The sequence below is a fragment of the Ranitomeya imitator genome, chromosome 1 (genome assembly GCF_032444005.1).
Source record: "Ranitomeya imitator isolate aRanImi1 chromosome 1, aRanImi1.pri, whole genome shotgun sequence".
NCBI lineage: Eukaryota > Metazoa > Chordata > Amphibia > Anura > Dendrobatidae > Ranitomeya > Ranitomeya imitator.
The window spans coordinates 711,396,057-711,684,414 of record NC_091282.1 but is presented as its reverse complement, the minus strand read 5'-3'; the positions used below and the strand labels follow the sequence as shown (position 1 = coordinate 711,684,414).

Here is a 288,358-nt window from a genome sequence, read left to right as displayed (position 1 = left end):
GTATCTGCTACAAGTGCTGCTCGTCCACAGTTCATCTCGCCAAGGATTGCAAGGTCAGTGTAAAATGCACAGAATGTGGCACCACAGATCATAACACCGCTCTACACCCTGGCCCAGCTCCATGGAGTACACAAAACACGCCAGCTGACAGTGAGCATGGCGGGGAGGAAAGGAGCACTGATACAGCTACGCCAGAGATCACTTCACAATGTACCGAGGTCTGCAAAGGGACAATAGACAGTAGGTCCTGTTCAAAAATATGCCTCGTCAAAGTATACCCGAAGGGCCATAGAGACCAAGCTGTAAGACTGTATGCTATCTTGGATGATCAAAGTAATCGATCCTTGGCTAGATCAACGTTCTTTGACCTATTCAACATCAAAGGGCCAAGCACTCCCTACTCCTTAAAGATGTGTGCAGGTACTGTGACAAAAGCAGGCAGGAAAGCTACTGACTACCAGATCGAGTCTTTAGACGGACAATTCTGCCTACCGCTACCTACGATCATCGAATGTAACCAGATCCCAGACAACAGATCTGAAATCCCTACACCAGATGTAGCAATCCATCACGCTCACTTAAAACGAATAGCACACCTTATACCGGAACTCGACCATCAGGCCCAGATAATTCTGCTGTTGGGGAGAGATATCCTGCAGGTTCATAAAGTGAGACGTCATATCAATGGACTCCACAATGCTCCCTATGCCCAAAGGCTAGACCTAGGATGGGTCATAATTGGCAACGTATGCTTGGGACGCATGCACGCCCCATCTTCTGTGACAAGCATGCTGACAAATACATTGGAGAAAGGACGTCCATCTCTGTTTCAACCTTGTAACAATGAGTTCCATGTCAGGGAACTGCCACACAGCATCCAACTATCTGATCATTTAATAGACTTTACTCACGACAGCAGTATAGTGTCAGGAAGCTATGAGGATCAGTTAGGGTGCACAGTCTTCCAGAGAACTAAGCAGGACAACCAAGTGTCAATGTCGGTAGAGGACAAGTTGTTCTTAGAGGTAATGGACAAGGGACTCGTTAAAGATGAGACCAACAGCTGGGTCGCACCTCTTCCCTTCAAAACCCACAGACCACATCTACCGAACAACAGAAATCAGGCATTACAACGTTTCTCCTCTCTCAAACGTAATCTGCAAAAGAAACTAGAAATGAAAGATCACTTTTTCTCCTTCATGTCAAAGATTTTTGAAAACTGTCACGCAGAACTAGCTCCCACTCTCAAAGACTCTGAAGAATGCTGGTTCCTACCCATGTTCGGAGTATACCACCCTAAGAAACCAGGCCAGATCAGAGTCGTGTTTGATTCCAGTGCTAAATTTAATGATGTCTCCCTGAATGACGTTCTACTGACAGGACCAGACCTCAATAACAAACTATTGGGTGTACTTATGCGCTTCCGTAAGGATTCCATTGCCTTCATCGCTGACTTCCAGCAAATGTTCCATTGTTTCCTTGTGAGAGAGAGAGACAGGAGCTTCCTAAGATTCTTCTGGTACAGAGACAATGATCCTACTAAAGAAGTCACAGAGTATCGCATGAGAGTGCACATCTTTGGCAACAGTCCTTCCCCTGCAGTCGCCATTTACAGACTCAAAAGGTCGGCTCAGGAAGGAGAACCAGAATACGGAGCAGATGTCAGACGATTCATAGAAAAGGACTTTTATGTCGACGACTGTCTAAAAGCCATGCCTTCAAATGATACTGCCATCAGTCTTCTCAGGAGAGCCCAGGACATGCTTGCCTGCTCGAACCTTAGGCTTCATAAAATAGCCTCAAACAGCCAAGAACTCATGGAAGCGTTCCCTTCTCAGGACCTATGTAATGGTCTCAGAGACCTGTACCTGGGGTCAGACCCCGCACCAATGCAACGCAGCCTCGGGCTTCTCTGGAATCTACAGTCAGACACTTTCACCTTTCAGGTCAGCCAGGAAGAAAGGCCTTTCACACGTAGAGGCGTCCTGTCTACCATCAACAGTCTGTATGATCCCTTGGGTTTCGCAGCTCCTGTTACTATACAAGGCAATGCCCTACTAAGAGACTTAAGGTACCTTCACACATAACGATATTGTTAACGATATCGTTGCTATTTGTGACGTAGCAACGATATCGTTAATGAAATCGTTATGTGTGACAGCGACCAACGATCAGGCCCCTGCTGGGAGATCGTTGGTCGCTGAATAAAGTCCAGAACTTTATTTCGTCGCTGGACTCCTGCTGACATCGCTGGATCGGCGTGTGTGACACCGATCCAGCGATGTCTTCACTGGTAACCAGGGTAAACATCGGGTAACTAAGCGCAGGGCCGCGCTTAGTAACCCGATGTTTACCCTGGTTACCATCCTAAAAGTAAAAAAAAACAAACACTACATACTTACCTACAGCCGTCTGTCCTCCAGCGCTGTGCTCTGCTCTCCTCCTGTACTGGCTGTGAGCGTCGGTCAGCCGGAAAGCAGAGCGGTGACGACACCACTCTGCTTTCTGGCCGCTGTGCTCACAGACAGTACAGGAGGAGAGCAGAGCACAGCGCTGGAGGACAGACGGCTGTAGGTAAGTATGTAGTGTTTGTTTTTTTTTACTTTTAGGATGGTAACCAGGGTAAACATCGAGTTACTAAGCGCGGCCCTGCGCTTAGTTACCCGATGTTTACCCTGGTTACCGGCATCGTTGGTCGCTGGAGAGCGGTCTGTGTGACAGCTCTCCAGCGACCAAACAGCGACGCTGCAGCGATCCGGATCGTTGTCGGTATCGCTGCAGCGTCGCTTAATGTGAAGGGGCCTTTAACTAGGGAAACATCTGACTGGGATGCACCTCTGCCACCTGATAAGAGGATCCAGTGGGAAGAGTGGAAGAACTCGTTAGCGGCACTCTCCAACCTGCATGTGCCAAGACCATACACCCCTGTGCCATCTACTGAGATACAGAGCCAAAGACTGTACGTATTTGCAGATGCTTCTGTCAAAGCAATTGCCTCTGTTGCCTACCTCAAAACTGTAGACTCCAAATGCCAGTGCCACATTGGTTTCGTCATGGGAAAGGCAAAACTCGCACCACAACCAGAGCACACTATACCCAGGTTAGATGCCGTTCCCTTGTCACACGGACTTTTGGCAGGGAGAGAAAATGTTGGATTCATATTTTTCGGAATGTGAGTTACACAAAGATATTTTTTCACTCAGCACAAAAAGTCTGGAGTACAAATTATTTTTGGTTGTGGAAAGAGAAGTAAATCTGTTTTGGACTAACAACTCGTTAAAATCCTATGTTGATTGCGGACGTGTGCCGCGTGGCCTTAGGGTCATGAAGGAAATGGCTCAATTTAAGGATAACGAGGCGTTTGTAAAAGAATGGGAGAATGGGAGCTGCAGCTCGTACTAAAGCAGAATATTACTAATTATGAAGCAACTAAATTAGAATTAATTAAAACGAAAGATGAATTAAAAGCCAGATTATCTGACTCACAATGGTCAGTCATGGACAAAAAATTAGATACAAAATTAGTGATTTTGCAGAATGAAATAAAACAAAGGAAACGTGACAAATTTATTCGGGACAAGTCTGATTTCGACACCTGTAAAATCTTCACATGGAACAAAGGTGGTCAATCACGAAGCTTCCAAAAAATGCCCAAGAGATATAACCAAAAAGGATCTGCGTGGAAAAAGAGCAAAAAAGATTATCTGACTACAGATTCCGACTCTAGTGCCACTGATGATCTGAGTGGCACAGCTGGTCCATCAAATTTACTTCAGGCTACAGGACAAACTGCATCCCCTTTGGACGCAGGACGCGCTGTGGGGGTAGGCGAAATGGTGGACAGAAATCCCCGAAAAAGAAAACAAGTAACTTGGAGACCAATGTAGCAGAGAATCGTTCCACTACAGTCATTAATCTGACGGATCATGTCCTGAAAGACTCGCATCTCTCGGTATTACCTAAAGGACTAAATTATTGCTTACCAGAAAAATTCAGTATTGTGGACTTCAAGATTGACTTGTACAAAGCAGTGAGAAAGATGCATTTGTTTAAATCCTTTCTGCCTACTAATAAATCTGCCACGTCCAAATCTATTTCACCAGAGGTGTTTCCTGGAGAAATACCTTGTCGGGTTGGTCCCCTGGGTTTCAGGATCACGGAAGACCCTACAGGAGATATTTGGCAGGATGCATGTTTGCTCCTCAGTCTCACTGATCCTGTTCCCATTGTGAACACCAGAGCACATGTCTCGGTGGTACCATTCACTGGTGGAGTAAAATCCACGTATACGCCCCCGGTCTCTCCCGGCAATATCATCGATATCTTTGAAGCCCAGGTTTTAAAAGATATTGAGGCTATATTATACAAAAAATTCCCTAATAATTTGGCATCTGAGGAATTGCGGGCCTTGAAGGAAATACAGGGGTGGACGGATACCATAGTACGGGCCGCGGACAAAGGAGGTAACATTGTCCTCCTGTCTCGTGAATATTACAAAAATGAAGCTCTGAGACAATTATCAGATAGTAACACCTATGTAAAGTTAAAGGGAGACCCGACAGTTAACTTTAAAAATGGTCTCCGCTCGTTGCTGAGACGTCATGTGGAAATAAAAGTCCTGTCAGAAAAACAAGCATCCAAACTTCTGCCAGACTACCCGAGGAAAGCGCATTGGTATCACATACCTAAAATACATAAGTCCCTAGAAAAACCTCCAGGTCGTCCGATCGTATCGGGGGTGGGGTCTTTGACTGAACCGTTGTCCTCTTATTTGGACTGGCTGCTACGTCCTCTCCTGTTAGATGTCCCTTCTTTTATTAAGGACACTGGGGATTTTTTGAGGAGTTTGAAAGGGTTCATTTGGCAGGATAATTTTTGTCTCGCTTCAATAGACATTGAAAGCCTGTACACTAGAATTCCCCAAAGATTAGGTGTGGACACTATAAAGGAGATTTTGGAGAGTACACCTACTGACACTAAGACTATTTCTTTTATTTGCGATGGTTTACTATTCATATTGGAACACAACGCATTCCAATTTGATAGTTATTGGTACAGACATTCGGAGGGTACCGCTATGGGTACCCCCGTCGCATGTACCCTGGCTAATTTATTTTTGGCCAAATTTGAGGAGGAATACATTTACTCTTCCAGAAATCCTTTTCTCCAGCATATCAAATTCTATGCCAGGTATGTGGACGACATGTTCCTGGTGTGGGACGGCCCCCAGGTGGCATTTACAGATTTTGTGGAGTACCTGGGGGGGTCCAACACCATGAACATGAAGTTCACTTCTCAATTTGGAGGGGATGAATTGGTATTTCTAGATGTCAAGTTGAAGGTGAATGAGGGTACCATTCACACTGAGATCCATCGCAAACCGTCTGCGTCCAATTCTCTACTACACTTCAATAGTGTCCATCCCTTCTACACAAAACAGGCTTTGCCTTTCAGCCAGTTTTTATGAGTAAAAAGAGTGAATAGTGACACAAGAGGGTTCGAGCAGCAATCCAATGAGATGTATAGCAGGTTTGTGGAGCGGGGTTACCCGCAACCTATTTTGGATAGAGCGCTCAGTAGAGCTACAAATATGAACCTTAGCGATTCCTCGGGTAGGAACAACAAAAAAGAAGAAAAGAAATTTGTTTTTTGTTTCAAATTTGGGCCCATGGATTCGGCCATCAGGTCCGCAGTTAGAAAAAACTGGCAGATCTTGGGACAAGACAGCGATTTAAAAGAAATGGTTGATAGAGGACCCTTGTTCGCATGTCGTCGCAGCAAAAACGTGAGAGACATGCTGGTACGTAATAGATTTGCTTCCAAACGGGAGACGTGGCTGGGTGGGAATGCGCCCAAAGGCAATTTTAAGTGCGGACAATGTAATTTCTGCACGTATCATCTCACGGGCAATAGCATTAGAATTGGTCCTATCCAACATGTGGTACATGATTTTATTACCTGTAGGTCCACATATATTGTTTACATCATTTTTTGCCCTTGCGGCTTCTTCTATATTGGTAAGACTATTCGGCCTTTGTTTATCAGGATCAGGGAACATTTCAACTCAGTTAGGACAGGAAAAGGGGTCCCGAAACTGATTAATCATGTGAAGACTCATCATGAGAGTGATGTACGCACCTTGCGATTTGTAGGACTGGAAAGAGTGGCCTCGCCGCAACAGGGAGGTGATTGGAATCGCCTCCTATTACAGAGAGAAGGGAGGTGGATACTCCGCGCAGGCGCTCTAGGTCCATTAGGTTTGAACGAAAGAATCGACATGTCCGTCTTTTTGTAAAAGTTTTTTTCAGAATAGCTTCTTTACTGATAGTGTATCTATATATTGTCTCCACTTTTTTGCTTGTTGTTTGATTATGATTGTTTTTAATTTTCGTATCTTTGTTTAATTACCACTATGTTTCGAATACAGGTGATTTAATCCTGTGGAAATAAAAGAACAACCCTCACTTCCTTTTGCTATCAAGGACCCGTTGAAGTGCCGTATAGCACGAAACGGCCGTAGTCCGTTCACTGTTCACTTTCCTCCCTGCCGATGTTTTAAATATGTCCGAATAAAACTGTGACCACCGTACTTGGGGTAAGTGCGCTTCTTTTTCTTGTGCTTTTGCATGACATGGACTGTTTGGATTTTTCTTCAAGCTGCACCCCCAATGGTATCAGAGGGAACGTTCTGAGTAGGCATTGAACGCTGTTCATACTATCTGGGTTAAAGACTTTAGGGTCAGGCAATAAGCAGCGGTGCGGTGACATTTTTTCTTTTGCTCTTGGTTGGACTGTTTATACCCAGGTTAGAGCTTTGTGCCGTAGTCTTAGCTGTTGAGTTAGCGGAGTTCATCTAATCCGAAATGGATATCGACCTGACACAGGCCAAGTTCTACTCAGACAGCAAAGTAGTCCTGGGATATATCCACAACGAAACCAGGCGATTCTACGTTTATGTCAATAACAGAGTGCTACGAATCAGGAGATCAGTTCATCCAAAGCAGTGGCATTACATACCCACAGATCAGAATCCCGCGGATCATGCAACTAGAGCAGTTGACGCAAGTCAACTAGGAAGCACAACGTGGCTCTCTGGACCAAAACTATTGTACATTGAGGAATGTTTTCCAGACACCTTTGAACTAGTAGGAGAGGACTCAGATGCTGAAATCCGCCCTCAGGTGTCTACACTACATACAATGACCTCTGTTATCCAGCTTGGATCTTGCAGGTTCGACAGATTCTCAAGTTGGAAGTCACTTACTCGAGCCATTACCTGCCTGACTCATATAGCTCGCTCATTCAGGACCACCAGAACTCGTGACATGGAAAAATGTAAAGGAGCAGCGAGGCTTACCCACGAAAGCCTAATCACCTTCATGGCTGAAGCTGCAGCTATAATCAACGCAAGACCCCTGGTTCCAGTTCCTAACGACCCTGAGGAACCCTTGTTATTGACTCCAGCTACTCTACTTACCCAGAAAACAGGACTGTCCAGTGCCCCTCCAGGAGGATTCGACGCTAAGGACCTCTACAAGCACCAATGGAGACAGGTACAAAGTCTTGCAAATACTTTCTGGGACAGGTGGCGCAAACAATATTTGTCTACCCTGCAGCCACGTGCGAAGTGGCAATCTACTAAACCTAATCTGAACATAGGTGACCTTGTTCTTGTGAAAGACTGTCAGATTCACCGGCACCGGAACCAGTGGCCACTTGGTCTAGTTACCACAACATTCCCGAGCAAGGAAGGCAACGTCCACAAAGTTGAGCTAAGGATGACCAAAGGGCATGAACCTAAGACATTTTCCAGACCGGTATCTGAACTGGTCCTATTGTTGCCTTCGGAAGAAAGGAGTAGTGACATCCGTTGATGCCAGACGGGGAGTGTTCTGTCTCCGCCATCTAGTTTGTTACCCCGATTATCTGTCTGCATAATTGCAGTTTTCTCAGCCAGTATACAGGACCTGATATATTCATACCTTTATTTACCTGTGATGCTTTGGCTATCTCTAGCGGTCAGAGTTATGTTGGCAGATCCATTTTCTGTTTTTGGCATTTTCCATTTCTCATTCTCCTCCCCCTTTGCAATGCATTATGGTAGCTCAGCCTCCATTTCCCTCCATTTCCCTTTCACTTCCTTCAGTCTGCTTTCAAGGAAAGATGCTTGTACTTCATCCCCCTTGCGATTGCATTGCCGGTATGTCTTTATGTTTTCTCTAGATAATCCTATATTAGCCTAGCTTAACCAGTTGTACTTCTAATTCAGTTACTAGCTTTCTAAATGTTATGCATAATGTACATCATGTGTAGTATGTATTTGTTCTATACCATGCACTGATTCTATGTATATCATTGTTCACAGTTTCACCGCATCAATATACCACTACGTTTAATAAAGCACAGACTCAACCACAGTCTCCTTATTGGACTCTGGTATAGCGGTTTAGCTGACTGTATAACTACGTATGAGCCTGCCTCATTTAGTGAGGACAGAACAGTGACCCAGGCCTCAGACAACAGAACAAAGCAGACGCCTATGCCGAGTCTGAACAGAGAATTTGTGCTTTAGAAATGACAAACCGCCCTCATACAGAAGTGTAATCTACACCAGGTACAACGGGAGGCCGCCCAGTAGCTGAGCCATGTCCATCAGACAGCGAGCACACTACGCAGCCCAAAGCTTACTCCGTAGTTATATACACACATAGGTGTATACATGCTAACAGGTATAAACTAACACATACATGCAGCTCTATACTGACTTATGTTACTGACTTTATAGCAGTTTCACCCTGCAGACACTAGATGGCGCTGTGGTTCCCGATGACGTCACGGCTCCTGCAGCCTCTAGTCAGTAATAGCAGCAATAGACATTGCCGGGTGTGGTGGCGTGCGCCTGTAATCCCAGCTACCAGGGAGGCTGAGGCTGGTGGATCGCTTGAGTCCAGGAGTTCTGGGCTGCCCTGTGCTATGTCGATCGGGTGTCCGCACTAAATTCGGCATCAATATGGTGACTCTGGGGGAGCTCGGAGCTACCAGGTTGTCCTAATGAGGGGTGAACCGGCCCAGGTCGGAAACGGAGCAGGTCAAAACCTCCGTGCCGATCAGTATTGGGACCGCGCCTGTGAATAGCCAGTGTAGAGCAGCCTGGACAACACAGCGTGACACAGACTTTTATACAAGCAGAAAATATTCAATTTATAGCACAAAATCAATATTATATCATTACCCTCAGTCACATCTGGAACAATTATTATTGATTGGAAGCTCGAGATAATAAACTATACAAAACTTTTACATTTTTCATAAAATGCATATCTATCCATGTATTTGTACTTTCTCACTATCTACTATATAATTGTCTAGGGGTCACTTCCGACTTTCTGTCTGTCTGTCCTTCTGTCTGTCACGGATATTCATTGGTCGCATCCAGGGGCGGACTGGGCCGGGTGGCAGGAATGCATATGCCCACCGGGCCGGTGCCTGAGCAGCTGGACAGGGCCGCTGGAGGACCGGCATCGATTTTAATACGTAGCGCATTCCGCCAGCCGGCCCTTTAAATCTTGTAAAGTCAGGTCCTGTGTGTGCACGCGCATTGCCGGCGCTGAGAAGCGCCGTGGCAGCCGTGCTAGTGCACGAGCACGGCCGCATTCCTAGGTCCTGCGCGCGCTCGTCTGCTGCCTGTGCCAGCGCGGGCACGCAGGAGATCAGACCACGCGCGCGCATTGAAAGATTTGAAATGTCCGGCGCCTCCACCTGACTGTGTGTGTGTCTGACGCTGGCCGGCCTGCACCAGCGTCAGAGAAAACTGCTCACCAATGCCTGGGATCCTCTTCACCGCCGACGCTGTCACGCTGGACAGGACCCGTCCCACCTCAGCCCTTCATCCTCCCGACCTCACCAGGGACCTGGGTGAGTCCCAAGATGAATTTTTTTTATGTATATACAGCAGTTGCACCTATATAATGTGTATAGACTGCTATATATACATTATATAGGTGATACTGCTGTGTATAATCACTATACTACCTATATAATGTATATATAGCAATCTATATCTTATATAGGTGACAGCTACTGATGCATATATACCTTATATAGGTGACACTGTGGGGTGTGTTTATGTGTGTGTATATATATATATATATATATATATATATATATATATATATGTACATGTATACACAACAGCAGTATCATCTATATAACATATACATCAGTAGCAGTATTGCCTATATAACATATAGACTGCTATACGTAAATTATATAGGTGGTACAGTGATTATATACAGCAGTTGCACCTATATAATGTGTATAGACTGCTATATATACATTATATAGGTGATACCGCTGTATATAATCACTATACCACCTATGTAATGTACGTATAGCAGTCTATATGTTATATAGGTGACACTCTGCTACTGATGCGTATATACCTTATATAGGTGACACTGGGGTGTGTGTGTGTGTATATATCACACCACTGTATACACAGCAGTATCACCTATATAACGTATATACACATCAGTAGCAGTATTGCCCACATATATAAGATACAGACTGCTATATATACATTATATAGGTGATACTGGCTGCTACTGCTGTATATAATCACAATATCACCTATATAATGTATATACAGCAGTCTATATATAGGCAATACTGCTACTGATGTGTATATACATTATATAAGTGATACTGCTGTGTATATACTGTATATCGTTATATAGGCGATACTGGTGTGTGTGTGTGTGTGTATATATACACACACGTACATATATACACAGCAGTATCACCTATATATAATGTATATACACACCAGTAGCAGTATTGCCTATATAATGTATATAGACTGCTGTATATACACTATATAGGTGATACTATCATATACAGCAGTAGCAGTATCGCCTATATAATGTGTATCCAACATTTGCAGTATCACCTGTATAATATGTAGACTACTGCATATACGTTATATAGGCGACACTGCTGTGTATAGTCGCAGTATATATCTATGTATATACACACACACACACACACACACACACACACTAGATGGTGGCCCGATTCTAACTCATCGGGTATTCTAGAATATGCATGTCCACGTAGTATATTGCCCAGCCACGTAGTATACAGCACAGAGCCGCGTAGTATATTGCCCAGCCACGTAGTATACAGCACAGAGCCGCGTAGTATATTGCTCAGTGACGTAGTATATTACCCAGGCAGTTTTGTCACAGGTTAAAAAATAAACATATACTAACCTTTCCGAGGGCCCCTTGTAGTCCACGGCAGCTTCGGGTCCCAGGGTTGGTATGAGCGCAGGACCTGTGATGACGTCGCGGTCACATGACCGTGACGTCATGGCAGGTCCTTCTCCCATACCATCTTTGCCACCGGAACCTGCAACGGAAGAAGGCGGCCGGCGCGAGCGACTACGGAGGGTGAGTATGGCAGGTTTTTTTTATTATTATTTTTAACATTACATTTTTTACTATTAATGCCGCATAGGCAGTGTCATTAGTAAAAAGTTGGGGACACACAGGGTTAATAGCGGCGGTAACGGAGTGCGTTACCCGCGGCATAACGCCATCCGTTACTGCCGGCATTAACCCTGTGTTAGCGGTGACCGGAGGGGATTATGCGGGCGACAGGCACTGACTGCGGGGAGTAAGGACTGTGCCCGTCGCTGATTGGTCGCGGCAGCCATGACAGGCAGCTGGCGAGACCAATCAGCGAATGAATAACCGTGACAGACAGACAGACGGAAGTGACCCTTAGACAACAATTATATAGTGTATATATATATATATATATATCAGTTTCACCTATATAATGTATGTACAGCAGTCACAGTATCACATACAATATATAGGTGATACTACAACTATACACATCAGTCGCAGTATCTAATATATAATTGCCTAGAATACTACTTCCTGCAATTTGTGCCAACTTCCGTGGCTTTGTCCGGAGCTAATGTCCGGAGCTAATGTCCGGAGCTAATGTCCGGAGATTAATTGCCTAGAATACTACTTCCTGCAATTTGTGAAACATACTGATTCACTAAGCAGATGACAAGCCGCACGATGAACCAACGAGTATTTTGTAAAAAGTTATAACTTTATTAACACCAAACAATACAAACAATAAAACAATGCCTCAAAACCATATAAGTAAATAGTGTTACTAGGAGACAGGCGTGAGTAAAATTCTCATAGTTACGAGAAAGCACCAGGTAACAAATACATTCATAGGTTTATAAAATTACATACTAGAGCATGCTGAAAAAATGCCTTTAGTAGATTTTCATATAGGAATCTCAGTACTCAATATAAGTATAGTGTAACACCCTTGGGTGGGTAGGTGATGACCACTTTAATTAGTTAGACTACAAGAAATCATAATTCTAATTGCTGCCACAGCCACTATATCTATTTATTTTAAACATTAGTACTACACAGAATGAATATTCAAACAATTTCTGTTTAACCAATATAACCTGCAGGAATATTCTATGGAATTAATCCAATCATCTCAATACCGATCAGTCACTTTATGAAGCAGATAAAAATCACTGCTGCCATAATTTGCTAGCACAATAAATGATATCTATGTCCGTACTTGGTACAAAAAGCAGTAAACACAACCTTTGTCAGGACCCTATATATATGGTACTACGATACCAGCAACACACAATGATTATACCTGCAAATGCATTCCAAGTAGCTAATGCCTACATGTATACATGGGAATGGTATAAAGCCGAAAAGATTTTTTAGTCTGCAGCAAGCTCAACCAGTGTAGAGACAATTGTCCACATGCTACTGTATGTGTCTAATACACAAAGTGAATAGAAACCCATAAATATACATGTTACCTGAATCGTAAGGTGCTCCCGATACCAGCCACACATGGCACGCCACTGTCCGCCAAACCCCGACGCGCGTTTCGCGACAGCTTCCTCCTGGGGGCGTGTCTACAGGGAGGCATCATAGAGTTTTTAAAGCCGCCTAGAGCCAATAGAATAGAGGAAAGGTGGAGTTTGCCGTCACCTGATGTTAAATACGACCACCTGCTAGAATTCCCGGCAGGGGCGATAGAAATCAAAACCGGCGACGCACCACACAACAGGGGCCTGATATTAAATAAGACCGCCTGCTAAAATTCCCGGCATGTCGGGGATGAATGGGCAATCCAACTTCAAAGCACCAACTACCGGCACCCACCGCAAAAACAAATATTTCACGGCAGTGGCATGAACCGTAGACAAAATCAGATGACACCTATCAAGGCCCTGTTAAAATATACCGTAACCCATTATAGGAACAATACCCACATAAAACCGCAATATGCCATCACAGTATATTCAAACTAGCCCGCCCTAAATTATCATAGCAGCGAAAAAATCCACTGCAGTGATATGAATATCCATTCAGATACCGAAAAAATGCAACATGATTCCTATATATAACTTTGAAACAACATTATGTTTGTTTTACTAAAAAACAACAACGAGAATACTGCTGTAGTTATCATTATTTGTCCAAAAAACACCCAGAAATAAATTCAATAAAATACCCTGTTATGAAAACACACAGTGGATAGTGGAGGACTAACTTATTCAATAGTGTGTGACAAATCTATTTATGAGCCATCAATCAGATGTAAAATGTGGTGACTGACCATATAGAAACTCAGAAAAAATAATAAATAAATAAATGAAAACGTGAAATGAATCCAATATAAAAATGAAATAAATATAAATTGTATAACAGGCACATAATAAACCCACCCCAGTACAGATCGGTGCCGGGTGTCTGGAGCCTCCCCCTGCAGGTTGGGGCAACCAAACATTCCCTCAACCGCTGCCTAGGTGAATAAATAACCCAATCCAAATTAAGTGAAGCAAATATAGTATGAAAAGAAGTAAGAATATAACGTGATGAAGAAAAAAATGGCAATCATAAATCAAATGGCTACAGGAATCACAGAGGGCTCACCTGCAGGATGGGTCCTACTGTTGATATCTACAAGAGCCACATGACAATATAATCCCCATTATATAAATGAATAACAATAATAAATAAATAATGAATATTAATAGTGAGGTGAAAGGAACATTTAATGAGGTGAAAGGAACATTTAATAAGCATGAGACCTAATAAAATAATAGGCTCATCCACATGAATGTGCCAAGTCTAGACCCACCACCGTTGACCCAGAATTTGTATATACGGTAATTACCAGTATAATAGGTTTAATAAATACAAACCATTTAAATAACACATAAATAACATCAAAACACTAATACTTATAATGGGGACAATCATATATCAAGCCTCCATTAACATCTATTAATAAGGATGATTCAAACATGGAATCATCTTTTCAAATCCATATATGGCTAATGTCCAGTGGAGATCACACACCAATATCAGAGTCACTTGCTTATAATAATTGAAATCCGATCCTGGCACCGAAAGTTCTTGTTGGTTGAAAAGATAATAAGTTGTGATACTTCTGCCAGGATCAAAGATATTATGCCACAAAGATATATCACTTCTTCTCCTCCTGGGCAAAGCAGTTCTATGTGCAACAGATATTCTTGAATAAATCAGCGGGTCAACAATCCTTGGAATGTGGCATAAAAAGCCTACTCAAAACATGGCTATGACCCAAAGATGAGCAAGGCGCTGAAGACAAAGGCATCGAACATCCCTCGCCAACCATCCTCTGTGGTCAAGAAGGTAAATCCAACCATATCCGATACGTCCATCAGGAAATCCGATCAGAGAAGACCAGGGGTAAACAGGTAATGGCAAGATACACATCCTCTACAATTCAGTGGGACCCAAAACTCTATGAAGAAAATAAAACTGAATTAAAACAAATTAAAACAAACATATAAACAAACCTCAAAGACACAAAAACTAATTAAAAAAGATTAAAAATGACCAATGCACACCAAGACAGAGCAGATGGATGAACTATGTAAGTCACAAAAAGGCCCCAAAGCCCAAACTTTCATTGAGGCCCTGAGGTGCTAATGTTCCCAGCCGATAAATCCATCGGCTCTCGACCTGAGCCAATTTTTTGGCTAGGTCACCACCCCTAGGTCCCATGCTAACAAGATCTATGGCCTTAACTTTCATCTGCCTAGGATCACTGTTATGAAATTTCTTATAATGCCTTGGAAGTGTTTTAAGGCTGGCGAAATCATGAACCCCTTTAGATTTTTCTATATCAAGGCAATGTTCCCGGATCCGTATTTTTAACTCCCTCGTTGTAAGGCCTATATAGATCTTGCCGCATGGGCACGTAGAGTGGTATATAACACCCTTGGAAGAGCATGACAGGAAGCTTCTGATCTCATAATTTTTGGATCCATTGAAGTTGGTGAATTTCTTAGCCTTTACGCAATTGGCACAAGCCTTGCAACGGCCACATGGAAAAAAGCCTATTAGATCTTGATTTGCTCCTTTGCTCTTATTATGTGGGTTGTAATGGCTATGTACCAAAATATCGCGAATATTTTTGGACCTTTTGGCCACTATTGATGGCTTAGAGGGCAAGAATTGTTTCAATACAGGATCAGTATGTAAAACCGCCCAATGTTTCTCAATGATGTTCTTGAATTGAAACCATTTATTATGGTATCCAGTGATTAACCTGACTTGATCCTTATCCTTGTTTGGCCTGCTACTATTACCATACAATAGGGTATTTCTAGGAGTCTTTTCTGCCCTTATTCTACCCTTACGTATTGTTTTTTGGCTGTAGCCTCGCTGTAAAAATCTATCCGCAAGGTCATCAGCCTGCATGCAAAAATCTTCGTCTTTCGAGCATATTCGCCTTACCCGCAAAAATTGCCCAACAGGTATTCCTTTTATTGTGGACGGTAAATGGGCAGACTCTGCATGTAACAACGAGTTAGTCGCAGTGGGCTTACGAAAGATATCAGTAATAAGATCACCCTCAGGCAGGGCACGTATCTGCAAGTCGAGGAAATCCACAGACCTACCATATTTATAGGTCAACTTGATATTCAGATCATTGCGATTGAGGGCTGCCATGAAGATGTGCAGATCTTTAATCCCCCCCTCCCATACAAACCAAACATCATCAATATATCTCATCCAACCTTGGATGAGATCATTCTGGGGGATGGGATTGCACATAAAGATCTCCCTTTCCCATGCCCCCAGAAAAAGGTTTGCATAGGAGGGGGCACAGCAAGCCCCCATCGCAGTACCCTGCAACTGCAGATACGTGCCCTGCCCGAAAACAAAAACGTTGTGCGACAAAACAAACTCAAGCAGTTCCAACAAAAGTTGAACCAAATTTCTGTCCAGATTACTTGCACTCAAATACAGTGCCACAGCCCTGATCCCATCTGCATGCCTGATGGAGGTATAGAGTGCCTCTACATCAGCGGTCACCATTACACTGTTGGGACTCAATTGGAGATTATCCAGCCTCTGCAAGGCAGCCGTAGTGTCCTTGATAAATGATGGAAGTTGATTCACTAGGGGTTTGAGATAGAAGTCCAGTACCTGAGTAATTACTTCACACAAACCACCATTGCCGGACACGATTGGTCTGCCTGGAGGGTCAGTAGGGTTTTTGTGTATTTTCGGGATAAGGTATAGTGTTGGCATCCTGGGATGCATGTTTCTAATTAATTCAAGTAATCTCTTTGGGATAATGCCTTCACAGAAGGCCTTCTCTAAGATTTCAATCAATTCTACTTGATAAGAATCCATAGGATTTAAAGCAAGTTTCTTATAGCATGCTCTGTCATCCAGTAGTTTATAGGCTTGCTTCTCATAAAGAGTACGAGGCCAGATGACCAGATTTCCGCCTTTATCGGCTGCCTTGTACACTACATCATCCCATTCTTTTAGGGCCTGTAAAGCTTGTTTTTCTTGTTGCCCAAAGTTGGACGTACCAAATCCCTTAGCTGAAAGTTCTTCTATTTCCTTGGTCACCAACCGAGTGAACACCTCCACAGCCGGACATAAACTAAATGTTGGAAATTTCTTACTTTTCCCCACTAGGTGGTCAGGAAAACCACTCACCTCAACAGGGTTACTCTCACGTTCCAAAGCTTCCAAGTTGGCAAGGGCCTCTCTCTCTTCCTCAGTATCAAACCTTTCATCCATTTGTCCCTTGAAGTGGAGTTTTTTTAAAATAATTTTCCTTGAAAATAAATGCACATATTTTACCGATGTGAAGGCATCTAGGGAGTAAGATGGACAGAAAGTAAGACCTTTTTCAAGGATTGACATCTGCATTTCAGACAAAACATGTTTGGACAAATTAATCACCTTCATTTTATCGTTTCTCTGGTAAGTCCTTTTCTTAAAAAACTCATCATGCTTTGAGCCACCTCCAAATCTGGTACGTTTATTCCATGGAGTGGCCTCATTACCTTGAACGGATGTCCCTGCATCTGAAGTTGAAGATGTTGAACTGAAAGATTCAGATCTAGCTTTCCGTTTCTCATCATTAGATCGCGGGTTTTGCCATCTATAAATTTTGTTGTTATCATAATCGGAGACGTCCCTTAAATATTTTTTAGTTTTCACAGCACAGATGTCTTTTTCCCATTTTTCAAGATCGTTGTCAATCTCTTTCAAAAATGATTCTAATTGATCATTTTTTACATCTTTTTTGAGTAACAGTTCTAATCTACTTATTTCATCTTCAATCTTCTTTATAGATGCCGTGTTACTTTCTATAATTATCTGAAGAAACTCTAAGGAACAGGCAGAAGCAGCTGTCATCCAACGGTCAATCAAATGCTGTTCACCCAAATCAAATGTAGGATACAGCTGCACTCGTAGACCCCGTGGAATTATTTTCTGACTTACATAATTCTCCAATGTTGTCTTAGTCCACCATATTTTAGTTTTTTTATGAATACAATTTTTGTACTGTTTCATCATATCTCTTTCAATATTAGAAGCATCGGTCATAGGTTGAGAGGCATTGGAGCGAAAAATATTTGAAGCTTTTTGCCGCCAGCTTAATTCTCTGGCTGAAAAATCCATAATACGGAATTGGGTATACTGCCTAAAGACAGAAATACGATATATAAACATATAACCCAGACCCATTACCACCAACTAGGGATGGGTAAACACTCGACTAAATCACTGAAACATACTGATTCACTAAGCAGATGACAAGCCGCACGATGAACCAACGAGTATTTTGTAAAAAGTTATAACTTTATTAACACCAAACAATACAAACAATAAAACAATGCCTCAAAACCATATAAGTAAATAGTGTTACTAGGAGACAGGCGTGAGTAAAATTCTCATAGTTACGAGAAAGCACCAGGTAACAAATACATTCATAGGTTTATAAAATTACATACTAGAGCATGCTGAAAAAATGCCTTTAGTAGATTTTCATATAGGAATCTCAGTACTCAATATAAGTATAGTGTAACACCCTTGGGTGGGTAGGTGATGACCACTTTAATTAGTTAGACTACAAGAAATCATAATTCTAATTGCTGCCACAGCCACTGTATCTATTTATTTTAAACATTAGTACTACACAGAATGAATATTCAAACAATTTCTGTTTAACCAATATAACCTGCAGGAATATTCTATGGAATTAATCCAATCATCTCAATACCGATCAGTCACTTTATGAAGCAGATAAAAATCACTGCTGCCATAATTTGCTAGCACAATAAATGATATCTATGTCCGTACTTGGTACAAAAAGCAGTAAACACAACCTTTGTCAGGACCCTATATATATGGTACTACGATACCAGCAACACACAATGATTATACCTGCAAATGCATTCCAAGTAGCTAATGCCTACATGTATACATGGGAATGGTATAAAGCCGAAAAGATTTTTTAGTCTGCAGCAAGCTCAACCAGTGTAGAGACAATTGTCCACATGCTACTGTATGTGTCTAATACACAAAGTGAATAGAAACCCATAAATATACATGTTACCTGAATCGTAAGGTGCTCCCGATACCAGCCACACATGGCACGCCACTGTCCGCCAAACCCCGACGCGCGTTTCGCGACAGCTTCCTCCTGGGGGCGTGTCTACAGGGAGGCATCATAGAGTTTTTAAAGCCGCCTAGAGCCAATAGAATAGAGGAAAGGTGGAGTATGCCGTCACCTGATGTTAAATACGACCACCTGCTAGAATTCCCGGCAGGGGCGATAGAAATCAAAACCGGCGACGCACCACACAACAGGGGCCTGATATTAAATAAGACCGCCTGCTAAAATTCCCGGCATGTCGGGGATGAATGGGCAATCCAACTTCAAAGCACCAACTACCGGCACCCACCGCAAAAACAAATATTTCACGGCAGTGGCATGAACCGTAGACAAAATCAGATGACACCTATCAAGGCCCTGTTAAAATATACCGTAACCCATTATAGGAACAATACCCACATAAAACCGCAATATGCCATCACAGTATATTCAAACTAGCCCGCCCTAAATTATCATAGCAGCGAAAAAATCCACTGCAGTGATATGAATATCCATTCAGATACCGAAAAAATGCAACATGATTCCTATATATAACTTTGAAACAACATTATGTTTATTTTACTAAAAAACAACAACGAGAATACTGCTGTAGTTATCATTATTTGTCCAAAAAACACCCAGAAATAAATTCAATAAAATACCCTGTTATGAAAACACACAGTGGATAGTGGAGGACTAACTTATTCAATAGTGTGTGACAAATCTATTTATGAGCCATCAATCAGATGTAAAATGTGGTGACTGACCATATAGAAACTCAGAAAAAATAATAAATAAATAAATGAAAACGTGAAATGAATCCAATATAAAAATGAAATAAATATAAATTGTATAACAGGCACATAATAAACCCACCCCAGTACAGATCGGTGCCGGGTGTCTGGAGCCTCCCCCTGCAGGTTGGGGCAACCAAACATTCCCTCAACCGCTGCCTAGGTGAATAAATAACCCAATCCAAATTAAGTGAAGCAAATATAGTATGAAAAGAAGTAAGAATATAACGTGATGAAGAAAAAAATGGCAATCATAAATCAAATGGCTACAGGAATCACAGAGGGCTCACCTGCAGGATGGGTCCTACTGTTGATATCTACAAGAGCCACATGACAATATAATCCCCATTATATAAATGAATAACAATAATAAATAAATAATGAATATTAATAGTGAGGTGAAAGGAACATTTAATGAGGTGAAAGGAACATTTAATAAGCATGAGACCTAATAAAATAATAGGCTCATCCACATGAATGTGCCAAGTCTAGACCCACCACCGTTGACCCAGAATTTGTATATACGGTAATTACCAGTATAATAGGTTTAATAAATACAAACCATTTAAATAACACATAAATAACATCAAAACACTAATACTTATAATGGGGACAATCATATATCAAGCCTCCATTAACATCTATTAATAAGGATGATTCAAACATGGAATCATCTTTTCAAATCCATATATGGCTAATGTCCAGTGGAGATCACACACCAATATCAGAGTCACTTGCTTATAATAATTGAAATCCGATCCTGGCACCGAAAGTTCTTGTTGGTTGAAAAGATAATAAGTTGTGATACTTCTGCCAGGATCAAAGATATTATGCCACAAAGATATATCACTTCTTCTCCTCCTGGGCAAAGCAGTTCTATGTGCAACAGATATTCTTGAATAAATCAGCGGGTCAACAATCCTTGGAATGTGGCATAAAAAGCCTACTCAAAACATGGCTATGACCCAAAGATGAGCAAGGCGCTGAAGACAAAGGCATCGAACATCCCTCGCCAACCATCCTCTGTGGTCAAGAAGGTAAATCCAACCATATCCGATACGTCCATCAGGAAATCCGATCAGAGAAGACCAGGGGTAAACAGGTAATGGCAAGATACACATCCTCTACAATTCAGTGGGACCCAAAACTCTATGAAGAAAATAAAACTGAATTAAAACAAATTAAAACAAACATATAAACAAACCTCAAAGACACAAAAACTAATTAAAAAAGATTAAAAATGACCAATGCACACCAAGACAGAGCAGATGGATGAACTATGTAAGTCACAAAAAGGCCCCAAAGCCCAAACTTTCATTGAGGCCCTGAGGTGCTAATGTTCCCAGCCGATAAATCCATCGGCTCTCGACCTGAGCCAATTTTTTGGCTAGGTCACCACCCCTAGGTCCCATGCTAACAAGATCTATGGCCTTAACTTTCATCTGCCTAGGATCACTGTTATGAAATTTCTTATAATGCCTTGGAAGTGTTTTAAGGCTGGCGAAATCATGAACCCCTTTAGATTTTTCTATATCAAGGCAATGTTCCCGGATCCGTATTTTTAACTCCCTCGTTGTAAGGCCTATATAGATCTTGCCGCATGGGCACGTAGAGTGGTATATAACACCCTTGGAAGAGCATGACAGGAAGCTTCTGATCTCATAATTTTTGGATCCATTGAAGTTGGTGAATTTCTTAGCCTTTACGCAATTGGCACAAGCCTTGCAACGGCCACATGGAAAAAAGCCTATTAGATCTTGATTTGCTCCTTTGCTCTTATTATGTGGGTTGTAATGGCTATGTACCAAAATATCGCGAATATTTTTGGACCTTTTGGCCACTATTGATGGCTTAGAGGGCAAGAATTGTTTCAATACAGGATCAGTATGTAAAACCGCCCAATGTTTCTCAATGATGTTCTTGAATTGAAACCATTTATTATGGTATCCAGTGATTAACCTGACTTGATCCTTATCCTTGTTTGGCCTGCTACTATTACCATACAATAGGGTATTTCTAGGAGTCTTTTCTGCCCTTATTCTACCCTTACGTATTGTTTTTTGGCTGTAGCCTCGCTGTAAAAATCTATCCGCAAGGTCATCAGCCTGCATGCAAAAATCTTCGTCTTTCGAGCATATTCGCCTTACCCGCAAAAATTGCCCAACAGGTATTCCTTTTATTGTGGACGGTAAATGGGCAGACTCTGCATGTAACAACGAGTTAGTCGCAGTGGGCTTACGAAAGATATCAGTAATAAGATCACCCTCAGGCAGGGCACGTATCTGCAAGTCGAGGAAATCCACAGACCTACCATATTTATAGGTCAACTTGATATTCAGATCATTGCGATTGAGGGCTGCCATGAAGATGTGCAGATCTTTAATCCCCCCCTCCCATACAAACCAAACATCATCAATATATCTCATCCAACCTTGGATGAGATCATTCTGGGGGATGGGATTGCACATAAAGATCTCCCTTTCCCATGCCCCCAGAAAAAGGTTTGCATAGGAGGGGGCACAGCAAGCCCCCATCGCAGTACCCTGCAACTGCAGATACGTGCCCTGCCCGAAAACAAAAACGTTGTGCGACAAAACAAACTCAAGCAGTTCCAACAAAAGTTGAACCAAATTTCTGTCCAGATTACTTGCACTCAAATACAGTGCCACAGCCCTGATCCCATCTGCATGCCTGATGGAGGTATAGAGTGCCTCTACATCAGCGGTCACCATTACACTGTTGGGACTCAATTGGAGATTATCCAGCCTCTGCAAGGCAGCCGTAGTGTCCTTGATAAATGATGGAAGTTGATTCACTAGGGGTTTGAGATAGAAGTCCAGTACCTGAGTAATTACTTCACACAAACCACCATTGCCGGACACGATTGGTCTGCCTGGAGGGTCAGTAGGGTTTTTGTGTATTTTCGGGATAAGGTATAGTGTTGGCATCCTGGGATGCATGTTTCTAATTAATTCAAGTAATCTCTTTGGGATAATGCCTTCACAGAAGGCCTTCTCTAAGATTTCAATCAATTCTACTTGATAAGAATCCATAGGATTTAAAGCAAGTTTCTTATAGCATGCTCTGTCATCCAGTAGTTTATAGGCTTGCTTCTCATAAAGAGTACGAGGCCAGATGACCAGATTTCCGCCTTTATCGGCTGCCTTGTACACTACATCATCCCATTCTTTTAGGGCCTGTAAAGCTTGTTTTTCTTGTTGCCCAAAGTTGGACGTACCAAATCCCTTAGCTGAAAGTTCTTCTATTTCCTTGGTCACCAACCGAGTGAACACCTCCACAGCCGGACATAAACTAAATGTTGGAAATTTCTTACTTTTCCCCACTAGGTGGTCAGGAAAACCACTCACTTCAACAGGGTTACTCTCACGTTCCAAAGCTTCCAAGTTGGCAAGGGCCTCTCTCTCTTCCTCAGTATCAAACCTTTCATCCATTTGTCCCTTGAAGTGGAGTTTTTTTAAAATAATTTTCCAAGGAAAAGTAAGAATTGGATTGGGTTATTTATTCACCTAGGCAGCGGTTGAGGGAATGTTTGGTTGCCCCAACCTGCAGGGGGAGGCTCCAGACACCCGGCACCGATCTGTACTGGGGTGGGTTTATTATGTGCCTGTTATACAATTTATATTTATTTCATTTTTATATTGGATTCATTTCACGTTTTCATTTATTTATTTATTATTTTTTCTGAGTTTCTATATGGTCAGTCACCACATTTTACATCTGATTGATGGCTCATAAATAGATTTGTCACACACTATTGAATAAGTTAGTCCTCCACTATCCACTGTGTGTTTTCATAACAGGGTATTTTATTGAATTTATTTCTGGGTGTTTTTTGGACAAATAATGATAACTACAGCAGTATTCTCGTTGTTGTTTTTTAGTAAAACAAACATAATGTTGTTTCAAAGTTATATATAGGAATCATGTTGCATTTTTTCGGTATCTGAATGGATATTCATATCACTGCAGTGGATTTTTTCGCTGCTATGATAATTTAGGGCGGGCTAGTTTGAATATACTGTGATGGCATATTGCGGTTTTATGTGGGTATTGTTCCTATAATGGGTTACGGTATATTTTAACAGGGCCTTGATAGGTGTCATCTGATTTTGTCTACGGTTCATGCCACTGCCGTGAAATATTTGTTTTTGCGGTGGGTGCCGGTAGTTGGTGCTTTGAAGTTGGATTGCCCATTCATCCCCGACATGCCGGGAATTTTAGCAGGCGGTCTTATTTAATATCAGGCCCCTGTTGTGTGGTGTGTCGCCGGTTTTGATTTCTATCGCCCCTGCCGGGAATTCTAGCAGGTGGTCGTATTTAACATCAGGTGACGGCAAACTCCACCTTTCCTCTATTCTATTGGCTCTAGGCGGCTTTAAAAACTCTATGATGCCTCCCTGTAGACACGCCCCCAGGAGGAAGCTGTCGCGAAACGCGCGTCGGGGTTTGGCGGACAGTGGCGTGCCATGTGTGGCTGGTATCGGGAGCACCTTACGATTCAGGTAACATGTATATTTATGGGTTTCTATTCACTTTGTGTATTAGACACATACAGTAGCATGTGGACAATTGTCTCTACACTGGTTGAGCTTGCTGCAGACTAAAAAATCTTTTCGGCTTTATACCATTCCCATGTATACGTGTAGGCATTAGCTACTTGGAATGCATTTGCAGGTATAATCATTGTGTGTTGCTGGTATCGTAGTACCATATATATAGGGTCCTGACAAAGGTTGTGTTTACTGCTTTTTGTACCAAGTACGGACATAGATATCATTTATTGTGCTAGCAAATTATGGCAGCAGTGATTTTTATCTGCTTCATAAAGTGACTGATCGGTATTGAGATGATTGGATTAATTCCATAGAATATTCCTGCAGGTTATATTGGTTAAACAGAAATTGTTTGAATATTCATTCTGTGTAGTACTAATGTTTAAAATAAATAGATACAGTGGCTGTGGCAGCAATTAGAATTATGATTTCTTGTAGTCTAACTAATTAAAGTGGTCATCACCTACCCACCCAAGGGTGTTACACTATACTTATATTGAGTACTGAGATTCCTATATGAAAATCTACTAAAGGCATTTTTTCAGCATGCTCTAGTATGTAATTTTATAAACCTATGAATGTATTTGTTACCTGGTGCTTTCTCGTAACTATGAGAATTTTACTCACGCCTGTCTCCTAGTAACACTATTTACTTATATGGTTTTGAGGCATTGTTTTATTGTTTGTATTGTTTGGTGTTAATAAAGTTATAACTTTTTACAAAATACTCGTTGGTTCATCGTGCGGCTTGTCATCTGCTTAGTGAATCAGTATGTTTCAGTGATTTAGTCGAGTGTTTACCCATCCCTAGTTGGTGGTAATGGGTCTGGGTTATATGTTTATATATCGTATTTCTGTCTTTAGGCAGTATACCCAATTCCGTATTATGGATTTTTCAGCCAGAGAATTAAGCTGGCGGCAAAAAGCTTCAAATATTTTTCGCTCCAATGCCTCTCAACCTATGACCGATGCTTCTAATATTGAAAGAGATATGATGAAACAGTACAAAAATTGTATTCATAAAAAAACTAAAATATGGTGGACTAAGACAACATTGGAGAATTATGTAAGTCAGAAAATAATTCCACGGGGTCTACGAGTGCAGCTGTATCCTACATTTGATTTGGGTGAACAGCATTTGATTGACCGTTGGATGACAGCTGCTTCTGCCTGTTCCTTAGAGTTTCTTCAGATAATTATAGAAAGTAACACGGCATCTATAAAGAAGATTGAAGATGAAATAAGTAGATTAGAACTGTTACTCAAAAAAGATGTAAAAAATGATCAATTAGAATCATTTTTGAAAGAGATTGACAACGATCTTGAAAAATGGGAAAAAGACATCTGTGCTGTGAAAACTAAAAAATATTTAAGGGACGTCTCCGATTATGATAACAACAAAATTTATAGATGGCAAAACCCGCGATCTAATGATGAGAAACGGAAAGCTAGATCTGAATCTTTCAGTTCAACATCTTCAACTTCAGATGCAGGGACATCCGTTCAAGGTAATGAGGCCACTCCATGGAATAAACGTACCAGATTTGGAGGTGGCTCAAAGCATGATGAGTTTTTTAAGAAAAGGACTTACCAGAGAAACGATAAAATGAAGGTGATTAATTTGTCCAAACATGTTTTGTCTGAAATGCAGATGTCAATCCTTGAAAAAGGTCTTACTTTCTGTCCATCTTACTCCCTAGAGCATGAATAGTAAAAATATCTAATGTTAAAAATAATAAAAAAATAAAAAATAGTTACATACTCACCCTCCGGTGGCCCCCCCGGATCAGGAACCAGCCTTTTCCGCTCCGCGCGACGTCCCGGTGACCGCTGCATGCATTGCGGTCTCGCGAGATGATGACGTACGTTCTCGCGAGATCGCAATGCAATCTTCAGACCGGACCGCGCGCCAAGCATCGGGGAACGGACTGTCATGATCCCAATGGCAGGGGATCACTAAAGGACAAGCACAGATACAAACAAGCTCTAGGGCGATGGAACCTGAGCTGACCGCGACCCTGAACCTAACACACAAATAAAAGTAGCCGGGGAACGTGCCTACGATGATCCTAGACGTCTCGCTCCAGCCGAAGATCTAACTTCCCCTATTAGAAGAAACACAGACCTCTCTTGCCTCCAGAGAAATACCCCACAGAAATAGCATCCCCCCACATATAATGACGGTGAAATGAGAGGAAAGCACATACGCAGTATGAAAACAGTTTCAGCAAAATGAGGCCCGCTAAAGCTAGATAGCAGAGGATACAAAAGTGAACTGCGCGGTCAGCGAAAAACCCTTCAAAAAACCATCCTGAAATTACTTGAACTCATGTGCCAACTCATGGTACATGAGGAGCAATTTCAGCCCACTAGAGCAACCAGCAGCAATAATCACATATCTGCAGGCTGGACTAAAAACCAAATAAAGCAAAACACCAAAACAGGAAAATGCAAACTTAGCTTGACCAGAAGATTCTAGGAGCAGGGAGCAGAGGTAACAAGACACACTGGATACATTGATAACCGGCGAGGAAATGCCAGCAAAGCCAGGTTAAATAGGAAACTCCCATATCCTGATGGAACAGGTGGAACCCAGAGACCCAGGAAAGACAAGTCACCCAGTACCATCAGTAACCACCAGAGGGAGCCCAAAAACAGAACTCACAACAGTACCCCCCCCTTGAGGAGGGGTCACCGAACCCTCACGAGAACCACCAGGGCGACCAGGATGAGCCCTATGAAAAGCGCAAACCAAATCATCAGCATGAACATCCGAGGCAACCACCCAAGAATTATCCTCCTGACCATAACCCTTCCACTTGACCAAATACTGGAGTTTCCGTCTGGAAACACGAGAATCCAAGATCTTCTCCACAACATACTCCAATTCTCCCTCCACCAGCACTGGAGCAGGAGGCTCAAGCGAAGGAACAACAGGTACCTCATACTTCCGCAACAACGACCGATGGAATACATTATGAATAGCAAACGATGCCGGGAGATCCAAACGAAACGACACAGGGTTAAGAATTTCCAAGATCCTATAGGGACCGATGAACCGAGGCTTGAACTTAGGAGAAGAGACCTTCATAGGAACAAAACGAGAAGACAACCACACCAAGTCCCCAACACGAAGTCGAGGACCCACGCGGCGACGGCGATTAGCAAACTGCTGAGCCCTCTCCTGGGACAACTTCAAATTGTCCACCACATGACTCCAAATCCGATGCAACCTATCCACCACCATGTCCACTCCAGGACAATCAGAAGGTTCCACCTGACCAGAGGAAAAACGAGGATGAAACCCCGAATTACAAAAGAAAGGAGAAACCAAGGTAGCAGAACTAGCCCGATTATTAAGGGCAAACTCGGCCAGCGGCAAAAAGGTAACCCAGTCATCCTGATCAGCAGAAACAAAACACCTTAAATAAGTTTCCAAGGTCTGATTAGTTCGTTCAGTCTGGCCATTCGTCTGAGGATGGAATGCAGACGAAAAGGACAAATCAATGCCCATCTTAGCACAGAACATCCGCCAAAATCTAGACACAAACTGGGATCCCCTGTCAGAAACGATGTTCTCAGGAATCCCATGCAAACGAACCACATTCTGAAAAAACAGAGGGACCAACTCAGAGGAGGAAGGTAACTTAGGCAAGGGTACCAGATGAACCATTTTAGAAAAGCGATCACACACAACCCAGATGACGGACATTTTTTGAGAGACAGGGAGATCCGAAATAAAGTCCATGGAAATGTGCGTCCAAGGCCTCTTCGGGATAGGCAAAGGTGACAACAATCCACTGGCCCGAGAACAGCAAGGCTTAGCCCGAGCACAAACCTCACAAGACTGCACAAAAGAACGCACATCCCTCGACAAGGAAGGCCACCAAAAAGACCTGGCCACCAAGTCTCTAGTACCAAATATTCCAGGATGACCTGCCAACGCAGAAGAATGGACCTCGGAGATGACTCTACTGGTCCAATTATCCGGAACAAACAGTCTCTCAGGCGGACAACGATCAGGTTTACCCGCCTGAAACTCCTGCAAAGCACGTCGCAAGTCTGGGGAGACAGCAGACAAAATCACCCCATCCCTAAGGATACCAGAGGGCTCAGAATTTCCAAGGGAGTCAGGCACAAAACTCCTAGAAAGAGCATCCGCCTTCACATTCTTTGAACCTGGCAGGTATGAAACCACAAAATTGAAACGAGAGAAAAACAGTGACCAACGAGCCTGTCTAGGATTCAGACGCCTGGCAGACTCAAGGTAAATCAAATTTTTGTGATCAGTCAAGACCACCACACGATGTCTAGCACCCTCTAGCCAATGACGCCACTCCTCAAATGCCCACTTCATGGCCAAAAGTTCCCGATTACCAACATCATAATTCCGCTCAGCCGGCGAAAACTTTCTAGAAAAAAACGCGCATGGCTTCATCACTGAGCCATCGGAGCTTCTCTGTGACAAAACCGCCCCCGCTCCAATCTCGGAAGCATCAACCTCAACCTGAAAAGGGAGCGAAACATCTGGCTGACGCAACACAGGAGCAGAAGAAAACCGGCGCTTAAGTTCCTGAAAGGCCTCCACAGCCGCAGGAGACCAATTAGCAACATCAGCACCCTTCTTAGTCAAATCCGTCAAAGGCTTAACAACACTAGAAAAATTAGTTATAAAAGGACGATAGAAATTAGCAAAGCCCAAGAACTTCTGTAGACTCTTAAGAGATGTAGGCTGCGTCCAGTCACAAATAGCCTGAACCTTGACGGGATCCATCTCAATAGTAGAAGGGGAAAAAATATACCCCAAGAAAGAAATCTTCTGGACTCCAAAGAGACACTTTGAGCCTTTTACAAACAAGGAATTGGCCCGCAGGACCTGAAACACCTTCCTGACCTGCTGAACATGAGACTCCCAGTCATCAGAAAAAACCAAAATATCATCCAAATACACAATCATAAATTTATCCAGATATTCACGGAAAATATCGTGCATAAAGGACTGGAAGACTGAAGGAGCATTAGAAAGTCCGAAAGGCATTACCAAATACTCAAAATGGCCCTCAGGCGTATTAAATGCGGTTTTCCACTCATCACCTTGCTTTATTCGTATAAGATTATACGCACCCCGAAGATCAATCTTAGTGAACCATTTAGCCCCCTTAATGCGAGCAAACAAATCAGTCAACAATCGCAAAGGATACTGATATTTTACGGTAATCTTATTCAAAAGACGATAATCTATACAAGGCCTCAAGGAGCCATCTTTTTTGGCCACGAAAAAAAAAACCTGCTCCCAAAGGGGACAAAGATGGACGGATATGTCCCTTTTCCAAGGACTCCTTAACATAATCCCGCATAGCAGTATGCTCTGGCACTGACAGATTGAACAAACGACCTTTAGGAAATTTACTGCCTGGAATTAAATTTATAGCACAATCGCAATCCCTGTGAGGAGGAAGCGAACTGAGCTTAGGCTCCTCAAAAACATCCCGATAGTCAGACAAAAACACAGGAATCTCAGAAGGAGTAGATGAAGCGATAGAAATCGGAGGTGCATCATCATGAACCCCCTGACAACCCCAGCTTAACACAGACATCGATTTCCAGTCAAGGACTGGATTATGAGTTTGTAACCATGGCAGACCAAGCACTAGGACATCATGCAAATTATACAGTACCAGGAAGCGAATCACCTCCTGATGAACAGGAGTCATACGCATGGTCACTTGTGTCCAGTACTGAGGTTTATTCATAGCCAAAGGTGTAGAGTCAATTCCCTTCAAAGGAATAGGGACTTCCAGAGGCTCCAGACTAAACCCACAGCGATTGGCAAATGACCAATCCATAAGACTCAGGGCAGCGCCTGAATCCACATAGGCATCGACGGAAATGGATGATAATGAACAAATCAGAGTCACAGACAGAATGAACTTAGACTGTAAAGTACTAATGGCAACAGACTTATCAACCTTTTTTGTGCGTTTAGAGCATGCTGATATAACATGAGCTGAATCACCACAATAAAAGCACAACCTTTTTTTCCGCCTATAATTTTGCCGTTCACTTCTGGACTGAATTTTATCACATTGCATTATCTCAGGTGACGGTTCAGACGACACCGCCAAATGGTGCACAGGTTTGCGCTCCCGTAAACGCCGATCAATCTGAATAGCCATAGTCATAGACTCATTCAGACCAGTAGGCGCAGGGAACCCAACCATAACATCTTTAATGGCCTCAGAAAGGCCATCTCTGAACCTTGCAGCCAGGGCGCACTCATTCCACTGAGTAAGCACCGACCACTTCCGAAATTTTTGACAATAAATTTCTGCTTCATCTTGCCCCTGAGAGAGGGCCAACAAAGCTTTTTCAGCCTGAATCTCTTGGTTAGGTTCCTCATAGAGCAAACCCAATGCCAGAAAAAACGCATCCGCATTAAGCAACGCAGGGTCCCCTGGTGCCAATGCAAATGCCCAATCCTGAGGGTCACCCCGCAGGAAAGATATAATAATCTTGACTTGCTGAGCAGGGTCTCCAGAGGAGCGAGATTTCAAAGAAAGAAACAACTTGCAATTGTTCCTAAAATTCAGAAAACGAGATCTATCTCCAGAAAAAAACTCTGGGACAGGAATTCTAGGTTCAGACATAGGAGCATGTACAACAAAATCCTGTATATTTTGAACCTTAGCGGCAAGATTATTCAGGCTGGAAGCCAAACTCTGGACGTCCATGATAAACAGCTGGGATCAGAGCCATTCAAAGATTAAGAGGAGGAGGAAGTAGCCAGGCTGCAATAAGGCTAGGCAGCAAACTCTGAGGAAAAAAAAAAAAAAAAACTTCCTCAGACTACTTATCCTCCTACTTCAGCCAATACAATTAACACTTTGTGGGCCGGTTATACTGTCATGATCCCAATGGCAGGGGATCACTAAAGGACAAGCACAGATACAAACAAGCTCTAGGGCGATGGAACCTGAGCTGACCGCGACCCTGAACCTAACACACAAATAAAAGTAGCCGGCGAACGTGCCTACGATGATCCTAGACGTCTCGCTCCAGCCGAAGATCTAACTTCCCCTATTAGAAGAAACACAGACCTCTCTTGCCTCCAGAGAAATACCCCACAGAAATAGCAGCCCCCCACATATAATGACGGTGAAATGAGAGGAAAGCACATACGCAGTATGAAAACAGTTTCAGCAAAATGAGGCCCGCTAAAGCTAGATAGCAGAGGATACAAAAGTGAACTGCGCGAAAAACCCTTCAAAAAACCATCCTGAAATTACTTGAACTCATGTGCCAACTCATGGTACATGAGGAGCAATTTCAGCCCACTAGAGCAACCAGCAGCAATAATCACATATCTGCAGGCTGGACTAAAAACCAAATAAAGCAAAACACCAAAACAGGAAAATCCAAACTTAGCTTGACCAGAAGATTCTAGGAGCAGGGAGCAGAGGTAACAAGACACACTGGATACATTGATAACCGGCGAGGAAATGCCAGCAAAGCCAGGTTAAATAGGAAACTCCCATATCCTGATGGAACAGGTGGAACCCAGAGACCCAGGAAAGACAAGTCACCCAGTACCATCAGTAACCACCAGAGGGAGCCCAAAAACAGAACTCACAACAACGGACGCTTCGATCCGTAGGCTCCAGGAGGTGAGTATGTAACTATTTTTTATTTTAATTCTTTTTTTTTTTAACAGGGATATGGTGCATACTACGTGACTGGCCAATATACTACGCGATTGTGCTGTATACTACCTAACTGGGCATACTGCCCAGCCACGTAGTATATTGCCCAGCCACGTAGTATATTGCCCAGCCACGTAGAATACAGCACAGAGCCACGTAGTATACTGCCCAGTCACATAGTATATTGCCCAGCCACGTAGTATACAGCACAGAGCCACGTAGTATACTGCCCAGTTACGTGGCTGGGCAGTATACTATGTGGCTCTGTGCTGTATACTACGTGGCTCTGTGCTGTATACTACGTGGCTCTGTGCTGTATACTACGTGGCTCTGTGCTGTATACTACGTGGCTCTGTGCTGTATACTACGTGGCTCTGTGCGTAGCTGGGCAATATACTACATGAACTACGTGGCTGGGCAATATGCTACGTGGCTAAAGAGCACCATGTAAATGGACCTGTGGTCGATCATGCGCACTTCGGCGCCATTCACATGTGGCTCTTCAAATAACGCCTTTAAGAGGAGTGTTGAAGGGCAAGACAAAGTATAGCAAAATTCACTGATTGGGGGTGGGGAGTGTTTGAGTATGTGGACTGGTGGGGTTTTTTGTGGCAGGGCTGCTTTTTTGTCCCTGTCCGGCCCTGTGTGTGTGTGTGTGTGTGATTATACAGTGGGATTGTGCGTGTGTGCACTATATATACAGTGGGGCTGTGCGTGTGTCAATTATACATTGGGACTGTGCGTGTGTGTTATATATATCTCTCGCATGTTTGCCGTCACAGGACAACCTGTTCCCGGCGCAGGCACCGGAGAATCCTCACAGAGCATAGTGCGCACGATGTGAGGATTCACACATAGTGACTGTAGACGTGTAGCTTAAAGGGAACCTGTCACCCCGAAATTCGCGGGTGAGGTAAGCCCACCGGCATCAGGGGCTTATCTACTGCATTCTGTAATGCTGTAGATAAGCCCCCGATGTTACCTGAAAAAGGAGGCGCAGGCGCCGGAAAGGTCAGAGGCTCGGCGCCTGCGCACTGCAGTACTTTGTCTGCCCTCAACAGGGCAGAGCAAAGTACGCCTACGCCGGAGCCGTGGCTGAAGATCAGAAGAGGACGTCATGGAAAGAAGATAGGAGGCGCCGCAGCGGACCGGAGACGCCCATCCGACCTGACCAGCAGCGGGACCGCCCCTGGGTGAGTATAATATAACGTCTTTTTCTCCTTTTTCAGGTAACATCGGGGGCTTATCTACAGCATTACAGAATGCTGTAGATAAGCCCCTGATGCCGGTGGGCTTACCTCACCCGTGATTTTCGGGGTGACAGGTGCCCTTTAAGATCTGACAACCCCTTTAAGGATGGGCCGCTACTCATGGGCCACTGCTGTGTACTTGCCCCCCAGGCTAAAATTTGCCAGTCAGCCCCTGGTCGCATCCTCTGTCTGTCATAGAATCCAAGTCGCTGATTGGTCGCGCCAGCTGCCTGTCATGGCTGCCGCGACCAATCATCGACGGCCACAGTCCGATTAGTCCCTCCCTACTCCCCTGCAGTCAGGTGCCCGGCGCCCGCTCCATACTCCCCGCAGTCACCGCTCACACAGGGTTAATGCCAGCGGTAACGGACCACGTTATGCCGCGGGTAACTCACTCCGTTACTGCCGCTATTAACCCTGTGTGACCAAGTTTTTACTATTGATGCTGCCTATGCAGCGTCAGTCTAATGTTAAAAAAAATAAAAAAAATAAAAAATCATCATATACTCACCCTCCGTCGCCTTTCCTGCTCTTCGTGATGCTCCGATGCTGAGGATGGTATGCGACAAGGACCTTCCATGACGTCACAGTCATGTGATCGTGACGTAATCACAGGTCCTGCGCGCCTGCGCGAGAAGGACCTTCCATAACGTCATGGTCATGTGACCGCGACGTCATCACACCCTGGGACCGGAAGCTGGCGACAGAATTACAAGGGGCTCTCGGATCGGAAGGTGAGTATATGTTTATTTTTTATTTTGTAACCTGTGACATACGTGGCTGGGCAATATACTACGTGGCTGGGCAACTAGACTGGGCAATATACTATGTGGCTGGGCAATATACTACGTGGCTTGTGCAATATACTACGTGGCTGGCAATATACTTCGTGGCTGGGCAATTTACTACGTGGGCTGTGCAATATACTACGTGGCTCTGTGCTGTATACTATGTCGCTGGGCAATATACTACATGGCTGGGCAATATACTACATGGCTGGGCAATATACTATGTGACTCGGCAATATACTACGTGACTGGGCAATATACTACGTGGCCGGGCAATATACTACGTGGCTGGGCAATATACTACGTGGCTGGGCAATATACTACGTGACTGGGCAATATACTATGTGACTGGGCAATATACTACGTGACTGGGCAATATACTACATGGCTGAGCAATATACTACATGGCTGGGCAATATACTACATGGCTGGGCAATATACTACGTGACTGTGCAATATACTACGTGACTGGGCAATATACTACGTGGCTGGGCAATATACTACGTCGCTTGGCAATATACTACATGACTGGGCAATATACTTCTTGACTGGGCAATATACTACTTGACTGGGCAATATACTACATAGCTGGGCAATATAGTACGTGACTGGGCAATATACTCCGTTGCTCTGTGCTGTATACTACGTCGCTGGGCAATATACTACATGGCTGCGCAATGCACTACGAGGACATGCATATTCTAGAATACCCGATGCGTTAGAATAAGGCGGTACGGTTGCTCAGTGGATAGCACTGCAGCCTTGCAAGCTGGCGTCCTGGGTTCTAATCCCTCCTTGGACAACATTTGCAAGGTGTTTGCGTGGGTTTTCTCCAGGTTCGCAAGTTTACTCCCACATTCCAAAGACATACTGATAGGGAATTTAGATAGTGAGCTCCATCGGTGACAGTGATGATAATGTATGCAAAACTGTAAAGCGCTGTGGAATATGTTAGCGCTATATAAAAATAAAAGATTATTATTATTAGGCTATGTGCACACGTCAGGATTTTTAGCGTTTTTTTTGCGGAATTTCGCCATAAAAACGCTATAAATCCGCTAAAAAAACGCTAACATTATACATCCTATCATTTAGAATGCATTCCGCATTTTTTGTGCAGATGTTAGCGTTTTTTTCCGCAAAAAAAACGCATACCGCAAAAAATCCGGACATGCTCTATCTTTTTGCGGATTTTTTGCGGATTTCCTATCAAAAAGGACATTCCGGAAAATTAAAAAAAAAACGCAAAAAATCCGCGCAAAAAACGCGCAAATTCCGCGAGAAATCCGCGCAAAAAAAGCACGCGGATTTCTGGCAGAATTCTCAGGATTATGTCAGGAAAAAATTCTGACGTGTGCACATAGCCTAAATCGGGCCACCATTTAGTTTCTCCATATTCTGCTTTTCTGCATTCTGATCTCTATGTCAGGGGTCAGGAACCTTTTTGGCTAAGAGAGCCGTAAACGCCACATATTTTGAAATATAATTCCGCGAGAGCCGTACAATATGTTCAAAGGGCCATTGACAGATCAATCGCTCCAATGTTCACTTAGTACAGCAAGGAATGCTCCTCCCTGCTGTATAAAGCCACAACTGGACTGAAACAATGGTAATTAGCAGTAAAAAATTAAATAAATAACTTACATTGTGAGCTTGCGATGCATGACATCAGTCCAGCAGTCTGGCTTCTTCTTTTTCCTGCGCATGACTGGAAGCTGGCATTCTTCCCACCTGATGTTGAGAGAATGCCAGCTTTGAGGCATTCGCAGAAGAAAGAAGCTGGAATGTTGGACATGTCACACAACGCATTGTCAGTTATGTCAATTGTCTATTTTATTATTGTATCCATCCTGCCCCATGTCTCCAATCATGCCCCGTGTCTACATTCTGCCCATGCCTCCAGTCCTGCCCCCAGTGAGTCCAGCATATTACCCCCAGTGTGTCCAGCATATTACCCCCAGTGTGTCCAGCAATCTGCCCCAGTATGTCCAGCATATTGCCCCCAGACAGTGTGTCCAGCAATCTGCCCCAGTGTGTCCAGCATATTACCACCAGTGTGTCCAGCAATCTGGCCCAGTGTCTCCAGCATTGCCCCAGTGTATCCAGCATTGCCCCAGTGTGTCCAGCAATCATCTGCCCCAGTGTCTCCAGCAATCTGCCCCAGTGTCTCCAGCAATCTGCCCCAGTGTCTCCAGCAATCTGCCCCCAGTGTCTCCAGCAATCTGCCCCCAGTGTCTCCAGCAATCTGCCCCCAGTGTGTCCTCCAGCAATCTGCCCCCAGTGTGTCCTCCAATCTGCCCCACTGTCTCCAGCATTGCCCCCAGTGTGTCCTCCAATCTGCCTCACTGTCTCCAGCATTGCCCCCAGTGTGTCCTCCAATCTGCCCTACTGTCTCCAGCTTTGCCCGCTTAGTGTGTCCTCCAATCTGCCCCAGTGTCTCCAGCATTGCCCCCAGTGTGTCCTCCAATCTGCCCCAGTGTCTCCAGCATTGCCCCCCAGTGTGTCCTCCAGCATTGCCCCCCACTCCCCCAGTGTGTCCACCGATAACTGATCCAAAAAAAACAAAAAAAAAACAAGCAGTCTCCTCACCTGTCCGCGCTCCAGGCGGCGAGCTCCCTGCAGCAGCGCACACTCGCCGGCGACTGACAATGACGTCAGACGCCGGCGACGTGTGCGCTGCGGCCGACATCAGCCGCCAGCCTCCAATTGGCTGGCGGCTGTTGTTGTTAACTATTGATGTGCGGGCGCGCGCCCGCACATCAATAGGAAACCGCCGCAGCGCTGCAAGGGGCCCGGTGAGCAGATGAGAAGGGGCCCGATGCGGCCCCCTCTCTCCGCCCACCGGGTCCGGGGGGCACATAAACGCCGGCGGCGGCGGCCGGCACGGGCCGGCATTCACAAATGATTATCAGAGGGTTAATCTGCGGTAGCCCAGGGCCCCCCCAGACCACTGGGCCCTGGGCTACCGCCCATATTGACCCTCTGATAATCCGCCCCTGGAAGTAAGTGACGGAAGTGTGCGGGAGCAGGAGGCGGACATAGTGCGGTGACCAGGGGCGTCTGACTTGCCGGCCCCGGGCCCCCTGTCTGCGAGCCAGATACGGCCATCAAAAGAGCCATATCTGGCTCGCGAGCCATAGGTTCCCGACCCCTGCTCTATGTGATGCCGTTACCCTGAGTGCTACTGACACCTACTGGTAGAACTTAGAAAATGCTTCTATCTGTGTGCAGTACTGGTTATTACCAGTAGAGACCGCTCCGGTCCAAACCTTCAGGACAGAACAGTAATCACTGACACTGAGCAATTCCCATTATAATAAGGTTGCAGTGCAGCCATCATCAGGGAATAATGTATTGTCTAAATCAGGTTTTTTTGGTAAATCTTTTCCCATATAACAATCTGTGTTAAAAAAAAAATAGTAATATAATATTATTATAATTACTATTTATGCTTAGAGCACCTTTGAGTCCATGTAAGGGGTTACATACAGTGTACAAATAAAAAAAACACGGTAAGCTAATAATGACAGACTGGTACAGAAAAGAGAGGGCCCTACCCTTGCAGGCCTACAGTCTCGAGGATAATGGGATGGAGACAGTAGGGTAGGGGGTCACGGCAGCTTAGGTCGTGGTGAGGTGGTAGTAGGGTCGTGTAAGGCTGTAGGCCTTCATGGAGAGGTAGGTTTTCAAGTTCCATCTGAAGGTTCCGACTGTGGCAGATAATCAAACGTGTCGAGGCACAGAGTTCCAGAGGATGGGGGACACTTATGAGTAGTCTTGGAGGAAATTGGGGGTGAAATTTATGAGTGTGGAGAATAGAAGGAGGTCTTGGGAAGACCGGAGGAAGCGTGTTGGAAGATATCAGGAGATTCGTTCGGAGATATATGGAGGAGACAGATTATGGATGGCTTTGTGGTCAGTGTTAGCAGATTTAACTAGATACGCTGGTGAATTGTCATGCTGTGGTGGTCTTCGGTAAGGAAGGGGGGCCTCATACTGTCTCTGGAAATGTGACCCTAACTATCCCTGTCCTGGGCATACTCTAAAAGGCAGAAAATCCCAAGTCTCTGACCTTAGGGTACCGTCACACTATACGATTTACCTACGATCACGACCAGCGATATGACCTGGCCGTGATCGTAGGTAAATCGTAGTGTGGTCGCTGGGGAGCTGTCACACAGACCGCTCTCCAGCGACCAAGATGCCGAGGTCCCTGGGTAACCAGGGTAAACATCGGGTAACTAAACGCAGGACCGCGCTTAGTTACCCGATGTTTACCCTGGTTACAAGCGTTAAACTAAAAAAAAACAAACAGCACATACTTACATTCTGGTGTCCGTCAGGTCCCTTGCAGTCTCTGCTTCCCGCACTGTGACTGCCGGCCGTAAAGTGAAAGTGAAAGCACAGCCGCTGTGCTCTGCTTTCACTTTACGGCCGGCAGTCACAGTGCTGGAAGCAGAGACTGCAAGGGACCTGACGGACACCAGAATGTAAGTATGTGCTGTTTGTTTTTTTTTAGTTTAACGCTTGTAACCAGGGTAAACATCGGGTAACTAAGCGCGGTCCTGCGCTTAGTTACCCGATGTTTACCCTGGTTACAAGCGAACGCATCGCTGGATCGTATCGCTAGATCGCTAGATCGGTGTCACACACACCGATCTAGCGATGACAGCGGGAGATCCAGCGATGAAAGAAAGTTCTAAACGATCTGCTACGACGTACGATTCTCAGCAGGATCCCTGATCGCTGCTGCGTGTCAGACACAGCGATATCGTAACGATATCGCTGGAACGTCACGAATCGTACCGTCGTAGCGATCGAAATGTTATAGTGTGACGGTACCCTTACTATGCTCCTGTCAGTGTCCTAATCTGTCCCCTCCCCAGGAGGCCTGGGACAAATATGTTAGTCTATAAACTTGTAAGACAAACAGGAATAACAAAAAGCAACTTACATACAAAAACTGTCACCATGGGGAGAGAGGAATAAAGGAAAGGATAGGAATGTACAAACCAAATGGGAATTGGATAAAGGAGAAAGCATACACCCAAAAACAACAAACAACAATCTCCAGCAGCAACTACGAACTCCAACTTCAGCACACCAACTCCAGCAAGCCAACTTTCACAGGCAGGTATGATAATGTCTGGCCAGGTTTTATAGAAAGAGAAAATGAGCAGGTCAGGAGCATCTGTGAGAGGGAGGTGCATGTCTCCAACCAGCATGCAAAGACTTGGTAACCTCTTCAGCGCCAATGGAAACGAAGTCCATTTAATATGAAGAACAAAACACACAGGCTAAATGGAAGACCTGTGGTTCAAAACACAAAGATTGCCTAACCCCAATTCTGCTGGTGTTTGATGGTCCCGACACTCATCCTGGTCTCAGATTTCACCAGAACCCATGCCACAAATGTGACTCAGGCCTCAGATAACAGAACAAAGCAGACGCCTATGCCGAGTCTGAACAGAGAGTTTGTGCTTTAGAAATGACAAACCGCCCTCATACAGAAGTGTAAGCTACACCAGGTACAACGGGAGGCCGCCCAGTAGCTGAGCCATGTCCATCAGACAACGAGCACAGTACGCAGCCCAAAGCTTACTCCGTAGTTATATACACACATAGGTGTATACATGCTAACAGGTATAAACTAACATACATGCAGCTCTATGCTGACTTATGTTACTGACTTTATAGCAGTTTCACCCTGCAGACACTAGATGGCGCTGTGGTTCCCGATGACGTCACGGCTCCTGCAGCCTCTAGTCAGTAATAGCCGCAATAGACATTGCCGGGTGCGGTGGCGTGCGCCTGTAATACCAGCTACCAGGGAGGCTGAGGCTGGTGGATCGCTTGAGTCCAGGAGTTCTGGGCTGCCCTGTGCTATGTCGATCGGGTGTCCGCACTAAGTTTGGCATCAATATGGTGACTCTGGGGGAGCTCGGAGCTACCAGGTTGTCCTAATGAGGGGTGAACCGACCCAGGTCGGAAACGGAGCAGGTCAAAACCCCCGTGCCGATCAGTAGTGGGACCGCGCCTGTGAATAGCCAGTGTAGAGCAGCCTGGACAACACAGCGTGACATAGACTTTTATACACACAGAAAATATTCAATTTACAGCACAAAATCATCATTATGTCATTACCCTCAGTCACATCTGAAACAATTATTATTGATTGGAAGCGCGAGATAATAAACTGTACAAAACTTTTACATTTTTCATAAAATACGTATCTATCCATGGATTTGTACTTTCTCACTATTTCTCCATATTCTGCTTTTCTGCCTCCTGATCTCTATGTGACGCCGTTACCCTGAGTGCTACTGACACCTACTGGTAGAACTTAGAAAATGCTTCTATCTGTGTGCAGTACTGGTTATTACCAGTAGAGACCACTCCGGTCCAAACCTTCAGGACAGAACAGTAATCACTGACACTGAGCAATTCCCATTATAATAAGGTTGCAGTGCGGCCATCATCAGGGAATAATGTATTGTCTAAATCAGGTTTTTTTCGGTAAATCTGTGTTAAAAATAAAAAGTAGTAATATTATTATTATTATTATTTATGCTTAGAGCACCATTGAGTCCATGTAAGGGGTTACATACAGTGTACAAATGAAAAACGCAGTGAACAAATTAATAATGACAGACTGGTGCAGAAAAGAGAGGGCCCTACCCTTGCAGGCCTACAGTCTCGAGGATAATGGGATGGAGACAGTAGGGTAGGGGGTCACGGCAGCTTAGGTGGTGGTGAGGTGGTAGTAGGGTCGTGTCAGGCTGTAGGCCTTCATGGAGAGGTAGGTTTTCAAGTTCCGTCTGAAGGTTCCGACTGTGGCAGATAATCAAACGTGTCGAGTTCCAGAGGATGGGGGACACTTATGGGTTGTCTTGGAAGTAATTGGGGTGAAATTCCTGGTCGGAAACAGGGCAGGTCAAAGCCCCCATACCGATCAGTAGTGGGACTTTGCCTGTGAATAGCCATTGTAGAGTAGCCTAGACAACACAGCATGACACAGACTTTTTACTCCAATCTCTAGTTTGAATTTTTTTTTGTATGGAAAAAAAAAATGTGTTTGAAAAAAATGTAAAATCTAAAATACTAAATGTAAAAAAAAAATTAATAAAAATCTAAATATTCTAAGGAAGCAGCATTCCAAACATGATGGGTGAAACTGGTCCTGTAATGGATAATGGTCTGTAGCAGATTGGAATTGTAAATATTGCGGAGGACGTCACTGCCCCCTGCTGGAGGAGAAAATATAACTAGGCATTTTTCTTGTGCAATTCCAAATGTTACCACCAGATGTCTCTCATTACTAATGTTTTCTAAATATTTGGAATTGAGAGTTCTCAGTGGTTGATACCTTTCAATGGCTAACTGAAAAGATAGTAACAAATTGCAAGCTTTCCAGACTACTCAGGTCTCTTCACCAGGCAAAGGCTAATACAAAATTATGCCTGATGAAGAGACCTGAGTAGTCTGGAAAGCTTGAAATTTGTTACCATCTTTTCAGTTAGCCATTGAAAGGTATCAACCACTGAGGACTCTCCATTCTAAATATTTTTCTATCTACTGGCTAACACGGTACAAAGATATATATCTTTCCTGTAAGGTTTTCTATGCAGCCTGTATTGGATTTATAGGTTTCTTCCCACTTTCACTGGATTTTGGCCACTGAGGTCATTTACTGATGAAGTCACATGGGATTTTACATTTCTCATCATAAATCAGGCATTTTTGTAAATTTTAAACTTTTCTAAAACCGACACATACGGATTGGTTGTACCAAATGCATACGTTTGGATAGGTTATGAGTTTTCCATCACTGGGTGTCCAAGAACTGGGACCCTCACCAATTCCTGGAAATAGCCAGGTCTGAACAGAGAGAAAGTTGAGAGTACACACCTCGGCTCCATTCATTGGCTATGGGCCAGAAAGGCCGTACTGGGGGCCCACGGCACGTAAAGGGAGGCCGCCATGACGGGGTTACGTGGGACCTGGGGAGCTGGAGCAGTTAGAAGGGATACGGTGGTAAGGGGTTAACTGGGAACTTGAGGGGTGGCTTTAGGGGCATTTTTTGAAAATAAGGGGTGGAACTAGGGGACTGTGGGGAGGGGGCACATAAAAAGGGGCACGCTCCTCACGCAGGCATCCATTTTAGGTGCCTGCGTGACAAGTGAGGAATCTCTGTCACACTTACCAGAATGGACGTGGAAGCGATCCTCCAGCGTCTCCGGACGGCAGCCAGCTCCCAGGGGACAGATTGGCTGAATGCATCCGTTAACAGCCTTCTCCAGGGGACATCGGGAGCACCATCGCAGGCACCGCAGGACGGGCGCCGGCCGCGGAGGACTAGGCCTCCGGCGCGCCTAAGCCCGGACATCATCCCCAGGGCCCGGTGCCGAAATAGGAGCCCCTCTGCGGACCCTCCGGTAAGCAGCGCTGTTCCCTCCACCTCACAGCGCGGCGCCGGGAGGAATCCTCCAGTGCGGCGGGGCCTACAACGGGGGGTGGATCCTTCCTCCCCTACTTCAGTGTCCGGGCGACGTGGGGCGGCAGGAGCAGGAGCCGGTACGGCAGCCGTCAGCATGCCCGCTGGCGCCGCTCAGCGTGGGAGGCAGCGACAGCCGAGGAGACGGGGGTCAGGTGCGGTGGCCCCTCAGCGCCGAGGATTATGCGGGCGGCAGTCGGCTGGCCCTGGCATCAGCGTGCGGCCTTCTGCAGTGCACAGCTCTGGAGTCTTCAACGCAGCAGCGCCCTCTGCTGGTGGTGGCCTGGATATTGCAAGTTCTGCGCCCTCTGCTGGTGTTGGCCGGGATTTTCCTGGATCTGCGCCCTCTGCTGGTGATGGCCGGAACTTTCCTGGATCTGCGTCCTCTGCTGGTGGTGGCGGAAATTTTCCGGATTCCGGCAGGCGACATTCCGTCGCTTCGGTACGCAGTGCCGGGGACGTATCCATGGCAAGGAGCCGCACATCTTCCATCGGGCGGCAGGATGCTGGCTCGGCCTTTTCCCTTTCCGCAGCACCAGGGCAGTCGACGGCATCACCGAGTCGCCAGGACACGGATACGGCCGCCAGGAGTTCGGCGGGCAACATCGCGGATCAAGCCGGTCGGGATGCAGGACACCTTTGGCTGGGAGCTGGATCTTCGGCTGCTGGGCTCACAGCACCCAGGCAGCTAGGTGAGAACATTTTCCCTATCTTTAATTTGCCAGGCATAGTTTCCCCTGAAGCTAGGAATAGTGACATTACTTCGGGAGTTGCTAGCGGGGGTATGGGTTTAATCCTTAGAGGTTTAGGGGAGCTAGCGGGCTTGTGGGGGTCCGGTCTTAGCAGGGGGTCTTTGCCGTCAGCTGCTTGGTTGGGAAATACGGGGTCGTTTGAGGGGTCTAGACAGTTGTCTGAAGTTACGGGTACATCCAGCAGTGCGGGTCCTGCGGCAGACACGGGGAGCTCATCAAGGGAGAAGGACGGAACAGCACCAGGGCCTGGGTCAGGAATTGATGCACCAGGTGAGGGAGCTTTGCAGGATAAGGAAAAGGAGGATGTACCGCAACTAGACGATGCGGCTAGGGGGGAGGTCTATGTCTGCTTCGAGGGCCCGTTAGGGGCACATTTAAAACAAGAGGTTAGGGAAAAAATCTGGAAAGGGGAGTACATAGAAATATTTTCTCTTTTACCCCTAGAGAGATTTAATTTGGATAGACCTAGAAGGGAGGACTCTAAAAAAGAAGATGAGGAGAATCGGAGATATAGGCTGATTCCCAGATCATTTTCAAATTGGCTGCAAGCTTTCGCTATTATGGCTAGCGTAATCGGGGAGAAGGCCCCGGAAAATTGCTCGGCATTATTTTGTTACTTAGATGCCATAGGGGAGGCTTACAGGACCTATGGGGGACAGGGTTGGTTACGCTATGACGAACAGTTTCGTCAGCGTAAGGCTTTTAGGCCAAGTATCAGGTGGGATCACAAGGACATAGCGTTGTGGATGAGAGTTATGGTCCCGTCCCGTTTAGGTCAGACTAGCCAGCCTTTTCACGGGGGCGCCGGGAGTTCAGGGCAGTCAGGACACTCGGCGGCTTTGCAGAAGGGACTGTGTTTCGCCTTCAATGATGGCATATGCAGATTCGGGAGCAAGTGTAAATATAGGCACGAGTGTTCAACCTGCGGGGGGGTGCATAGCGCTTCAAAATGTTTCAGGGGTAACAGGCAAAAAGTTGGAGATTCAGCTGACAAAAGGGGTGACTCCGGTGCAGTGGGTCGTGATGGAGGCCTTTCTAAGTAGATACCCTGATAGGTCAGCTGCAGTTTTATTGCGCGACGGTTTTAAGGAGGGTTTCAAAATCCCTTATGTTGAGCAGGATGTTAGTTTAAAAAGAAAAAATTTGAAATCGGCGTTACAATTCCCGGAGGTCGTGTCGGAGAAGTTGAATAAGGAAGTTGCTCTGGGAAGAATGGCAGGCCCGTTTGTCGCCCCTCCGATTGCAAATCTGAGGGTGTCACCTCTTGGCGTGGTCCCTAAGAAAGAACCTAATAAATTTAGGTTAATCCATCACCTGTCATTTCCGAAGGGATCTTCGGTTAATGATGGTATTGATCCCGAGTTGAGTTCGGTGTCGTACTTATCATTCGATTCAGCGATGGAGTGGGTTAGAGCATGTGGAAAGGGGGCTAAGCTGGCTAAGACCGACATCGAAGCGGCCTTTCGTTTGTTGCCAGTTCATCCTGACAGTTTGCATTTATTGGGTTGTTTTTGGGATGGCGGCTTCTTTGTTGATCGTTGTCTTCCCATGGGTTGCTCGATTTCATGTGCTTACTTTGAGGCCTTCAGCACGTTCCTAGAATGGGTGGTGAAAGATGTGTCTGGGATACGCTCATGTTCGCACTATCTGGATGACTTTCTGTTTATAGGGCCAGCGGAATCAGCAGATTGTTCGATTTTGTTGCATACAATGGAGAGTGTGACAAAAAACTTCGGGGTGCCTTTGGCGGAGGATAAAACAGTTGGTCCGGTGACAGTGTTGAGCTTCCTAGGCATTGAAATCGACACGGTAGCAATGGAATGTAGGCTACCTGCAGACAAGGTTACCGCGTTGCGCCAAGATGTGGTTAATACGATTGGTTTGAAGAAGATAAATTTGCGCAGTTTGCAATCGTTGTTAGGGAAACTGAACTTTGCATGTAGAATCATGCCGATGGGTCGAGCGTTCTGCCGCCGCCTATCCTTGGCAACAGTAGGGGTAAAGTCCCCTTTGCATTTCATCAGGATAAAGAAAGAGTTTCGGGACGATTTGAAGATGTGGGCGGATTTTCTGGACGAGTACAATGGCAGATCTCTGTGGATTCAGCCGGTGGCAGATGCTACCTCCTTGGGCATTTTGGTGCATGTCGTTGAAATGAGTGGCTTTGGTCTTTTCTTTCATGGTAGCTGGTCAGCAGCGGCTTGGCCGGAAGAATGGAAGGAGGAGGGGTTAACAAACAACCGGCTACTGTTGCTTTTGTTCCCCAGGGTAGTTGCGTTGGCCCTGTGGGGTGACAAATTGAGGAATTTGAAGATTTCTTTTCATTGTGAGCATGTTGGAACGGTGACGGCGGTAAACTCGTTGTCAGCGGCTACGCCTGCAGTAGTGAAGGTCTTGCAGCACTTGGTTTTCCTGGGTCTTAAGTTTAACTTATGGATTGTATCTGAAGTTAGCTTGTCAGCGCCTGATCCAATAGTTGTTGCTCTTTCTCAATTTCAGTGGCAGCTTTTCCGGGATTTGGCACCACAGGCGGAGAGCGCGGGCCGGGATTGTCCAGTGGAGTTGTGGAACCTGCCGCGAGGGCCGTAACAGAGTTATTTACCAAATCGCTCGCGGATTCATCTTGGTCTCATTATAATCAGGCTTGGAGCTTGTGGGAATCCTGGATGTCAAGTATGGACCAGGATATGGAGGAGGAGTATGGTTTGTTGTTGTTCTTAGGTCATCATTGGGAGGCAGGTTGGTCTGTGACACGTTTGAATAAGTTTCTGGCGGGGCTAGCCTTCAACCTTAAATGGAGGGGGGGTAAGGATATAACGAAATCCTTCTTGGTTCGGCAAGTTGTTCGGGGTTGGAAGAAAGGCTGGAAGGCTTCGGACGGTCGCCGACCCGTATCTTATGAGGTGCTCTCAGCCATTGAGCGGAAGTTGCAAGAGGTGTGTTTTTCCGAATGGGAAGTGGTTCTGTTCTGTGCAGCCTTTTCTTTGGCCTTCTTTGGGGCATTTCGGTTAGGTGAGTTGGTTAGCCCGTCCGTTAGTAAAAAAGGTATTTTGTTAAGAGAAAACGTGGATGTCGAAGGGAATAAGGTGGTAGTGTTTATTAAGGCTTCCAAAACGGACGTGTATGGGAAAGGGTGCAAAGTGGTGTTGTTCAATGTTGAAGGATCCCCGGTGTGCCCGGTGGCATCCGTGAAGAAGTACATGGCAAAGGGCGGGGTGTTAGACGAGCCATTCTTGGTGCACGAATATGGTTCTTTCTTGTCCCGTTTTCAGTTTATTTCTGTTTTTAGGAAATGTTTGGCGGCAGCGGGCTTACCTGCAACACAATATAGTGGTCACTCCTTCAGGATCGGGGCAGCGACTGAGGCCGCTAGGTGGGGCCTTGGTGAGGATGTGGTTCGGAGAATTGGGAGGTGGGAATCTTCAAGATTCCAGTCGTATGTTCGCCCAAACCTATTGTGAGTTAGAAGCTGTGTTAAGTTAATTGTTTGTTGCCTTTCTTTCTGTGTTGCAGGGCCTGATCCGATGCTCGTCTGGATCATGGGGCATTCGTATGTTGTATGGGCTGCGTTGCGTGCTGCGGTTCGTCCGGACGGTCGTCAGTTGGGTCTTTCTCGAGAGACAGTGACTTTACGATGGATCGGTAAAAGGGGGATGGTGTGGAAGGAATGGTTACCTGAATTTCATCGTTTTGTTAGACTGGATAGAGTGCCGGAGATCGTGGTGATACATTTAGGGGGGAATGATTTGGCTAAACGGTCTTGTAGGGAGCTGATTAAGGATATCAAATTCGATATCCTGAGGTTCTGGGTCATGTTTCCAAAAGTGTTGTTGGTGTGGTCCGACATCATTCCCCGTAAAAGATGGAGAGGTGCTAGATCACACGAGGGGGTGAACAGGGCCCGGATTAAAATAAACAGGGCCATATCTCGGTTTATGGTGAGGAATGGCGCGTTGGCCGTGAGACATGTGGACTTGGAATCGGGTCAAGGAGCTTACTGGAGAGCTGATGGCGTGCACCTGAACGCGGTGGGTAATGATATGTGGTGTTTGCCTATCCGTAGTGGCATTGAATTAAGCTTGAAGGTGTGGAGGGACATGAATGGCTAAGGTGTCAGGCCATTCGTGTTCGTGGCGGGGGTGGAGGTCCTCGAAGTCGGTGGAAATGGTAAATCGTGGTTCAATGGGGTGGGGATCTTGAGAGGTCCTGGACACCCCATGAGAGAATTTAACAAGGCGCGGTACGGTTATTCCGCGTGAGGTGGATTTATGGACCCCTGGCATGGGGGTGGGTTCGGTGGACCAGGATTGGTTGTTATCTATCCCTGAGCTGGTGCTTTACGGCTGGGGGTAAGACTCATCCTGGGCTGAACATTGTGGAGTTTTTGGGATACTGAGTTTTTTATAACTTTGGGGCTTCGAGGACCGCCCCTCCTATTCTGGGTTGTCATAAAAGTTCTGTTATCTTTTATTTAATAAAATGGCTGCTGTGGCCAATTAAATCCAACATATGTCTCCGTCTGCTGTTTTGAGTACGTTAGAAGTTTATTCTTTAGATTGTTAAGAGATCTGTTTAAGGGGGTTGGGGTAATTTTTTCCAGGTCACGGAACTCACGTATACCCTATGTCAAGAAAGGCCGTACTGGGGGCCCACGGCACGTAAAGGGAGGCCGCCATGACGGGGTTACGTGGGACCTGGGGAGCTGGAGCAGTTAGAAGGGATACGGTGGTAAGGGGTTAACTGGGAACTTGAGGGGTGGCTTTAGGGGCATTTTTTGAAAATAAGGGGTGGAACTAGGGGACTGTGGGGAGGGGGCACATAAAAAGGGGCACGCTCCTCACGCAGGCATCCATTTTAGGTGCCTGCGTGACAAGTGAGGAATCTCCCGCCCACCCTCCCTTTTTTGGTTAGGGTAATGGGGGGGGGTGAAGTCGGCATATGTGGGCTTTTGGAGTATTGTTTTAAGAGGCGTCTAAATGTATTTATTTTGTTATGTGAATGCTGTCAGGGTATTGTCACGGCAGTTGGCGGGGGTGGAGGTCCTCGAAGTCGGTGGAAATGGTAAATCGTGGTTCAATGGGGTGGGGATCTTGAGAGGTCCTGGACACCCCATGAGAGAATTTAACAAGGCGCGGTACGGTTATTCCGCGTGAGGTGGATTTATGGACCCCTGGCATGGGGGTGGGTTCGGTGGACCAGGATTGGTTGTTATCTATCCCTGAGCTGGTGCTTTACGGCTGGGGGTAAGACTCATCCTGGGCTGAACATTGTGGAGTTTTTGGGATACTGAGTTTTTTATAACTTTGGGGCTTCGAGGACCGCCCCTCCTATTCTGGGTTGTCATAAAAGTTCTGTTATCTTTTATTTAATAAAATGGCTGCTGTGGCCAATTAAATCCAACATATGTCTCCGTCTGCTGTTTTGAGTACGTTAGAAGTTTATTCTTTAGATTGTTAAGAGATCTGTTTAAGGGGGTTGGGGTAATTTTTTCCAGGTCACGGAACTCACGTATACCCTATGTCATGAGTACAGCACTTTTTAACTTTCATCAGTCCTGTAGATATGGAGAAAAGTGAAGTCAACAAATAGCACTTACACCATGAATCCCCCACCCTCTAGGGGTCCCTGAAGCAGTGATATTTGCATGTACAGCATGTGACTGCTGCAGTCAGTGATCGGCTGCACAGGTCAGTTGACTGATGGATGGGATATCATCACCACTGGTCTGGTGGAGACAGCGAAGGGTAAGGAATTGTTTACTTCTTTATTTTATAACGTTCCGTTAGGACCAATGTCGAATAATGATGGAAAACCCATTTATTATGTCATTAAAAATGTGTCATTTAGTGCGGAAAAATGCCACAAATGCTTTTTTTCTTCACAAAACCTCTTCTGTGTGAAACCAACTTCTCATTTAAGCACACTTCTCTGACCATGTGATGGGTGAGTGTCCAGGTGTTTATTGGAATGACAAATGCCTGTAAAAAAATGATCCTTCAGCATGCTAAGTGTGATACTGATAGTGCGCACATGTGCAGCGTGATGAATCGCCTGTCATACATGTAGATACATATCTGTATCAGGAAGAAACATGAGAAATAGAGAAGCCAATGCTAATAATCTCCATGTTATCTGTAACCAAAGGAGCATCTACAATGTGACGTCTACACGTGATCCCACCGCAGATTTCCCATACACACCACTCGGGAAGGATCATATCTGGAGACCCCAGGCTTGTGCCTCCTAGTCTCCTATTTCGCAGTATTCCAGCATATATTATGTGCTTTCTTTCTGAAAGTCCCCTGTTTTTGCAAATACATCTAATTTTTACACAGGATGTTAGGTGGACAACCTTCTTACATGTCCCGTCTCGTGTTTTATATATGGAAGCAGTGATGTGACTGTATTCTTGTTTGTCACCTAATCAAAATTACACCTTTTATTGTACGGATTTGATGTGCCAGTTATGAGAAATCTAGCATGGAAGTCATATGCAAATTAAATACAAGTCTATGGGTGCGTGTGACACATCGCACTGCACTTGGATGTCAATCGAGCGCAGTGCGACTCCCACAGATGCTGGTAATGGAGGAGATGGAGAAATTACTTTCTCCGTCTCCTCCGCACCTGTGTCCGATTCTGTCATGCGGGAGGATCGGAGCACGGAGCACTGACAAACGGATCATGCTCGCAGCAGAGTCGGAACCGGGTACCATTAGCATATCACATCTTATACTGTCTGTCGCATAAGGTGCCATACGCTAGTGTGACCCCGGCCTTAGGCTACAAGTCTGCAGTTAGACAATGGCAGTTGGACAGGAGACAGGTAAGGTGCATAAGTTTTTCAAACAATCATGCTTCTTGGTCAGTTATACTACATTATGCATTGATCATATCAATCTGCTTCTTATTTGTTTTTACTTCTGCTTTCTCACAACTCGCCCGCCCTTTAACACATTCTGTGTACTCTCTCCATATCCACCCCTCCCTTCTCCCCTCTCCCATGTTTAACGCTGAGGCTCTACTGACATTTCTTACCCACTCCAAACCATCCAATACCTCCATGCAGCACTCAAAACGTTCATACAAATCATCCCACCACGTGCTCTTTCTGTTTTTTTTTCCTTTTACTAGTTGCAGGCGACATCTCCCCCAACCCTGGGCCTCCCTCCACCAGCATACATTACTCTTCTCCAGCTGCATATAGAAACCCTGCTAATCTTATGAACATTCAGTGCATGCCTTCTTCTATCGCTTTCCACTGTGCTCTCTGGAATGCACGGTCTGTGTGTAACAAACTAACTTACATTCACGATATCTTCCTCTCTAATTCCCTTAACCTTCTGGCTATTACAGAAACCTGGATCCAGCATTCAGACACCAACTCCACTGCCGCTCTCTCGTTTGGTGGGCTGAAATTCTCACATACCGTCAGACCGGAGAACAGACAGGATGGAGGTGTTGGTTCCCTCACTTACATTTCCTTCCTTTGAAGTCCACGCTGTCAGACTCTTTAAGCCCTTCTCCTTGCGAGTGGCTGTTGTTTATTGCCCTCCAGGCTCCTCCTGCCAGTTTCTAGACCACTTTGCCACCTGGCTTACTCAATTTCTATCCTGTGACATCCCCACCCTCATCATGGGAGACTTTAACATCCCCATCAATGATCCCCTCTCCCAATCTGCCTCTCATCTTCTTTCTCTAACTTCTTAATTCGGCCTCTCACAGATTACTAATCCTCCTACGCATGAGGATGGGAATACTCTGGAGCTGGTTTTCTCCCGTCCCGGCTCGCTGCACGACTTTACTAACTCCCCTCTCCAGCTCTCAGACCACAACCTTCTTTCCTTCTCTGTCAAGAATTGTCTCACCCGGGACACCCCCACTTACCACACTTATCGGAATACACATACCATTAATACCCAGCAGCTTATGGACAATCTTCACACATCTTTAGCCCCCATCTCCTCCCTCTCATGTCCAGACTTAGCATTGTCACACTTCAATAATACACTGAAGAATGCCCTAGATGAAGCAGCACCTTCTACACGCAGAAAGACCCGACACAGACAACGGCAGTCCTGGCACACTATGCAAACACGCTTTCTTCAGCGTTGCTCAAGGTGTGCAGAGCGGCAGTGGAGAAAATCTCTCTTAGCGGAAGACTTCATGCACTATAAGTTCATGCCCAAAACCTATAACTCTGCCCTTCATCTGGCCAAACAATCCTACTTTACCACCCTCATCACCTCACTATCCAACAACCCAAAACGACTTTTTTTAAACCTTAAACTCCCTCCTGAAACCTAAAGTACAGGCCCCCATCACCAACCTCAGCGGTGAGGATCTAGCCACTTATTTCCTAGAAAAAATCAACCACATCCATCAGGATATCTCAGCCCAATCTCCTCAGTGCCTGGATCCCATTCCCTGCTGCGCCTCAAGCTCACTAGACATCTTTGAGCCTGTTTCAGAAGAAGAAGTTTCCAAGCTCTTCGTTTCTACTTGGCCTACAACCTGCAACAGTGACCCCATTCCTTCACATCTTCACATCTCCTGCAGTCTCTCTCACCAGTGGTCACCACTGACTAAAATATTTAACCTCTCTCTTTCTTCAGGCATCTTTCCCTCATTTAAACATGCTATCATAACCCCTTTACTTAAAAAGCCATCCCTGGACCAGAACTGCACTGCTAACTACAGACCTGTCTCTAACCTTAATCTCTAAACTTCATCTCTAAACTCCTGGAACGCTTGGTCCACTCCTGTCTAATCCGCTATCTCTCGGATAACTCTCTTCTCAACCCCTTACAATCTGGTTTCCGCTCTTTACACTTTACTGCCCTCACTAAAGTCTCTAATGATCTAATAACAGCTAAATCCAAAGGTCATTGCTCCCTGCTGATTCTCCTGGATCTCTCTACCACATTTGACACTGTGGATCACCAGCTCCTCCTCACTATGCTCCGCTCTGTAGGCCTCAAGGACACAGCCCTCTCCTGTTTCTCCTCCTATCTCTCTGACCGCTCCTTCATTGTATCTTTTGCCGGCTCCTCTTCCTCTCCTCGTCCCCTTACTATCGGGGTTCCGCAGGGCTCAGTCCTAGGCCCCCTCCTCTTCGCTCTATACACTGTCCCTATTGGACAAACAATCAGCAGATTTGGGTTCTAGTATCATCTTTATGCTGACGACACCCAATTATACACTTCTTCCCCTGACATCACCCCTACCCTAATTCAAAATACCAAGGATTGTCTGTCTGCTGTCTCTAACATCATGTCCTCCCTCTCTCTGAAACTAAATCTCTCCAAAACGGAACTTCTTGTGTTTCTCCCTTCTACTAACCTCACTCTACCCAACATCGAAATTACCCTGGAGGGTTCAACCATAACTCCCAAGCAGCATGCCCGCTGTCTTGGGGTTACTCCCTATATCCGATCACTCACTCGCTCTTCTCACCTGCATCTTAAAAACATCTCCAGAATCCAACATTTTCTCACCTCTGAAACTGCTAAGACTTTTACTGTCGCTCTTATTCTGCAACTCTCTTCAATCCATCTTGAATGCGGCAGCCAGGGTCATATTTCTATCCAGCCACTTCACCGATGCCTCCATCTTGTGCCAGTCATTACACTGGCTACCCACTCGCTACAGGGTCCAGTATAAACTCATCTCTCTCACCCACAAAGCTCTTCACAGTTCTGCACCGCCTTATATCTCCTCTCTCATCTCTGTCTATCGCCCTACACGTGCCCTCCGTTCTACAAATGACCTAAGACTAACATCCCCTGTAATCCGAACCTTGCACCTCCATCTCCAAGACTTTTCTCGTGCTGCGCCAGCTCTCAGAAATGCACTTCCCCAGACGATCAGACTGATACCTAGCCCCGACCTATTCAAACGCGTTTTAAAAACCCATCTCTTCAAAACAAGCCTACAACATCAACTACTCAGTAAACTAACTTTGCCCTGTTCCCTCCTTCCAAATATTATTCTGAATCTGCACCCTACTATTCATCTGTCTCCACACCCTCCATGCACATGATAACTGCACTTGATACTTGACTATTGCACTTAAACACACGGGCTGATGACCGGATCATGCAGCTTTATATGAAAATCCCTATTTATTATAATTGCCAGACCTGAAATAACAAGCACTTTTCACCTATTGTGTCCCCCCATCTCCTTGTACATTGTAAGCTTGCGAGCAGGGACCTCACTCCTAATGTCACTGATTAAATTGTTTTAACTTGTATTGAATTTATTGTCTGTACATGTCCCCGCTTAATTGTAAAGCGCTGCAGAATATGTTGGCGCTATATAAATAAAAAATTATTATTATTATAATTACTATTATTATAAGATGCTCCCATCTTACCACAATGTTACTACAGGGATTTACACTATGTGATTAATTAGGGGTTTCTTGCTCTATCTGGAGCATCGCTTTTTTTCTGTAAATTGTTGCAGAATTCACTTTATGCTCCAGTATTAAACTAATTTATGCTTGAGTAAAATGTGCCTCATGTATTAAAAAGGCTCCTGTAATGCCTGCTAATAAGCCTGCCTCATCTTGGGCAGTCCTAATAACAAGAACTGCATCTCCTCCAATGTGTCCTCTTGTCTAAAGATTCCCTTGTGACGATGCAGCCCGATAATAGAGCGCTTTATGTTTTCTCATTGATTACAACTTATTGGTACGAAACTCTTTATACTAGATTAGATCTTTACATTAGAGATGTGTTGCACATGATTATAATCAAGGGTCTCCAGGAAAACAGCGTGAAGATCTCCTTGGGTAAATTTATTGTGAACTTGAAAGAAACGAGCTGACGTCTTCACTGTCCAACATGAATTGTATGACTGGTCAATTTCAGACTTTGTCAGGCATTGTGTATGGCCCTACCTTTAAGACCCCCATAATCATTAGACTAATGTCGGCCGAGCTAAGGAATCACTGGGATCAGTTGGCTGTCTAATGTTGCCTAACTTGGGAATCACTGGGAACTGCTGGCTGTCTAATCTTGGCCTAACTTGGGAATCATTGGGAATGGCTGACTGTCTAATCTCAGCTTAGCTTGGGAATCATTGGGATCAGATGACAGTCTAATGTCGGCTGAACTTGGGAATCACTGGGAACGGCTGGCTGTCTAATCTTGGCCTAACTTGGGAATAACTGGGAACGGCTGGCTGTCTAATCTTGGCCTAACATGGGAATCATTGGGAACCGCTGACTGTCTAATCTCAGGCTAACTTGGGAATCATTGGGATCAGCTGACAGTCTAATGTCGGCCGAACTTGGGAATCATTGGGATAATCTGGCTGTCTAATCTTGGCCCAACTTGGGAATCACTGGGAATGTTTGTCTAATCTGTCTAACTTGGGAATCACTGGCATCGTTTGGCTGTCTAATCTCAGCCAAACCTGGGAATTATTGGGATCAGCTGACTTACAGACTAATGTCAGCCGAACTTGCGAATCACTGGGATTGGCTGACCGCCTGATTTGTATGGGGGTCTCCCGACTTCTGACTTCTGAGAAAGGTTTGGCATATCGGTTTTGGACTGATCCATTGTTTCTATGTGAGATAATCGTCTCCAGAGAAGCCTGGCATCCACTCCCTCATAGAGAAGACAGGAGCTAAGCCGAGTGCTCCTGTGCATGGAGGAGTTGGGAGAGGTCACTGTCAGCCCAACTATCAACTGAACCATCTTTTGGCCGACAGCAATTTAGAGCTTTTGGCTACTGTTGAAAGCATACCTTATTATCCTAGATATTGTGTATTTTTTTTACTCTTTTCATTTATTTAATTTTCTGGATCACAATATATCTTTGAGCATTTTTACTACAGTCATGTAGTGGGAGGATTGACAAGAGACTTGAGGTCAGTTGTAATCTCGACATCGAACTTAAAGCCCTTTAATTTATTTTTTTTTCCAAACCCTGACCATTACAATTTTTGTAGTGATGTTGTGAAACTCTGCAGAGCTTCTTTGAATGAATTCAATAAACCAACCCCCAGTTCCTTGCTGGTCTCTTCAATAGCAGGATCATAGCTGACAAAAAGAGGGGTGACAGCCGATATGTCATCTCGATTCGCCTGAACCAAAATGCGCTGCAGAGATTCCTTCACCATATTAAATTTTTGACTGTCGAATTTTGTAAGAGTCATTTCATCGAGGGGGTAGCTGACATCAGGAGGATAGCAATCTTTTGGGACTGGAAACTCAACATACTTCAACATTGGCAAATTGACAAGAACTCTGAATATTCGCCTGAGACTTACAGAGGTCAGAGGATTCTGCAGAAATTTAAATTCTTTGAGTTTGAGGCAATTCACCAATCCCATTTCCATGACATGGATATTCATGTCTCCAAGATCACATTCTTCCAAAACCAATGTCTTTAGAGTCAATGAAGCTTTTTTGAGAAGTTTGAAGAAGGTTGATGGGAAGAGTTCTGTAATATTGTGACCACTGAGGTCCAGGAACTCCAGATGTTCAGCATGAAGACTGTTTGCCAAGTATGCCATGTCTACCTGGTTCAGGGAGCAATTGCCTACTTCAAGAACTTTCAGTGGGGTCTGCAGTGGGCTAAAAAGGAAATGACAGAAATACTATTATAAGGGGGCAGCAGTAAGAGTACCAATGCTAGATCTGAGTAATTATATGGGAAAAAAAGAAACGTGCTTCATAGGACCGTAAGGATTAATGAGGTATGGGAGAGCACAACATCCAGCAGAGCTTCTGAGTGATTGGATGGCTGCCATACCTCTCCTCACCGCATATCTGTCTGAGAGTTTGGTAGAGAATCGTAGTAGTTTGTCAAAAATTGTGGTTGCCGGTTGGGTCCTATTCCACTGAAATAATCTATAGCTGTGCTACTACCAGGCACAATGCTGTTTCAGGGTAAAAGAATGGCAAGTCAGCTACAGCTCATCCCAAAATCCCCATAAGCCATAACAATCCCCGATTACAGGTTTATTCATGATGATAACAGGCTGGACCGAAAAAAAGCCACCAACTATGATGACCAGAATGTGGTAGAAGAAATCCAGCCCAGTTCTATAACATCATCAGCTTTATTTGTATATGATTAAAACATGTTCAAATTCATCATTAGTACAGAGATAAACATCAACACTTTTCAGGTACACTCAGAAGCCTCACTCATGGTATCACTGGACCAATGCCTGTGTCGGGTCTTTCTTCTGGTCCATTGTCAAAATGCGTAGCCTCCTTTTATCATGAACAAACCTGTTAATTTTCGCCTCTCTCTTAATAAATCAGCAACACCATTGGTTACCCCTTTTTGTTCCCCATTATTTAACTACTTATAGACAATGGGCAATTATTATGACTGATCGTGATTTTGGGTCTAGCTGCAGTTGACTTACCGCTCTTTGACCATGAAACAGCATTGTGGAACACATCCTTATAAGATCGTCTCAGTCGAATAGATGCAATCCCCTTTTTTTCTAACTACTACCATAGAATTATCTGCCATCCTCAAAATTGTTGTATACATTGGAGTCGCCCACCTGGGCATTGAGGTACTCGGTACCGGGTCTGGTTGCACTTAAAGAGGATGTCACAGTGGCTGCGCCCAGGGCCACGGGCTTTTCAGGTGCTACTTCACCTTCAGGCGTGGTGTGGGCAAATAACATACAGTCCTATGCCCTCCGGTTCTGCTATGTGTCCTGGAGCACAACACAGCCTCAGGCTCCCGGTGCCCGGTTCCTGCGCTTTGGCTCTGAGGGTGCCCAGTCACAGTTCCCCTCTGAGCCCCTACCTTTCTCCACTGTACTCCTTTCCTCAGAAGCTCCACCACTTTCAACCCCTCGGGTTCACTTCCTTCCCAGGAGCTGCAGCTCAATCCTGGCTGCACAGCTCTATTGTCTGCTCTCAGTTCCAGACTTTCTTCTCTCTCCCCTCCCTCCAACAGACTGCCTAACTCCTCCTCCAGATCAGAACACTTAAAGCTGGGGAAGCCTCCATGAATCCGGGTCCTGAGCTCCCCCTTCTGGCCTGGATTCGGAATGTATTGAATGTGGGTGCGTTACCTGGTAAAGAGAATCCTTCTTGCCTCCAAGCATGACATTACCCTCCCCGAAGGGAAGGCAACATCACCGTAAAAACCGGTTACCTGGGGTGTTACACATTCATAGTCAACAAAACGTTAGGAAACAATATATGCAAAGTGACTGTTGATATGGATTGTTTCCCATATCATTGAGATTCATAATATAATGAGAATTATGCAATTACTACCCTGAATAATAACAGCATCAAGCAAGAGACATGTAAAGCAATGGACTCACTGGAGATGTAGAAGCCTCTTAAAGGGAACTTGTCAGGACATTCTTATTAGTGATGTAAAATTATACTTTTTTATAGAAATCTAATGTATCAGTCATGAGAAATCTAGTGTAGAAGTCATGTGTAAATCAGCCTGGAAGAGCACTGGAGAGGCGTTAATACATTTTTACTGCTTCTTCGAAGTACACTGACACGCCCCCAGTTCCAGTGCACTTCTATCCTGATTTACATGTGGCTCTTACACTAGATTTCTCAGGATCTCTACAGAAAAAAGCATTATTTTATTGTGGAACAAGCACCTATGCAGCCATGCGCCTGCTTCCATATGTAAAAACATGCTAACATGTTCCCTTTAAGTGTTAGGATTTTGTAAAATATATTTTAAACAATATGCAACATCTGAATGGTAAAAAAATAGGAAACCAGACTGCAGGGGACAGCCACATGTGAATAAGGTCTTGAAGAACCACTGATACATGGAGAACCTGAGTGGGCAGAGAAGGACACAAATAGTGATTCAAAGTGCATTAGTGACACTGATTTTGTCAAACCATATTACTATCCACCTCCCTGATAACATGGATTGGACAATTTCTGCACAGATATTTGGAGCCTCGATGAAAAAAAATCCATAGTGGAAATAAATAGCATGATGCTGCAGACTTGTGGCTGCTATGAAACATCCAGAAAAGTGGACTGCCATGGTTTTTGAGTCATGGGTGTTATACCTGATGCTATGGTGTAACTGAAAGATCTGGTTAATATCTACTACTTAGATTGTCTAATACAGCTCAGAAATTAATAAGCCCACCACTATTAGCAAATCACTGTGGGTGATAAAAAAGCAAGAAATGTGATGTTCCTTTTCAACATGAAAATAATATATATTGTATATATTATATGTATATTTTTTTGCAGATAACAGTCAATGCATTGGTGGAAGATGGAGGAGCCAGCTAGTTCTCCCACCAATCAGTGTGTGCGACTGAGACAACAGACGCAAAGACATCACTACACCACGTCTGCTGTCTGGGGGCGTCAGTGCACCGAAGACTAGAGCAGAGCGCTGGGGGAACAGGAGCAAGGTGAGTATCTTTTGTATATATACACGTGCTTCTCACAAAATTAGAATATCATCAATAAGTTAATTTATTTTAGTTCTTCAATACAAAAAGTGAAACTTACCGTATTTTTCGGACTATAAGACGCACCGAACCATAAGACGCACCCCAAATTTGGGGTGAAAATTGCAGAAAAAAAGATTTTTTATAAGATGGGGGTCCGTCTTATTGTCCGAATTTAAGATCTCTTACCTGAGGGCAGGCAGTGGCAGAGCAGGGTCACAGGAGGCATGGTGGTGGCAGAGGTGAGGTGATGCTGAGGTGCGGTGGGCGGAACGGCATGCACCTGAGCAGGGTCCCATCCTGCTTAGGTGGGAGACGCCATGGCCTGGTGTCCATGGGGAGGTTGCGGCAGTGCTGTGGCGGCGGCAGATGTGCGGTCACATCCTCAGGTGGCGGCAGCCATGGTCCCTTCCACATTTGAGGTGACGCCACGGCAGTATTGAAGGAGAGCAGCAGAGCTGGGTGAGTCACGGTTTTCCCGGTGGCGGCGGGCTTACCGGCATTGTGGCGGCGACAGAGGTGAAGGGATGATGTGGCACGGTGACCGGTATGGCGTGAGCAGGGTCCCGTCCAGATTTGAGGTGAATCTGCGGCCCGGTATTGAAGGAGAGCAGCAGAGCTGGGTGAGTTACGGTTTTCCCGGTGGCGGCGGCCATCTTTCTGAGGCCGCGCGTGCGCAGATTGAGTTTTCTGCTTCCTGGGGCTTCAGGAAAATGGCCGCGGGAGGCCGCGTGTGCGCAGATAGAGATCGCGGCGGCCATTTTCCTGAAGCCGAGATCTCAATCTGTTAACTCGGCTTCAGGAAAATGGCCGCCCTGCTCACGCCATTCCAGTCACCGCGCCACATCATCCCCGCACCTCTGTCGCTGCTACAATGCCGGTAAGCCTACGTTCCAACTATAAGACGCACCCCCCATTTTCCACACAATTTATTTGGGGAAAAAGTGCGTCTTATTGTCGGAAAAATACGGTAAATATTATATAGAGTCATTGCACACAGAGTGATATATTTCAAGTGTTTATTTCTGTTAGTGTTGATGATTATGGATTTAAGTCATTATCTCAGTAAATTAGAATACTTTATAACACCAGCTTGAAAAATGGTTTTAAAATCCAAAATGTTGGCCTACTGAAATTTAGGTTCAGTAAATGCACTCAATACTTAGTTGGGGCTCCTTTTGCATCAATTACTGCATCATTGCAGCGTGGCATGGAAGTGATCAGCCACTACTGAGGTGCTATGGAAGCCCAGGTTGCTCTGATAACAGCCTTCAGTTCGTCTGCATTGTTGGGTCTGGTGTCTCTTAACAATACCCCATAGATTCTCTATGGGGCTAAGATCAGGTGAGTTTACTGGCCAATCAAGCACAGTGATACTGTTGTTTTTAACCCCTTTCTGTCATTGGACGTACTATTCCGTCCATGTTGGGTGGGCCTTAATTCCCATGGACGGAATAGTACATCCAGCACGATCGGCCGCGCTCACGGGGGAGCGAGGCCAATCGCGGCCGGACGTCAGCTGCCTATCGCAGCTGACATCCGGCACTATGTGCCAGGAGCGGTCATGGACCGCCCCCGGCACATTAACCCCCGGCACACCGCGATCAAACATGATCGCGGTGTGCCGGCGGTACAGGGAAGCATCGCGCAGGGAGGGGGCTCCCTGCGTGCTTCCCTGAGACCCCCGCAGCAACGCGATGTGATCGCGTTGCTGCGAGGGTCTCTTACCTCCCATCCCTGCGGCAGGCCAGATCCAAAATGGCTGCGGCTTCCGGGTCCTGCAGGGAGGGAGGTGGCTTACCAAGTGCCTGTGCAGAGTTGGCGCTTGGTAAGCCTGCAGCCCTGTAAGTCAGATCGCTGATGTTACAGAGTGCTGTGCAAACTGTCAGATCAGCGATCTGTGATGTCCCCCCCCCGGGACAAAGTAAAAAAGTTTAAAAAAAAATACAGCATCATCAGAAAAAAAATAAAAAAGTTATAGTCCTCAGAATAAAGCGATGCAAAAATAATTATTTTTTCTATAAAATAGTTTTTATCGTATAAAAGCGCCAAAACATACAAAAATTATATAAATGAGGTATCCCTGTAATCATACTGACCCGAAGAATAAAACTGCTTTATCAATTTTACCAAACGCGGAACGGTATAAACGCCTCCCCCAAAAGAAATTCATGAATAGCTGGTTTTTGGTCATTCTGCCTCACAAAAATCGGAATAAAAAGCGATCAAAAAATGTCACATGCCCGAAAATGTTACCAGTAAAAACGTCAACTCATCCTGCAAAAAACAAGACCTCACATGACTCTGTGGACTCAAATATGGAAAAATTATAGCTCTCAAAATGTGGTAACGCAAAAAATATTTTTTGCAATAAAAAGCGTCTTTCAGTGTGTGACGGCTGCCAATCATAAAAATCAGCTAAAAAACCCGCTATAAAAGTAAATCAAACCCCCCTTCATAAATCCCTTAGTTAGGGAAAAAATTTAAAATTTAAAAAATGTATTTATTTCCATTTTCCCATTAGGGTTAGGGTTAGGGCTAGGGATAGGGCTAGGGCTAGGGTTAGGGCTAGGGTTAGGGTTAGGGCTAGGGATAGGGTTGGGGCTAGGGTTAAGGCTACAGTTAGGGTTGGGGCTAAAATTAGGGTTGGGGCTAAAGTTAGGGTTAGGGTTTGGATTACATTTACGTTTGGGAATAGGGTTGGGATTAGTGTTAGGGGTGTGTCTGGGTTAGAGGTGTGGTTAGGGTTACCATTAGGATTAGGGTTAGGGGTGTGTTTGGATTAGAGTTTCAGTTAGAATTGGGGGTTTCCACTGTTTAGGCACATCAGGGGCTCTCCAAACGCAACATGGCGTCCGATCTCAATGCCAGCCAATTCTGCTTTGAAAAAGTAAAACAGTGCTCCTTCCCTTCCAAGCTCAACCTTTGGGGTCCAATTTCTCCTGTTACTATTGGGAAAATACAAAACTGGGGGCTAAAAAATAACTTTTGTGGGAAAAAAAAGATTTTTTATTTTCACGGCTCTGTGTTATAAACTGTACTGAAATACTTGGGGGCTCAAAGTTCTCACAACACATCTAGATAAGACCATTCCATCTAAGTCTGCATTCCAAATGGCGCTCCTTCCCTTCTGAGCTCTCCCATGCGCCCAAATGGTGGTTCCCCCCCACATATGGGGTATCAGCGTACTCAGGACAAATTGAACAACAACTTTTGGGGTCCAATTTCTCCTATTACCTTTGGGAAAATGCAAAACTGCGGGCTAAAAAAATATTTTTTGTGGGAAAAAATTTTTGTTTTCTTTTTACGGCTCTGCATTATAAACGTCTGTGAAGCCCTTGGTGGGTCAAAGTGCTCAAAACACATAAGTTCCCTTCCGAGTGCGCCCAAACAGTGGTTTATCCCCACATATGGGGTATCAGCGTACTCAGGACAAATTGTACAAAAACTTTTGGGGTCCAATTTCTTCTCTTACCTTTGGGAAAATAAAAAATTGGGGGCGAAAAATAATTTTTGTGAAAAAATATGATTTTTTATTTTTACGGTTCTGCATTATAAACTTCTGTGAAGCACTTGGTGGGTCAAAGTGCTCACCACACCTCTAGATAAGTTCCTTAGGGGGTCTACTTTCCAAAATGGTGTCACTTGTGGGGGGTTTCAATGTTTAGGCACATCAGTGGCTCTCCAAACGTAACATGGCGTCCCATCTCAATTCCAGTCAATTTTGCATTGAAAAGTCAAATGGCGCTCCTTCGCTTCCGAGCTCTGTCATGCGCCCAAACAGTGGTTTACCCCCACATATGGGGTATCGGTGTACTCAGGACAAATTGTACAACAACGTTTGGGGTCCATTTTCTCCTGATACCCTTGGTAAAGTAAAACAAATTGGAGCTGAAGTAAATGGTTTGTGAAAAAAGTTAAATGTTTATTTTTATTTAAACATTCCAAAAATTCCTGTGAAACACCTGAAGGGTTAATAAACTTCTTGAATGTGGTTTTGAGCACCTTGAGGGGTGCAGTTTTTAGAATGGTGTCACACTTGGGTATTTTCTATCATATAGACCCCTCAAAATGACTTCAAATGAGATGTGGTCCCTAAAAAAAATGGTGTTGTACAAATGGGAAATTGCTGGTCAACTTTTAAGCCTTATAACTCCCTAACAAAAAAAATTTGGGTTCCAAAATTGTGCTGATGTAAAGTAGACATGTGGGAAATGTTACTTATTAACTATTTTGTGTGACATATCTCTGTGATTTAATTGAATAAAAATTCAAAGTTGGAAAATTGTGACATTTTCAAAATTTTCGCCAAATTTCCATTTTTTTCACAAATAAACGCAGGTAATATCAAAGAAATGTTACCACTATCATGAAGTACAATATGTCACGAGAAAACAATGTCAGAATCACTGGGATCCGTTGAAGCGTTCCAGAGTTATAACCTCATAAAGGAACAGTGGTCAGAATTGTAAAAATTGGCCTGGTCATAGTAACATAGTAACATAGTAACATAGTTAGTAAGGCCGAAAAAAGACATTAGTCCATCCAGTTCAGCCTATATTCCATCATAATAAATCCCCAGATCTACGTCCTTCTACAGAACCTAATAATTGTATGATACAATATTGTTCTGCTCCAGGAAGACATCCAGGCCTCTCTTGAACCCCTCGACTGAGTTCGCCATCACCACCTCCTCAGGCAAGCAATTCCAGATTCTCACTGCCCTAACAGTAAAGAATCCTCTTCTATGTTGGTGGAAAAACCTTCTCTCCTCCAGACGCAAAGAATGCCCCCTTGTGCCCGTCACCTTCCTTGGTATAAACAGATCCTCAGCGAGATATTTGTATTGTCCCCTTATATACTTATACATGGTTATTAGATCGCCCCTCAGTCTCTTTTTTCTAGACTAAATAATCCTAATTTCGCTAATCTATCTGGGTATTGTAGTTCTCCCATCCCCTTTATTAATTTTGTTGCCCTCCTTTGTACTCTCTCTAGTTCCATTATATCCTTCCTGAGCACCGGTGCCCAAAACTGGACACAGTACTCCATGTGCGGTCTAACTAGGGATTTGTACAGAGGCAGTATAATGCTCTCATCATGTGTATCCAGACCTCTTTTAATGCACCCCATGATCCTGTTTGCCTTGGCAGCTGCTGCCTGGCACTGGCTGCTCCAGGTAAGTTTATCATTAACTAGGATCCCCAAGTCCTTCTCCCTGTCAGATTTACCCAGTGGTTTCCCGTTCAGTGTGTAATGGTGATATTGATTCCCTCTTCCCATGTGTATAACCTTACATTTATCATTGTTAAACCTCATCTGCCACCTTTCAGCCCAAGTTTCCAACTTATCCAGATCCATCTGTAGCAGATGGTCATTAACGTGCAAACAACCCTTGGGGGTAAAGGGGTTAAACTAGGTATTGGTACTTTTGATAGTGTGAACAGGTGCCAAGTCCTGCTGGAGAATGAAATTTCCATCTCCAAAAAGCTTGTCAGCTGAGGGAAGCATGAAGTGCTCTAAAATTTTCTGGAAGATGGTGTCACAAACTGACACGGTTAACGTCCAGTGGACGACGCAACAAACACAACAACGTGTAGGAATGAGGAGAGGAAAGTCCTCACAGTAGGGAACAAGGGATGGGGCATCTCCTGAGCTCCAACCTGTGACTGTCCCTAAATTAACCTAATGCCCTAAGCCCCCCCCCCCCGTCGCCGTCACGTGCCTGGGTCCCTAACTGTCAACTCACTACTCTCTGGCTGGTGCACTGGCCGGCAAGGATGCTAGCCTCACCACTGTGGACGGTGAACAACAAAGGGAGAGGGACAATAACAAGACAGAAAGAAAAAGGGGAAGTAGTACTTAACACTGTCCCTGCTGTAAAGCACCACACAGCTGAGGATAAGGCTCCCAGACCACGAACTCCAAGAACATAGCAGAAGCACCACTGAAACCAGAGAGCTCTTTACTCCAGGCTTGATCAACATAGAAAACTATCACCGACAGTCAGCTGATGGATTATGTGACTTTTAATGAATGGTGGGAGTGATCACCACCCACATCAGCTGACTAGCAACAAAGCAGCTGCCAGCAAGGGGAAACTATTATTTACCCTTGCTGACCCAAAAGGAAAAAAAGCTACAATTAAATTATAGCAGAACAAGAGCTGACACAAATCCAAAAATGAATCATGACAGACCGCTGCGCTGACTTTGGTCTTGATAAAACACAATGGACTTACACCAGCAGATGACATGGCTCCCCAAACCATCACTGATTGTGGAACTTCACACTAGACCTCAAGCAGCTTGGATTGTGGCCTCTCCACTCTTCCTCCAGACTCTGGGACCTCGATTTCCAAATGAAATGCATAATTAACTTTCATCTGAAAACAACACCTTGTACCATTGAGCAACAGTCCAGTTCTTTTTCTCCTTGGCCCAGGTAAGATGCTTCTGGCGTTGTCTATTGGTCATGAGTGGCTTGAGACAAGGAATGTGACACTTGCGGTTATCCTGGTTGCTTGTGCACCTTTTTCTACCACAGTTTTTCCTTCCAATCAACTTTCCATTAATATGCTTGGATACAGCACTCTGTGAACAGCCAGGTTATTTACCAATGACCTTTTGTGGCTTACCCTCCTTGTGGAGTGTGTCAATAACTACCTTCTGGACATCTGTCAAGTCAGCAGTCTTCCCCATTGGGGCCTACTGAAACAGACTAAGGGACCCTTCTAAATTCTTAGGAAGCCTTTGAAAGTGATTTTTGTTAATTATTGTAATTTACTGAGTGTAACGGGGTCTACCAAGCTGGGGTACCTCTTTCAGTACCACCCCGTGTTTCAGGAGGTCAACTCTGCTTTTGCTGGATTTTGAATGAAGGACGCTGGCTGGAATTCCTTGATTACGTGAGAGCATATAAAAGCTGACTTCTACTCCACGTATTTCCAGTCTAAAAGAACACACTTTATTTTCAGCACACAGAATATATAACACAGATACACAGGGCAGGCCAATAGAAAAAGCAGGCCAGACATACATTACAATAGCCGCAGGGGGCCGGAGCCTGCTGATATTTACTGTGGGAATTACAAATGTGGGGGAGGACAAAGGGGAATATCGTGTCCCCTCTGCCCAGGGGCGCAGCCTGTGGGCTGATGCATTTCACATGGAACCTATTATACATAATATATACTGCATAACATATTCTTGGTGTTGGGGGTTCTGTAACACGGCTCCCCTTTTCAGCGACGCGATCGGCATACACAGTCTGATCCTTAACGGATCGGTTAGGGGATTACCGAAGTTTATGGGGTTGGTACAAGTTCCGTTTGTCGACTTAGTCCATCAGTATTACCGTTTTGTTTGCCGGGTCTGTAGTGGATGGTGAAGTCCAGAGGTTGTAGGGCTAAACTCCACCGCAGTAATCTGGCGTAGTCTCCGGAGACCCGATTAAGCCAGACTAGGGGATTATGGTCCGTTAGGAGGGAAAACTGTCGTCCATACAAATATGGTTGTAACTTTTTGAGTGCCCATACTATTGCCAGGCACTCCTTTTCGATGGCCGCATAGCTCACTTCACGGGGCAGTAGTTTCCAACTCAGGTAAGCTACCGGGTGTTCTTGGCCGTCCGGCCCGACTTGGCTTAGTACTGCCCCCAATCCAAACATAGAAGCGTCTGTGTGAACAAGGAAACGTTTAGTTGGATCGGGGGCGGCCAATATAGGGGTATTGGTGAGGGCGTCCTTTAGCTGGCGGAAGGCTTCCTCACACTCTGGGGTCCAGGTTACCTGGCGGGGTTGGTTCTTACGGGTCAGATCAGTGAGGGGCTTGGCCACGCTGCTGTAATTGGGAACGAATTTCCTATAATACCCTGCTGTCCCTAGAAACGCCATGACCTGGGTTTTAGTGCGTGGGGTGGGCCATTTGGCTATGGCCTCAATCTTGGCTGGTTCTGGTCTCTGTTTCCCACTTCCCACCCAATGCCCTAAATACTGAACCTCTGCTTTGCCCACGTGACACTTGTTTGGGTTCAGGGTGATTCTGGCCTTGTGGATCCTGTCTAATACTGTCTCTAGGTGATTTAGATGCTCTTCCCATGTCACGCTGTAGATGGCGATGTCATCCAAGTAGGCACACGCATAGTCCTGGAGACCATCCAGAAGCCGGTCAGCCAGCCTCTGGAAGGTCGCCGGGGCAGTCTTCATCCCGAATGGCATAACTCGAAACTGGAATAAGCCAAACGGGATGACAAATGCCGACTTGGGAATAGCATCAGGACTAAGGGGAATCTGCCAGTAGCCTTTGCATAGATCGATGGTGGTCAAATACTTTGCCCCTGCCAGCTGTCTAACAAGTCATCCACACGCGGCATGGGATACGCATCTGTCACTGTTTTCTCATTGAGCTTACGATAGTCTACGCAAAACCGTGTAGCCCCATCCTTCTTGGGCACTAACACTACGGGGGATGCCCAGGGACTATCTGACTCTTCAATGACCCCTAAACGCAACATCTCTTGTATCTCTTGTCGCATCCCTTCTCGTACAGACTCAGGGACGTGGAAGGGGGGTTGTCGCAGGGGGGTCTGATCCTGGGTCTCAACCTTGTGTTGTGCCAGGTGAGTGTACCCGGGTTTCCCCGAAAACATCCTCTGTCGCTGCCTCAACAACTCCTCCGCCTGCTGTCTCTCCCGGGGACCTAAGTCTTCACCCCAGTGTACCTGGTCCCATGTTTTAGACTGAGTCCTCTCCCCTAAGACATCAGGCAAGGGAAGTCCGGCTAAATCCTCTGCTTCAGGTGCACAGATGGCCACTACGTCTTCAGGGCGCTCCTGATAGGGCTTCAGCATATTCACGTGGAACATGCAGATAACCCTGGGGTCGTCACAATCGGCGACATTATAGGTGGTGTCGGCTATTTTCCCCACTACCTGGTAGGGCCCCTGCCATGCAGCTTGGAACTTGTTCTGCCTAGCGGGCTCTAACACTAGGACCTTCTGCCCTATTTCCAAGGTGCGCTCTCTGGCCCTCCGATCGTACCATACGCGCTGGTGCCGCTGGGCCACCTGCATGTTCCCACGTACAGCCTGGGTCAGCTCCTGTAGGCGGTCCCGGAATTCCAGCACATAGGGTACAATAGGTACCCCTTCTATGATGCCCTCCCCTTCCCAGTGTTCTAGCACTAAGTCAAGGGGTCCCCTTACCCGTCTCCCGTATACCAGTTCGAATGGGGAGAACCCCGTGGATTCTTGGGGCACCTCTCGATAGGCAAACAGGAGGTGAAGCAAGAATTTCTCCCTGTCCCTGTAGGTCCTGGTAAAAGTCCCAATGAGTTGTTTTAACGTCCCGTTAAAGCGTTCACACAACCCATTGGTTTGCGGGTGGTACGGGGCACTTCTAATGGACTTTACGCCGCACAGCTTCCACAGTTGGTTGGTCACCTCTGCTGTAAACTGGGTACCCTGGTCTGAGATAATCTCCCGGGGAAATCCAACCCGTGAGAAAACCTGGAGCAGGGCAGCCGCCACCGTCTCTGCCAGTATGTTAGGTAACGCAACCGCCTCTGGATATCGTGTGGCATAATCTACCACTGTCAATATATACCTTTTCCCTGACGGACTGGGTTTGGCTAATGGCACTATCAGATCGACCGCTACTCGGCTAAATGGTTCCTCCACAATGGGGAGGGGGCGTAATTTGGCCGTGCATCGATCTCCCCTCTTGCCAATGCGCTGGCAACTGTCACAGGTCTGGCAGCATTGACGAACATCATAGGTTACCCCTGGCCAAAAGAAGTTTTGTGTCAGACGATGCCTGGTGCGACTGACGCCGAAGTGCCCGGCCAAGGGTATGTCAGGAGAGATTCGCAGTAACTCCTGCCTATACTTCTTGGGAACTACCAGCTGTCGTTTGATAGTGGGGCTCGTCCCTGTGTGGTGCTGCTCTGTGATCCGGTAGAGGAGTCCCTGCTTCCATATAAACTGTTCCCCTTCCAGTACCCCTCTCCCCTCCTGTGCCTTCCCACGATATCCCTCCAATGAAGGATCCTCAAGTAACTCCCTCTTAAATTCATCTGGGGTGGCCCAAGAAATGTGTCTGGCTATGGGAATACGTGTAGGGCTGGGATGTCTTACCTGGGCCTCCTCTGAGTGTGATTCCACCTCCGCAGCTCGAGCTTGTCTCCGGGTGGTCACAGGATATGTCTCAGCCAGAGGGGCAACCGAGAAGGCAGACAACAAGGCAGACAACATTTCCCAGCAAAACGTCTGCAGGCAAATCCTCCATCAAGCCGACCTCAACAAGGCCATCCCCAACTCCCCAGTTCAGGTGAATCCTGGCAGTGGGCAATCGATGTAAGGCTCCCCCTGCTACACGGACTGCCACTGTCCGGTCCGTCTTCTCTTGGTCCCGGACGAGATGAGGCTTCACAAGGGTCAAAGTTGCTCCGGAATCTCTTAGTCCCTGCATGCGTTTCCCATTAACCCACACTACCTGTCGATGCTGTTGTCGATTATCTGCCCGGGCTGCCTGCACGGGGTCTACTTCATGCAGCACTTCCTCCATGTCTTCCACCCCTTGGTTAGTTGTAGCCCCCAATGCCGGGTCAGCTTCGCCTTGGTAGCAGTGTACGGCGGCCCGGCGGAAGGTAGCTGTTCCCGCCTTTGGCCACTGGGTATGCTGAGTCCGGTTGGGACATTTTCTTTGCAGGTGGCCCAGCTGACGGCAGGTGTGGCATCGTGCCCCAGGGGAACTGTGGTAGGCCGGGTTTCTAGCTGGTCCCCCTACAATCTTCGGTGGTTTGGGGCCCTCCAGGTCCATGGGCGGACCTCTAGTGACCATCTTTGATCCGGACAACTGAGGCCTCCTGGCGTCATGATGTTCATCGGTCAGACGAGCGGCTTCCTCAAGAGTCATTGGTCACCTGCCCCGAAGCCATTCCTGTGTCTCGGGGTTTAGTCCATTAAAGAATCGTTCTAACAAGAAGAGCTGGAGGACGTCCTCCTTAGTGGTTGCTTGGCTCCCTTGTACCCACTGTAGCAGTGACCGCCGTAATTTACAGGCCCATTCAGCGTGGGTATCAGTTACTCGTTTTATAAGTCTGCGGAACTTTTGGCGGTATGCCTCTGTTGTCAGCGCATACCGGGCCAAGATCACTTCTTTGATCCGCTCATAGTCCATACAGTCCTCATCAGGTACCGTGCGATAGGCGTCCGCTGCCCGGCCTGTCAGCTTGCTGGCCAGAATCTGAACCCGTTCCTCCGGCTTCACTTGATGAAGGGCACACTGCCGCTCAAAGTCCTGCAGAAAGCCATCAATGTCTTCCTTTGCCTCCCCAAACTGTCGGAAGGCATTATACTGGATCTTTTTGTGGCTTACTGTTGAAGGTACCTGGGCGGAGGCCAGAGCTCCCCCTGCTCGCTGACTCTCCTCTCTCCACCCTGCCATCTCCATCTTGGCCAGCTCCACTTTGGTCTGCTCTGCCATCTCCATCTTTTCTAGCTCTATCCTGGTCCGCTCGGCCATCTTTTCCTTCAGATCAGTACGCACATCAGCCATCACCTCTCGTATAATCTCTAATGCAGGGTTTGGGCCATAGAACGCCAGTCTGTTCTTTACCTCCCTCTGGAATTCAGTCTCCTCCACGTTCACATTGGGGGGCGCTGCACTGTCGTGTTCCATGATGGCTGCTATCAAATCCGCTTATGTTTTGTTGCTGGCGATTAACCCTCGGGCTTCCACCAGATCTTTTAATGTAGTCCTCTTTAACTTCTGGTAGTTGTCTAGTTGTCTTCCATTCATTCCTTTCCTCCTGTAGAAGGGATATCACATCCCGCTGTCTGCCACCAGTGTAACGGGGTCTACCAAGCTGGGGTACCTCTTTCAGTACCACCCCGTGTTTCAGGAGGTCCACTCTGCTTTTGCTGGATTCTGAATGAAGGACGCTGGCTGGAATTCCTTGATTACGTGAGAGCATATAAAAGCTGACTGCTACTCCACGTATTTCCAGTCTAAAAGAACACACTTTATTTTCAGCACACAGAATATATAACACAGATACACAGGGCAGGCCAATAGAAAAAGCAGGCCAGACATACATTACAATAGCCGCAGGGGGCCGGAGCCTGCTGATATTTACTGTGGGAATTACAAAGGTGGGGGAGGACAAAGGGGAATATCGTGTCCCCTCTGCCCAGGGGCGCAGCCTGTGGACTGATGCATTTCACATGGAACCTATTATACATAATATATACTGCATAACATATTCTTGGTGTTGGGGGTTCTGTAACACTGAGATAATAACTTTTGGGTTTTCATTGGCTGTAGGCCATAATCATCAACACAAACAGAGATAAACACTTGAAATAGATCACTCTGCTTGTAATGACTCTATATAATATGATTTTCTCTTTTTGTATTGAAGAACTGGAATAAACTTTTTGATGTTATTCTAATTTAGTGAAAAGCACCTGTATATACATGTATATATACGATGTGTGCCTGGATATAGGGGTCTCATACTGTGTATAGGGGGACTGTGTGGGGACTCATACCGTATATCTGAACGCTATGTGGGGCTGATACTGTATATACAGAGCCTATATGGGGGCTCATATTGTATGCAGAGGGATGTGTGTAGGCTCGTACTCTATATAGGGTGCTGTATGTGGACTCATACTGTATATAGGGAGACTATGTGGGGCTCATTATATATATATAGGGGGGCTCGGTGTGTCCCATACTGTATATGGAGGGCTCATACTGTAGATATGAGGACTTTGTGGGGGCTCATACTGTATAGGGGGACTGTGGGGCTCATACTGCATATACAGAGGCTGTGTATGGGCTCATGCAGTGTATAGGGGTGACATCATACTTAATTCTGCTTAATATTAAGTTATACAATTAAGATAAAATAATAAATAATAATAAGGTGACCTGAGTATAAGCCGAGACCCCTAATTTTGCCACAAAAAAAACTGGGAAAACTTATTGACTTGAGTATAAGCTTAGGGTGGAAAATGCAGTAGCTACTGGTAAATTTCAAAAATAAAAATAGATACCAATAAAAGTTAAATTGATTGAGACATCAGTAGGTTGATGATGGGCCCCATAAGATGCTCCATACAAAATACACCCCATATAATGCTCCATAAAGTTCATGATGGGCCCCATAAGATGCTCCATATTACAATATGCTCCATATAATGCTGCATGAAAGGTTAATGATGACCCCATAAGATGCTGCATAGAATACTATGCCCCATATAATGCTGCACAAAGGTTGATGGCCCCATAAGATGCTCCATAGAATATTATACCCCATATAATGCTGCACAAATGTTGATGGCCCCATAAGATGCTCCATAGAATATTATGCCCCAAATAATGCTGCACAAAGGTTGATGGCCCCATAAGATGCTCCATAGAATATTATACCCCATATAATGCTGCACAAAGGTTGATGGTCCCATAAGATGCTCCATAGAATATTATGCCCCATATAATGCTGCACAAAGGTTGATGGCCCCATAAGATGCTCCATAGAATATTATGCCCCTTATGCTGTTGCGATAAAAAAAAAAAGACATACTCACCTCTCGTCGCTGGGGGTCTGGTGCCGATGTCCTGAGCACCCGGGGACACCGACGTGCTATGCGGGCCAGGTACCAGTGTCGCCGCTGGCGTAAGCCCCCTGGCACTTGCGATATTCACCTATTCCACTGCAGCGCACCGATGTGTCTTCCGGGTCTCTGCAGTGCTGTTCAGGCAGTGAGCAAGCACTAAACACGTCATCGCACCATCTGACCTGAATGTCACAGCCTATGGGAGTGGAGTCGTGTCCATATTCATTATTTTAATGAGCAGTACCACGTGGCCGCTGAACACAGGAAGAGCTGCGGGTGCCGGAGACCATCGGAGAAGCAGGGAAGTGCAGAGACCGCGTTGGGAGCAGGTGAGTATGATGTGACAGCCAGCACTCCTGCCACTCCCCCGCCGACCCCCTGGGACAATGACTCAAGTATAAGCAGAGAGGGGTAATTTTAGCCTTAAAAAAATGGGCTGAAAATCTCGGCTTATACTCAAGTATATACGGTATAATCAGGGCCGCCATCAGGGCATTACAGCCGTGACTGGCGTATGGGGCCCGGTGAGCAGAGGGGGCCCGCATCGGGCCCCCTCTTATCTGCTCATCGGGCCCCTACCGGCAGCCGCAGGCTGAACCGGGCCTTTAGCCGGCGCTGCAGCTGTTTAACGCTATTGACGTCAATAGTTAACAGCCGCCAGACACATGGGGGGCAGAAAGCTGGACACAGGGAGGGCAGAAAGCTGGACAAAGGGGGGGGGGGGGCAGAAAGCTGGACACAGGGGGGGGCGGCAGAAAGCTGGACACAGGGGGGGGGCAGAAAGCTGGACACAGGGGGGGGGCAGAAAGCTGGACACAGGGGGGGCAGAAAGCTGGACACAGGGAGGGCAGAAAGCTGGACACGGGGGGGGGGGGGGGGGCAGAAAGCTGGACACAGGGGGGGGCAGAAAGCCAGACACGGGGGGGGGCAGGGGGCAGAAAGCTGGACACGGGGGGGGCAGAAAGCTGGACACAGGGGGGCAGAAAGCTGGACACGGGGGGCAGAAAGCTGGACACAGGGGGGGGGGCAGAAAGCTGGACACAGGGGGGGGCAGAAAGCTGGACACAGGGGGGCAGAAAGCTGGACACAAGGGGGGCAGAAAGCTGGACACGGGGGGGCAGAAAGCTGCGCACAGGGGCAGAACGCTGGACACGGGCAGAACGCTGGACACGGGCAGAAAGCTGGACACGGGCAGAAAGCTGGACACAGGAGTAGAAAGCTGGATACAGAGGGGGCAGAAAGCTGGACACAGAGGGGGCAGAAAGCTGGACACGGGGGCAGAACGCTGGACACGGGCAGAACGCTGGACACGGGCAGAACGCTGGACACAGAGGGAGCAGAAAGCTGGACACGGGGGCAGAACGCTGGACACGGGCAGAACTCTGGACACGGGGAGAACGCTGGACACTGGCAGAACGCTGGACACGGGCAGAAAGCTGGACACAGGGGGGGCAGAAAGCTGGACACAGGGGGGGCAGAAAGCCTGACACGGGGGGCAGAAAGCTGGACACGGGGGGGCAGAAAGCTGGGCACAGGGGCAGAAAGCTGTGCACAGGGGGGGCAGAAAGCTGGACACAGGGGGGGGGGCGGAAAGCTGGACACAAGGGGGCAGAAAGCTGGGCACGGGGGGCAGAAAGCTGGACACGGGGGGCAGAAAGCTGGACACGGGGGGGCAGAAAGCTGGACACAGGGGGGTCAGAAAGCTGGACACAGGGGGGGCAGAAAGCTGGGCACAAGGGCAGAAAGCTGGACACGGGCAGAACGCTGGACACGGGCAGAACACTGGACACGGGCAGAACGCTGCACACAGGGGCAGAAAGCTGGACACAGGGGCAGAAAGCTGGACACAGGGGCAGAAAGCTGGACACAGGGGCAGGTAGCTGGACACGGGCAGAACGCTGGACACGGGCAGAAAGCTGCACACAGGGGCAGAAAGCTGCACACAGGGGGGGCAGAAAGCTGGACACAGGGGGGGGGCAGAAAGCTGGACACAGGGGGGGCAGAAAGCTGGTCACAGGGGGGGCAGAAAGCTGGACACGGGGGGCAGAAAGCTGGACACGGGGGGGCAGAAACCTGGACACAGGGAGGGCAGAAAGCTGGACACGGGGGGGGGGGGGGGCAGAAAGCTGGACACAGGGGGGGCAGAAAGCTGGACACAGGGGGGGCAGAAAGCTGGACACAGAGGGGGGCAGAAAGCTGGACACAGGGGGGGCAGAAATCTGGACACGGGGGGCAGAAAGCAGGACACGGGGGGGCAGAAAGCTGGACACAGAGGGGGCAGAAAGCTGGACACAGGGGGGGCAGAAAGCTGGGCACAGGGGCAGAAAGCTGGACACGGGCAGAACGCTGGACACGGGCAGAACGCTGGACACGGGCAGAACGCTGCACACAGGGGCAGAAAGCTGGACACAGGGGCAGAAAGCTGGACACAGGGGCAGAAAGCTGGACACAGGGGCAGGTAGCTGGACACGGGCAGAACGCTGGACACGGGCAGAAAGCTGCACACAGGGGCAGAAAGCTGCACACAGGGGGGGCAGAAAGCTGGACACAGGGGGGGGCAGAAAGCTGGACACAGGGGGGGCAGAAAGCTGGACACAGGGGGGGCAGAAAGCTGGACACGGGGGGCAGAAAGCTGGACACGGGGGGGGGCAGAAACCTGGACACAGGGAGGGCAGAAAGCTGGACACGGGGGGGGGGGGCAGAAAGCTGGACACAGGGGGGGCAGAAAGCTGGACACAGGGGGGGCAGAAAGCTGGACACAGAGGGGGGCAGAAAGCTGGACACAGGGGGGGCAGAAATCTGGACACGGGGGCAGAAAGCAGGACACGGGGGGGCAGAAAGCTGGACACAGAGGGGGCAGAAAGCTGGACACAGGGGGGGCAGAAAGCTGGACACAGGGGGGGCAGAAAGCTGGACACGGGGGGCAGAAAGCTGGACACAGGGGGGGCAGAAAGCTGCGCACAGGGGCAGAACGCTGGACACGGGCAGAAAGCTGGACACAGGGGCAGAAAGCTGGACACAGGGGCAGAAAGCTGGACACAGAGGAGGCAGAAAGCTGGACACGGGGGCAGGAAGCTGGACACGGGCAGAACGCTGGACACGGGCAGAACGCTGGACCCGGGCAGAAAGCTGGACACAGGGGGGCAGAAAGCTGGACACAGGGGGGGCAGAAAACTGGACACGGGGGCAGAAAGCTGGACACAGGGGGGGCAGAAAGCTGGGCACAGGGGCAGAAAGCTGGGCACAGGGGGGGCAGAAAGCTGGACACAGGGGGGCAGAAAGCTAGACACAGGGGGGGCAGAAAGCTGGAGACGGGGGGGCAGAAAGCTGGACACGGGGGGGCAGAAAGCTGGACACAGGGGGGTCAGAAAGCTGGACACAGGGGGGCAGAAAGCTGGGCACAGGGGGGGCAGAAAGCTGGGCACGGGCAGAACGCTGGACACAGGCAGAACGCTGGACACGGGCAAAACGCTGGACACGGGCAGAACGCTGCACACAGGGGCAGAAAGCTGGACACAGGGGCAGAAAGCTGGACACAGGGGCAGAAAGCTGGACACAGGCACAACGCTGGACACGGGCAGAAAGCTGCACACAGGGGCAGAAAGCTGCACACAGGGGCAGAAAGCTGCACACAGGGGCAGAAAGCTGGACACGGGCAGAACGCTGGACACGGGCAGAACGCTGCACATAGGGGCAGAAAGCTGGACACAGGGGCAGAAAGCTGGACACAGGGGCAGAAAGCTGCACACGGGCAGAAAGCTGGACATGGGCAGAATGCTGCACACGGGCAGAAAGCTGCACACAGGGGCAGAAAGCTGGACACGGGCAGAAAGCTGGACACGGGCAGAAAGCTGGACACAGGGGCAGAAAGCTGGACACAGGGGCAGAAAGCTGGACACAGGGCCAGAAAGCTGGACACGGGCAGAAAGCTGCACACAGGGGCAGAAAGCTGGACAGGGGCAGAAAGCTGGACAGGGGCAGAAAGCTGGACAGGGGCAGAAAGCTGGGCACAGGGGCAGAAAGCTGGGCACAGGGGCAGAAAGCTGGGCACAGGGGCAGATTGCTGGACACAGGGGCAGATTGCTGGACACGGGCAGAATGGAGAAACGGGGCATGATTGGAGACACAGGGGGCAGGGTGACAGACAAGGCGGCATGACTGGAGACACTGGGGCATGACTGGAGACAGATGGGGCAGAATTGAGACACAGGGGGCATGATTGGAGACGGGGCAGAATGGTGATACGGGCATGATTGGAGACACTGGAGACAGGATTGGAGACAGATGGGGCAGGATCATGGGGCAGGATGGATACGATGGAGACAGATGGGGCAGGATGGGGAGATCATATGGGACAGGATGGATACTCATTAGGGCAGGATGGGAGAACATATGGCTGACGCCAGGAATGAGACACACGGGGGCTAGGATGGTGAATATTATTACCATAGGGGCTAATTAAGGGATATTATTACTGCAGTGAGGTATTTATTTTATTTTTTGAGTATACTGTTCTAAATGGGGGGGGGCGGTCCTATTATTCTGTAGAGTGATACTATGTTGCCTTCTTCATGTGGTGTAATGTAGAAGTTGGGAAAATTAAGTAATGTGTTCTGGAAGTGGAACTCGAGATAACGGTGTTATTTCCTGCAGAGACGAGTCCTGGCTGGATGAAGTGATGGCGGTCTGTGCTGGATGAAAGATGAAGGACTTCACCTAGAGACGTCACTGGTGAGTCAGTGTGTTACCTATACAATGACACTATACACTGTATACTATATACAGAGGTCCTGTGTATAATGTCACCAGTGATCACTGGATTACCTATACACTATATACAGAGCTCCTTTGTATAATGTCACTGGTGATCACTGTATTACCTGTACACAGACACTGCATACTAGGTACAGATCTCCTGTGTATAATGGCACTGATGGAGATCGTATTGTGTTTTTTTTATTATTGATCAGTATTGTAGTATTCAGTCACTATGTGGTGGTAATATGTGGTCTGGTCATGATGTTGTGGTATTTGTTCCTTGTATTTGATATTATTCGATCACTGTGGTGGTAATATGTCATCTGGTCATGGTGTGGCGGTATTTGTGCCTTGTAGATAGTATTATAGGTCACTGTGGTGATATGGTGTCTGGTCATGGTGCTGTGGTATTTGTTCCTTGTATGTGGTATTATAGGTCATTTTAAAAATTGAAAAATAAATAAAAATATACCTAAATTGTATTGCATATTTTAACAAATATTTAATAGGTTACAGTAGAGTAGGGCTTAGCCAAAAGTGTCTACCTTGTCATTTTGGTGGCTTAAAAAATCTTTTGGCCAAAACAAAAGCTGCCAGCTATATGTGTGATCTGGTGATGGGAACTGTTAGTGTGTTATGGATGAGAAGTGGAGTTTTTCCAAGAAAGTGGTGGGACTGTGGACAGTTTAAGGGGTGGAGCGTGGAGGCGGGGCTGGGGTGGAGCCTGGGCGGAGTCTCAATGAGGCCCCGGAAATTTTGCCAGTATGGGGCCCTGAAATTTCTAGTGGCAGCCCTGGGTATAATAAATAATAATGAGCAGAATTAATTTTGGCCTATTGGTTCGGCCCTCTGCAACAGTCATGTGCCCCCCCTGGAAAAGTAATTTCCCACCCCTAGTCTAGACTGTAATATGTGAATTGGGGTGAATTCAGACGTCTGTGTATCACTGTCGGAGTACGGACCACAATGCATAGACTGGCAGAGAGTATTCTGAAACTGACATAATCATAGGGATATATGATGCTGTTGAGTCTAGGACAGGAGACCCAAGGCCAGTCCATACACGGACGTCTGAAATCAGCTTACTTTTCGTAGAAATCATTTTTATTTATTTTGAGATATATGAAATGAAGGAAATGTACCTGAGCAACTTTCTCAGCCGTCCTGTAAGAGTAGAGAAGGAAACACTTAGCTCTGTAAGATGGACCATGTTGCTTAGTTTCTCGCCAATGGTACTTAATACGGCATCATCTTCTGGTGTATAATGTGCAACATTGAAAGTCCTTGTTGGCAGGGTGAGAGACCGAAGATGTGGGAAAGTGAGATTATTTAGAAGGACCTCAAGATGGTAATCTTGTAAGCGGACGTTGTGAACTATTTCCAACTTGTGGATAGAATTGGGCTCAACAAGTTTTATGATATAGAAAAGCTTTCTCAAGGCTAAATTATCTACCCTAAAGTCTACACATCTTATCTTCAGGGGGCAGTGACATCGCATCAGTAAGGCTTGAACCACAAGTTCATAGTTCCTCTCCGTGACAAAGAGGTTACAGAAGATATCGATTTCGATGTTAAATATGGAGGAATGAAAATCAAATCTCTGAATCTCCACCAGAATTTCAAAACATAGCTGTGAAATCATTTCCGTCCTTGCCCACCTTCCCAGTGACTTCTTACATTGGCATGGCTGAATCTCAACGTCTTGAATTGCCGTCAGGTCCACAACTTTAAGTCTTTTTGCATAAGTGGCTGAAGAATTCAGTACATAGCTCTTCAAGCCCTTCAGACAAGCAGACAGGCTTCGCTGGCATGCCCGGTGGCTGATATCTTCAGGGTAGTCTAGTGTCTTGCCTAGTAGCTGGCCAAAGTTGAATTCTTGCTGAGGCCAGTTCTCCAGCAACAAAACAATTAATTCTTCTTTTTCATGCAAGAAGCAAGCCTTGAGTAAGAGGGGGTACAGATTATGTGCCAGGTTCCTGATATGTTCCTTAGCATATTCCTGGTTGGATATTAAGCTCTCCGCCCCGATAAATCTCAGTGTCTTCATGTCGTATTTGATAATTTTCCTTCCCGTCTTAGTCACCGTTTCGTTGCTCTCTGGAGCTCACCGTGTCATGACACGTTATTTTTAGTTGCAGCTGACACTGGAATTTGTTGGGAGATGAAAACCTCCAGCCACTTGTCCGTCTCATTTTTATAAACTAGTTTGTCAGCCAGTATTTCCATAGTGCTGTGGATTATCACAGAGCGCAATTCAAGTCTATGGATCCATGAAAACTCAGGCAGCTGGCTAGTTGCAGGCCAGCGCTGTCCATTTTTTGCAATTGTTTCACTTAAAAAAACAAAAAAAAAAAAAACGCAATTCTGGTGTTTAAATGTCTTTTTCGCTTTACAGCTTTTACGGTATGGGGTAATTTTATATTATGATACATTTATTTTACATTGATTTTGTTTTTAGTCCTCTTGGGGGACTTGGGGTTACCTGCGATCGTCTGATTGCTTGATTTATATACTGTAACATCACGGTATGGCAGCATACAGAAAAAAAAATCATGGGTCTCATATGAAGCCCAGCCACAAGCTGGCCTTCATATAGTCATGGCAGTCACAGGTGTCTTCAGCAGGAAATTGGCAATCAAGTCTACCAGTCGCCACCCCGCAATTGGGTTGTTGGTGGAAGGAGGTGCAATCAAGACATAGGCCTTAAATGCCGCTGTCAGAGACTTCCATTAGCATTTACATGGTTTACAGCAGCAAGAAAAGCTTTGCCCTGCTCACTGCAATTAGAGGCAGATGCTGGCGGTGTAATACAACCATCATTTCCCAGTTACAATGTGAACTCAGCTACTGAGCTGCATCATAAACAATACCCAAATGTGAATGTACCAGTGCGTCCAATTTCTGGAAGTTAAAGTGGTTGCCACCTTTCAGAAAACTTTCAAAATGAAGCTGCACGAAGAACGAACGTTACTTCTGTCTGAACCCTGAAGCCGTTAAAAGAAGTGACATAAGACTGAACATGCGCACAGCAATGTGGTTTTCTCATTACTGTGCATTATGTTCATTTCTTTCAACAATATGTTGGTGCTTTTTAAGGCAGAATCTGCTTACAAACATAACACGTGCCTATATTCTTAGGGTACGTGCTCGCTGACTTACTGTACTTTGCTGAGTTTTTGAGGAGTTCTAAGGGATTTTTATGTGAGGATTTGGAGAGTTTCAACAGTTTCTGCTCCAAAAACTCCTAAAGCAACACCCCCCTCGGACAACTTAGAGCATTCATAGCCTTACAGTGAAGAGATCATCAATAAAACACTTTCTAAAGCTAAAAAGAGGGAGCAACTTATCCCTTCAAATAAATAGGGCCTTAAAACAAATCTGACATGCCAAGGCTATTTCCCAGAGAAGTATTACAAGGCTTAAAAGTCTCCTCACCTTGGCATGTCAGGCTTGAGATGTCGCTCTCCGCAAGGAGAAATGTTATCTTTGGGATACCGGTCAGATGCCTCTCACCCAGCCAAACGAGATTTCACACTTTGCACTGACTAGGGGCAGTATACAAAAGCACATTGTCTGTAAATTGAGATCCTGGTTTTGGCTTTTATCACAAGTCATGTGGTAAGGCTCGTTAGAGTGTTGATATTGACATTTAGGATGGCTACTTCCAATATGTGGCACTAGAGTTCTAATCCTCTTCTTCTCTGAAGAGGCAATTTCCATATTTTCCAGAAGAGCATTGCAAGGCTTAAAAATTTCCTCAGATTGGCATGTCAGTCTTGGCATGTCACTCTCTGCAAGGAGAAACGTTACGCTTTTGATCATGATATGGAGAACATTCCAGATCTCTTGATAGTCCATTGAATAAACTTAGTTTATGTTAGCAGATCAAGAGAAGGATTGAAAATATGTGATAAGCTGTAGGATTAAAGTTGTAGTAAAGGGAACATGTCACGATTTATGCTCCCTGACCAGTCTGAGACCGGTCCCCAACATCTTCTCTCCACCCCCACTCACCTAGACTGACAGTCTCCTGCCTATAAACATGTAGGGAGAGACCTTTGGAAAGGGAGCGGTGCTGGCAAATGGCACTGGGAACTGCCTCTCACTAGTCAGCCAAGTGACCTAATCCTAGATATCTTTTCAAAGTATTTTTACACTTGACACAGTGATTCAATGACGCAGCGTTCTAGAGCACCAGCAAAGTGAATGAGATGGCTGTAATCTGACGCACACGGTGTTTATTTTTCCCTTACAGAATTGAAACAGTTTCATATCTGCAGCATGTCAACTCAGTGTTTTTCCACCTTTTCCAATAAATGGGGAAAAACACACAAAAAAGCCTATTTTACATTGTGTTTTTTTGCCAGCAGATTTTTCTGAACTTGTGGACGTACCCCAAATCCTACACGACAGCAATAACTGTGCTAGAATCACAGGCAGGATGAACTAGATGACAGAATCCCTTTAAAATTTCATAATGTGGCGCATGCGCGGAACTCGACCGCTGCGGACATGTGGTGCTGAGCTCCGTTCACTGACAGGCTACATTTAGCCTCTTCCAGCACGCAAAGCTCAGCAGATTCGGCACCGGTGAGACCCTCACTTACCCGGGAGTCTGGGGAACTGAAATGCCGAAGAAGGGAGCCCCTGCCCCAATGGTAAGCCGCCCGATCACAGAGCTCCTCTCAGGAACCGGCGCTTCCAAGATGGCTGCGCTACTACAGCAGCTTCAGCTCCTGCTTCACAGGAAAATGCTGTGGCAAGCATGGAGAGTCCCCAGCACCATGGGGGCACTGTAGTGACCACTGCAGCATTAATAAAAATACTGCAAGAGACATTTAAGGGTAAGTTCACACAGGGCGTTTTTGCTGCATTTTTTTTCTGCAGCAAAACCTGATGTAATACTGTCGGGGTCGTCACGACAATACCCTTCATCCACCAGTCATTCCAAATCAGATTAAGAGCATGTTGGCACCGGATAAGAATGAGTCAGACACAATGCTGGTTCAAACTCATTGCATGCTCGTGTGTAACGTCACAGCAACAACAACTTTATTTCCTGATACACAACATTATATGATCTATTGGGGGAAGGTGTGCAGAAGGCGGGGATAGGCAGGGTTTAAGCAATGTATCTAGTATTCAGTCCTTCTGGTTGGTCTGACGTCATTTGATGGATCCTCCTTCCTCCACGTCCCTTTAAGTTTCCATTTCTCCAGAAACGATACTTTAGCTTCAGAAACTAAAGTAGATTCTTGGCAAGAACAAAAATTAAGGCAAAGGTGAATACTGGCAGCCATCTTAAATACAATTACATATGCATTAGCAAGCATGAAGGAAAAACTTATTGTTTCACAGCATAAGAATATATAAAAGTACAAAAGAGTATAAAGAAAATATATTTTTACCTTGACAATCCCCCCTAAACACTAAGTTTTTCCCCAACAAAAAAGATCCTTCGAGACTGTCCATGTGATGGGGAAAGGGGGGGGGGTTGGATTTCTTCATCCAGACACCTCAGAAGCTCTCCCCTTGCGAGAGGCCTCCAGGCAGCTGAACCCTTCACTAGCTTCACATGGAGTTCTCCTGCTGTCCCTAAACTAAATCTCTTTGCATCATCTGAGAGTAGTGGGCATTGTCTAACTTCTTGAGGGGGACATACTTAGGGATTTCCCCTGGATCAGTACCATCGTACTCTGGTGAGTCTACTTCTTGGTTGAGGAAGGTGCCAGTCGGAGTTGCCTCAGTGATAACCTTTTTATACAGGGGAATAACACAACAGAGGGTTATCGATCTAACTACAAGAAGGGCAATCAGTACTAGACAAGCTTGTTGGAGGAATCCTTTGAGCCCACCCAACCAACCAGAAAAGAAAGATGTGTCTACTCCAGCATTAATTTTTAATTCTGCGTCAACCCATTTATCTTTTTAAGGGCTATCATGGTCTTTCCATTTACCCCAGAGTTCTGAGGGATATAGGTACAACACGCCTCTCCCACCATCCAACAGACTCCTCCTTTCTCAGCTAAAATCATATCAAGGGCTAGTCGGTTTTGGAGGGTCATTCTAGTGTTAGGGCCCAATTCCTCAACTATACCTTGGAAAGCATCACAGATAAAATCGACAAACCTTTGTTCACCGTAATATATGTAATTGATCCAATCAACATTTTTATTAATCTGCACCTGTGGGATTATGGAAGCAAAGCCAGCATAGATCTGGTTCTGGGCTTTGAATTGGTCAGGCACCCCCCTTGGCACTCCAATGCCATCGACATATACTAATGGATCTTCTTCATAACTCATATGGAGCTGATCGAGACTTCTCCTCTTTCTGATATATTCATCAGGTATCTCCGGATCCCAAGGTAAAATCTTGAACTGCACAGCTAGTTTAACAAGGGTACATTGACCTGTCCAGGTATTAGGCAACCTAGGACGGAGCTTACCATCTCCACATAACCAATAAATGTCGTACATATACTGTGTATGATTAACTAGCAAGTCAGTATCCAGGGAACTGTTCTCTTTTCAGAAACCTGTCTCGAAGACCCCTACTGGTGTACCTGTAGTGTCGTGGGTATTATAGCAGGTATAATTATCAGCTAATACGGTTATCCCCCCTGGGACCTTTAGTTTGGGTTCTTCATGAATTAGTGGGACATAATCTGAGCAATCAGTGGGCTTTAAACCCTTCAACAGATTCATAACACAGGCAGTGGTATTGTCATCAGGAAAAAACAATGCATGTGTGTATAGATATGTATTCGCTGCAGCACAAGCAATACATCCTACAGAGATACTCTGGACTCGTACATTGTATCTTACCCATTCTAACCATAAATTTTTCCTTGGGGCTATGGGTGTTTCTATGGAGAAAACTTCTAACACATATATAATACTGGATGATTCCCTCTACCACCCGTTGAGTCTCGGGGCACTTGACTACATTGCAGAAATCAAATCACCAGATATTTACCGGGGCCGTTAGATTTACCCAGAGAATAGTGGCACCGGAATTCTTATTTACAATAGGGGCCGGAAAGGTAGGGGCGAAGATGGCCCCCAGCCTCAGGACCAAAAACAACAGCAACATTTTCCTTCGATCACCACTGTTACTAAGCGCTGGTTCGGTCTCTTTTGCAGTGTGAAGCGTAGATCCAGGTGCTCTTTCCTTCAAGTTTTACTGACATAGCTTTTCACGACCATAAAACCACCAGGCTTCAAATTGTGACCAATATCGGTTTCTGCTGAATCTGGAAGGGAAAAAGAAACTAAAACATGAGTGTTAGCAACATTTTTACTAAGCTGAATAACATATTGAACAGTACGGTAAGTTTCTTCTGACAACTACTGAGACTGAAAATTTGCAACTGAGAACCTAGCACCAAACAATATCTCATATGGGGACAGGCCATGTTTTGCCTTAGGTGTAGTACGAACGTGTAAGAGCCCTGGCCATGGAGCCGTAGTCTCCTGCATCATTTTGGTCAATTGTCCCTTCAGCGTGCCGTTCAGCCTCTTAACTTTCCCACTGGATTGTGGAGAGTATGGAGGGCTACAGTGGATCCAAGCATTGTCAGAACCTCCTGATACACATGAGAAGAAAAGTCCGGGCCTTGGTCACTTTCAGCAACTTTTGGAACACTATATCTGCATATAACTTCTATCATCAGTTTCTTTGCTGTGGTCTTTGCAGTCACGTTGGTAACGGGGAATACTTCTGGCCAACTGGAGAACATATCGACAACCACCAGACAATATTCATACCTTCCAGACTTAGGCAACGTAATGAGGTCCACCTGGAGCCTTTGGAAAGGATAGTCAGGCTTTAGCAAGATACTTCGGGGGGTACACGTTGAAGTTGACCGGGTTTGCAGGTCTGACAGATACCTCGATGTGTGGGCCCATGCGCCCACGTGGCAATAGCAGGGTACATCCGCTTAGGGAGACACACAAGTTGGTCCTTTTTCCAGCGACCATTGTCCATACGTGCTCCATCAGCTTTCCACTGCTTCACTTCTTCCTTTGGAGACATTCTCTGCATCGTCATTAAGCGGTCTTGCGGGGTCCGGCAGAAGACCTCAGTCTGTTGTGGATCATCAGGTCCTGTAGAGTCAGTGTTTCTTGTAACTGTTTACGCTGAGAGTGTGTGGTCACCATAGCTGGTATGGTCTGTTCAACGGGCAGAAGAGCAGCGGCTTTTGCTTGCATATCCGCAAAGGCGTTACCACCAGTCTGTGGACTGTTCCATAGTACCATGCTCCTTAACTTTGATAATGGCCACCTGAGTAGGTAATTTGATTGAGTCCATGAGGGTTTTAACAGCTTCAGCATTCTTCACTGAGTCCCGGCGGTAGTAACAAACCCTCGATTGGTCCATAGGGCTCCGAAATCATGAGCAATACCAAATGCATACTGTGAGTCCGTGTATATATTAGCCCGCCTGTCTTTGGCCAGAACACATGCAGTAGACAGAGCCTGAAGTTCTGCTTCTTGTCCTGACAGGGAGGGAGGGAGTGCAGCTCCGTGCAATACAGTATCTTCCGTAGTAACAGTGTATCCGGTGTGGAATCTGCCAAACTCATCATCATATCTTGAACAGTCTTTCAGGGCCTTGTAGAGAAATTGCATTATGCGGGATGCGTCCGGTATTCACTGACAACAATAAGTACATAGTCCAAGGAAACGCTGGAGCTCAGTCACATCTTTTGTAGCTGACGGCTATTTTTTTTCTTTCTTCTGTGAGGTGTCTGGCACCCTGAAGGAGACAGTGACCCAAAAATATCACTTGACCAAGGCAGAACCGAAGTTTCGAGGCCGAAACCCGACAGTTCAGATCTGCCAGATACTTGCGAAAACTAACAGTGGCAACAATGGCTTCCTGCTCTGTCTGTGCACACAACAAAAAACAAAAAAATTACCCACATACTGAAGCAGCGTGACATAAGGATATTCTAACTGCCAGGGTTAGAGACACTATCCCCCCCCCTTTTTTTTTTTTTCAAACTGATCGGGAAAGGGCGTGTAAGATACACATCTCATTATACTCATCTGCATAGGGGTTATATAACGTAAGGACCATCTGACCAACATCTTGGCTCACCAACTCTCTAGGTCTGCTCAGGTGCACTTATACATCCATCATATTGTCTTTGTCTGTATAATGGGAAAGGTTTGTTCTCAGGGTCAGCCAATTATTTTAGCGTAGCTAGCTAGTCAGAGGGCTTCCAGGGATAATACTCCTGTATCTGTCTTACACTACCTGATGTGGTTGGTTCTCTGGTGGTGGGGGTGACTAGATGACCGGTTGGGGGTGACATGACATGCTGGTCTACAGCTCCTTCCCAAAAGGATTACTGTCAGCTTACTCCCAAAGTTAATGTCCCCACTACCCACTAACCACAATCCTGTGTCAGCTTCTTATATCACTACATGTGATCTTATCTGGACAGGATTCAGCGTAATTCACTTAGGTTGGGTTGCAGCACAGATTATACAAGTATTTCTCCAGTCTGGGTTTGTCTGACCGTAATATTTACAAGTCCATCTGTCTTGTCTTGGTCTGAGAATTAACATGGCGAGGGAGATTTCCAGACACAGGGTTAAAATGAATATTGGAATATGACACTGGATTTGTGTAAGGGAGGGGGGCTGGAGTCTAGTGAGCCACTGATAAGGAATGGAGCTGCGAGCTGTGTCCTTGAAGCTGCAAGCTGCGGTGGGGGCTACAGAGCGCAGCTGCTGATACAGAATGGGTTAAGTTCTTCTGGAAACTTTGTACTACTTTTAATGCATCGTCCGGAGTGGAATGCTCGATGTCAGGTCTAACTGATATTATTGCCTCTTTCAATTCAGATTTAAAACTCGGACATCAAAACTACCACAAAAACGTGTGAATGGACTTTATCATACAGTGAAAACCCCAGATCTTTAAACACTACCATAAGACGCCCATAGAACTTCTCGGCAGTCTAGGATATATTGGTGCCTTGGGGTTAAGGGGCACAGAGCTTACAGTCGGGAGAAAAGACTTAATTTCCTGGGGAGGGACCATATTACCTAACAGGGAGCCCCCCTGTACCAAATTTCTTATTGTTTGCTTTCCCAACACATTAATCTCAGTCACTTTCTCAGTTCCTTCCTGCACCACAAAACATAGTTTTTTTTTTTGTCATAGCAATAGACAACTTTCCCTTTTTTTTTTTAACGTAACAATCTAAAACAAAACACCATATTTTACTTTAAACTTACAATAATTCTTACTACACAAGGAGAGGAGGCAGCGACTCGCCCCCTCCATACCAGAAACACCGAGATAAGAATTTACAGCATTCCTCAACACAAAGAAGAAAGGCACAGTGCAGCTGTTTGACCCCTCCCATCGGGTGTCTCGGAAAACCACACAGAGTAACGAAATACAGCAGTTCTCAGACTTAATTCATTTCTACAAAACCTTCACACAACTCATAAGCCAGAACACCCTAGAAAAACTAATGATTGAGGTATTTTATAACCAAACATGGGCTCTGCATCCTTTCATCTTTCCTCTCCATCAACCTTTTTCCATTCCTCGTTCTTTAAACCTCGCGCAACTCGCAGATGAGCTTGCGCTTGTTCTAACAATCCTTTGTCCTTCAATATGCCCTTTTTGTCCTCTATGAAATTGTGCCATGTAGACGGCTGCAATCTCCCTGACGAGGGCAATCCTTCATGCTTGTACAACCTCTCAACATTCTTGACTGCCTTCTTGCCCTCCCGTGACTCTACTATTGTCTTGACTTCCACAGCATCCTCATTTAACTCGTGGGGCACGGACTTCTTCTGCTATAAGAGACGCCACATGACTCACAGAATACTACGCCCTTCTGCAGCAGGCCGCTGACAGCGACAGCAACACTTGTGTCCTAAGCACGGAGCCTCACGTTCGACGTGCTATGAATAAAGAGCCTTGCGCTCAATATTTTTCCCTAACCTGAACACCAGTGATTACAGTCTGCCCTGTCACGATATTCTAAACATTGGGAGGCGGTCTCCTAGTGAGACCCCTCCACTAAGATTCTGGTGGCCCCCCCACTTGGGACGTCTTAATTACCAATGTGATTCTGGTGGTCCCCCCAATTGGGACGTCTTAATTACCAATGTGATTCTGGTGGTCCCCCCACTTGGGACGTCTTAATTACCAATGTGATTCTGGTGGTCCCCCACTTGGGACGTCTTAATTACCAATGTGTGCAAGTAAGTGATTCTGGTGGTCCCCCCACTTGGGACGTCTTAATTACCAATGTGATTCTGGTGGTCCCCCCACTTGGGACGTCTTAATTACCAATGTGATTCTGGTGGTCCCCCACTTGGGACGTCTTAATTACCAATGTGTGCAAGTAAGTGATTCTGGTGGTCCCCCTCTTGGGACGTCTTAATGACCAATGTGTGCAATATCACAGAGGCTGCGTCTCCTATCCCTTTCTCTCAGCCGCCCCCAATCCACAACTTCTTCAATCTTTCACTCTATCACTACTAGACAAGTCACGGGTAGGGTGGTTGGAGTACAATGACCGGTGGAGGTGTGGTGTACACGAGGACGCGCAGAATGCAACGTCTCTCAGTTGCTGGTTCGAAGCGTGGCACGGGATCGCGCTCCGTCTCACCACTCGACCAGTCACTCCCCAGACCCAAGGAGACCACAGACTAACCAATAACGGCTGAAACACTAGCAAGTGTGACACATACATAGTATGTGTTCTCCACTTACCGTGTTTGGAGGGTGATCAGTCCTCGAGGTCAGCCACTACGGGTGTCGTCCACGGACGTCCAGGCATGGGTCCAGGGGTCTCGGATCGCCGGCCACGCCCCACGTTGGTTGCGCCAAATTGTCGGGGTCGTCACGACAATACCCTTCATCCACCAGTCATTCCAAATCAGATTAAGAGCATGTTGGCACCGGATAAGAATGAGTCAGACACAATGCTGGTTCAAACTCATTGCATGCTCATGTGTAACGTCACAACAACAACTTTATTTCCTGATACACAACATTATATGATCTATTGGGGGAAGGTGTGCAGAAGGCGGGGATAGGCAGGGTTTAAGCAATGTATCTAGTATTCAGTCCTTCTGGTTGGTCTGACGTCATATGATGGATCCTCCTTCCTCCACGTCCCTTTAAGTTTCCATTTCTCCAGAAACGATACTTTAGCTTCAGAAACGAAAGTAGATTCTTGGCAAGAACAAAAACTAAGGCAAAGGTGAATACTGGCAGCCATCTTAAATACAATTACATATGCATTAGCAAGCATGAAGGAAAAACTTATTGTTTCACAGCATAAGAATATATAAAAGTACAAAAGAGTATAAAGAAAATATATTTTTACCTTGACAATACTATTGTAGGAACTCGAGGATTCTGGTAGCGTGGGGCAATGAACAGACAGAGACGGGTTTCTTTAGTGCAAATAGTGTATTTGTACAACAGCAATAGCACCCAAAACAATATACTGATAACCCGCAATGAAACAAGTCCTTGAAATATATACAGCAAATCGGCAGAGTTCTTAAGGCAGAGTCCTTGGCAAGGTGATCAAAAGGTGAGTGTGACAGGTGACGTGGTGCAGATCCAAAACACTGTCGGTGCAGAAAGAGTCAAATCCAGGTATGTAGTAAACACAGGGAAGTCCAGAACTAGTCCACAGGTTAATCCCAGGTGTGGCATGAACATGAGTAAGTCCAGAAACAAGTTCACATTAAAGTATTATACTGGTGTTGTTTTCAACAGCTCCCACCGGGGGAAGTAGATGAAGGATTAAGTAGCAAAACACAGTCCAGCAACTTAGTTCAAAAACAAAGTTCAGAAACAGAGTTCTTACCAGGAGGAGAGAACCAAGGGTTAAGTTCCAAAGTCAACAGACTAAAGATAACTTAGAGAATGTTGCTTACATACGCAGAGAATGTCCAGAGCCATGGGTAGAAGCACAGTAGAACAAGCAGCTGAGCTGAAGGGGAACTGAAGCAGAATACTCCAGCAAGGAAGCTGGCACCTGAGCCAGGTTTTAAACAAACAAACAGGAAATAGAGCAGACGAAAACAGCAAACTCCATCTTAACAAAGGGCAAGATCATTCACAAGGTGACTTGGAAAACCCGGAATACTGACACCTGGTCATCTTGGCAGGAAATAAGCTGCACCAAAAATGCAGGTTTAGGTGTGTTTTTGGTGCGTTTTTTTCATGTGTTTGTTCTCTTTGTGCATGCCAATAAAGTTGAGTGCACAAAGAGAAAAAAAACAACAACTTCCTGTAGATAAAATTAATAGATAGGATAGATTGATAGAATTAGATAGACAGAATGAATACATAGAATAGATAGATTGATAGAATAGATAGAATGAATAGATTGATAGAATAGATAGAATGAATAGATTGATAGAATAGATAGAATGAATAGATAGATAGAAAAAATATGTAGAATAAATAGATAGAATGAATAGATAGATGGATAGAATTAATAGATGGATAGATAGAATAGAAAGAATGAATAAATAGATAGAATAAATAGATAGAATAGATAGATAGAATGAATAGATAGATATATAGATAGAATGAATAGATAGCGGATAGAGTGAATAGATAGAATGGAGAGAATGAATAGATAGAATAAATAGATAGGATAGAGCAGATAGAATGGATAGAATGACTAGATAGATAGATAAAATAGATAGGATAGAATAGATACATTACCTGCGGTATCCTCTTCCCCGGCATTTTCCCACGGTGCAGAGGTTACCTCAGGACAGGCTGTTAGGGAGCGCAGGCTCAGTGACGTCACCGCTTGTTACTGAGCCTGCGCCGGCTCCGTCTCATTCATTCTCCAGTGGCTTACAGCCGGGAGTGGTCGCATTAGCAGCGCTCCTGGTTGTAAGCTTTATCTCCCCCAGATGCGTTGTGGGACACTCGGTATATTGGACTACGACGGGTCAGGGAGCATACTTTTGCTTTTTTATTTTAGTTTTATTACAGAAGATCGATGGCTTCGCTATGGAATGGCAGAGTGATAAAAATATGGTCAAAACTGTGTGGTGTTTTATTTCATTAAAAGACTTTTTTCTTCATGTGTGTGTGTTTATTTAACCCTTTAATTAATATAGGATTAGTAATGGATAGGTGTCTTATTGACACCTCTCCATTATCAAGCCGGCTTAATGTCACCTTGCAATAGCAAGGTGACATTAACCCCTCATTACCCCGCTTGCCACTGATACAGGGCAAGTGGGAAGAGCCAGAATTGGCGCATTCAATAGATGTACGTTTTTTGGGCAGCTGTGGGCTGCTATTTTTAGGCTGGGGGGGGCAATATTCATGGCCCCTTACCAGCCTGAGAATATCAGCCCCCAGCTGTGAGCTTTAGCAAGGCTGGTTGTCAAAAATGGGGGGCACCCCACGTCGTTTTTTTAAATTATTTATAGCACAGGAGCGGCAGATGAAAACTCCCATCTGCCACTCCTGCTCTCACTGTAATTATTACCCGAAAAAAGGGCCATATATCATATGCCCAGTCATAAATGCATAAATATCAAACCAAAAAAAAGAAATGGATCTCCGAGCAATAAAAAATAGAAATTTTATTGATGATTATATTAAAACAATTTTATCATCATACCAATAAATAAATACATATAAAAAATAAAAAAAGACAAAGAAAAAAGAGTTCAAGTGACACCTAGTGTCACGTCCAAAGGCGGTTGGATTGATCAAAAGGGCATAATTAAACTACATGCATAGGAGTTGTGCAAAATGGCAAAATAAGCAGTAAAGTTAATGGTCATAAATATGTTAATAACGACTATAAGGCTGCTAACTGCAAAAATTCATAAGGGCCTCATATCCAATATAACAATGTAAACTGGCAAGTGCATAGTATATACTGTATTGGCACCTAAATGAAGACAATCATGTAAAAGTAAGCCAAACCGTTACAATAATAATTTACCAAAAACGGCCTAATAAAGTTGGATTGTGATGCAATCCAGACCCTTAAAGTGCATGCAGATAGTAAGAATAACAGTGATGAAAATAAAGGTACCCGTAATAGACCAACCTTGAAGACGGACGTGGATGTGATCGCGTTGTTCCGAGGGCCTCATTCGGTCTCCTCCGTGCAGACCCCAGGATCCTAGATGGCCTTCCGGGTCCTGCAGGGAGGTGGCTCGTCAGCGCCTACTGAGAGCAGGTGCCAGCAAACCTCCTACACTGCCTGTCAGATCGCTGATCTGACACAGTGCTGTTCAAAGTGTCAGATCAGCGATCTGACACTATATAGTGATGTCCCACCTGGGACAAAAATAAAAAATAAAAATTTTTAAAAAAAATAACACTGTGTAAAAATATTTTTTAAAAATTCCTAAATAAAGAAATATTGTTCCAATAAATACATTTCTTTATGTGAATAAAAAACACCAATAAAAGTACACATATTTAGTTTTGCAGCATCCGTAACGACCTGACCTATAAAACTATCCCACTAGTTAACCCCTCTAGTGAATACCGTAAAAAAAAAAAAAAAAAAAAACAGGCAAAAAACAATGCTTTATCATCATACCGCCCAACAAAAAGTAGAACAACATGCGATCAAAAAGACGGATGTAAATAAAAATGGTACCTCTGAAAACGTCATCTTGTCCCGCAAAAAATGAGCTGCAATGCAGTGTCATCAACAAAAAAATAAAAAAGTTATAGTCCTCAGAATAAAGCGAAGCAAAAATAATTATTTTTTATATAAAATAGTTTTTATTGTATAAAAGCGCCAAAACATAAAAAATTTATATAAATGTGGTATCGCTGTGATCGTACTGACCTGAAGAATAAAACTGCTTTATCAATTTTACTAAATGTGGAACGGTATAAACGCCCCCCTCTAAAAGAAATTCAAGTATTGCTGGTTTTTGCTCATTCTGCGTAACAAATATAACAATAAAAATTGATCAAAAATGTCATGTGCCCGAAAATATCAATAAAAACGTCAACTCGACCCGAAAAAAACAAGACCTCAAAGGACTCTGTGGACCAAAATATGGAAAAATTATAGCTCTCAAAATGTGGTGACACAAAAACTTTTTTTTGCAATAAAAATAATCTTTTGGTGTGTGACAGCTGCCAAACAAAAACCGGCTATAAAAACCCACTATAAATAGTAAATCAAACCCCCCCTTATCACCCCCTTAGTTATGGAAAATAAATAAAATAAAAGAAGTATTTATTTCCATTTTGCCTTTAGGGTTAGGCTTGGGGCTAAAGTTAGGGTTGGGGCTAAAGTTAGAGTTGGGGCTAATGTTAGGGTGGGGGCTAATATTAGAGTTGGGGCTAAAGTTAGGATTATGGTCGGGGCTAAAGTTAGCGTTACGGTTGGGGCTAGAGTTGGGGTTAGGGTTTGGATTACATTTACGATTGGGTTAGGGGTGTGTCAGGGTTAGGGGTGAGTTTAGGGTTGGGATTAGAGGTGTGTTGGGGTTAGGGTTGGAGTTAGAATTGGGGGGTTTCCACTGTTTAGACACATCAGGGGCTCTGCAAACACAATATAACGTCTGAGCTCAATTCCATCCAATTCTGTGTTGAAAAAGTAAAACGGTGCTCCTTCCCTTCCGAGCTCTGCCGTCCACCCAAACACATGGGGTATTAGCGTACTCAGGACAAATTGACCAACAACTTTTGGGGTCCAATTTCTCCTGTTACCCTTGGGAAAATAAAAATTTTGGGGCCAAAACATAATTTTTGTGGAAAAAAATGATTTTTTATTTTCATGGCTCTGCGTTATAAACTTTAGTGAAACACTTGGGGGTTCAAAGTTCTCCCAGCAAATCCAGATAAGTTTCTTGGAGGGTCTAGTTTCCAATATGGGGTCACTTGTGGGGGGGTTTCTACTTTTTAGGTACATCAGGGGCTTTGCAAATGCAAGGTGACACCCGCAGACCATTCCATCAAAGTCTGCATTCCAAAACGCCACTTCTTCCCTTCCGAGCCCCGACGTGTGCCCAAACAGTAGTTTTCTCCCACACATGGGGTGTCATGATTCCAATGGCAGGGAATCACAAAAGGACAAGCACCAACGAGCTCTAGGGTGATGGAACCTGAGCTGACCGCGACCCTAAACCTGAACACACAAATAACAATAGCCGGGGAACGTGCCTATGTTGATCCTAGACGTCTCGCACCAGCCGAAGATCTAACTTCCCCTATTAGAAGAAACACAGACCTCTCTTGCCTCCAGAGAAATCCCCCACAGAAATAGCAGCCCCCCACATATAATGACGGTGAAATGAGAGGAAGGCACATACACAGTATGAAAACAGATTCAGCAAAATGAGGCCCGCTAAAACTAGATAGCAGAGGATACAAAAGTAACCTGCGCGGTCAGCAAAAAAACCTTCAAAAAAACCATCCTGCAATTACTTGAACTCATGTTCCAACTCATGGAACATGAGGAGCAATTACAGCCCACTAGAGCAACCAGCAGCAAAGAAACAATTATATGCAAGCTGGACAAGACAAAAATAAAGCAAAACGTGGAACAAGAAAATCAAAAACTTAGCTTGTCCTGAAGATTACTGAAGCCAGAAGCTGAGGTAACAAAACACTCTGATAACCTTGATAGCCGGCGGGGAAATGACAAGAAAGCCCGGTTAAATAGGAAACTCCCAAATCCTAATAGAACAGGTGGACACAAGAGACAGCAGAACACAAATCAACCAGTACCATCAGTAACCACCAGAGGGAGCCCAAAAACAGAACTCACAACAGTACCCCCCCTTGAGGAGGGGTCACCGAACCCTCACGAGAACCACCAGGGCGACCAGGATGAGCCCTATGAAAAGCGCGGACCAAATCATCAGCATGAACATCAGAGGCAACCACCCAAGAATTATCCTCCTGACCATAACCCTTCCACTTGACCAAATATTGGAGTTTCCGTCTGGAAACACGAGAATCCAAGATCTTCTCTACAACATACTCCAATTCTCCCTCCACCAGCACCGGAGCAGGAGGCTCAAGCGAAGGAACAACAGGTACCTCATACCTCCGCAACAACGACCGATGGAACACATTATGAATAGCAAACGATGCCGGGAGATCCAAACGAAACGACACAGGGTTAAGAATTTCCAAGATCCTATAAGGACCGATGAACCGAGGCTTGAACTTAGGAGAAGAGACCTTCATAGGAACAAAACGAGAAGACAACCACACCAAGTCCCCAACACGAAGTCGAGGACCCACGCGGCGACGGCGATTAGCAAACTGCTGAGCCTTCTCCTGGGACAACTTCAAATTGTCCACCACATGACTCCAAATCCGATGTAACCTATGTCCACTCCAGGACAATCAGAAGGCTCCACCTGACCAGAGGAAAAACGAGGATGAAACCCCGAATTACAAAAGAAAGGAGAAACCAAGGTAGCAGAACTAGCCCGATTATTAAGGGCAAACTCGGCCAGCGGCAAAAAGGTAACCCAGTCATCCTGATCAGCAGAAACAAGACACCTCAAATAAGTTTCCAAGGTCTGATTAGTTCGCTCCGTCTGGCCATTCGTCTGAGGATGGAATGCAGACGAAAAGGACAAATCAATGCCCATCTTAGCACAGAACGTCCGCCAAAATCTAGACACAAACTGGGATCCCCTGTCAGAAACGATGTTCTCCGGAATCCCATGCAAACGAACCACGTTCTGGAAAAACAGAGGGACCAACTCAGAGGTGGAAGGCAACTTAGGCAAGGGTACAAGATGAACCATGTTAGAAAAGCGGTCACACACAACCCAGATGACAGACATTTTTTGAGAGACAGGGAGATCCGAAATAAAGTCCATGGAAATGTGCGTCCAAGGCCTCCTCGGGATAGGCAAAGGTGACAACAATCCATTGGCTCGAGAACAGCAAGGCTTAGCCCGAGCACAAACCTCACAAGACTGCACAAAAGAACGCACATCCCTCGACAAGGAAGGCCACCAAAAAGACCTGGCCACCAAGTCTCTAGTACCAAATATTCCAGGATGACCTGCCAACGCAGAAGAATGGACCTCGGAGATGACTCTACTGGTCCAACTATCCGGAACAAACAGTCTCTCAGGCAGACAACGATCAGGTTTACCCGCCTGAAACTCCTGCAAAGCACGTCGCAAGTCTGGGAAGACGGCCGACAAAATCACCCCATCCCTAAGGATACTAGTGGGCTCAGAATTTCCAGGGGAGTCAGGCACAAAACTCCTAGAAAGAGCATCCGCCTTCACATTCTTTGAACCTGGCAGGTATGAAACCACAAAATTGAAACGAGAGAAAAACAGTGACCAACGAGCCTGTCTAGGATTCAGACGCCTGGCAGACTCAAGGTAAATCAGATTTTTGTGATCAGTCAAGACCACCACACGATGTCTAGCACCCTCCAGCCAATGACGCCACTCCTCAAATGCCCACTTCATGGCCAAAAGTTCCCGATTACCCACATCATAATTCCGCTCAGCGGGCGAAAATTTTCTAGAAAAGAACGCACATGGCTTCATCACCGAGCAATCGGAGCTTCTCTGTGACAAAACCGCCCCCGCTCCAAACTCGGAAGCATCAACCTCAACTTGGAAAGGAAGCGAAACATCAGGCTGACGCAACACAGGAGCAGAAGAAAACCGGCGTTTAAGTTCCTGAAAGGCCTCCACAGCCGCAGGAGACCAATCAGCAACATCAGCACCCTTCTTAGTCAAATCCGTCAAAGGCTTAACAACACTAGAAAAATTAGTTATAAAACGACGATAGAAATTAGCAAAGCCCAAGAACTTCTGCAGACTCTTAAGAGATGCAGGCTGCGTCCAGTCACAAATAGCCCGAACCTTGACGGGATCCATCTCAATAGTAGAAGGGGAAAAAATATACCCCAAGAAAGAAATCTTCTGGACTCCAAAGAGACACTTTGAGCCCTTTACAAACAAGGAATTAGCCCGCAGGACCTGAAACACCTTCCTGACCTGCTGAACATGAGACTCCCAGTCATCAGAAAAAAACAAAATATCATCCAAATATACAATCATAAATTTATCCAGATATTCACGGAAAATATCGTGCATAAAGGACTGGAAGACTGAAGGAGCATTAGAAAGTCCGAAAGGCATTACCAAATACTCAAAATGGCCCTCAGGCGTATTAAATGCGGTTTTCCACTCATCACCTTGCTTTATTCGTATAAGATTATACGCACCCCGAAGATCAATCTTAGTGAACCATTTAGCCCCCTTAATGCGAGCAAACAAATCAGTCAACAAAGGCAAAGGATACTGATGTTTTACGGTAATCTTATTCAAAAGACGATAATCTATACAAGGCCTCAAGGACCCATCTTTTTTGGCCACGAAAAAAAAACCTGCTCCCAAAGGGGACGAAGATGGACGGATATGTCCCTTTTCCAAGGACTCCTTAACATAATCCCGCATAGCAGTATGCTCTGGCACTGACAGATTGAACAAACGACCTTTAGGAAATTTACTACCAGGAATTAAATCTATAGCACAATCGCAATCTCTGTGAGGAGGAAGCGAACTGAGCTTAGGCTCCTCAAAAACATCCCGATAATCAGACAAAAATACAGGAACCTCAGAAGGAGTAGATGAAGCGATAGAAATCGGAGGTGCATCATCATGAACCCCCTGACATCCCCAGCTTAACACAGACATAATCCAGTCCTTGACTGGAAAACAATGAGTTTGTAACCATGGCAAACCAAGTACTAGAACATCATGTAAATTATACAATACCAGGAAGCGAATCACCTCCTGATGAACGGGAGTCATACGCATGGTCACTTGTGTCCAGTACTGAGGTTTATTCATAGCTAAAGGTGTAGAGTCAATTCCCTTCAAAGGAATAGGGACTTCCAGAGGCTCAAGACTAAACCCACATCGCTTGGCAAATGACCAATCCATAAGACTCAGGGCAGCGCCTGAATCTACATAGGCATCGACGGAAATGGATGATAATGAGCAAATCAGAGTCACAGACAGAATGAACTTAGACTGTAACGTACTAATGGCAACAGACTTAACGTTTTTTGTGCGTTTAGAGCATGCTGATATAACATGAGCTGAATCACCACAATAAAAGCACAACCCATTTTTCCGCCTATAGTTTTGCCGTTCACTTCTAGACTGAACTCTATCACATTGCATTGTCTCAAGTGCCTGTTCAGAAGACACCGCCAAATGGTGCACAGGTTTGCGCTCCCGTAAACGCCGATCAATCTGAATAGCCATAGTCATAGACTCATTCAGACCCGTAGGCGCAGGGAACCCCACCATAACATCTTTAATGGCCTCAGAAAGGCCATCTCTGAACTTTGCAGCCAGGGCGCACTCATTCCACTGAGTAAGCACTGACCATTTCCGAAATTTTTGACAATATATTTCTGCTTCATCTTGCCCCTGAGAGAGAGCTAATAAAGCTTTTTCAGCCTGAATCTCCTGGTTAGGTTCCTCATAGAGCAAACCCAATGCCAGAAAAAACGCATCCACATTAAGCAACGCAGGATCCCCTGGTGCCAATGCAAATGCCCAATTTTGAGGGTCACCCCGCAGGAAAGATATAATAATCTTAACCTGCTGAGCAGGGTCTCCAGAAGAGCGAGATTTCAAAGAAAGGAACAGCTTGCAATTGTTCCTAAAATTCAGAAAACTAGATCTATCTCCAGCAAAGAACTCTGGAATAGGAATTCTAGGTTCAGACATAGGAGCATGTACAACAAAATCTTGTATATTTTGAACCTTAGCAGCAAGATTATTCAAGCTGGAAGCTAAACTCTGGACGTCCATGATAAACAGCTAAAGTCAGAGCCATTCAAGGATTAAGAGGAGGAAAAAAAAAAAATCAGCCAGGCAGCAATTAAGTCTAGGCAGAAACCTCAGAGGAGAAAAAAAAAAAAAAAAAAAAAAAAACTTCCTCAGACTACTTTTCCTCCTACTTCAGCCCAAACATTTAGGCCGGCTATACTGTCATGATTCCAATGGCAGGGAATCACAAAAGGACAAGCACCAACGAGCTCTAGGGTGATGGAACCTGAGCTGACCGCGACCCTAAACCTGAACACACAAATAACAATAGCCGGGGAACGTGCCTACGTTGATCCTAGACGTCTCGCACCAGCCGAAGATCTAACTTCCCCTATTAGAAGAAACACAGACCTCTCTTGCCTCCAGAGAAATCCCCCACAGAAATAGCAGCCCCCCACATATAATGACGGTGAAATGAGAGGAAGGCACATACACAGTATGAAAACAGATTCAGCAAAATGAGGCCCGCTAAAACTAGATAGCAGAGGATACAAAAGTAAACTGCGCGGTCAGCAAAAAACCCTTCAAAAAAACCATCCTGCAATTACTTGAACTCATGTTCCAACTCATGGAACATGAGGAGCAATTACAGCCCACTAGAGCAACCAGCAGCAAAGAAACAATTATATGCAAGCTGGACAAGACAAAAATAAAGCAAAACGTGGAACAAGAAAATCAAAAACTTAGCCTGTCCTGAAGATTACTGAAGCCAGAAGCTGAGGTAACAAAACACTCTGATAACCTTGATAGCCGGCGGGGAAATGACAAGAAAGCCCGGTTAAATAGGAAACTCCCAAATCCTAATAGAACAGGTGGACACAAGAGACAGCAGAACACAAATCAACCAGTACCATCAGTAACCACCAGAGGGAGCCCAAAAACAGAACTCACAACAATGGGGTATCAGCGTACTCAGGACAAATTGGTCAACAACTTTTGGGGTCCAATTTCTCCCGTTACCCTTGGGAAAATACAAAACTGGGGGCTAAAAAATCAATTTTGTGGAAAAAAACAGGATTTTTGGTTGCTTACCGTAAAATCTGTTTCTTGGAGCCTCCATTGGGGAACACAGGAACCATGGGTTAATAAAAAAGTTAGCTCCTCCTCTGCAGTGTACACCCCACCCGACTGGCATTATACTCTTCAGTTAGTGAGAAAGCAGTAGGAGATAATGAACAAGGTTGTAAACCATAAACACAAACTTGAGAACTGTAAACGTGAGAACAGTTATAGAACATAAAACAACAGAAACATTGGGAGGAAGCTGTGTGCCCCAATGGAGGCTCCAAGAAACAGATTTTACGGTAAGCAACCAAAAATCCTGTTTTCTTTATCGCCTCTCATTGGGGGACACAGGAACCATGGGATGTCCCAAAGCAGTCCCACGGGCGGGAAAACAGACTTCCATCAGGTTAGAGGACTCACCACTGCCGCCTGCAAGATCCTTGGCGTCCGCCGAAGCGTAGGTATGGACCTTGTAAAATTTGGCAAACGTGTGGATGGAAGACCAAGTTGCCACTTTGCAAAGCTGTAGGGCGGAAGCTCTGTGGTGCACCGCTCAGTAGGCGCCGACCGCCCGGGCAGAGTGAGCCTTAATCCCAGGAGGGGGCACTCTGTTCTTGACCCGATAAGCCTCCAAAATTGTCATTCTGATCCAGCGCGCAATAGTCGCCTTGGAAGCCGGTTGGCCTCTGCGCGTGCCATCAGGAATGACGAAAAAGGAATCCGTCTTCCGGAAAGTGGACGTTCTATCCAGGTAGATCCTCACTGCCCTGAAGAGGACCAGCTTGTTCAACGATCGCTCCAGAGGATGAGTCGGAGCTGGACAAAAAGAAGGTAGAACGATGTCCTCGTTGAGGTGGAAGGTGGAAACCACCTTAGGAAGGAAAGAAGGTGGAGGCCGGAAGACCACCTTGTCCTGGTGAATGACCAAAAACGGAGGACAGCAAGACAGGGCTGCCAACTCTGAAACGCGGCGAATGGATGTGATGGCCGCAAGAAAGGTCACCTTCCAAGATAGAACTGATAGAGGAATCTCCCTAAGGGGCTCAAAGGGAAAAACCCTCAGAACGTCCAGTACCAGGTTTAAATCCCATGCGTCCACAGGGGCCCTGTACGGCGGGACAGCGTGAGCTACTCCTTGAAGGAAGGTCTTAACCTGTGGCCGAGAAGCAAGTCTTCTGAAAGAGGATGGAAAGCGCAGAGACCTGGCCCTTCAGGGAGCTAAGAGCCAGACCCGAATCCAGTCCTGCCTGAAGGAAGGCCAAAAGAGAAGGCAGGGAAAAGGACATGGATGGAACGCGGTTGGACTCGCATCAACGGAAGTAAGCCTTCCAGGTACGGTAGTAGATCCTGGAAGATGAAGGCTTCCGAGCCTAAATCATGGTGTGAATTACCCGGTCCGAAAGGCTGGACGCTCTTAGAACCGCGGTCTCAACAGCCACGCCGTTAAACTGAGTGACCGAGAATTCGGGTGGCAGATTGGACCCTGCGACAGCAGATCGGGCCTGTCTGGAAGGCGCCAGGGAGCGTCCGCGAGAAGGTTGACGAGCTCCGCGAACCAAGCTCTCCTGGGCCAATCCGGGGCGATCAGGATGACCGGCACCCCTTCCGCTTTGATCTTCTTCAACAGTTTGGGAAGTAATGGAAGGGGTGGGAACAGGTAGGGCAGCCCGAACTGTGACCAAGGAATGGCCAGAGCGTCGACGCCCACTGCGAGAGGATCGCGAGACCTGGAGACGAACTGCGGAACCTTCCTGTTGATTCGAGACGCCGTGAGATCCACGTCCTGAGTCCCCCATCGAAGACAAATCTGAAGGAAGACCTCCGGATGCAAGGACCATTCCCCTGCCGCGAGGCCTTCGCGGCTGAGGAAGTTGGCGGCCCAGTTGTCCACGCCGGGGATATGCACCACGGATATCACCGGACCGTTGCCTCTGCCCAAAGGAGGATCTTGGATACCTCGGCAAGGGCCAAGGAGCTCCGGGTCCCCCCCTGATGGTTGACATATGCCACAGCCGTGGCGTTGTCCGTCTGGATCCGGACTGGCAGGCCCCTGAGAATCCTTTCCCAGTGGTGGAGGGACAGAAAGATGGCCCGAATTTCGAGGACATTGATTGGCAGAGATGACTCCTGCGACGACCAACGGCCTTGAACTGTCAGGTGACGAAAAACCGCACCCCAGCCGAGCAGGCTGGCGTCCGTCGTCACCACCTGCCAGTGAACTGGAAGGAAGGACCTGCCCTGGGAGATGAGAGGTGACATCAGCCACCAGTTGAGAGACTGTTTGACCCGAGAAGAGAGTCGGATCGGCCGATCCAGGGAGAAGACAGACCTGTCCCATTGAGACAGAATGACTTGCTGAAGGGGTCGCGAATGAAATTGGGCGAAGAGAATCGCTTCCAATGTTGCTACCATCCTCCCCAGAACCTCCATGGCCGATCGGAGGGAGGGAGGCCGAGGATCCTGGAGCAAGCGTATGTCCCGACAAAGAGTCGATCTCTTGTCTTTGGGAAGGAAGACTTTGGTCTGACTAGTGTCGAAGAGCATGCACGGAAAGATGATGCGCTGAGAAGGAATAAGGCAAGACTTCTTCCGGTTGACCAGCCACCCGAAACGGGCTAAGGTGTCGAGAACAATGGACAGGCTTTCGTGAGCCTGAGAAAAGGACGGTGCCTTGATGAGGATGTCGTCGAGGTATGGAAATAGGACCAGGCCTCTGACTCTCAATATGGCCATCAGCGCTGCCATGATCTTCGTAAACACCCTTGGAGCGGTTGCGAGGCCGAACGGCAGGGCGATTAACTGAAAATGTTCCCGGAGCACTGCAAAGCGCAGGAAACGGTGATGTCCGGGAAATATCGGGACGTGGAGGTAGGCGTCCTGGATGTCCATTGAGCACAGAAATTCCTGGGCCTCCATGGAAGCAATTACTGAACGAAGGGATTCCATCCTGAAGTGTCTCAGACGAACTCTCCTGTTCAGCAATTTGAGGTCCAGAATGGGGCGAACTTTGCCGTCTTTTTTCGGTACCACAAAAAGGTTCGAGTAGAAACCGGTGAACCGTTCTTTTTCTGGGACGGGAACGATTACCCCAGCTTTGAGAAGAGAAGCGATGGCTGCGAAGAAACCCGGAACTAGAGCGGGATCTCTTGGAGGACGGGATTCGAAGAAGTGATCCCGGGGTCGTGAAACGAACTCTATCTTGTATCCCGAGGATACAACTTCCCTGACCCATGCGTCTTCCACAGCGGAAATCCAGACGTCCCTGAAAAAGAGAAGACGGCCGCCCAACCTGGGAGTTGGGCTGAAGTCTTGCCGAGAGTCATGCCGAGGTGGTTCTTCCAGTCCTGGACCTGGAGGATCTACCCTGGGAGTAGCGAGGACGCCAGAAAGGAGTGGGCCTAAAGGATACCGTCTTCTTCTCTTGACGTGCCTGTGGTCTCTGTTGCTGCTGGGAGAAGGAGTTTGAAGCCGCGAAGCCAGGCCTTAAGCCAAACGGTCGGGCGGATGGCAACCGCGTTGCTGGACGCCTGAGCCGCACAAGACGCGGCATCCAGGGAGGCGGAGACCAGAAATTCACCCGCGTGAGAAATCTGGTTGGCAAGTTCCGCCAGCTGTCCGGATGGAACCCCGTCCAGAATGCCCTGACGGAGCTGTGTGGCCCATTTGGATATGGATTTTGAAACCCAAGTGGAAGCAAAGGCCGGGCAAAGACTAGCTGAGGCTGCTTCAAAGGTTGACTTCGCGAAAGATTCTATGACTATCGTTAGAATCCTTCAGAGATGCTCCGCCGGACAGTGGGAGGACAGTGTTGGTGGACAGTCTGGAAACTGGAGGATCCACTAAAGGAGCAGTCCAATTAGCGGTGAGCTCCAGAGAAAAGGGATATAAAATGCCAAGTCGCTTTCCTCTCTGAAAGTGTCTGGTTGGGTTCTCTCTTTCTCTGGTCATAATCTCCTCGAATTCCGGGTGAGGAGCGAAAAACTTGGAAGGTGGTTTAGCCCGTCTAAATGAAACTGCCTGATCTGCGGGTTCCGTAGAGCAGGGGTCCCCAACTCCAGTCCTCAAGGCCTACCAACATGTCATGTTTTCAGGATTTCCTTAGTATTGCCCAGGTAATAATTGCATCACCTGTGCAATGCAAAGGAAATCCTGAAAACATGACATGTTGGTGGGCCTTGAGGACTGGAGTTGGGGACCCCTGCCGTAGAGGACTCCTTGATGCCACAGGTTTGATTTATCGCTCCAATGAGATTCTGAAACATATCCCTCATGGTAGCGATTTGGTTCAAATCCAGCTCCGAAACATCCTCCGAAGGCGCATTAGAGAACGCCTCGCCTGACTTAGGGGAGGATCGGGAGGACACCGACCGCAGAGGAGGACCGAGTGGCGAGATGGAGCAAGAAGAGGACTCAGTCCGGCCTTCCTGTCTGGACCTTTTGCGGCTAGCAATGGAGGGCTCGGACGGAGCTTCCTGCGACCCACTGGCTACTGCGGGGGTCTGCATGGGTAACCGATCCAGCACGGACACCAAAGTTTGAGACACCCATGTTAGATCGGCCACAGATTGTGACAGAGAGGAAGCCCAGCCTGGGATGGGGGTATCACTCTTGGGCGGATCGGCCGGGGGATCCTGGGCAGTGGGAACAATCGGGTTGCTGCAGGCCTGACAGAGCGGAAAGGACTGACCTGAGGGAAGTTTGCTGTTACAGGACGAACATGCAAAGTACTTGACTAAGGCAGAAGAGGAAGAAGTAGGACGAGAGCGGCCCCCTTTAGAGTTAGACATTTTGAAGAGGTCCCTGAAGAAAATGCCAGCGGGTTAGGGGACAGTGGGGCAGAGGGGGTGTCAGTCTGCAGAGCAGAGCTACTCACAACCGACGAAATCCCAGACAGAAGACGCAGCCCAGGTAGTGGTCCCTCAGGGTAGATCGGAAGGAATGCGAGCTCCAGCAGACCAGCCAGGGAAAACCGAACCCCAGTAAACCTGTGCAGCGCACAGATATGAGAAACGTGCGTGGCTGGGAGTACTAAGATGGCGGCGGTGGGTGGAGCAACGCCTCATGCCGAGGTGGGGATGGTCGGGGGAAAAAGCCCGCCTGAAGAAAGGGGAAGTGAGGGGAGCGTCGGGGCCTAAATTAGAAGCCGGCGACCGCTGGAGAAACCCCGCGGTGCAGACGCTGCCCGGCTAGAGCGGTGCGGCAGCCGCAAGGCCGCCGCATGGAAGAGGGAGCGCTGCCGCCAGTGGATGTGTTGCCGGAAGTAGGCCCCGGAAAAAAACGGGGCCTAAATTAGGAGCCGGCGACCACCGGAAGCAACGGTGCTGGCTGGCTGTGGAGGTGAGCGGCGCGGCAGCCAGTGAGGCTGCCCCATAGAGGGGGGGAGCGCTGTCGCGGGCAGGTGTTACGCCACAAGTAGGCCCCGGGAAAAGCCAGGGACTAAATTAGGAACCAGCGACCGCCGGGGGAAAACTGGCTGCAGGCAGTAATGTGCTGCAAGCAGGCCCCGGTGGAAGTCGGGGCCTGAAGAAAAAACTGCAACCGCCGGAGGAACGCGGTGGGGCAAGGTGCTGGATGCAGGTACCCCAGGAAAGGTAGCGCGGCTGGCAGAAAAGGCCGCTGTGCCAGACAGGACCACTGCGCAGGGAACGGGGAAAGTGCTGCAAATGCAGCGATGAACCCGTGCTGAATCCTGGGAACCCCTTTAGGAATACTCACCTAGGAACATCCCACATCGTTCGCTACTAACCTTGGGAAGGTATCAGACGTCCGTAGGAGCTGGTGATGGGCGTCCTCGTCTCCTCCGACCGACAGGCCCTGGTGGGCGAGTGGGTAAGGGATGGGGTCAGGACCGGACTTCTGAGCATGCTTGTGCGATAGGCTCTTGGTCCTGGAGAGGGATCTATGAGGATACGGGGTGGCAGTACACAGCATACTCATAGTCCGTATTGTGGGACTACAGGTGTGACTGTTCACCCTGTATCCCTCCAGAAAAAAACCTGAAAAGAAACAACGCACATTGAGGTAGATAAAGACCCGTGTCCACCTCCTACTGACACTAAGCTAAACTGGAGAGTATAATGCCAGTCGGTGGGGTGTACACTGCAAAGGAGGAGCTAACTTTTTTATTTGCATAGTGTCAGCCTCCTAGTGGCAGCAGCATACACCCATGATTCCTGTTTCCCCCAATGAGAGGCGATAAAGAAATGATCTCTTGACCTCGCTTTTTTTACCTATTTCGATCCCTCCCAATCCCATCTAAAACATTCCTTAATATTCACAATATAATTTCCAAGTTTGTATGGCAGGGAGGAAGACCGGGGGGACTTCCTTGCCTAACATCACATTATATTTTAAGTCAGCCAGATCGCTCAATTAAGAACCACATGTACAAACTTTGGCAAACCTAGATGGGTTCTCTTAGAATCATTTCTCACAAAACCATTTTCATTGCCAGGTCTCATATGGTCTACAGCACCTTTCACAGCGCATTCTTTAATGATCTGGAGGAAAGCTAGGTTTAAATTTCAACTGTAGTCCAATCCATCTCCATTGACCTCACTATTTAATAATCCAAAAAATACAACCCCGCCCCCCCCCCCCCCCCCATTACAGAAGTTATGCATATGAATCAGATTTTCCATTTTGCCAAACAGATTCTGCCAAATAAATCCCCTCTTAGCCCTACGAGTTTTGAACAAAAATGTCTAAATGACCCTATGGGTGGGGGAACAATTTCTTTAGTCTATTACACCATTAATCCTCCACATGATGAAAATAAATTAAAATCTATGGTTCAGTGGAAGACTTAGGCGTTGCCATGTCAGTGGATGGGTGGCGGCAACGTTATGACACTATCACGGGATAGCCACCAGACGTCCCTTGTGGAAACTTCCCTGAAAGTTCTTCACAGAACATACCAAGTCCCAGCAAAACTCATACTATATTTCCTCATACTATATTTCCAAATGTCTCTGACAAGTGCTTCAGGGGATGTAACTCATTAGGAGGTATGAAACATATTTGGTATAGTTGCCCTTTGGTTTCTAATATATGGTATAAGGTGAAGCTCCTCAGAGCAAATGTTTGGCAGGAAAATCCAATTAGACCCCTTGGTCTTTCTACTGGGAGCAAAACATCTGAGATTTTATAATAATTTACACAGACTAGTGAACTTTTTATTTATGGCCACTAAAATTCAGATAGCAGCAATGTGGAGGTCCTCTTCACTTTCCATTTCACGTGTAAGAGAGAGGCTAAATGCCATCAAGCTGTATAAACGTATTGAAGCCACCAGAGCTGATAAGTGGGACCCTTTTTTAAGATTTGGAGCCCATGGATAGATTTAGATTCAAACCCGCAAGTAAGCCAAGCTTTACGTCTGTCTCCCTGATGGAATGTTTTGTATGACAGAGGAAAATATTAGTGATAAGCGAGTATACTCGTTGCTCGAGTTTTCCCGAGCACGCTCGGGTGGTCTCCGAGTATTTGTTATTGTTCGGAGATTTAGTTTTCATTGCGGCAACTAAATGATTTACAGCTACTACCCAGCCGAAGTACATGTGGGGGTTGCCTGGTTGCTAGAGAATCCCCACATTTAATCAAGCTGTCTAGTAGCTGTAAATCATTCAGCTGCGATGAAAACTTAATCTCTGAGCAGTCATAAATACTCGGAGACCACCCGAGCGCACTCGTTCATCGCTAGAAAATATCTGTACGAATCACTAGATATTTAATTATATTTAATTACATGCCTTTGATATCTTATGCTGTTAACACTGTGTACAATAGTAGATTTTAAATTGGTATAAAAGATACTGTGGATAACCTACTTAACCATTTCTTGTATTAGCCCTTGTTCCCCCTCCCATTCCTTTCCCCAACCTACCCAAACCCACACTTGTGCGTTATTGTTAATGTTACATCTCCCCTGTGTGGGAGAATTTCCAATAACTATTTTCTATAAATATTATATTTCAATAAAAACCTATTGAAACTAAAATTTCAGAACATGGAACGATTTTTCTGTCTATTAAGGCTTAACACTTGTAGGAGACGGCTTGGGATATAGTTAGCAGCTTTAGTTTTCTGCACTGAAAGCACAATGATATAATTTCTATTAGGCCGGAGTCACACATGCGAGAAACACGTCCGTGTCTCGCATGTGAAAAGCAAGCTCTGGTGCCGGCACTTCGGAGCGGAGCGTGCGGCCACATAGCAACACATGGAGCTGCACACTCCGCTCCGAAGTGCCGACGCTTTTCACATGCGAGACACGGACGTGTTTCTCGCATGTGTGACTCTGACCTTAGTGTGCTGCTTTTATAATCATATATTCACTGCCCTGTTATGTGAAGTAGGCCTATTTTTCCCCCTCCCCCCATGACGAGTGGTGCCCAGCAGCCTTTAAAGGTAATCTTTCAGTAGGAAGAACCCTCCTAAGCTGTCTATATGGCCATCTAGGTCATAGGAAGCTGAATAAAATGATACCTTGATATCAGTGATCCGATGCCTAATTCCCGAGAAATCCACATTTTTCTCATATGTAAATGAGCTGTTAAGATCTATGGGCCGGACATAGATCTCCATGAGAATCTGCCTCCACAGCTTATTTTGCACGAAAGGAAATGTTACCAGTGTGAGTCCTGTAAATCAGGAGAGCAGACTGTCAGTCATTACATGTCCCACACTGGTAACGCCTCCTTTCATTTATAATAACCTCTGGAAGCAGATTTTCAGGGAGATCTCTGACCTGCCAATAGAACGTAACACCTCATTTACATATTAAAAAAAGACAACCTGGATTAAGACATTGGATAAATGCCCATATAGATGTCCTAGGAGGGTTGATTTAATCCTACAGACTCCCTTTATAAGCAGAAAACGAGTTAACGTTTATGTGTGATATGTTGGGCCTGGATAATCCTTTCAACAAGATTTAAAAAAACTGTAGACTATATTACATGGATCTTAGACAAGATGATGCTGGTCTACTTACTTTGTAAATCCATGTTAAAACAGCATTAGGGTATGTGTACAAGCAGTCTTTTTGCTGAGATTTTGGAGCAGTAATTCAACGTTTCTGAAGCGTTTTTACATTTGAAAAGTCTCTCTTCACTTTCAGATCCCAAAACTCCAAGTGCATGTAGTTTGAAATTTTTCATTAGTGAGTGACTCTAGCACTTAAGAGGGGTTTTTTTTTTTAAACATGGACTTTACTTAAATAGGTAATTGAACCAAGACCTTGTGAACAGGGAGTGCCCCACCACACATTTCACCATGACACAAATTAATACACAATCAAGACTACAACCATTAAGAAATTTATTTTACAGCAGACAATTTTCCAGGAAACTGCCAGTGATGAAGTATACAAAGGTTAACATTGGTTGTAAATAGTCTTTTTTTTAACATCTCCTATTTATTTCAAAACTTAAATTAATTTGCGATATAATTTAAAACTGGATTTCCTTGTCATAACTTGAAGTAAAAAGCCAAGTAGTAATATGACAAGGACCATACGTAATCTTGTAGTCTTTAAATCCATTTTATTTCACGTTCTTCAAGAAGCGACGTCGCTCCCTTTCTAGCAGAGTTTTGAAAGTCTCTAAAAGAAAGATGAGGCTGCAATATGAAGGATCCTCTGTTGAGAAAGGCAAAACGGTTGGCTACATGTTGTTAAATCCCATCATTCCTTTCATGTTACCAGCTGCTCCTTGTTGAAACTGTCTCATCATAGACTGTAGACCGGCCATTCCGCCTGCAAATCACAAGGACATTCATTAAAAATCAGCTTTTGTTACTCAGTCCACAAGTAAGGTCGTTCCCAGGAATACAAGGGGTAGGTAGTTCGGAACTCAAACGCCAGAAATGGTAACAAGTCAGCAACATTACGAAATTTATTAATAAAAGCAGCACAGCAACAGCTTATAGCGGCACAGTTACAAGCTCAATGATTGCACCCCGATGGGCGACTGATTAACGCAGTTCCAGCTTCTCTGCCCTGACTTACTTCCAGTCTATCATAGCGAAAGGCAGTACTTACCCATGTGTTGTAAAACCCTGGGGTCCATCATTTTTGCCATTTGTTGATTTAGTTTGGCCATTTGTGAAGGATTTACATTCTTTGACATGTCACCACCTGGAAGTTAAAAGCGCAAAATAATACGAACGGAAAAGTCTGTGTTATCCATTAAAAAATGCCATTGAGAGTAATGTACAATATATTAAAAGTTTTTTTTTTTTTTTAAGTTACAATGGGTAGCCTTGAAGATCGCATCTTTTCTTCTATCTATACTTACTGGGAATCCACTTCCCACTCTGACTTTCTCTGCCAGACCAGAAGCGTTGACGCCTGACCCTGCAGCTAATCAGTGACCGCAGCGGTCAGATAACTAGTCGCTGACATCATTTGTGGTCTAGACGGAGACTGTTGTAGCAGATACAAATAATTTTAAAAGTTCTCCATCTAATGGCAAATTTATAATACTTCTTGATAGACTTGTACCTCTAAAAATATATCAGAATGTTTAAATTCACATACATTACACATACACACCTTTGAAAAGTCCCTTGATGCCACCCATTTTCTTAACCATTTGTGCAAACTTTGTGTATTGTGCTAAGAGCTCCTGTACATCTCTTGTAGAGACTCCCGACCCCCTCGCCACTCTCTGAATTCTCCCAGGCTGTTTGCTGAAGAGTTTGGCACCATCCGTGTTATCGAGTTCTACAGAGAACAGAAAAAAATTTACATGCAAGGCCCAAAAACCTGCAGAAGATGCTTCCCATACCAATTACAATAATATTGTAATATTGAGTGTTGATAAAATTCCCATTTGCTTCTGGCTGCCTTGGCAACCTCCTAACAGCTGATCAGTGAAGGTGAAGAATCTCAAACCTCCACCGATTTGATACTGATGGACTTATACTCAGATATGCAATCAAAGTCATGGATAACCTCTAAAGGTACCGTCACACTAAGCGACGCTGCAGCGATACCGACAACGATCCGGATCGCTGCAGCGTCACTGTTTGGTCGCTGGAAAGCTGTCACACAGACAGCTCTCCAGCGACCAACTATGCCGGTAACCAGGGTAAACATCGGGTTACTAAGCGCAGGGCCGCGCTTAGTAACCCGATGTTTACCCTGGCTACCAGAGTAAAAGTAAAAAAAAAAACAAACACTACATACTTACCTTCCGCTGTCTGTCCCTCGGCGCTCTGCTTCTCTGCCCTGTGTCTGCCCTGCTTACACAGGGCAGAGAAGCAGAGCGCCGAGGGACAGACGGCGGAAGGTAAGTATGTAGTGTTTGTTTTTTTACTTTTACGCTGGTAACCAGGGTAAACATCGGGTTACTAAGCACGGCCCTGCGCTTAGTAACCCGATGTTTACCCTGGTTACCAGCGAAGACATCGCTGAATCGGCGTCACACACGCCGATTCAGCGATGTCAGCAGGAAGTCCAGCGACGAAATAAAGTGCTGGACTTTCTGCAGCGACCAACGACATCACAGCAGGATTCTGATCGCTGCTGCGTGTCAAACTGAACGATATCGCTAGCCAGGATGCTGACTGGCTGACGGATCGCTAGCGATATCGTTTAGTGTGACGGTACCTTAAGTTTGTAATGCCATAGCACAGCAGCCTCGTTGTCATTTTTACTAAGAGGCAAAATTAAAGGGGTAGTGTCATAGAAGGTAACCCTTGTGTATATTAGCTTACAGACATTTTATGGGGCTTACTACCTTGGTACAGTGGCGTAATATTAAAGAATGGTGGTCTTGAGACAATCCCTTTAATTATAGGAAGTCTAGTATATATTCATGTGAATAGTTGCGCTCTATCGTAGATCGTAGAACGTAATCTTACCCTGATCGTTCATACTATCCATTATGGTCATAAGTTTCTTAAGTCGTGCCATTGATTCTTGCTCATTACCCTTGCTCATAAAATCTTGTCCAAAACCAGGAATCATGCCCTAAGAGCAAATAAAAAATAATAAGGAAAACCAAACGCAAAGCAGCTACAAAGGGGGGTTATACATATAAACGTACAAAAGAAAGGGGCCACAAGATTAAAAAAAATACAAATAATGCCCAACATGTTTAACTTTTGGGGAACTGCAATTTGTGAACACTCACTTATGGTTTTTGCTGATAGTAACAAATGCAATGCGATTGCTTTAAGCCATGGCAATGTCGAGACTTTGGTGACCTGACATAAAAATCGCATGTGAACTCCAATGTGGTAGCATTGCAGTATGCAATAAAACATGACTGTAGGATTTTTTTTTACTGCAATCTGCATGAGACTTTGTGGTTAGATCCCTCTTAATTGTAATGCAGAATCAACAAATCAACAGCAGGTGAAGATTTTATTTTATGCTGTTCCCACTGCGGTATAATTAGGTAGTGATTAGGCGACTACATTCTTTGGGTCAGTGCTATTACAGAGATACCAGATTTATAACTTTTTTTAAATCTTTGGCTGCTGTCACACACCAAGATGGTTTTTCCATCACCATATTTTGAGAGGAATACTTTTTCCATATTTTGGGTGACATTCATGTGACTGCTTGTTTTTTTTTTGCGGGACAAGTTGATGTTTTTATTGGCCCCATTTTTGGGCACATGACATTTTTTGATCGCTTTCTATTCTGATTTTTGGAAGGCAGAATGAACAAAAACCAGCAATACAGGAACTGTTTTTAATCCATTCACTTTGATTAGACAGCTTTATTCTACGGGTCAGCGATCCCACATTTATATAAATTTTGTATGTTTTGTCATTTTTACACACATTTCATAGAAAAAAAATAGTTTTTTGTGGGACAAGATGGTGTTTTCAACTATACTGTTATTTATTGTTTTGTTTTTTTTTAAATTTCCATTTAACGTTTTGATCGTGTTTTATTCTACTTTTTGTTTGGCCGTATGGTGACGTTTTTGCCACTTTTTCTTCTTTTTTAACTTTCATTAGTCTGTTCACTGGTATAATGCATTGCAATTGACCAGCATTGCAATGCATTATACCAGTCAGTGCTGCACTGACAGAAGTCTTTTAGACCATGCTCCTGGCATGGTCTAAAAGGCTTATCGTAGCTGGCTGACCCGGAGGTCATTATGATGACGTCGTGGGGGCGCCAATCAGTATCCCTCTCCCTGCCTTCTAAATACTGATGATACATGATGTGCCCATAAGTCAAAGGTCGGAAACCCTTGTCCGTGCATGACGTATGGGTAGGTCGTGAAGGGTTTAAATTGGTAACACCCAAGATAATTGCATAAGTAGCTATCACAGTCATGCTGCTTGCAGTAGTTCTGCAGCAAAACACTTACCAAAATCTGGCTGAATGGACCCATTTTCATGATATTTTGAAACTGTTCATACATGTCTCGTAATGTGAACTGACCTTAGAATAAGAAAAAGCAAGGATTTTTAACTTTCTTAAAAGAAAGGTTTGAGACCTCCCAAAAAAAGTCTCATATTCATTTTTGGAATATAAAAATATATAGTAACCCCACAGACACGGACACCCAGCATTAGTTGACATATTACTTACCATGCTTCAATTTCTCTATCAGAGCCTCATTGTCGTCTAACTTCAATTCATTCACCTTATCAATCAAACCTTCAATATCTCCCATTCCTGTCGGAAACAAGATGATTAACAAAATAAAATAACTTTTCAATGGGAAAGCAGACCCACACACAATAAGACATCTTGAGACATTGGCACTTTTCTTTACTAAAAAGTATTAAGAGAGGTTCACACATGTTTATTTCACAGTCCGTATATGGACTGTAATGCCTGAACTTACAGCCCCAGACACATAGGAGGCCGTAAATTCAGATTAGGAGACCAGCAGCAAATATGGGCTTCGTGGTCCGTATATGGGCCGTGAAATACACTTGTGTGAACCAAGTAAAAGAGGTTGTATTGGTATGGTGTGGCAATTAGCGGATTGTGGTTGCTCCATCTTATCTGTTTGATTATCAAGTCTGTATATAGTGTACCCATCACACAAGACAAGCCTTTATGGAAATAGATTTTTGCTATGTTATAGGTCACTAGGAAGTGCATTTAAATAGAATGACTGCAGTTCCACAAATTAAAAGTCTACCCTGAGGGTGCATAGAGACGACAGTGTAAATTTGTCTGAGACTCAGAAGACTGGCAGCGGGTCTTCTGAGCCTAGTGTGACAGCCTCATAGAAATATATGAAGCTGTCACGCTCTAGTCAGGAGACTCGTAGCCATACCGCACATTGCAGTCCGACCTCAGATGGATTTACACGGATGTCTGATTGCGCCCTCCATGAAAATACTTCCATGGAACTAACTTACCTAGTAGTTTGCTGATAAAAGGCTGCGTTTTAAATGGCTCAAAATCATCAATGTGTTCTCCAGTTCCAATGAAAATAATTGGGCTCTTTGTAGCAGCAACACTAAAAATATGCAATGGAGAAATCATGGATTTTGTGGGTGCACAGCCTCACATGATAAAAGAAATATAAGTAGCACAATACCATACACAAGGTCATTTAGAAATAAATACTGCTGCCGTAAACATTAATGAGTGAAATCAATAGACTTACGCACTAAGCGCGCCCCCTCCCTTCGCGTGACCATCCAATTTGGTGACAATAACCGATGCTACGTCTACTTTATCCTTGAAGGCTTTGGCCTGAGATTCACAAGCCTGTCCAATTGAGGCATCCATAACGTATACAATGTTATCGGGTTGCTAAGTATTGGATAAAAAAAAAGAAATACAATTACACATTTTTAGAATAGTAAACTTTTACTAAGAAATTTTTTTTTTTAATAATATTTCTCATGGCTTATGTATAATCCTCGCTACACAGGTTATCATTTATGTTGGTCTCTCCTTACTTTATTATGTTGAAAAAAAGTGAAACTCCTTCACCCAGTGGTGAGTACGGTATATAGACACAGAGGTGTGTGGCTGTAGAATAAACATTAGAAATATATGCACCACAGCAATGAATCTTTCCGATCCTAAACCAGAGCAATTTGCAGGTCCCAGCCACCATCAATGGGAGTGATTGACAGATGTCATTTTCTTTCAAGATGACATGTCATTTTGCAAGACTGTAATCAGCGAGTGTTAAGGACCAGCGACATGGGACCAGAGAGAAATAACTCCGTTATCAATGTGCCAAATATTCAGCCAGTGTTGGTTTACCATCTCTCGTGTGACTGCAAGCAAAGGCAGATTGCACGACTTTGGGCCAGTTCACATGAGTGTGTTATATGGACATGTGCGCCATGGACTACACACTCTCTAATTATACCCAATGTGCCAGTGTACATGGTTTCCACCCCCACAATTTTCTGCATGCAATACATGGCTCCGATTTATGGACCAGACTAGTGCTCCTCCTGCATACACCGCTGCATAGGAACCAATGTAACATCAATTTGTGGACATGACTTTCCTGAGTTTTAGTATAGCTGTCTAAATGTGGCCTTAAGCAAAATTCACTAAACCTCAAAACTTTGATTTGCGCTGCTTTTGCCTGCATATGTCATTGCGACAGATGTAATCACGCCGCATACTAATGGAAAGCTAATAGATTGTCTTACTATGGCATTGGAGACTTGAAGCATTTCTTCAAACAGAGAATCTTCTTGCTTGTGTCGACCACTTGTGTCCACAATAATTATTTCAAAGTTTTCATTTTTGAACTTCTCCACACCTTCATAAGCAATATTTACCGGATCCATCTCTGTATAACTATGAGAAGAAAAGATGATGGATCATTATCGAGTGTTGACAACTGACCTTGATTGAAAACTAGAAGAAGAGATTTGTTACCTTCCATAGAATGGAATTCTGGCTTTTGTAGCGTTCTGTTTCAGCTGATCAAAGGCACCTGCAAAACAGTATATGATCTACTGGTTACATTTAATAGTCCAGGGTAATAAGCAAGTAAATTTGGACTCTTGAAAAGATAACCACGAGCCGCTCATCGCACCGACTGGCTGCAAACAACAAACACATGGAGCACTGGCAGAGACTCAGCGCTGGACCCAGAGAGGGCGAGTAAAGTAGAAACTGCACCATGGGTTTTTCAATACCAGAAAGCACCCAAAAACTAAGGTAGATATGGGTCTAGTGAAAGACCAGTGTCCACCTCCTACTGACACTAAGCTAAAACTGATTAGCCTAATGCCAGTTGGTGGGAATATACTACTGAGGAGGAGCTAACATTTTGTGCATAGTGTCAACCTCCTAGTGGCAGCAGCATACACCCATGGTTTCTGTGTCCCCAATGAAGCTATAGAGAAACCCCCTTTAGGTTGTGTGCATATGACGTCTAACGTATCTGTCAAGTCACAAGTGGAGGTTTGTGCGATGGCTCCAATGCTGGAGACTTTTCTCTGTCGCTTCATTGGGGGACACAGGTAACCATGGGTGTATGTTGTAGTCGCTAGGAGTCTGGCACTATGCAAAAAAAGGAAAATAGCTCTTCCTCTGCAGTGTACACGCCACCAACCGGCACAAAGTACCTCAGTTAAAGCTTAGTGTCTGTAGGAGGCAGACCTGGATCTTATCCCAGATCCGTCTTTTCCTCTTCAGGTCACCTGTTGTGTTTTACTAATCTTTTTCCTTTGTCTTTCACGTTCTTCAGCGTAGCGGGGTGTAATTTCTCACTCTGTTTTCCCATACTTATGCGGCCGAGAAAGCAGTGTGGTGTCACCCACATTGCTCACTCTCAGACCCACAAGGCAGGACCTAATCCCCCGTCAACTTCACGGGTGTTCAGGGTGATTCCCGGTGGCCTCCCCCCTTCCAGAAAACCCTCGTCCGCTCCCCCACCCTCCCCCGCAGCGGAGCATGGCACCGTAACATTTCTGTCCCTTAGCAGGGGTCTGGCCAGCTTTGTTCCCTGCACAGCCGCGGCCATTGTTACCTCAGCCTAGCCTATAGAACTCACCAGGTCTCCCGCCGCGCATTTGAATTTCGCGCGCTCCCCTGGTTTGCGCGCATCTTCTTGGCGCCTTCTTCCCTTATTTCTTGCCGGTCGGCTTATCCTCCTGGCTAGACACTCCTCCCAGTGCATCAGCCAATCAGTCTCCTGGTTTTCCCTTTCACCAGCCGGCGTTTCGTAGCCACCCCCCCCCCCCCCCGCTCTGCACGCGTCTTCATCCTCCTATCGGAGCCTTCTCACCTGGCTGGTACACCCCCCCGGCGTTTAACCAGAAGGGCAATTTTTTTCTGTTTCTTGCTCCACCCTGCATGCCAGCCAGTCAGTCAGACTTTCGCTTTTACTGGCCGGCAGCTTAGCCACGCCCACCGCTCCGCATTCTCAGCGTGGCCAGAAGCCATCGTGGATCCTGTGCTTCTGCTGCTCGTGTACCCGGTCCGAGACAGTCTTTCTCTTGCGCATTTGACTCAGATTTCACCTCAGCTACCTGCGGACATTGGACAAGGGGGACCGCTAACCCAACGGTCTTCAGCTGTCTATCGCTGGCATCGGGTAGGCTCTGCCCTCTCACTTTCCTTGCCATGTTTCCCTATATAGCCACTCTTCAGCAGTTTCACCAAGGCTCATCTTATGCCCAACTCTGCAGGGGCTTCTTGTCCCCCGTTTGAGCCCACTGTGATTCATTACACCTGGGCCCGCTGCAAATGAAAGTGGTCTCCAGGTCAGCCGTCCCCTTTCTGCCCCTTCCTGCAGTCCTTCCACTATGTCTGCCCCACAGGAGCATTCTAATGCCCAGGATGAGAGCACACCCCTCCTTCCAAAGTGGGCTGTTGCCATGTCACAGTCGGTTTCGGACCTGACAAAGTATCGCAGTCCCTGGTCCAGGTCCTGGAACGTGTTCCTCTTCAATCTGCGTGCACCAGTGCTCCCAACGCCCCTCAGGGTGATTCGCACACACCTGACCACGACCTTCACAGGGACAGATTGAGTACAAGGCCTAGGAAGCGGGCTCTCTACCTCTTCGTTCGGTTCCCCAGGTCCCTCTGCAACATCTAAGGTGTCCTTTTCTCCCCATTCCCCCTCCTCGGAGGCGGCTTTTGGGTTGGACGTGGACTCCGAGTCTGAGTCCGATTCGGACCACACCTCAAAAATGCAGGACATGGTAGATAGCAAAAATAAGGCTGTTACCAAAAACGCTCATACTAAAAGAGGATGAGGGTCCTGCTCAGGAGCACTCAGTTTCCTTTAAGCGGGTAAAACATCCATCCCGGACCTTTCCCAACCACAGAGCGTTTGAAGCGACTATGGTGAAACATTGGGAACATCCCGAAAAGCGTTTCCCAGGAAGGGAGCAGCTAGATATTCTTTAGCCCAGACCTTGTCGGTAAATGGGCAGAATCCCCTAAGGTGGACCTGCCGGTTTCTTGCCTGTCTTCCAAGAAAGTTCTATCTCTACCGGATGGTGTGTCTCTTAAGGATGCTACGGACAGGCAGATCGAATCTTTGGCTAAATCAGCCTTTGAAGCGGCTGGTGCCTCTCTCTGCCCTAGCTTCGCTTTCACCTGGGTGGCAAAGTCCATTTCTGCCTGGGCCAAAATGCTCCGCCAAGGCATCTTGGCAGCAGCTCCTCTTGATGAGATGGAAGATTTGGCAGACCAGATTTCCCACGCTGGCAAATATCTTCTGGCTGCCTCTTTGGATGCGGCCGGTTATTCCGCCAGGGCTAACAGCAACATCACTGCTATACGCCGCATCCTCTGGTTGAAGGCGTGGAATGCAGATCCACCCTCAAAAAAGTCTCTCACGAACCTGGCCTTTCAGGGTTCTAGGCTTTTTGGGTCCAAACTGGACCAGATAATTTTGGAAGCTACCGGGGGAAAAGTACTTCTCTTCCTCAGTCCAGGCCTAAATGTTCTTTCAATAGGAAAGGGCCTCTGCCTTTTCGTTCCTTTTGTCCCTTCTCTTCTTCAGGGTTTCCTCCCAGCAGGACCGCTCTTCCACCTCAGGGGAAAGGAAGAAGCCGTCCTTCAAACCGGCTCCTCACTGGAGGCCAAAAGGTCATTCCTTCAAGTCATCTGGTTTCCCGCTCTCACAGGTTCTCTTCTAAGTGACGGGTCACCGCAACCTGGGGATCTCTCCAGGGTGGGAGATCGGCTTCTCCTCTTCAGGGACGCATGGTTGTCGGTGGTTGACGATGCCTGGGTCAGAGAGGTAGTTACGTGTGGTTACAAAATAGACTTTTCTCCCCACCCAAGCAGACGTTTTTTTCTGTCTCACCCGCCAAGACTCCAGTCTCAGGCCCTAGGGGTTCTTCAGGCTGTCTCTTCCCTTCTACGAACAGGAGTAATCGTACCCGTTCCCTGAAACGAACGGTTTTCAGGGTACTACTCCAATATTTTAGTAGTCCCGAAGAAAGACGTATTGCTCCGTCCGATCTTGAACCTCAACAGTTGAACCGCCACGTTCAGATCCGCCACTTCAGGATGGAGTCCCTAACACTCGGTGATCGCCTCCATAGAACCAGAAGTTCTTTGTTCTGTAGACATTCAGGATAATAATAATCTTTATTTATATAGCGCCAACATATTCCGCAGCGCTTTACAGTTTAACAGTTTCAAACACAACAGTCATAGGTAACAACAATGTTAACAATACAGTAATAAAGCAAAATAAGACAAAATAAGACAACCCTGCTCGTGAGAGCTTACAATCTACAATGAGGTGGGGGAGATACAAAGTACAGGTGTGTATTTACAATTATGTATTTACAATGATGGTCCTGCCATCTTCATGGAGTGGGGGGTAGATGGAGATACTAAATGGGCTACACACACACAAACATAAAATGAGTTTGATTAGGGAACGTGATAGGCCGCTCTGAACAAATGAGTTTTGAGCGAGCGCCTAAAACTATGCAAGTTGTGGATGGTCCTAATATCTTGGGGTAGAGCATTCCAGAGGATTGGCGCAGCACGGGAGAAGTCTTGGAGTCGGGAGTGGGAGGTACGGATTAGTGCAGAGGTTAGTCGAAAGTCGTTTGCAGAGCGCAGAGTTCGGCTAGGCCGATAGACAGAAATGAGGGAGGAGATGTAAGGGGGTGCGGCACTGTGGAGAGCTTTGTGGGTGAGAACAAGTACTTTGAATTGTATCCTGTAATGAATGGGCAGCCAGTGTAACGACTGGCGAAGAGCGGACACGTCCGAGTAACGATTGGCCAGATGGACAACCCTGGCTGCTGCATTAAGGATAGACTGGAGAGGGGAAAGTCGAGTGAGGGGAAGGCCAATTAATAGAGCGTTACAGTAGTCCAGACGGGAGTGGATTAGGGCTACAGTGAGAGTTTTTGTTGTCTCCATGGTGAGAAAAGGGCGGATTCTAGAGATGTTCTTTAGGTGTAAGCGGCACGAGCGGGCAAGAGATTGTATGTGGGAGGTGAAGGAGAGATCAGAGTCAAACATAACACCCAGACAGCGTGCCTGCTGCCGGGGTGTTATTATGGTTCCACCCACGGAGAGGGAAATGTCAGATTTAGGGAGGTTAGTAGAAGGCGGGAGCAGAAGAAGTTCAGTTTTGGAGAGGTTGGATGCTTATCTCCACATTTCTGTTTGTGTTCAGCATCAGAGATTCCTTAGGTTTGCGATCCAGGAGGATCATTATCAGTTCATGGCCCTTCCCTTCGGTCTGGGCTCTGTCCCCAGAGTTTTTTTTTACCAAGGTCATGGCAGTGGTCATGTCCGCGGTCATGTCCATTCTTCGCTTCAAGGGGATTCTCATAATTCTTTTCTTGGATGATCTTCTGATAAAGGGGCCGTCCCGTCGAGAGTGCGACCAGAGCCTTCATATCACTCTGGTCCTTCTCGGCTGGATAGTCAACAGAGAGCAGTCCTCCCTGGTCCCAGCTCAGCGGCTGGTGTTGCTTGGTATGATGTTCGACACAGCCCAGGCTCGTGTTTTCCTTCCAAGGGAGAAGTTTTCATCTCTCTGCCAGGGAATCCGCTCACTAAAGCATCCAGCTCCTCTCCCCCTACAGTCCTGCATGATAGTTCTGGGGAAGATGATGACCTCCATGGAAGCCGTGCCTTTTGTCCAATTCCACACCCGTCCTCTGCAACTGGCCGTCTTGTCTGCCTGGGACAAAAGAACCATCTCCTTGGACCGACCCATGCTTCTGCCCCTAAAGGTGAGGCAATCCCTGACCTGGTGGACGCTGCCCGCCTCAGTCCTGCGCGGAAGGTGCTTTCTCCCTCTCCGGTGGCAGGTCATCACTACCGACGCCAGTCTCCTCGGTTGGGGAGCGGTCTTCCTTCATCATACAGTGCAAGGTACCTGGAACGCTCAGGAAGCTGCTCTTCCCATCAATCTTCTGGAGATCAGGGCGATTTTTCTCGCCCTTCTCCACTGGCAGTCCTCCCTCGCAGGCAAGCCAGTCCACATTCAATCGGACAACACCACGGCCGTGGCTTACATAAACCACCAAGGCAGGTCTCGCAGCAATCAGGTTATGGCAGAGGTGACAAGGATTCTGCGATGGGCAGAACGTCACGTCCCTACCATATCAGCCGTTCACAATCCGGGGGTTGAAAATTGGGCTGTCGATTTTCTGAGCCGTCAGAGTCTTGCATCGGGCGAGTGGTCTCTCAGTCCCGCCATCTTCAACCAGATTTGCCAGCGATGGGGCACCATGGACGTCGATCTGATGGCTTCTCGCATGAACCACATGGTTCCTCGGTTTGTAGCTAGGTTCCGGGACCCTCTAGCCATCGGTTCCGATACTCTGGTAATCCTGTGGTCTCAATTCCAACTGCCTTATCTTTTTCCACCTCTCCCTTTGATTCCAAGGGTCGTGAAAAAGATAAAGGCAGAAGGGATCCCGGTAATCCTGATAGCTCTGGACTGGCCAACGGGCCTGGTACGCGGAGCTGGTGAACATGCTAACGGAAGTCCCCTGGAGGCTTCCAGACCGTCCAGATCTTCTCTCAGAAGGCCCGCCTCTTCCACCAGAGTTCTCAGCCTGAGTTTAACGGCATGGCCGTTCAGGCCGCAGTCTTGAGGAAGGCTGGTTTTTCTCACCAGGTCATTCAAACCATGATTAGGGCGAGAAAACCAGCATCTTCGCGCATCTGCCACAGATATTGGAAGGCCTTCTTCCGGTGGTGTGAGGAAAACAATTTGTTTCCAATGTCCTTTTCCCTTCCTTCCATCCTTAGATTTCTTCAAGCGGGTCTTACCTCGGGTCTGTCGTTCAAGACTCTTAAAAGGACAGGTTTCTGCTCTGTCAATTCTCTTCCAGAGAGATCTGGCTTCCCATTTCCAGGTAAAGACCTTTCTTCAAGGGGTCGCCCACCTGGCACCCCCTTACCGTCATCCGATAGACCCATGGGATCTTAACCTTGTCCTTGATGCACTTCTGCGCGCTCCTTTTGAGCCCATCCAAGACATTTCTTTTTCTCTCCTGTTGTGGATAGTGGCTTTTTTAGTCGCCATTACATCCATCAGGAGAGTTTGAGTTAGCGGCATTATCCTGCCGTTCTCCGTTCCTGATTCTATATCAGGGCAAGGTGGTTCTCAGCCCCTTTCCTTCCTCCCAAAAGTTGGTTTCCTTATTTCACATCAATTAAGACATTGTTCTTCCTTCTCTATGACCCTCTCCGGTTCATCCCCTGGAGAAGTCCCTCCACAAGCTGGATTTGGTCAGAGCTATTCGAGTCTATCTTTCTAGGACTGCTTTTTTTTGTCAGTCCGATTCCCTATTTGTCATCTCTGAAGGTCATCGTAAGGGGCTCCCAGCTTCTAAGTCCACTATTGCTTGTTGGATTCGTATCGCAATTTTGGAGGCATGTGTAACATGTAATCCCTTTAAAAGTCAAAAACTTTAATGAAAGAATAACTTGGTTTAAAAATACCCTTCCCAGTGCAGACAATACAAAATAAATATAGAAGGTCTTAAACAATAACCTAGCAATTCCCTATATTTATCTGCTGTCCCTACCTGGCAGTGGAGGTTGGCACCCTGTTAGATACGATTATTTGGTGCCCCCACTCTGCGGCGGCTGTCCCCGACTAGCCCTGATAAATCCTACTTTTCTATAGGTGGGAAAACAATAAGCAAAATGAAGGGATAGTGCTTATTATAAGAAATAGGCTATTGTAAAATTTTTGACCCCCATCAACAGAGTACTGGTTTCTCAAAAAAATCCTATAAGGCCCATATATCATAGATGCCCCGGGCCTCGTTAGGTTGATTGGCCCCTATGATAGTCAATCTGAGACAGTGTCCCAAATCATGAAAAAACATTGGGGCATCCGGTTGGCGGACCCAGGTCTAAAAGACTTCATTTCACCTATACCAAGCATTACCTACAGGAGGGGTAGATCAGTATTTATCAGGGCTAGTCGGGGACAGCCATCGCGGAGTGGGGGCGCCAAATAATCATATCTAACAGGGTGCAAACCTCCACTGCCAGGTAGGGACAGCAGGTAAGTATAGGGAATTGCTAGGTTATTGTTTAAGACCTTCTATATTTGTTATTGTCTGCATTGGGAAGGGTATTTTTAAACCAAGTTATTCTTTCATTAAAGTTTTTGACTTTTAAAGGGATTACATGTTACACATTTGATTATGGTAGTTTCCCTAGCTCTATATTATATGTCTTTATTAGCAAATTAAAATTGGAATGGCTAGTTTTCTGTCGGGCCCTATCAATACCGAATCATGGGCACAGGATGCGAACATAGTTTTTTCAACTAGTGGGACTCCTTGAAAACACAGAGAATCCACCTCTAAAAAATCTATTCAGGGATATCTATCTGTGTTATAAAGAGAACATAAAAGGTACCTTCACACATAACGATATTGTTAACGATATCGTTGCTATTTGTGACGTAGCAACGATATCGTTAATTAAATCGTTATGTGTGACAGCGACCAACGATCAGGCCCCTGCTGGGAGATCGTTGGTCGCTGAATAAAGTCCAGAACTTTATTTCGTCGCTGGACTCCTGCTGACATCGCTGGATCGGCGTGTGTGACACCGATCCAGCGAGGTCTTCACTGGTAACAAGGGTAAACATCGGGTAACTAAGCGCAGGGCCGCGCTTAGTAACCCGATGTTTACCCTGGTTACCATGCTAAAAGTAAAAAAGAACAAACACTAGATACTTACCTACAGCTGTCTGTCCTCCAGCGCTGCGCTCTGCACTCCTCCTGTACTGGCTGTGAGCCGGAAAGCAGAGTGGTGACGTCACCGCTCTGCTTTCCGGCTCCCAGACAGTACAGGAGGAGAGCAGAGAAGCAGAGCGCAGCGCTGGAGGACAGACGGCTGTAGGTAAGTATGTACTGTTTGTTTTTTTTTACTTTTAGCATGGTAACCAGGGTAAACATCGGGTTACTAAGCGCGGCCCTGCGCTTAGTTACCCGATGTTTACCTTGGTTACCGGCATCGTTGGTCGCTGGAGAGCGGTCTGTGTGACAGCTCTCCAGCGACCAAACAGCGACGCTGCAGCGATTCGGATCGTTGTCGGTATCGCTGCAGCGTCGCTAAATGTGAAGGGGCCTAAAGGCTTGGTGGGAGATAAAAGGATTGGAAAACTACATCAAGATAGTGCCAAGGGGCCTTCGCACTGCAATTAGACCCTCCCCACGCACGGCAAACCCTACTGCATTGGCAGCCTGGACCAAAGAGTCGATTGACTCCTCTGTTCGCTTTATGCAAATTTTGCTCACAGAAAAGAAAAAAAACTATTTGAAGAGTCCAGTAAAAAATTAAATCAACTAATTGAACAAGTGCAAAAACAAATCAGACCCTGACTTCACTAGACAGGAAAACTTCCTACAAACATATGTAGAAAAGTTTCAGAGCAGACTGAAGGAGAGGAAACATTAACAGTTTACAAGAGATTTGGGTGAATTCAAGGAAAATAAAGCATATGATTATCAAACAAAAAAGACTGTAGAAATATCCTCATCTGATAACAATACATTAGATACTGAGCGGTCTGAACAGGGCCCAACCATCTATCGTGATAGAGTATCTAATAATAGATGGCGTGCACTCAGAAACCAATACAGACAAACTGGGAGGGGAGGAGATGCAAAGGGGGCTTTTGGCAGTACACTGGCGTCATCATCACAAATGTTTTCCTCCGCGCCTTCATTGTCTTTTTTTTTTTAGGCAAGAGACCACCGATGAACTACGACCTGAGGAAAAGGCCCCAATAACACAGGGTCAAATAATCAACTTGACCTCATGGGTGTTTTCAAGAGAGGAATATGCAGTTTTACAAAAGGGACTCAATTTTGTCCCAACAAATTCCTTCAACTGTTTCAATTGGGTAAAAGATGTGAATTTACTTGGGCGTAATTTAAAATGGAAACTGGTTTTTCAGAAACATGACTGGGAGCAATGTAAAGAAGAAGGCCTCACTGAAGACGACCTTGAGGGCTATCAAGCCCTAGTTGGTCTCCTAAATGAAAATGAGAGGATTAGAGGCCAAGGGCCCTTTACTGATTTAAATAGAAAAAGCACAAAAATGCCACCAAACAATGACGTCACCAGCATCGATATTTTTATCAAGCTGGTTGAGGCTGATTTGTGCAAGATATCTAACAATAATCTCAGGAAAGAGAGGGAGACCAACCTCACAGTAAGTGAATCTCTGGCCCTAAATGAGCAGGAAAAAAATGCCAACTTAATATTCAAATCATCGGACAAAGGGGGCAACCTAGTGGTCATGGACCACCCAAAATATCTGGAAATGTGTAGTTTGCTCTTGAATGACAGGCAAACATATGAAATATTACCGAGAGATCCAACAAAACGTTTCTCCGATGACTTGCTGTGCATTTTAAATCCAGCTCGAGAGAAGGGTCTTTTATCAAAAAATGAATATACTTTCCTTGCTCCTGTTGCCCCAGTTATTCCATCTTTTTATGCCCTCCCCAAAATCCACAAGGGATTAACCCCCTTAAAAGGTCGCCCCATTGTGGCAGGTATTGACTCTCTTTCCCAGAATGTTGGAGTGTACGTTGACCGAATCCTGAGACCCTTTGTGCTGTCGCTGCCATCATATGTTAGAGACACTTCCCACTTGCTAGGCCTTTTGGAGGATGTTGCGGTGGACCCCCACACCAAATTGGCATCTATCGATGTGGAGGCGCTATATAGTAGCATCCCACATGTTATCGGCATCCAAGCAGTGGACCATTTTCTAAAAAACTAGAGCTGTGGAATGTATTGAACATAATAAATTTATCAGACAGCTTCTCCTTTTCACTCTCACCAGAAATTATTTCATTTTCAATGGGAAGTACTTCCACCAGCTCAGGGGCACGGCTATGGGGAGCCCCTGTGCCCCCACGTATGCCAATCTGTTCCTGGGCTGGTGGGAGGAAACCTTTGTATTCCCTGAAGAGGAGAGATAGTGGCAGCCATTCATTTGCCTCTGGGCCAGATACATTGACGACATACTGGTTCTGTGGTCTGGCCCAGAGGCGGAGTTCAATCGGTTTATGGAAGAGATCAACGTGAACAACATTGGTATGAGGTTCACATCTGAGTGCCAGGAGCAGAGTATTGCATTCTTGGACCTCACAATTACAAAAAAACGGGGGGGGGGGGGGGGGGGGGAGGGGGTAGGATTAGTGCCCATACCTACCGAAAACCTACTGCGACAAAGTTTTCTACAGTGGAAAAGTCATCATCCCATACCCCTTAAGCGCGGCATACCCAAGGGGCAGTTTCTACGTATTAGAAGAAACTGCTCTGATACTAGTATGTTTAAACAGCAGGCCAAAGATCTACATTGCAGATTTAGAGCAAGAGACTATCCGACTGATGTTCTAGCTAAATCATATAATTAAAGATCTGGAGAATGACCTCAGCAAATTTGATGAGGCTTCACAAATTCAGCCCTTCAAAGTTAAACTAAAGGAGGTCCTAGATAAATATGACAAGGAAATTAAGGACAAAAAGAGATCTAAATTTCTGAGAGATAAATCAGATTTTGACCGGAAAACGGTGTACAATTGGAGACATCAAGGCAACCAGAGACGGGGCAGGAATGCTAAAGTTAATGCCAGTGAACTAACACATAACAGCTCGGCCCCGGATGGACAATTGTCAAGCGATTTTTTATCCTCCGCGGAAAGCGAACCAGAAGTAGGTTCAGGACTAGGCAAGGGCGGAGGAGACGTAGGCCTATTCACTCGTGTTACCAGGAACAGGAACCACAGGCCAGTCTATCATCACCAACGGAGGAAAAATCACAAGTGACCATACAGCCCATTAATGACGTCCGTGAGTATGACAGCCTTACTAATAATGATTCTCTGCAAATTATCAATCTATCTGAACATCAGTTAAGCACTATTGAGACATCTGTGCTTATGAGGGGGTTGACTTTCTCACCATCGCAAGGCATGGATAAGTTTACACTCATCAAGGATCTTTTTCTCTTTTGCAGAAAAATTACCTTACAGGTCCTGCACAATCAGTCACATCCCTTGCCAGCCCTGATCAAACAGAGCAGAGAGTGCTTCAGGATCTTTTGGACTTGCTGGACGAGGGGGATTCCCCTAGAGGTAGGCCACGATTCCCACACAAGAATAGATCTATGGTGTGCCCCCCCCATCCACGGTTCCAGCGGTGAAAATCTTTTTTGAAATGGTCAAACAGGATATTGAGGCACTGTCTGTTACATCAGGTGGGGGCGCCAATCTTACTAGTCAAGAACGTAAGGCTCTGTTTGATCTCAGTAACAATCAGGAGTTCGTAATTAGAGAGGCCGACAGGGGGGGCAATATTGTCTTATGGCCCCATCACATGTATTTGGAGGAGGCTCATAGGCAATTAAAAAATCTACGTTTTTATCGCAGACTGCCTTCTGATCCCACAGGGGTGTATTCTACCAGGTTGAGAGCATTACTGGACAAAACTTTTGAATTGGGGATCATTAATGTGCATGAGCGGGACTTTATTTGGGTAGATCAGCCAACTACGCCCACTTTTTACATGCTACCCAAAGTCCATAAAAGTATCATCAAGCCCCCTGGTCGTCCCATAGTATGTAGCATTGGCAGTTTGTGTGAGAGGGCGTGTTCTTACATAGATTTCTTCTTGCAGCCCCTTGTGACCACACTTCCGTCATATATAAGAGACTCTTCACACTTCATTACGGTCCACAAAGGGGTGGTGTTGGCCCCGGGTGACATCATGGTCACTTGCGACGTTGAGTCGATTTATTCGAACATCAACCATGAAGATGGCATGCAGGCGGTTCTATTCTTCCTTGACCAACAGGTAAATTCAGATAGACTGCACGATTCTTTCATTTTTGATTTGCTGGATTTTGTTTTGAGGCACAACTTTTTTCTGTTTGATCGGACATATTATTTACAGGCTTCAGGTGTGGCAATGGGGGCGCGTTGTGCCCCCTCATTTGCAAATCTTTTTTTGGGGTGGTGGGAAGTGAATATTGTTTTTGTTTCTGAGCTTTATAAGAACAAGGTGCGACATTGGTCGCGTTTCATTGATGACATTTTTTTCATTTGGTCGGGCTCTGCGGAGGAACTCCTCCAATTTATGGACTTTCTTAACCACAATCCCTTTAATATTCTTTTGACACATCAGTTTTCTTCCGTTACAGTTTACTTTTTGGATCTGGAGGTCAGGTGTAAGGATGGTGTATTGTCTACATGCCTGTATCGGAAGCCTACAGCGGTCACTGGATTTCTCGACTATCGGAGTTTTCATGCTAAACACACGAGGGACGGGATTCCGACGGGTCAATTCCTCAGGGCCAGGCGGAACTGTACGCAGGACTCCGATTTTAGGAGGGAGGCCCAGGATCTTACGGCAAGGTTTAAAACTCGGAATTATCCCAAAAAATGCATCTCCCGGGCCTATCAGAGGGCGAGTGGGCAGACACAGGATTCCCTACTTGTGGCCAACAGGAGGAGGCCTGATGGTTACGTGCGGTTAATCACAGGTTACCATACCCATTGGTCTAAGGTGAGCAGGATCTTGAATGATCATTGGAGAATTCTAACTACTGATACACAGACGTCTCAGGTCATTAGTGCTCGGCCATTGATCACGGCAAGGAGGGTGCCTAATTTTAGAGACATACTGACTCAGAGCCATTATAGGAGACCCACATTGAGACTGAATCGTGGAATAGTTTTGAGAAGTTCCTTTCCATGCGGAGATTGCAGCATTTGTCCATACATGCACCCCGTTCGTGAGGTATTCTGCAATCCGGTTGATCAAACGCAACACAAGCTTAAGGCCTATATCAATTGTAAATCTTCTCATGTGGTCTATGCCTTGATCTGTCCCTGTCCTTGTATTTATGTAGGTCAGACCTCGCAAGAATTGCGACGGAGAATGCAAAATCATCTTTCTACCATCAACACGGCAAGTGTGGACAGTCGGAGGGGCAAGACGCTTTGCACAGTGGCCTCACATTTCTTACTCCATCATGGGGGTAAATGTGCCAATATCAGGATAGTCGGTTTGGAGTATATTAGGAGTTCGGGTAGAGGTGGCTCTCTTCACAAACGACTTCTGCAAATTGAGTCTCGTTGGATCTACCTGCTTCACTCTACAACGCCCCAAGGAATCAATGAAGATCTACATTTTACAGGCTTTTTGGGCTGAATTGGTCACTTGTGGTTCCAAATTATTATTACTTTCATTATTATGGCTGCTGCTGGACTGAATAAACCCTCTATGAGGGGGCTCTATGGCTGTTCCACTTTATGGACATGGGACAACACATATGAAGGACTAGACATGCTGGGCACCGCATATTGGACGCCAGGTGGATGTTTGGTGGCGCGATTGTGCCTTTTTTATTGGGCACAATAGCCTATTATGGACTGTACTGATGTTCTGTTTATATAGATGTGTTATGCAACTCTTGGACTTAAAGCATGTCATCATGTTGTATTTATATGTACACTTTGTAGACTTTGCATTAACATGTATAATTATTTATTTACCTTTTTGGTGCCAATATGCTCCATATGTTTGCTATATCGTTGTCAATCATGAGCATTCCTGCTATTATGTGTTTTGGTACAACTTATTTGTGTTGGGAGTGTCCTTTTATGGACGATCAATGGGCCCCTGTTCTCTTTACTCTGATCGCTATGTTCCATCCAGTCGCCCTCCTTTTTCTTTATTATATTTTTTTCTTTATTTGTTTATTCGTTTTCTCCTTTTGTTGCGGCCCTGTATATGATCGCTATGGCCGCTTCCTTATTCGCTGCTTCTCTCTGGCCTCAGGAGCCCTTACCTATTGTAGGTTTCTATGCGGACCGCCGGTTTTTTTACCGGCGCGTGCGCATTGAAACAGTGTGGGCAGAGACGTCTGCCCACTTGTAGCGGCCCCTGTCCTTTGCGCAGGCGCCAGCGGCTCCATTACTCTGTACTGTCTCTCAGTGCACGACTCTGAACTTCCTGTTCTGGCCCAGGGGGGCACACATGTCGGCGTTCACTGATCACCGTATTGGATATATAAGGACGTTATTAATTACGGTGAGTACTTCCCCTGACGAAGCGGTCTGTTGAACCGCGATACGCATTGGGATCTCCTGCCTGACGATCCCGTTCCACATCTGGCTGCTTGGTTACCATCCTTATTTTAGGTGACTTGTGGGTAACCGGGTACACACTGTCCCCTTTTTGGGTGTTGCTGCGCTCAGGGTTTTCCTGGCATTTTTGTCCGCCTGCGGTTAGCATGGGGTTTGCTGAAACATTATGCCTCTTTTGGTTATTCCATTAGCATTTGCACCTATATCAGCATTCTAACAGGGACTGTTGTTTCTATTCCCTGCCCCATTTTGGGGTTATGTGTTGTTTGTTCAGGTTTCAGCATTATTATATGCATTTATACCCTGTTGGGCTTCCGCGGTTTAATACTGGTATTGCTTTATGTGCAGCATGCGGGGTACCTTTGTTATTTATGCAGCCATTATCTGTTTATATATTCTTGAACGGGTCTGATGGGGGAGTTGTTCTTTGTATTTTTTAAATGTTTTTAAATGATTGTGTCACCAATAAAGTTGTTCTTTTTGATACTTACAATGGGTGGTGTGCAGAATGTTCTTTAGTGGCTTCTTTTTCTTTTGTTTGAGCTATATTGTTGTCAGCCAATTGTTTTTGCACCCCCGCTACTTCTTGCATTGATGTTCATATAGTGTAGTGCGCCAGCTCTTCTGGTATATCGGCTAAATAATATAATGAGGCACTAAGGAAAGAGAGGTCCGTGCTCCTTAGGGAAAAAATTACCCCAAGGGATGCCCCAGGCCTGGTTAGGTTGATTGGCACCTACGATAGTCAATCTGAGAGAGTGTACCAAATCATGAAAAAACATTGGGGCTACCTGTTGGCGGACCAAGGTCTAAAAGACTTCATTTCACCAACACCAAGCATTACAGCATTACATACAGGAGGGGTAGATCAATTGGTGATAGAGACTATGCACCAAACTATCAAAAACCCCAAAAAGCAGGCAAGTGGCTAGATAGAAAACCAATGGGTTTCTTTAAATGTGGAAACTGCTCTAGATGTCGGTATATGCTGCAATGTAAATGGTTCTCTAGCGCGGCCAATGGAAAACGATTCTTCATTAGGGATTTTGGCAATAGTAGGTCCTCGGGGGTGGTTTATAAAGCTACCTGTTCATGCCCCCTGGACTATGTCGGAAAACCGGTAGGGAACTGAGAATCAGGATTGGTGAGCATTTGGGGGATATTAGAAACAAGCGGGATACCCCGATTGCCCGTCATGTCAATGATGTACATAGTGGGCATCTGGAAGAGATCTCCTTCTGCATGATTGAATTAGTAAGACCTAAGCCAAGGGGAGGAGACTTGGATAAAGCTATTTTGAAGCGTGAGGCGGAATGGATTTTTAGAATGAGATCAGTGTCACCGTGGGGGCTAAATGAATGCCTTACATATACATGCTTTATATAAAACAGCTATTCTCTTTTTATGTGTGTCATTTTTACATCTTGGATGGACTATGTACTCTTTCCTGTTCTCATAGACCTTGTTGTGGGACCTTGGTTCGGAACCCATTCCCTAATCTTGATTTTATATCAAGTGCCAATTATGGTTAATCTATCTTGTTTATTATTTTTTTATTCCTTAAAACAATTTGTGATGGTTCGGATACTTAATTTATATGCCATTAGAAGATTAATGATGCACAATTTCTGCCTCTATTGGACATGACAGCAATTTTGGTTCTAACATGCATGAAATAATTAATTGATATAGGAAATAGTAGAGAGTAAATGATTCCCTACATTACACCTATTATTATAGCCATCTGCTTGGCTCATGTTACATATATCTTTAATCTACAAGTAAGCGTACATAGCAAGAGATAGAAAGGGAATTACTAACATATGTAGAAATGAGTTTGTTCTGTCTCCGCCATCAAATTTGTTACCTCCGATTATCTGTTTGCATAATTTGCAGGTTTCTCAGTTTTCTAGTATACAGGACCTGATATATTTATACCTTTATTTGTAGTGTTTTGGCGCCCTCTAGTGGTCAGTCATGTTGACAGTTCTATTTTCTGTTTTTGTGTTTTCCATGTCTGATTCTCCTCCCCCTTTGCAATGCATTATGGTAGCTCAGCCTCCATCTCCCTCCATTTTCTCCTCACTTCCTTCAGTCTGCTTTCAAGGAAAGACGCTTGTACTTCATCCCCCTTGCGATTGCATTGCTGGTATGTCTTTATGTTTTCTCTAGATAATTCCTGTTCTATATTACCCTAGCCTAGCCAGTTGTACTCCTAGTTCAGTTACTAGCTTTCTAAATGTTATGCATAATGTACATCATGTGTAGTATGTATTTCTTCTATACCATGCACTGATTCTATGTATATCATTGTTTACAATTTCACCGCATCAATATACCATTACGTTTAATAAAGCACAGACTCAACCACAGTCTCCTTATTGAACTCTGGTATAGCGGTTTAGCTGCCTGTATAGCTACGTGAGCCTGCCTTATTTAGTGAGGACAGAACAGTGAAACGGCAGCCATCCAACTAGTGGGAATCAAGTCACCGGCTACACAGAGACTAAATACAGCTACAGCAATCTCTGCACAGCCAAGCACTTTCCCAAGACACCATGTCTCACAAATCACACAGGAGAAGATCTGTTACTTCCGTCTCCTCAAAGACAACATCCACCAGCAGCGCGGTCGCCATTGCCCCCGCAAATGCTGAAGCCACCAAAATGTGAGCGAGCTTTGCTGACCAAGAGATGCAACTTAAATTAGAGAAAGCACGCCTGGATGACCAAGAGAGAAGGTCACGCTTAGAGAGAGCCGACAAAGAGAGAAGAACGCAGTTAGAGAAGGCATGCATGGATGCCACCTTAGAAAGCGTAGCAGCGAAAAGGGAAGCTGCCGCAGACCTCGCTGAAGCAGAAATCGCTAGAAGCCGTGCAAAATCCCAAGCTGCATAGCCAAAGCAGTATGTCGAGTCTGGAGTTTCCACTGCAAGACTCACCACAACGCGCATCTCAGTATGTTAATGAACTTCCTGATCCAAACTATAACCCTGAACCGGTACCAAAACAGGAATACGACATCTCCAGCGAAGTGAGCGAGAGTCGTCATGAGGCTCAGCTCCAGGACAGAAAAACTCGAAAACGTGAGGCAAAACAACTCTGCTAATGACTACCTTGCCCCTCACCAGGTAACCAACGTGGATCACCCTGCTGACACACTGTACGTCAGGCTGAAGCAATACGACACTGGCTGGCGCCACCCTGAGGAGACTAACAGGTACGAACGCACCTCACATCACTATCAGGGCGACCCATCACCAGTATACTCTGCTGGCAACCGGTTCACGACAGAATTTGCCAAGTTCTTCACACGACGTGAACTGGTTGCCAAGGGACTCATGAAATTCACTGACCAAGCTGAAGGTTACGGAGCTTGGAAAGCTTCCTTCCAAAATGTCATTAGAGACTTGGGGCTACAACACAGGGAAGAGATAGACCTGTTAGTCAAATACCTGGGAGAAGAGTCGGTCAAACACGCAGGAAGGATCAGAGACATTAAAGGGAACCTGTCACCTGAATTTGGCAGGACAGGTTTGTGGTCATATTGGCGGGGTTTTCGGGTGTTTGATTCACAGTTTCCTTACCCGCTGGCTGCATGCTGGCCGTAATATTGGGTTGAAGTTCATGCTGTGTCCTCCGTAGTACACGCCTGCGCAAGGCAAGAGTGTTTTGGCTCCCTCTAGCGGTCAGAGTCATGTTGACAGTTCTATTTTCTGTTTTTGTATTTTCCATGTCTGATTCTCCTCCCCCTTTGCAAGGCATTATGGTAGCTCAGCCTCCATCTCCCTGCATTTTCTCTTCACTTTCAGTCTGCTTTCAAGGAAAGACGCTTGTACTTCATCCCCCTTACGATTGCATTGCCGGTATGTCTTTATGTTTTCTCTAGATAATTCCAGTTCTATATTACCTAATATTATAATAATAATTATTATTATTATTATATTATTATTATTATTTCGGCCTTACTAACTATGTTACTATCAAGAGAGGCCTGGATGTCTTCCTGGAGCAGAACAATATTGTATCATACAATTAGGTTCTGTAGAAGGACGTAGATCTGGGGATTTATTATGATGGAATATAGGCTGAACTGGATGGACAAATGTCTTTTTTCGGCCTTACTAACTATGTTACTATGTTACTATGTTACCCTAGCCTAGCCAGTTGTACTCCTAGTTCAGTTACTAGCTTTCTAAATGTTATGCATAATGTACATCATGTGTAGTATGTATTTCTTCTATACCATGCACTGATTCTATGTATATCATTGTTTACAGTTTCACCACATCAATATACCACTACGTTTAATAATGCACAAACTCAACCACAGTCTCCTTATTGGACTCCGGTATAGCGGTTTAGCTGCCTGTATAGCTACGCGAGCCTGCTTATTTAGTGAGGACAGAACAGAGTTACTCCTATCAGCGTAACTCAGCTATACTATGATATCTACTACTATCTCTCATCACCTTAATACTATATACATGTCAGAGAATTATCATGATATTGTGCTATATATATCAATGACTGGGCGTTTAACAAACAAGAGGTTACCTATAGGATAAACGCTTATCTGTGCTTTAGATACCAGCGCTATATTTCTCTGCGCCACATATCCTCAAGCTTAGTAATTAATATGATCCTTTATGCGCTCATTCACGCTTCGGATATGGGCGCTCTATTACATCGTGTCATATACTCTAGATGCCTAACAACAAAGACATCTGGCACATGCGCACTATGTCGCTCCAGGAAACTATACGCTGGAGCGCCTGTTGAATCTCTTGAAACAGGAAGTGCTGCTACATCCATCTTGGCAGCGCAGGAGGAGGCTTGCGTTCCAGGACGGAACGCAGGGCATATTTTCAGGTATGTGCTCCATCCTTTTCATTTTTAAGTATGATCTTTGATCCCATACTACCACGTCATTTAGGAATAGGCTTGGATTTGTGGACATACATAGTAAACTAGTTCAGAAGAGACTACATTAATATAACACTCGGTACATTCTGGGAAAAAGGGTATGTTTCCAATGGCCGATCGTCCTTTGACTCCATCTTGGTTTATTTAAACTGGCCCCTTTTAGGTTTAGACAGGTCTGTCTCCTCATCGTGACAAGTCCTATCAAGCTGGTTCCGTATTGTGCCTCCTGTTGAACCGCATGGATGGGGAAACGCGTCGAGGCTGGAAGCTAAGTCTTGGGATAACACCCTTTTAATTATCCATCAATGTCAATTAATTGTATATCTATGTGTCCCTAGAGGAATCATGGTGGACGGTTGATTTGTTTGAACCAGGTTACTTGACTGGCTATATGACCCCTCTCATTTGGTGTACTGATCTTGTTTAGATGTGAAGGTACCATAATAGACATCTATGATATATGGGCCTTATAGGATATTTTTGAGAAGCCAGTACTCTGTGGATGGGGGTCAAAAATGTTACAATAACCTATTTCTTATAATAAGCACTATCCCTTCATCTCTTTATATTGCTTATTGTTTTCCCACCTATAGAAAAGTAGGATTTATCAGAGCTAGTCGGGGACAGCCGCCGCAGAGTGGGGGCACCAAATAATTGTATCTAACAGGGTGCCAACCTCCACTGCCAGGTAGGGACAGCAGATAAGTATAGGGAATTGCTAGGTTATTGTTTAAGACCTTCTATATTTGTTATTGTCTGCACTGGGAAGGGTATTTTTAAACCAAGTTATTCTTTCATTAAAGTTTTTGACTTTTAAAGGGATTACATGTTACACATTTGATTATGGTAGTTTCCCTAGCTCTATATTATACGTCTTTATTAGCAATTTTGGAGGCATACCTCATTCAGGACAAACAGCCTCCTCCGGGGGTAAAGGCTCACTCCACCTGGGCGGTGAGAGCTTACTGGTCAGTTCGTCACCAGGTTTCGGCCTTGCAAATCTGTAAGGCCGCTACCTGGTCTTCTTTGCATACCTTTGCAAGGTTTTATAGAGTTCATACCCATGCCTTGTCTGATGCAGGCCTGGGAAGGAAGGCACTGCAGGTGACGCTTACGCACCGACCCACCTGAGTCCGTTTTCTTTGCATTTTTTATGTTTTTCACCCTTGGGGGACTGCTTTAAGACGTCCCATGGTTACCTGTGTCCCAATGAAGCGATAAAGAGGGAGTTTTGGTACTCACCGTAAAATAGGGATTTTTGTGTACTCACCGTAAAATCCTTTTCTCCGAGCCAATCATTGGGGGACACAGGACCATGGGTATTATGCGGCCACTAGGAGGACACTAAGTTAACACAAAGAATAACTCCTCCCCTGCAGTATACACCCTCCTGCTGCCTCTAAGTGAACCAGTTCGGTAACAAAGCAGTAGGAGTTTAACATTTAATAAGAATGAACTATGTCAAAACCAAGTCAACAGAGAAAAACTAAAACCAATAGACTAACAGGGTGGGTGCTGTGTCCCCCAATGATTGGCTCGGAGAAAAGGATTTTACGGTGAGTACACAACAATTCCTATTTCTCCTATGCCTCATTAGGGGACACAGGACCATGGGACGTCCTAAAGCAGTCCCTGGGTGGGAAACAATCCACTGCAATTGCTCAGTGTACCCACAAGTTACAGATGTGGCACTGCCGCCTGCAAAATTCATCTGCCTACGGACGCATCTGCCAATGCCTGAGAATGGACATGGTAATGTTTCGGAAACGTATGCAGGCTGGACCAAGTTGCAGCTCTGCAGACTTGTGCTGCCGACGCCTGGTGCCGGATGGCCCAAGACGCGCCTACTGACTGAGTAGAATGAGCCTTAATCCCTGCTGGGATGGAGTGACCTCTAACTCGGTACGACTCCTGGATAGCTGAACGAATCCACTTGGCTATCGTAGCTTTGGAAGCAGCTAGACCTTTCCTTGGCCCTTCCCGGAGCAAAAACAGGGCATCTGACCTGCGGAAAGACGCCGTCCTCGAAGTGAAGGAAAGACAATCTCCTCATGGAGGTGGAAAGATGAGACAACCTTCGGTAGAAAAGACCGGGATGTTCTCAAAACCACCTTATCCTGATGAAAAATGAGGAAAGGAACTTGACAAGACAAAGCTGCCAGTTCTGAGACTCGTCGGATGGACGTGACCGCAACCAGGAAGGCAACCTTCCAAGACAGAAGAGACAGGGAAACGTCCTGCAGAGGCTCAAAAGGAGCCTCCTGCAAGACTCTGAGGACCAAATTAAGGTCCCATGGTTCCAACGGCATCTTATAGGGTGGCACCACATGTGAGACTCCCTGAATGAATGTCTTCACCTGTAATCTGTTGGCAATTCTACATTGGAACAGGACTGACAAGGCTGAAATCTGCCCTTTGAGAGAGCTAAGGGCGAGACCCAAGTCCAAACCCGACTGAAGGAATTTGAGGATGGAAGGAATGGAAAATTCAAGAGGAGAGGGTCCTTGGTCCTTGCACCATGAGAAGAAGGTCTTCCAAATGCGATGATATAAACGCATAGACGTAGGCTTTTTGGCACTGATCATGGTAGAAATGACTTTCCGAGAGAAGCCTGCCTGTGTTAGCACCCAGGACTCAACGGCCATGCCGTCAAACACAGGGCCTCGGAGTTCTGGTGGTAAATGGGGCCCTGGGACAACAGGTCTGCGTGATTCGGTAATCGCCAGGGGACATCGACGACTAGTTGAACTAGTTTGGTGTACAAGACACTGAGCGGCCGATCTGGCGCAATCAGGATTACTGGTATCCCCTCCGCTCTGATCTTCTTGATGACTCTCGGCAGTAAAGGAAGTGGGGGAAATATGTATGGTAGCTGGAACTGATGCCACGAGTGAACGAGTGCATCAGCCCCGATGGCTGCCGGATCGTGGGACCGAGCTATGAAGTTGGGAACCTTGGAATTTAGCCGTGAGGCCATCAGATCCACGTCCGGGGTTCCCCAACGACAGCAGATCTGGTGGAAGATCTCCGGATGGAGAGACCTTGATGGCTGAGGAAATCTGCCTCCCAATTTTCCACTCCCGGAATGTGAACCGCTGAGATCATTGAGCGGTTTTCCCGGGCCCAACGGAGAAAGTGGCCTACCTTGGTCATGGCTCCCCTGCTGCGTGTTTCCCCCTGCCGGTTGATGTATGCCACTGCTGTGGCATTGTCGGAATGAATCCTGATGGGACGACCCGACAGGAAAGGATGGAATTGGAGAAGAGCCAGCCTGATTGCCCGTATTTCCAGGATGTTGATGGAAAGGCGTGCTTCCTTTAGAGACCAGCGGCCCTGAGCACCGTGATGGTGGAACACTGCTCCCCAGCCCAGAAGACTGGCATCTGTTATCACAACTAGCCAATGTACTGGGTGAAAGGACTTCCCTTGATTCAGAGAGGACTACAAAGTCCGCCACCTGAGAGATTGTCTGACTCGCTGGGGAAGGAGGAAACGACGATCGAGAGATGACGGGTTCCTTTCCCACACAGCCAGGAGAGCATGTTGTAAGGGGCGGAGGTGTAGTTGAGCGAATGGGACCGCCTCCATAGCTGCTACCATCCTGCCGAGGACTCTCATACTGAACCGTAGAGAGCGAGTATGAGGTCGGAAGAGCTTCCCACTGTAAGACTGAGATCTTTTCCGGGGGAAGAAGTACCAACCCCTGGGAGGAGTCCAGTATCATTCCTAGAAAGGAAATTCGCTGAGCCGGTACTGGGGAAGATGTTTGGAAGTTTATCCTCCAACCCAGGCGAGAAAGTATCTATTTTGATGGTCACGGCCTCCTTGCAGGTGCGGAAAGAGGGGCCTTTGATGAGGATATCGTCTAGAAACGGTAACACCACCACACCTTGGGTATGAAGGATGGCCACGGTGGCCGCCATGACCTTGGTGAATACCCTGGGAGTGGTGGCAGAGCAGCAAACTGGAAGTGAACTTCCTGAACTGCAAAGCGAATAAACCTTTGGTGAGAAGGTAATATAGGAATGTGGAGGTACGCGTCCTGGATGTCTATGGTCGCCAGGAACTCGCCTTTCTCCATGGAGGCGATGACAGAACGAAGCGATTACATCCGGAACCGTCGCACCCTGACGGACTTGTTCAGCAGTTTTAGGACCAGTATGGGCCGTACTGTACCGTCCTTCTTTGAAACAATGAACAGGTTTGAATAAAAACCCTGAAACCTTTCGCTTTGAGCAACCAGGATAACCACCCCGTCTTCTTTTAGAAAGCTTATGGCCTGGAAGAACTCTGATGCCTTTGCCCTGGGAGGAGAAGAGGGGAAAAAGCGATTTGGTGGAAGAGAGAATTCTATCTTGTATCCGGAGGCACTAGGTCGCGGACCCATTTGTCGTGAACGACCGAGAGCCACGCGTCGCTGAAGGAAAGCAGGTGGCCGTCTACTTTGAGGGTGTCCTCCGGATACCTCAGGGAGTTATTGTGTGGGAGACCTGCCCGGTCTGGATCCTCTGGACCCTGACTGCCTAGGCTTGCCTCTCCAAGAAGGGGAAGGTTTGTAAGAGGTCTGAGGACCTCTATCCCTACGTTGTACCCAGCCAGGTCCAGAAGATGTGGAAGTAGAGGACCAATTTTAGTTGGAAAAAAAAAAAAAAAAAACGGGACCGAGCCTGCTGCTGCTGGTTCCAAAAGGGTCTCTGTGGAAGAAATTTACTCTTCCCTCCAGTGGCGTCAGAAATTAATTGGTCGAGCTATTCGCCAAAAAGGTGACCGCTGATACAGAAGAGAAGTCAATGACTTTTTGGAAGCAGAATCTGCACGCCAGTCCCTGAGCCATAAGGACCTCCGGATGGTGATGGTGTTTGCTGCTGCTTGCGAAGCACAGTTAGCAGCGTCCAGGGACGCAGTAACTACAAAATCTCCAACTCTGGCTATCTGAGTAGCGAGGTCTGCTATCTCGGGGGGAAGATCAGTATCCAACACCGCTGCAGACAAGACCTCAGGCCAATGGGTCAGAGCCTTAGCCACCCACGTAGCCGCAAGAGATGGGAAGAGTGCGGCTGCTGAGGCTTCAAAGGCTGAACGCACCATTTTGTCGATCTGATGATCGGTTGGGTTTTTAATAGAGGCTCCCTCCGAAGAGGATAAAATAGATTTAGTAGCCAGGCGTGATACCGGAGAATCTAACGGGAAAGATTGAGACCAATCTTTTCTTAGATCCTGGGCAAAGGGATAGTTTGATTCTATGGGCTTCTGCCCTGTGAATCGTTTATCGTGACGGATCCTGTGAGATTCAACAATTTCCTTAAATTCTGGATGAGTAGCGAATACCTTGTGAGCTCGCTTGGTCCTCTTAAAGGACACGGCATGATCCGTTTTAGATAAAGGTTCCTCCTCAAGTTTCAAAGCCTTATTCACTGACAATGAGAGAGTCGAGAGTCTCCTGATCGTGATGAAATTCCTGGTCTAGGGACGTGTCAGAATCATCCTCTGAAACAGGTTCTCTACTAGCCCCAATGAAAGGGGAGCGAGAAATGGAGCCCTCAGAACCCGAAACCCGTTGATGGTCTGGAGATATGGCACGCACGAGTCCTTTTCCTGAAAGAGCGAGAGCTCCTTGGCAATGTACGACCCCTAGAATACGAAGGGTTTTGAAGATGGAAGCGTCATCCGTAAGAGTGCCCTGGTTAGAGGAGGGGTATCGGAACGATTCTAACGCTTTTCCCAGGGATGCCATAGACCGTGTAAGAGAGGTAGCCCACTCAGGGGGACCAGGCTCACTAGGTTCGGTATCAGTAACAGGTGGTTCTTGAACAGTCACCAGTTCACAAGCTGCGCACAATGCAGTATTGTGACCCCGGGGTAATGAGACCTTACAAGAGGTACATGCAGCAAATACAGTGTGGGTTTTCCCAGACTTTTTGTGAGGCCTTGATTGAGACATAATAGCCTTGAGGAGAGCGCTTACTAGCAGGGGAAGGGTTAAGCTACGTATTTGCAGCTTACCCAGGTCCTGTGTCTTGAGTCCCCAGGGGAGGTCCGCAATGTATGGTCCTGAAGGCTGTGATTAGGAGAGCTTGAGCAGCGCTGCAGGATCAGCGCTGTGGGTGTCCCAAGATGGCCACCGAGATCTGTGAGAGCGCTTTTCAGGGAACGAGAAGTGCTAGAAAAGATGTGCGGCGGTAATTGCCGGTGGGCGTGGCCAAGAACTCCGGCCTGTATGAAGGGGAAAAGCCGGGGACTAAATTTGAAAAACTTGCGGTTGCACCCTGCGGCGTCGTGACCGCTATTGGTGCCATCCTGAGCCGCGCTCCTTCATAGTAAAGCCACACTGCGGACCACCCACGGACCCGGGCTTTATGCCCTGCTAGAGGTGCGGACCTTCTACACCCCGCGGACCAGGACCCCCCAGCGCCTCGGCCCCTGCAGTGTACTCACGGTAGATGCGGTGGGCCGGTGCTCAATCCACCGTCGCCATAGTCCGGGAGGGGGTGAAGAGCTTCTGCTGCCTTGCGTCATCCGCTATATCAGTGGTGATGCAGCGGGGGGCTGCTCGGACGCCATACATAATATGCCCGGCTATGCACCTGGCTCCAGGAGAGGTAGATGGAGGGCTACTCCATGTGGTCGCCTGCTATGGAGGGGGGAGATCGGAACCCGAAGGAACCGTCGCCCATAAGGTGAGCTCAGGGCTAGTATCCAACGTTGCAGGAAAGGATACGGGAGGAACGCTCCATGTACTCGCCTGTTGATTCGGGGGAGATCGGAACCTAGAAAGGGACCGTCGCCCCCATTCGCTCCGTTAAGGGAAAAAATAGAATAAAAATGAAAATAAAAACGGTGGGGTCTGAGAGCAAACCCAAGTGCCTCCTACAGACACTAAGCAAGAACTGGTTCACTTAGAGCCAGCAGGAGGGTGTATACTGCAGGGGAGGAGTTATTCTTTGTGTGTTAACTTGGTGTCCTCCTAGTGGCAGCAGCATAACACCCATGGTGCGGTGTCCCCTAATGAGGCGTAGGAGAAATCTCTTTCTTGGAGTCTTCATTGGGGGACACAGCACCCGCCCTAACTGGTTGTACCGGTTTTGAGCCTACGGACTTTTGTTGTTGTGTTGGTACATGTGTTGAGTTTTTGGTTGCTTCTCCTACTGCTTTTGCACTAAATTAAGGTACTTGGTGACTGTCGGTGGGTGTATACTGCTGAAGAGGAGCTATTTTCCTTTTTTTGGATAGTGTCAGCAGCATACACCCCATGGTTACCTGTGTCCCCCAATGAAGGCTCCAAGAAAGATTTTACGTTGAGAACCAAAAATCCCTCTTTTTCTGAAATAAGCAGCTTTTTAGCAGAAGCCACCTGAAGAATTATCATGCTACTTCCTGTATTGTCTTCATGATCTCATAACCAGGACACAGTTAAAAAAAACCAACATGTGCATAGCAATATAGTTTTTACAATGCTGAGCAATATGTTAATTTTTTCAGCACTTTTTCAGGTGGCATCCACCCAAAGAAGACGTTGGGTGCACATAACCTTAAACTTACAGTAAATCATAAGTACCAGAAAGATCAGATATCTCTATTTACCTCTTCACGACCTATGACGTATTGATACGTCATAGGTCGTGTATCCCTCTTTGATGCGGGCTCCGGCGCTGAGCCCTGCACCTTTTCCAGCACATGATAGCTCATTTCATCAGCTGACATGTGCCCTAAGGCTGGGTTCATACTGCGCTTTAGGCGTCCGTTAGAAGGACTACGTTACACCACGGCATAACGCGGTGTAACGCAGTTCGTTAACGCTGCCATTGAGTCCAATGTTGGACGCTTCGCTAGCGCACGCCCATAATGGGCGTGCGCTAGTGATGTGCCGTCATTGAGTGACGGACCCTGGGACGCGGGCTGCAGCGTTTCCGGGTCGGTCACTGCTAGTAGCGCGATATCATGTCGGCACTTGCGTTAACAGAAGCCCGTTAACATATGTGTTGAACGGGCTGCTGTAAATGCAATGTGAACCTGGCCTAACAGCCGCAGGTGGAATTACAATCCACCCACGGCTATTAACATGTTAAATGCCACTGTCAATCTCCAACAGTGGCATTTAACACTGGATTTTTTTTTTCGCCACTTAAATAAAAAAGAACCTATACATGTTTGGTATTTGCTCACTAGTAATGACCTGGAAAATCATACTGGCAGGTCAGTTTTAGCATTTGGTGAACATGGTAAACAAACAAAAAAAAAAAAAAAAATTGTGGAGTAGCACTTTTTTCTTCAATTTCACCGCACTTGGAATTTTTTTTCCAGTACACTGTATGGTAAAATTAATGTTGTCATTCAAATGTACAACTTATCCAGCAAAAAGCAAACCCTCACACGGCCATATTAACAGAGAAAAAAAAAAAAAAAAAAAACACCAAAAACATTTATGGCTCTGAGAAGAAGGGGAGCAAAAAACGAAAATGCAAAGACGGAAAATCCCAAGGTCTTGAATGGGTTAACTAGACGTATACCACAAGTGACCTACTGACGTTGTTTGGCCTTTGCTCTAACTGTACTGAAAGGCGTGACAGACATGTGCAGCCAGATAGAAATATGGACAGATCTAGAATTCTGTTTAGCTGCACTGATCAAAAGTTCACCCAGAACATAACACAGAAACGTGGTGTGAACCTACTCGTACGATCCCTCTGATCGAGCCTCAGAACGTGCAGCGAGACACGCGGCTCTACTCCAATGCGCGTCTTCATTTGCGGCTGCATCACTCACCTGCTCTGAATGTGTCGGCACATATCAAACACGTCTTCCATCCTTTTCTCTGATAGTAATACGCCAGCTAAAAAAAAAAATACACTAAAGGATTGCCATACACAAGGTAACGCACAAGCTTACATTTAATAAAAATATCAATATAGCTTACCTTAGAACAAGTTGTGGTCTTTCCACTTCCCTGCAATCCGACAAACATTATAACATTTGGTTTTCCTTTCGTAGGCGTCCATGCCTTCACTCCGGGATCTACCAGCTATGGAACAAGAGCAATATTTCAGCTTCAATAGGCAAATACAGTAACGATCATCTGTTTAAAAGGGATGCAACACTGAAAACTTAATCGTAGCTGCATACTTTTAGTACCGAATGTGGCTGTATATGACTTTATCCCTTAAAGGGAATGTGACTGATTGGTAATATCAAGTGTGCAGCTGGACCTGGTAAAAAAATGAAGGGGACAGGGCACTCACCGGACCACCAAGGCCCAGTCAGACGGGTAATTGGCAGGGCTGCTGATTGAAACCCCCCACCAATCTCATCAACTTTAAAGAATTGGAAAAACTCCTTTAACATCATAATCTAGCAAAAGACTAGTAGACTTAAACTCGTGGTTTTATTGTTTTTCCCTCTTTATTAGAGCTGCCTTTATTTTCCTTTATTAGGGTTTTTCATCAAAAGAACCTAATATGCCATAAATACTTTTAGGAGAATGAGCGAAAATCGTTAAATTATTGCTTATCAGATACCAGCAATAAACAGCGGCATAGAAGGCCATACCTTGACCAGTTCCTTGAAAACAGCATGCTGGATCATCTTCCTCTTATTAAGCCCAGATGCCATTTCTTCCAAATCAATAGCGGATCTAGAGAGAGGATGAACATTAACTATGTAAGTGACCATCTGTCATAGTCCTCTTGTTAAAACCTGGCTAAAAACTAACATTAACATGAGCAATAAATCACTACATAAAAAGAAATAGCGGAGTCGTACTTGACATTTTCTCTTAGCTGCTTTACAAGCTTGATGTTGACGTCGGCTTCCAGTAAGGCCGTGCAGACTTCTTTCAGCATCGCACCGAGCACCTAAAATACAAAGGCGGAACGATAGATGTGAGCACTTCAGAGGGCCGGAGACAATTCCCTTATACAATGTTAAAGGTAAGAGGAGTATAAATAGTTTGCAGTATTGCACCGATTTTGAGATATCTCTTTTCTCCATTCATATACAGTGATATCCTTTAGATCTGACAACTAGTGATGAGCGAATGTGCTGGGATAAGGTGTTATCTGAGCATGCTCGGGTGCCAACTGAGTGTGTTCAGCGTGCTCGATAATATGTCTGAGTACTTGCACCTAACGAACAGACAATCACTGCATGTGTTGCGGCTGTTGAACAGCCACGAGATCTGCAGCTGTGGGGACTTGAATATAATATTCGAGCACGCCAAAGACACTGTTAGCTCCAGAGCATGCTCGGGTAACACCTTATCTGAGTACGTTTGCTCATCCCTACTGACAACTAATCATACAGGAAAAAAGATAAACCAGCACATCACTACAATACAATGTGGCATTTAATAAAAACCAGAAGAGGATGGTTGCGCACAGACAATTTATATTTTATTAAATTTCTTGTCCGGCACATTAATCTCAGGCTCCAATTCTGTAATGGTCATCCGGTCTCCTACACTACATTGCTTCATGCAACAAGAATTTGGCTTTCAGGTGCCCATACACATGACACAAGTGTCAGCCAAATGCTCATTCATCCGACACCTACATACAAATGTACACTCAGCTTGACTGAGCATACATGCATATTCAATAGAGAGATGAGAATAGGACAATGCCAGACTTCTTTTTGCTTAAACCCTTGAAAATAAAGGCGTGGGCATGTTGAATTTCAATATGTCAAATCCTTTTCACCATCTATGAGCAGGTGAGGGAGAGTGAGGATATCCCATTTACATTTTTGATGGCCGGCCATCATGTAGGTCAAAATATCATTAACAGATTGCTCCTACTCAATGCAAACAAACAATACTGCAAGGAGCTCAAGTCCCCGAGAATACCACTCTGTAAATAAAAAATTATATGGAAAAAGTGAGTGAACCCATCTAACATAGATAAGAAATCCAAGTATTATCCAGAATTAATCCTCCACCCTCCATGTTTATCTTCGAGTGCATGAGAGCAGGCCTCACCTCTTCATTAATGATTGTGGCATTGCTCAAAGAGCGCAGAGCCGAGGTTATCTTCCGTCCGAGGTCTGCCAAAACCATCTTGGCGGCTGAAAGCTAATCACTCTAACCTGCAATAGAAAGTTGTAGAAATAACAATAGAACAGATTTCATGGCAAAAAAAAGTTATAAAAATGAAACTTCTACATTAACACACGACAAATACATAAGAATCACCCAAGCTATAGAATAAGATGCGTCATTTCTGGGGTGGCTGAGCTGATGTTTTTAGCCTGGAAGGGGGGGTGCAAATATACATGGCCGTTTCCCAGGCTATTAATATCAGCCCACAGCTGTCTGCCTAGCCTTTGCTGGTTTGATTTTATAGGGGGACCCCCAATTCAATTTTTTTGGGGGGTTCCCCTGTAAACTAGTCAGTAAGAGATAAGCAAACAGCTATGAGCTGATACATAACAGCCTGGGAACCTTTATTGGTATTGGCTCCTTCCCAGATTAAAGGTACCTTCACACATAACGATATCGTTAACGATATCGTTGCTTTTTGTGACGTAGCAACGATATCGTCAAGGAAATCGTTCTGTGTGACAGCGACCAACGATCAGGCCCCTGCTGGGAGATCGTTGGTCGCTGAGGAAAGTCCAGAACTTTATTTCGTCGCTGGACTCCCTGCAGACATCGCTGGATCGGCGTGTGTGACACCGATCCAACGATGTCTTCACTGGTAACCAGGGTAAACATCGGGTTACTAAGCGCAGGGCCGCACTTAGTAACCCGATGTTTACCCTGGTTACCAGCGTAAAAAAAAAAAAAAAAACACTACATACTTACCTACCGCTGTCTGTCCCCAGCGCTCTGCTTCTCTGCACTCCTGCACTGGCTGTGAGCGTCGGTCAGCCGGAAAGCAGAGCGGTGACGTCACCGCTCTGCTTTCCAGCCGCTGTGCTCACAGCCAGTGCAGGAGGAGTGCAGAGAAGCAGAGCGCTGGGGACAGACAGCGGTAGGTAAGTATGTAGTGTTTTTTTTTTTTTACTTTTACGCTGGTAACCAGGGTAAACATCGGGTTACTAAGCGCGGCCCTGCGCTTAGTAACCCGATGTTTACCCTGGTTACCCGGGGACCTCGGGATCGTTGGTCACTGGAGAGCTGTCGGTGTGACAGCTCTCCAGCGACCAAACAGCGACGCTGCAGTGATCGACATCGTTGTCGGTATCGCTGCAGCGTCGCTGAGTGTGAAGGTACCTTTACATCTGCTCTCAGCCATCCGCTTTCCCTCTGCTGGTACTAAGGGTAGGGGTTTCCACGGTCAGTATTTGCTGTGGATTGGATGCTGCGTACAGCCGCAGCGGCCAGATGTTACAGCATAGTGGATGGGATTTTATTAAATCCCATCTCCACTATGAGTTTAAAGACGCAGGTGGCAGACCTGTGGAGACGGACATGCGGCGCGTCTTTATAGACTGCAGCATGTTTATTTATCATGCGGAGACGCTCAGTCTCTACAAAATAAATATCACAGTATGTATAGGCTGCGGTGATTCCGCATGTGTTCAATGAACACATGGAGAATAACCGTGCGTACAAAAGCTGACAGCGCTTTGGACGGGGTGGGGCATCTGCTGCGTCCAAAGCACTGCCTTTACAGAACGTGGAAACATACCCTTAAAATCATGCGGGAGCCCACGCAATTTTTAAAAATAATTTTTTAGAAAAATAAACAGATATTGCATTTCATGCAGATTTCTGACAGCTGCTTTTTTTATTAAAGCATATGTAGGTTAATAATGTTAATGCTCCTACATAGGCTACAAAAAACACATAAAAATTGTGCGGATTTTCAACTGTATTTTCTGCCAACAGAGGCAGAAACCACGCAGAGTTTTACACAAGCAAATCCGCAACGTGCGCACATAGCCTTACTGTGGTGATGGAGCTGGCACCAATCACAAGAGGTTATTATCTCAGCCGTTGATGTAAGTCATGACAGCAGCATCTAAGTGGTTGGAAACGAAGGAAGGTGTCCCCTACTGATAAAAGGATTGATGTGCAAGTCCACTAGGGGGGCCAATAAAACATAAATATGTATATATTTCGTTTTAACTAAATACAGTTCACATCATGCCTTATCCTGGATAGTAAATAACATCTAAAAGTAAACCTAAGTAATCTGTATATACAGATCTCAAAACATCAGAATTGCTGGTTCTTTTTTGCTTCATTTCCCTCAACCTGGCCAAAAAAACCAAGAAGGTAGCATATAAAGGATTCTAATAATAAAAAACAGGTACAGGACTTTGTGGGAGGAAAAAATTGAAAGCTCAGAGTTCTCACCGGGATTGTGACCCAAGGGCCGCATAAACGTGGAGCCGGCCCCGCTGCCAATTATCAGCTGATTATTTTAGTAGTGCCTGCTCTTATTCTATACGACCATGGACATCAGGCTGGTCCCAGAACAACCCCAGATCCCAGCCCCACGGGCCCCAGATCCCCAAATCCCAGCCCCACATCCCCGCCCCACGGGCCCCAGATCCCCAAATCCTGGCCCCATATCCCCAAATGCCAACCTCACGGGCCCCAGATCCCCAAATGCCAACCTCACGGGCCCCAGATCCCCAAATCCCAGCCCCACGGGCCCCAGATCCCCAAATCCCAGCCCCACGGGCCCCAGATCCCCAAATCCCAGCCCCACAACCCCAAATCCCAGCCCCACGGGCCCCAGATCCCAGCCCCACAACCCCAAATCCCAGCCCCACGGGCCCCAGATCCCTGGCCCCACATCCCAGCAGATTACCTGGACCTGCCAATGACCTGCAGATAATTATCTTGTGTACAGACGAGTCTGTGAAACTTTTGGGAGAACATCAACTGTTCATACTTTCTTCCAGCAGGGAGGATCTCAGACCATTATCAGGGGGACATGGTCGCCTCTGGTCAGGAGTCCACTAATCCTGCCCTGTGCTTGCCCTGGAGAGGACCTGATAACCAGCAGCTGCTGGCAGCCGGCTCCCTGCCCACACATTACCTCAGTATAACGCGCCCCTTCTCCGGGTGTCACTGTCTCTTCCGCCCCCGGCGGGACGGCGCCTCCAGTTCTCGTCCTCTCTTCCCAGTCCTCGGAAACAAGGACCAGATTCTAAACAGAATCACACGGAAACCCGAGCAGACGGCAGATCCGAGCAGCTTCCGGTCAATAGGAAACGTCACCAAATGCAGGCGACCTTTAACACTTACCCCGGGTTATTCTTCCCCCATGAACCTCCGGTGTTACACATATTGCTGTCCCCTACCGCTGTGGATGCTTATCACCGTTCCTAGTCGGGAAGAGGCAGCGGCTGTAGCGCAGTTTGCCCTGATTTGGATTAAATGCTGCTGTGGCTGTAGGGTTAATGGACGGTTTGACAGACCTTACCAAGCTCATGTCCCGGTACGCCTGGCATAGGCGAGCTGGCCGCGGCGGCCATCTTGGTACACCTAATGCATAGACTGTGATTGTGATTCGCATGACTGTGGAGGCAGATGGATGTAGCCGAAGCTCAGAATGCCATCCTCACATTGCTGGGGCAGGTGACCCCTTCTGCCTTGCCCAAGGTTATCCAGTGGATGAAAACCAGCAGTAAGAAATCTGGGGCTCCTTTATGTGTGACCATATGGAGAAGCAATCTGGTTCTCTCTGTTTTCAGCCTGGGTTTCCCTGATTAGTGTCCATGAGAGATTATGTCTCTCCCTGATCCATTTATCTCCAGGTCTTTGTGTTTCTATAGAAATGTATGACTGACAGCAGCTGCATTACCTCTGTGGGAACGCTTGTCCGTCGTTAACACGTTCCAGTCTACAGCGCCCTGGTATCAGTCAGAATCACACTGCAGTTCTGGGGCTCTGTAGAGTTTGTGGTGGGTGGCGGTTGCACCTTGTCAAATTTGGATCAGTCTCCAAATTCTGTAGTATGTAGAATCCTGTTTTGTATCCTGCAGTCATGTTCCTCCATAATTGTTAACTTCCCGTATAGCTGGAAGAAAACACATTCGCAAGATGACTTCACTGCATTCAAACAGGCAACACACGCTTTTAAATCTGCCCTCACCTCTGGTAACAGGCCTACTTCACAACCCTCGTATATTCCCTATCCCACAACCCCAAACATTTATTTAAAACCTTTAACTCCCTCCTCCGCCCCCCACTGCCTCCTCCAACCTCCCTCATTTCTGCAGAGGACTTTGCCACACACTTTAAAAATAAGATCGACCAAACAAGGCAAGTCTTCATTGTTCAACCACCACAACCCCTTTGTATACTGGACCAATGCCCAAACCCCATAACCTCCCTCTCCAACATCACTGAAGGGGGACTTGATTGTCTCGTCTCCAAATCGCACCTCACCACCTGTGCGCTCGACCCCATCCCACCTCCTCCCCAACCTCACCACCACACTTATCCCATCCCTAACCCACGTCTTCAACCCATCACTAACTTCTGGCACCTTCCCTTCTGCTTTCAAACATGCCACAATCACGCCTATCCTTAAAAAGCGAACCCTCCATCCTACTGCTATGTCCAGCTATCGCCCAATATCGCTGTTCCCATTCGCTTCCAAACTCCTGGAGCAGCACGTCCATGCTGAACTTTCCTCCCACCTCTCATCTAACTTGATCTTTAACAATCTACAATCTGGTTTCCGCCCCATCACTCAACTGAGACAGCCCTGACCAAAATTTCTAACGACCTACTTACAGCCAAAGCTAATGGACAATACTCTATACTCCTCCTCCTAGACCTGTCCTCTGCTTTCGACACAGTTGACCACTGCCTCCTACTACAGATCCTTTCCACCTTTGGCATCAAAGACCTCGCCCTATCCCGGATCTCCTCATACCTTTCCAACCGCACATTCAGCGTCTCCCACTCTACCTCCTTATCCCACCCTCTCTCTGTTGGAGTCCTCCAAGGCTCTATTCTAGGACCCCGACTTTTCTCAATCTATACACTTGGCCTGGGACAACTCATAAAGTCTCATGTATTCCAGAATCACCTTTATGCTGATGACACTCAGATCTACCTCTCTGGCCTAGACATCACCTCTCTGCTGTCCAGAATCCCGGAGTGTCTATCAGTCGTATTCTTCTCCTCTCGCTTCTTCAAACTCAATGTGGACAAATCTGAACTCATCATCTTTCCTCCATCTCATAGATCTTCCCTACCTGACCTATCTATCGCAATTAACGACATCACGCTTTCCCCCGTACCGGAAGTCCGCTGCCTCTGAGTAACCCTTGACTCTGTCCTGTCCTTTAAACCGCACATCCAAGCTCTTTCCACCTCCTGTCGCCTCCAGCTCAAAAATATCTCCAAAATCCGTCCTTTCCTCAACCGTCAATCTACTAAAATGCTTGCTCATGCCCTCATCATCTCCTGTCTTGACTACTGCAACATCCTTTTCTGTGGCCTCCCTGCTAACACCCTTGCACCTCTCCAGTACATCCTTAACTCTGCTGCCCAACTAATTCATGTCTCTCCTGGCTACTCCTCTGCTTCCCCCCTCTGCAAATCTCTTCACTTGCTCCCATTACCTCAGCGTATGCTGTTCAAATTACTAATACTGAACTAAAAAGCCATCCACAACCTGTCTCCTCCATATATCTCTGAACTAATCTCCCGATATCTTCCCTCACGTAATCTCCAGTCCTCCCAAGACCTCCTCTCCTCCACACTTATTCGCTCCTCACCCAACCGCCTCAAAGACTTTTCCCGATTATCCCCCATCCTCTGGAATTCTTTGTCCCGACACGTCAGACTATCAACCACATTTGGATCCCTCAGACGGAACATGAAAACCCACCTCTTCATGGAAGCTTACAGCCTCTAATGACCCCACTGCCTCCTCACCACTACCGAAGCTACCGCCTCACCAACACCGGAGCTCCTGCAACCCTCAACCTATTGTCTCGTTCCCCACCATCCTGTAGAATGCAAGGCAGGGTCCTCGCCCCTCTGTATCAGTCTGTAATTGTTAGTTTGCTTACTGTAAGTGATATCTGTAATTTGTATGTAACGCCTTCTCATATACAGCACCAAGGAATCAATGGTTCTATATAAATAATATCTGCCTCCGGAAAAAAAGGGAGGTTTTCCAAAGTCCTGGAAGAAATCTTGATGGTGCCCCTAAAATCCATGAGCAATCTGCTCTTTCTGGAAGGTTTCTTGTGCATGATCCTGCTATGCTTCATTATCAGACATATTCCCAACGTCCAAATACACATTTCATAAAGGTCACGTAATGGGGGTGACATGCAATAAGCATAGAAGGGGCATGGACAAGATTCAGGGTAGCGCTGAGTGTGCTGTAGTACGTAACCTTCCCAAAAGCCCACCCATAAAGTTGTCTACTGCCTGCTCTACTACACAGTTATCAACAGTCCCTGCCAAGGAGACAAATTTCATGAAAACACTCAAAATTGAAGGCTGCATATTTTTGGGGATTTTCCCACGATGGGGTTGGGGTTTAAAGAGGTTACCTATTGCTTTCAAATAATTTCTTAATGTCCCCAGGGTGAGGAGAAAAGAAAAAAAAGATACCAACCGCAACATTACCACTCCTCAGCGCTTGGTACTGTGTCCTGTGTGAGAAAAGATAATTCATTTTGTGACTGTGGTATCCAGTTTGTCCTATAACTTCAGCTCAAAAAACACCGATGAGCGGGGAAGGTTCTCATTTCTGTTCACGCCCCGAAAGTTCCTATTGGCTTATAGTTCAGAGGGAACTTTTACTTTTTCTCTGGCCCTAATTAAATGCCTACTTGTGCTATTAACACAGAAGTCCTATCTAGTATGCCATACAAGGCTGTGCTGTTATGATTTTTTAGAAAAGTTCTTTAATATTTGGCGTTTGAAAGGCATAGAAGAGAGTGCATTTAGCCCACATAAAGTTGGTGCCGAAACCCGGGAGTAGACGTGCATTTTACCATTCGTATCTTGAGTGAGGAGGATCCTTCAGGAAAAGTGAATTCTATAGCTGCTGCATGAGGTAAGAAGCTTATTCTTACATTTGCATTTCACTTTTTCTGAGAGTTGGTCTAGCTTCATTTTGGGTGAGTGATTTTGCATTAAATAGTCTAGTCCAAGAAATGGAGACTTGCCTTTGCCTTTTTGAACAGTGTGCTGTAATGATTTCCTTGAGATCTCAATATTAGGAGTTCGAAAAGCATAGAAGAGTGAATTTTCTCACACCTGCATCTGTCTCCTGGCCTTATTATCTGACAAGATGCGTTAGGCTATGTTTCCACATGGCGTACCGGCAGTGCTTTGAATGCTGCTTATCCCCGCTCCGTCCAAAGCGATGCCAGCTTTTGTACGCTCGGTGATTCCGCATGTGTTCATTGAAAACATGCGGAATCACCGGATCCTATACATAGAACGGTGCTATTTATCTTGCGGAGACTGTGCGTCTCAGCAAGATAAATAGGCATGCTGCGGTCTATAAAGACGCGCCACATGTGCATAAATGCAGGTTTGCCACTTGCGTCTTTGTACGCATAGTGGAGATAGGATTTCATAAAATCCCATCCAGTACTCTGTAACATCTGTCCACTGCGGCTGTATGCAGCGTCCAATTCTCAGCAAGTACACCATGTGGAAATATACCCTTATATGGCTGCTCCTGCTCATTTGTTAAGTCTAAGCCAGCTGCTCAGTGGGAAGGAGGCGTGTGTGTGTGTGTGCGTGTGTGTGTGCGTGTGTGTGTATATATATATATATATATATATATATATATATATATATAATTATTTTTGTTAGTTCTATCACCCAGAACACATTAAAGAGAACTTGAGAATTTGACGCTAGTTTTTCCTCCTAATCTGAGAGTGGCATGATGTAGGGACAGAGATCTTGATTCTAGCGATGTATCACTTAGGCCAGGTTCACATTTGCATAGGGCAGAGCTGCGGAGGGCTGCGTAGTTCCTCCGTTAAGTCCCGCCCACTGCCGCAGTCTTCCATTTAGCTCCGCCTACATCGTCATGCGTCCTGCGTATCTATAAGATTTTTCCTTTATCTTTAACATTGGGTATGCAGGCCATGCGAATGTATGCAGATGCCTCTACATACGTCGTTTTGAAGCTGCGCCGAACTGTGCCAAATGCAACGTGTTGCATTTTGTTGCAGTCGGTGCAACATCAAAACGACGATAGGTATTCAGGACACATACCGACGTAGGCAGAGTTGAATAAAAGAGGTGCGGCAGTGGGCGGGGCTTAACGGAGGATCTAAGCAGTCCTCTGCAGCTCTGCCCTACGCAAATGTGAACCTAGCCTTACTGAGCTGTTTGCTTTTTATAAATGAGTTTTATCAGCAAGAAATTATCACTAGAGGACTAGCAAACCCGCTGCCATTTTGTTCTACCATGTCGCTAGCCCTGATTGGCAGCTTTATGCACAATGTATACAGAAAGCTGCCAATCAGTGGTGTGGTCGAGGTTATACAGAGCCAATTTTAGACAAATTGGGGCCCTAGCCAAAATTCTAAGTGGGGCCCCCAGGTCCATATAAAACACGTACATGTTACACCGATATCGGTGTCACCAGTGTTTTCAATCAGTTTTGATTGAAGGAGACCCCGGAGCCACAAGACCACTGCAGCCCAGTGCTAAGACTGGCAGAGACCCCCAGGAGCCACAAGACCCCTGCAGCCCAGTGCTAAGACTGGCAGAGACCCCCAGGAGCCACAAGACCCCTGCAGCCCAGTGCTAAGACTGGCAGAGACCCCAGGAGCCACAAGACCCCTGCAGCCCAGTGCTAAGACTGGCAGAGACCCCAGGAGCCACAAGACCCCTGCAGCCCAGTGCTAAGACTGGCAGAGACCCCAGGAGCCACAAGACCCCTGCAGCCCAGTGCTAAGACTGGCAGAGACCCCAGGAGCCACAAGACCCCTGCAACCCAGTGCTAAGACTGGCAGAGACCCCAGGAGCCACAAGACCCCTGCAACCCAGTGCTAAGACTGGCAGAGACCCCAGGAGCCACAAGACCCCTGCAACCCAGTGCTAAGACTGGCAGAGACCCCAGGAGCATCAGTGCTGGAGCCGCAGGGGATTTATCATTTCATGCTAATTATTTTTACATTCTCAGAAAACCCTTGTAGTGTCTGTTAATACCCACCATTTTTGCTGCGTATTGATCTATGGCAGGAAATATTCAGCATTTTTGCAGCCTTTTCACTGGCATTTTTGTGTCCCATTCATTTGAATAGGGAAAAAAACCCTGCTGAAAGATGACGGCAACAGATTTATAATGTCTTCTGGCCGCTGCACTGGGACAGCGCGGAATAGTATAATAGACGGCACTATTCCACATAATAGTATATTAGGCCCTGTTCACACTGAGCTTCTGCAGTGCGTCCTCCTAAAATAGGATCCACATAAATCCCCTACGGGGCCACAGACTGCACCGACACAAACAGAGGTCAAATGAATTTGTTTTTTTTTCTGAAATTGACTGATTTATTTTCTTAGGCCAGGTGCACACCATCAGGAATTGGAAATGCTTTGGACACAGCACATGTCCGCTGCCGGCTATTGAACGCAGGTGACTCCACATGTGACCACTGAACCGTGCGGATTTACTGCGTCCAATACATTGTACAGGTGACATTTATCGCGTCTCCGCAAGATAAATAGACATGCTGCAATCATGTCTGTCTCTGCCGGTGAGCCGCGGGCGTCTATGGACACATAGTGGGCATGGGGTTTTTTGGGATCCCCTTCACTATGCTGTAACATCTAGCCAGTACATAGCGTCCAATCCACAGTGATTACTGATCATGTGCCCCGGCCCTCAGAGTCTGTGTTTTTTTGTGTAAAATTTTTCTGTGGCTGTTCAAACAGACAGACACATTCAGACGAAAAAAATCACCTGTGGAATTCATGTGAAATCCATTCATGTCTTTGCAATCTATGGCTCTATACAGGATTCAGGGAGAACCCACTGGGAGCAGTAAGGAAAGACAATGTGAACAGGCCCTTGTGTAAGATAAAGACATTAGACATACCGTTTTTTTCGGATTATAAGACCCACGTTTTCCCCCCCAAATTTGGAGGAAAATACCAGCCGCGGTGGAGCAGGGTCCCAGGGTCTCTGCAGGCTGGGATGAAGGGATGATCGCATGTGCGGCGCGCCGCTGTGGGTGTTTGGTGCTTCGGGGACTCTGCCGACATTTTGTGAAAGGCCAGAGCCCACGCAGTTGCATGATTTCCTATGGGGTGAATTCCTGGAAAATGGCTGCGGGGGGCGGCGCATGCGCAGATGGAGATCTTGGCACCAAGATCTCGGGAGATGAGATTTCAGCGCTGAGATCTCATCTCCCGAGATCTTGGTGCCGAGATCTCCATCTGCGCATGCGCCGCACCCCGCTGCCATTTTCCCAGGAGTCCGCCACATAGGAAACCACGGAACTGGGGCCGCACGGTGGCGCAGTGGTTACCACTACAGCCTTGCAGCGCTGGGGTCCTGGGTTCAAATCCCACCAAGGACAACATCTGCAAGGATTTTGTATGTTCTCCCCGTGTTTGCGTGGGTTTCCTCCGGGCACTCCGGTTTCCTCCTACATTCCAAAGATCAAACTGATAGGGAATTTAGATTGTGAGCCTCATTGAGGACAGTGATGATAACGTCTGTAAAGCGCTGTGGAATTAATAGTGCTATAAAAATAGTAAAAATAAATAAACTGCAGGGGTTCTGGCCTATCACAAAATGCCGGCAGAGCCCCCGGAACATCCGAACATCCCCTCATCCCTGCCTGTGGCCTGCAGCAATGCTCCACTCTTGCCTCCTCTAGCAGTGGCCCTGGGACCCCGCTTCACCACAGCCACCACCCCCGGTAAGCAATAAGATGCATGGATTATAAGAAGCACCACCATTTTATTTAAAAAAGTTTTTTTCCTACTTTTCCCCTCAAAATTTTACAGAACTATATATGCAGCACATATACACAGATACACACTATACTGTACATGTACACATTATATCTACTATATAATTGTCTAAGGGGTACTTCCGTCTGTCTGTCCTTCTGTCACGGTTATTCATTCGCTGATTGGTCTCGGCAGCTGCCTGTCATGGCTGCCGCGACCAATCAGCGACGGCCACAGTCCGATTAGTCCTTCCCCTACTCCCCTGCACTCACTGCCCGGCGCCCGCTCCATAATCCCCTCCACTCACCGCTCACACAGGGTTAATGGCAGTGGTAACGGCCCGCGGTGTAACGCACTCCGTTACCGCTGCTATTAACCCTGTGCGTCCCCAACTATTTACTATTGATGCTGCCTATGCAGCATCAATAGTAAAAATATGTCATGTTAAAAATAATAAAAAAAAACCTGCTATACTTACCCTCCGCCGACTTTCCCGCTCCTCGCCATGCTCCCGGGACCGCTCCATTGCAAGCGGCAGCTTCCGGTCCCAGGGCTGGTGTGAGCAGGACCTATGATGAAATCGCGGTCACAGGACTTCAACGGGCCTTCGGAAGGTGAGTATATGTTTATTTTTTTTTTTTAAGTCTCTATACTACGTGGCTCTGTGCTGTATATTCCGTCGCTGTGCAATATACTATGTGACTGGGTAATATACTACGTGGCTGGGCAATATACACTACGTGGGATGGGCAATATACTACTTGACTGGGCAATATACTACTTGACTGGGCAATATACTACATGACTGGGCAATATACTACATGACTGGGCAATATACTACGTGGCTGGGCAATATACTACGTGACTGGGCAATGTACTACGTGACTGGGCAATGTACTACGTGACTGGGCAATATACTACGTGGCTGGGCAATATACTACGTGGCTGGGCAATATACTACATGACTGGGCAATATACTACGTGGCTGGGCAATATACTACGTGGCTGGGCAATATACTACGTGACTGGGCAATATACTACGTGACTGGGCAATATACTACGTGACTGGGCAATATACTACGTGACTGGACAATATACTACGTGGCTGGGCAATATACTACGTGACTGGGCAATATACTACGTGGCTGGGCAATATACTACGTGGCTGGGCAATATATTACGTGGCTGTGCAATATATTACGTGGCTGTGCAATATATTACGTGACTGGGCAATATACTACGTGGCTGGGCAATATACTATGTGGGCTGGGCAATATACTACGTGGGCTGGGCAATATACTACGTGACTGGGCAATATACTACGTGGGCTGGGCAATATACTATGTGGGCTGGGCAATATACTACGTGGGCTGGGCAATATACTACGTGGCTGGGCAATATACTACGTGGGCTGGGCAATATACTATGTGGGCTGGGCAATATACTACGTGGCTGGGCAATATACTATGTGACTGGGCAATATACTACGTGGCTGGGCAATATACTAGGTGGCTGGGCAATATACTACGTGGACATGCATATTCTAGAATACCCGATGCGTTAGAATCGGGCCACCATCTAGTATATGTATACTTACCAGGTTCTGCGGCTTCACTTGTACAGATCCATTCCCACTGGATAGGGCTTTACAAGCAGCCATGATGAGGACTCAGGAGGAGACACACAGGGCTGCAGGCATCTTCCTGGCCCGACTCTGACCTCTGTTCTGCTGTAATTAGCCCCTCCCTCTCACTATCAACTTCTAACCTGACTGCAGGGAGAAAGAGAGAGAGAGAGAGAGAGGGGGGCTAGAGGGAGGTTTGGGAGACACTCCTGAACTACACAGGATGCATAGCGTTATTCACTGCTGTACACCCTCTGGGCACTTCATAAAGGGGCTCTAGATGCAGGGGGCCCCCTTTGTGGGTGGGAGCCCCAGGCATCTGTCTGGTCTGCCTGCCCCAAACGCCAGCCCTGAGGACTACATGGCAGCAGGTTTACTTGTCCTCTAGTGATAATCTCCTGCTGATAAAAATGTTGTTTTTTTAATCAAAAGCAAGCAGGCCAATAAGTGATACATTGCTGGAATTATGCTGCTTTCAGATTAAATGGCAACAACCTGGTGGCAGATTCCTTTTTAAGAATTTGCTTGACAGTTCTGACCAACCACTGCTACATAACAACTTAGGGCTCCTTCTCACTTACGTGAGACTCGGATGAGTCTCACACGACAATACCCCGGCACTGCACCCCACACTCAGGAGCGGAGCGTGCAGCTGCATGTATTCCTATGCGGCCGCACACTCCGATCTGAGTGCCGAGTGCAGAGCCGGGTTTTAAACATGCGAGACTCATCCGAGTTGCTCGCAAGTGAGAAGGAGCCCTTATAGTGAATGTGATCATGCTGTTTCCTACAAGTTATAACAACAAGAGTTGGAAGAAATTGTAACCTGCTGGATTTACGGGCAATTACATTCACTTTCACTAGTTGTGATTTAAGAAGCACTGACTCTTGTCTACGCCCAAAGGTTAAGGAGGTTGTCCACTGTATTGGATAGTGCCCCCACTGATTTAAACCTTTTTATAAATGCCTCCCGTTGCCATCTGTGCCTGTAAGTGGCGCCATCCCTGACGTCACGTCAAGTTCCTGATCTATTCCATTCTCAGGGTGTGACACAGATGGCGCTCACCCCTCCTGATTGACAGGGCTGTGGGCAGCGTTTCACCGCACATCACAGCTCAATATCCAGCGCACGCTTACAGCTAATAAAAGCAGAGGACAGACGGAAAGCTTGCTGGAAACTGGGAATATCTTAAAACAAGACTATTGCTTCACTATTTTACATTCTTCCTCAAAAAGCAACAGCTGGGAAAGCCCAAAAATGTGCTGCTCGCTCCACTTTTGAGTTTTTCTTTCCGTTAAATACACCCCCTTTGGCCAGGACATACCTGGATTTGCAGGGGGGAGGGCATGTTATTTTTTATTTTTGCCTTTTATTTCAGTAGGGTGGAGTTGCAATACCAGGAACATCTCCTGACCAGATTTGGTGGTGTTTAGTTGAATAGAGCCATGTTTTACTGATCCTGTCCTTTCTTTTTGTCATGCTTTCTATTAGGACAAGATTGAAATATAAACATAAGGATGAATGACCTCGGGAAGATCAAAACATCCAACACCGCGGAGACACCATCATGTGTTTCTCAATGCAGTGATCCAGAACACTGCCCCATCCCTTATGGGACATATGCAAATGCGTGTAGAAAAGCCGCGGAGACATCATCACGTGTTTCTCAACGCAAGTAATATCTGGATCACTGCGTTGAGAAACACATGATGGTGTCTCCTCAGTGTTGGGTGTTTTGATCTCCCCGAGGTCATTCATCCTTATGCTTATAGTCCTTTTACTAGGCCCTGCTCATAATAGCCAGTTTCCTACTCCACACTGATGAGGGGCAAATACCCCAAAACAGCTGTCTGTTGATGGATACCATGTTTTGGCATAGGTGGTTTTCCTTTTTGGATGCTGCCCTTCCCGTCGTTGTTCCTTCCCGGTGAAAGACCTGGCTATTTATTGCTTGCGTTGAGAAACACGTGATGGTGTCTCCGCGGCTTTTCTACAAAGATTGAAATATAGTCTCGATGCGGAATAAGCCATGAGGCGATGCGGAGTAAGCCATCTTCCATGATCTATTATTTGCTGGTCTTGTAAGTTAGACTGCACAAAACTAGGCCAGACAGAAACTGTGCCAAACCTGTCAGAGTGCTGTACGCTCTGTAGTAATGTCCCCCGATCTCTGATCTGCACAAGCTGCTTGCATGTGTCTGATGATGGCTACAGTACAGCAAGGGGTCCTTGAGGACATCTATGTTACCCTGGTGTCAAACTGGTTTCCACCCTGAAATGTTTTCTGTTTTTAAGGTGAAGTAGAAGAGCTAACAACAAGCAATTCAGATGTTCTGCTCCACAATATTGCTGATGATTTGCGAAACTGTTTACCGGTGGAGGCGATGGTGATATCGGAGAAGGAAGTAATGGACGAGGTGAGATATAGTGGTGAGCGAACGTGCTGGGATAAGGTGTTATCTGAGCATGCTCTTGTGCTAATCGAGTGTCTCCGCTGTGCTTGAATAATATGTTCGAGTCCCTGCGCCTGCTTGTCTCGTCGCTGTTTGACAGTCGCAACACATGCAGGGATAGTCCAACAAACAAGTAATCTCTGCATGTGTTGCGACTGTCTAACAGGCACGAGACAAGCAGCCGCGGGGGCTCAAAATTTTTTTCGAGCACACCAAAGACACTCGGTTAGCACTCAAGCATGCTCAGATAATGCCTTGTCCGCGTACATTCACTCCTCACTAGTCAGATTGTTTCAGAATAATTTTTGGTCCTCCATCAATTCATTGTTGCTTCAATAATGGCAAATGTTTAAGGCTTTGTTACGGGGAAGTATTAAAGGGAATATGTAATCAGAAAATGACCTACTTGTTTAAATCACTACTTTATGTTCTATCTATTATTAATTTTTTCTTTTTTTATTTTTTTTTTATTTTTTCATATCCGGGTTTGTGTTAAAAAAAATAAATTAAATAAAAAAAAAAAAAATTTAATACATACACAGCGGCTAATGTGAATTTTATTTTAGACTCTTACTTAAGAAAATTCACATTTACATTAGCAGCAATAGCCTGTCTCAAACTTTTTTTAATTGAAACATCTAACGAGCGTGTGCAATGGTCATTGTGAAAGGAGGGGGAGCAGGTCAGCTGTGATCTCACCTATTCTGATTGGTTGATCCTGTATTATCAGCTCTGCATAGCAGTGTTACTTCTAATTGCAATCATGCCTAAGGCCAGTTTCACATGTCCTGATATTTCCGGTACCGGAGATATCCGTGTCCATGTGACACATCCGTGTGGCACACGTGTGGCAAGCATGTGCCGCATCAGTACCACACGGACGGCCGCCGGGAAGCAGCGCTGCAGTATGCGCTGTTCCCCTGCGTGTGGTGCTGAAGCCGGCTGTCATCCGTTCTCCCTTGCTCGGCTGGCGAGCAGGGGAAAAGGGATGAAAGGAAAAAACGCTAGTCAGTGAAGCTCTGCTCCCAGCATTTCATTCATTCCCCAGTAGTTTACAGCTGGGGTGGTTGCAATAGATCCTCTCTTGGTTTTAAACAGTACATTCCCCCAGATATGGATTACGGCGTTGGACTGACTGTACGCCGGACAGGTATGGGTATATTGTTGGTTTAATATTTTGATTTTTTTTTTTTTTCTAGGAGATCAAGGGCATTGCTTAGAATAGCAGTCTAATGATGGAAAAACTGTGTTTATTGTTTTATTTCATTAAAATACTTTTTTCTTACTGTGTGATGTTTGATTAACCCTTTAACTACTATAGGATTAGTAATGGAGAGGTGTCTTATTGACACCTCTCCATTACTAAGCCGGCTTAAAGGGGTTGTCCACTACTTTCAATTAACCCCCCAATGTACCCCAACCCCCCCCCCCCCCCCCGGACCCCTAATGAATTGTGCCATTACCTTCTGTTGACGTTTTTGCCTGTGAGCGGCGCTATTCCGGCTGCTGAGTCCGGGTCCCCCAGACTGCAGCCGCCGCTCATTTCCGCCGACGTCACGTCAATTTCCAGACTCTAGAAATTGACGTGACGTCAGCAGCAGGCGTGACTAGCCCCCACAGTAGGCAGTCACTCATCAAGAGTGACTGGGCTGTGGGCGGTGCTGGGGGCTGCCTGCGGGTCTGTGCTGGCGGCGGGCGGGGCTGTGTGTCCTCAGCTCACTGCTGCTGGGATCATGATGTGCGGGCGGGCAGGGCTGTGCTGGGGGCGGGCAGGGCTGTGCTGGGGGCGGGCGGGGCTGTGTGTGCTCAGCTCACTGCTGCTGGGATCATGATGGGCGGGCAGGGCTGGGCTGGGGGCGGGCGGGGCTGTGTGTGCTCAGCTCACTGCTGCTGGGATCATGATGTGCGGGCGGGGCTGTGCTTCGGTCGCCGGGGGTCTGCCCGCCGGCGCCGGTGTTTTTGTGGACCGGCGCCGGTGTCTGCCCGCCGGCGCCGGTGTCTGCGTGTGTGTGTGCCGGCGCTGTGCGTGTTTGTGTGTGCCGGCGCTGTGCGTGTTTGTGTGTGCCGGCGCTGTGTGTGTGTGCAGGCATCGTCCGATGGGACTACAAGTCCCATCGGGCTCTGCCTGCTACACTGACAGTGAGTGACACATTAGCCAATGATGGGACAGTAGTAGTCCCATCATCCGGCTAATGTGTTGAATGTAAAAAAAAAAACATACACAGTACATGCATACATATATACAACACACACCATGCGACGACATGCACCATGCGACATGCTGCATGCACCATGCGACGACATGCACCATGCGATGACATGCACCATGCGACGACATGCTACATGCACCATGTAACGACATGCACCATGCGACGACATGCGACATGCACCATGCTACATGCACCATGCAACTACATGCACCATGCTACATGCACCATTCAACTACATGCACCATGCTACATGCACCACGCGACTACATGCACCATGCTACATGCACCATGCGACGACATGCACCATGCGACATGCTGCATGCACCATGCGACGACATGCGACATGCACCATGCGACATGCACCATGCAACGACATGCACCGACATGCGACATGAACCATGCGACAACAAGCACCATGCGACGACATGCACCATGCTACATGCACCATGCTACATGCACCATGCAACGACATGCACCATGCGCCGACATGCGACATGAACCATGCGCCAACATGCACCATGTGACGACATGCGACATGAACCATGCTACATGCACCATGCGACGACATGCTACATGCACCATGCGACATGCACCATGCGACGACATGCACCATGCGACATGCACCATGCAACGACATGCACCATGCAACGACATGTGACATGAACCATGCTACATGCACATGCGACGACATGCTACATGCACCATGCGACATGCACCATGCGACGACATGCGACATTCACCATGCGACAACAAGCACCATGCGACGACATGCGACATGAACCATGCTACATGCACCATGCGACGACATGCTACATGCACCATGCGACATGCACCATGCGACGACATGCGACATTCGCCATGTGACAAGCACCATGCGACGACATGCTACATGCACCATGCGACGACATGCGACATTCACCATGCGACGACATGCACCATGCGACGACATGCTCCATGCGACGACATGTGACATGAACCATGCTACATGCACATGCGACATGCTACATGCACCATGCGACATGCACCATGCGACGACATGCGACATTCACCATGCGACAACAAGCACCATGCGACGACATGCTACATGAACCATGCTACATGCACCATGCGACGACATGCTACATGCACCATGCTACGACATGTGACATTCACCATGCGACATGCACCATGCGACGACATGCACCATGCGACGACATGCACCATGCGACGACATGCACCATGCGACGACATGCTACATGCACCATGCTACATGCACCATGCGACGACATGCACCATGCGACGACATGCGACATTCACCATGCGACAAGAACCATGCGACGACATGCTACATGCACCATGCGACATGCACCATGCAACGACATGCACCATGCGCCGACATGCGACATGAACCATGCGACAACATGCACCATGCGACGACATGCTGCATGCACCATGCTACGACATGCGACATTAACCATGCGACATGCACCATGCGACGACATGCACCATGCGACATGCACCATGCGACGACATGCACCATGCGACGACATGCTACATGCACCATGTGGCGACATGCACCATGCGACGACATGCACCATGCGATGACATGCACCATGCGACGACATGCACCATGCGACGACATGCAACATGCACCATGCGACGACATGCACCATGCGACGACATGCACCATGCAACGACATGTGACATACAGTACATACATACATACTACATACATACAGTACATATAACATAGAGTACATACTCACCATCACTTGTCACTTTGTTCCCCAAAGCCAGTGTCACCTGTAAAAAATAATAAAATAATAAACAATATACTCCCTGTCCGCAGAAATCCAATTAAAACGAGTGTCCCACGACGATCTCCCGTGGAGAGCAGGAGCATCAGCTGATGCGACCGCTCTCCAGGGGCTCCAGGAACACAATGATGGAAGGTATCCTTCCATCATGCATTCCTCACAAGGTATTCCTACGCCCCTGTGAGAAAATAGTCCCTAGTCTTGTCGGGGTCGTCACGACAATACCCTTCATCCACCAGTCATTCCAAATCAGATTAAAAGCAGTGGTACCGGAGTGAAGAATGAGTCAGACACAATGCTGGTTCAAACTCAGTGTCTGCTTATGCTTCCACACGTAGTGGTAACCTCACAGCAACTGAACTCTTTATTTCATATACACAACATTATATGGTCCATTGGGGGAAGGTGTGCAGAGGGCAGGGTTAGGTGGGGTTTAAGCAATGTATCTAGTATTCAGTCCTTCTGGTTGGCTCTGACATCATATGATGAATCTTTCTTTGTCCACATCTTGTTAAGTTTCGAATTCCAGAGGAATGATACTTGTCTTTCTGGAATGTGTAACTTGTTCCTTCAGCCTGAAAGTGGGGCAAAGGTGAATACTGGCAGCCATCTTAAATACAATTACATATGCATTAGCAAGCGAAGGGGAAAAACTTATTGTTTCACAGCATAAGAATATATAAAAGTACAAAAGAGTATAAAGACATATATTTTTACCTTGACAGTCTCACTATTGGCATTGCTGGGTGAGACATTTCCCACGCAGCAATTGCCATAAAGTGAGACTTTGAACTAGAGTAACCTCAGTGATGCACTGCAGGAGCCATTGTCTCCTGTCAGTGTGTCACTGAGGGTCCTATAGAGCAGTGACGTCACCCGATGTCACTGTTCTATAGGGGAGATCGTCGTGGGACACTCGTTATTAATTGGGCTACGGCGGACAGGTAGTATACGGTTTATTATTTTACTTTTTTTGCAGGCGCTGAAGTATGGTAAGTATGGTTAAATGAAGAATATTAAAATAATTTTTTCCAAATGTATGTGTGTTTTATTAACCCTTTCTTACTATTGGATTAATAATGGATAGGCGTCTTATTGACGCCTCTCCGTTATTAACCCGGCTTAGTGTCACCTTACAATAGCAAGGTGACATTAACCCCTTATTACCCCATATCCTACCGCTACTAGGGAGTGGGAAGAGAGGGGCTAAGTGCCGGAATTGGCGCATCTTACAGATGTGCCATTTCTGGGGCGGCTGCGGACTGGTATTTGTAGCCCGGGGGGGCCATATCCATGGCCCCTCTTTAGGCTATGAATATCAGCCTTCAGCTGTCTGCGTAGCCTTTCTGGCTATAAAATATAGGGGGACCCCACGTCATTTTTTTTTTTGGGGGGGTCCCCCTATTTTAATAGCCAGTAAAGGCTAAGCAGACAGCTGGGGGCTGGTATTCATAGCAGGCTACAGATATTGGCCCCGGCCGTCGGCTTTCCCTCTCTGGCGCAGAAAATTGCGCGGGAGCCCACGCCGTTTTTTTCCGCTTTTTTTTTTTCTTTTTAAATTCAACGCTCATTAAGGCCTCTTTCACTCTTGCGTCGGTACGGGTCCATCGCTATGCGTCGGGCCGACGTACCGACGCACGTTGTGAAATTTGTGCACGACGTGGGCAGTGGATGCAGTTTTTCAACGCATCTGCTGCCCATTCTGAAGTGCGGGGAGGAGGGGGCAGAGTTTCTGCCGCGCATGCGCGGTAGAAAATGGCGGGCGAGACGGCCAAAAAATGTTTCAATTGAACGTTTTTTCGTGCCGACGGTCCGCCAAAACACGACGGATCCGTAGCACGACGGAGGCGATGTCTGGCCATCCGTCACGATCCGTCGCTAATACAAGTCTATGGGTAAAACGCATCCTGCGAGCACATTTGCAGGATCCGTTTATTTGCACCGGATCGGTTTTTTTTCCGCCAGATCCGTTTTTTTTCAACCGGATCCGTTTTTTTCCGCCGGATCCATTTTTTTCCACCGGATGTTTTTTTTTCCGCCAGATCTGTTTTTTCTCATAGAGTTGTATTAGCGCCAGATTGCGCCTGATGGCCACACGTTTAATCCGTTTTTGCAAGATCCGTCAAAAAAGCTGTTTCCGCCGGACGGAAAGCACATACAGAGGAACGGTTTTTCGGTACGTCGAAAAAATGCACAGCGACTGATCTAGCAAAAAATGGATGAAACGTGTGGCCATCAGACGCACTCCGGCGCTAATACAACTCTATGAGAAAAAACGGATCTGGCGGAAAAAAAAACGATCAGGTGGAAAAAAATGGATACGGCGGAAAAAAAAAGATCCGGCAGAAAAAAAAAGATCCGACGAAAAAAAACGGATCCTGCAAATGTGCTCGCAGGATGCGTTTTGTACCCATAGACTTGTATTAGCAACGGATCCGTCGTGTTTTGGCGGACGCGACGCACAAAAAAAGTTCAATGTAACTTTTTTTGTGCGACGTGTCTGCCATTTCCGACCGCGCATGCGTGGCTGGAACTCCGCCCCCTCCTCCACGCTCATCACAATGGGCAGCGGATGCGTTGTAAAACTGCATCCGCTGCCCACGTTGTGCTAAATTTAGCATAACGTCCGTCGGTACGTCTGGCCGAAGGTTTGCGACTGCCCCGTACCGACGCAAGTGTGAAAGTAGCCTTACATCTGAATTTGCTGAGTATAATGCAGCCACCCCAGAGTATAATGTAACCCCCCAAATAATATAATGCAGCCCCCCATAGAGTATGATGCAATCACCCCTCATAGAATATAAATATAATACAGCCCCCCATAGAATATAATGTAGCCCCGAATAGAATAGAATGCAGCCCACCTCCCCATAGAATATAATGCAGCCCCATCAAAGAGTATGATGCAATCATCCCTCATAAAATCTAATACAGCCCCCCATAGAATATAATGCAGCCCACCTCCCCATAATATATAATGTAGCCCCCATTGAATATAATGTAGCCCCCATAGAATATAATGCAGCCCCCCATAGTATATAAGACAGCCTCCCCCATAGAATAGAATATACCCCCGCAATAGTATATAACACAGCCACATAGTATATAACATGGCCTCCCCCATAGAATAGAATATACCCCCGCAATAGTATATAACACAGCCACATAGTATATAACATGGCCTCCCCCATAGAATATAATATACCTCCCATAGTATATATCAAAGCCCGCATATAATATAGCACAACTTGAATAGTATATAGCACAGCCTGCATAATATAGCACAGCTCGCGTAGTAGTATACAGCACAGCCCGCGTAGTAGTATACAGCACAGCCCGTGTAGTAGTATACAGCACAGCCCGGGTCGTAGTATATACAGCACAGCCCGCGTATTAGTATATACAACACAGCCCGCATAGTAGTATACACAGCACAGCCTGCGTAGTAGTATACACAGCACAGCCCACACAGTGGTATATACACAGTACAGCCCACACAGTGGTATATACACAGCACAGCCCACACAGTGGTACATACAGCACAACCCACATCTCATCCCCCCGATAATGGCTCCACAGTCCAGTAAAAAAAAAAAACACTCTCCTCACCTTTCCTCTTGCCCACGCTGCTCCTGTCTCGGCGGCTGCAGTCTGCCCGGGACACAGCAGGTGTGCGATGATATGACGTCATCGCGCACCCGCAGTGTCAGAGGCAGAGCGGGGAATGATGGGAGAGGGAGCATCAGCGGACGCTCTCTCCTCCATCATTGCATTGAACTATACCGGCGTCCTAGACGCCGGTATAGTTGAATGCGGCGGCGGCACTGGTGGGAGTAGGGGGGAAAGAGTGCAGCGGCCCACTACTGGCACCGGCCCTTCTGGCATTTGCCAGAAGTGCCCGATGGCCAGTCCGACCCTGGTCACTGCCCACACACTTCCCTCCTCCTGAACTGCAGCGTTTCTTGGACCCACATCCGCAGCAAAACTGCAGATATTTTTATGGCTACGTTCACATTAGCGTTGCGCGCCGGTGCGTCGGCGACGCAACGCACGACGCACAAAAAACACGCGCAAAACGCTCGCAAAAACGCTGCGTTTTGCGACGCGTGCGTCGTTTTTTGACGAAAATCGGACGCACGAAAAATGCAACTTGTTGCATTTTCTTGCGTCCGACGCTAGCGTCGGAAACGACGCACGTGTCAAAAAACGCAACCAAAAAAACGCACGCGTCCCCTATGTTAAACATAGGGGCGCGTCGCCGCTGCGTCGCCGACGCAACAGCGACGCACATTAGCGGAACGCTAATGTGAACGTAGCCTTACATCTCAATGAAAGTCTAAGGCCGGAGTCACACTACAGCGAGATACGGCCGAGTCTCGCAGGTTAAATACAAGCTCTGGCACCAGCACTCCGGAGCGGATACATGGAGCCGCACGCTCCTCTCCAGAGTTTGGTTTTAACCTGCGATACTCGGCCGTATCTCGCTGTGTGTGATCCCGGCGTAAGGTTGCAGAAACGCTGCAGTTCAGCACAAAAGAAGTGAGCACAACAAGTCTGCGGCTCCCATAGACTTATATTGGTTGTGCACTACACTGTGGATTTAATGCAATTCCGAACGGCAAAAAACGCTGCGGATCTGCAATCAAATCCGCAACATGTGCACACAGCCTTAGCATTTAGTGAACCTAGCAAAAAGGCAAGCAAAAAACAAGCGTGGGATTGCACTTTTTTTGCAATTTCATCGCACTTTGAATTTTTTTTCACATTTTCTGTTACACGACATGGTAAAACCAATGGTGTCATTCAAAAGTAGAACTTGTCCCGCAAAAGATAAGCCCTCAGATGGCCATATTGACGGAAACATTATGGCTCTGGAAAGAAGGGGAGCGATAAACGAAAAAAGGTCCAGGGGTGAAGGGGTTTAGAAACATGGATATGGACATATCTATGGAAATAGATATATAGATATATATCTGTACGTATCTATCTACAGTATCTATCTAATTCTATCTGTCTGTGTCTATCTATCTATCTATCTAATATCTATCTATCTAATATCTATCTATCTAATATCTATCTATCTAATATCTATCTATCTATCTATCTATCTATCCCATATCTATCTATCTATCTATTATCTATCCCACATCTATCTATCTATCCCATATCTATCTATCCCATATCTATCTATCTATCTATCTATCTATCTATCTATCTATCTATCTATCTATCTATCTATCTATCTATCTATCCCACATCTATCTATCTATCCCATATCTATCTATCTATCTATCTATCTATCTATCTATCTATCTATTCCACATCTATCTATCCCATATCTATCTATCCCATATCTATCTATCTATCTATCTATCTATCTATCTATCTATCTATCTATCTATCTATCTATCTATCTATCTATCATCTATCTATCCCATATCTATCTATCCCATATCTATCTATCATCTATCTATCTATGTGTAATGGAGTGTGGGTTCGACAAATGTAAAAGAGGAGTTGGACAGAAATGACATCACAAATCTTTTTGAAGAGAGAGGAGGGAGAGGAGTGAGGGGTTTGGGTATGTTTTTGGAGTGGGTGTGCTAGGTTCGGGCTTAGTGGCAGTGCAAAGCATCATGGAACTTGTAGTATTAGAGCACAATGACTCAGGAGAAAGGAAGTTGTCGATTAACCCCATGAGAGCTGAATCCAGCACTGAAGATGTGCTGCTACAGCATGATAACAGCTAATATTGCTAAAATAGACACAGTAGATGTTTTCAGTGGCACATAATAGCAAGATTTATGAAAAAAAAAACAACTTTATAGTAGTGGACAACTTCTTTAATGTCACCTTACAATAGAAAGGTGACATTAACCCCTCATTACCCCACTTACCACCGCTACACGGCAAGTGGGAAGAACCAGCAAAACTCCAGAATTGACGCATCTAATAGATGCGCCTATTCTGGGCTTCTGCGGGCTGCTGTTTTTAAACTGGGGGGCCCATATCCATTGCCCCTTACCATCCTGAGAATAGCAGCCCGCACCTGTGAGTTTTGCCTGGTTGGTTTATAAATTTATTGGGGACCCCACTTCGTTTTTTTCTTTCATTCATTGTCCCCTGCTCGCCGGCAGAGCAGGGGACAATGGATGAAAGCCGCGTTCAGCACCACACGTAGGGGAACAGCAGCTTACAGTAGCGCTGCTTCCCCCGCAGCCGTCCGTGCGCATGTAGGACAGTATAGACTGTTCTCCATGTGCGGGACGTTTGGCCGGCCGTGTGTCTGGGTAAAAAAGGATATGTCTGCATGTTTTACACACGGTCCGTCAAAGCAAGCTGACATCTGCATAGACCCATTCATTTCAATGGATCTATGTGTGTCATTGTCTCCGGTACATGATGAAACTGTCACTACACATACCGGAGGCACTGACATGTCAAACAGGCCTAAGGGTAGGTACACACAGTGTCTTTTTGATGCCGGCGCACCTGCTGAGTTTTTGCCGGCAGTTTTGCCTTTGTTCTTGCTGCCACAAGCTTCTTTTAGAATATAATTTTATATCAAGAGAATGGGCGACTTCCACTAGAAAAAGCATGTCACTTCTTTTAACCACTTCAAGATTTCCGAGTGGTTAAGAAAAAGTTACTGAAGCCAGAACATGTGCACAGTGGTGTCGCTTTGATATTGCTGTGCATTATGTTTATTTTGTGGGAAGCTTTTGTGGTGCTTTTTCAGGCAGATTCCGTGCAGCAAACAGGAGATTTATGAGGGTATCAAACCTTCACCGATCTGATATTAATGACCTATTGTACTCTGAGGATAGGTCATCAGTATACACAGTGAGTCCTGAACAACCCCTTAAGCCCCAAGGGTCGTTTGCACGTTAATGACCGGGTCAATTTTTACAATTCTGACCACTGTCCCTTTATGAGGTTATAACTCTGGAACGCTTTAACGGATCCTTTTAATTCTGACATTGTTTTCTCATGACATATTGTACTTCATGATAATGGTAAAATTTCTTTGATAAGTTTATTTGTGAAAAAAATGGAAATTTGGCGAAAATTTTGAAAATTTCGCAATTTTCCAACTTTGAATTTTTATGCCCTTAAATCACAGAGATATGTCACACAAAATACTTAATAAGTAACATTTCCCACATGTCTACTTTACATCAGCACAATTTTGAAACAATTTTTTTTGTTAGGGAGTTATAAGGGTTAAAAGTTGACCAGCAATTTCTCATTTTTACAACACCATTTTTTTAGGGACCACATCACATTTGAAGTCATTTTGAGGGGTCTATATGATAGAAAATAACCAAGTGTGACACCATTCTAAAAACTGCACCCCTCAAGGTGCTCAAAACCACATTCAAGAAGTTTATTAACCCTTCAGGTGTTTCACAGGAATTTTTGGAATGTTTACATAAAAATGAACATTTAACTTTTTTTCACACAAAATTTAATTCAGCTCCAATTCGTTTTATTTTACCAAGGATAACAGGAGAAAATGGACCCCAAAAGTTGTTGTACAATTTGTCCTGAGTACGCAGATGCCCCATATGTGGGGGTAAACCATTGTTTGGGCGCATGGCAGAGCTCGAAAGGGAAGGAGCGCGATTTGACTTTTCAATGCAAAATTGACAGGAATTGAGATGGGACGCCATGTTGCGTTTGGAGAGCCACTGATGTGCCTAAACATTGAACCGCCCACAAGTGACACCATTTTGGAAAGTAGACCCCCTACTGCATAGGCAGCATGAATAGTAAAAAGTTGGTCACTCAGTGTTAATAGCAGCGTTAACCGAGTGCGTTTTACTGCGGTCAATGCTGCCATTAACCCTGTGCGCTGACCGGAGGGGAGTATGCGGGCGCCGGGCACTGACTGCGGGGAGGATGGAGCTGCCATTTTCTTCCAGACTGTGCCCGTCGCTGATAGGTCGTGGCTGTTTTGCCGCGACCAATCAGCGACTTGGATTTCCATGACAGACAGAGGCCGCGACCAATGAATATCCGTGACAGACAGAAGGACAGACAGACAGACGGAAGTGACCCTTAGACAATTACATAGTAAATTATTCCATCAGTATATCTGTGTGAATGCTTGTGGTAGTTTTTTTTTCGTGTGTGGTTGACAAGTTATACTCTTGAATGACACCATCTATTTTACCATATGATGTTCTGGAAAGCAGGGTGGGGTAAAATTTTAAAGTATGGCAAAAAAATGAAATTCTGCAGTTTATTACTTACGGCGTTGATTTTGTGGTAAAACTGACTTAGTAATATGATTCTATGGGTCAAGTACAATTACGCAGATACCAAACTTATAGTTTTGTTTGTTTTTGAGTTATTTTTTTTTTTAAGTGGTGAAAAAAATTCTGAGATTTGTAGTAATTTTTGCTTGTGTTGTCACATTCGGAAAGTGATAACGTTTTACATTTTCAGTATGTGGAGCTAGGTGAGGGCTTTATTTATTTATTTTTGCCCCCAGAATTCTTGCTGGTTGGTGGATAATCAAATACTTATTTCATGCAATTTAATTATGTAAAAATCATGCAATGTGATTTTTCTGGTGTTTTTTATTTTGTGGTTCTTTCTCTTACAGTTAAAGTGTACCTACAATAATAATTACAGACTTCTACATTCTTTGTAGATGTGAAAACGTGCAAAATCAGCAGTGTAACAGTACCTACTTTCCCCACTGTACGAAATTGGTCTTGGCCATGTTTTGGTCGCTTGTTATTACATTTTTTTTCTGTTGCCGCTGCTGGAAAAACTGCCTTTCTAGTGTCTTGATTTTTTTTAAATTTTTTATTTTTTTCTCGTTGCACCGTTTACTGATTGGATTAACTTATTTTATATTTTGATCTGACATTTACAAACACAGCGATGCCAAATACCATATATACTCGAGTAAACCAACCCAAATATAAGCCTAACTTTACCTAAAAAAACTGGGAAAACTTATTGAGTGGAGTATAAGCCTGATATGCATGGCCCCCTCATCCCCTATCCTGGTATGCATGGCCCCCTCATCCCCTATCCTGGTATGCATGGCCCCATCATCCCCTATCCTGGAATGCATGGTCCCCTCATCCCCTATCCTGGTATGTATGGCCCCCACATCCCCTATCCTGGTATGCATGGTCCCCTCATCCCCTATCCTGGTATGTATGGTCCCTTCATCCCTATCCTGGTATGCATGGGCCGCTCATCCCCATCCTGGTATGTATGGCCCTCTCATCTCCCATCTTGGTATGCATGGCCCTCTCATTCACCATCTTGGTATGCATGGCCCTCTCATCCCCATCCTGGTATGCATGGCCCTCTCATCCCCCATCTTGGTATGCATGGCCCTCTCATTCCCCATCCTGGCATGCATGGCCGTCTCTTTCCCCATTCTGGTATGCATGGCCCCCTCATCCCTATTCTAGTATTCATGCCCTCCTCATCCCCGTCCTGGTATTTATGGCCTCCTCATCCCCCATCCTGGTATGCATACCCCTGCATCAGAAAAAAATTAAAAAACCCATAAACCTTCCCTATGCTCCCTCGCAGTGTCCTGTTGTGATGCTAGTAGCTGATGTAAGCTTGTAAACAGTGCATGGCAATGATGTCATGCGCTGCTTACAAGCAGAGTACAGCTGGCGGAATATTCACTGCTCCCCCCCCCCCCCGGTCTATGGGTATGTGGAGCAGTGAATATTCATTGATCTTTAATAGCTAGCACAGTAACCTCAGCCGCTGGCTTGCTGCAGCGCCCGGGCAATCACGTGTGTTATGAACAGGTGATTCAGAACCACAATGGACCTAGTGGTTTAAGAGCACACAAAGTGACCTGATAGTTACTAACATAGGACGAGCTCTGAGACGTGGGAACTCTGCTGACCGCAATCCCTAATCCTATCATACTACACTAGAGGTAGCCGTGGATTGCGCCTAACGCTCCCTATGCAACTCGGCACAGCCTGAGAAACTAGCTAGCCCTGAAGATAGAAAAATAAGCCTACCTTGCCTCAGAGAAATTCCCCAAAGGAAAAGGCAGCCCCCCACATATAATGACTGTGAGTTAAGATAAAAATACAAACACAGAGATGAAATAGATTTTAGCAAAGTGAGGCCCGACTTACTGAATAGACCGAGGATAGGAAAGATAGCTTTGCGGTCAGCACAAAAACCTTCAAACAACCACGCAGAGGGGGCAAAAAGACCCTCCGCACCGACTAACGGTACGGAGGTGCTCCCTCTGCGTCTCAGATCTTCCAGCAAGCAAGAAAAACCAATATAGCAAGCTGGACAGAAAATATAGCAAACAAAAGTAACACAAGCAAAACTTAGCTTATGCAGGGCAGACAGGCCACAAGAACGATCCAGGAGAAAGCAAGACCAATACTGGAACATTGACTGGAGGCCAGGAACAAAGAACTAGGTGGAGTTAAATAGAGCAGCACCTAACGACTTAACCTCGTCACCTGAGGAAGGAAACTCAGAAGCCGCAGCCCCACTCACATCCACCAGAGGAAGCTCATAGACAGAACCAGCCAAAGTACCACTCATGATCACAGGAGGGAGCTTGACCACGGAATTCACAACAGTACCCCCCCCTTGAGGAGGGGTCACCGAACCCTCACCAGTGCCCCCAGGCCGACCAGGATGAGCCAAATGAAAGGCACGAACCAGATCGGCAGCATGAACATCAGAGGCAAAGACCCAGGAATTATCTTCCTGACCATAACCCTTCCACTTAACCAGGTACTGGAGTTTCCGTCTCGAAATACGAGAATCCAAAATCTTCTCCACTATATACTCCAACTCCCCCTCAACCAAAACCGGGGCAGGAGGATCAACGGATGGAACCACAGGTGCCACGTATCTCCGCAACAATGACGTATGGAATACGTTATGGATGGAAAAAGAAGCTGGAAGGGTCAAACGAAAAGACGCAGGATTAAGAACCTCAGAAATCCTATACGGACCAATGAAACGAGGCTTAAACTTAGGAGAGGAAACTTTCATAGGAATATAACGAGATGACAACCAAACCAAATCCCCAACACGAAGTCGGGGACCCACACAGCGCCTGCGGTTAGCGAAACGTTGAGCCTTCTCCTGAGACAATGTCAAATTGTCCACCACATGAGTCCAAATCTGCTGCAACCTATCCACCACAGTATCCACACCAGGACAGTCAGAAGACTCAACCTGCCCTGAAGAGAAACGAGGATGGAAACCAGAATTGCAGAAAAACGGCGAAACCAAAGTAGCCGAGCTGGCCCGATTATTAAGGGCGAACTCAGCCAAAGGCAAAAAGGACACCCAATCATCCTGATCGGCAGAAACAAAACATCTCAGATATGTTTCCAAGGTCTGATTGGTTCGCTCAGTCTGGCTATTTGTCTGAGGATGGAAAGCCGAGGAAAAAGACAAATCAATGCCCATCCTAGCACAAAAGGCTCGCCAAAACCTCGAAACAAACTGGGAGCCTCTGTCAGAAACGATGTTCTCCGGAATGCCATGTAAACGAACCACATGCTGGAAGAACAATGGCACCAAATCAGAGGAGGAAGGCAATTTAGACAAGGGTACCAAATGGACCATCTTAGAGAAGCGATCACAAACAACCCAAATGACCGACATTTTTTGAGAGACGGGGAGATCCGAAATAAAATCCATAGAGATATGTGTCCAGGGCCTCTTCGGGACTGGCAAGGGCAAAAGCAACCCACTGGCACGAGAACAGCAGGGCTTAGCCCGAGCACAAATCCCACAGGACTGCACAAACGAACGCACATCCCGCGACAGAGACGGCCACCAAAAGGATCTAGCCACCAAATCTCTGGTACCAAAGATTCCAGGATGACCAGCCAACACCGAACAATGAACCTCAGAGATAACTCTACTCGTCCATTTATCAGGGACAAACAGTTTCTCCGCTGGGCAACGGTCAGGTCTATTAGCCTGAAATTTTTGCAGCACCCGCCACAAATCAGGGGAGATGGCAGACAAAATTACCCCCTCTTTGAGAATACCCGCCGGCTCAGACAAACCCGGAGAGTCGGGCACAAAACTCCTAGACAGGGCATCCGCCTTCACATTTTTAGAGCCCGGAAGGTACGAAACCACAAAGTCAAAACGGGAGAAAAACAGTGACCAACGAGCCTGTCTAGGATTCAACCGTTTAGCAGACTCGAGATAAGTCAAGTTCTTGTGATCAGTCAAGACCACCACGCGATGCTTGGCTCCTTCAAGTCAATGACGCCACTCCTCGAATGCCCACTTCATGGCCAGCAACTCTCGATTGCCAACATCATAATTACGCTCTGCAGGCGAAAACTTCCTGGAAAAGAAGGCGCATGGTTTCATCACCGAGCCATCAGAACTTCTTTGCGACAAAACAGCCCCTGCTCCAATCTCAGAAGCATCAACCTCGACCTGGAACGGGAGCGAAACATCTGGTTGGCACAACACAGGGGCAGAAGAAAAACGACGCTTCAACTCTTGAAAAGCTTCCACAGCAGCAGAAGACCAATTGACCACATCAGCACCCTTCTTGGTTAACTCAGTCAACGGTTTAGCAATACTAGAAAAATTATTGATGAAGCGACGATAAAAATTAGCAAAGCCCAGGAACTTTTGCAGACTCTTCAGAGATGTTGGCTGAGTCCAATCATAAATGGCCTGAACTTTAACAGGGTCCATCTCGATAGTAGAAGGGGAAAAAATGAACCCCAAAAATGAAACCTTCTGAACACCAAAGAGACATTTTTACCCCTTCACAAACAAAGAATTCGCACGCAGAACCTGGAACACCATTCTGACCTGCTTCATGTGAGACTCCCAATCATCCGAGAAGACCAAAATATCATCCAAGTATACAATCAGGAATTTATCCAGGTACTCTCGGAAGATGTCATGCATAAAGGACTGAAACACTGATGGAGCATTAGAAAGCCCGAATGGCATAACCAGGTACTCAAAATGGCCCTCGGGCGTATTAAATGCTGTTTTCCATTCATCGCCCTGTTTAATACGCACAAGATTATACGCACCACGAAGATCTATCTTGGTGAACCAACTAGCCCCCTTAATCCGAGCAAACAAATCAGACAGCAGCGGCAAGGGGTACTGAAATTTGACCGTGATTTTATTTAGAAGGCGGTAATCAATACAAGGTCTCAGCGAACCATCCTTCTTGGCCACAAAAAAGAACCCTGCTCCCAATGGCGACGACGACGGGCGAATATGACCCTTCTCCAAGGATTCCTTTACGTAACTCCGCATAGCGGCGTGCTCAGGCACAGACAAATTAAACAGTCGACCTTTAGGAAACTTACTACCAGGAATCAAATCGATAGCACAATCACAATCCCTATGCGGAGGTAGGGCACTGGACTTGGGCTCATCAAATACATCCCGGTAATCCGACAAGAACTCTGGGACCTCAGAAGGGGTGGATGATGAAATAGACAGAAAAGGAACATCACCATGTACCCCCTGACAACCCCAGCTGGACACAGACATTGATTTCCAATCTAATACTGGGTTATGGACTTGTAGCCATGGCAACCCCAACACGACCACATCATGCAGATTATGCAACACCAAAAAGCGAATATCCTCCTGATGCGCAGGAGCCATGCACATGGTCAGCTGGGTCCAGTACTGAGGCTTATTCTTGGCCAAAGGCGTAGCATCAATTCCTCTCAATGGAATAGGATACTGCAAGGGCTCCAAGAAAAACCCACAGCGCCTAGCATACTCCAAGTCCATTAAATTCAGGGCAGCGCCTGAATCCACAAATGCCATGACAGAATAGGATGACAAAGAGCAGATCAAAGTAACGGACAAAAGAAATTTCGACTGTACCGTACCAATGGTGGCAGACCTAGCGAACCACTTAATGCGCTTAGGACAATCGGAGATAGCATGAGTGGAATCACCACAGTAAAAACCCAGCCCATTCTGACGTCTGTGTTCTTGCCGTTCAGCTCTGGTCAAAGTCCTATCGCACTGCATAGGCTCAGGTCCATGCTCAGATAATACCGCCAAATGGTGCACAGTTTTACGCTCACGCAAGCGTCGACCGATCTGAATGGCCAAAGACATAGACTCATTCAGACCAGCAGGCATAGGAAATCCCACCATGACATCCTTAAGGGCTTCAGAGAGACCTTTTCTGAAAATTGCTGCCAGCGCACATTCATTCCATTGAGTGAGCACAGACCACTTCCTAAACTTTTAACAATATATCTCTACCTCATCCTGACCCTGAGACAGAGCCAGCAAATTTTTCTCTGCCTGATCCACTGAATTAGGTTCATCATACAGCAATCCGAGCGCCAGAAACAACGCATCAATATTACATAATGCAGGATCTCCTGGCGCAAGGGAAAATGCCCAGTCTTGAGGGTCGCCACGTAATAAAGAAATAATGATCTTAACTTGTTGAACTGGGTCACCAGAGGAGCGGGGTTTCAAAGCCAGAAACAGTTTACAATTATTCTTAAAACTCAGAAACTTAGCTCTATCTCCAGAAAACAAATCAGGAATAGGAATTTTTGGCTCTAACATAGAATTCTGAACCACAAAGTCTTGAATATTTTGTACTCTTGCAGTGAGATGATCCACACAAGAAGACAGATCTTTAATGTCCATCACTACACCTGTGTCCTGAACCACCCAAATGTCTAGGGGAAAAGAAAGACAAAACACAGTACAGAGAAAAAAAAATGGTCTCAGAACTTCTCTTTTCCCTCTATTGAGAATCATTAGTACTTTTGGCTTCCTGTACTGTTATGAAAGGCAATTCAGTATCACAATGGACATGGAGGTCAGAGCACATACAGTGATCTGACAATAACCCAAAATAATAGAACGAGCTCTGAGACGTGGGAACTCTGCAGACCGCAATCCCTAATCCTCTCCAAACAACACTAGAGGCAGCCGTGGATTGCGCCTAACTCTGCCTAAGCAACTCGGCACAGCCTGAGAAACTAGCTAGCCCTGAAGATAGAAAAATAAGCCTACCTTGCCTCAGAGAAATTCCCCAAAGGAAAAGGCAGCCCCCCACATATAATGACTGTGAGTTAAGATAAAAATACAAACACAGAGATGAAATAGATTTTAGCAAAGTGAGGCCCGACTTACTGAATAGACCGAGGATAGGAAAGATAGCTTTGCGGTCAGCACAAAAACCTTCAAACAACCACGCAGAGGGGGCAAAAAGACCCTCCGCACCGACTAACGGTACGGAGGTGCTCCCTCTGCGTCTCAGAGCTTCCAGCAAGCAAGAAAAACCAATATAGCAAGCTAGACAGAAAATATAGCAAACAAAAGTAACACAAGCAAAACTTAGCTTATGCAGGGCAGACAGGCCACAAGAACGATCCAGGAGAAAGCAAGACCAATACTGGAACATTGACTGGAGGCCAGGAACAAAGAACTAGGTGGAGTTAAATAGAGCAGCACCTAACGACTTAACCTCGTCACCTGAGGAAGGAAACTCAGAAGCCGCAGCCCCACTCACATCCACCAGAGGAAGCTCATAGACAGAACCAACCGAAATACCACTCATGACCACAGGAGGGAGCTTGACCACAGAATTCACAACACACGTGTACCCGCAACTAATGAGAATGAATATTCACTGCTCTCCACACCCATGGAAGTGGAGAGCAGTGAATATCCTTTCCCTTAAGTAGCGGGCACACTTCAGAGCCCAGCAGCTTCAGGACGCCTACTGCTGTGGCTAACAGCGTGTCCGCTATTAAAGGTCAATGAATATTCACTGCTCTTCATTCCCATGGCAGTGGAGAGCAGTGAATATTCATTTCTCTTTAGCAGCGGGCACAGGTGTTAGCCGCAGTAGCCAGCTCCTGCCTGTGTGACCCGGTGCTCCACCGCTGCCCTCCCCCAGCTCCTCATCCACTGCAGGTACATCAGGGCTATAAGACGCACCCCCTCCCCACCCAATTTTCCGGAGGAAAAAGTGCGTCTTATAGTACCGAAAAATACGATAAGTGGGACCCTCACTCGAGTATAAGCCAGTGGGGGCTTTTTTCTGCATAAAAAAAAACGTTCTGAAAAACTCAGCTTATATACGATATGTGTATCTTTTTTATTTCTTAATTTTTAATGAAAGGGAAAAGAAGGGTGATTTGAACATTTTAAAGATATTTTTTTAAATTTTTTTTAACTTTTCACTGTATTTGTTAGTACCCTTAAGAACCTGTGAACATCTGGTAGCTATATGCAGCAATGCCACAGCATTGTTACATTTTAAAGCTTCTAGCCCCAGGGAAACTTTCTTTTTGCTCAATCTACCCCTCTTGTGTGGGTGTACTGCATGTAATAATTCCGTTGCAAACATATTAAGTGGAAAGTCACATGTTTCAGTGTTTTTTCCACTATGGAAATCTATAGGTATGTACAGGCAGATAGTAGCCCATGCAAAGATTTTTAGCCCATTGCAAAGGGTTACTTCCTCTTTTTGGATTATGATTATCTTATTCATTCAGTTTCCAAATGTTTATTAGAATTTTATGTTAGTATTCTCCTTCTGGTGTATTGTTAGATCCAAAGACTCCAGAGACCTACCCTTCATGTAGATGCTTTTCTTTATGATGATGACGCAGTTGACTCGTTATGTGAAGATGGAAAGATGAGCCGTAATTACTGTATGTCGTGTGGTTCTACAAAAACAGCTCCATTAGGTGAGTACACTGGCTGCAATGTGGAGAACTAAAGCCTAACTCTACACCAAGAAACTATAGTTAAAGGGGCTGTCCGGGCATATAATATTGATTTTAATCCTCTGCGATGTGAGGATTCACAAGTCTGCAGACATATAGTGACTGCAGACTTGTACCCTAAGGTCGGAAAATCTCTTTTAAAGACTTTTTTGGCTCTAAATACCCCAAAAACCCCCAAATTCTAGCACATTTAATTTGATAAATATGCCCCACTGAGCATCTTATGAACATCTACGTGGGATAAATTTACATGTGTACAATCATTAGACGTTTAGCGTTTATTACTACTTGAAAAACTGAAAGAAATGAACTGGAACATAAGTTGTTACACATGCAACATATAGGGGCATGTTCACACTGGCCTTTAAGCAGACAAAATCTAAGAGACCATCCCAACTGGGTACACCTTGGCTGTGGCTGGATGTCTTAGGTTTTTTTTTCCCTTAAATAAAAAAACTGTGTTTACTAAGTACCCCATGTTATTTATATGCACTATTGCATTTTCCTTGCTTATAACAGGGTACATGGTAATTTTGCTTCTATTTTGGGTTCCATTACTTTTTATTAGAAACTTAAAAGGGCAATAGTAATATTGTAATCATGTTAAAAATGTAGGATCTGATTCATCAAACCGATTTCAACTGCGACATTTCAAGCAGTCTTACTCTAGAAAACAAAGTTTTGCGTAATGCGAAGTTGTGCTGAAATCTTGCACCTTTTGGTGTTTTTGCAGTAGTCCCGGCAAGGTCCACCATTTTTTTATTTTTTAAACAATTTACAGTTATATGAAAAAGTTTGGGCACCCCTATTAATCTTAAGCTTAATGTGTTATAAAAATTGTTTTTTATGCAACAGCTATTTCAGTTTCATATATCTAATAACTGTTGGACACAGTAATGTTTCTGCCTTGAAATGAGGTTTATTGTACTAACAGAAAATGTACAATCTGCATTCAAACAAAATTTGACAGGTGCAAAGTATGGGCACCCTTATCATTTTGTTGTTTTAAATACTCCTACCTACTTTTACTGACTTACTAAAGCACTTTTTTGGTTTTCGAACCTCATTGAGCTTTGAACTTCATAGCCAGGTGTATGCAATCATGAGAAAAGCTACTTAAAGTGGCCACTTGCAAGTTGTTCTCCTGTTTGAATCTCCTCTGAAGAGTGGCATCATGGGCTCCTCAAAACAACTGTCTAATGATCTGAAAACAAAGATTATTCAACATAGTTGTTCAGGGGAAGGATACAAAAAGCTGTCTCAGAGATTTAACCTGTCAATTTCCACTGTGAGGAACATAGTAAGGAAATGGAAGAACACAGGTACAGTTCTTGATAAGGCCAGAAGTGGCAGGCCAAGAAAAACATCAGAAAGGCAGAGAAGAAGAATGGTGAGATCAGTCAAGGACAATCCTCAGACCACCTCCAGAGAGCTGCAGCATCAACTTGCTGTAGATAGTGTCACTGTGCATCGGTCAACTATACAACGCACTTTGCACAAGGAGAAGCTGTACGGGAGAGTGATGCGAAAGAAGCCGTTTCTGCAAGCACGCCACAGAGTCGGCTGAGGTATGCAAAAGCACATTTGGAGAAGCCAATTTCTTTTTGGAAGAAGGTCCTGTGGACTGATGAAACCAAGATTGAGTTGTTTGGTCATACAAAAAGGGTTTATGCATGGCGGCCAAAAAACACAGCATTCCAAGAAAAACACTTGCTACCCACAGTAAAATTTGGTGGAGGTTCCATCATGCTTTGGGGCTGTGTGGCCAATGCCGGCACCGGGAATCTTGTTAAAGTTGAGGGACGCATGGATTCCTCTCAGTATCAGCAGATTCTTGACAATAATATTCATGAATCAGTGACAAAGTTGAAGTTACGCAGGGCATGGATCTTTCAGCAAGACAATGATCCAAAACACTGCTCCAAATCTACTCAGGCATTCATGCAGAGGAACAATTACACTGTTCTGGAATGGCCATCCCAGTCCCCAGACCTGAATATCATTGAACATCTGTGGGATCATTTGAAGAGGGCTGTCCATGCTCGGCGACCATCAAACTTAACTGAACTGGAATTGTTTTGTAAAGAGGAATGGTCAAAAATACCTTCATCCAGGATCCAGGAGCTCATTAAAAGCTACAGGAAGCGACTAGAGGCTGTTATTTTTGCAAAAGGAGGATCTACTAAATATTAATGTCGCTTTTCTGGTGGGGTGCCCATACTTATGCACCTGTCAAATTTTGTTTGAATGCAGATTGCACATTTTCTGTTAGTACAATAAACCTCATTTCAAGTCAGAAACATTACTGTGTCCAACAGTTATTAGATATATGAAACTGAAATAGCTGTTGCAAAAAAAAACAATTTTTATAAAACATTAAGCTTAAGATTAATAGGGGTGCCCAAACTTTTTCATATAACTGTATGCCCGACAGGAGTGGCATACATTACTACAGAAATGTGCTGTAGTCCCTGACTAGAGTTATATTTTTGTCAATGACGCAGATCAAAGATGCGCACAATTCATCCAGACTGGCGTGCAAAATGCCAACCTTAATGAATCGAGGCCAAAGTCTTTGTGCCAGAGTCTTTTAAAGAAGGTGACAAGTTAAAGGGGTTGACGTTTTTTTTTTTTTAAATCTTTTTATTAAAGTTTTGTAAATACAATACAAACCAAACATTACCATCATAGGTCATATGGAAGAATAACAATATTGAATGATATTGTAACCCCAATTTCCCCCCCCCCCACATAAACAAATCCAGAGGACCCCGTACTCTGCATGCGCAAAACCATAGAGGTGTCTTATGGAATTGGCGATCTGCCACCTATCCGCTGCAAAAGATACCATTGAGTATTTTCAAAGTGTGCTCTCAGTTTCTCCCTAGTCTCTAGGGGAAGCGAAGGGATGAAAGTAGCCCACGTGGATAAGAATCTACCCGATTGTTTCTCTCTGTTAGTCAGTGCGTCCAGCCACTCCATCCTGAATATGAACTGGACTATAGTGCGGATGAAAGACAGCGAAGGGACCATTGGACTCAACCACTGGTGCAAAATGCTTTTCCTGGTTGCCGAGGCCCAAATCATAAGTGTTGCTTTAATGTGTCTAGGTATTTTGTGGGATGCCTCGTCTAGAATATTAAAAATAGCCCATTGTGGGGTAAGCGTGAAGTTAACTTCGCACATTCTCTGCAATTCATTGTGTACCTCTCCCCACAACCTCTGAATATGAGTGCAGCTCCATAGGTGATGGTATATGTCAGTATTGCGAGATTTGCATTTAGAGCACAAATAAATGGTGTGAGGGGACATCTTAGACTGCAGGAATGGTGTAATGTAGGCTCTGTGTAGTATTAAGAGTGCCATGTCAGTATAGCTGCTGTATGGCAGAGTCTTTCTTTGTGCCATAGTGGCCTCAAAGAGATCTCCCACCTCCAGGCATGGCATATCCTTCAGCCATCTTGCCACTCCGGTGGGTTTCCCCTCCCCCACCCATTTTCTACGTAATATTGAGTAAATGTTGCTTATAGATGCCGGATGGGATTTTGCATTTCGAGTAAACCCATCTAGGTTAGACCTCCCCTCCACCACCCCTCCCGTCGATTGACATTTCTGTGCCAAGCTGCGCGCCTGGAGAAATAGGAACGGTCGGTTGCTAAATAGTGGGAAGCGTTGTGACGCCATTTCGAAGGATAGTATTGAAAAATTAAGATCCATGAGATCTATTACCTGCCTACATCCCTGGGAAGCCAAAAGTTTATAAAAAGATGGTGCAGAGCCCCTCAAGAACCCAGGATTTCCCAAAAAGGACTGGTAGGGGGACAAATTGTATTTTAGTTAACAAATCTTTCTGCAGTGTCGCCAAGTTAGCAATGTTTGCCAAAGCGATGGGTGCTCCCGAACTCCCTCTGGGAGATCCTCGGGTTGACATTTTTTAAGCTACAAGTCTGCAGCCACTGCAGACTTGTGAATCCTCATTGCACATGTTGCGTGCTATGAGAATTTTCCAGTGCCAGCCTCAAGATCGAGCAGCAATGTGAGAGCAAGTATGTAATATGCACAACTTTCCAGGACATTTCAGCCGGATGTAAGCGACCTCCCTCAATGGAAGTGAATTTAATGTGGCCGGGATTATGCATGTCACATTATCTCTCGGCACCGGATAATCCTCAGCACATAATGTATGTGATGTGAGGATTCACAAGTCTGCAGTCACATAGAGTAACTGCAGACTTATAGCTTAAAAACACAAAAGAGCACAGTGAGGTCAAAAATACTCTGTTGTAAAAAAAAATCACAGTAATAAGCAAGTGCTTGTCAAAAGATGGAAAAAAACAGGGTATTTAGTTGATACGTTTTTTTGAAAAAAAATGTATACTAAGCTGCTCCACCAATCGTCAAGGAAGACCCATATAGAGCAATCCTATCTAATGTATATAATCCCTATCTGATGTATTTAAAATCTGATCATCTGTATAGTACCTGTATAAGCAGGATTCAGAGAAGGAATATCCATGTGGACATGAGGATGGAACAGCCTAAAAGCAAATGACCCACAGAGGAGTGATGGACTCCCCAGTCTTGTAGAAACAAGAGAACAATTATAGAACCAAAAACACATGGGCTACTTGCACATTGAACAAGTCTTATTACTGTGATTTTTTTTTTACAACAGAGTATTTTTGACCTCACTGTGCTCTTTTGTGTTTTCAAGTTTCTTGGTGGTGTGTGAACAGGTTCCTATAGACTTGTTCAATGTGCAAGTAGCCCATGTGTTTTTAGACTTATAGCTTAAGTACAGCCAACCTCTTTAAGGGCTATCCATTGCATACAGCTGCCGTTTCATAGATACAATATTATTAATATTTTAGTACCTTATGAGTCACTAACTACCTTATACTTATATTTGCAGACTTTCTTTCCCATTCTTTCTCCATTTTGGAGCTCAGATTTATTTTTCACCATGTATTACCCGATCTGAGTGGGAAGATAGTATTAGACGTGGGCTCAAGACTTGGAGCAGTCCTGTATGCGGTAAGACATGAGATCACTTGAGTGTTTCAGTCTTGGAATAATCTGACATATGCCTTGTTGATCACAAGAGCAATGTGCGATCAATTATTTTAGTGGGGAAATCCTTTTAGGACTTATTTTGAGTAATTCTAAGAATTATAGCTATGGCTGTATCCCACCAACCCCAATAATAGTTATCCTGTAAATTAATTCCATAATTATTGAAGAGGAGCTGTCACTTAAAACGAATGCGTTAAATACCTTGTAAAAAAAATCCCCTAGTTCCCGTGATTCTGCCCCTCTTTTCTGTTTTGTGCTATGTCGCTCCATTGCTGAGATATTCACATCTGTTACTTTTGGAGTGCTGTATATGAAATCTCTAGCAAAAAAAAAAAGGGAAGAAGCCAGCACTGCTTATGGTCAGAACGCAATAACTGAAGTGCAATTGCACATAAATTCTAACTGTATTTCAAATATGAGACATTTAGCAAACAATTGATCAATTCTTTGAGCTACCCCGCCACTTCACGGCAATCTCATAATGGGGCAGTCCTAATCTTCGTATTTTATTTACGTTGTGCCATTATGGCTTCCTGAATGTATAAAAAAAAAAAAAAAAGGACCACATTAAATGCGAACTGTACCTGGAGCATTTTCAGAATCACTCCCTTGGTGGCAGGAAAGGCAAGCGCAGGTAAAGGTCCAGTGCGGACATTTCAGATCTGGCTTCCACACTGCCAAACCCGCACCAAAGATGAAGGGTGAGACAGGCTGAGACACAGGTGCACAATTAACTTGAGCCTGAGGCGGGGCAGGGCTGCTGTGTGTGTGCACAGCAGCCTATCAATCACAGTGAACACAGAAAGAATGGCGCACATAACCCAGCGTTTTTTTTTATACATTCAGGAAGCCATAATGGCACAACGTAAATAAAATACGAAGATTAGGACTGCCCCATTATGAGATTGCCGTGAAGTGGCGGGGTAGCTCAAAGAATTGATCAATTGTTTGCTAAATGTCTCATATTTGAAATACAGTTAGAATTTATGTGCAATTGCACTTCAGTTATTGCGTTCTGACCATAAGCAGTGCTGGCTTCTCCCCTTTTTTTTTATATGAAATCTCTCCCTGTAGTGCAACTGGGCATTTCTTCATAGTCTTCTTTGGGGGCGTGCTTGTTCACTCTTTTTTCCTAGACAATGCCAATCACAGCTTAGCAGCTCTGATGCTTCCGATCTGTGATTGGGAGGTAGAGGTTATGGCACACGCCCCCCAGAGAAGACTGAAGAAACATCCAGTTGCACTACAAGCAGAGATTTCACATATTATACTCCGAAAGCAACAAATGTGAGTATCTTTGCAATCAGATGATGAAGCGCAAAACCGAAAACGGCGACATAATCAGTTGAGCTTGGGGAATTTTACACAGTATTTTAACTCCATTTCTTTGATCAAGCGACAGGTCTGGTGTAAAGGCCCCGTCACACATAGCGACGCTGCAGCGATACCGACAACGATCCGGATCGCTGCAGCGTCGCTGTTTGGTCGCTGGAGAGCTGTCACACAGACAGCTCTCCAGCGACCAACGATCCCGAGGTCCCCGGTAACCAGGGTAAACATCGGGTAACTAAGCGCAGGGCCGTGCTTAGTAACCCGATGTTTACCCTGGTTACCATCGTTAAAGTAAAAAAAACAAACGCTACATACTTACCTATCGCTGTCTGTCCCCGGCGCTCTGCTTCTCTGGTCTGCCTGTGAGCACAGCGGCTGGAAAGCAGAGCGGTGACGTCACCGCTCTGCTTTCCGGCTGACCGGCGCTCACAGCCAGACCAGAGAAGCAGAGCGCCGGGGACAGACAGCGGTAGGTAAGTATGTAGCGTTTGTTTTTTTTACTTTAACGATGGTAACCAGGGTAAACATCGGGTTACTAAGCGCGGCCCTGCGCTTAGTTACCCGATGTTTACCCTGGTTACCAGCGAAGACATCGCTGAATCGGCATCACACGCCGATTCAGCGATGTCAGCGGGACCTCAACGATCAAAAAATGGCCCAGGCCATTCCGACACGACCAGCGATCTCACAGCAGGGGCCTGATCGCTGGTACGTGTCACACATAGAGAGATCGCTACTGAGATCGCTGTTGCGTCACAAAACTTGTGACTCAACAGCTATCTCGCTAGCGATCTCGCTATGTGTGACGGGGCCTTAAGAGAAAGCAGTATTTTTAAAGGTCAAGCTCCATTCCATGTTGACTTTGTAGATCGTAAATCTAAAATGTAGCTTCTTTGATATTTATCAGAATGTATTGAAAAGTCTCATGTATATGACTGTGTGCATTATGGATCACAATCTATGTGCCAGCCTGAAGTGTTCTGCACAGCACAGAATATCGTATTGTATCTACCCTAGAACCAAAGAGCAATTACGCTGTATCTTGCCATGTGAAGATGCATTGTGTACCTTGATAAGTGAGGATGCTTTTCTGTGTTCTATATTCTACAAAATACTATGACAGAAATCCCATCAGTTTCAGAAATCCGTCTAATCACGTTGGGCTAGCAAAGAATTTGATGGTTGACAAAACATATATTTAGAGCTTAATTTTTCAATATTTTCTTCCAATGTAGGGTTATATTTACAGCTTTGCCAGTAAGTTACAAGGAGTAGAAATCAATGCAGAATTCTGTGAACTGCAAGAGAAGATCATAAATAAGTATAATTTTTCCGATAGAATTCAGGTAAGTTAGATCTATGGTGTACTGGGGCCAAAGTTTCCATTCTGCATTTTTAAGAATTTTGCAAATTGAGTCATAGGTCCCCGGTCTGACCGCCACATCAATAGTCCACAGCTTAATAACATTGCAGAGCCTACTAAGCAGAATTGCCTAAGAAAATATGTATGTAATATATACAGTGCTCAGCTTATGAGTACACCCCCTTTGAAAAGTTAGATTTTAATCAGTATCTGACTGCACACAAAAACACTTACCAAAATTACAAAAATTTTGACAAGACAAAGTTTCATAGAATATTTTTTATTTTTTTTAATTTACCCATAACATTAAAGTAAGGTTAATAATATAACTTTCATTACAAAATCTTCAGTTTTACTCAAATTAGTTGATGTAAAAATGAGTACACTTAATATCAAAAACGACTACATCTAGTATTTCTTCTGACACCCATGATTTTTAAGGACCGCACAAAGTCTTCTAGGCATGGAATTAACAGGTTGGCAACATCTTTTTTTCCATTTTCTTTTCAAAGACGACCTTTAGAGCCTGGATGATTGATGGAGAGTGATAACTAGAGTTGAGTGAATTTTTTTAAATTTGATTTCCGATTTACGATCGGCGGCGAACATTGTTTTTGCAAGGTCGCCAAACACAGCCGAATGTCCATGGGAGTATAAATTACCAAATATGTTCAGAACCGACCATCAAACATAAATTCGACATGAACTAGGGAACCAATATGGCAAATTCAGATTCAGTGACCGATTCCGAACATATTCACTCAATGCTAGTGATAACAACTTGTCCCTTCAGAATTTCCTATAGGTATTCAGTTGGGTTCAGATCAGGAGACACTTGGCCACAGACTCTCTTTCACCCTGTTCTTTTTCAGAAATACCACAGATGTGCGTTTTGGATCATTGTCATGTTGGAAAATTGCACGTCTACCAAGGGCACGGGGTGATGGCATCAACTTTTATTCAGTCTCCCATGACAGCACCACGAGCGAGGGTATCCGCCCTTCGGGGACAGGAAACCTACAGACATAAAAGGGCGGCACCTCTCTCCCACATCAGTTGGTTTCCTGTCCCTGAAGGGGGAACCTCTACAGACATACCTTTTTTGAAGACGTTAAAGACAGAAGACTTGCCTGGACCCGGCAGGCCGACTCAGGTAGCGGGGGGTCCCCTGCCTCGGTCTGTTGCCAGAAGCGCCACACTGCATGGGGACTGCATGTGTAGGCGGCGGCAGAGGAAGCAGCCTCCGGGAAGGAGAGCTAGCTTAAATATGGTCCATTGCTGCCGGTGCGGTAAGTATGTGCAGCGTCCATCTCCTGGGGCTGTGGCTGGGCTTACAGTGGCGTTCCCCCGAGGGTCCCGGCCTGCGTGGTGTTGCACGTCAGTATGGGGGCGGCTGTGGGGCATCCGGCGCGCTGTGGCGTCGGGCCGGGTCACCACCTGTGGAATGCGTCCGGCGTGGGGGCAGAGCCTGGTGACGCCACCGTGGGAGTGGCCAGTGACGCTTCGGGCATGCGCGGTGCGTTCCGCATGCGCCTCTTGATGACGCAGTCGGGTGCGCCTCGATGATGTTACGGGGTCGCCGGAAAACATGGAGGCCCCCGTCGTAGAGTGCTGGGCGCGGTCTGAAATGCTCGGCGCAGGTCTGGGGCATAAGGGGTAGCCGCTCAGGTTCGGGGGGCGCGGTCACAGGGGGGCGTACAGCATTCAGCAGTGCACAAGGCAGACCATTTGGGGAGAACTTGCTGGGCCCATTTTGGGCGGTACCTAAGGGGGATGTCCTGCTATTTATGGTGGCTGCTAGATGCTTCTCGGCTAAGTCTTCAAGATGGAGTCACCAGAGCAGCATTCGCAGCAGCACTTCCCTGTGCAGCAGCAGCATTAGTTTACAGAGAAGCCCCATATAGAAGTCACCCAGCGGCAGGGCTGCCACTAGAAATTTCGGGGCCCCATACTGGCAAAATTTTCGGGGCCCCCTTGAGACTCCGCCCAGGCTCCACCCCAGCTCCGCCTCCACGCTCCACCCCTCGAACTGTCCACAGTCCCACCGCTCTCTCTTGGAAAAACTCCACTTCTGTTGTGAATTCTGTGGCAGAGCTCCCTCCTGTGGTCACAAGTGGTACTTCGGCTGGTTCTCTCTGTGAGCTTCCGTTGGTGGAGGAAAGTGGTACTGCGGCTTCTGAGTTTCCTTCCTCAGGTGATGTGGTGAAGTCGTTAGGTGCTGCTCTATTTAACTCCACCTAGTGCTTTGATCCTGGCTTACAGTCAATGTTCTAGTATTGGACCTGTTTCCTCCTGGATCGTTCCTGTGGCCTGCTGCTCTGCATAGCTAAGTTCCTCTTTGCTATTTGTTTGCTGTTTTTTTCTGTCCAGCTTGTCAATTTGTTTTTTACTGCTTGCTGGAAGCTCTGGGACGCAGAGGGTGTACCTCCGTGCCGTTAGTTCGGTACGGAGGGTCTTTTTGCCCCCTTTGCGTGGTTTCTGTAGGGTTTTGTGTTGACCGCAAAGTTATCTTTCCTATCCTCGCTCTGTTCAGAAAGTTGGGCCTCACTTTGCTAAATCTATTTCATCTCTACGTTTGTCTTTTCATCTTAACTCACAGTCATTATATGTGGGGGCTGCCTTTTCCTTTGGGGTATTTCTCTGAGGCAAGGTAGGCTTATTTTCTATCTTCAGGCTAGCTAGTTTCTCAGGCTGTGCCGAGTTGCATAGGGAGCGTTAGGCGCAATCCACGGCTGCCTTTAGTGTGGTTGGAGAGGATTAGGGATTGCGGTCAACAGAGTTCCCACGTCTCAGAGCTCGTTCTTGTTTTTTGGGTTATTTCCAGGTCACTGTATGTGCGCTGACCTCTATGTCCATTGTGGTACTGAATTACCTTTCATAACAACTTCTCACCTATCACACATTAACAGTTCCCATCACCAGATCACATACATAGCTGGCAGCTTTTGTTTTGGCCAAAAGATTTTTTAAGCCGCCACCATAACACGGTAGACACTTTTGGCCGGGCCCTACTCTACAAACCAGGGATTCAAGCTTGAGGAGGCTAATTTGCATATTCCAGGTGCCCTCTGGGAAAGCGAAGAGTCTCCCTAAGCTAGAAGATCGTTGGGTACAGCCGGGACCAGCTGCTTGGAAAGAATCACCAAACCAGGGATTCAAGCTTGAGGAGGCTAATTTGCATATTCCAGGTGCCCTCTGGGAAAGCGAAGAGTCTCCCTAAGCTAGAAGATCGTTGGGTACAGCCGGGACCAGCTGCTTGGAAAGAATCACCAAACCAGGGATTCAAGCTTGAGGAGGCTAATTTGCATATTCCAGGTGCCCTCTGGGAAAGCGAAGAGTCTCCCTAAGCTAGAAGATCGTTGGGTACAGCCGGGACCAGCTGCTTGGAAAGAATCACCAAACCAGGGATTCAAGCTTGAGGAGGCTAATTTGCATATTCCAGGTGCCCTCTGGGAAAGCGAAGAGTCTCCCTAAGCTAGAAGATCGTTGGGTACAGCCGGGACCAGCTGCTTGGAAAGAATCACCAAACCAGGGATTCAAGCTTGAGGAGGCTAATTTGCATATTCCAGGTGCCCTCTGGGAAAGCGAAGAGTCTCCCTAAGCTAGAAGATCGTTGGGTACAGCCGGGACCAGCTGCTTGGAAAGAATCACCAAACCAGGGATTCAAGCTTGAGGAGGCTAATTTGCATATTCCAGGTGCCCTCTGGGAAAGCGAAGAGTCTCCCTAAGCTAGAAGATCGTTGGGTACAGCCGGGACCAGCTGCTTGGAAAGAATCACCAAACCAGGGATTCAAGCTTGAGGAGGCTAATTTGCATTTTCCAGGTGCCCTCTGGGAAAGCGAAGAGTCTCCCTAAGCTAGAAGATCGTTGGGTACAGCCGGGACCAGCTGCTTGGAAAGAATCACCAAACCAGGGATTCAAGCTTGAGGAGGCTAATTTGCATATTCCAGGTGCCCTCTGGGAAAGCGAAGAGTCTCCCTAAGCTAGAAGATCGTTGGGTACAGCCGGGACCAGCTGCTTGGAAAGAATCACCAAACCAGGGATTCAAGCTTGCGGAGGCTAATTTGCATATTCCAGGTGCCCTCTGGGAAAGCGAAGAGTCTCCCTAAGCTAGAAGATCGTTGGGTACAGCCGGGACCAGCTGCTTGGAAAGAATCACCAAACCAGGGATTCAAGCTTGAGGAGGCTAATTTGCATATTCCAGGTGCCCTCTGGGAAAGCGAAGAGTCTCCCTAAGCTAGAAGATCGTTGGGTACAGCCGGGACCAGCTGCTTGGAAAGAATCACCAAACCAGGGATTCAAGCTTGAGGAGGCTAATTTGCATATTCCAGGTGCCCTCTGGGAAAGCGAAGAGTCTCCCTAAGCTAGAAGATCGTTGGGTACAGCCGGGACCAGCTGCTTGGAAAGAATCACCAAACCAGGGATTCAAGCTTGAGGAGAATTTTTGCCTGTAGGACATTATTGCAAGAGAGCTTGGCTGAGTAGATTACACAAGAAGGAAAACACACAGCAAGTCAGGAGGATCTAGGAGCAACATGGCAGATGTGACAACCTACATGGTGAGCTGCAGCATGTGCTACATGTTCACAGATCGACCAGAAGAAGAATTAAATTTCACCTGTCAGAAGTGTAGACTAGTGGCCCTTTTAGAAGAAAAGGTGCGGGGTCTGGAAGAAAGAATAGCAACTTTGAAACTCATCAAAGAGAATGAAGACTTTCTAGACAGAACAGAAGCATCTCTACTGGTCACAGAAGGTGAAAAAAGTGTCAGAGAACCTCCAAAAGCAGATGAGTGGAAGCATGTGACCAAAAGAAGCAAGAAGACCATAGAGAAATCACCAACCACACAACTGAAGAACCGATATCAAATCTTTGTAGAGGACGAAGATGGCACACCTAAGGATGAAGCAATACCAGCAAGCAAAAAAGAAAAGGGCACACAGCAACAAGTGACAGCAAAAAGTACAGCCAAGAAGCAACGAAGAGTGGTGGTGGTGGGAGACTCACTACTGAGAGGCACAGAAGCAGCCATCTGCAGACCGGACATAACTGCAAGAGAAGTATGCTGCCTTCCAGGTGCGATGATCAAGGATGTGACCGATAGGATACCAAAGCTCTTCAGCTCCAAGGACGTCCACCCATTTCTTCTGATACATGTTGGCACCAATGACACGGCAAGGAAGGACCTACCGACAATCTGCAAAGACTTTGAAGAGTTGGGGAAGAAAGTAAAGGAACTGGATGCACAGGTAGTTTTTTCTTCTATCCTTCCAGTAGACGGGCATGGCACCAGGAGATGGAACAGGATCCTTGATGCAAACAACTGGCTAAGACGATGGTGCAGACAACAAGGATTCGGATTCCTGGACCACGGTGTGAATTACTTGTACGATGGACTCCTCGCCAGAGACGGACTACACCTCAACAAACCTGGGAAACACACATTCGCCAGAAGACTCGCTACACTCATCAGGAGGGCGTTAAACTAGAAGAAGAGGGGACGGGAAGAAAAACATTCGACTCGAACAAAGAAGATCCAGGAAAACAAACTCAGAAGGGAGGTAAGAACATTTCTAAAACAATCCACAGCGAGGAGATTGGAACAAAACAAAATCCTCTAAACTGCATGCTTGCAAACGCCAGAAGCCTGACAAACAAGATGGAAGAACTAGAAGCAGAAATATCTACAGGTAACTTTGACATAGTGGGAATAACCGAGACATGGTTAGATGAAAGCTATGACTGGGCAGTTAACTTACAGGGTTACAGTCTGTTTAGAAAGGATTGTAAAAATCGGAGAGGAGGAGGGGTTTGTCTCTATGTAAAGTCTTGTCTAAAGTCCACTTTAAGGGAGGATATTAGCGAAGGAAATGAGGATGTCGAGTCCATATGGGTCGAAATTCATGGAGGGAAAAATGGTAACAAAATTCTCATTGGGGTCTGTTACAAACCCCCAAATATAACAGAAACCATGGAAAGTCTACTTCTAAAGCAGATAGATGAAGCTGCAACCCATAATGAGGTCCTGGTTATGGGGGACTTTAACTACCCGGATATTAACTGGGAAACAGAAACCTGTGAAACCCATAAAGGCAACAGGTTTCTGCTAATAACCAAGAAAAATTATCTTTCACAATTGGTGCAGAATCCAACCAGAGGAGCAGCACTTTTAGACCTAATACTATCTAATAGACCTGACAGAATAACAAATCTGCAGGTGGTCGGGCATCTAGGAAATAGCGACCACAATATTGTACAGTTTCACCTGTCTTTCACTAGGGGGACTTGTCAGGGAGTCACAAAAACACTGAACTTTAGGAAGGCAAAGTTTGACCAGCTTAGAGATGCCCTTAATCTGGTAGACTGGGACAATATCCTCAGAAATAAGAATACAGATAATAAATGGGAAATGTTTAAGAACATCCTAAATAGGCAGTGTAAGCGGTTTATACCTTGTGGGAATAAAAGGACTAGAAATAGGAAAAACCCAATGTGGCTAAACAAAGAAGTAAGACAGGCAATTAACAGTAAAAAGAAAGCATTTGCACTACTAAAGCAGGATGGCACCATTGAAGCTCTAAAAAACTATAGGGAGAAAAATACTTTATCTAAAAAACTAATTAAAGCTGCCAAAAAGGAAACAGAGAAGCACATTGCTAAGGAGAGTAAAACTAATCCCAAACTGTTCTTCAACTATATCAATAGTAAAAGAATAAAAACTGAAAATGTAGGCCCCTTAAAAAATAGTGAGGAAAGAATGGTTGTAGATGACGAGGAAAAAGCTAACATATTAAACACCTTCTTCTCCACGGTATTCACGGTGGAAAATGAAATGCTAGGTGAAATCCCAAGAAACAATGAAAACCCTATATTAAGGGTCACCAATCTAACCCAAGAAGAGGTGCGAAACCGGCTAAATAAGATTAAAATAGATAAATCTCCGGGTCCAGATGGCATACACCCACGAGTACTAAGAGAACTAAGTAATGTAATAGATAAACCATTATTTCTTATTTTTAGGGACTCTATAGCGACAGGGTCTGTTCCGCAGGATTGGCGCATAGCAAATGTGGTGCCAATATTCAAAAAGGGCTCTAAAAGTGAACCTGGAAATTATAGGCCAGTAAGTCTAACCTCTATTGTTGGTAAAATATTTGAAGGGTTTCTGAGGGATGTTATTCTGGATTATCTCAATGAGAATAACTGTTTAACTCCATATCAGCATGGGTTTATGAGAAATCGCTCCTGTCAAACCAATCTAATCAGTTTTTATGAAGAGGTAAGCTATAGGCTGGACCACGGTGAGTCATTGGACGTGGTATATCTCGATTTTTCCAAAGCGTTTGATACCGTGCCGCACAAGAGGTTGGTACACAAAATGAGAATGCTTGGTCTGGGGGAAAATGTGTGTAAATGGGTTAGTAACTGGCTTAGTGATAGAAAGCAGAGGGTGGTTATAAATGGTATAGTCTCTAACTGGGTCGCTGTGACCAGTGGGGTACCGCAGGGGTCGGTATTGGGACCTGTTCTCTTCAACATATTCATTAATGATCTGGTAGAAGGTTTACACAGTAAAATATCGATATTTGCAGATGATACAAAACTATGTAAAGCAGTTAATACAAGAGAAGATAGTATTCTGCTACAGATGGATCTGGATAAGTTGGAAACTTGGGCTGAAAGGTGGCAGATGAGGTTTAACAATGATAAATGTAAGGTTATACACATGGGAAGAAGGAATCAATGTCACCATTACACACTGAATGGGAAACCACTGGGTAAATCTGACAGTGAGAAGGACTTGGGGATCCTAGTTAATGATAAACTTACCTGGAGCAGCCAGTGCCAGGCAGCAGCTGCCAAGGCAAACAGGATCATGGGGTGCATTAAAAGAGGTCTGGATACACATGATGAGAGCATTATACTGCCTCTGTACAAATCCCTAGTTAGACCGCACATGGAGTACTGTGTCCAGTTTTGGGCACCGGTGCTCAGGAAGGATATAATGGAACTAGAGAGAGTACAAAGGAGGGCAACAAAATTAATAAAGGGGATGGGAGAACTACAATACCCAGATAGATTAGCGAAATTAGGATTATTTAGTCTAGAAAAAAGACGACTGAGGGGCGATCTAATAACCATGTATAAGTATATAAGGGGACAATACAAATATCTCGCTGAGGATCTGTTTATACCAAGGAAGGTGACGGGCACAAGGGGGCATTCTTTGCGTCTGGAGGAGAGAAGGTTTTTCCACCAACATAGAAGAGGATTCTTTACTGTTAGGGCAGTGAGAATCTGGAATTGCTTGCCTGAGGAGGTGGTGATGGCGAACTCAGTCGAGGGGTTCAAGAGAGGCCTGGATGTCTTCCTGGAGCAGAACAATATTGTATCATACAATTAGGTTCTGTAGAAGGACGTAGATCTGGGGATTTATTATGATGGAATATAGGCTGAACTGGATGGACAAATGTCTTTTTTCGGCCTTACTAACTATGTTACCATGTTACTATGTTACTGTAGCCTATTAAATATTTGTTAAAATATGCAATACAATTTAGGTATATTTTTATTTATTTTTCAATTTTTAAAATGACCAATAATATCACATACAAGGAACAAATACCGCTACACCATGACCAGATGACATATTACCACCACAGTGATCGAATAATATCACATACAAGGAACAAATACCGCAACACCATGTCCAGACCACATATTACCACCACATAGTGACTGAATACTACAATTCTGATCAGTAATTAAATAAAAAAGCACCATACTATCACCATAAGTGCCATTATACACCGGAGATCTGTTGTTATGATACGGTGGTCTAGGAGCAACATGGAACGAGCTCTGAAGGACGTGGTAACTGTACTGACCGCAGTCCCTAAGCTCAACACAACACTAGAAGTAGCCGTGGAATGCTCCTAACTCTCCCTAGGCATCTCGTCACAGCCTAAGAGCTAACTACCCCTAAAGAAAAAAGCAGGAAAACTATCTTGCCTCAGAGAAAATCCCCAAAGGATAGATTAGCCCCCCCACAAATAATGACTGTGAGTGGAGAGGGAAAAGACATACACAGAATGAAACCAGGATGAGCACAGGAGGCCAGTCTAGCTAAATAGATAGGACAGGATGGAATACTGTGCGGTCAGTATAAAACACTACAAAAATCCACGCAGAGTTTACAAAAAATGTCCACACCTGACTTAAGGTGTGGAGGGCAAATCTGCCTCCCTGAGCTTCCAGCAAGACAGAATTAATTCACACTGATAAGCTGGATAAACATAGAAAGCACAGATTGGATAAGTCCACAATCTATGGACAGAAAAGAGCAAGCAATAACTTAGCTTAGCTGAACTGGTCAGGATAACAGGGAACTCCAAAGAGATGTGAATCCAACCAGGAACCATTTACAAGTGGCACTGGCTAAATAAAGAGCCAGACTTAAATAGCCGAACAGAAGAGACAATAAGTGGAGGCAGCTGATGACAGCTAACTCCAAGGAGCAGCCATACCACTAGAAACCACAAGAGGGAGCCCAAGAGCAGAACTCACAATAGTGCTACTTACAACCACTGGAGGGAGCCCAAGAGCGGAATTCACAACAGTACCCCCCCCGCTTGAGGAGGGGTCACCGAACCCTCACCAGAGCCCCCAGGCCGATCAGGACGAGCCAAGTGAAAAGCACGAACCAAATCGGTGGCATGGACATCGGAGGCAACAACCCAAGAATTATCCTCCTGGCCATAACCCTTCCACTTGACAAGATACTGAAGCCTCCGCCTCGAAAAACGAGAATCCAAAATCTTCTCAACCTCATATTCCAACTCTCCCTCAACCAACACCGGGGCAGGAGGGTCAACCGAGGGAACAACGGGCACCACAAATCTCCGCAACAAAGATCTATGGAAAACATTATGAATGGCAAAAGAGGCAGGAAGAGCCAAACGAAAAGACACCGGATTAATAATTTCAGAAATTTTATAAGGACCAATAAACCGAGGCTTAAACTTAGGGGAAGAAACCTTCATAGGAACATGACGAGAAGACAACCAAACCAAATCCCCCACACGAAGCCGGGGACCAACACACCGACGGCTGTTAGCAAAACGTTGAGCCCTTTCCTGAGACAACGTCAAATTGTCCACCACATGAGTCCAAATCTGCTGCAGCCTGTCCACCACAGAATTAATACCAGGACAATCAGAAGGCTCAACCTGCCCAGAAGAAAAACGAGGATGAAAACCAAAATTACAAAAGAAAGGTGAAACCAAAGTAGCCGAACTAGCCCGATTATTAAGGGCAAACTCGGCCAACGGCAAGAAAGACACCCAATCATCCTGATCAGCAGACACAAAGCATCTCAAATAGGTCTGATTAGTTCGCTCAGTTTGGCCATTAGTCTGAGGATGAAACGCCGAAGAAAAAGACAAATCAATGCCCATCCTAGCACAAAAGGCCCACCAAAATCTAGAGACAAACTGAGAACCTCTGTCAGACACAATATTCTCCGGAATGCCATGCAAACGAACCACATGCTGAAAAAATATTGGAACCAGATCTGAGGAGGAAGGCAACTTAGGCAAAGGTACCAGATGGACCATTTTAGAGAACCGGTCACAAACAACCCAGATAACAGACATCTTCTGGGAAACAGGCAGATCCGAAATAAAATCCATGGAAATATGCGTCCAGGGCCTCTCAGGGACCGGCAAAGGCAAAAGCAACCCACTAGCGCGGGAACAGCAAGGCTTGGCCCGGGCGCAAGTCCCACAGGACTGCACAAAAGCACGCACATCGCGCGACAAGGAAGGCCACCAAAAGGACCTAGCAACCAAATCTCTGGTACCAAAAATCCCAGGATGCCCAGCCAACACTGAACAATGAACCTCAGAAATTACCTTACTTGTCCATCTATCAGGAACAAACAGCTTCCCCACTGGACAGCGGTCAGGCCTATCAGCCTGAAATTCCTGAAGCACCCGCCGCAAATCAGGGGAGATAGCAGAAAGAATCACCCCCTCCTTAAGAATGCCAACCGGCTCAAGGACTCCAGGAGAATCAGGCGACAAACTCCTAGAGAGGGCATCAGCCTTAGCATTCTTAGATCCCGGAAGATACGAGACCACAAAATCAAAACGGGAGAAAAACAGGGACCATTAAGCCTGTCTAGGATTCAGCCGCTTGGCCGACTCGAGGTAAATCAGATTCTTATGATCGGTCAGGACCACAACACGGTGTTTAGCTCCCTCAAGCCAATGTCGCCACTCCTCAAACGCCCACTTCATAGCCAACAACTCCCGATTGCCGACATCATAATTGCGTAACGCAGGCGAAAACTTTCTGGAAAAAAAAGCACACGGTTTCATCAAAGAACCATCAGACTCCCTCTGAGACAAAACGGCCCCTGCCCCAATCTCAGAAGTGTCGACCTCAACCTGAAAAGGAAGAGAAACATCCGGTTGACGCAACACAGGGACAGAAGTAAATCGGCGTTTAAGCTCCTGAAAGGCCTCAACAGCCTCAGAGGACCAATTCGTCATATCAGCGCCTTTCTTCGTCAAATCAGTGAGGGGCTTAACCACACTGGAAAAGTTGGCAATGAAACGGCGATAGAAATTAGCAAAGCCCAAAAATTTTTGAAGACCCTTCACAGATGTGGGTTGGATCCAGTCATGAATAGCTCGGACCTTAACAGGATCCATTTCTATAGACGAGGGAGAAAAAATAAACCCCAAAAAAGAGACCTTCTGAACTCCGAATAGGCACTTAGACCCCTTCACAAATAAAGCATTATCACGAAGGATCTGGAACACCATCCTGACCTGCTTCACATGAGACTCCCAATCATCAGAAAAAATCAAAATATCATCCAAATATACGACCATGAATTTATCAAGATAACTGCGGAAAATATCATGCATGAAAGACTGGAACTCAGATGGAGCATTAGAGAGCCCAAATGGCATCACAAGGTATTCAAAATGGCCTTCGGGCGTATTAAATGCAGTTTTCCATCCGTCACCCTGTTTAATACGAACAAGATTATATGCCCCTCGGAGGTCAATCTTAGTAAACCAACTAGCCCCCTTAATCTGAGCAAACAAATCAGTAAGCAAAGGCAAGGGGTATTGGAATTTGACCGTGATCTTATTAAGAAGACGATAATCAATACAGGGTCTCAAGGAGCCATCCTTCTTAGCAACAAAAAAGAAACCCGCTCCCAATGGTGACGAAGAGGGCCGAATATGCCCTTTCTCCAAAGATTCCTTAACATAGCTCCGCATGGCGGCATGCTCTGGCACAGACAGATTGAAAAGTCGGCCCTTAGGGAACTTACAACCAGGAATCAAGTTAATAGCACAATCACAGTCCCTATGTGGAGGAAGGGAACTGGACTTGGGCTCATCAAATACATCCTGGAAATCCGACAAAAACTCAGGGACCTCAGAAGAGGGGGAAGAGGAAATTGACATCAAAGGAACGTCATTATGTACTATGTACTCCTCGACAACCCCAACTAGTCACCGACATAGTTTTCCAATCCAGCACCGGATTATGTTCCTGTAACCATGGAAATCCCAGTACAACAACATCATGCAGGTTATGCAACACCAGAAAACGGCAATCTTCCTGATGTGCAGGAGCCATGTACATAGTCATCCGTGTCCAGTACTGAGGTTTATCCTTGGCCAAGGGTGTAGCATCAATGCCCCTCAAAGGAATAGGGCTCTGCAAAGGCTGCAAGGAAAAACCACAGCGCCTGGCGAATTCTAAGTCCATTAAGTTCACGGCAGCGCCTGAATCCACAAATGCCATGACAGAAAAGGACGACAATGAGCAAATCAGGGTCACAGATAAGAGAAATTTAGGCTGTATAGTACTAATGGTAACAGACCTAGCGACTCTCTTAGTACGCTTAGGGTAATCAGAGATAACATGAGCCGAATCACCACAGTAAAAACACAGCCTATTCTGACGTCTGAATTCCTGCCATTCTATTCTAGTCAAAATCCTATCACATTGCATAGGTTCAGGACTTTGCTCAGAGGATACTGCCATATGGTGCACAGCTTTGCGCTCGCGCAGACGCCGATCAATCTGAATGGCTAGAGACATAGATTCGCTCAAACCGGCAGGCGTAGGAAATCCCACCATAACATCTTTAAGGGTTTCAGAAAGACCTTTTCTGAAAATAGCAGCCAGAGCCTCTTCATTCCATTTAGTGAGCACAGACCATTTTCTAAATTTCTGGCAGTATAACTCTGCCTCTTCCTGACCTTGACACAAGGCCAACAGGGTTTTTTCTGCATGATCCACAGAATTAGGTTCGTCATACAATAATCCGAGCGCTTGAAAAAATGCATCAACATTCAATAATGCCGGATCCCCTGTTTCAAGAGAAAAAGCCCAGTCTTGAGGGTCACCACGCAGCAAGGATATGATGATTTTTACTTGCTGAATGGGATCACCAGAAGAACGGGGTTTCAAAGCAAAAAACAATTTGCAGTTATTTTTAAAGTTCAAAAACTTGGATCTGTCCCCAAAAAAACAAATCAGGAGTAGGAATTCTAGGCTCTAAAGCCGGAGTCTGGACAACATAGTCCTGGATACTCTGTACTCTTGCAGCAAGTTGATCCACACGAGAAAACAAACCCTGAACATCCATGCCAAAGCATATATCCTGAACCACCCAGATATCAAGAGGAAAAAAAAAAAATACAAACCAAAGCACAGAAAAAAAAATGATTCAGTACTTTCTTTTCCTTCTTTTGAGATGCATTTAATTCATTTTTGGCCACTTGTACTGTTATGATACGGTGGTCTAGGAGCAACATGGAACGAGCTCTGAAGGACGTGGTAACTGTACTGACCGCAGTCCCTAAGCACAACACTAGAAGTAGCCGTGGAATGCTCCTAACTCTCCCTAGGCATCTCGTCACAGCCTAAGAGCTAGCTACCCCTAAAGAAAGAAGCAGGAAAACTATCTTGCCTCAGAGAAAATCCCCAAAGGATAGATTAGCCCCCCACAAATAATGACTGTGAGTGGAGAGGGAAAAGACATACACAGAGTGAAACCAGGATGAGCACAGGAGGCCAGTCTAGCTAAATAGATAGGACAGGATGGAATACTGTGCGGTCAGTATAAAACACTACAAAAATCCACGCAGAGTTTACAAAAAATCTCCACACCTGACTAAAGGTGTGGAGGGCAAATTTGCCTCCCAGAGCTTCCAGCAAGACAGAATTAATTCACACTGATAAGCTGGATAAACATAGAAAGCACAGATAGGATAAGTCCACAATCTATGGACAGAAAAGAGCAAGCAATAACTTAGCTTAGCTGAACTGGTCAGGATAACAGGGAACTCCAAAGAGATGTGAATCCAACCAGGAACCATTTACAAGTGGCAATGGCTGAATAAAGAGCCAGACTTAAATAGCCGAACAGAAGAGACGATAAGTGGAGGCAGCTGATGACAGCTAACTCCAAGGAGCAGCCATACCACTAGAAACCACAAGAGGTAGCCCAAGAGCAGAACTCACAAAAGTGCCACTTGCAACCACCGGAGGGAGCCCAAGAGCGGAATTCACAACAATCTGTACTTAGTATGCAGTGTCTGTGTACAGATAATATAGTGATCACTAGTGAAATTATACACAGGAGCTCTGTATATGGTATACAGTGTATAGTGTCAGTGTGTAGGTAACACACTGACTCACCAGTGACGTCTCTAGGTGAAGTCCTTCATCTTTCATCCAGCACAGACCGCCATCATTTCATCCAGCCAGGGCTCGTCTCTGCAGGAAATAACACAGTTATCATGAGCTCCGCTTGTAGAATACATTACTTAATTTTTCACAACTTCTACATTACACCACATGAAGAAAAAGAGGCAACATAGTATCACTCTATACAGTAACAGGACCGCCCCCTCATTTAAAACAGTATACTCAAAAAATAAAATAAATACATCACTGCAGTAATAATATCCCTAAATTAGCCCCTATCGTAATAATATTCCCCATCCTGGCCACCGTGTGTCTCTTTCCTGGCATCAGCCATATGTTCTCCCATCCTGCCCTCATGAGTATCCATTCTGCCCCATATGATCTCCCCATCCTGCCCCATATGATCGCCCCATGTGATCTCTCCATCCGGCCCCATCTGTCTCCATCATATCCATCCTGCCCCATGATCCTGCACGATCTTTCTCCAATTCTGCCCCCAGTGTCTCCAATCATGCCCCATGTCTCCATTCTGCCCCCTATGTCTCCAACCATGCCCCCGTGTCTGCAATCTTGCCACTTGTCTCCAATTATGCCCCCTGTGTCTCCATTCTGCCCCATCTGTCTCCAATCCTCCCCTGTTGTGAATTCTGTGGCTGAGTTCACTTCTGTGGTCACAAGTGGTATTTCAGTCTCTGGGCTTCCTCCCTCAGGTGTTTTGGTGAGCTCGTTGGCTGCCTTGCTATTTAGCTCCACCTGAGTCTGTCTTCCTTGCTCCTTGTCAATGTTCCAGTGTTGGATCTGAGCTACTGCATCTTTCCTTGGGCCTGCTGCTCTGCTAGATAAGTGCTTCTAGTTTGTTTTCTGTTTTTTCTGTCCAGCTTGCTATTAACTTTTGCTGGAAGCTCTGAGAAGCAAAGGGGTGCACCGCCGTGCTGTTAGTTCGGCACGGTGGGTCTTTTTGCCCCTTTGCGTGGTTTTCGTTTTAGGGTTTTTTGTAGACTGCATAGTTCTCTTTGCTATCCTCGCTCTGTCTAGAATATCGGGCCTCACTTTGCTGAATCTATTTCATTCCTACGTTTGTCTTTTCATCTTGCTAACAGTCATTATATGTGGGGGGCTGCCTATTCCTTTGGGGTATTTCTCTGAGGTAAGTCAGGCTTGTATTTCTATCTTCAGGCTAGTCAGCTCCTCAGGCAGTGCCGAGTTGCATAGGTAGTGATAGGCGCAATCCACTGCTGCTTATAGTTGTGTGAGGATAGATCAGGTACTGCAGTCTACAGAGATTCCACGTCTCAGAGCTCGTCCTATTGTTTTTGGTTATTGCCAGATCTCTGTATGTGCGCTGATTACTGCACGCTGGACTGGGCGTTTTCTCTTGCACCAGGAGATTCTGCATTGAGTAATGTTGATGCATTTTTCCAGGCGCTGGGATTGCTTTACGATGAGCCTAATTCAGTGGATCAGGCTGAGAAAAATCTGCTGGCTTTATGCCAGGGTCAGGATGATGTAGAAGTATATTGTCAGAAATTTAGGAAGTGGTCAGTACTCACTCTGTGGAATGAATCTGCACTAGCGGCTTTGTTCAGAAAGGGTCTCTCTGAAGCTCTTAAGGATGTAATGGTGGGATTTCCTATGCCTGCTGGTTTGAATGAGTCTATGTCCTTGGCCATTCAGATCGGTCGTCGCTTGTGCGAGCGTAAATCTGTGCACCATCTGGCGGTATTGTCTGAGAGTAAACCTGAGCCTATGCAGTGCGACAGGACTATGACTAAAGTAGAACGGCAAGAACACAGACGTCTGAACAGACTGTGTTTCTATTGTGGTGATTCTACTCATGCTATTTCTAATTGTCCTAAACGCACTAGGCGGTTCCATAGCTCTGCCGTTATTGGTACTGTACAGTCCAAATTCCTTTTGTCCATTACCTTAATGTGCTCTTTGTCATCGTATTCTGTCATGGCGTTTGTGGATTCAGGCGCTGCCCTGAATCTGATGGATTTGGATTATGCTAAACGTTGTGGATTTTTCTTGGAGCCTTTGCGGTGTCCTATTCCGTTGAAAGGAATTGATGCTACACCTTTGGCCAAGAATAAGCCTCAGTACTGGGCCCAGCTGACCATGTGCATGGCTCCTGCACATCAGGAAGTTATTCGCTTTCTGGTACTGCATAATTTGCATGATGTGGTCGTGTTGGGGTTGCCATGGCTACAAACCCATAATCCAGTATTGGATTGGAACTCTATGTCGGTAACCAGCTGGGGTTGTCAGGGAGTACATGGTGATGTTCCATTTTTGTCTATTTCGTCATCCATTCCTTCTGACATCCCAGAGTTCTTGTCGGACTTTCAGGATGTATTTGAAGAGTCCAAGTCTGATGCCCTACCTCCGCATAGGAATTGTGATTGTGCTATCGATTTGATTCCTGGTAGTAAATTCCCTAAGGGTCGTTTATTTAATTTGTCCGTACCTGAACACACCGCTATGCGCAGTTATGTGAAGGAGTCCCTGGAGAAGGGACATATTCGCCCATCGTCGTCACCATTGGGAGCAGGGTTTTTTTTTTGTAGCCAAGAAGGATGGTTCGCTAAGACCGTGTATTGATTACCGCCTTCTTAATAAGATCACTGTTAAGTTTCAGTATCCCTTGCCATTGATTTCTGACTTGTTTGCTCGGATTAAGGGGGCTAGTTGGTTTACTAAGATTGATCTTCGTGGTGCGTATAATCTGGTGAGAATCAGGCAGGGAGATGAATGGAAAACGGCATTTAATACGCCCGAGGGTCATTTTGAGTATCTGGTGATGCCGTTCGGACTTGCCAATGCTCCATCTGTTTTTCAGTCTTTTATGCATGACATTTTCCGTGAGTATCTGGATAAATTCTTGATTGTTTACTTGGATGACATTTTGATCTTCTCAGATGATTGGGAGTCTCATGTGAAGCAAGTCAGAATGGTTTTCCAGGTACTGCGTGCTAATTCCTTGTTCGTGAAGGGATCAAAGTGTCTCTTCGGTGTGCAGAAAGTTTCATTTTTGGGGTTCATCTTTTCCCCTTCTACTATCGAGATGGATCCGGTTAAGGTTCAGGCCATCCAGGATTGGACTCAGCCGACATCTATAAAAAGTCTGCTGAAATTCCTGGGCTTTGCTAATTTTTATCGTCGCTTCATCTGTAATTTTTCTAGCATTGCCAGACCATTGACCGATTTGACCAAGAAGGGTGCTGATTTGGTTATTTGGTCTTCTGCTGCCGTGGAAGCTTTTCAGGAGTTGAAGCGTCGTTTTTGCTGTGCCCCTGTGTTGTGTCAACCTGATGTTTCTCTTCCGTTCCAGGTCGAGGTTGATGCTTCTGAGATTGGTGCAGGGGCGGTTTTGTCACAGAGAGGTTCTGGTTGCTCAGTGTTCAAACCATAGTAACATAGTAACATAGTAACATAGTTAGTAAGGCCGAAAAAAGACATTTGTCCATCCAGTTCAGCCTATATTCCATCATAATAAATACCCAGATCTACGTCCTTCTACAGAACCTAATAATTGTATGATACAATATTGTTCTGCTCCAGGAAGACATCCAGGCCTCTCTTGAACCCCTCGACTGAGTTCGCCATCACCACCTCCTCAGGCAAGCAATTCCAGATTCTCACTGCCCTAACAGTAAAGAATCCTCTTCTATGTTGGTGGAAAAACCTTCTCTCCTCCAGACGCAAAGAATGCCCCCTTGTGCCCGTCACCTTCCTTGGTATAAACAGATCCTCAGCGAGATATTTGTATTGTCCCCTTATATACTTATACATGGTTATTAGATCGCCCCTCATTCGTCTTTTTTCTAGACTAAATAATCCTAATTTCGCTAATCTATCTGGGTATTGTAGTTCTCCCATCCCCTTTATTAATTTTGTTGCCCTCCTTTGTACTCTCTCTAGTTCCATTATATCCTTCCTGAGCACCGGTGCCCAAAACTGGACACAGTACTCCATGTGCGGTCTAACTAGGGATTTGTACAGAGGCAGTATAATGCTCTCATCATGTGTATCCAGACCTCTTTTAATGCACCCCATGATCCTGTTTGCCTTGGCAGCTGCTGCCTGGCACTGGCTGCTCCAGGTAAGTTTATCATTAACTAGGATCCCCAAGTCCTTCTCCCTGTCAGATTTACCCAGTGGTTTCCCGTTCAGTGTGTAATGGTGATATTGATTCCCTCTTCCCATGTGTATAACCTTACATTTATCATTGTTAAACCTCATCTGCCACCTTTCAGCCCAAGTTTCCAACTTATCCAGATCCATCTGTAGCAGAATACTATCTTCTCTTGTATTAACTGCTTTACATAGTTTTGTATCATCTGCAAATATCGATATTTTACTGTGTAAACCTTCTACCAGATCATTAATGAATATGTTGAAGAGAACAGGTCCCAATACTGACCCCTGCGGTACCCCACTGGTCACAGCGACCCAGTTAGAGACTATACCATTTATAACCACCCTCTGCTTTCTATCACTAAGCCAGTTACTAACCCATTTACACACATTTTCCCCCAGACCAAGCATTCTCATTTTGTGTACCAACCTCTTGTGCGGCACGGTATCAAACGCTTTGGAAAAATCGAGATATACCACGTCCAATGACTCACCGTGGTCCAGCCTATAGCTCACCTCTTCATAAAAACTGATTAGATTGGTTTGACAGGAGCGATTTCTCATAAACCCATGCTGATATGGAGTTAAACAGTTATTCTCATTGAGATAATCCAGAATAACATCCCTCAGAAACCCTTCAAATATTTTACCAACAATAGAGGTTAGACTTACTGGCCTATAATTTCCAGGTTCACTTTTAGAGCCCTTTTTGAATATTGGCACCACATTTGCTATGCGCCAGTCCTGCGGAACAGACCCTGTCGCTATAGAGTCCCTAAAAATAAGAAATAATGGTTTATCTATTACATTACTTAGTTCTCTTAGTACTCGTGGGTGTATGCCATCCGGACCCGGAGATTTATCTATTTTAATCTTATTTAGCCGGTTTCGCACCTCTTCTTGGGTTAGATTGGTGACCCTTAATATAGGGTTTTCATTGTTTCTTGGGATTTCACCTAGCATTTCATTTTCCACCGTGAATACCGTGGAGAAGAAGGTGTTTAATATGTTAGCTTTTTCCTCGTCATCTACAACCATTCTTTCCTCACTATTTTTTAAGGGGCCTACATTTTCAGTTTTTATTCTTTTACTATTGATATAGTTGAAGAACAGTTTGGGATTAGTTTTACTCTCCTTAGCAATGTGCTTCTCTGTTTCCTTTTTGGCAGCTTTAATTAGTTTTTTAGATAAAGTATTTTTCTCCCTATAGTTTTTTAGAGCTTCAATGGTGCCATCCTGCTTTAGTAGTGCAAATGCTTTCTTTTTACTGTTAATTGCCTGTCTTACTTCTTTGTTTAGCCACATTGGGTTTTTCCTATTTCTAGTCCTTTTATTCCCACAAGGTATAAACCGCTTACACTGCCTATTTAGGATGTTCTTAAACATTTCCCATTTATTATCTGTATTCTTATTTCTGAGGATATTGTCCCAGTCTACCAGATTAAGGGCATCTCTAAGCTGTTCAAACTTTGCCTTCCTAACGTTCAATGTTTTTGTGACTCCCTGACAAGTCCCCCTAGTGAAAGACAGGTGAAACTGTACAATATTGTGGTCGCTATTTCCTAGATGCCCGACCACCTGCAGATTTGTTATTCTGTCAGGTCTATTAGATAGTATTAGGTCTAAAAGTGCTGCTCCTCTGGTTGGATTCTGCACCAATTGTGAAAGATAATTTTTCTTGGTTATTAGCAGAAACCTGTTGCCTTTATGGGTTTCACAGGTTTCTGTTTCCCAGTTAATATCCGGGTAGTTAAAGTCCCCCATAACCAGGACATCATTATGGGTTGCAGCTTCATCTATCTGCTTTAGAAGTAGACTTTCCATGCTTTCTGTTACATTTGGGGGTTTGTAACAGACCCCAATGAGAATTTTGTTACCATTTTTCCCTCCATGAATTTCAACCCATATGGACTCGACATCCTCATTCCCTTCGCTAATATCCTCCCTTAAAGTGGACTTTAGACAAGACTTTACATAGAGACAAACCCCTCCTCCTCTCCGATTTTTACGATCCTTTCTAAACAGACTGTAACCCTGTAAGTTAACTGCCCAGTCATAGCTTTCATCTAACCATGTCTCGGTTATTCCCACTATGTCAAAGTTACCTGTAGATATTTCTGCTTCTAGTTCTTCCATCTTGTTTGTCAGGCTTCTGGCGTTTGCGAGCATGCAGTTTAGAGGATTTTGTTTTGTTCCAATCTCCTCACTGTGGATTGTTTTAGAAATGTTCTTACCTCCCTTCAGAGTATGTTTTCCTGGGTCGTCTTTGTTTGAGTCTAATGTTTTTCTTCCCGTCCCCTCTTCTTCTAGTTTAACGCCCTCCTGATGAGTGTAGCGAGTCTTCTGGCGAATGTGTGTTTCCCAGGTTTGTTGAGGTGTAGTCCGTCTCTGGCGAGGAGTCCATCATACCAATAATTCACACCGTGGTCCAGGAATCCAAATCCTTGTTGTCTGCACCATCGTCTTAGCCAGTTGTTTGCATCAAGGATCCTGTTCCATCTCCTGGTGCCATGCCCGTCTACTGGAAGGATAGAAGAAAAAACTACCTGTGCATCCAGTTCCTTTACTTTCTTCCCCAACTCTTCAAAGTCCTTGCAGATTGTCGGTAGGTCCTTCCTTGCCGTGTCATTGGTGCCAACATGTATCAGAAGAAATGGGTGGACGTCCTTGGAGCTGAAGAGCTTTGGTATCCTATCGGTCACATCCTTGATCATCGCACCTGGAAGGCAGCATACTTCTCTTGCAGTTATGTCCGGTCTGCAGATGGCTGCTTCTGTGCCTCTCAGTAGTGAGTCTCCCACCACCACCACTCTTCGTTGCTTCTTGGCTGTACTTTTTGCTGTCACTTGTTGCTGTGTGCCCTTTTCTTTTTTGCTTGCTGGTATTGCTTCATTCTTAGGTGTGCCATCTTCATCCTCTACAAAGATTTGATATCGGTTCTTCAGTTGTGTGGTTGGTGATTTCTCCATGGTCTTCTTGCTTCTTTTGGTCACATGCTTCCACTCATCTGCTTTTGGAGGTTCTCTGACACTTTTTTCACCTTCTGTGACCAGTAGAGATGCTTCTGTTCTGTCTAGAAAGTCTTCATTCTCTTTGATGAGTTTCAAAGTTGCTATTCTTTCTTCCAGACCCCGCACCTTTTCTTCTAAAAGGGCCACTAGTCTACACTTCTGACAGGTGAAATTGGATTCTTCTTCTGGTCGATCTGTGAACATGTAGCACATGCTGCAGCTCACCATGTAGGTTGTCACATCTGCCATGTTGCTCCTAGATCCTGCTGACTTGCTGTGTGTTTTCCTTCTTGTGTAATCTACTCAGCCAAGCTCTCTTGCAATAATGTCCTACAGGCAAAAATTCGCGCGCCGTAAGGAAATTTTCTGCTGCTGAGCGTAATTATGATGTGGGCAACCGAGAGTTGCTGGCCATGAAGTGGGCATTCGAGGAGTGGCGTCATTGGCTTGAGGGTGCTAAGCATCGCGTGGTGGTATTGACTGATCATAAGAACCTTACTTATCTTGAGTCTGCCAAGCGCTTGAATCCTAGACAGGCCCGTTGGTCGTTATTTTTTGCTCGTTTTGATTTTGTGATTTCATACCTTCCGGGCTCTAAAAATGTGAAGGCGGATGCTCTGTCTAGGAGTTTTGTGCCCGACTCTCCGGGGTTATCTGAGCCGGCGAGTATCCTCAAGGAAGGAGTCATTGTGTCTGCCATCTCCCCTGATTTGCGGAGAGTGTTGCAGAAATTTGAGGCTAATAAACCTGATCGTTGTCCGGCCGAGAAACTGTTCGTCCCTGATAGGTGGACTAGTAAAGTTATCTCTGAACTTCACTGTTCGGTGCTGGCCGGTCATCCAGGAATCTTTGGTACCAGGGAGTTGGTTGCTAGATCCTTCTGGTGGCCATCTCTGTCACGGGATGTGCGTGCTTTTGTGCAGTCCTGTGGAATTTGTGCTAGGGCTAAGCCCTGCTGTTCACGTGCCAGTGGGTTGCTTTTGCCCTTGCCGGTCCCGAAGGGGCCTTGGACACATATTTCGATGGATTTCATTTCTGACCTTCCCGTTTCTCAAAAAATGTCGGTCATTTGGGTGGTCTGTGATCGCTTTTCTAAAATGGTCCATCTGGTGCCCTTGGTTAAATTGCCTTCCTCCTCTGATTTGGTGCCTTTGTTCTTCCAGCATGTGGTTCGTTTACATGGCATTCCTGAGAATATTGTTTCTGACAGAGGTTCCCAGTTTGTCTCGAGGTTCTGGCGAGCCTTTTGTGGTAGGATGGGCATTGACCTATCTTTCTCCTCGGCCTTCCATCCTCAGACTAATGGCCAGACCGAACGAACCAATCAGACCTTGGAAACATATCTGAGATGTTTTGTTTCCGCTGACCAGGATGATTGGGTGTCATTTTTGCCGTTGGCTGAGTTCGCCCTTAATAATCGGGCCAGCTCGGCTACCTTGGTCTCTCCATTTTTCTGCAATTCTGGGTTCCATCCTCGTTTCTCTTCAGGACAGGTTGAGTCTTCGGACTGTCCTGGTGTGGATTCTGTGGTGGACAGGTTGCAGCAGATCTGGACTCAGGTAGTGGACAATTTGACCTTGTCCCAGGAGAAGGCTCAGCTTTTTGCTAATCGCAGACGCCGTGTGGGACCCCGACTTCGTGTTGGGGATCTGGTTTGGTTATCTTCTCGTCATATTCCTATGAAGGTTTCCTCTCCTAAATTTAAACCTCGTTTTATTGGTCCGTATAGGATTTCTGAGATTCTCAATCCGGTGTCTTTTCGTCTGACCCTCCCAGACTCCTTTTCCATACATAATGTATTCCATAGGTCGTTGTTGAGGAGATACGTGGCACCTATGGTTCCATCTGTGGAGCCTCCTGCCCCTGTTTTGGTGGAGGGGGAATTGGAGTATATTGTGGAGAAGATTTTGGATTCTCGTGTCTCTAGACGGAAACTCCAGTATCTGGTCAAATGGAAGGGTTATGCTCAGGAAGATAATTCCTGGGTTTTTGCCTCTGATGTCCATGCCCCAGATCTTGTTCGTGCCTTTCATGTGGCTCATCCTGGTCGGCCTGGGGGTTCTGGTGAGGGTTCGGTGACCCCTCCTCAAGGGGGGGGTACTGTTGTGAATTCTGTGTCTGAGTTCACTTCTGTGGTCACAAGTGGTATTGCAGTCTCTGGGCTTCCTCCCTCAGGTGTTTTGGTGAGCTCGTTGGCTGCCTTGCTATTTAGCTCCACCTGAGTCTGTCTTCCTTGCTCCTTGTCAATGTTCCAGTGTTGGATCTGAGCTACTGCATCTTTCCTTGGGCCTGCTGCTCTGCTAGATAAGTGCTTCTAGTTTGTTTTCTGTTTTTTCTGTCCAGCTTGCTATTAACTTTTGCTGGAAGCTCTGAGAAGCAAAGGGGTGCACCGCCGTGCTGTTAGTTCGGCACGGTGGGTCTTTTTGCCCCTTTGCGTGGTTTTCGTTTTAGGGTTTTTTGTAGACTGCATAGTTCTCTTTGCTATCCTCGCTCTGTCTAGAATATCGGGCCTCACTTTGCTGAATCTATTTCATTCCTACGTTTGTCTTTTCATCTTGCTAACAGTCATTATATGTGGGGGGCTGCCTATTCCTTTGGGGTATTTCTCTGAGGTAAGTCAGGCTTGTATTTCTATCTTCAGGCTAGTCAGCTCCTCAGGCAGTGCCGAGTTGCATAGGTAGTGATAGGCGCAATCCACTGCTGCTTATAGTTGTGTGAGGATAGATCAGGTACTGCAGTCTACAGAGATTCCACGTCTCAGAGCTCGTCCTATTGTTTTTGGTTATTGCCAGATCTCTGTATGTGCGCTGATTACTGCACGCTGTGTTGCCTGATTGCCAGCCATAACACTCCCCCATCTGTCTCCAGTCATGCCCCCATGTCTTTCATCCTGCCCCGTGTCTCCAATCATGCCCCGTATCTCCATTCTGCCCCGTGTCCAGCATTCTGCCCCAATGTCCAGCATTCTGCCCCAATGTCCAGCATTCTGCCCCAGTGTCCAGCATTCTGCCCCAGTGTCCAGCATTCTGCCCCAGTGTCCAGCATTCTGCCCCAGTGTCCAGCATTCTGCCCCAGTGTCCAGCATTCTGCCCCTGTGTCCAGCATTCTGCCCCTGTGTCCAGCATTCTGCCCCTGTGTCCAGCATTCTGCCCCTGTGTCCAGCATTCTGCCCCTGTGTCCAGCATTCTGCCCCTGTGTCCAGCGTTCTGCCCCTGTGTCCAGCGTTCTGCCCCTGTGTCCAGCGTTCTGCCCCTGTGTCCAGCGTTCTGCCCCTGTGTCCAGCGTTCTGCCCCTGTGTCCAGCGTTCTGCCCCTGTGTCCAGCGTTCTGCCCCTGTGTCCAGCGTTCTGCCCCTGTGTCCAGCATTCTGCCCCTGTGTCCAGCATTCTGCCCCTGTGTCCAGCATTCTGCCCCTGTCACTGTGTCCAGCATTCTGCCCCTGTCACTGTGTCCAGCATTCTGCCCCTGTCACTGTGTCCAGCATTCTGCCCCTGTCACTGTGTCCAGCATTCTGCCCCTGTCACTGTGTCCAGCATTCTGCCTCCGGGTCTCACAGTCTGCCCCTGTCACTGTGTCCAGCATTCTGCCCCTGTCACTGTGTCCAGCATTCTGCCCCTGTCACTGTGTCCAGCATTCTGCCCCTGTCACTGTGTCCAGCATTCTGCCCCTGTCACTGTGTCCAGCATTCTGCCCCTGTCACTGTGTCCAGCATTCTGCCCCTCTGTGTGTCCAGCATTCTGCCCCTCTGTGTGTCCAGCATTCTGCCCCTCTGTGTCCAGCATTCTGCCCCACTGTGTGTCCAGCATTCTGCCCCTCTGTGTGTCCAGCATTCTGCCCCACTGTGTGTCCAGCATTCTGCCCCACTGTGTGCCCAGCATTCTGCCCCTCTGTGTGCCCAGCATTCTGCCCCTCTGTGTGCCTAGCATTCTGCCCCACTGTGTGCCCAGCATTCTGCCCCACTGTGTGCCCAGCATTCTGCCCCACTGTGTGCCCAGCATTCTGCCCCACTGTGTGTCCAGCATTCTGCCCCTGTGTGTCCAGCATCCTGCCCCCGGGCCCCCCTAGATCGCCGCTCTCAAAGAAAAAAAAAACACGAGTTCTTACCTGGCCGTACTCCTGCGCCGGGCGAAGATTCCTCCAGGCTCCACACAGACGCACTCGCCGGGCCCGGCGGCTGACAATGACGTCAGACGCCGGCGACGCCAGAGAGTGCGTACTGCGGCCCCATTCAGCTGCCAGCCTCAGACTGGCTGGCGGCTGTTAACTATTGACGTGTGGGCGCGGGCCCGCACGTCAATAGTGTGCCGCAGCGCCTGCAGGGGGGCCCGGTGAGCAGATGAGACGGGGCCCGATGCGGGCCCCCTCTGCTCACCGGGCCCCATACGCCAGTCACGGCTGTAATGCCCTGATGGCGGCCTTGTCGGTGTGCATCTATCATCGCACATGGAATGCCTTTTTCTAATGGTACAGGGATCGTGGGCGTCCTCCTCTTGACTCTCCATTCCAACCATTTTGGAGTTCCTCCAGACTTGCCTGGATTCAGGTCTGGCACTTAGTTCCCTCAAGGGCCAGCTCTCGGCTTTATCTGTTCTGTTTCAGCGTAGGATTGCTTCCAATCTGCAGGTGAGGACTTTCATCCACGGAGTCTCCCATGTGGCACCTCCATATAAAATGCCGCTGGATACCTGGGACCTTAACTTGGTCCTAGATGTTCTTCAGGAGACGCCCTTTGTTCCACTGAAGGAAGTCTCATTAACCTACCTTTCCTGGAAGGTCGCTTTTCTGGTTGCGGTGATGTCAATCAGACTGGTCTCAGAGCTTGCCGCTCTGTCCTGCCGAGCTCCTTTCCTAGTTTTCCACCAGGACAAGGTGGTTCTTAGGCTGTCCCCATCCTTCCTGCCCGAGATGGTCTCTTCCTTCCACCTTTAACAAGGACATTGTCCTGCTCTCTCTATGCCTGATGCCAGTACACAGAGTAGAAAGAGCTCTTCACACTCTGGATCTGGTGAGCACTCATAAGATGTTTCTCTGCTCAGTCCGAAACTTGGATGCCTTGTTTGTTCTTCCGGAAGGGCACAGGAAGGGACTAGCGGTTTCAAAGTCCACAATAGCCAGATGGATTTGCTCGGCGATTCAGGAGTCCTACTGGTGCAGAGGCAAGTCTATCCCAGCGGGGATTAGGGCACACTCCACTCAGTCGATGGGCGCATCTTTGGCCATTTGGCACCATACGTCGGTGGAACAAGTTTGCAAGGCTACAACTTGGTTCAGTCTGCATACATTCTCAGAGCGCTACAATTTTCACACCCAGGCTACCGCAGATTCGGGCTTGGGCAGACGAATCTTGCAGGCTGCGGTATTACATCTTTAGACAGTTGTTGTCTGAGGTTTTGATTCGTTATCTCAGTTTCCCACCCACGGGCTGCTTTAGGAATTCCCATGGTCCTGTGTCTTCCAATGAGGTGAAGGAGAAGCAGGGATTTTTGTGTACTCACCGTAAAATCCTTTTCCCTGATCCACTCATTGGGGGACACAGCACCCATCCTGTTTGCCTGACGGTTGGCTTTGTTCTTTGATTTGACATGTACCCTTATTTGATGTTTATGTTCTCCTACTGCTTTGCTGAATTGGTTCAGCTAGAGCTAGTGTGTGAGTGTATACTGCAGAGGAGGAGCTAATCTTCTTTGTATGCGCTTGGTGTCAGCCTCCTAGCAGCAGAAGCATACACCCATGGTCCTGTGTCCCCCAATAAGTGGCTCAGAGAAAAGGATTTTATGGTTAATAACAAAAATCCCTGTTTTTTTTTTTTATGCATTTCTAGGGCATAGGAAAAAGCTGCCAAAAGTGACCTCTTTTTGGAAACTACACTATTCAGAGTTCACGTAGGGAGGTTCTTGTGTAATCAGTGTTAGAATTCTTCAATTCTTTAGATGCCCGTGCTCTGGGGCAGGACTGTAGGAGTCTTCTCTTCCTGCTCTAAGCCAGAGCAATCAAGGACAGACCTGCTCACGTGCCGCCCTGAAACACAAACTGTCTGTCTCTCTCTCTGTTTCTGATGAGGAACATGTTTGTGCTTCAGGGTGGCCAGTGGGCAGGCCTTTCCTTGGTTTCTCTGGCTTAGAGCAGCAAGATAAGACTCTGCCTACAGTCCTGCCCTGGAGCACGGACATCTCATTAGTTGAAAAGGTTTAACGCTGATTACACAAGAACCACAAGACAGATTTCTTCACCCCATGTATCATTTTAATCAGTATAACGGCGGCAACCTGACAATGCCTGAACTTTACTTAGCAAAATCCTGCTGACAGGTTCCCTTTAGGCTAATCTGTGCTGTATTGTGATATACAACACCCCTATATATTTTGTCTTTTGTTCTCCTGAACTTCACTTCATTCCCTGCACCCACTTCACAACTTCCTGTGCTTAATTATCTAACCACACAGCCAGAGCTGGCACCCAATCACTGGCTGTCAGTAATCTGCCCCTTCGCTGACCTCTGTCATCAGTCCAGTATTGGAAATAACAGAGCATTGTTCTGTATCTGTGGAAAGCAGCACAATCGCTGCACATCACACCCACAGTGGCGATAGTGTCACATGTCCCCATATTACCCCTGACATATAAATACTGTGAAGAGTCTATAGTCTTGTGTATATATCTACTAGAGATCGACGGAGCCCTGGATGTTCGAGTTCGGCCGATTAGTTTAAAAAAAAAGAAATTTGGGTACCCGAACCCAGACCCCATTTATGTGATTGGGGGGCCTGAACATCCAGTGTTTAGCACGCTGTCATGTACATGACAGTGTGGCCAACGCTGCTTCTGACCGGCGGTAAAACATTACCGCCGGTCAGACTGTCAGACTGCCGCATTTCCCATGCTGTCAAATAATGATGGCATGAGCCCGCAGCTGTGATTGGAGGTAAAAAGTTTACCTATGGTTACTGGCTTCAGCTGTTGGGACTACTGCTCCCATCAGCCGACGCCTGCTGCCGCTAATAACAGTGAGAACAGGCAGCGGCTGATGGGAGTAATCATCAGCCGGCGCCTGCGCTCTAAATAAATAAAAAGAAAACTAAACGGGTTCCCATGTATTATTGATAACCAGCCAGGCAAAACTGACAGCTGTCAGCTTTAGCAAGGTTGGTTATCGAGAATAGAGAGGTCTGCACGCTGTGGTTTTTTTTTTATTATTATTTCAATAATTAAAAAAGTAGTGTCTTCTCCTCCCCCCTCCATTTTTGACAACCAGCCAAGCTAAAGCAAACAGCTTGGGGCTGGTATTCTCGAGCTGTTAAGGGGCTATAGATATGCCCCCCACCCAGCCTAAAAATAGCAGCACGCAGCCGCACAGAAAGTGTATCTATTAGATGCCTCAATTCTGGCGCTTTGCCCTGCTCTTCCCAGTTTCCCTGTGGCGGTGGCAAGAGGGGTAATATTTGTGGGGTTGAGGTCACCTTTGTATTGTCCAGTGATATCAAGCCCACGGATTACTAATGGAGAGGCTTCTATAAAACACCCATCCATTACTAATCCTATAGTCATATTGTAAATAAAGACACAGCCAGAGTAATGTCTTTTATTTGAAATAAAAACAAAAAAAACCCTTTTTATTTAAAAATAACAAACACCGTTATACTTGCCTAGCGCCCATTCAATTGAAGCCCTCATCTCCTGTAATAAAATAAAAAAACAACCATATGCTTCACCTGTCCGTCGTTCTGTCCTACGCTGTAATCCATGTCTGAAGAGAAATACTTTTCAACCTGGACGATTCTAAGATGCAACTGTCCAGGCTGAGAACCACTGATGAATGAGCTGATGCAAGGTTACCGCAAGTCACTGAGGCTGTGTTCCTAGCCAGGCCCATGAACTGCATGGATTACAGCGTGGGACAGAACGACGGACAGGTGAGGGATATGGTAGTATTTTATTTTTGGTTTATTAAAGGAGACGAAGGCTTCAATGGAATGGGCGTTGGGTGAGTATAACGGTTTGTTATTTTTAAATAAAAAGTAAGTGTGTTTTGTTTTTATTTAAAAACTAGTTGGCCCGTGCAAAAATTTTCACACATTGGTTGTCGAGGGTTCAGGCAATTTCAGGAAAATCAAGCTAGTCAAATGTTAATGTATTTAATGAGATGATAAACACAAAGAGGTATTTATATAAAGTACAGACCAAAAGTTTGGACACACCTTCTCAAATTGTAAATTCACACTGAAGTCATCTAAACTATGAATTAACACATGTGGAATTATATACTTAACAAAAAAGTGTGAAACAATTGAAAATATGTCTTATATTCTAGGCTCTTCAAAGTACCGTATTTTCCGGCGTATAAGACGACTGGGCGTATAAGACGACCCCCTGACTTTTCTAGTAAAAATATAAAATCGGGACGAAATCTGAATCTGAGCATGCGCCGCCCCCAGCGGCCATTTTCCCAGGGGTCACTGCATCGCAGCAATGGAGCTGCCGATGCCTCCGGGCTTTGAGGAAATGCCGGCCGAGCCCCGATGCTGCACAGATACGCCGACGCCGCCCTCCCAGCACAGAGAGCATCGCTGCTTTGCTACAATGAGGTAATGGGGGATACTCCACTTACACCTTCCCAGTGAGACGCCCCCTCTCTTCGTCATCAGGACCACTCCCCCTCACCCATCATATGCACCCGTCCTATAAGACGAGACCCGGCGTATAAGACGACCCCCGACTTTTAAGATTTTCAGTGGTTAAAAGGTCGTCTTATGCACCGGAAAATACGGTAGCCACCTTTTGCTTTGATGACTGCTTTGCACACTCTTGGCATTCTCTTGATGAGCTTCAAGAGGTAATCACCGGAAATGGTCTTCCAACAATCTTGAAGGAGTTCCCAGAGATGCTTAGCACTTGTTGACTTTTTTGCCTTCACTCTGCAGTCCAGCTCACTCCAAACCATCTCAATTGGGTTCAGGTCTGGTGACTGTGGAGGCCAGGTCATCTTGCGTAGCACCCCATCACTCTCCTTCTTGGTGAAATAGCCCTTACACAGCCTGGAGGTGTGTTTGGGGTCATTGTCCTGTTGAAAAATAAATGATGGTCCAACAAAACGTAAACCGGATGGAATAGCATGCCGCTGCAAGATGCTGTGGTAGCCATGCTGGTTCAGTATGCCTTCAATTTTGAATAAATTCCCAACAGTGTCACCAGCAGAGCACCATCACACCACCTCCTCCATGCTTCACGGTGGGAACCAGGCATGTAGAGTCCATCCGTTCACCTTTTCTACATCGCACAAAGACACGGTGGTTGGAACCAAAGATCTCAAATTTGGACTCATCAGACCAAAGCACAGATTTCCATTGGTCTAATGTCCATTCCTTGTGTTCTTTAGCCCAAACAAGTCTCTTCTGCTTGTTGGCTGTCCTTAGCAGTGGTTTCCTAACAGCTATTTTACCATGAAGGCCTGCTGCACAAAGTCTCCTCTTAACAGTTGTTGTAGAGATGTGTCTGCTGCTAGAACTCTGTGTGGCATTGACCTGGTCTCTAATCTGAGCTGCTGTTAACCTGCGATTTCTGAGGATGGTGACTTGGATAAACTTACTGTCACGGGGCTACCGCAACAGAGAGGTTCCAGAGAACTGCAGCGCTCTGGGCCTCGTTTACACATGATGAACAGAAGCTCTTTTCCTGAATTCTGACCTGGCTGTCTTGTGCCAGCAGGGCAGGAGTTAAACCTTGTTACTGAGAGCTAGGTCTCTCAGCTGATTTGGTTTTGGTTATCTCCGCTCCTATATAGACTCAGCTTGGTCTGCAACTGTTGTCAGTGATCAGTTCTGCTGCCTGGCTTGGAGTGAGAAGGAGCGTGGTATTAGGAGCTGGGAGGTTTATTTACAGAGATTGGTGTCTGCTGTTTTGCTTGCATGTTAAACCTGTTTTCCTTCCTAGTTTTTTCCTTCTCTTCCCTTCTCTGTGATTCCTCTATGGTTGTGTGAGCATTTGGTGAGTTTGAGACTTTTAGTTACCTTGTCTGTATACCCTGTTTAATTGTCGTATTTATACACTGGTGCAGTCCACTTCTCTTGGGGGGAGAAGGGGCCACTGATAGGGCCTGCACAGGAGACAGGGATACGCTGGCGGCTCAGGCCTCCTAACCATTATAGGTACCCCTGAGATAAGGGAAAGCCAGGGCCCCATTATGGTGGCAGGGACAGATGCGGGTCCCAGTACGCCGTCCTGCCCCTTTATTGCCGTTAACGGCGTGACACTTATCCTCAGAAGCAGAGATTACTCTTGGTCTTCCTTTCCTGGGGCGGTCCTCATGTGAGCCAGTTTCTTTGTAGCGCTTGATGGTTTTTCCCACTGCACTTCACTTGGGGACAGTTTCAAAGTTTTCCCAATTTTTCGGACTGACTGACCTCCATTTCTTGAACTAATGATGGCCACTCGTTTTTCTTTACTTAGCTGCTTTTTTCTTGCCATAATACAAATTCTAACAGTCTATTCAGTAGGACTATCAGCTGTGTATCCACCAGACTTCTGCACAGCACAACTGATGGTCCCAACCCCATTTATAAGGCAAGAAATCCCACTTATTAAAGGGAACCTGTCACCCCCAAAATTGAAGGTGAGCTTAGCCCACCGGCATCAGGGGCTTATCTAGAGCATTCTGTAATGCTGTAGATAAGCCCCCGATGTATCCTGAAAGATGAGAAAAAGAGATAAGGCTACTTTCACACTAGCGTCGTGCACTGCACGTCGCTATGCGTCGTTTTGTAGAAAAAACGCATCCTGCAAAAGTGCTTGCAGGATGCGTTTTTTCTCCTTTGACTTGCATTAGCGTCGCATTGCGATGCTTTGCCACACGTCGCAACCGTCGTGCGACGGTTGGGCCGTGTTGTGGCGGACCGTCGGCAGCAAAAAAGTTACATGTAACGTATTTTGCAGCGTTGTGTCCACCATTTCCGACCGCACATGCACGGCCGGAACTCCGCCCCCACCTCCCCGCAACTCACAATGGGGCAGTGGATGCACTGGAAAAATGCATCCGCTGCCCTCGTTGTACGGCGCATTCACTGCTAGCGTCGGTACGCTAGTGTGAAAGTAGCCTTAAATTATACTCACCCAGGGGCGGTCCCGGTTCTGTTCTGGAGGCCCCGGACCGCGACGCCCATCGGAACAGACCCGGGACCACCCCCCCAGGTGAGTATAATCTAACTTTTTTTTCTCATCTTTCAGGAAACATTGGGGGCTTATCTACAGCATTACAGAATGCAAATGTTAGGATTTGTTTGTGATGTCTGTAAGCAGCTTTGTGGTAGTGTGCTTTGGGTTTGTGTGGTGCCACCTGCAGGTCATTTTTCTGAATGAAAATTAATGTTTAAACTGTATTTTGTGATCACATCCTGGATGTGTGTTTTTTTTGGCTATTTTCTTGCTGAAGGGGGTAAGTTTACCTTTGAAATGGTGTATCATTTGTGTGTGGGTGCAGTATGAACGGCGATACAAAGTAATCACCGAAAAAGAGTGTTTAGAAATAATATATAAGGATAACACTTTTCCTTTTTTTTATTTCAAATAAGACTTTATTCTTGCTTACCACATAATACACCTCAACTGCTGCAGAACCTCAGTTTATAGCGATATGTGGGTGGATGGATTGGTTGGGAAAGCAGATTATATTTGCCCTATGTAGAAGCTTTTTCCTTCTTGGTTTGTCCATTCTCCTGCTGCCTCCATTGTGTGCATCACAGAGAGGCTGGAGCAGGATGAGGAGGGTCTTTCAGAGATTGAGGCATTTACAACTAGTCTCTGCCGGACAGAAAAATTCTAGTCGATGAATGAGCAGCTCCTCCAGAATCAGGAGACAGCTGCTCACCTGACTGAATATGATACCTAGGACACCATACAGTATGCTGTCAGGGACTGCATGACAAACTGTCAGCATTTTGCAACCTAGGTACACACACAAATTATACAGAAAGCCTGGACAACCCCTTTAATGGTTGGCAAGATGTTCTTTTCCTGAACATATTCGGCAGCGCTTTACAATTCAACAGTTTAAATACAAGTCATAAGTAACAATGTTAAAGATAATACAATAATTAGAGCAAAATAATGATGACCTGTTCGTAAGAGCTTACAATCTACATTGAGGTGGGGGAGACAGGTGCATATTTACAATGGTGGTCCAACCAGTGTTGGCGTAACTCGGGAGAATTCTTGGAGTCGGGAGTGGGAGGTACGGATTAGTGCAGAGTAGTGATGAGTGAGTATACTCGTTGCTCAGGGGGTCTCCGAGTATTTGTTAGTGCTCGGAGATTTAGCTTGTGTTTGCGCAGCTGCATGATTTATGGCTGCTAGCCAGCCCGAGTACATGTGGGGGTTGCCTGGTTGCTAAGGAATCCTCACATGTATTCAAGCTGTAAATCATGCAGCTGTGCAGACAAAAACTAAATCTCCGAGCACTAACAATTACTCGAAGGCCCTCCGAGTGTGCTCAGGAAAACCCAAGCAACGAGTATACTCGCTTATCACTAGTGCAGAGGTTAGTCAAAAGTCGCTAGAGGAGTGTAAGAAGCAGGTAGGCCGATTAAACAGAAATGAGGGAGATGTATGGGAGGTGCCGCATTACGGAAAGCTTTGTTGGTGAGAACAAGCAGTTTGAATTGAATCCTATAATGAATGGGCGGCCAGTGCCATGACTGGCAAAGAGCTGGCGCGTCCGAGTACCAATAAGCCAGATGGACGACCCTGGTAGCTGCATTAAGAATGGACTGGTGAGGGGAAAGTCAAGTGAGGGGGAGGCCAATTAATAGACCATTACAGTGATCAAGGCAGGAGTGGATCAGGGCAACAGTGACGGTTTTCGTTGTTTCCATGATGAGGAAGTGGCGGATTCTAGAGATGTTCTTTAGGTGTAAGCAGCAAGAGCGGGGTGAAGGAAAGATTGGTGTCAAGCATAATACCCAGACAGCGCGCCTGCTGCCGAGGTATTATTATGGTTATTATTATTATTGTTTTTGCGTGACATATTGTACTTCATGTTAGTGGTAAATTTTCTTTGATATGACTTGTGATTATTTATGAAAATAAAAACGGAAATATGGCGAAAATTTTTAAAATGTTGCAATTTTCAAACTTTTAATTTTTATGCTCTTAAATCAGAGAGATATGTCACACAAAATAGTTAATAAATAACATTTCCCACATGTCTACTTTACATCAACACAATTTTGAAAACATTTTTTTTTTTGTTAGGAAGTTATAAGGATTAAAAGTTGACCAGCGATTTCTCATTTTTACAACAAAATTTACAAAACCATTTTTTTTAGGGACCATCTCACATTTAAAGTCTCTTCGAGGGGTGTACATGACAGAAAATACCCAAACTTGACACCATTCTAAAAACTACACCCCTCAAGGTGCTCAAAACCACATTCAAGAAGTTTATTAACCCTTTATATGCTTCACAGGAACTGAAACAACGTGGAAGGAAAAAGTGAACATTTAAAGGGAACTTGTCACCCCGTTTTTTCAGTACGAGATAAAAATACTGTTAAATAGGGCCTGAGCTGTGCGTTACTATAGTGTATTTTGTGTACCCTGATTCCCCACCTATGCTGCCGAAATAACTTACCAAAGTCGCCGTTTTCGCCTGTCAATCAGGCTGGTCAGGTCATATGGGCGTGGCGACATCGCTGTTTCTTCCCCCAGATCTTGTATATCTTTCCGTTGGTGGCGTAGTGGTTTGCGCATGCCCATCTTCTGAATCCACTGGGCAGGAGAAGAAAAAACGCGCGATCTGCGCTATTTCCCTGGTGATCTGTGGGGGCGGCCATCTTCCTGAGGCCGCGCGTGCGCATATGGAGTCCTCTGCTGCCCGGGGCTTCAGGAAAATGGGCGCGGGATGCCGCGCGTGCGCAGATGGAGATTGCGGCGGCCATTTTCCTGAAGCCCCGGGCAGCAGAGGACTCCATATGCGCACGCGCGGCCTCAGGAAGATGGCCGCCCCCACAGATCACCAGGGAAATAGCGCAGATCGCGCGTTTTTTCTTCTCCTGCCCAGTGGATTCAGAAGATGGGCATGCGCAAACCACTACGCCACCAACGGAAAGATATACAAGATCTGGGGGAAGAAACAGCGATGTCACCACGCCCATATGACCTGACCAGCCTGATTGACAGGCGAAAACGGCGACTTTGGTAAGTTATTTCGGCAGCATAGGTGGGGAATCAGGGTACACAAAATACACTATAGTAACGCACTGCTCAGGCCCTATTTAACAGTATTTTTATCTCGTACTGAAAAAACGGGGTGACAGGTTCCCTTTAACTTTGTTTGCAAACATTTTACTTCAGAACCAATTTTTTCTATTTTCACAAGTGTAAAAAGAGAAAATGAACCACAAAATTTGTTGTGCAATTTCTCCTGAATACGCTGATACCCCATATGTGGGGTTAAACCACTGTTTGGGCGCACGGCTGGTCTTGGATGGGAAGGAGCACCATTTGACTTTTTCAATGCAAAATTGGCTGGAATTGAGATCGGATGCCATGTCACGTTTGGAGAGCCCCTGATGTTCCTAAACAGTAGAAACCCCCCACAAGGGACCCCATTTTGGAAACTAGACCCCCAAAAGAGATTATCTAGATGTGTGGTGAGCACTATGAACCCCCAACTGCTTCACAGAAGTTTATAATGTAGATCCATGAAAATAAAAAAATCACATTTTTTTTCCACAAAAATGATCTTTTCACCCCCAAATTTTTACTTGCACAAGGGTAACAGGAGAAATTGGACCCCAAAATTTATTGTGCAATTTATCCTGAGTACGCTGATACCCCAAATGTGGGGGGTAGACCACTGTTTGGGCGCATGGCAGAGCTCGGAAGGGAAGGAGTGCCTTTTTGGAATGCAGACTTTGATAGAATGGTCTGCGGGCGTTATGTTGCGTTTGCAGAGCCACTGATGTACCTAAACAGTAGAAACCCCACACAAGTTACACCATTTTGGAAACTAGACCCCCCAAGGAACTTATCTAGATGTGTGGTGAGCACTTTGAATGCCCAAGTGCTTCACAGAAGTTTATAATGCAGAGCCGTAAAAATAAAAAATCATATTTTTTTTTACAAAATGATATTTTTGTCCCCAATTTTTTATTTTCCCAAGGGTACAAGAAGAAATTGGACCCCAAAAGTTGTTGTGCAATTTGTCCCAGGGTGGATTTGATTTAAATCTAACTGATTTAAATCACGATTTAAATCACGATTGAAATCACTAGTCAGTAAGGCTTGATTTAAATCAGTGATTTAAATCAAAGTTTCTACCTAACTGAATTTGACTCCGCAGAGGTCCCAGCCTTTTCTTCACGGCAAAAATGTTACAACATGAACAGAGTTGAGAAAAAGACCTTAATCCTATTGTTCTACAAACCTATGAATACAGAATCAACCCCTTCAGTGCCAAGTCCAAGAAGTTAGACAATATGTTTCTGATTGTTTGGAGTGGAATAGATCTGCACAACACAAGAAGAATGTGAATCTAAGTGTGAGGAGGAGGAAGGGCAAGCAGACAAGAAAATGAAAGTGAAACTTTGAGCACAATACTGCAGCATAGCCACAGACAGACAAGTCTGGATCTGTTTGTGTGTACGATCTGAGGTTTATTACATTCTTTCCTTATAATGGCAGCAGGCCGTAAAAGAGACCCAGTTTGGGAATATTTTAATGAAGCTCCTTCGCCTATCGGTAAGGCAGGCATGCGTGCAAAATGCAAACGATGCAACAAAGAGATGCAAGACCTGGTGGCGCGAATGAGGCAACATCATGAGAAGTGCGGTGATGAAGATGACTCATCTTCATCACCGCAGTCAAATTCAGTTTTGAGAACTGCGTAAGTAAAGCGAGCGTCTGTGATAATATAGGAGAGAAACTGCCCACTAATCCTACAGAAACCTCTGGAAGAGCATGGCATTGTGAATGTTACACATATACAGCCTTTATTCCACTGAGTTAAACAACTCAGCTTTATCTCATGATGGAAGAACCTTTGGATGGTAAACTATTTTCCTCAAAAAGCAGTTTATTGAAAAAAATCCGATTTAAATCAAAAAAATCCGATTTTTTTTTTTTTTTATTTTTTTTTTTAAAAAACATTGATTTTTATCCACCCTGATTTGTACCCCATATGTGGGGGTAAACAATTGTTTGGGCGCATGGCAGAGCTCGGAAGGGAAGGAGCGCTATTTGACTTTTCAATGCAAAATTGACAGGAATTGAGATGGGACGCCATGTTGCGTTTGGAGAGCCACTGATGTGCCTAAACATTGAACCCCCCAAAAGTGACACAATTTTGAAAAGTAGACCCCCTAAGGAACTTATCTAGATGTGTTGTGAGATCTTTGAACCCCCAAGTGTTTCACTACAGTTTATAACGCAGAGCCGTGAAAATAAAAATTATTTTTTTCCCACAAAAATTATTTTTTAGCCCCCAGTTTTGTATTTTCCCAAGGGTAACAGGAGAAATTGGACCGCAAAAGTTGTGCAATTTGTCCTGAGTACGTTGATACCCCATATGTGTGGGGGGGGGGGGACCACTGCAAAGCTTGGAAGGGAAGGAGCATCGTTTTACGTTTTCAGCGCAAAATTATCTGGAATTAAGATCGGACACCATGTTGCCATTGGAGAGCTCCTGATGTGCCTAAACAGTAGAACCCCCACATAAGTGACCCCATTTTGGAAACTAGAACCCCTAAGGAACTTATCTAGATATGTGTTGAGCACTTTGAACCCTCGACTGCTTCACAGAAGTTTATAGCGTAGAGCTGTGAAAATAAAAAATCATATTTTTTCCATAAAAATAATCTTTTCGCCATCAATTTTTTATTTTACCAAAGGTAACAGGAGAAATTGGACCCCCAAAGGTTATGGAATTTATCTTGAGCACCCTGATACCCCATACACAGGGGAATACTATTTTTCAGGCACAGTGCAAAGCTCAGAAGGGAAGAGGTGCCATACTGAAGTTGAGATTTTGCTGGAATGGTTTGAGAGTGCCATGCCACATTGGCAGAGCCCCTGAGGTGCCAGAACAACAGAATCCCCCTATATGTGAACTCATTTTATTAACTGCACTCTTGTTTTTTTTTTTCTTTTTTTGTTAATTAATCTAGGGGTGCAGTGATCATATTGACACCACATGTGCCTCTCAGAATTTTATACCACTGAGCAGTGAAGAAAGACTAAATTAAATCATTTACCACTAAAATGTTGTTTTAGCTCCAAGTTTTTTTTTTTTTTTTTGAAAATCTTTTTATTAGAATTTATAATATAATACAAAAACGTACAAAATATACATTTCCAAAGTTGATGATATGGTAATGCGATAATGTGACAATATAATGATATTGTATCCTTTTTCCCCCCACCCCAACATAAACCAAAAACAAAAAACATCAACCTCCATACTTTGCGTACACTTAACCATAAAAGTACCTCATGAAATTGGTGAGTTACCACCTATCCTCTGCAATAGATACCATTGGGTATTTTCAAACTGTGCCCTCAGTTTCTCCTTAGTCTCCAAAGGAAGTGATGGAATAAAAGTATCCCATGTGGAAAAAAATGTGCTTACTTGTTTTTCTTTGTTAGTTAATGTGTCTAACCATTCCATTTTAAATATGAACTGTATTTTTGTGCGAATGAAAGGGAGTGAAGGGACTAAGGGACTCAACCATTGATGTAAAATACTCTTCCTAGTTGCTGAAGCCCATATTGTAAGTGTTGCCTTGACGTATTTGGGTAGCTTTTGAGATGTTTCGTCTAGGATGTTGAAAATGGCCCATTGCGGAGTGAGTGTGAAGTCTACTCCACAAATTGTTTGCAATTCATTATGTACCTCTCCCCAAAGTTTCCGAATTTGCGGGTAGCTCCATAAGTGATGATAAATGTCGGTGTTACGAGCTTTACATTTAGAACATAGGTAGATGATGGATGGGGACATTTTAGATTGCATGCACGGTGTGATATAGGCTCTATGTAAAATTAGAAGTGCCATATCAGTATAACTGCTATATGGTAGAATCTTTCTTTGTGTTATGGTAGCTTCAAAAAGGTCACTCACCTCCAAGTTTGGTATATCTCTCAACCACCTCGCTACGCCCGTGGTTTTTCCTTCCCCCACCAATTTCCTACGCAATATTGAATAGATGTTACTTATAGAAGCCGGGTGGGCTTTTGTATTTCTGATAAACCCAACTAAATTGGACCTCCCCTCTTCCGTCCCCCCCAATGTCTGACATTTCTGTACTAAGCTACGTGCTTGGAGAAATAAAAACGGTTTATTATTAAATAATGGATATTGTTGTGATGCTGTTTCAAAGGATATTATTGAGAAGTTAAGATCTAATAGGTCTATTACCAGCCCGCATCCCTGAGAAGCCAAAATCCTATAGAAAGACGGTGCTGAACCCCCCATGAACCTCGGGTTTCCCAAAAAGGTCTGGAACGGGGATAGATTATATTTTAAATTACAAACCTTCCTACATAATCTCCAAGTTTGCATTGTTTGCCATAGTGACGGGTGGTCATTTATTCCCACTGGGAGGCCTTCCCCTCCCAAATGCAATAACGTTGGTAGCGAAATGTGTGGGTAAAATTGTTGTTCTATTTCAACATTTGCAAAATGAGAAGTACCCCTAATCCAGTCAACTGCATATCTGAGATTAGCCGCTAAATTATATCTTCCCAAATCAGGAAAATTAACACCACCCTCTAATTTGGTCGCCTGTAGTCTTGCGAGACTTATACGTGATCTACCTCCAACCCCCCAAATGAATCTTCTAAAGTTTAGGTTCAACAGATTCTGATCTGATTGAGTCAAGAGAAGGGGCAGAGTCTGAAAAGCGTATAGCAACTTGGGAAAAACTATCATTTTAATTAAATGGCATCTGCCAGAGAATGACAGTGCGAAATGTTTCCAGGATTGGAGAAGATCAATTATGGAGATTAGTGGTTTGTAGTTCGTTCTATATAAAATAGAAGGGTCCGCAGGTAGCCTTATCCCCAGGTACTTAATAGACTCTTGGCACCAGTGGAATGGGAATTGGGGATCACTCAACCTCCCAGATCTAAAAACTGCCAGGGCCTCAGATTTACTGTAATTAACTTTGAATCCAGAACACTTACCAAAACTCTCTAGGATATGCATGATGGCTGGGATTGCCCTGACTGGGTTAGCAATAAATAAAAGAACATCGTCAGCAAAGGCTGATATCTTTACCGATGTAGTTCCCACCCTCACCCCTTCAAAGGCCGCCTCATTCTGCAACATTCTCAAGAATGGGTCTAGAGCTATGTCGAACAATAGTGGGGATAGAGGGCATCCCTGTCGGGTCCCCCTCTGAATCTCAAAGGGTTCGGATAGAACATTATTTACGGACATCCTGGATAATGGCTTTTTGTAAATTGATTTAACTGCTTCACTAAACCATGGGCCAAACTCTCTGAATGTTAACAAATCATATAGATAGTTCCATGCTACTCTATCAAACGCCTTGTCCGCGTCTAGGCTTACCACAATGGTTTTCATATGTTTATTTGCTCTACTATAAGATATGGCGCTCACCGCTGTCCTAATGTTGTATGTAATGGATTTCCCATGAATAAACCCGGTTTGTTGTGGCGATATCAATTTTGGCATTATTTTCTGTAGTCTGTCTGCCAAAATTTTTGTGAAAATGTTAAAATCTGAATTTAATAATGAAATAGGTCTGTATCCCTCAACTTGAGTATGATCCTTGCCCGGCTTTGGGAGAACAATAATCACCGCTTCATTAAATCGGTCTGGCATGTAACCTTGTCCAACTATCTTATTAAATAACTCACATAAGTGGGGAGCTATACATGAACCCAAAATCTTATAGTGTTCATTGCTGAATCCGTCTGGACCTGGTGCTTTAGATACTTTAAGTTTAGTAATGGTCTGTACAATTTCTGAAGGTGTTATTGGGGAGTTAATGGTCTCTCTCTCCTCCTCTGTGAGCGTTGGGGCAAGGTGGTCTTTTAGAAACTCCTCGCTTCCACCCCCTGTCTCTGACCTATACAACTCGCTGAAAAAGGAACGGAATTCATCCACTATCTCCTCATTTTTAGTTAAAATGTGACCATTGCGCTGTTGTATTTTGTGTATTCTCGTTGGTTTCCTATATGGTCTTGTGAGAGATGCCAACACCTTCCCTGGCTTGTTGCCCCATTTAAAGTATTTTTGTTTTTGATAGTCTAAGTTGAATAAAGCCAATTCATGTGCTAAAGTGTCTGCCTCTTCCTTAGCCCTCAGAAATTTTTCATTTGTCGATGGAGTGTTATTTAGTTTAAAGTCTTTGTAGGCCTGGGTTACTGATTTTTGCGTTTCCCTAGTTCTATTCATAATGTCTTTTTTTTATGACTAACATAGGAAATAATTTGACCCCTCAGCACAGCCTTAGAGGCCATCCAGAACAAGTGTGCGTCATCACAATGGATTTGATTATCATTTTTATATATTCCCCATGACATTTGTAGGTATTTTCTAACATCGTCTGATTGGTATAGGTATGATGGAAATCGCCACCTCCGTTCCTGAAGTATTGGGGATAATAATTTGGATTGAAATGTCACTGGGGCATGGTCCGAAATATGTATGTTTTGTATTTTTGATTGTGTTACTAAGGGTAACAATGATTCGTGTAACAGCCAGCAATCAATCCTAGCGTGTGAATCGTGTACATGGGAATAGTGAGAGTAGTCCTTCTCCAAAGGATGTTGTAATCTCCATATGTCAATTAGATCAAAGTGATCCATTAGTGATTGGATATTACTATCTTGCATTACACAATGAGTTTCTCTAGGGTTAGATCTATCCATGGATATGTCTGCTACCTCATTGAAGTCACCTCCCATGACCACCCGTGACGTATCCCAACCCGCCAGTTTCTCTCTTAGTTTAACTTGAAACTGAACCTCAGGCCCATTTGGAGCGTAAATGTTAACTAGACTGAAACACATTCCCTCAATCATGATTTTGACCAGCAGAAATCTGCCTTGAGGATCTTCTAGAGTGTCTAGTATCTCATAGTTGAGGCCGTTGTATACCAATATGGCCACTCCTCGTTGTTTTTTTGTATATGAGGCCTCAGCACAAAGTGTATACTTTCTACTTAACAAAGAGGGGTGTTTACCTTTAACCCAATGTGTTTCCTGAAGAAATATAATGTGAAAATTCTGTTTTTGTAGAAAATTAACAACCTTTTTCCTCTTGACTGGGGAGTTAAGTCCATTGACATTCCATGAGCACCATTGTAGGGAGCGAATAGTGGTATCTTTGGTGTCTGCCTGATCAGTCATTAACCTATCCCTTTTCGGGTGACCACCAGACCCACCTGTATAAGTTGTAAGTGAGATCCCCGCCCATCCCAGCGAGTGAGCTTAAGATCTTCCAAAACCCAAGATTTAAGTGTACATAAGCGGAGCCCATCCCCCCCTCCCAAGTTCCCTCCCCAATTTAACTCTGTAACAATAATAACAAGTGTACTCAACCTTAAAGTGAACACAACACAGAAAGTAATCATGCCGCTTGTGGGCATAAGAATGTTAGCACGGGCATGATATCACTAAATAATGACATATTAAAGTAGCTTTCTTATTCAGGACTTAACAGAATTAGAGTTAGGGTATGTTCACACGTTCCTGATTTCCATCCTTTTTTTTTCAGGACTGTTTTTTAAAAAACTGCAGCTCTTGGCAGAAAACGCAGGTCCTTTTTTTGGTCCTTTTTTGGTCCTTTTTTGATGCGTTTTTTGATGCAGTTTTCTAGCCAGAGTCTGTGTGTTTTCTAGGAATTTTTTTAGGGTTAAAATGGCTGAAAATACCCTAACCCTAACCCTACCCCTAACCCTAACCCTAACCCTAACCCTACCCCTAACCCTATTCTAACCTTAGTGAAAAAAAAAAAAAAATTCCTTATTTTTTTTATTGTCCCTACCTATGGGGGTGACAAAGGGGGGGGGGGGGTCATTTACTATTTTTTTTATTTTGATCACTGAGATAGGTTATATCTCAGTGATCAAAATGCACTTTGTAACGAATCTGCCGGCCGGCAGATTCGGCGGGCGCACTGCGCATGCGCCCGCCATTTTGCAAGATGGCGGCGCCCAGGGAGAAGACGGCCGGACGGACACCGGGAGGCCGGGTAAGTATAAGGGGGGGAGATTAGGGCACGGGGGGGCATCGGAGCACGGGGGGGGCATCGGAGCACGGGGGGGGTGACATCGGAGCACGGGGGAGGGGCATCGGAGCATGGGGGGGTGGGATCGGGGCAGCCACACTCCACCCACGCACTTCCGCCCGCTTCCCCGCACTTCCTGCTGCAGCGGTTCTGCACCACGAACCGCAATAAAACCCGCAGATCTATTTTTGATCTGCGGGTTTTACTGCGGGTTTGACCTCACAATGGAGGTCTATGGGTGCAGAACCGCTGCTGTTTTACAAAAAGAAGTGACATGGTACTTCTTTTTTACCGCAGCTAATCAGTGCGTTTTTTTTTTTTCAATTCAGGACCATGTGCACAGTGGGTCCTGTTTTCCATAGGGTACAGTGTACTGTACCCTGCATGGAAAACAGCCGCGGAACCGCAGCGGCAAAAACGCTGCGTTTCCGCGGTAAAAAACGCACTGTGTGAACATGGCCTTAGAGTGAGCCCGGGGTGCTTCCCGAAGGAATTCCAGGGCCTTTCCTGGGTCACTGAAGGACCGATTTTTCCCCTCCATGGCAAAACGCAGAATCGCAGGATACTGCAGGTTAAAGCGAATATTTTTTTCCACCAACATTTTACAAGCAGGATTAAAAGCTTTGCGTTTGGCTGCCATGGCGGCCGAGTAATCCTGAAACAGTAATAATTTGTGGTTCTCATACATCAGAGTACGTTGTTTTCTGAATGCTGCCAGAATACGAATTTTATCCTGGAAGTCCAGGATTTTAAAAATGACCGGACGTGGCCTGTCTCCTTCTCCTCCTTTCAGGGGTCCTAGTCTATGTGCTCTTTCGATGGCCACGACTCCCGATGTTGACAATACCCCAAGAGCTTTAGGCAGCCACTCAGATGTGATTTTTACTAGCTCCGAGGGAGGGATCGACTCTGGGAGGCCTATAAGCCTCAGATTATTACGACGGGATCTGTTTTCAAGGTCGTCTACTTTATCTATCAAATCCGATATAATCTTTTCTTTCTCATCTAGTTTGTCTGAGAGAGTTATGGTAGAGTCCTCCATATCTGATATTCTTTGTTCCGTGTCTGTTATGCGTGCGCCCTGGGTATTAACTTGTGAGACTATTGTGTCCAGTGAATTTTGGAAAGCCGCCAAACGATTGTCTATCTCAGGCATCAGCCGTTCTATGATAGCGGTTGCAATTGACTGTGGATTATCTGTATTGGTATCAGCGCTTTGTGATACCGGAGATGTGCCTGCCTGAATGCGTGTAGAACTTCTGCCGGCCTTGGCACCTTTACCCACAAATTTGTCCATGGTGAAATGGAAGTCTGAGATATTTGTTAAGTTATTAGTGATATCTTTGTGCTTGGTAGTTACATCTGAGGATGAGTCTAAGTGTCTTTTATGTTATCACAATAGGTGAGCCTTCACTTACAACACCTTGCTGTCCGATATACTACAACAACACTGTAGTTACTATGGAGATATGATAAAAGCCAGTTCTGTGCTCTTGCTATGCAGTTTGTGCAAATCACCCTGTACCAGGTGTGTCTCCTGTAATCCTGCAGAAATGTCTCTCTCCTTATGATTAACCTGGATCAGGGGTGCCACGTACCCTCTCCTGTACCAGCGATGCTTTATGTTATGAGACTTCACAGGTCAGTGTCCTCAATATGGGGGATGAAGGGTCTGGCGCTCCACTCTCTAGGGTGTTTTAAGATCGTATCCTTCACCAGCTCCCTCTGTGCCCGGATAATATATGTGTCGCCTGTGCCGCTCACCTTGTCCTGGCAGCGGCTATTATAGTTGTGGTTTGGCTCCCTTCTCCTCTCTGGCGGTGCGTGGCAGACTGTGGGGACTGGCGCGCTTTCTATCAAAATGGCGCCGGCTCACCTCCTTTTCCCGCGCTGAGCCTCTGTGTTTCTCTGGAGCCGTTCACCGCGCCTGCACTCCTCGCGTCCTCTTCGGCGGCTCCTGCCCTCCTCACCGACCTGGATCGGTGCCTCTGCGTGGCGAGCGCTCTCTTCCTTCCCCTTACCGCTTCCGACCCTGTTGCTCCGGAGCGATGCCGTGTGCTGCAGTGAGCGTGGCGCTGCCTGCGCCTCTTGACTCCCGGGGATCCGGAGAGCTGAAGAGCTGGGGCTAACGCCGGTGCTCCTTGTCCGGTCCTTATCCCGGACTCTGGGTGGGATAAATAAGCGCTTTGGATGCAGTTAGCGCCCCAGGTCCGGGAGCTCTGCTAAAAAGCCTTAGCTCCAAGTTTTTAATTTTTCTAAGGGCTAATAGCATTTTTTTTTTTACATCAAACTGAGGTACATTTTTTCCTGAGTGCCTCAATACCCTACATGTAATCGGGAAATATTTCAGGCACAGTTCAAAGCTCAGAAGGCATGGAGTGGCAGATTTTACTATTGCAGTTGCCATGTTTGCAGGTGCCATGATCCACTGGGAGGGCCCCGGGAGGACCCCCCCCCATAAGTGATCCCATTTTACTAACACCTTTACGAACACATTTAACTACACCTCTTAATGAATTCATTTAGGGGTGCAGTGATCATATTGACACCGGGACCGCCCCTGGGTGTGTCGCAGAATTTTATACCATTGAGCAGTGAAAACAAAAGAACTACATTTTATACCACCATTTTGTTTTTGCCAATGACAGGATTCCCCTGACCGCTGCCACTAATTTGTCACGATTCACACCGTGACCGTCACCCCTACGTCACGGGTCGGGGTGACTTTAGGCCAACAGACGGCTATCACATGTGCAGGGGGGCTTAACTTAGTTATCCCTCCACTGCTAACAATGAGATGAGAAAACACACACAAGGCTATTGACCTCTTAGTTTACAGCAGGGGCTTATTCTAGGTATCCCACTGCTTTCAATATACCACAAACTGCAGGGATTTATGTATATCCCGCTTACAGTTCGACTTAACACTTGCAGCTCTCTGGCGCCCCCCTTACTCTCAGGTCAGATTAGGTACTGCACCCTGGGTAATTGGTCGCCAGAAAGGCTGCCTGCTATGTACTGGCTATTGGGCACGCTGCAGCGACGCGATAACTACTCCCACTCAGGCAGGAACAATAATTATCAACGCCGCAGTCGCTACAGCATCACTCAACAGTCAGCACACTCTCGCTGCCACCAGCTTCGATTAAACGGGTCCGAAGCTAACCCAACACAACAGTAACAGTAGCGTATTTCCCTTCAGAAGACTTAGGGTACGGTTTAGAACAGGAGAACGAACTAATATTAAATATTGTTCTAGGACCCCTACTCTTCTCCATCTACACTTTCGGCCTGGGACAGCTCATAGAATCCCACGGTATGCAGTACCATCTCTACGCTGACGACACGCAGATCTACCTCTCCGGACCTGACCTCTCCTCCTTGCTTACCAAAATCCCGCACTGTCTGTCTGCCATTTCAGCCTTCTTTTCTGCTCGCTTTCTACAACTGAACATGGACAAAACAGAATTCATCATCTTTCCCCCATCTCACTCTACCCCTCCACCAGACCTATCCATCAATGTCAATGGCTGCTCACTATCCCCAGTCCCACACGCCCGGTGCCTCGGGGTGATCCTCGACTCTGCCCTCTCTTTCAAGCCACATATCCAAGCCCTTGCCTCCTCCTGTCGTCTCAAACTCAAAAATATTTCCCGGATCCGTGCTTTCCTTGACCGCAACACTGCAAAAACGTTAGTGCATGCCCTTATCATCTCCCGCCTCGACTACTGCAACCTCCTACTCTCTGGACTCCCCTCTAGCACTCTGGCACCACTCCAATCCATCCTACACTCTGCTGCCCGACTAATCCACCTGTCCCCCCGCTATTCCCCAGCCTCTCCCCTGTGTCAAGCCCTTCACTGGCTTCCTATCGCCCAGAGACTCCAGTTCAAAACCCTCACACTGACATACAAAGCCATCCACAACCTGTCTCCTCCATACATCTGTGACATGGTCTCCCGGTACCTACCTACACGCGACCTCCGATCCTCCCAAGACCTCCTTCTCTACTCCCCTCTCATCTCTTCTTCCCATAACTGCATCCAAGACTTCTCCCGTGCTTCCCCCATACTCTGGAACTCTCTACCCTAACACATCAGACTTGCGCCTACCATAGAAACCTTCAAAAAGAACCTGAAGACTCATCTCTTCCGACAAGCCTACAGCCTGCAGTGATCCTCAACCTACTGAACAGCCGTACAGCCAGCTCTTCCCTCTCCTAGTGTATCCTCACCCACCCCCTGCAGACTGTGAGCCCTCGCGGGCAGGGTCCTCCCTCCTTATGTACTCGTGTGCCTTGTTATCTGCTCATGTTTAATGTATTTGTCTATATTTGCCCCGTATTCACATGTAAAGCGCCATGGAATAAATGGCGCTATAAAAATGTATAATAATAATAATAATAATAAAATATTATATCCCATAAAAAATTAGGCAGTGCTTTATCAAAAATATTTTATAAAGATGTTACAAATGAGACAATTGCAAATATGTACAAGGGTAATTATGAAATAAACAGGGATTAAATGAGAAAAAGTAACACTCACATGTTCAAAGCATGGCAGGCAACCATACGTCCCAGCTCATTTGGACATGCTGCTGGCTTCAGGAGAAGACAAGAAGTCAGGAAGAAATCTGAGCTGGGGAAGCCTGCCAGACACTTAAAACCTTAAGGCTGTGACATCACAGAAAGGCTGGCTTATCCAGACCCTCCTCTCTCTACATTCTGACTAAACTTTAAACTATTTTCTCTGATTTCTATAACTTCACTACAAAACATGTCAGAGTCATACCAAACCCAGCATTCATCTCGGATTAACGTGAGCATTCTAATGAGATCAAATATGTCCTATCTGGGATTCATATTTACAGAGAAATCCCTACTTCTTTACCAGATGGAGTTAGAAGTTCATGTTTACAGCGGTTGACAGCTCCGCCGAGTGACGTTAAGGAATATATATTTTTCCTATTTCTAGCTTAACTCGTTTGCCTAATATCTTACAAAAACTAAACAAAGAATCTTTCATGGATCCTCGAAGTTTCTACTTCACTTATAACTGGACAAGAGCTTACACAGGAAATGCCGGTCGTAAATACCTTTGGCTCTCCTAAAACCCCCACACTCTCTGAGAAGGAAAGCCAGGAATTTGAAGCTACAAACTGTTGCAGTATCACTCCAAGAAGGGGGGCTTAGCCCACGCAGGCTAGCAAGAGAACTACTTATGATATTTCATACCATATCGTGACAGCCAATGATTTTACGTTATCACTAAAAATGAGTGTATATACTCGGTACTCGAGATTTCCCGAGTACGCTCGGGTGACCTCCGAGTATTTGTACTCGGAGATTTAGTTTTCAGTGCCGCAGCTGAATGATTTACATCTGTTAGCCAGCATAACTACATGTGGGGATTCCCTAGCAACCAGGCAACCCCCACATATACTTATGCTGGCTAACAGATGTAAATCATTCAGCTGCGGAACTGAAAACTAAATCTCCAAGTAGTTACAAATACTCGGAGGACACCCGAGCATGCTCGGGAAATCTCGAGTACCGAGTATATTCGCTTATTACTAGTTTTCACACAAGTGGGTAAAAATGCACCATAATTTGTCCCACAGTTTCTACTGAACGTGGCAATACTCCATATGTGGCTGTGCATGGGCCGCAAAACGTCTCGCACATGTGCATAAGCAAAACACACATGAAAGTCCTCCAATCGATATGCATCGGTGCCAAGGAAGAAGCGTTACAGGAAGTGCTGTTCCCCTGTGCCAGGTGCTGAACACGGTTCTCATCATTCTCCCCTGCTCTGCCGGCAATCGACGCAGGCAGGGGAGAATGATGAGAGTTATATTTAAGTGATAAATGAGACAGCAGGTGGCGGCTGATGGGACTATTATCCCCAGCAGCCTACCGCTGCTGCTGCTAATAACAGTGACCGCAGGAGCGGCTGATGGGGGTATTAATAAATTTAAATAAATAAATAAATGGAAAAAAACAGCATGGGTACCCCTGTATTTTCTATAACCAGCCAGGCAAAACTCACAGCTGGGGGCTGGGGTCTGCAACCCTCAGCTGTCAGCTTCAGCAAGGTTGGTTATCAATAATAGTTTAATAATTTAAAAAATGGCTTGGGATCCCTCCTATTTTAGACAACCAGCCTTGCTAAAGCTCACTGCTGGGAGCTGGTATTCTCAGGCTGGTAAGGGGCCATGGATAATGACCCTCCAGCCTAAAAATAGCAGCCCGCAGCTGCCCAGTAAAGGCACATCTATTAGATGCGCCAATTCTGGCGCTTTGCCCGGATCTTCCCATTTGCCCTGTAGCAGTGGCAAGTAGGGTTCATATTTGTGGGGTTGATGTCACCTTTATATTGTCAGGTGACAAAGACCACAGCTTAGTAATGAAGAAGCGTCTATAAGACACCTATCCATTACTAATCCTATATATATATAGTGGCTGATGAATACCCCTATCAACCGCTCCCGCTGTCACTGTTATTAGCGGCATTCTCCCCTGCTCACGCCGATCACTGTCAGAGCAGGGAAGAATGATGAGAGCCGTATTCAGCACCTGGCACCGGGGAACAGCGCTTGCTGTAACGCTTCTACCCTGGCACCCGTCCGTGTGGTACTGATGCGGCATATGCATGCCACACGTGTGCCGCAAGTATTACACACACGGACACTGACACCTCTGGTATCGGAAATATCAGGGCATGTGAAAGAGACCTTATAGCGGGTGTAAGCGCTCAGCGCAGTGCGTGGTATAGAAGTGCACCGAGCCTTACTGCGATCTTTGGGAGGCAGAATGAAAAAATCAACAGCATGTGAAGAATTGGTTTCATTTATTTTTTAAGGCGTTCATCATGCGGTATAAATGATTAGGTGACTTTAATTTTTGGGTCTGTGCAATTGCAGCGATGCCAGATTTATATCGGGTTTTTAGGTTTGGCTGCTGTCACACGAAAAGACTGTTTTTATTGCAAAAAAAATAGTTTTTTGCATCACGCCATTTTTAGAGCTATCATTTTGCGATGGATGCGACATGTTTTTGCAGTCCGACGGGACAAAAAAAGTTCCATGCAAAACATTTTTTTTGTCCGTCGGTTCAGCTTTTTCCGACCGTGCATGCGCGGCCGGAACTCCGCCCCCTCCTCCACAGACCTTACAATGGGGCAGCGGATGCGTTGAAAAACTGCATCCGCTGCCCCTGTTGTGATTTTATTTCACAGTATGCGTCGGTACGTCGGCCCGACGCACTGCGACGGGCCCGTACCGACGCTAGTGTGAAAGTAGCCTTACGCAGTAATGATAGTGCTTGAAGGAAGAGGGGAAAATACCAAAAGAGAGGGAGAGATTGAAGATTTTAGTTAGGTGAGTAGTGACGACTAGAGAGAGATTGGAGTAGATGTGAGGAAATGGGGTTATTAGAGCATGTAATAAAACGAGAAGAAGAGAAGAGTTTGGAGACTTCTTCTGTGATGGGATCAAATGTGGAGAGTGAGCCAGAGGAGATGTGGGAAAGGATGGGAGTAACAGCACCTGGTGGCTGGGAGCAGATTTTCTGACAGATATTCTCTATTTTCTCTGCAAAATGTTAGGCCAGATCATCAGATCAAATGTCTGTGATAGGGGCCTGTGCTTTCAGACTGAGGAGGGAGTGAAAGGTATCAGTTTTTTTGGGTGGTTGGATAGTGAGGAGATCAGGGTGGTGTAGTTGGTCTGTTTGGCGAGATGAAGGGCAGAGTTGTAGGTCCTTAACATAAATTTGTAGTGGATGACGCTTTCTGGTGTGTGAGTTTTTCTCCATAGGTGTTCGGCACTACTAGAGCATCGCTGGAGAAATCTAGTTGTGATGTGAGCCAGGCTGTTTCACTCTGTGTTTGGAGGTTTTGAGAGCGAGGTGCATTACTTGGTCCAGAGTGCTTCTGAAAGTGTCATTGTAGTGATGTACAGCCAAATCGGGACAGGAAAAATAGGAGATTGGGGACTGTGATGTGTGTAGGGAGTCTGAAAGTGTATGAGGGTTAACGACTTGTAGATTTCTGAATGTGTAATTCAGAAAAGTAGAGGTATGCTTTTCTATTATTGTGGCCAAACCGTTTTATTTTAACCTCATAGGTTTCCAAAATGCACCAGACTTGTTTGGATGTTTTTTTTGCATATTTCTGAAGCTGAATTTTATGGTGCGGACGCAGGAGAGGTTTTCTTCTGATGACTCATCCATGAAGGCCAGATTTGTGCAGGTCTCTCTGAACAGTAAAACAATGTACCACAACTCCAGAGTTTGCCTCTCTAACAATACTACGAGCAGCTCCCGCTGAAATGTTGCTTGGTCTTCCAGACCTTATCTTGACCTCCACTGTTCCTGTTAACTGCCATATCTTAATTACATTTCGAACTGAGGAAATGGCAACTTGAAAATGCTTTGCTATCTTCTTAAAGCCTTTTCCTTCTCTGTGAGCCTCCACCATTGTTAGAGTGCTAGTCAGCTGCTTAGAAGAGCCCCCGGATGACTGCTGTTTTTTGGCACAAGGTTAGAGGAGGTTGGGTTTTTATAAAACTGGGAAATTTGCATCACCTGGCCTTTCCCCAACAGGCTAATTTAGGTCTGAAACCTTCTTTAAAATTATCTGAGCACACAAATCTCCAAGGGTGCCAAAACATTTGCATAGGCTCATTTTTCTTTTGTAATTTTTAAAATGTAAAAAATAACTACCGTATATACTCGAGTATAAGCCGAGATTTTCAGCCCAAATTTTTGGGCTGAAAGTCCCCTCTCGGCTTATACTCAAGTCATGATCGGTGGTGGGGTCGGCGGGTGAGGGAGAGAGAGGACTGTCATATACTAACCTAGTCCCGGCGCTCCTGTTGCTGTCCCTACCTGTCCCATGGTCTCTGGGTGCCGCAGCTCTTCCTCTGTTCAGCGGTCACGTGGGACCGCTCATTAAAGTAATGAATATGGACTCCACTCACATAGGGGTGGAGCCGCATATTCATTCCTGTAATGAGCGGTCCCACGTGACCGCTTACTACAGGAAGAAGCTGTGGTCGCCGGAGACCATCTGTCCGGGAGAAGTTGCCAGGGACCATGTCAGAGCAGGTGAGTATTTCATAGTCACCTGTCCGCGTTCCACCCGCCGGGCACCGCTCCGTCTTCCCGTTCTCTTGCTGTGACTGTTCAGGTCAGAGGGCGCGATGACGTATCAGTGTGCGCGCCGCCCTCTGCCTGAACAGTCAGTGCGGTTAGACGGGACGCTGAGGAGCAGTGGGCAGCAATCAAGGAGAGGTGAGTATGTCTTTTTTTTATTTTTATTTCAGCAGCAGCATTACATGTGGCACAGCTTTATATGGAGCATCTATGGGGCAATAATGAAATGTATGGAGCATTCTATATGGCACAGCTATATATGGATCATCTTATGGGGCAATAATGAAATGTATGGAGCATTCTATATGGCACAGCTTTATATGGAGCATCTATGGGGCAATAATGAAATGTATGGAGCATTCTATATGGCACAGTTTTAAATGGAGCATCTTATGGGGCCATAATAAACTATATGGAGCATCTTATGGGGCCATAATGAACTTTAATGCAGCATTATAAGGGGCATATTTTTCTATGGAGCATCTTATGGGCACATCATCAACTTTATGGAGCATTACATGGACCCATCATCAACTATATGGAGCATTATATGGGCCCATCATCAACTGTATGGAGCATTATATGGGCCCATCATCAACTTTATGGAGCCTTATATGGGCCCACCATCAACTGTATGGAGCATTATATGGGCCCATCATGAACTTTATGGAGCATTATATTTTTGAAATTTACCAGTAGCTGCTGCATTTTCTACTCTAGGCTTATACTCGAGTCATTAAGTTTTTCCATTTTTTTGTGGCAAAATTAGGGGGTCGGCTTATACTCAGGTCAGCTTATACTCGCGTATATACGGTATCTAATTTTTATTCGCTCACCCATGACAGCACCTCGAATATAAGGGCGCTGTCGTGGGTTCTGAAATATCCCGTTACTATATAGATTTTTTTGTCTAAAATAAAGGAAATGTAATTTTTAACTTTAGGCTCTTTAGAATATGTGCACACGTTGCTGAATTGCCGCGGAAATTTCCGTGGCAATTCCGCAACTCCCTGCTGCGGGTAAAATTCTGCATGCCTATTCCCGCTAAACACTAGCGCTTTGCAAGCGTAATTAGCTTGTAGAATGCTAGCGTTTTCCAAGCGATCTGTAGCATTGCTTGGAAAACTGATTGACAGGTTGGTCACACTTGTCAAACATAGTGTTTGACAAGTGTGTCCAACTTTTTACTATTGATGCTGCCTATGCAGTATCAATAGTAAAAATATACAATGTTAAATATAATAAAAAATTTTAAAAATCATGATATTCTCACCTTCCGGCGGCCCCCGCAGTCTTCCCGCAACTCCCAATCCCAGCATTGCCTTGCGACAATGACCCCAGATGACGTAGCATCACGCGAGACCGCTACGTCATCACAGGTCATTGTCGCAAAGCATCACTGGGAACGGGAGCTGCCGGGAGTATCGCTAAGGCCTGGGCTGGATCCGGGGGCCGCCAGAAGGTGAGTCTATACCATAACTATTTTTGATTTTAATTCATTTTTTAGTCTCCCATGGAGACTATTGAACTGTAAAGTAAAAGAATGTTTAAAAAAATAAATTAAAAAATTAACCCCTTCATGACCAGAGCTTTTTTTGGTTTTGCGGTTTCATTTTTTGCTACCCTTCTTCCCAGAGCCATAACTTCTTTATTTTTCTGTCAATATGGCCATCTGAGGGCTTATTTTTTGCGGGACGAGTTGTACTTTTGAGCCACACGATTGGTTTTGCCATGTCGCTAGAAAACGGGAAAAAATTCCAAGTTCGATGAAATTGCAAAAAAGTGCAATCCCACACTTGTTTTTTGTTTGTATTTTTTACTAGGTTCACTAAATGCTAAAACAGACCTGCCATTATGATTCTCCAGGTCATTACGAGTTCATAGACACCAAACATGTCTAGCTTCTTTTTTTATCGAAGTGGTGAAAAAACATTCCAAACTTTGCTAAAAAAAAACCCAAAACATTGCGCTATTTTCCGATACCTGTCTCAATTTTTCGTGATCTGGAGTTAGGTGAGGGCTTATTTTTTGCGTGCCGAGCTGTCGTTTTTAATGATACCATTTTGGTGCATATACAATCTTTTGATGTTCAGATCGCATCTATGTAGCAGAATTGCTTAGTTGCTATGAGCGCCGACCACTGGATGTCGCTCATAGGAATCCGGCTCTGACAAACATAGAGGTCTCAAGGAGACCTCTGGTTGTCATGCTGACGCACCAATGACCCCCGATCATGTGATGGGGGTCACTGGTGCGTGTATTTTCCAGATTGCCAGAAGGGCTTATTAAATGTTGCTATCAGAGTTTGACAGCAGCATTTAACTAGTTAATAGGCGCGGTGGATCGCGATTACACCCGTGCCTATTGCGGGCACATGTCAGCTGTTCAAAACAGCCCAATCTATCAATATATAAAAAATAATTAATCCGATAGGTAGATGGCGTAACAAAAGAAAAAAATTAAAACACCAGAATTAGGGTTGATTTTTTTTTTTTTTGTCCCCGCAACCTTGCATTAAAATGCAATAATGGGCGATGATATCTACACCAAAGTGGTACAAATAAAAATGTAAGCTCAGCCTGCAATAATTGGGCCCTCACCCAACCCTAGATCATGAAAAATGGAGATGCTATGGGTCTCGGAAAATGGCGATCTTTTTTTTTCTCCACCAAAAAAAAACAAACAAAAACCTAGACATGTTTGTTATCTACTCGTAATGACATGGAAAATCATAATGGCAGGTCAGTTTAAGCATTTGGTGAACGTGTTTAAGAAAACCAAAACTTAAGGAATTGCCTTTTTTTTGCAATTTCACTGCACTTTAATTTTTTTCCCCCATTTTCCAGTACACTATAAGGCAAAATGAATGGTGTTGTTCAAAAGTACAACTCATCCCACAAAAAGCCAAGCCCTCATATTGACAGAAAAATAAATGTCGGCGTCTTTCTCCCAAGCACTGCCGATAAATTACAAAATCCTGTATATCAAGCCAACACCCACAAATTGCACCACTGAACATGGGACAGTATATAGGGGTGCAAGGATGTACAGAGAAGGTTCAGTGCCACAATAGTGAAAATTGTATAGAGAAAAAAGCACAAAAAAAATGATATAATAAAAGTACAATGCTTTATTATCAATAAAATTACAAATGTATCAACATGAATAAAATATATCAGGAAAATGACAGTGGGAACCCAAAAGAATGGTGGACACCACAGTCATATACAGACAAAAATACCCAAAGGCGGAAAATAAATAAAGAATATGCAGGTCAGCTCAAAAAGTGCAAGGTGCAATCAGAAATGTGCCTACTAGGAGTCATTGAATGTAAAGTGTCACGAATCCCTCCCCGTGCTGATGCTAATTCGTATCCGCTCTCGGTCCAGCATTCAACCTCTGTCCTATGCTGTAATGGGAGCATAAATCACACACCGACCTAGGCCACACACTCGCTCATGCACGCTGCCACCACTCACAGAATACGCGGGCGATGAGTCCCGGAAATTACTAATACTGTCTACCACTGATAAGGCTCACACACCTTAGGCCATGGATTCTTTAGAACATACAAGGTTCAACTGTTAAAGTTTTATGCTTTAATACAAAACGGTTCAGTGCTTACAGTAAAGAAAAAGGTATAAAAATATGGTAATAAAAAGACATACAGGTATGCAAAACAGTGTAAAATAAACAGGAGAAAACTTAAAGAAATAGCTAACTTGTGGTCTGCTTCTGCTCCCTGAGGGGGGTGAATATGGATTGGAACACATCAGCTTCCTAGGCTGCCCTCACATGTGAACAATTTTGTATGTATTGATAGAAACCACGGCACTCAAGGTTTGTAGGAGGTGCACAAGTTAGGTATCCAACCCGTCAGTCATGTAGAATAAATTACTTGGCACTCAAGAGATATTCTTTGCAAGGTAAAACGTGAATAGTTCATTTATTAGGTGCATCCAGTTCCATATAAATTGAACGTTTTCGGTCTAATCAAAAGACCTTCATCAGAAAAGGTTATAAAGTACTGTAATACATGTGTGGAAAAACACAAAGGAAAACATTTTTTAGAAAATGATGCACAGAGTAAATATATAGTAAAAAACAGATATGGTACACATTGCTCAATGGAGAAATGATAACTAAACAGACATCACATGTTACACGAAGAGCAGACAACAGCGGCGGTCTAAATGGATCCGACCTGGTGCTCCGTGAGTGGTGAGCTTCGTGGTGGAGATGCTAAAGGCTGTAAATGTGTAGGAAGGATAATGCAAGAGAAAAGAGGGCAAGGAGACACATCACGTCCAACTGAAAAACCGAGCGAGTGGATAGCGAATAGGCCATCCCTAAAGGATACAGGAAGTGCGGTAACCTCTATGACTAGTGGTTGACGGACTAAGGTGCACAGTGAGATGCCTGAAATATAAAACATGAACATGTAAATAATACATAATTGTCATTGTGCAGGAATAGTGCAACATGTATGGGCACACAACCCCGTAGGGAGAAGAGAGCATAAGAATGAGTAAAGGGCAAGAGAACGGACCCTGCAGTGTGACCACCTACAACCTGCAAGAATGAATAGAGAAATAGCCCAGAGTAGTAAAAGCATATACTAGAAAATTATATTATAGCTACCTGGATGATTAGGGCAATCTGATAGGGCCCATAAGGTGCCAGCATCAGAGCAGGCCTGGGGGAGGGAGGGCGCCTAGGAGGAACAAGGAGAGATAGAGGAACACCTAGCCAAAAGTTGTCTATACCAAGGTAAACCCCTATAGAGTACTAGTCACCATTACCTGTAAGGCAGAGGGTATATAAGGCGAGCGCTGTGGGGGCGAGCAAATCGCAGGAGCAGACGCGCTGTTGAAAAGAGAATATAATGAGTGACTAAGTCTCTAGGCCGAGGCGGAGTGCCGAGAGAGGGCGAGCGTCACTGTATAATGGGGCAGAGAGTACCTGTAAAGCCGGAGGACCCCGGCGCCGTGTAGCGAAGGCTGTGAGACTCCCAGGGCTGGTGTCTGGCGGCGGCACTTCCGGATTTATGTGCGCGCCGCCAGGCAATCACCTGACCCGTAGCGCCATAGCAGACACGTGACCGGGTCGGCGGCGCGTGCGCAGAGAGACAAGGACGGAAGGGAGCTGAAGGGCGCTTGCGCCAAGAGAATGAGTGCCGGAGGCTAAAAAAGAAAGCCAGAGGCGGCCCTATACAGCGAGGGGAGAGAGGGGGGGGAGGGCGAAACTACAAGGGAGAACAAACGCAGGGAAATTAGAGAGGGCAAGAGAGGCTGGACGAGGAGAACTCAAACAGGGTATATGCAAAATAAAAAGGTAAATGACCTAATACAGAGAAAGGAGGGAAGGTCTAGAACAGACCTCAAAGGTGGTCACACGCAGGTGATATAGAGACCAGACTAATGCTCTATATCTAGAATGGCATTGAGTGTGGATACTGTACCATATGGGGTGGGGCCAGTGCTCGGTGCGCAGGACGTGACTAGCGGTTCTGTGAAAAGAGGTAAAACAGAAAATTAAAAACATGACATAAACAAATGCGATCAACACATTCCCTGGTTGTGCTCACTTTACATAGACTACAAAACCAGGAATTACAAAAAAAAAACAAAAAAAAACAAAACCGTACCAGAATGCTTCAAAGAAGGGAAGCTTATTGGATTTATACGCTCCAGACCTTAGAACCAAAGGGATTAAATAGAGATTACGATATTTCAGCTTTTTTGTAATTCTTGGTTTTGTAGTCTATGTAAAGTGAGCACAACCAGGGAATGTGTTGATCGCATTTGTTTATGTCATGTTTTTAATTTTCTGTTTTACCTCTTTTCACAGAACCGCTAGTCACGTCCTGCGCACCGAGCACTGGCCCCACCCCATATGGTACAGTATCCACACTCAATGCCATTCTAGATATAGAGCATTAGTCTGGTCTCTATATCACCTGCGTGTGACCACCTTTGAGGTCTGTTCTAGACCTTCCCTCCTTTCTCTGTATTAGGTCATTTACCTTTTTATTTTGCATATACCCTGTTTGAGTTCTCCTCGTCCAGCCTCTCTTGCCCTCTCTAATTTCCCTGCGTTTGTTCTCCCTTGTAGTTTCGCCCTCCCCCCCCTCTCTCCCCTCGCTGTATAGGGCCGCCTCTGGCTTTCTTTTTTAGCCTCCGGCACTCATTCTCTTGGCGCAAGCGCCCTTCAGCTCCCTTCCGTCCTTGTCTCTCTGCGCACGCGCCGCCGACCCGGTCACGTGTCTGCTATGGCGCTACGGGTCAGGTGATTGCCTGGCGGCGCGCACATAAATCCGGAAGTGCCGCCGCCAGACACCAGCCCTGGGAGTCTCACAGCCTTCGCTACACGGCGCCGGGGTCCTCCGGCTTTACAGGTACTCTCTGCCCCATTATACAGTGACGCTCGCCCTCTCTCGGCACTCCGCCTCGGCCTAGAGACTTAGTCACTCATTATATTCTCTTTTCAACAGCGCGTCTGCTCCTGCGATTTGCTCGCCCCCACAGCGCTCGCCTTATATACCCTCTGCCTTACAGGTAATGGTGACTAGTACTCTATAGGGGTTTACCTTGGTATAGACAACTTTTGGCTAGGTGTTCCTCTATCTCTCCTTGTTCCTCCTAGGCGCCCTCCCTCCCCCAGGCCTGCTCTGATGCTGGCACCTTATGGGCCCTATCAGATTGCCCTAATCATCCAGGTAGCTATAATATAATTTTCTAGTATATGCTTTTACTACTCTGGGCTATTTCTCTATTCATTCTTGCAGGTTGTAGGTGGTCACACTGCAGGGTCCGTTCTCTTGCCCTTTACTCATTCTTATGCTCTCTTCTCCCTACGGGGTTGTGTGCCCATACATGTTGCACTATTCCTGCACAATGACAATTATGTATTATTTACATGTTCATGTTTTATATTTCAGGCATCTCACTGTGCACCTTAGTCCGTCAACCACTAGTCATAGAGGTTACCGCACTTCCTGTATCCTTTAGGGATGGCCTATTCGCTATCCACTCGCTCGGTTTTTCAGTTGGACGTGATGTGTCTCCTTGCCCTCTTTTCTCTTGCATTATCCTTCCTACACATTTACAGCCTTTAGCATCTCCACCACGAAGCTCACCACTCACGGAGCACCAGGTCGGATCCATTTAGACCGCCGCTGTTGTCTGCTCTTCGTGTAACATGTGATGTCTGTTTAGTTATCATTTCTCCATTGAGCAATGTGTACCATATCTGTTTTTTACTATATATTTACTCTGTGCATCATTTTCTAAAAAATGTTTTCCTTTGTGTTTTTCCACACATGTATTACAGTACTTTATAACCTTTTCTGATGAAGGTCTTTTGATTAGACCGAAAACGTTCAATTTATATGGAACTGGATGCACCTAATAAATGAACTATTCACGTTTTACCTTGCAAAGAATATCTCTTGAGTGCCAAGTAATTTATTCTACAATTTTGTATGTATGCCAGCCAAATTTATAGAGTCACTGTGGAGGTCAGATTTCTAGACCAGCCCCTCAAGTTGATATTCTAATTGCTTGTTTTTTATTGGACCACGGCCGTGCCCCCAGTGAATATATTATTTTCACTGAGATCCTTTGTGTAAAGCTTCCTACAGATATACAGTGTCAGGCTGTAATTGACATCTCTCTTCCAAAGAGCTAGGAGGTGTCAAATGTTCCCTTTCTTCTTGGTTCCCAGCAGGACCCCTTGGTGAGATTGGAGACAGAAGTCTGCTGTCTCAGGATAATACATATTAACACCTGGGTGACACCTGCTTACACCTCCCTCCTTATGAACGTGCATGGGGGTTGACTTACAGATCAGCTCCCGAGCGCGTATCTGGTTCCGCCCCACCTTGGTGATATAGGCCATCAGTATTGCCATGATCGATTCCTTTCTTATGCTGAATTGTGAAATCAGACTCCATCTAAGCAATTTCCCATTGTCTCCAACTACTCTGTTGAGCCAACTCAATGGGTTATGATCTGTGATCACGGTGAAGTTGCGCTCATAGAGGTATGGTTGCAGCTTCTGCCGAGCCCTCGCAATTGCCAAACATTCCTTCTCACTCGTGGCATAAGCCACTTCTCTGGTCAGGGGTATCCCCTACTTAGGTCCATGATGGTGAGGTACGATGCTTTAGCTAGCTGCTCTAAAATTATGAGAAAATATTAGTATAAAATGTATATATCCATAAAGATTCTGTTCAACCTAGGGGGAAGTAAAGTACAGACCTCAACACGTGTTTCGCATCAGCTTCTTCAGGGGGTGTTCTTTTTTTGTATTCATGATTATAATCTTATCAGCAATACCACGATTAGTCCTGCGGTGCTGTGATTAGCTGGACATTTTTTTTTCTCACTAATCTGTCATCCTTTTTTACTTCACTCTCTTAAGCAGTTTTTTTTCGAGAGTTACTTATTAGCTACTGTAGTTCCATTGAATCCTATATGATCTAGCTGTGAATTTTGTTCTTTTTCTTCACACAGGTGCACCATTCGGATATATGCAGTCAGAAGACCCTTCTACACCAAGCTGATGTAGTTGTACTAAATAATGTATTTGAATATTTCCTGAACAAAGAGGAGCAAATTAAGTAATCTATTAACTTTCTATGCAATGATATTTATTGTAACAAATTTACCTTTCCTGTAAAATATTACCTTTTCTGTAAAATCATATCCCTGTAGCTTAATATTGTGCATACTTAGGATCTCTAACGACTTTGAGAATTGAGTGTCAGAGCCAGGTACGAACTGGGGCTGAAATTCAGTCCCGACATTTGAAATCACACAGACCCATGTTGTCCCCATCCCCATGAACTAGATAGGAGATATTACTAATATTATCCTGAATGGAGGAAAGGAAGATTTTCTACAAGACCAATATTTCTGATGATACCCGTGGCCTGCTGGGGTAAGTGACGGAGTCAGTGATTTTGTGCTCTGTCACAACTCTTAACAGTATGGGTATCTTGAGAACACCGATTCTGTTAACAATGTAGCAGACAAGGCAGCCCATGACCAGGCAGGCCCTTCTGGCATTTGCCGGATGACCAGTCCGGCCCTGGTCAGAGCTCTTAAGCCTTAGTCCCAGTGGTGCTTTTGGCCATCCATTGCCCAGGGACAAGCTGTATAGGGACTAAAGCTCTAAAACAGTGCATCCAGTCTCAGGGATGGACGTGCCGAATGATTCTCACCGATCTCTAGACTGAAGGCTTCAGCGCCCTTTGATGTTCATACAGGGTAATCAATACAGAGGAGGACAATTTTATATTACAGGAGGATTTATGTAAACTAGAAGCTTGGGCTGATAAATGGCAAATGAGCTTTAATGGGGATAAATGTAAGGTCATGCACTTGGGCAAAAAAAATAAGATGTATAATTATGTGCTTAATTGTAAAACACTGGGCAAAACTGTCACTCAAAAAGACCTGGGTGTATGGGTGGACAACAAACTCACATTTAGTGGCCAGTGTCAGGCAGCTGCTACAAAGGCAAATAAAATAATGGGATGCATTAAAAGAGGCATAGATGCACATGAGGAGAACATCATTTTACCTCTATACAAGTCACTAGTGCGACCACATTTAGAATACTGTGCACAGTTCTGGTCTCCAGTGTATAAGAAAGACATAGCTGAACTAGAGCGGGTGCAGAGAAGAGCGACCAAGGTTATTAGAGGATTGGGGGGTCTGCAACACCAAGACAGGTTATTATGAATCGCCCGCCAGGGCTTGGGGTACTCGGTACCGGGTCCGGTGCTCACAGGGGGATGTCACGGTGGCGACCCGGTCCGTGGCCCTGGGCGCCCATGTAAAAGGGGAAATTGAATAAAGTTTATGTTCGTGATGCCACCTGTGGTATTCGGTCAGTGGGGACCGACGCTGCTTTAAGGGGTCCTCTGGGGTGATGTTATGGCAGCTAGATGGTATAACTTCCCACAGGTGAAGTATATCCCCAGGGCGCCCGGTGTGTAGATGAAAGATGATGGTGAAAGGTGCAGTAAAGAAATACAGGGGACACAGGTTTTGCAGTCTCTTTACCTGATTTACTGAAGACTTCAGGCAGCCACAGTCCAGGGTACCAGATCACAGGACAGGCATGGTCCGGCTGGCTTGGAAGCAAATCCAGAGTTCCCCTTTACCAGGTGGAGTTAAAAGCCTTCCTCTAGCGCGGTGCTGTTGTAGTCCCTTACTGCCTATGGCTTCAGATAAGGTCCTCACAGTTCTTCTCTCTATCCCCCATATAGGATAGGACAATACCTGCATGAAAGATAACTCGAGCCTTTTTACAGGGACTCTATCACGCCCCGGACTCTATGTGTTACTGTGTCTCAGGTGTGTGCGCCGGACAGGTAACGTGCAGTTCAGCTGTCCTGCCAGTTTCTGATGTAAGTCTTAGAGTCCCTTACAGCCTCGGTGGTCCGGCTACCAGTTATCTGCGCTTCAGAGGGAGGCAGCCTGCTCGTAGCTGGTCTCCCCTGATGTCACTCTCCTGTGCATCGTTCTCCTGCACGCACACTGAACAATGTTCTGCTTTCTCTATGTCTCTTTCTTTAGGAGCTGTAGTACTTCAGACTACTTGGCCCCTTTGTACGTTCTTCCTGCCTCAGACTGCTCCAGTCTGCTTCCTGGCACTTTCTGACAATCTGCCCTCACTTTCCATACAAACCACAATATATAGGGGAGTCACCTAGGAATAGGATCAAAAGCTCCCCCTTGTGGCCTGGAGTGTGAACCTGTTGTGTGCATTGTGATTACCTGATGAGAGTTATCCTTCATCGCTTCCAAACATAACATCACTCTCCCCGTGAGAAAAGCAATGCTACTGTGGCGACCAGGACCCTGGGGCGCCACAATTACACTTGGGATAATTTAGCTTGGAAAAACGATGGTTAAGGGGTTATTTTATTACAATGTATAAATACATGAGGGGACAGTACAAAGACCTTTCTGATGATCTCTTTACTCTTAGACTTGAGACAGGGACAAGGGGGCATCCTCTACGTCTGGAGGAAAGAAGGTTTAAGCATAATAACAGATGCAGATTCTTTACTGTAAGAGCAGTGAGACTATGGAACTCTCTGCCGTATGATGTTGTAATGAGTAATTCATTTCTAAAATTTAAGAGGGGACTGGATGCCTTTTTTGAAAAGTATAATGTTACAGGGTATATACACTAGATTCCTTGATAGGGCGTTGATCCAGGGAACTAGTCTGATTGCTGATGTGGAGTCGGGAAGGAATTTTTTCCCCCAATGTGGAGCTTACTGTTTGCTGCATGGGGTTTTTTGCCTTCCTCTGGATCAACATGTTAGGGCATGTTAGGAAAGGCTATGGGTTGAACTAGATGGACTTAATTCTTCCTTAACCTTAATAACTATGTTACTATGTATTGAAGTGAATAGGAGCCCAGGTGCAGTTGTATCATTCATGCAAATTGATCCATATTTATTGTCAGATTAGCACATATCAAAACATATTGTTGTTGTCAATGTCAAGATTTGACTTTCTTCATGTTAACAGTATTTTACAATTGTGCTTTCTAGAGCCTGGATTTTTATGTATGAAAACGTAAGGAAGAAGGGATGCCTTGTCGTGACAGTACCGGGCCTAAAGGAATCCTTCACCAGACTGCAGGTTCGTTTAGGAATTGTGTAAAGATGAAGTCAGCCATTGATTTGTCTTGTGTAGACAATGAAGTCACACAGACCTTACCCTTTATTTAGAGTTCATAGATTAACTTACCCCTACAGGGAAAATGGGATGGAGACAACTTATCATAAAATTATATCAGCTCAGGTCTACATGTAGTAGTAAGTCCATCGTGCAGCTACAGATTGGGCTGCATCCCCAGATTGGTTTCATATGGAGAAATGAAACAGCAGTTCACAGCAGCAAATTAGGTTATTTCAAGATGGCTGACAGGCACAAGGAGAAATAGAAGACTTCCGGCACAGGAATCCTTTTTCAGTATAAAATTCTTTCTTTATTTAAACATCTTCAGAGATAAAAAAAAAACATCATCATGGGGACCCCCCATAGACCTGACGCATTTTGGACCCAGTAAAAACAGTCCTTCTTCAAAGGCCGAGTATCTCAGGCGTGCTTGAGTAATATGTTTGTGTCCCCGTGGCGGCATGTCTCACGGCTGTTGGGTAATCCCTCCTATGTTGTGACTGTTAAACATGGGACTCAAACGTATTTTTTGGGCATGCCGAAGACACTCTGTTAGCACCCTAGCATGCTCGGGATAACACCTTATCCGAACACGTTCACTCATCACTAATGAGGACCCCACAAAATGTCAGATGTAAATTCTTTATTTTTTTACATTCAACGCTATTCGTGTATTTTACAAGTAGATTGGATGTTTGTGGTTCTTTTTACAGATGAATCTTCAGCTCGATCAGTGGGTGCAAGAAATAGAAGTGGACACAAATCTGTTTGTGGGACCAGACACTGACCAGGAGGCTCTTAGTGACATTCATTTGTATAAAGTCCATTAGAAGATTAAGTATTTCACCAATTTCGGTGGGCAATGTATTGCACTTTTACAGTAAATTGTATTATTTCTGTGTTTTGAAGCTGCTCAAAGTCCAATATGTGACTTCACCCACCTAAACGTAGCGTACCTTCATTACATATATATCGGATTCTTATACAGAAACGAAGATCCACCCGTAAAATGTGAGCCAGCAAGAGGGAGGCAGTTCTTACAAGTAACACACTGATGACTTATTCACACCTTCAAATGAGTACTTCCTCAATTCATCAGCGATTTAAATCCTCCGGGAGGTGGAACCTAAATTAAATTTCACCCTTTCTTAAAAAGCTGTGGTCCTTCATTGTTTTTTTTTTTCTTTAATGCTAACATGGGGCTAATAGTCTGTGGCATAAGTGAGCTAATAGGAGCCCTGAAACAAACAAAAAAACAAACACAGAAAAGTTACAAATGACTTATTAGACCTTTATAATGGGCTGGCTGATGGATTCTCAGTTAATCCATTTTGTAGACTGTATTACACAGTGCAACACAGATGTTATATGAGGCAAAAAGGGCAAAATTATTAGATGAAACCCAATTGTAAACAAATATTTTTTAAGCCCAAAATACATGCATTTAACTAATGCAAAACAAATGTTTTCAAATGTCGATAATTCCTTTAGGTTTAATACATGAACGCATCCTTATAGATCAATGGTGGGCAATTAATTTTCCAGAGGGGCCACATGAGTGATTGTGACTGTTATGGAGGGCTGAAATTTAATTCTGTTTATAATTAATAAAATAAGAATTATAATTAATATTATCACTTACAATTTAGCAGCATTAAGTATGCTGGCACTCCTCTATATACTGTAAGAGCCCAAACACAGCCCCCTTTATACAGTATGAGCCCACACACAGCCCCTCCTCTATACAGTAAGAGGCCTCACAACTAATTAATATACAGTAGGAGCCTTCGCATATTTAAAAAAGAGAAATATAAACCACATCCTTGCCTTGCTCGTGTTTCCCTGGCGCTCTGCTCTGGTCTGTGCACTGACTCTCTGCACAGCATTAGTGATTAAGGCTACTTTCACACTAGCGTTGTACTCGGACCGTCACAGTGCGTCGGGCCGACGTACCGACGCATACTGTGGAAGTGCCGCACAACGGGGGCAGCAGATGCATTTTTCCAGCGCATCCGCTGCCCCATTGTGAGTTGTGGGGAGGTGAGGGCGGAGTTCCGGCCGCGCATGCGCGGTCGGAAATGGTGGACACAACGCTCAAAAAAACGTTGCAAGCAACGTTTTTTTGTTCGGACGGTCCGCCACAACACGACACAACCGTCGCACGACAGTTGCGACGTGTGGCAATGCGTCGCTAATACACGCCTATGGAGAAAAAACGCATCCTGCAGACAACTTTGCAGGATGCGGTTTTTCTGCAAAACGACGCATTGCGACATGCAGTGCACGACGCTAGTGTGAAAGTAGCCTTAATGACATCACATCTGCGGTCTCAGGCGCACACGCTGAATGATGGAAGGAGGAGCCGGCTGCTCCCTCCTCCACCATTACCTTATTTACTGCTGCCTGCATCCTGAGGATATAAATATTAGGGAAAGGCGGCAACATTGTGGGGCCCGTGTTTTCAGCCCTTTACCCATCTTGGTCAACATGTCGGACAAGAACAGCCAGAGGGCTGGATGTGGCCTGCAAGCTGGTGTTTGCTCCTGTTGTCTATAGATCATAGCTATAGTTATACTATAGCTCCTCTAGAAGAAAGCAGTACGAAAATATGACATTATGCGTCCCTCCATAGGAATGCAAAACCTGCAGCTGTTATACAGTGAGTGCAGCATTTGTGTAGCAGATGGGTCAGGATGTGCCGAATGCAGAGAACCCATGGCTACTGAGATTGGGTTTCAAATAAACATGAAATAGTGGTAGAGAACAGTATGGGGGTAAAAGTGTCGGGGGCACTAAAAGAATGGGTAGCGGGAGAAGTATGAGGAGACAGCAAGCAGAAGGGAGAAAGTGATAAGGGGACAAAGTATAGAGCCTGGGCAGTATGGAGGTGACAGTGTACAGAAGAAAGTGAGGAAGCAGAGTATAGGGCCTGGGCAGTATGGATGTGACAGTGTACAGAAGAGAGAAAATGAGGTAGCACAGTATAGAGCCTGGGCAGTATGGATGTGACAGTGTACAGAAGAAAGTAAGGAAGCACAGTATAGACCCTGGGCATTATAGAAGTGAGTGTACAGAAGAGAGAAAATGAGGTAGCACAGTATAGAGCCTGGGAAGTATGGAGGCGAGAGTGTACAGAAGACAGAAAGTGAGGGGGCTGAGTATAGAGTGGACATTATGGAAATGGGGCAGTGTGGCGGTTATAGCTAATAAGGGCAGACATTGTGGCAGTTATAGTTCATAAAGGGGGAATGGTGTGGAGGCACTATTTTGTATCATAAGAGGGACATATTTTCTGCAGGTAGCACAGTGAGAGGCAATTATATATTCAGGAGCACAACGTAGAAGAAACGTTTTTTTTTTGAGACATTATGATAAAACTTACCTTTAAGGGCATCATCTGAGAATGTGCTGCAGAAGGCCAGCTGTGGTCACCATGGTATCTGGACAAGATGGGGGAGGGGAAGAACTACTTCTATCAGAAAAGATGTCACCTATAAAGGTACCTCAATGTAACTGTTTATTTGAGACTAGATTGTGGCCCGATTCTAACGCATCGGGTATTCTAGAATATGCATGTCCCCGTAGTATATGGACAATGATGATTCCAGAATTCGCGGCAGACTGTGTCCGTCGCTGATTGATCGAGGCAACCTTTATGACATCATCGTCGCCATGGCAACCATTATGACATCATCGTCGCTGTGCCTGGCGGCCTCGACCAATCAGAGACGCAGGATTTCCAGGACAGACAGACAGACAGAAAGACAGACAGACAGACAGACAGACGGAAAAACCCTTAGACAATTATATATATACTAGATTGTGGCCCGATTCTAACGGATCGGGTATTCTAGAATATGCATGTCCCCGTAGTATATGGACAATGATGATTCCAGAATTTGTGGCAGACTGTGCCCGTCGCTGATTGTTCGAGGCAACCTTTATGACATCATCGTCGCCATGGCAACCATTATGACATCTACGTCGATACTGTGCCCGTCGCTGAATCAGAGACGCGGGATGTCTACGTCCTTTATGACATCATCGTCGCTGTGCCCGTTGCTGATTGGTCGAGGCCTGGCGGCCTCGACCAATCAGAGACACGGGATTTCTATCCAATCAGAGGCGCGGGATTGTGGCCCGATTCTAACGCATCGGGTATTCTAGAATATGCATGTCCCTGTAATATATGGACAATGATGATTCCAGAATTCGCGGCAGACTGTGCCCGTTGCTGATTGGTCGAGGCAACCTTTATGACATCATCGTCGCCATGGCAACCATTATGACATCATCGTCGCTGTGCCCGTTGCTGATTGGTCGAGGCCTGGCGGCCTCGACCAATCAGACACGGGATTTCTACGTCCTTTATGACATCATCGTCGCTGTGCCCGTTGCTGATTGGTCGAGGCCTGGCGGCCTCGACCAATCAGACACGGGATTTCTACGTCCTTTATGACATCATCGTCGCTGTGCCCGTTGCTGATTGGAGACGTGGGATTTCCAGGACGTGGGATTTCCAATCAGAGACGTGGGATTTCCAGGACAGACAGACAGACAGACGGAAAAACCCTTAGGCAATTATATATATAGATACTGCCTGCTTCTCATCAGTTCTGTGGTTCCTGTATGGGCCGCAGTCTGATCAGGACTGGTAGCAACATCACCCGGTATCGACTTGCTGGGAATTGTAGGTTCTTGCAATACAATTGTATGTGCGGCTGACCTGACATTACAATTGATAACTGTACCAATCTTGGCAATTAATTAATGTACTGATGGTGCTTCCCATGCCGCATTACATGAACGGATGATAGTTCTAGTGATGTATTCATGTACTTATGATGGTTGTGATGCTGTATCCCTGTACTGATTGAGCTTTCAGTGACATGCATGCATTGATAGTGCTTCTGGTGTGTACTGCTGATCATCATCCAAGGATCATGGTTCTGTATTTCTGTACTGATGGTGGTTTTGATACTGTATTTATGTACTGATGATGGTTCTGTTCTACTGCTGGTGCTGTATTCCCCTACTAATGATGGTTCTGGTGCTGTATTTCAGTACTGATAGGGTAGTGTTGTCATATTTTATTATTATTATTATTATTATACATTTTTATAGCGCCATTTATTCCATGGCGCTTTACATGTGAATACGAGGCAAATATAGACAAATACATTAAACATGAGCAGATAACAGGCACACGGGTACATAAGGAGGGAGGACCCTGCCCGCGAGGGCTCACAGTCTGCAGGGGATGGGTGATGAAACACTAGGAGAGGGTAGGGCAGGTTGCGCGGCGGTTCAGTAACTTTCTGTACTGATGCTGGTTCAGGTGCTGTATTCTTGTTCTGATGGTTTTTGGTGCTGTATTTCTCTATGGATGATGGTTCTGTATTTCTGCTGAGCGTGGTTCTGGTGCTGTAATTCAGTACTGATGATGGTTGCAGCACTGTGTTCATGTACTGATGGTGGTTCTGTATTTCCGTACTGATGAGGTAGCGGTGCTGTATTTCTGTACTACTTGTGCTGTATTTTTGTTTTGATGGTTTTGGTGCTGTATTCCTCTACTGATGATGGTTCCAATGCTGTATTCCTCTACTAATGATGGTTCTGGTGCTGTTTTTCTGTACTGATGGTTCTGTGGTCTTCTACTGATGACTATGTTGTATTCATGTTCTGGTGCTGTACACACGTAGTAATACTAGTAATCCATAACTTGTCAGTGTGATACATTGGTCCCAACCAGCCTGAATTCAGCAGCACTGTCCCATTTTGAGGGTTCAGTTCCGGATTCTCATACTCCGTCTTCATTGGTCTGTAGCTTCTCCTCCTCGGGAAGGTGTAACCACTTTGTTCTGCTCATAAGTTAAATATTCACTGCTTCTTTTATGGTCAGGTCTCACTGCGACTGAAACTCACGTTTCCATGTTCTCAAGCTGCAGTTCTACCAATTGGCTACAAATGATGATGAACAAAGGAGAATTTGGTAATCTTGAAGTTTATTGCAGGCAGTGAACCCAGGAGCAGATTGTACATGTCTATAGAAATATATTGTGTATATATAACAATATATTTTTACAGGCCCTGTATACAGAGGTGAAGAAAAATATTTTTTTCCATTACGTCCCTCAGGCCAGCACCATGGAGGACGTCCTTCCTTGACCTATAACGGGACAGGATCATAGAGAGGTTAAAAGGACCCTCCCACCTCCACCCTCCAGTGTTTTTTCCTGTCCCTACAGGGACGGTTGTATGAGAGGTTGCTCCTAGAGCGAAGATAGCCTGTGGATTCTCTTCCCCCTGCAAGTGGTCCGTGGCTGACACCTCACTGGGTAGAGGTCCCTCAGCTATCAGTGCTGTACCAGATGGACTCAGAGTTCAGGGGTCTCAGCCTTCCCTTTTCCTGGTCAGACGGACCATGGCTGACTCCTCTTTGAGAGGTTCCTCAGCAAACAGCCTGTGTAATGGGCTTAGGGGGATCGTGCGGCAGGTCCAATCCTTCCCCCTGTCAAGTAGCCCAGGGTGGAAACTCCCCGGTGGGGAGTCCCTCAGCCCCAGAGACCAGTCGAGCGGACGGGCTCCTGGGTAGAGCCGCCTCCTCCCAGTGGGGGGCTCTCGGCTCGGACGCCGACCAGCAAAACACAGCTACTTCCGAAAGTCATGTGGTGGAGAAGGCCGTTGCGCTTCCAGTGACCAACGTCAGAGAGGGGCGCCGGCACTTGGGATCGGCGTGCGTTCCACGATGGAACACGGAAGGGGGCACAGGCAGTAATGCAGCATTTCTGATGGGACGCCGCTTCCTTCCACGGTAGGCTCTCGGCGTTACAAGCTCCCCCTGTCTTCTAGCAGGTATGGAGCCAGCACAGGTGAGTGCATGGTTTAATGTTGCATTGATGGCCTGGGCCTCTGGGCTGACTCTAGTCTCAGGACTTGGTGCCAAAGCTGTACCTGGAACCCATTTGCAGCTAGGCCTTGGACCTCTAGGCTGTGATGAGGCCATATGTCCAGGCTACATCTCATGACTGGACTTCAGTTAGTTGCAGGTTTTGTCTGCACAGAGCCTTATGATTGGGCTTCAGAGTGACTTTTTTGAAGCAGGCTTTCCAATTTCTGGTTCAATAAGCGTTTCACTTTTCTTTGCAACTTAACTACTGCATCCATAGGAGGACACAAGGTGTTAATTTAGCACATTGTCTCCATGAAGACTGCCCTTCAGCTGCGGCTCATTAATTAGCTCCTTCGGGTGGAGTCAGTCTGACAAATGAGATGTACTGTTCAGAGTGGAGATTTATCTGGAACTCTGATAGATTGCTCTTTTGCTTAAAAGTGTAAGTCTGGTCTCTTGTTTGGCACCTTCAGGCATGGCCTAGTCATAGTGCCTCTATGCATCATATTGAGTGCCTCCGTGCATAATACTGCATCAAATTTTAGGCCACGCCTCTAACCACACCCATTCACTAGTCACACCCATATCCACATCTCAACCACACCCATTTAGCACTGCTGATCACACTGTTCATAAAGAATAATTATAAACAAAAAAATATGGCCACACAGTGCTCCATACTGTATAATGGCCACACATGATGCTCCATACTGTATAACGACCCCACATGATGCTCCATACTGTATAATGGCCACACATGATGCTCCATACTGCATAATGACCGCACAGTGCTCCATACTGTATAACGACCCCACATGATGCTCAATTCTGTATGCTATAATTCTGTGTGAGCCCTCGCGGGCAGGGTCCTCCCTCCTTATGTACTCGTGTGCCTTGTTATCTGCTCATGTTTAATGTAATTGTCTATATTTGCCCCGTATTCACATGTAAAGCGCCATGGAATAAATGGCGCTATAAAAATGTATAATAATAATAATGGCCACACATGATGCTCCATACTGTATAATGGCCACACATGATGCTCCATACTGTATAATGGCCACACATTAATGTCCCGCCCGGGATCGCGGGGCTGAATGTCAAAATCAGGACAGTCCCGCTGGATCCGGGACGGCTGGGAGGTATGCTGCATCATAGTGCCTCTATTCATTATATTGAGTGCCTCTGTGCATAATACTGCATCATAGTGCCTCTATGCATCATATTGAGTGCCTCCGTGCATAATACTGCATCATAGTGCCTCTATGCATCATATTGAGTGCCTCCGTGCTTAATACTGCATCATAGTGCCTCTATGCATCATATTGAGTGCCTCCGTGCATAATATTGAATCATATTGAGTGCCTCTGTGCATGATACTGCATTATAGCACATCTATGCATTATATTGAGTGCCTCTGTGACTTCATACGGCATCATACGGTTTCATAGTCACTTCATGTATCATATTATATCATATTTCTTTATTGTTCCTATATGCATCCTAGCGCTTCATAGTTACTTCATGCATCATATTGCATCATATTGCTTCATGGTTCCTATATGCATCATGGTGCTTCATTGTTCCTTTATGCATCAGAGTGCTTCATATTGCCTTTCTGCATCATATTGCATCATATTGCTTCATGGTTCCTATGTGAATCATAGCGCTTCATAATTACTCTGTGCATCATATTGCATCACTGTTCCTATATGCATCATAGCGCTTCAGATTGCCTTTGTGCATTATATTCAGCATATTGCTTCATGGTTGCTATACGCATCATAGCGCTTCATATTGCCTTTGTGCATTATATTTCAGCATATTGCTTCATGGTTCCTATACGCATTATAGCGCTTCATATTGCCTTTGTGCATTATATTACAGCATATTGCTTCATGGTTCCTATACGCATTATAGCATTTCATATTGCCTTTGTGCATTATATTACAGCATATTGCTTCATGGTTCCTATACGCATTATAGCGCTTCATATTACCTTTGTGCATTATATTTCAGCATATTGCTTCATGGTTCCTATATGCATCATATTGCTTCTTTGTTCCTATATGCACCATAGTGCTTCATAGTTACTTCATGCATCATATTGCATCATACTGCTTCATGATTCCTATATGCATCATATTGCTTCATTGTTCCTATATGCATCATAGTGCTTCAAGTTGCCTTTGTGCATCATATTTCTCCATAGTTGCTATATGCATCATAGCACTTCATAGTAACTTTGTGCATCATATTGCTTCATAGTTCCTATATGCATCATTTTGCATCATAGGGTTTCGGTGCCCTTTGCAAGGCAGGGGGTATCATTAGTGTGCCGGGCTTGGTGCCTTTTTCGCCTCTGGCTGTGAGCCACTGGGTTAGACCTTCTGTCTGGTGCATTGTTGTGTGGCCGCACATTGTATCATGGGCCTACATCTTCACATTTTTGTCTTGGGCCTCAACTCCGGATATGGAGTCCTTGTGTTTCTGGACCCAGATCCAGCTTCTGTTACTTCTTTCTTTACAACAGGGCTTAGTCAAGCAAACAGATATGCTTGAATTGGCTTAGGCTGGTTTCACACTTGCGTTTTAAAACGCAGCATTTTAAACGCAAACGCATTTGGTGCAAAAACGCGTTTAAACGCAGCGTTTTTTAAGCGCATGCGTATTTTGCGTTTAAACGCGTTTAGATGCGGTTTTTCCTGCGTTTGCGTTTTTGAAACGCATGAGAAGTGTGTGACAGCTGCCAATCATCAAAATCAACTAGAAAACCCACTATAAACATAAATACTTAGGGTTAGGGTAACCCTAGGGATCCTAACCCAAACTCTAACCCTAGGGATCCTAACCCTAACACAAACCCTAACCCTAGGGATCCTAACCCTAACACAAACCCTAACCCTAGAGATCCTAACACAAACTCTAACCCTAACACAAACTCTAACCCTAACACAAACCCTAACCCTAGGGATCCTAACCCTAACACAAACCCTAACCCTAGGGATCCTAACCCTAACACAAACTCTAACCCTAACACAAACCCTAACCCTAGGAATCCTAACCCTAACACAAACTCTAACCCTAACACAAACCCTAACCCTAAGGATCCTAACCCTAACACAAACCCTAACCCTAGGGATCCTAACCCTAACACAAACCCTAACCCTAAGGATCCTAACCCTAACACAAACCCTAACCTGTTGTGAATTCTGTGGCAGAGCTCCCTCCTGTGGTCACAAGTGGTACTTCGGCTGATTCTCTCTGGGAGCTTCCGTTTGTGGAGGAAACTGGTACTGCTGCTGTTGAGTTTCCTCCCTCAGGTGATCTGGTGATGTCGTTAGGTGCTTCTCTACTTAACCCCACCTAATGCTTTGATTCATGCTTCCTGTCAATGTTCCAGTGTTGGACTTGTGTTTCTCTGGATCATTCCTGTGGCCTGCTGCTCTGCATAGCTAAGTGCTTCTTTGTTATTTGTTGCTATTTTTTCTGTCCAGCTTGTCTATTTGTTTTGCTGGAAGCTCTGGGACGCAAAGGGTGTACCTCCGTGCCGTTAGTTCGGTACGGAGGGTCTTTTTGCCCCTTTGCGTGGTTTACTTTAGGGTTTTGTGTAGACCGCAAAGTTATCTTTCCTATCCTCGTTCTGTCTAGAATATCGGGCCTCACTTTGCTGAATCTATTTCATCCCTACGTTTGTCTTTTCATCTTACTCACAGTCATTATATGTGGGGGGCTGCCTTTTCCTTTGGGGTATTTCTCTGAGGCAAGGTAGGCTTATTTTTTCTATCTTCAGGCTAGTTAGTTTCTCAGGCTGTGCCGGGTTGCATGGGGAGCGTTGGGCGCAGTCCACAGCTGCCTCTAGTTGTGTTTGGAGAGGATCAGGGATTGCGGTCTGCAGAGTTCCCACGTCTCAGAGCTCGTTCTATTATTTTGGGTTATTGTCAGATCACTGTATGTGCTCTGACCTCCATGTCCATTGTGATACTGAATTGCCTTTCATAACAGTACAGGAAGCCCAAAGTACTAATGATTCTCAATAGAGGGAAAAAAGAAGTTCTGAGACCATTTTTTTTTCTTGGCTTTGTGTTTTGTCTTTTTTTTCCCCTAGACATTTGGGTGGTTCAGTACACAGGTGTAGCGATGGACATTAGAAGTCTGTCTTCATTTGTGGATCAGCTCTCGGCAAGAGTACAAAAGATTCAAGACACTATTGATCAGAAATCTATGTTAGAACCAAGAATTCCTATTCCTGATTTGTTTTTTGGAGATAGAACTAAGTTTCTGAGTTTCAAAAATAATTGTAAGTTATTTCTGGCCTTGAAACCTCGTTCCTCTGGTGATCCAGTTCAACAGGTTTTGATTATTATTTATTTTTTGCGCGGCGACCCTCAGGACTGGGCATTTTCTCTTGCGCCAGGAGATCCTGCATTAAGTAATATCAATGCGTTTTTCCTGGTGCTCGGATTGCTGTACGATGAGCCTAATTCAGTGGATCAGGCAGAAAAGAATTTGCTGGCTCTTTGTCAGGGTCAGGATGAGATAGAGGTATATTGCCAGACATTTAGAAAATGGTCAGTGCTCACTCAATGGAATGAATCTGCGCTGGCAGCTATGTTCAGAAAGGGTCTCTCTGAAGCCCTTAAGGATGTCATGGTGGGATTTCCTATGCCTGTTGGTTTGAATGAGTCTATGTCTTTGGCTATTCAGATCGGTCGACGCTTGCGTGAGCGTAAATCTGTGCACCATTTGGCGGTATTACCTGAGCTTAAACCTGAGCCTATGCAGTGCGATAGGACTTTGACCAGAGTTGAATGGCAAGAACACAGACGTCTGAATGGGCTGTGTTTCTACTGTGGTGATTCCACTCATGCTATCTCTGATTGTCCTAAGCGCACTAAGCGGTTCGCTAGGTCTGCCACCATTGGTACGGTACAGTCAAAATTTCTTCTGTCCGTTACCTTGATCTGCTCTTTGTCATCATATTCTGTCATGGCGTTTGTGGATTCAGGCGTTGCTCTGAATTTGATGGACTTGGAATATGCTAAGCGTTGTGGGTTTTTCTTGGAGCCCTTGCAGTGTCCTATTCCATTGAGAGGTATTGATGCTACGCCTTTGGCCAAGAATAAGCCTCAATACTGGACCCAGCTGACCATGTGCATGGCTCCTGCACATCAGGAGGATATTCGCTTTCTGGTGTTGCATAATCTGCATGATGTGGTCGTGTTGGGGTTGCCATGGCTACAAGCCCATAATCCAGTATTGGATTGGAAATCCATGTCGGTGTCCAGCTGGGGTTATCAGGGGGTACATGGTGATGTTCCATTTTTGTCAATTTCGTCATCCACCCCTTCTGAGGTTCCAGAGTTCTTGTCTGATTACCGGGATGTATTTGATGAGCCCAAGTCCGATGCCCTACCTCCGCATAGGGATTGTGATTGTGCTATCAATTTGATTCCTGGTGGTAAATTCCCAAAAGGTCGACTGTTTAATTTATCCGTGCCTGAGCACACCGCTATGCGCAGTTATGTGAAGGAATCCCTGGAGAAGGGGCATATTCGCCCGTCATCGTCGCCATTAGGAGCAGGGTTCTTTTTTGTAGCCTAAAAGGATGGTTCGCTGAGACCTTGTATAGATTATCGCCTTCTTAATAAGATCACTGTTAAATTTCAGTACCCCTTGCCTTTGTTATCTGATTTGTTTGCTCGGATTAAGGGGGCTAGTTGGTTCACCAAGATTGATCTTCGTGGTGCATATAATCTGGTGCGAATCAGGCGAGGCGATGAATGGAAAACTGCATTTAATACGCCCGAGGGTCATTTTGAGTATCTAGTGATGCCATTCGGACTTGCCAATGCTCCATCAGTGTTTCAGTCCTTTATGCATGACATCTTCCGAGAGTACCTGGATAAATTCCTGATTGTGTACTTGGATGACATTTTGATCTTCTCGGATGATTGGGAGTCTCATGTGAAACAGGTCAGAACGGTTTTTCAGGTCCTGCGTGCTAATTCTTTGTTTGTGAAGGGATCAAAGTGTCTCTTTGGTGTGCAGAAGGTTTCATTTTTGGGGTTCATCTTTTCCCCTTCTACTATCGAGATGGATCCTGTTAAGGTCCAAGCCATCCATGATTGGACTCAGCCGACATCTCTGAAAAGTCTGCAAAAGTTCCTGGGCTTAGCTAATTTTTATCGTCGCTTCATCTGCAATTTTTCTAGTATTGCCAAACCATTGACCGATTTGACCAAGAAGGGTGCTGATTTGGTCAATTGGTCTTCTGCTGCTGTGGAAGCTTTTCAAGAGTTGAAGCGTCGTTTTTCTTCTGCCCCTGTGTTGTGTCAACCTGATGTTTCTCTTCCGTTCCAGGTCGAGGTTGATGCTTCTGAGATTGGAGCAGGGGCTGTTTTGTCGCAGAGAGGTTCTGATTGTTCAGTGATGAAACCATGCGCTTTTTTTTCCAGGAAGTTTTCGCCTGCTGAGCGGAATTATGATGTGGGCAACCGAGAGTTGCTGGCCATGAAGTGGGCATTCGAGGAGTGGCGTCATTGGCTTGAAGGAGCTAAGCATCGCGTGGTGGTATTGACTGATCATAAGAACCTGACTTATCTCGAGTCTGCTAAGCGTTTGAATCCTAGACAGGCTCGTTGGTCGCTGTTTTTCGCCCGTTTTGAGTTTGTGATTTCGTACCTTCCGGGCTCTAAAAATGTGAAGGTGGATGCTCTGTCTAGGAGTTTTGTGCCCGACTCTCCGGGTTTATCTGAGCCGGCGGGTATCCTCAAGGAAGGAGTAATTGTGTCTGCCATCTCCCCTGATTTGCGGCGGGTGCTGCAAAAATTTCAGGCTAATAAACCTGATCGTTGTCCAGCGGAGAAACTGTTTGTCCCGGATAGGTGGACAAATAAAGTGATCTCTGAAGTTCATTGTTCGGTGTTGGCTGGTCATCCTGGAATCTTTGGTACCAGAGAGTTAGTGGCTAGATCCTTTTGGTGGCCATCTCTGTCGCGGGATGTGCGTTCTTTTGTGCAGTCCTGTGGGATTTGTGCTCGGGCTAAGCCCTGCTGTTCTCGTGCCAGTGGGTTGCTTTTGCCCTTGCCGGTCCCGAAGAGACCTTGGACACATATCTCTATGGATTTTATTTCAGATCTTCCCGTCTCTCAAAAGATGTCAGTCATTTGGGTGGTCTGTGATCGCTTTTCTAAGATGGTCCATCTGGTACCCTTGTCCAAGTTGCCTTCCTCCTCTGATTTGGTGCCATTGTTCTTCCAGCATGTGGTTCGTTTGCATGGCATTCCAGAGAATATCGTTTCTGACAGAGGTTCCCAGTTTGTTTCGAGGTTTTGGCGAGCCTTTTGTGGTAGGATGGGCATTGACTTGTCTTTTTCCTCGGCTTTTCATCCTCAGACTAATGGCCAGACTGAACGAACCAATCAGACCTTGGAAACTTATCTGAGATGCTTTATTTCTGCCGATCAGGATGACTGGGTGTCCTTTTTGCCTTTGGCTGAGTTCGCCCTTAATAATCGGGCCAGCTCGGCTACCTTGGTTTCGCCATTTTTCTGCAATTCTGGGTTCCATCCTCGTTTCTCTTCAGGACAGGTTGAGTCTTCGGACTGTCCTGGTGTGGATACTGTGGTGGACAGGTTGCAGCAGATTTGGACACATGTAGTGGACAATTTGACCTTGTCCCAGGAGAAGGCTCAACGTTTCGCTAATCGCAGACGCCGTGTGGGTCCTCGACTTCGTGTTGGGGATCTGGTTTGGTTATCTTCTCGTCATATTCCTATGAAGGTTTCCTCTCCGAAGTTTAAACCTCGTTTCATTGGTCCTTATAGGATTTCTGAGGTTATTAATCCTGTGTCTTTTCGTCTGACCCTCCCAGATTCTTTTTTCATACATAACGTCTTCCATAGGTCATTGTTGCGGAGATACGTGGCACCTATGGTTCCATCTGTTGACCCTCCTGCCCCGGTTTTGGTGGAGGGGGAATTGGAGTATATTGTGGAGAAGATTTTGGATTCTCGTGTTTCAAGACGGAAACTCCAGTATCTGGTTAAATGGAAGGGTTATGCTCAGGAGGATAATTCCTGGGTTTTTGCCTCTGATGTCCATGCTCCCGATCTTGTTCGTGCCTTTCATGTGGCTCATCCTGGTCGGCCTGGGGGCTCTGGTGAGGGTTCGGTGACCCCTCCTCAAGGGGGGGGTACTGTTGTGAATTCTGTGGCAGAGCTCCCTCCTGTGGTCACAAGTGGTACTTCGGCTGAGTCTCTCTGGGAGCTTCCGTTTGTGGAGGAAACTGGTTCTGCTGCTTTTGAGTTTCCTCCCTCAGGTGATCTGGTGAGGTCGTTAGGTGCTTCTCTACTTAATCCCACCTAATGCTTTGATTCATGCTTCCTGTCAATGTTCCAGTGTTGGACTTGTGTTTCTCTGGATCATTCCTGTGGCCTGCTGCTCTGCATAGCTAAGTGCTTCTTTGTTATTTGTTGCTATTTTTTCTGTCCAGCTTGTCTATTTGTTTTGCTGGAAGCTCTGGGACGCAAAGGGTGTACCTCCGTGCCGTTAGTTCGGTGCGGAGGGTCTTTTTGCCCCTTTGCGTGGTTTTCTTTAGGGTTTTGTGTAGACCGCAAAGTTATCTTTCCTATCCTCGTTCTGTCTAGAATATCGGGCCTCACTTTGCTGAATCTATTTCATCCCTACGTTTGTCTTTTCATCTTACTCACAGTCATTATATGTGGGGGGCTGCCTTTTCCTTTGGGGTATTTCTCTGAGGCAAGGTAGGCTTATTTTTTCTATCTTCAGGCTAGTTAGTTTCTCAGGCTGTGCCGGGTTGCATGGGGAGCGTTGGGCGCAGTCCATGGCTGCCTCTAGTTGTGTTTGGAGAGGATCAGGGATTGCGGTCTGCAGAGTTCCCACGTCTCAGAGCTCGTTCTATTATTTTGGGTTATTGTCAGATCACTGTATGTGCTCTGACCTCCATGTCCATTGTGATACTGAATTGCCTTTCATAACACTAACCCTAGGAATCCTAACCCTAACACAAACTCTAACCCTAACACAAACCCTAACCCTAGGGATCCTAACCCTAACGGATCCTAACCCTAACACAAACCCTAACCCTAGGGATCCTAACCCTAACACAAACCCTAACCCTAGGGATCCTAACCCTAACACAAACCCTAACCCTAGAGATCCTAACACAAACTCTAACCCTAACACAAACTCTAACCCTAACACAAACCCTAACCCTAGGGATCCTAACCCTAACACAAACTCTAACCCTAACAAACCCTAACCCTAGGGATCCTAACCCTAACACAAACCCTAACCCTAGGGATCCTAACCCTAACACAAACCCTAACCCTAGGGATCCTAACCCTAACACAAACTAACCCTAACACAAACCCTAACCCTAGGGATCCTAACCCTAACACAAACCCTAACCCTAGGGATCCTAACCCTAACACAAACTCTAACCCTAACACAAACCCTAACCCTAGGGATCCTAACCCTAACACAAACCCTAACTCTAACCGTAACCCTAAGGGATCCTAACCCTAAGGGTTAGGGTTAGGATCCCTAGGGTTAGGGTTAGGATCCCTAGGGTTAGGGCTAGGTTTAGGGTTAGGGCTAGGGTTAGGGTTACAGTTTGGTTTAGGGTTTGTGTTAGGGTTTGTGTTAGAGTTTGTGTTTTAGGGTTAGGGTTTGTGTTAGGGTTAGGATCCCTAGGGTTAGGGTTTGTGTTAGGATCCCTAGGGTTAGGGTTACAGTTTGTGTTACAGTTTGTGTTACAGTTTGTGTTACAGTTTGGGTTAGAGTTTGTGTTTTAGGGTTAGGGCTGGGGGATGGCTTATAAGTGTGTATTCTTGTGTTTTTCTATAAAAACGCATGCAAACGCATGTGCTTAAAAACGCATGCGTTTACATAGACATCAAGGGTTTTTTTACCGCGAAAAAACGCATGCGTTTTTTTCGCGGCAAAAAAACGCCGCTAAACGCCACTAAAATTACTACATGTTGCATTTCTGCAACAAAACGCATGCAGAGAAAAAACGCATGCGTTGCAAAAACGCGTCAAAACGCATGCAAAAAAAGCATGCGTTTTTAATGTTAAGTATAGGGGGAAAAAACGCATGTGCAAAAAAAAAAAACGCAAATGTGAAACCACCCTTAGTAAAATTTGCATTTCTTCTGTTTGGAACAGATCTCTCAGGTAGGTTCTACCTTGAGTGCTAAAGGCAAGTCTATTACATAATTAGCTTTAAAAGATGACATACGTCATTTTGGTACATCCTATAATCCTATAAAATGACATACTTCTGTCCTGGGAGCGGAAGATCCCACGAGTTGAAAGTAGGATTCCTTCCGCCTTGGAATGCTTTGCCCTAAGATATTAGGACCATCTACAATTTGCATAGTTTTAAGCGCTCCTTTAAAACACATTTGTTCAGAGTGGCCTGTCACTTTCCCTAATAAAAGTCATTTTATGTTTGTGCGTGTAGCCCATTCACTATCTCCCATCTATCCCCCACCTCCTGAAGATGGCTGTGCCATCATTGTAAATAAAATATTGTTGATACACACCTGTACATTGTTTCTTCCCCGCCTCATTGTAGATTGTCAGCTTTCACGAGCAGGGTCGTTTTATTTTGCTTTAATTATTATATGGTTATTACTTATGACTGTTGTGTTTGAAACTGTCAAACTGTAAAGCACTGCGGAATATAAATAAAGTTTATTGTTGTTCTTATTATTAATCCTTCCCAAACTCCACATTCGGCAATCATACAGATTCTTGTCCCATAAGTCTGTTGCGTTATGTTTACCAGGGACATCAGCACTGCCTTCTGTACCTTGTGGTGAAGCAGCAGCACTGTGTCGTGTGGCAGAGGATCCCATACTGTACCTTGTGGTGAAGCAGCAGCACTGTCGGGTGGCAGAGAATCTCATACTCACGGCTCCTAAGATAAATGAAACTGTATCCAGGGCTCTTACTGTTAAGACCCCATAGTCTCACTGCCTCACAGTAGATAATCTCCCTCGGTGATGAGGAAGAAACCTACTTTTCTCTATAGCCATGGAATATGGTTACTCCCACAATGGCAGTCTGAGTGTATAAAGATCTCTCAGAAGATTGCCTCTTGGGATATGTATGTGCGTATATGCAGATATGGACAAATAAGTCGACATACTTATAATGTCTGGACCAACGACTCGTATAAATGCAGTTTTTAATAATTTCAAGTGTCGGAAGATTTTACTAGCATCACCACCACCGCCACCACCTTCATCGATTCAGAGTCCAGACTCTCTGTGTCTAACACCAAGTAAAACAGGAGTGATGATCCACGTTTCTCTTTCAGCGCTTCTAATGAGAAGCCCGACGTTGGTAGTGGCAGGAGATATTACCTGCCGGATGGTGTATTCCTTAGTTTCAACAATACATAACCCTTACTTGGGGTTAGACATCTAAGGATTTGGAATAGACATGATCTCCTGGATGAGTAATGTGTGTACATCCCAATGCTCTGCCATTATCCAGGTACTAACTATTATTGGTTTGATCTTCCCGCAGTCCAGAGCCTCTGTGCTGCAGGTCTCCGTGTAGTACGGTAAGCTGGTCTGTAACCAAGGCTTAACCTGAGCCCAGAAGGACCGATGAAGGAACAGTCCTGTTATAGGCACATGCAGCTTATGACCAATAGGTCAGTACAGTCTTCATTGGGTAGTGGCTGTGTCGTTCACCATATTTTGCTGGGCAATAAGGTTTTCTAACCCTATTCTGGGGCTGTGATGTGTTGTGGATTCTGTTTTTGGGCTCCCTCTGGTGGTTACAGATGGTACTGGGTGACTTGTGTTCTCTGCGGTCTCTGGTGTCCACCTGTTCTATCAGGATATGGGAGTTTCCTATTTAACCTGGCTTTCTTGTCATTTCCTCGCCGGCGATCAGTGTAATCAGTGTGTCTTGTTATCTCTGCTTTCCGCTTCTGTAATCTTCAGGACAAGCTAAGTTTTTGATTTTCTTGTTCCACGTTTTGCTTTATTTTTGTTTTAGTCCAGCTTGCAGTTATGTGATTCCTTGTTGCTGGCTGCTCTAGTGGGCTGATATTACTCCTCATGTTCCATGAGTTGGCACATGAGTTCAGGTAATTTCAGGATGGTTTTTTGTAGGGTTTTTCGCTGACCGCGCAGTTCACTTTTGTATCCTCTGCTATCTAGTTTTAGCGGGCCTCATTTTGCTGAATCTGTTTTCATTACTACGTATGTGCTTTCCTCTCATTTCACCGTCATTACATGTGGGGGGCTGCTATTTCTGTGGGGTGTTTCTCTGGAGGCAAGAGAGGTCTTTGTTTCTTCTAATAGGGGAAGCTAGTCCTTCGGCTGGCGCGAGACGTCTAGAATCATCGTAGGCACGTTCCCCGGCTACTGCTAGTGTTGTGAATTAGGTTCAGGATCGCGGTCAGCTCAGTTTCCATCACCCTAGAGCTTGTTCTGTTTTTTGTGTGCTTGTCCTTTTGTGATCCCCTGCCATTGGGATCATGACAGTATCGCCGGCCCAAAAGTGGTAATCGTATTGGCTGAAGTAGGAGGAAAAGTAGTCTGAGGAAGTTTTTTTTTTTTTTTTTCCTTTCCTCAGAGGTTGCTGCCTAGCCTTAATTGCAGCCTGGCTGCGTCTTACCTCCTCTTAATCCTTGAATGGCTCTGACCTCAGCTGTTTATCATGGACGTCCAGAGTTTGGCTTCCAGCCTGAATAATCTTGCTGCTAAGGTTCAAAATATACAAGATTTTGTTGTACATGCTCCTATGTCTGAACCTAGAATTCTTATCCCAGAGTTTTTTTTCTGGAGATAGATCTAGTTTTCTGAATTTTAGGAACAATTGCAAGTTGTTTCTTTCTTTGAAATCTCGCTCCTCTGGAGACCCTGCTCAGCAAGTCAAAATTGTAATATCTTTCCTGCGGGGTGACCCTCAGAATTGGGCATTTGCATTGGCACCAGGGGATCCTGCGTTGCTCAATGTGGTTGCGTTTTTTCTGGCATTGGGTTTGCTCTATGAGGAACCTAACCTAGAGATTCAGGCTGAAAAAGCTTTATTGGCTCTCTCTCAGGGGCAAGATGAAGCAGAAATATATTGTCAGAAATTTCGGAAATGGTCGGTGCTTACTCAGTGGAATGAGTGCGCTTTGGCTGCAAAATTCAGAGATGGCCTTTCTGAGGCCATTAAAGATGTTATGGTGGGGTTCCCTGCGCCTACAGGTCTGAATGAGTCCATGACTATGGCTATTCAGATTGATTGGCGTTTACGGGAGCGCAAACCTGTGCACCATTTGGCGGTGTCTTCTGAACAGGCACCTGAGACAATGCAATGTGATAGAATTCAGTCCAGAAGTGAACGGCAAAACTATAGGCGGAAAAATGGGTTGTGTTTTTATTGTGGTGATTCAGCTCATGTTATATCAGCATGCTCTAAACGCACAAAAAAGGTTGATAAGTCTGTTGCCATTAGTACTTTACAGTCTAAGTTCATTCTGTCTGTGACTCTGATTTGTTCATTATCAGCCATTTCCGTCGATGCCTATGTGGATTCAGGCGCTGCCCTGAGTCTTATGGATTGGTCATTTGCCAACCGCTGTGGGTTTAGTCTGGAGCCTCTGGAAGTCCCTATTCCTTTGAAAGGAATTGACTCTACACCTTTGGCTATGAATAAACCTCAGTACTGGACACACGTGACCATGCGTATGACTCCCGTTCATCAGGAGGTGATTCGCTTCCTGGTACTGTATAATTTACATGATGTCTTAGTGCTTGGTCTGCCATGGTTACAAACTCATAACCCAGTCTTGGACTGGAAGGCGATGTCTGTGTTAAGCTGGGGATGTCAGGGGGTTCATGATGATGCACCTCCGATTTCTATCGCTTCATCTACTCCTTCTGAGGTTCCTGTATTTTTGTCTGATTATCGGGATGTTTTTGAGGAGCCTAAGCTCAATTCGCTTCCTCCTCACAGGGATTGCGATTGTGCTATAGATTTGATTCCTGGCAGTAAATTTCCTAAAGGTCGTTTGTTCAATCTGTCAGTGCCAGAGCATACTGCTATGCGGGATTATGTTAAGGAGTCCTTGGAAAAGGGACATATCCGTTCATCTTCATCTCCTTTGGGAGCAGGTTTTTTTTTTTCGTGGCCAAAAAAGATGGTTCCTTGAGGCCTTGTATAGATTACCGTCTTTTGAATAAGATTACGGTCAAATATCAGTATCCTTTGCCATTGTTGACTGATTTGTTCGCTCACATTAAGGGGGCTAAATGGTTCACTAAGATTGATCTTCGGGGTGCGTATAATCTTGTGCGGATTAAGCAGGGTGATGAGTGGAAAACCGCATTTAATACGCCTGAGGGCCATTTTGAGTATTTGGTGATGCCTTTTGGACTTTCTAATGCTCCTTCTGTCTTCCAGTCCTTTATGCACGATATTTTCCGTGAATATCTGGATAAATTTATGATTGTGTATTTGGATAATGTTTTGGTTTTTTCTGATGACTGGGAGTCCCATGTTCAGCAGGTCAGGAAGGTGTTTCAGGTCCTGCGGGCCAATTCTTTGTTTGTAAAAGGTTCAAAGTGTCTCTTTGGAGTCCAGAAGATTTCTTTTTTGGGGTATATTTTTTCCCCTTCTACTATTGAGATGGATCCCGTCAAGGTTCAAGCTATTTGTGACTGGACGCAGCCTACATCTCTTAAGAGTCTACAGAAGTTCTTGGGCTTTGCTAATTTTTATCGTCGTTTCATAACTAATTTTTCTAGTGTTGTTAAGCCTTTGACGGATCTGACTAAGAAGGGTGCTGATGTTGCTGATTGGTCTCCTGCGGCTGTGGAGGCCTTTCAGGAACTTAAGCGCCGGTTTTCTTCTGCTCCTGTGTTGCGTCAGCCAGATGTTTTGCTTCCTTTTCAGGTTGAGGTTGATGCTTCTGAGATTGGAGCGGGGGCGGTTTTGTCACAGAGAAGCTCCGATTGCTCGGTGATGAAGCCATGTGCGTTCTTTTCTAGAAAGTTTTCGCCCACTGAGCGGAATTATGATGTTGGTAATCGGGAGCTTTTGGCCATGAAGTGGGCATTTGAGGAGTGGCGTCATTGGCTTGAGGGTGCTAGACATCGTGTGGTGGTCTTGACTGATCACAAAAACCTGATTTACCTTGAGTCTGCCAAGCGTCTGAATCCTAGACAGGCTCGTTGGTCACTGTTTTTCTCCCGTTTCGATTTTGTGGTTTCATACCTGCCAGGTTCAAAGAATGTGAAGGCGGATGCTCTTTCTAGGAGTTTTGTGCCTGATTCCCCTGGAAATTCTGAGCCCACTGGTATCCTTAGGGATGGGGTGATTTTGTCGGCTGTCTTCCCAGACTTGCGACGTGCTTTGCAGGAGTTTCAGGCGGATAAACCTGATCGTTGTCTGCCTGAAAGACTGTTTGTTCCGGATAATTGGACCAGTAGAGTCATCTCCGAGGTCCATTCTTCTGCGTTGGCAGGTCATCCTGGAATATTTGGTACTAGAGACTTGGTGGCCAGGTCTTTTTGGTGGCCTTCCTTGTCGAGGGATGTGCGTTCTTTTGTGCAGTCTTGTGAAGTTTGCGCTCGGGCTAAGCCTTGCTGTTCTCGGGCCAGTGGATTGTTGTCACCTTTGCCTATCCCGAAGAGGCCTTGGACGCACATTTCCATGGACTTTATTTCGGATCTCCCTGTCTCTCAAAAAATGTCCGTCATCTGGGTTGTGTGTGACCGCTTTTCTAAGATGGTTCATCTGGTCCCCTTGCCTAAGTTACCTTCCTCCTCTGAGTCGGTCCCTCTGTTTTTTCAGAACGTGGTTCGTTTGCATGGGATTCCGGAGAACATTGTTTCTGACAGGGGATCCCAGTTTGTGTCTAGATTTTGGCGGACGTTCTGTGCTAAGATGGGCATTGATTTGTCCTTTTCGTCTGCATTCTATCCTCAGACGAATGGCCAGACGGAACGAACTAATCAGACCTTGGAAACTTATTTAAGGTGTTTTGTTTCTGCTGATCAAGATGACTGGGTTACCTTTTTGCCGCTTGCCGAATTTGCCCTTAATAATCGGGCTAGTTCTGCTACCTTGGTTTCTCCTTTCTTTTGTAATTCGGGGTTTCATCCTCGTTTTTCTTCTGGTCAGGTGGAGCCTTCTGATTGTCCTGGAGTGGACATGGTGGTGGATAGGTTGCATCAGATTTGGAGTCATGTGGTGGACAATTTGAAGTTGTCCCAGGAGAGGGCTCAGCAGTTTGCTAATCGCCGTCGCCGCGTGGGTCCTCGACTTCGTGTTGGGGACTTGGTGTGGTTGTCTTCTCGTTTTGTTCCTATGAAGGTCTCTTCTCCTAAGTTCAAGCCTCGGTTTATCGGTCCCTATAGGATCTTGGAAATTCTTAACCCTGTGTCGTTTCGTTTGGATCTCCCGGCATCGTTTGCTGTTCATAATGTGTTCCATCGGTCGTTGTTTCGGAAGTATGAGGTACCTGTTGTTCCTTCGCTTGAGCCTCCTGCTCCGGTGCTGGTGGAGGGAGAATTGGAGTATGTTGTGGAGAAGATCTTGGATTCTCGTGTTTCCAGACGGAAACTTCAGTATTTGGTCAAGTGGAAGGGTTATGGTCAGGAGGATAATTCTTGGGTGGTTGCCTCTGATGTTCATGCTGCTGATTTGGTCCGTGCATTTCATAGGGCTCATCCTGGTCGCCCTGGTGGTTCTCGTGAGGGTTCGGTGACCCCTCCTCAAGGGGGGGGTACTGTTGTGGATTCTGTTTTTGGGCTCCCTCTGGTGGTTACAGATGGTACTGGGTGACTTGTGTTCTCTGCGGTCTCTGGTGTCCACCTGTTCTATCAGGATATGGGAGTTTCCTATTTAACCTGGCTTTCTTGTTATTTCCTCTCCGGCGATCAATGTAATCAGTGTGTCTTGTTACCTCTGCTTTCCGCTTCTGTAATCTTCAGGACAAGCTAAGTTTTTGATTTTCCTGTTCCACGTTTTGCTTTATTTTTGTTTTAGTCCAGCTTGCAGTTATGTGATTCCTTTTTGCTGGTTGCTCTAGTGGGCTGATATTACTCCTCATGTTCCATGAGTTGGCACATGAGTTCAGGTAATTTCAGGATGGTTTTTTGTAGGGTTTTTCGCTGACCGCGCAGTTCACTTTTGTATCCTCTGCTATCTAGTTTTAGCGGGCCTCATTTTGCTGAATCTATTTTCATTACTACGTATGTGCTTTCCTCTCATTTCACCGTCATTACATGTGGGGGGCTGCTATTTCTGTCGGGTGTTTCTCTGGAGGCAAGAGAGGTCTTTGTTTCTTCTAATAGGGGAAGCTAGTCCTTCAGCTGGCGCGAGACGTCTAGAATCATCGTAGGCACGTTCCCCGGCTACTGCTAGTGTTGTGAATTAGGTTCAGGATCGCGGTCAGCTCAGTTTCCATCACCCTAGAGCTTGTTCTGTTTTTTGTGTGCTTGTCCTTTTGTGATCCCCTGCCATTGGGATCATGACAGTGATGTCTATAAGTATCTATCACAATAAATAACTTGCTGTGGTTCATTATTGGTATTGGAGTACAATGTGTGTATTACACTCTCTGCTTCTGATGCTTATTTCGTTTACCACTTTTCATACTGAAATTGGCCATTATAGATGTATGTCAGACACTACGGTGATTCTCTTGGGGATATCTTTTGATATCTATGGTTTTTCTGATCTTTCAGATCATTTATATATCATCTAGTCTGGTTTTCGCCTTGGACTTTGATTCCTGGCTTCTGTCCCCACCCTGGGAGAGTTGCTTTGGTATTCTCCATGGTGCTGGCCTGAGGGACGTAATGGAAAAAGGGAATTACACTTACCGGTAATTCGGTTTCCAGGTAGTCCCTCAGGACAGCACCCATAGTTCCCTCCCTTATGTTTCTCTTTTTAGGCTTACATGGGATTAAGCTACCGGCAGATCGTTCATCCTTTGGGTCACCATGGCACGAAATTAAGATGGAGCCGTTAAAGGGTTTATTACACACGTGTTTGTAAGGGCACGTTTAGACCATTTATTTCCATCCTTCGGTGGTACTTTGAAACAACACTAGAGGGTGGAGGTGGGAGGGTCCTTTTAACCTCTCTATGATCCTGTCCCGCTATAGGTCAGGGAAGGACGTCCTCCATGGAGCTGTCCCGAGGGACTACCTGGAAACCGAATTACCGGTAAGTGTAAATCCCTTTTTTGTTCCTATGAGAGTAGTAAAAATAATAAGCAGCAATTACAAAAATGTCGTTTTCTCTATTTTTGTGAGTCTTCCCAGGTCTTGAACCTACAATCTCAACACTAGAACGTGGGGCCTAAGTTACTGAGCAACAAGCTCTGATGATGTAATGGGGGGATTTTTGTGTACTTAATCTGTACTGCAGGCTCTGACTATATAGGCAGATTATACTGAGAGATAGAAATCCACTGCTGTGCACAATGCATTTCTATGTATTTTTATTCTAGAGGGAGAACAAGATTTTTTTTCGTCCCATAAAATTACTAAAAAAATAATGACACACTTGATAATGAAAAAAGTCATTTTTAATTTTTTTTTTTTTTTTAAATAACATCACAAATCCGCAAATAACACAGACATATTTGGTGTCATTGCAATCGTAAGTAGACATGAGCGAATTTGCTTCGGTTCAGTCTTATTCGGCAAACTTTAGCACTTGCCGAATAAGCTACAGCGGGTTCCTGGATCACGCCAGCCCGATCAGATGAACGGCGCCGCAGCTGCATGTGTCGCGGCTGTGTAACAGGCACGACACATGCATGGAGAACCCAACACACAGGCTGAGGTGATGCCATGCTTGGACGCTGGGGGATCAGCGCAGGCGTCCTTTTACACTGGAGGCCGCCATCTTCTTCCTGTTATATATATCATCTGACAAAGGAGTCACGGAACTGCCATGTAAAGTATAAAAGATAATAGTATTTATTGAACAGTATAACAATAAAAGATATGGATAAAATCCAAAACTATCAGTCATGGTAAGGTAACTATGTGAATGGTGGATACAGGTAACAAAATACCACACAACACACCTGAAATTAACGACTGGAGATCACAAGTTCACAAAACAAGAGTACATAGTAAGTATTTCCACATTATAAGTCCCACTGGGGACTCCCTATCAAAAGCAGGTTAATGATCATATAAAGGACTGGATCTCACCCATTATAGTCGCGGTATGTGTGAGGCAGCGCCAGCCCCTACGCGCGTTTAGCGTAGGCTTCTTCGGGGGGCTGTACAGCGTGTGTCACTGACAAGATTTTTATAATGCCACCACACCTGAGGCTAATAACGGGACTCAGTAGACGGCGCATGCGCCAATGATGTCAGCGCCGGAAATAGCATCACCGCTCGGCTGTCCGGGCCGAGCGAGAAGTCAGGGAGCCAAAGCAATGGCAACCGTGACTCACACGCTCGACCCAATGGACGCCGGCGGCGATGCACCATCACGCCCACGCCACCGTCATGCGCACAAGTCCCGGAGAGAAGAATAGTAAGGGCAAATGTAAGTATGTGTACCGCTGTGAGTAAAGACATAAGGATGGGGGTGCTAAAGTGCAAAGTGCTGTGCAAACTAATTATATGCAGCCATAGCATATACTTGCCCGATATACAGATGATGATACATTACAATACGATATGTGAAACATAAACATAGATAACAACATCAAAGGAGATAACAGACAGGTCCGTGAATATAATCTGCTTCTCCAGACATTTGTTGTGAATCTTTAGATGAATAAAATTCCCCACTTTCATTCTCTCTCGTCAACTTGCGGTGGATGTCAATAACAATAGTATTCCCATCATGAATGACTAAAGATAAAATAGCAAAAAAGCACAAATTACATATAAACATATAAATAGACACACGAAAACATAAAAAACTAATTCCAGATAATCCTATATGAGGCTAGAGGAAACATGCGAAGCTATTTTGTTCATTGAGTCCAAAGGGGACCATTGTGTTTAGGACATTAATCCACCTGCATTCACGTTGAAATAAAAGGCGTTTCATATCTCCGCCTCTAATGCCAGTATGGATCCTGTCGATGCCCCACACTTTTAGATCCCTAGGGTTACATTTATGTTTTTCCCTAAAATCTCTCGGGAGTGTTTTTAGGTTTCCCATGTCAGTCTCATCCCTTGCAGCTACGATCTCTCTCACGTGCTCCCGTGTTCTCACACGTAGCTCCCTGGATGTCAGCCCTATATATACACGAGTTCACACGTACATTTTGCATAATATATAACAAAGGTGCTTTTACAAGAGATAAACTCCTTAATTTTGAACTCGTGTGACCCGTCTGTAAATGATACAGCTCTCTGATGATTTTTACATGCTAGACAATCCATGCAAGGGAAAAAAAACAACCCTTGGTTTACCTAGTCCAAACCTTTCCGGGGGGCTCGCCACTTAATGACTCTTAACGAGTATGTCTCGCAGATTTTGACTGTGCCTAGCCGTTATTAGTGGATAGTTTGATAGATGCTGACTTAGAATTGGGTCCGTTTTCAGGACCGACCAGTGTCTTGACAGAATTGACCGTATTTCTTCCCACTTAGAATTGGAGGTTGTAATAAATCTTAGTTGCCGCTTGCTGCTCATGTTTACCCATCTTTTTATTTTGATCCTTATTTCCAGACACATTGAGGTATTAATCCCGGGAGAGTAAAGAGGTCCTATTGACATTTTTGGCCCTCTTGTATCCTCTCTTGATACATCTTACTGTAGCCACGTTCACTAAATCTCTCCCCAAGGTCCACTGCCTGACGCTCAAAAGCCTCTTCTGAAGTACATATTCTCCTCATCTGGAGAAATTGGCCCACAGGCACAGCCCTGATGGTTGAACTCATGTGTGCGGAGGATGCATGGAGTAGTGCATTTACTGAAGTTTCTTTCCTATGCACATCCGTACCCAGTGAACCATCAGGCTGTACCTGTATTTTAAGGTCAAGAAAAGAAATTTCCTTTGGATGCCAAGAATAGGTGAGTCTGATGTTGTAGTTGTTGCGGTTCAGCCTGTACACAAATGAATCCAAATCATTGACCGATCCCTGCCAGATAAAAAGGATGTCGTCTATGAAGTGGTACCATCCGAGGATTTGGGGGGCGGCATGTGCGTCATCTGGAAAAATTTCCCTCTCCCAAAATCCCAAAAATAAATTTGCATACGAGGGCGCACATGCCGCCCCCATTGCGGTCCCCCGCTTCTGCAGGAAAAAACGGTCTTTAAACGTAAAAAAATTATGTTCCAGGATGAACCGCAACAAATCCAACACCAGATCTCTGACATCCGGATCTAGATTACTAGACTCCAGAAAGAATCCTGCGGCCCTCATGCCATCCTCGTGATCGATACACGTGTACAACGTTTCCACGTCGGCCGTCACGAGGAGCATGTCGGGCTCAATATGTAAACCATCCAGAAGTCTCAGGACGTCCGTAGTGTCCCTGACATAGGAGGGCAACGTCTCAACCTGTGATCTAAAATAGTAGTCAATATATTTACACAGTGGTTCGTTTAGCCCTCCTATGCCAGAGACAATCGGACACCCAGGGGGTTCTGAGCATCTTTGTGGACCTTGGAGAGAAGATAAAAGAGGGTACACGTGGAAAATCTACAGTCAGGCCATCCCTTAATTTTTTGGTGATGACCCCCCCTCTCAAATGCTATATCCAGAATGTTACAGACCTGTGCCTGAAAATGTATTATTGGGTTCTCCTTCAACACACTATAGGTGTCTTTATCCCTCAATTGTCTAAAGACCTCCTTCTCATATTTCTCAACCTGCCAGACTACCACATTTCCCCCCTTGTCTGCTCGTTTAATCACCACATCACTCCTTGTTCGTAACTGTGTAAAGGCCTGTTTTTGATTATAGGTAAGATTGTTCTCTTTCTTAGTTCCACTTAATTTTTTCAAATCCTCCGTTACCAATCTGGTGAAAATATCCACCTGCGGTACCAGTGACAAGGGAGGAAATGTGGCAGATCTGGGGGCAATAGGCCGAGGAGAAATACCTGAAGATTCCGGAAGTGCCTCGGCCTCCAATTCCTCCAAGATGTGGAGAGTCTCTTGTTCAGTAATCGATATTGAGTCCGAGGAAGACTCATACTTGGAATGTAAACGTTCCAATACCAGCTTCCTTGAAAATAAATTAAGGTCATTTAAGACTGTAAAAAAACCAAAAGAGTTAGTGGGCACAAAGGAGAGTCCCAATTGCAGGACAGAAATTTGATCAGAAGTCAGCGGTTGAGTTGAAAGGTTTATTACCTCAAGATTAGTTTTCGCCGCCTTCTCCCTCTGTGGGGAGTTGAAGGCTTTTCGTTTATTATAGATTTTCCCACTTCTCAACCAATTTTCTCTTGGAGGATCCCTCCTCTCAACTGAAGGTCTCCCTGTCTCCATTACATGGTTTCTCTCCTCATTCGAAGATACAGAGGAGAAAGATACTGATCTACCCCGTGCTTGTGGATTCACATTGGGAATGTTTCTTCTCCATCTATAAATCCTATTATTTTTCAAATCTGTCAGATCCCGCTGGTACTTTTTGGTTTTCCTGGTGACAATATCTTGTTCCCATCTCACCACTAAATTTAGTGACCAGCTCAGCCGAAGCTTGTTTGGTCATCTTCTTCCTGTTGTACCCTGTCTTCGTCACTTCCAGGTTGCAGCGATCTTACGTGCACCTGCGCACTGCCTGCTCCTTCACTCACCCCAGAAGCTTTTGTTTCACTTCCGGGGGAACACACCTACGGGCCCCACACTCGTGCGTACGCCCACTGGTTTGTTTACATTTGCCGATGCGCACTGTAGTGTGCCACATGATTTGTCCAGCCTTCTGTTAACAGTTGGCAGGTGTGGGGACACATGGCTGATAACATTGTGCACCATGTGTTACTACCAGAAGCGTAGCTAGGGTTTTGGTTCGGGGGAGGGGGGGCGGAGCTTCTGAGTGGGCCCCTAACCAGGTAGCCTTGATTACAACTCGGTGACGCCCCCTAATAGTGGGGGAGAACCTCAGCAGATGACCGCGCTGTTACTGAAGATAATCTCTATATAACGACCAACATGGATATTACCGCCCTATGGTTAGTGGTATATACCAGTCCTACAGAACATGTAACAGATCACAGCACAGTTACAGATAATGACTTATCGCTGATGTTCTTTATGATGGAGTCATCACTTTTCCCATCTTTTCCATCTGGCCCAGACCGACATGACAACTTCTTCCAGCCAGGACTTGCCTGCAGAGAATACAACAAAGACATATTTCACTTCTCATATTCCAGCTATCACCATCTATTTCCATCCTGCACAAACTCCTCATCCTGCTGATACCCCAATACTGAGCGGCTGCTGCCGTATGTGTCCCTATTACTGCCCCTGATACCCCAATACTGAGCCGCTGCTGCCATATGTGTCCCTATTACTGCACCTGATACCCCAATACTGACGCGCTGCTGCTGTATGTGTCCCCATTATTGCCCCTGATACTCCAATACTGAGCCGCTGCTGCCGTGTGTGTCCCTATTACTGCACCTGATACTCCAATACTGAGCCGCTGCTGCCGTGTGTGTCCCTATTACTGCCCCTGATACCCCAATACTGAGCCGCTGCCGCCGTATGTGTCCCTATTACTGTACCTGATACCCCAATACTGAGCCGCTGCTGCCGTGTGAGTCCCTATTACTGCACCTGATACTCCAATACTGAGCCGCTGCTGCCGTATGTGTCCCTATTACTGCACCTGATACCCCAATACTGAGCCGCTGCTGCCGTATGTGTCCCTATTACTGCACCTGATACTCCAATACTGAGCCTCTGCTGCCATATGTGTCCCTATTACTACACCTGATACCCCAATACTGAGCTGCTGCTGCCGTATGTGTCCCTATTACTGCACCTACTGTGTGGTTCTCTGTGCTTTCTAAATTCTAAAGCAACCCTCTATAACAGTGGTCCCCAACCATTCACAGTAGTGGCAACCAAAGACCCTGTTACGGGCATTAGGATAACCAAAGCTTTTCCACACAAATCACCTTAAAGCAGTATACCAAAATGCAGGGGTTCCCACCAAACTTCCATTCAGCATTCTCCCCTCACGCACTCCCAACACAGTCACATCCAGCTTCAAGCACCTGCTCTGACCGGTAGTATCATCCTGTCTTCAGTGTACCAAACTTAAATTATCTCTAAACCCCCAGGACCAGTAGATGTCTACCCAAATCAGCTCTTCTCTGCAGGGCTACTCACAAAGTTCACCATTTTGAGATGTGCTCTTCATACCAGTTTACTAAATCTGGAGCTAATGCACCAAGATAGCAGACAGCCGCGAGCCTCAATTCATGAGACCGCGAGCCACATTATGGCTCCCGAGCTACAGGTTGGGGACACCTGCTCACCTGCTCTATAATATGGTAATGCCAGGTGCAAGTGCCCTAGAAAACAGTGCCCATATTTTGCCCCTAGAAAGTAATAATGTCCTGTGTGCCCCTTTGATGGTCACAGTAACCTGAGTTCCCCTATAACAATAAGTGCCACCTTAACATTGAATAATGTCCTGAGTCTGGCCCCTGTACAGCTCCCCTATACACAGTACAATGCCCCCTCACTGTATAGTACTACCCACACAGTATACTGACCCCTGTTTGATGGCTCCAATACTGTAAGATGACCCCCCTCTCTGTAATCCCCACACTATAATGCCCCCATGGATAGCCTCTATATAGTATAATGCACCAGATAGTCCTCAATATAGTATAACTAGATGGTGGCCTGATTTTAACGCATCGGGTATTCTAGAATATGCATGTCCACGTAGTATATTGCCCAGCCACGTAGTATATTGCCCAGCTACGTAGTATATTGTCTAGCCACGTAGTATATTGCCCAGCGACGTAGTATATTGCACAGCGACGTAATATACAGCACAGAGCCACGTAGTATATTGCCCAGCTACGTAGTATACAGCACAGAGCCACGTAGTATATTGCCCAGCGACTTAGTATATCGCACAGCGACGTAGTATATTGCACAGCGACGTAGTATATTGGCCAGTCACGTAGTATATTGGCCAGTCACGTAGTATATTGCACGGCGACGTAGTATACAGCACAGAGCCACATAGTATATTGCACAGCGACGTAGTATATTGCCCAGCCACGTAGTATATTGCACAGCCACGTAATATACAGCACAGAGCCATGTAGTATATTGCCCAGCTACGTAGTATACAGCACAGAGCCACGTAGTATATTGCCCAGCGACGTAGTATATTGCACAGCGACGTAGTATATTGCACAGCCACGTAGTATATTGGCCAGTCACGTAGTATATTGCACGGCGACGTAGTATACAGCACAGAGCCACATAGTATATTGCCCAGTGACGTAGTATATTGCACAGCGACGTAGTATATTGCCCAGTGACGTAGTATATTGCCCAGCTACGTATGTCACAGGTTAAAAAATAAACATACTCACCTTCGGATCCAAGGGCCCCTTGTAGTTCTAACATACCTTCGAATCTGGCTCAGGTGATGAGCGCGCGGCTGCCGCCATCTTCCGTTCCCAGGATGTATTGCGAAATTACCCAGATGACTTAGCAGTCTTGCGAGGCCGCTAAGTCTTCTGGGTAATTTCGCAATGCATTGCCGGGAACAGAATATGGGGGATGGCTCTGCGGACAACGGAGGGTGAGTATAGCAGGTTTTTTTTAATTATTTTTAACATTAGATTTTTTACTATTGATGCCGCATAGGCAGCATCAATAGTAAAAAGTTGAGGACACACAGGGTTAATAGCGGCGGTAACAGAGTGCATTACCCGCGGCATAACGCGGTCCGTTACTGCCGGCATTAACCTTGTGTTAGCGGTGGCTGGAGGGGAGTATGCGGGGAGGATGGAGCGGCCATTTTCTTCCAGACTGTGCCCGTCGCTGATTGGTCGTGGCTTTTTTTTCTGCGACCAATCAGCGACTTGGATTTCCTTGACAGACAGAGGCTGCGACCAATGAATATCCGTGACAGACAGAAAGACAGACAGACGGAAGTGACCCTTAGACAATTATATAGTAGATGCACTCCCCATAGACAGACTCTGTAGTATAAGGCAGCCCTCCCTCACGGGCCTATAGTGGTCGGAGATCGATTGTCCCTGCTCTGCTGCAGAATGAACTGTACTACCACTACTGGTTTATGTCAGGCACATAAACTACCAGTCAGCACTGTGCATGCCCAATCAGATCGTCTGTAATATACTCTGTGGCAGGCCACGGTCAGTATTTTATAGCAGGAGCCAATATCAGGAGTGGACCAATTAGAGGAAAAGTATAATAGACACATCTGCACCACTTCTGCATTTATCACCCACTGCTGGTTTGGCTCAT

General features: G+C 45.7%; 4 protein-coding genes and 3 long non-coding RNA genes across 8 annotated transcripts; 2 read left to right on the top strand and 5 right to left on the bottom strand.

Annotated features, from left to right (window-relative positions):
- Window positions 1-13,956: 13,956 nt before the first annotated feature.
- Window positions 13,957-18,247, bottom strand: LOC138643273 (uncharacterized). Its single transcript, XM_069732203.1, has 2 exons — window positions 17,088-18,247; window positions 13,957-14,868 (listed from the first exon to the last, which is right to left on the bottom strand). The coding sequence occupies exons 1-2, from the start codon at window positions 18,126-18,128 to the stop codon at window positions 14,851-14,853; spliced, it is 1,059 nt and encodes a 352-aa protein (XP_069588304.1). The 5' UTR covers window positions 18,129-18,247; the 3' UTR covers window positions 13,957-14,850.
- A 37,028-nt stretch (window positions 18,248-55,275) lies between these two features.
- Window positions 55,276-79,309, bottom strand: LRRC14B (leucine rich repeat containing 14B). Its single transcript, XM_069732187.1, has 2 exons — window positions 78,359-79,309; window positions 55,276-55,983 (listed from the first exon to the last, which is right to left on the bottom strand). Exons 1-2 carry the CDS (start codon window positions 79,261-79,263, stop codon window positions 55,341-55,343), a joined length of 1,548 nt encoding a protein of 515 aa, XP_069588288.1. The 5' UTR covers window positions 79,264-79,309; the 3' UTR covers window positions 55,276-55,340.
- Window positions 79,310-109,373: 30,064 nt separating this feature from the next.
- Window positions 109,374-149,718, bottom strand: SRP54 (signal recognition particle 54). The gene is made up of 16 exons (XM_069732138.1): window positions 149,529-149,718; window positions 146,513-146,619; window positions 145,300-145,391; window positions 145,087-145,171; window positions 144,458-144,562; window positions 144,307-144,373; window positions 115,911-115,968; window positions 115,679-115,829; window positions 114,667-114,815; window positions 114,416-114,516; window positions 113,631-113,717; window positions 113,407-113,480; window positions 111,938-112,046; window positions 110,625-110,795; window positions 110,112-110,207; window positions 109,374-109,826 (listed from the first exon to the last, which is right to left on the bottom strand). The coding sequence occupies exons 2-16, from the start codon at window positions 146,588-146,590 to the stop codon at window positions 109,735-109,737; spliced, it is 1,515 nt and encodes a 504-aa protein (XP_069588239.1). The 5' UTR covers window positions 146,591-146,619; window positions 149,529-149,718; the 3' UTR covers window positions 109,374-109,734.
- Window positions 149,719-149,789: 71 nt separating this feature from the next.
- LOC138643258 (uncharacterized) lies at window positions 149,790-256,166 on the top strand. Of its 2 annotated transcripts, none has more exons than XM_069732162.1 (8): window positions 149,790-149,930; window positions 161,323-161,444; window positions 182,066-182,204; window positions 187,156-187,277; window positions 189,884-189,994; window positions 251,820-251,926; window positions 254,882-254,972; window positions 255,725-256,166. In XM_069732162.1, the coding sequence occupies exons 2-8, from the start codon at window positions 161,412-161,414 to the stop codon at window positions 255,839-255,841; spliced, it is 720 nt and encodes a 239-aa protein (XP_069588263.1). In that variant the 5' UTR covers window positions 149,790-149,930; window positions 161,323-161,411; the 3' UTR covers window positions 255,842-256,166. The 2 variants fall into 2 exon arrangements, with proteins under 2 accessions (XP_069588263.1, XP_069588253.1); XM_069732152.1 differs by having other exon boundaries at window positions 149,798-150,119.
- Window positions 150,126-159,584, bottom strand: LOC138643267 (uncharacterized). Its single transcript, XR_011314157.1, has 3 exons — window positions 159,000-159,584; window positions 153,081-153,117; window positions 150,126-150,512 (listed from the first exon to the last, which is right to left on the bottom strand). It is a non-coding gene; the product is annotated as an uncharacterized lncRNA (long non-coding RNA).
- LOC138658054 (uncharacterized) lies at window positions 247,231-248,817 on the bottom strand. The gene is made up of 2 exons (XR_011317313.1): window positions 248,765-248,817; window positions 247,231-247,722 (listed from the first exon to the last, which is right to left on the bottom strand). It is a non-coding gene; the product is annotated as an uncharacterized lncRNA (long non-coding RNA).
- LOC138643263 (uncharacterized) lies at window positions 249,149-250,735 on the top strand. Its single transcript, XR_011314156.1, has 2 exons — window positions 249,149-249,201; window positions 250,244-250,735. It is a non-coding gene; the product is annotated as an uncharacterized lncRNA (long non-coding RNA).
- Window positions 256,167-288,358: the final 32,192 nt, after the last annotated feature.

Bases quoted from the DNA above. Each gene is read 5' to 3' on its own strand.
- LOC138643273 (XM_069732203.1), bottom strand. From the start codon at position 18,128: ATGGGTCTGGGTTATATGTTTATATATCGTATTTCTGTCTTTAGGCAG.
- LRRC14B (XM_069732187.1), bottom strand. From the start codon at position 79,263: ATGAAGACACTGAGATTTATCGGGGCGGAGAGCTTAATATCCAACCAG. The intron at 55,984-78,358 runs GTACATTTCCTT...TTTCCTTTTTAG, and splicing joins CGGCTGAGAAAGTTGCTCAG to CCCACTGCAGACCCCACTGA.
- SRP54 (XM_069732138.1), bottom strand. From the start codon at position 146,590: ATGGTTTTGGCAGACCTCGGACGGAAGATAACCTCGGCTCTGCGCTCT. The intron at 115,969-144,306 runs GTGAGTGATGCA...ACTGTTTTGCAG, and splicing joins TGCCGACACATTCAGAGCAG to GTGCCTTTGATCAGCTGAAA. The intron at 109,827-110,111 runs GTAAGTACTGCC...TGTGATTTGCAG, and splicing joins CAGGGTTTTACAACACATGG to GCGGAATGGCCGGTCTACAG.
- LOC138643258 (XM_069732152.1), top strand. From the start codon at position 150,023: ATGGATGTAGCCGAAGCTCAGAATGCCATCCTCACATTGCTGGGGCAG. The intron at 150,120-161,322 runs GTAAGAAATCTG...TCTGTTTTTAAG, and splicing joins CCAGTGGATGAAAACCAGCA to GTGAAGTAGAAGAGCTAACA. The intron at 161,445-182,065 runs GTGAGATATAGT...GTGTATTGTTAG, and splicing joins AGAAGGAAGTAATGGACGAG to ATCCAAAGACTCCAGAGACC.